This window comes from Sciurus vulgaris (genome assembly GCF_902686455.1).
Source record: "Sciurus vulgaris genome assembly, chromosome: 1".
Lineage (NCBI taxonomy): Eukaryota > Metazoa > Chordata > Mammalia > Rodentia > Sciuridae > Sciurus > Sciurus vulgaris.
In genome coordinates this window covers 150,824,730-151,113,087 of record NC_136461.1, presented here as the reverse complement: position 1 = coordinate 151,113,087, position 288,358 = coordinate 150,824,730, and the positions used below count along the sequence as shown (strand labels likewise).

Here is a 288,358-nt window from a genome sequence, read left to right as displayed (position 1 = left end):
TAGTTCAAACCCAGAGAATGTACAGCATCAGAGTTAAAACTATGGTACAGATTGAATGGATTTAGACATTTACAGAATGCTCCATCCAACAGCCACAGAGTGCACATTGTTTTCATCAGCACATGGAACAAATCTTGACAAATATTTTTAAAAAATGAAATCATATCCTGTATCTTTTCTGATAACCACAGAATGAAACTCAAGTCAACAGCAAAAGAAACTTTAGAAAATACACAAATACATGGAAAACTGAACAATACACTTTTGAATGAGTAGTGGGTCATAGAGGAAGTCAGAAGGGAAATTTTAAAATTCTTTGAAGCAAATGAAAATGGAAACACATCATATCAAAATTTCTGGGTTACAGGAAAAGCAGTACTAAGTGGAAAGTTTATAGTAATGAATGCCAGCATCAAAAAATAAAAATATTTAAAATAAATAACCCAATGATTCATCTCAAGGTCTTATAAAAGCATGAACAAACCAAATCCAAAATTGTAGAAGGAAAGAAATAATAGATAAGATAGCAGAAATAAGTGAAATAGTCTAAAAGAATAATAGAAAAGATTAATGAAACAAAGTGTTAGTTCTTTGAAAAGATCAATAAAATGGACAGATCATTAGCTAGACTGCAAGAGAGAGGAATCAAATAAATAAAATCCAAGATAAAAAAGGAGATATTACAACTGATACCAAATGGAAGTTCAAAGGCTCATTATAGATTATTTTGAAAAAGTATATGCTAACAAATTGATAATTATAGAAGAAATGGACAAAGTTCTGGACACATATGACCTACCAAAATTGGACTAATGGGATATAAAAAATCTAAATGGATTAATAACAAGATGTAAGATTGAATCTGTAATCAAAAACATCTCCCAAAAAAGTAAAGGCATGAACCAGATGGCTTCTCTGCTGAATTTTAATTGAAAGAGAGGGAGTCCTTCCAAATTCATTCTGTGTAGTCAGCATTACCCTGTTCTTAAAACCTGATAAGGACACACACACTCACACACACACACACACACACACACACATAAAAGAAAAAAATAATAAAACTATAGATCAATTTCCCCAATGAATGAACATGGATACTAAAATTCTGAACAAAATAATAGCAAATCAAATTCTGCAATACATAAAAATATCATACACCACAAACAAGTTGGTTTCATTCTATGGATGCAAGGATGGTTCAACATATGTAAATGAATAAACACAATACATGACATAAATAGAATGAAGAGTAAAATCATATAACCATCTCAACAGATGCAGAAAAAGCATTTGATAAAATTCAACATCTCATCATCACAAAAGCCCTGAAAATATTAGGCATAGTAAGATCATACCTCAACATAATAAAAGCTGTATATGACAAACCTGTAGCAAACATCAACTGGGGAAAAACTGAAAACATTTCCTCTAAGATCAGGAAAAATACAAGAAGGATACCCATTCTCAATTCAATAAGAATTCAACATAGAATTAGAAATTGTATCCAGAGCAATTAGAAAAGAGAAAGAAATAGAAGGGATATAACTAGGAAAGGAAGAAGTCAAATTATCCCTGTTTAATAGATGATATGATTTTATATACATTTAAAAAAAGCCAAACTCTACCAAAAGACTATTAGAACTGATAATAGTCACACGTGACTTTTGACTAGCATTTTAGATACCATATATGTAACTATTTTTATCATGGAAGGCAATTCATTTAGCAATATTGCTGAGATTACAACATCTATTTTTGCCTAAAATAAATGAGCGATTTTATCATATAATCCCACGTATTCCCTTCCTAAATTATTTGATATTATTGCTGTTCGTTTTAATTTGATATATATTCTAAGCCACACAAAACATTATTATAGTTCTTTACAGCCAATACTCAGATTTACCCATATATCCACCTTTGCCTTTCTTCTTTTTTTAATCTCTGAGCTTTCATCTAAGACTATTTTCCTTCTGCCTGAATAATACTCAAGTATTTCTTTTTGTTTATATATATCACTAAGAAAGTCTCATATTTGTTTGGAAATGCCTTTATTTTATTGGTCAAGGAATATATTTTCTAGGTATAGAAATCTACTTTGGCAGTTATTTTCTGCACATTGAAAATACTTAGTTGTATTCTGGCTTCCATTATTTTCAGCTGAAATCAACTTTCAGTCTTATTGTTGCTCCTTTTAAGATAGTCTGATTTTCCCTATGGTTACTTTTAAGGGTTTTTTAATTTTGTATTTTTAGACACTTTAGCATATGGTATCTAGGTATAGTTTGTTTAAGTATCTTGGTATAGCTTTTTAACTCTTCTCAAACCTGTAACTTGATGTCTTTTGTTAATTTTAGAAAATTCTTACCACATCTTCAGATATTAACATCTGCTCCATTTTTCCTTTCTTGAGAAAAACTCCATGGAAAATAAACTCCATTATATAAGAACTTTTTTTTTTATCTCTAATGCTCTTTTTTCTATTTTCCATTTTTTTCTATCTCTACTTAAATATAACCATTTTATTTTTAATCTATCTTTTAATACTCTAATTCCCCCTTTTACAAGATCCTAATTTCAGTTTTTTAATATTTTTCATTTTGGAATTTTCATTATTTTATGGTTCTTAGTCTTTTGCTAAAATTCTCTATTTTGTTTTTATTTCACTAAAGATATCAAACAGTTATTTAAAAATGCAGATCTGGCACAGTGGTGGGCACCTGTAATCCCAGCAGCTCGGGAGGCTGAGGCAGGAGGATCTTGAGTTCAAAGTCAGCCTCAGCAAATGCAAGGTGCTAAGAAACTCAGTGAGACTCTGTCTCTAAATAAATTACAAAATAGGGCCGATATGGCTCAGTGGTCAAGTGCCCCTGAGTTCAAACCCCGGTATTCCCCTTCCCCAAAAAAGTGCAGATCTGTTAATCATCATTCATTTGTACCGTAAATGTTTTTATTCAGGAGGTCTTTTTTTTTATTTTGAATAATATTTTGTCTCTTTATGATTGCATGATTACTTAACTCCTGGATCCAGTAGTATCTGAAGTTAGATAAATTATCTTTAAACTAATATGAATGAAAATTGTATTCAAAACCAAATTAGTTATTGTGAAATAGCCTTAATCCCTCCTGTTTCAAAGCATGCCCTACATAATTACTCCATCTGAATAATCTGCCAAGACCTAGCAAAGTAAACAGAATTTATCTGCCATACATACCCTGATTTACATACTCATTACCAATAACTGGGAGGTATAAAAGCAAATGCTTTGCAAACAACAATATCTCTATTCAAATGAATTTCACATTAGCATTAATTTCCAAGTTATCTCATCTTGTATTTTAGACTCTACAACAATTATTCTTTTCTAACTGATATAAACAGTTATCCTCTGAAGAACCTCAGTATTATAACAAGTAGGAAAAAAACTCTACAGTTAGTGTGAAAGTATTTTTTCACTTTGGGATAATAAACTTCAGTTGTCCTTAATGAGTTCCTTTTAGGTGAATTATTATTAATGACATAGTTGAATATGAAGTGTCTTCCAAAGGCTCATGTGTTAAAGGTTTGTTCACTGGCCTGTGATACTTTGGGGAGGTGGAGGAACCTTTAGGGATTGGAGTCCAGTGGAAGGAAGTTCAGTCCTTGGGAGCATGTCCCTGAAAGAGATTCTGGGAGCTGGCACCTTCTCTGCCTTTCCTTCCTAGCCCTAATGAGGTGAGCAGCTCTGCTATACCACACTCTCCCTGCCATCATGTTTAATGAGGCCCAAAACTAATGGAGCCAACCAACCATGAATTGAAACCATGAACCAAAATAAGTTTTTTTTCCTTGTACATTGATTTATTGCAGACATTTTGTCATAGCAACGGAAAGCAAGGTAACATCATTAACTTTTTTTATTATCTGAAAATCAGAAAAATATATATCAAGAACCTTTCCTTAGGGAAAAAGAAGCAGCTAGGTCTTCAATCCAATCCTTCAGCCCACAAAGTCTGCTTAATAGTAACTAATTTGATTTCCTACAAATTACCTACCTTTACTTTTTCAACAATTTACCTTTACTTTTTCAAAACTCTTGGAGAAATTAAAGACTATATATGTGTGTGTGTGTGTGTGTATATATATATATATATGGAGAGAGAGAAAATATATTTTACATATATTATATATTTACATATATATATTTACATACATATATATATATATATATAAAATTAGGGACCATCACAGAACATCAGGATCAATAATCATGACATATAAATCTGCAATGAATAGTGAAGTTCCCTGTAAGCTAATTTCATTCTTGCTCATTTGTTTTCTTTTTATTTAATCTCTGTCACCAAACTTCCTCTTAACTTGTTTTCTCCAAATTTTGTTCTACATCTGAAATTTTCTTTGGGAAAAGATAGTATTTGAAGTATCTCCAGAGATCCATGTGTTAAAGATTTACTCACTGGTCTGTGTTACTATTGGGAAGTGGTCTTCACTGTGAAGGCAGAGTAAAATTAGTTGCTTCCCTGAACTTTTGGCCTTTCAACAAATAAAATAGCCGAGATCAGAAAAATTTCACCTGGAGCTTTTTCCTGGCCCTTTGATAGAGTAAGGATCAGCCTAACCTGTTTATTCTCTTATGTTCTTTCTTCTCTTCTTACACTGAAACTTCTTTTTCTCCATTTCTCCTGCTACAATTTTGAGTTGCTTTCATGTTATCTCTTCTACTTTATCCTGTTACCCTTTTGCATTCATGTTTTTTATCCCTCACTATTGTGATGAGTGTTTTCTCCCATGTACATATACCCTCTCACTTATGTTCCCTCAAAGGCTCTGTGTATATAACCAGAAACTATTTTGATCATTTATTTTCCAAACATTCTTATCTCCTACCTCTCTAGTTCTATGGACAATTAGAGAATTTTTGCTTCCCTTACAAAATTTCCCAACATAGGTAAATTCTGTACATGCATATCTCATTAAATGCTCTCTAGAACCAACATAAAATAATTCAAGTCACTTAATGAATAATGGTTAAATATTTTTTTCATTCATAAAAGGCATATAGCTACCTCTACTGCTCATGTAAAGTATTCTAGACAATAAAGAGATTTGGACCTAGTCCCTCTAAATCTTAAACTCACCTTCACACCTAAAGTTTGCCAATTTATTACACAACTAAATTGTAACCCTAAATTCTCTTAGCTAAACCATCTTGATCAGACTCTGAATTTCTGCATAAAGCTCAGTTTCCTTCCTTGGCCTGCACATAGGTATTCTTTCAAAGTAAGCCAACTGTTCTTAATTCTTTTCCATACATTTTTTCCATATGCATCATTCACTGCCTCACTCATTAACATTTATATCATGCACTTTGCTCCTGACATCTGCATCATTTTCTATGCCTTCTCTCAGGAAAAGCCATCCCTGGAATCTCATTTGGTTTTAGAGCTGTCCTTTGTATGGTATGCAATTTTCTTTTAACCAATAACTATTCTGTAGCATCTGATCCTCTTTAGAAATTATCTTACTTTTTTGGATCACATAGAAAAATGAGATGAATAACCAAATACTGAAATACTTCTCCTCCATCTACGAGTTTCTTTTCAGTATCAGGGAAACCTATATGCTTTAAGTAAAACCAAATAAGAGAATAGATGGAATAGAGCAATTCATTGTAACATGCTACACAACACCAACCACTAATTTCTACCTGTTGAAAATAAACCAAAATTCAGGGTTTGGGGCCTTTCTTCAGTAACAATAGTAGGACTTCTAAGTTTCTTTTTCATACATAAATATCCATAAGACTCATTATGATAACCTGTTACCTAATTAAGAACAAAACTTATATAATTTACCTTTTGTTGAGTGTTTACTAAATGCCAGAAACTTAATTCCTGTTATATATATTATCTTGCTTATTCTACCAAAAAAAAAAAAAATACTAAGATGTATGTGTAATCTCCATTTTGTATTTAACTAGATTTGAGAAATTAAATAATTTGCCTGAAATCCTACAATTGTTAAGTGATTAGACAGATTTAAACCCAAATATATCTCTAAATATGCTACTAATAAGACCATACTCTTACTATTGTGTTATGATGCTTTAAGAAAATAAATAATATGCTGGTTACATTTTAGAAGACAGAAATATAGAGAATTCCACTGGACTAGAAATATTGTGCTCCTAGACTTGAGCCCAATATCATGTTCCCATACATAAATCAAGGACTCATTGGTAGCCTGAATTTTGTCTGAATCTCTAAATATAAAACATCATTTTCAGTATCCATCGTTTTAAGCACAGTGATTGGCAAATTGGTCTTTTGCTTTGTGATTGTAGGCAACATGTTTAAAGAATAAGAAAAGAGAACATTTTATTAAAAAGATATAGTTCATCAAACAACTAAAAACATTTTTAGACAAAATTCTGTCATAAGAAGTACAACAAACAGGTAGTATTATGATTTCAAAGTTGGCTTCAGTATAAAATGTTACCTGGAAAAGGGAAAAACCTATAAAGTCTTATCTTTGAAGGTCTAAAAGGAGAGAAAATTAGTGTTCTTATTATTTTTACGATATTTAATTGTTCTGCAATATCTCTGAAATAAAAGATGTGGGATAATATGGTACTTATGTTTTTAATTTTTTGAGAATACTCCATACTGTTTTTCACATTGACTGTTTTAATTTATGTTTCCACCAAGAGTATACAAGTATTCCTTTTTCTATACACCTTTGCTTGTGTCTATTTTTCATCTTTTTGGTAACAGCCATTCTGACCAGTGTGACCTGATATTTCATCATGGTTTTAAAGCTGTGTTTTCCTAACATATAGTGATGCTCAATATTTTCACGTGTTCTTTGGGGCTATCTGTATGTCTTATTTTGAGAAATGTTTATCCAAGACCCTTTGCCCCTTTTTTAATTGGTTATTTGTTTTCTTGCTAATGAGTTATTTGAGTTCCACATATATTTTGGATATTAACTCCTTATCAGATATATGGTTTGCAAACATATTCTTCATTTCGTAAGTCATCTCTTTACTGATTGTTTCCTTTGGTGTGCAGAATATGTTAAATCTGACATAATCCCATTTGTCTATTTTTGCTTTTGTTGCCTGTGCTTTGGGGACATAGAAAAAAATCATTGCCCAGACCAATTTCATAAACTTTTCCCCACGTTTCCTTCTAATTGATTTATGAGTATAAAACAGGTTTATTTTTAAGGCTTTCATTCATTTTCAGTTGATCATTGAAAATGGCAAGAAGCACGAGTCTAATCTCAATTTTCTGCACATGGTTCTCCAGTTTTCCCAGGACCATTTATTGAAGAAACTATCCTCTCTCTATTGTGTGTTATTGCAGTCTTGTCAAAAATAAATTGACCTTAATGTGTGGATTTACTTCTGGGCTTTCTATTCTGTTCCATTTGTCTATGTGCTTGTTTTAATGCCAGCACCATGCCGTTTTGATTACTTTAGCTTTGTAGTAGATTTTGAAATCAGGTATTCCTCTGGCTTATTTTCTTTTTGCTCAAGATTTCTTTGCCTATGTGAGGTCTTTTATGGTTCCATAAGCATATTAGCATTGATTGTTTTTTCTATTTCTTTGGAAAAAAATGTCGTTGGACTCTTGATAGGGATCGCAATGAATCTGCAGATTATTTTGGAAAACATGGGCATTTTAATAATATTAATTCTTTCAATCCATAAACTTGGGATAACTTTCCATTTATATTGTTTTCTTTAGTTTCTTTCATCAATGTTTAAGGTCGCCAAGTGAACATATCCTTCATAATTAATTTATCTTCAAGGTAATTATTGAGAGGTAAGAAGTTAGTATTGCATTTTGTCTACTGTTTTCAGGAGTTTTTGTAATCTTTTTGTTCGTTTCTTCCTCTCTTGCTGTCTTCATTTGTGATTAGATAATTACCTCTAATGGTACATGATTTACTTACTTTTTATCCTTTTTGTATCTACTATAAATTTTCTCTTGTAGTTACAATGATACTTACATAAAACATAATTATAACAGGCTATTTTAAGTCAATAAAAACTTAACTTTGCATGAAATAACTACACTTTTATTTTGCCTCCTCCCACATTTTGCATTTTTATGTCGATTTGCATCTTTTTATGTTATGTTACTTAACAAAATATTTTACCTGTTATTATAGTTTGTCTTTTAACCCCCCTAATTCATACACAACCATCACAGTATTAGAGTACCCTGAATCTGTGCATTCACTTTTACCAGTGAGTTTTATACTTTCAGATATCTTGTGTTACTAATAAGCACCTTTTCCTTTTAATTTGAACTCACTTTAACATTTCTTGTAAATAGATCTTGTGGTGATGAATTTCCTCAGGTTTTGTTTGGAGAAGTTTTCATTTCTCCTTCAATTCTAAAGTACGACTTTGCTGAGCATAATATTCTTGGTTGGTAGGACTTTTTTCTTGAACACTTTGAATTTATGATTCCCAGCCTGTAAGATTTTGCTGATAGCCTTATTGAAAATGTCCTATATGTAGTTGGATACTTCAGTTATTCTGCTTTTAGAATCTTCCCCTTGTCTTTAATTTTTGACAGTTTGAGTCTTGCTGTAGTCTTATGAGAATTTAATATGATTGGAGAGCTTCATCCTCCCTGGATATTTATATCTTTCTCCAGATTTGGAAAGTTTTCTATTATCTCTTTAAATAAGGCTTCTGTTTGTATATTTTTTTCTTCTTTGATGCTTACAACTCAAAATTCATACTTTTTTATGCTGTTTCATAAATTCCATAAGCTTTCTTTATTCCTTTTTTATTCTTCTATTTTCTCTGACTACATATTCTTATATAAACTATCTTCAGGTGCACAGATTGTTTTTTCCTTCAGCCTCATCAATTCTGCTCTTGATGTGCTCTATTGCAGTTCTCATTTTGCCATTGTAATTTTCAACTCCGGAATTTGATTTTTATATATATGGAATTATTATTATTATTACCTATGTGAAATTATGTAATATATAGCATTTTAATGTCTCAAATTTCTAATTTTGGTAATTTATTGCTTCTCCATTCCCTCAAAATTGTTTCTCTCTCTCTCTCTGCCTCTCTCTCTCCTCTCAAAGTTTGCTGAGCTTCCTTAAAACAATTGTTTTGAATTCTTTGTCAGGCAGTTAGTCTGTGTCGATTTCTTTTGTGTCAAGAGCTAGAAGACAATTGTGTTCTTCTGGTAGTGTTATTTTTCTTTGGTACTTTTGTGTTTCTCTTTGCTTTATCTTGACGTCTGTGCACTCAGGGAAGCAGTCACCTCTTGCAGACTTTGTGGACTTCACTGTGAACAGACCTTTCCCTGTGGGGAGGGTGAGGGAGGGCCCTGGCTCAGTGGGGTGCAGCCGTTCTGGCACCAGCACGGAGGCCATCTGTGTAGTCTCTGTTTATCTCTGCCACCTGAGGTCACTGCTGACTGAATTTCAGGGATCTTCTGTGTCCAATACTGTAGATGTCCACAGCGGGACGAGGGTTGCCGGGGTCTTCAGCGGTGACAGCTGCTAAAGTGTTCCTAAAAGCTTTTTCTTCCATCAGGGAAGTTGTGGCTAAGGGGCTCCCTCTTGGTGCTGTGGCTTGTTTTGCAAGCCTGCTTGTGGCAGCAGTGGCACTAGTTTCTCATACTAAGGAACAGTCGTAGGGCTGACACCTAAAGCACAGGCACACGTAGTAGGACTGTGGCTCTGGGATGTGAGGCAGTAATGGCGCTGGTACCTGGGGCCTGGACACCCTCACTGCTCCCAGGTAACAGATGCGATGCTTAAGAAGCAACCACAGGGACCTCTTTACCTGTGCTTATTTCAAGAAGTGAAATTCCTATCTACTCATGTAACCAAATAAACAAAACTATCTGCCCTGGGCCTGGACATAGCTGCTTTTATTTCAGTCATGCTAACACAGATTCATACACCTAAGTTGGGCTACCATGCACCCCTAGATTTTTTCTTTCCCTTGCTTCTTTATTCCCCAAAGTGCATTCACAAACAGGTTTTGTCACCTCTACCTCCCAGAATGGGAGGACAAGTATGTGCAAAGTTAAGTTGGTGCCAGGGTCTGGGTGAGCCAGCTCTCTATGGCAGCCGAGCCACCTGCAGCAAGGGCTTGGCCCTGGGCCCAGATGTAAAGGAGTTCACTGTGGTGATAGCTGAAGTGTCAGAAGCAAGGACAGATGGTCACAGTGCAGCCACAAAGCCCAGGAGCAGCAGTTCTAGGGTCTGGGAACTCACAGGTTGGGAGAGGTGGCAGCTCCTTTCCCCAAGCCCCTCAAGAGCAGCTACTTCTTGGATGGAGAAAGGGTATACCAAGGCAGCTCCCTCTCCAGGGTTCCCCAGGAGAGAATGTTTGTTAGTTATCTCAGTGACAAAGAGATGCTAGCGTCCTCTGTGGAGCAGGTCCCTGGGGACCATACTGGTAGCTACTGTGTGACTGATATGGACACCCTTGACCTTCCCCTTCGCTCCTAGATTTCTCTAGGTGTCTCTGGTGTGCCAGTCTCCCCACTGATACTTTCTATGTGGATATTTTCTGCTTTTTTGATCCACTGTGTTGCTTCAGATTTTTTTAGTGAACCCAAGAGCCCCTCTGGACTATTTTAGTTTGTGAATAACTGTTTATATTTGAATTTTTGTGGAAAGACGAGGCTAGTATCTCCTACTCTTCCATCTTGGTGATGTCACTCCCAGAAAAAGCAATTTTAATGAACTGAAGAAATGTTTAAAGAAACTGCATTTTATTTATTGTATCCTTGCTATGTCTTAAATTGTTGCAGCCCAAAGATAGAAGAGCTGACTGTGGTATTCCCTAAACTATAAAGTGACACTTTCATTTTAATTACTAAAATATGAATTTTCTTTATTATATCTTTTCTCTCCTTCAAAGTATCTACAATTGAAATTGATAGCCTTTTACAAAACTGTGGTGAAAAATAATTGCTGTGGGGCTGGGGTTGTGGCTCAGTGGTAGATCACTTGCCTAACGTGTGAGACAATGGGTTCAATCCTCAACACCACATATAAATAAATGAATAAAATAAAGGCCCATCAACAACTGAAATATATATAAAAATAGTTACCATGTTATTCCTTACGTTATTGTAAACCATTCTAGTTGGGGTGATAATTGTATATAATTAAACTTTACACAAAAATTAGCCTAGTTCATGCAGAAGGAACTACTGCAGTATAGTTGAAGCACATGTTTAATTAACTTTATTTTAATTTTCACCTTGACCTATTCAGTTCAAAAAAGTTGGATTTCCACATATTCCTATTGTATGTGATAAACAAAAGTATCTACCTGGAGCCAAGCCATGGGTTGCTTTTATTTTGCTTACACAGATTTACACACCTGAGTTATGCTATCATGTATCCTTAGATCCTTCTTTTCCTCTGGGCAGAAACTTAATCCAACCATGATATTAGAGGCAAGGCCTTTGGAAGATGAATAGGACTAGATATGGTCATTGGGTTGGAGACCCAAGATTGAATTCTATATAGGAAACAGAAGAGGGAGAAATGGGCTGGGGACATAGCTCAGTGGAAGAGCACTGCTTAGCATGCCTGAGGCACCAGCACCACAAGAAAACAAAAAAGAAAGGAAAGAAAAAGAAAAAGAGAGAGACCAGAGCACATTACACATGTGTGCTACCCGTCTGTTGCCGGGTGATAATCTTCACTGCCTCAGGACTCCGCCAGCAAGAAAGTCATTATCAGATATAGCCCCTCAACCTTGGACCTGCAGAACCCCAAGCCAAAATAAACCTCTTATCTTGAAGTCATACCCAGTCTGTAGTATGAGGCTATTAGCAACATAAAAATGGACTAACATGTGTTGTCACCTCTATCGCTAAAGAGGGTCAGGAATGTTGAAAAGACAAAAATTGCATCTTTATATTCAGAATCTGTGTTAATCCGTTCTTCATCACTGTGACAAAATACCTGAGATAAATCAACATAGAGGAGGAAAGAGTCATTTTGGCTCCCAGTTTCAGAGGTTTCAGTCATTGAGGTCGTTGGCTCCATTGCTTTTAGACCTGTTGTGAGGCAGAACATCATGATGGGAGTGTGTGGTAGAACACAGCTGCCTACCTCACACTGACTGGAAAGCAAAGGGGGAGTGGGAGGGGCCAAGGACAAGATAAACCATTCAAGGGCACACACCCAGTAGCTTATTTCCTTCAACTAGGCCCCCACTTCCTAGAGTTTCCACCACCTCCTAATAACACCAGCTGAGGGAGAACAAGCCCTTCAACACATCAGCCTTTAGAGGACATTCCAGATCCAAACTATAATGGCAGCTTGTAGTTGAAATTTAAATTTCTTTTCACCATTAGAGTAAGCAACTTGGAAGCAGAGACTCTGACCTCACCCGCAACAGAAATCACAGATATTTCCATATACATATATTTGTGTGTGTATATATATAATATACTATTATTTCAGCAATATTATAACCATGTTTATGTTCAACCCTGTTATGAAATTATGGTGGTTATCAGACCCACTAATTCTATAATACAATATGTAACTAAAAAAATATAGTAATTTCACATTTTGAATAGAACATACTGAGCTGCATTTCAGTACAAACCATGGAAAAGATTTTTAGGCTTTAACAGATAGTCACAGGCAAGAGAAAATATTATCTTAAATCATAACCTTTCTCATCATATCTGCTGACCATTATCATACCCAACCTGAACTAGGAAGACAGCTGGGCTCTCTGACTCCACTGTTGCTCCCATAAAACCCATTTTCCACAGAGTAGCCACAGTCACATTTTTTTAAAATATAAGTAGAATGGCATTACTCCCCTGCCTAAAATTTCAAATAGCTTCCCTTACAGTGATTTTCAGATCCTGTGATGATATGATCCCCACCTATGACTTCTACTTAATTTGACCTTTTCTCTTCCATTCACTATACACTGGTAACTCTGGCTTCTTCTGTTCATTATTACTCCAAGCTCTATCCTTTCCAAGGATGCTTTCTTCTTTGTCCCAGGTACTGAGATTTCAGCTTGTCTGACTGCTCTCATTGGAGGCCCCAAGCAAAGCACCACCTCCATAAAAGCAGAGATTTTTGTCTTTCTTTTCTCAAGCTGTGCCTAAAAATGGCATGAACTCGTGCATGTGTGTGTTAAATGTATGAGTGGAAATAAGGATATTCTGGCTGTAAACCTTAAGAAGTAGTAAAGATTCTAGAACAATGAACTAAATCTTCTCTCCAAAATAAGACAATAGAGGACAGGGATCTGAAATATAATCTGCATGTGCTTGTTTGTGTTTCCCTTCTAAGGATGACAGCTGTTACAATATCAGTGGGATCTTTTTGAGGTCTCCTTAGTACCTAAGAATTGGTGCACCAAAGACATAAACCAGTAGAGGGTGTGCTTGGACAGGCTGCAGTTCTGAAAATAACACTCATTTTTGTGTGACCAGCAAAAGAGAAAGCAAAGTATATTTGGGACAAAGATCTGTGTACAAAACCTTGCCTACAATTCATTGTAAATGGAATTGCTAAAATAAACCTATAACATTATATGTTCATACAATACATGACATAATCTTCTTTTAACTGGTTGTAGACTGTAATGTAATCTCTTGAGTGTTTTTATAATGTATGACTGAACACATAAATTATCTGTGTACTTCAATTATATAAACTTGTAAGTGTTGCATTCAGAAGACATAGACATGTCAGTAGTCTACATTAATGTAAGTGAAGAGTTGAGCCAATATTTAAACTTCGTGTATATTATTCTTTAGAATGCATAAATATTGTGTAACGGAATTATTTTTTCAATAAAATTATACTTAAAACCAGTATCAAAATGTCATTATATTCCCCCAAGAACACACCAGAACTGGCAGGGGAAGAAGTCGTCCAAATAACTTCAAATGGAGAGCCAGATTTTTACTTATAATTTTCTATTTAGTTCTCTCAAAACCACAGATAGATTTTATTATGCTTATTTTATAGGTAATTTAACTGAGATTTGTGGAAATTTCTCAAGCTAATGTTAGTCCTTAGAGAAGCTGAGATTCAAATCCAATTTACCTGTTCTCCCCACTATTGCACATCACTGATATTGAAATCCATTGCATTTCATTCACACTAAAACAATGGTTAATTATAGTAACATGAAAATTGAAGAGAGAGGGAAAGGAAATAGCCCACAATGGAGGTAAGCTAGGGTTTGCAAGTGTGGCAGAAGAGCCACCATTCCCTCTCATTCTCTTTTTCATGTCCCTTGTAAACATTGGTAATTGTTCTATAGCTTCAAGATCTTCCTGAAAGTAACATGCAAAACAGCTCATCACCAATCACTTGGAGATGACTCTGGAGACTGAAATGTTTGCCATCCCTCTTCTAGGTAGTTGTATATATAGAATGAAACTGATTTGCCCAGGATTTTTAAAAGTCTATTTTCTAAAACAAAGCTGGATATATCAAACACACAGTTATTTCACCATATTGACTCTTACCAATACTTTCCAATGTTTCACCTTGCTCAACCTGCAGAAAAGTCTCAAACTTGTAATTTAACCACTAACTACATATAAAGTTAAATTGATGACTATTTTCTTTAAAATGCCTAGTGCTGTTTACTACCAACCTAAATAACCAAATTAATCTAGCATTCCTGACGACTTAAGTATTCAATATAAATGTATTCTCCAAAATAAAACTAAAATTTATAATGCTAAAGAACAACATTTAGTGTTTTGAAAGTCACCATCATATAATACATTATACTTTCCCAAATTATTATTATTACTGATCATATTCTCTCTCTTAAGGGAGGACTAAAAGTCAAAAGCATAACTTACATAGTTTATCTGTGTTTATACACAAGATAATTTAATCTACTTGTCATCAACTATGAAGTCTTACCAGTACTATTGTTTCTACCTCTCTCTCTTCTACATGATTGACTATAACTGGTTAACTAAAAATCACATGCAAAAAGAAAAGCAGGAAGTCTGAGAACCTAAGGTAAGGGTCTCTTCATGGGGAAAAAAGAAGTGCATGACTTGTAAGCTGGGATCTTGTAGTAAATATTTAAGGCACTCAGAGTCTAATTGTATTTGCTCTGGGGTCCTACTTTATATTTTGAGGATATGAAAGAAATGACTATCCAATGATCTGGATAACTGATCCAAAAAACACTAACTTACAGTTTTAAATTCAAAGGAAAAGCAAGTCTTCATGTATTTGAAGGTTTTTAATGGTTGATTTTCCCTTCAAAGAGGCCTATAATGGAAAGAGATTATGAGTGGGCATCAGTGATCAGGATGTGGCTCCTGGCTCCACTAACAACAAGGGGGTCACCTTGAACAAGCCATAACGTCTCTCTGGAATTTCAGCTTCTCACATCTAGAGAGAGAGATACCATACGTCCTCCAAGGTCCATTCTCATTTTAAACTTCTCAGGGTCTATAGAAAATAAACCCAAACTACATTTTTCTTATTCCTCTCTATAGTTTCTTACCAAGTCTAAATCTGCTAAAATCTGGCTCTGTGTACCACTATGTGCCTAAAACTCTGAAACTGCTTCCTCTCAAAATCAGAATATATCTAGAATAATATGCTTATCCAGACATACAAAAAAATCTCTATTTTGTACAGACTCTGATAACCGAGCATGCATTCTAGTATATCTAGCTTCTTGATTGCTTCTGCTCTTCCCCCTTTCAATCAGGCATATTTGGAATAGATCAAAGACAGAAAATTATAGGCTACAGATATTTAGGTTAAATCTCCCTGGGTCTTTACTTCCGTGCAAAGTGAAATGCCCTGCAAATGACCCTAAAGATTCCATATACAGACACTTAATTCTTAAAGAAAGAAAATGCCATTAAAATTTCACTTTGTACACAGGGATACATATATACAGACATACTGTCAACTAACTCAGGATTTTTTGAAAATTTTACCTGAAGTCAACTGATGTTTACTTCACATTAAATAAAGGCTCACTAAGAATATTAATAAGATAGTCAACAAAATTGCAAGGAAAATATCTAACCTATATTCTCAAATATTCTTGTATATTAATTTAATTATAAGGGAATTTAAGTATTACAGAATTTTATGTTTCTTAAGATGGTCCTTTTTCATGAAATTACTTTGAATGGCTACTTTTCTTTATAATGGGTAACCCCACATTTCTTTACAGTAGTTTAAAAATTTTATTTCCAGCTAGTTTGATTTTATAAAATATAGGAAATTTAGAAATTGCATATGCAGATTTTATTGGACAGATGGTTTTCATCAGGGAATTTTCTTCCAGAGATATTAGAAACCAGATAGTTTAATATTTTACTTCTCAATTTTTCAGAATAAAAATCAATGTCTAGTGCATTATAGTTCCCTAATAAATATTCACTGACTGATTGACTAAATAAATAAACTTCCTTATAATCATGTAAAGGTCTTTAGTAATAAATTGAAATTACAAATTCAGAGATTTGGTATGGTTGTACCAGTTATACCATGTTCTAGTAAAGTAGAACTATTTTTATTGAAGTTGATAAAAAAAATGAAATAATAGAATTTGCAAATGGCATTCAGATGGTTATTATAAAAGAAATAAAATCATGCTATTTGAAAGAGCATATACTCTGGAAACAGAAAGAACAGGGTTTAAAAACTGATTCCTCCATTTTTAGCTATGTTGCCTTAATTTAGAAAATTTGTCTCTCTATTCCTTTTCTTCTGTAGTAAATTGGTAGTAAAAATATTTTTCACCTCATAGCATTATTATAAAAACCTTAAGATTAAGAAATTTATATAGACACCTTCAGTCAGTGCAAGAAAAATTCTCCCTGTGGCATGCAACAAATATTTGTTAATATGATACGTAAGAGTATGTTGTAAAACTAGATTATATTAGTTTATATTAGCATGTGCTGTTAGCACTATAGGCAAACAAAAGTCAATGGAGAAGAAATGACAAAATATACTCGAGTCATGAAAATACATATACTTGTACAAATGCAACTATCACAAATAAAATGGATTTGTTTCCATCTGCTTCTAAATTTTTAGAAAAAGTAATTAATGTAATTAAGTATCAGCGTAGATATTGCCAGTTTGATGAATTCAGATGCAAGGAAATTATGAGACCAATCACATTCAGTTTCTGCTTTCTAGCTTTCATTCTTTTTCATTTAAAAAATTCTGAATCTCATATACAATCGTTCCTATTACTAAATTATAAATATCTCTTCCAGTGGTGTAACCTCCATGCCAATTTTTGCTGTTATCATTCCTGTAGTAAGCAGAGTGGCTGGCATATCCCAAGTATACAAGAATGATCCATTAAATGGGTGATAAATTCTAAACATTCACTGGTATGTCATTCATAAAAGTGCAGTAGTGTTTCCATCTATATGTGTACATTAACTGTTAGTGTCTTATTAGTAGATTCTGATGTTAATCAGAAGAACACAGATTTAGGCAGTGCCTGTACATATAACCATCTGTAGTGACTTTGACAAAAGGAAGCAATAAGCCCAGTGGAAAGGATTTTAATGGCCCTTTCCAAACACTGCTATTTCATCTCTGAATGCACAGTGTGTGTCCATGTGGAACCTCGGCTCTTTCTGGAGAATTCTTCCAGGCTATGGTTTCTTCATCTAGCTTTGTCTGTCCAGACTTTTAACATGGCAGTCTGGTTTCTTACTATTTTCCCTGGCTTTGATCTATTAATATTTGGAGACATTTCCAGAATTTATCTTTTGGTTTCCAGTATCACAGCTCAAGTAGAGGTGTCTCTACTAAACACCACAAACCCAGGAAATAAGAGTCACCATCTTTATCCCATTATACTTCACTGTTAAAGGCATTATGAATCTATGCAATTCTTTTTATTTCCCTGAACTTTATCTTGAAATTAGGAAAAATAAATAATCTCACTCAACTCAAATTACTAAGGCAGCAGCAAATAAGATGAGATAAATGAGCCATGCACAGTGGCACAGACCTGTAATCCCCATGACTTGGGAGGCCGAGGCAGAAAGATTGCAAGTTCAAGGCCAGGCTGGGAAACTTAGTGAGACCATCTCAAACTAAAATAAAAATATCTGGGGATGTAGCTCAATGGTAGAGCACTTGCCTAGCATGTCGGAGGCCCTGGGCCTATCTCTGGTAACACACACACACACCCACAAATAGATAAGATATATGAAAATAATTATTAAAACTAAATTATCATGCCAATATAAATTTATAATAATTAAACGATTTAAAAAGTCATCGTGTGTGTTCCAAGTTGCATACAGGAGAAAAATGAAAAGAAAAATTTTCAGAGAACTGCTTACTACATACCTACTACTATACAAACATCTCATTTAATTTCCAAACACTGTAAAGTAGTCCTTATTCTCTTCATTTAATTGACTACAAAGGAACTGAGCCCAGAAAAGTTAAGTATCTTGTGTAAGGCCAAATAGCTAATTATCAGTGTTCCATTGAAAATTGTAAGATTCTTGTGAGACTCTTGAGTGAAAGTAAAAAGAGATTCAGAAAAACAGTCAAGATTTGAGAAAAGAGAATTCCAATGAAATAGGGTTGTGGTAAGCACCCAAGAGAAGAAAGTAAGGTCATTCCTCTCAGAGTCTGAAGGAAGGAGAAAAGAGTTCATCTGGACTCATTCAGGATCTGAGGAGGATGCATTCACCCAGGTTCATTCTAGGTTGTCACCAGTTGAAACTTCAGATATGCCTGTCTCTTAATCCCTGATCTTTCATATCAGTGTTTGCCTGCATGATAAGAAAAATTGAATTTAGTAAGCCTTAGGAAATCATTGTGGCTATGCTGCTCAAACTGGGTTTTATCCCAATATTTAATGTAAAAGTTCTGGATAATTACACTAATTCATTACTGAATTCTACTACACACAGACAAAAGCCAGTAATGGAACAGTTTTTATGTGACTGTGTCAGAAAGAAAAAAAAAATAAAAAAGCATAGTGTTTAGTCTTATTGAGAGAGTAGAGTTTTGGAGAACAAGTCCTTTTCCCACTAGAAATGACAAAGAAGCATTTTAAAGAGGAGTTATATGGGGAAAACAATTTTTCCAACGTGAAAGCTGGAAAAAGAAATGCATTTTACAGGAAGGAAATTTTTGACATAAACTTGAGTTCGATCAAAAAGTAATAAAATTAGTAAATGAAGAGCATACCTTTCTTTAGGGGGAATTTGGCAAAATAATTTATTCTCAACTCAGCTTTAACAGTAGTAAGACAAAAGTTGATGGATTCTTGCAAACAAAACTTTAACTTAAATTCTTAAGACAAAGCACATTTATTGTTTTTGATACAGCTAGCACATGGCCCTGTAGACATATTTAGATCATTAGCACGAGTTCAGAATCTGTCATCTGGAAAGCATCCAAAGGCCAGGGAAGCACCAGAAGCCTTTAGGAAGCCAGGAATCCATAGACACACTTCAAATTCTACAGGGTGGTACCATTGAGTCAGCAACAGCTGCAGGTTAATAAAATAATCATGCTGTCTACAGCCATATTGTGCAGGCAGGGTACCTGGCCAACTTTCTTTTTGTAAAGAAAATAAAAGCAGAAACTGGATTTCCAATGAATGGACTGATTTATACACTGCAACTGTTCCACTTGTTATTTTTGGCCTTACCTGGTGCTTTCCTATAAGGTGTATTATTACCTTAATCTCTAACTTTACCCAAAACCAAGAAAAGGAAACAATTACTGACTTGAGTAATGCATTCAAGTAAGAGTCTTTTCTAATTATTATACACATGCAAATATATATTCTTTGTCCAAAGGATGTTGCCCTGTCCTCAGATAATACATCTCCAAGATGTGCTGGACTTGCAGTAAGTCATTCCAAAGCTCTGTAACTCTGGCGACCTCTGAATGGTGTCTATGTGATATGACCAGGGAATCTCATAGTCAGACGTCTGCTGCAGCACCTGCTTTTCCCTAAAGTAGGTCTCCTCTAAAATGGGTCCCATCAAGTGTTATGTGGGACCCTGTGCTGGTATTCCAAGCTCTCCCTAAGTCCTTGGTTAATAGTCTTGATGGAGGCTCAGTAGGTAGGAAAGATAATTCTCCACCTGAATGTGTGTCCTATGAGGACAAACCTCTCATTCTGGACCCTTCCAGAATGAAAAGTTCTATCCACGCAATAGTGAGCTGAACTTGGCATTGGTGACAAGTAGATTTTCTCAAGGGGTTTGGTGAAGGTCAGGCATTCAGTAGTGGCAGAAGCTAGACCAGCCATGGCAAGGAAAAGTGCATGGCATTGAGTGCAACCTCCATCTCAGCCATCTCAGCCACCTCCTGTGCCCCTCATGCCAGCACAAGGGTTGGTGGACATTAATTGGCCTAGTGATTTTATCTACTTAATTTTACTTCCAAGGAGGATGTTCTCCAGTGGGTGTGACACATTCAAAGACCTCACACTTAATGCCCACTCCCATATATGTTAATTCCATATTACCCCAGAGTTCCCTGGCCTAATCTTCCCTTCTTCCTTCCTTCCAGATCTCTATCCAGAGGGGGTGTTTGTGTGTGTGTTTCCAACCATTTATCATTAACCACAAAGTAGTCCTGCAGGTGGGAGGATTTTGCTTTGCCCTATATTTCAAGACCACCCCTGACTGAGGCTTTAGTGAGGCAGCCAAACATTTTCATCTCAGATCCAAATACCAAGCCAGGCTTCTGAAAATTAATCTCAGAATTGTTACGTCTGCTTCACCTAGTCCTACAGGATTCCCCACAGAGCCACAGATAACCTGAAAGTGAAGCATTGAGGTACTTATGTGGGTGATCTATGAACTGCCCACTCGGGCATCAAAACGTGCTTATGTCCTCTAACCCTGCCAATTTGTGCCTTGTGTTAGTCAGTCTGTCATTACTATAATGCAATACCTAAGAAGATAGGCATATAAAGAGAAAAGTTTTATCATGGTTAACAGATTGGTAGGTTCCAGTCCATGAACTAAGAAGTTGGTCCCTTTGCTTTCAGCCTGTGGTGAGGCAGTCCATCATGTCCTGAACACATGGTACACCAAAATCATTCACCTCATTCATGGCCAGGAGGCAGAAGAAGAAAGAAAAAGGAAAGAGAATCCCACAATCCCTTTCAAGGACCTGCCCTTTGAGACCTCCCACTAGATCTTACCTCTGACAGGTCCCATCACTTCCCAATAGCACCACCTTGGGGACCAAGTCTTTAGCACATGGGCCTTTGGATGGGGGGAAGCGGGGGGGGGGGGGGGGGGTGGACATTTAAGATCCAAATTACAGCATGTCTCCTTTGTGACTCCTTCAGCAGGAGCAAGATGTGTAAATTTGTCTATTTCAGACGGACCATCCTGCCATGCTCCCTCACCACAAATCTCTAAACATTTTACAGATATGAATGGACCCCAAATCTTTGCTATGTTTATCTCTCACTTTCTGAAATGTATATGTCTCATCAGGATTGCCAGCATGTCTATTTCTGCTTCTTACCACTAATCACCATAATGACATTGATAAAATGAATGAATATGATGATCTGAAGGATGCCAAGATACTCCAAATGTGTTTGGACTCTATTTCGACAGAGGGTTGAAGACAGCCCTGAAGCAAATGTATAATGTTGTCCTTTCTATATAAAGGCAAACTATTTCCTGATTGATATTTTAAAAATAAAATAACTTACCTTTGCCAAATTAGTGGCTGCACACACACTTGTATCTGATGTCACATTAATCCTTTCTGGCAAAGATACCATACATATGTACTGTGAGGATTGTGATTGAGGCTATAATGTGGTTGAGCTTTTCATAGTCTGCAGCCATTCTCTGGAATCCATTCAGTTTCTGCCAGAGCCAAAGAGGTGAACTAAGTAGATGTAATGGGACCACCACCCTACATACTTTAAATAAGGGGCCAACAATTTTTTTTTTTTTTTTTTTTTTTTTTTTTGTCAAGAGACAGATGGTAAAGATTTCAGGCTTTTCAGACCACATATGGTCTTTGAGGCATATTTTTTATTTTTTAACAATCCTTAAAAAATGTAAAAACCATTCTTAGCTTGAAGGCTGTGCAAAAACTGGCCATGCACCAGATTTTGTTCATGGTCTGTAGTTTTCCAAACTCCTGCTTTATATCCTTAAGGTGGCACTCATCTTTGCCATTCTCTGGCCTGGGTTATAGTTTGAGTATTGATTTATTACCTCAGCTGTGGTGAAGGGTAGTTTCAGAAGCTTCCTCTTTGCCTTTTCCACTATGCTAGAACTTATCTCTTAAATTAAGAACCAATAAGGGGTTTGTGCCAATTGCCAAGCATGCCAATCTCAATTATACATTTGGAAACCGGGGGAATGATCAGTGGGTAGGTTGTCAGACCCAACAGACTTTGTCCAGGATTCCATTTATTATCTAACTCTGATAATCTATTACCAATCTTGTATATTATTTAACTATGAATGTGCATAACTTCACAAAAAATAAAAAAGTAATTAAGAAAAAAATACAGTTTGGACTTTGAGTCAGTATTGGCAAACTGGAAGTTGATGAACAAAACTACCTTATTACTCCAATGACATGAAATTTCTGGGTAGGGTATAGCAGACATTTTTTATTTATGTGAAATCACAGCAATTCTCAATATATAAAAAAAAAAAAAAATGGAGAGAAAAAGAAATATACAGGTGCCAGAAATGAAGACAAATCTCAAAGTCAGAGTAGCAAGAAAAAAGCTTAAAATGCTAAATCCAAAATACAGCCCCTAGACATAAATATTGCAGGCTGATAGATGGGATTTTAACGACCCTCTGGGCATAGGAGGTAAAGCTTATGGCTGTTCTTTTTGGAACAAAGCCTTCTTGATTAGGCAGGGAGTCTCAAAGAATTGTCCTATCATGAAACAGAAATGGATACACTGTGTTACTCCAAACTCTGCCTTCATAAGTAGCCTTCCTAAGCAGGAAGCAGGAAGCAGTACAGCAGTTTGTCAACTGCCAGTGCTCTTGATGGAAAAAGACTTACTGGCAAGAAGCTTGAAACCCAAGATGGCACTATGCTTGGATGATGGGTCTAAATTTATACCAACCAGATGGAGCTAGAACAACTAAATTTTATTTTTTAAGAAATGTGGTTCAAAACCAGTTAAGAACCCAAGAAAATGCAAACATCACTCTGTAGATATTCATCCACAGCCCACAGAACACGAGATTTGCAGAGAAAAAAAAAAATCCCCTCATACGTCAAGTTTATAATGAAAACAAAAATCAAAACATAAGGACGAATGAACGAGTAAGAGGGAGAATTATCAAACATAAACAAGTAAACTCTGGAAATAGCAAATCATCACCAAATCTGGAAATAGCATATTCTAAAATTCTGTAAAATAAGGATTTTATCATGTTTTATAAAGGGGAAAAAAAAAAAAGAAAAAGAGTACATTTAAGCAAAAACAAGAATGTGGAAGCTGATAGTGGCATTAAAGATTTAAATTTTCAGGTATCATTGCCAGATATGAATAGGAAATGTCTGAAGTGAATATATGCACAGATATTGTTCAGAAAACCTCAAAATGGAAACACGTAAAAGTGAATCCCTATAGAAAGCAGAGCAAGTGAAGGTCAAGAAGGGGTGAAGGAATTTTTTTATTATAACCTCTTCTGTACTACAAAACATTTATTATTTTCAAAATTAGTAATTGAGAAAATATGAAATAGGGAAAAATATGAAGAATAGGGTCAGAGGCTTGGCATGTGTGTGCAAGTGTGTTTGTGTAACACTACAATTAATGTAACCATGGAATATATGGCTCAAAAGAAAAAAAAAAAATACTAAGAGCTACAGTGAAAAGCAAAGTGCTCCAATTCCCCATCAGTGGAGGTAACAGTGTGGCATTCCCCAAGAATCAGGTCTGCATTTTCTCCCCTACATTCTCTATGGGCAGAACTCAGAAACAACTTGGAAATAGTAGTGACATCACTCCCAAATGCTTTCTCAGAAGATATTATATTAAAAGGGTCAGAAGCTGTTACCATGTTCAACATCTTAACACTTCTTTTATTATTTTATTTTGTTTTCACTTTGAAATACATCTTGGAAAGAGCATCTAATCTTTTCAGTGCTTCAAATCTCTAAAAGTCTTATTATGAGCCTACATTAATTGGGAGTTTCACCAAAAAAACATGAAATAGGATGTGGGCAATAATAAAGAAAAGGAAGATGTTTATCCGCAGAACAGAGCAGGAAGGAGAATCAAAACAACTTACTAGGTGAAGGAAAGCCAAAATCATGGGCAGGTGGAAAAGGAAAAGAAGTTCTCACATTGGATGATCTTAAAATCCAGGAAGAGAAGAAAAGGAAGAGGAAGATAAAAAGGAGGAGAAGCTGAAATTACGTCAAATAGGCATAAGAACTGGAAGATCAATTTTAGAGAATCTAAACTGGTACAGGTATAAAATGTCATAGATATTTTACTACAGGGATTAAATATATTAGCCTTTTTCCCTGGAGTGTTTAAGGAACTTCATTTCTTAGCACTACATCTGAAAATATAGTGTGAGCTTTAAAAACTGCACCATTTGATGCAGCATATACTACAATGAAGTACCATTCAGCCAAAGGAGGGAAATCCTGCCATTTGCAACATGGGATGGACCTGGAAGACATTATGTTAAGTGAACTAAACCAGGCACAGAAAGACACCTTAGGATCTCACTTACATGGAAAATCTTAAAAAGTCAAACTCGAAAAAAGTGGAGGGTAGAATAATGGTTACCAGGGTTTGGGATGTGACAAAGAAATGTTGGTCAAGAGGCACAAATTTTCTGATTTTAAGTCCTTTGGATATAAACCAAGGAGTGGGATAAATGGTGGTTCCATTCCAAGTTTTCTGAGGACTCTCCATACCACTTTCCAGAGGGGTTGCACCAATTTGTAGTCCCACCAGCAATGTATGAGTATACCTTTTCCCCCCACATCCTTGTCAATATTTATTGTTGTTTATATTCTTAATAATTGCCATTCTGACTGTGGTGAGATGAAATCTTAGAGTAGTTTCAATTTGCATTTCTCTAATTGCTAAAGATGTTGAACATTTTCTCATATATTTGTTGATCAATTGTATTTCTTCTTCTGTGAAGTGTCTGTTCAGTTCCTTAATTCCATTTATTGACTGGGTTTTGTGTGTGTGTGTTTCTGTGTGTGTGTGTGTGTGTGTGTGTGTGTGTGTGTGTGTGTTAAGTTTTTTGAGTTCTTTATATATCCTGGGGATCAACAATGCTTTATCTGATATGCATGTGGTAAAGATCGATTCTTGATTTTGCTTCTTGCCCTTTAGGAGTCTTGTTAAGGAAGTCAGCATATTACAGTGATGTGGTCACATCAATGTTTATAGCACCTCAACTCACAATAGCTAAACTATGGAACCAACCTAGGTGCCCTTCAACAGATTTTAAAAATGTGGTATATCTATATAAGGTGGAATAATACTCGGCCTTAAAAAATGAAATGATGGCATTTGCCGATAAATGAATGGAGCTGGAGAATGTCATACTAAGCAAAATAAGCCAATCCCCAAAACCAAAAGCCAAGTATTTTCTCTGATATGCAGATGCTAATTCACAATAAGGGTGGGAGGGCTAGGGAAGAATAGAGTTACTTTAGATTAGGTAGAGGGAAGTGAAGGGAGTGGGTTTTGGGGGTAGGAAGGATAGTAGAGTGAGTCAACCTTTATCACCCAATATACATATATAACTACATGACCAGTGGGATTCTATATCACCTACAATAAGAAGAATGAGAAATTATACTCCATTAAATATGATATCAAAGTGCTTTTACCCTCATGTATAATTAATTAACACAAATATAATTGTTTTTAAAAAGAAATACAAAATTTCAGTTAAAAGCAAGTTCAAGAGGTCTATTGTACCACATGGCAGCTATTGCTAATAGTAACATACTGTGCTCTTGAAAATTGCTGATAATAGATTTTAAGGATTCTCACCATCAAAAGCATAAATAAGTGAGGTAGTGCCTTTGTCAATTACCTTAATTTAATTCCTTAATGTATACATATTTCAAAACAACGTATTGTACACAATTGACACATAATTTTATTGTCAATTTAAGTAAATAAGAGAAACAAAGAAGAGAGTAAAAAGATTTTCTGGTGCTGGCTAATACTGACTTCTGTGATATCTGAAGAAAGCTCATGATAACAATTCCTCTTTCACTAAAGCATAAAGAAAGAAGGAAGTGAGAGACCCATCCAAACCAAATCATTGATTCCATAGCGGCCTTTCCCAATCTAGTCTGGGGGCTACAAACCAGCAATATTTTCTAAACCTTCCTCATCTAGACCCTGTCCTCTAAATACAGTCGGGTCTGTATAGAAGGCCACCATTCTTAACCTATGATATCAGAAGTGTACAACAGATTCCAAGTGTGGTTCTAATAATATTTGATTATTATCATTTGCATTTTTCTGGACAAAAATCTTTTCATTAATCTCTTTAGGATTGCATTGCCCTAGGACAGTCACATCATATTGCTGACTCACTGAGTTCTCCACTAACTGAAAACTTCTTCACATGTGTGGCTAAAAGGCCACATATCTCCTCCAACTAGACTTATGCAATGGTTGTTTTTGCACATGCATGTTTTTGCTTCCATAAGAGCATAGAAGTGTATAGATTTCCCTCTGAAATGTAATGATTCTAATGGCTTCAACTCATCATTCCATCTCTCAAGATCTGGCAGGATGCTGATTCTAGCATTCGTTGTAATGCATTCCCAACTTCATGTCATCTGAAACTTTGTAAAAGATCTCTTCTGATACAACACAATTCACTCATAAAAATTAACGAATATGATAAGCAAGATAAACCACAATAATGTCATTTAAAATATAATAAACAAGACTGTTCTTAGAAAATATCTCTTAAAACCTTCCTTCTAGTGAAAATGAATTTTTTACAGCAGTTTTTCAGAGCAACAGTTCAAAAGATATCAATATGCCCCCTTACCCCATCATCTGGTTGTATTCCTCACTTTGTCCCAGGAGAGGTCATGAGAGATGATGCTGGCGTCTTGCAAAATCCAACCATCCTGACACGCCCTGATCCGATGGACTGGTACGACGGGTAAAACAGGGGTCTCTAGATTATAGAAGGCCACTATTCTTCATGGGGCCACAGAGAGAGCTGTGAGATTTAGGAGTATCTTAAAATTATAATAAAAATGGTAAACATGTTTCATTAAAATAAAACAAAGAGAAGACAAGGTATTTAGGAAGCAGCTCAAAGTTCATTGAACCTGTGGTTTGGCAAGCAAGGCATGCCCTGGGGAAACTTGGAATCAGTCAGCTTTTCCTTTACTTAAAAGATATAATTGGCTTGGCTTTGGAGTTTTTGTGAGGCAAGGTAGAGAGCAGAGAGCATGTCCCTTCTGAATGAGTGCTTTGTGTTCCACAGAGGCAGCCATGGGGTAGCATTCAAACTGCAATGTCGTTCTACAATTCAAACTGTCTTCTATTCTCATATCCATGTCACCCTGTCTGTTAGCCAACTCTTACAGTTCCTACCTCTCACAAAGACACTCTAAGCCTTGCATAGGCCTCTGTGATTCTTGCTAATATTCAGCCACGAAGAATAATCTTCACTAGAGACAGAGAAAGCAGTAGGGAAAGGCTGCTGTACGTTCCTCCAGTTTTACTCCAGTACAAAGGACATACGACAGAACAAGATAGCCACAAGAGATCTCAAACCCCAAAGGACAAGCAGGTTTGTCATAAATGAGGGAGGCAGCAGTTTGGAAAGCAGAGGATAAGAGCCCCATCTAAACCAGACAGGAGTTGTGCAGTTCCAGCAAGCTATTACCACACAAGGTTGTAGAATCAAAGCTACTAAAGCTTCTGATTATTTAAAATGAAAACCAGAAATCTGTATTTTGATAGAGCTGGTCCCATTTAGAGCCTAAAACAGCCAGAGGTACCACCGGAGCATGGAAGTGGGCAGCTGGTGGCTGAGGATTTGCTCTCAACTCTAAAGTGTAGACAGAGGTGACGGGAAACAAGTTGTTCCACCAGCTGTCCACCTGGCTATTTACTGATGCCGTCCAGGGGAGGAGGAGGTAAAACCCTTCCAGGGGAGGAGCTGCAGAGTGTGAGATTAGTAGAAGTCTCTTGTTATGGGCTGAATATGTGGTGTCCTACAAAAGCTCATGTGTGAGAAAATGGAAAAGTGTCCATAGTGGAATGGTTCAATTATAAGAGTTGTAACCTAATCAGTGCATTGATTAATTTGATGATTAATAGCTTGAATGAATTAATTGGTGGTGAATGTAGGCAGCTGGATTGTTGCTAGAAGAAGTACATCACTGGGGCCGTGGCTTTGGGGTTAATATTTTGTCCCTAGTGAGCAGAGCACTCCTCTTCTTTCTTCTCTCCCTCTCCCTCTCCTCTAACTGGATGTCTTGAACAGAGTAGTTTTTCTTCACCAAGCCCTTATGCCATGTAGTTACAGAAAATGGGCCTTCTGGGAAATTGAGACCATACAAAGGCCCACCCCATCCCCCTTCACACCCTGACTCTTACAACCAATCATGCCAGAAAGATTTCAGATCCGTTGCTCAGAGTAACAGGTATGAGTTTATTAGAAAGGATAGGAAAGAAGAAAAGAGAATACTCTCAGCAGGAAGAAGGGTGGTGGATCACTCCTGCCCTTCAGTTTCATTGGGACCTCAGGAATTTTCCAGAATCCTGCCCAAATCTACCTCTTGACTTCCAAAAGCATAGGAGCTGCATGGACCACCTCAGAGAGAGAACATTGTGAGGCTCAGAGGGTTGTAGTATTTAAGGAAATTGAGTCTCCCTGTTTTTGTCATGATTCTCCAGTTCCCTTAATGGGTTTATGATCCAGTTCCCCTGCTTTAGCCTCAATCTCCTGCCCCCTTAATTGGCTCATTACCCTTTGACTAGCACCCATCCAGTTTTCTTTGTGAGGGTCTTTATGTTTGGGCTATTAGGGTGATTGGAGGTTGTGACATAGTTTCAGTGATAAGGGCAGGTCCTGGAGACTTGGTTAAAGGAGATTATGATGACATGATCCAGAAATCGGAGTTCTTTTAAACTAAGGCTGAAGGAGCTTTCAACATACCAAGCCCCTTCTTCAAGGTAGTTATCTGTCAGGTCTGGCTTCCTGTGAAATTCCTCCTTCGTTGTCTTTTCCCTGCTCACCCATTCATGGCTGAATTGTTACCTAACACTGCCACGATGCACTGCTTCATCTCAGGCCCAGAGCTATGGGGTCAGCTGACCATGGACTAAACCTCTGAATCCATGAACCAAAATAAACTTTTCCTCCACATTTTAATTGTCCAGTATATTGGTCAGAGAGACACAAAGTTTACTAAAACATATTTCATATTGTGCATCTTTAAAAAACAAATAAGATAATTTGCTAAAAAGGAACCCAAACTATTGGGTAAATGATTTTGATTCCTCTCCACTAAACACAATAATATAGAAGCACTCTAAGATGCACAGCATTCTTGACTCTCCTGATCATAAAGCCAGTGAGCGGAGTGGGCACTTTCCACTCCAGAGGCCTTCACCACTCAGGACTTCAGACTGAACACAACTCTGCTCCCTCCTGCTGCCCCAAGAAGGTAAAGTTTAGAATAAAGTTTAGCCATCTGGGTCTTTGCATTTAAAAAGTAAAAAGTATTTTCAGGGGTTTACAAGAAATATGATTCTATAATTTTAAAAGTACATTTGTCTTAAATTATGTCATCCAATCAATTAATTTGTGTTATGGCCTGAAGTAGGCTCTAGGGATACATTACTGTCTTAATTTGGGTGACCCCAGAAGCAGACCCTTTATCTTAACAAAGGTTCTTGTCTGATAGTTTGATTGAAAAGAGGAAAGTGAGAGAAGAAGGCAGAAAATGAAAGCAAACCAGCTACTAGGATATATAACTGGAACTTAGTACCACAAGGACCTCCTAGAAAAAGGGCACCACGTGGTTATACCATCTAAGGGGCAAAGGAGTTGGGATATTCACACAGCAACTATTGTTTTCTTTCATTAAGTGGTTCTGGGCAATACAGAGTGGTGTTAATTACCCAGGATAAGCAAAGTGGTTTTCCTTAAACTAGAGTTCTTAGGCAAAGAGATCAAGGTTTGTTGTGGTTTGGATATGAAATGCGCCTCCAAAGACTCATGTCTTGAAAGTTTATTCCCCAATAATCAAAGTTCAGAGGTGGGTTTTTGGGAAGTTATTGGGTCATGAGGGCTCTGACCCAGCTTTGACCCAGCTTAATAATTTGATGGCATTTTTAAGAAGTGGAGGAAAGTTTAGGAGGTCTAGTCTAGTTGAAGGAAGTAGTCACTGGAGGTGTGACCTGAAAGGGTATTTCATATCCCTGGCTCCTTGACTTCTTTCTCTCAGCTTCCTGGCTGCCATGAGCTGAGCAGCTTTCCTCCACCACACCCTCTGCCTGGATGCTCTGCCTCACCTCAGGCCCAGAGTGATGGAGCTGGCTGACTGTGGACTGAGACCTCTGAAACCAAACCTTTCCTCCTCCAAGTTGTTTGTGTCCAATATTTTGATCACAGTGGTAGAAAGCTAAGTCAAGTTCATTTAAGGATCCCTGAAGTAGTAAACCCCCTGAGATGCCAATAGAACAGTAATACTCCTAAGTAAATCAAAGTCTGACACTACCACAGCCTATGGTTAGTAACACAAACTTAGAAAATACACACAACACAATGCATATAATGATACATGTATAAGTATACTTGGAACTTAAATTTTCTGCAAACTTTTCAGTGTTGATATTCTGTATTCATTTAAAAAGAATCACCCTGAAATCATAGCTAGCATTGCTTGAGTGTTTACTATTTATCAAGCAAGTAACTCAGTCCTAGACATCTTCTCTGAAGTGCTTAATTCATTGGGTATTTTTCTTTCTTCCTCTTATTAATATTTTTTATCCCTTGCCTATTTCTAATTATGTCACTTTGTTGTATTTTGTGTACCATCAAAACTCCTCTTCTGGAACAAACAGAAAAGGATTGTACAAGTGAACACATGAGAGAGTGGAGGAGAAGGCAGAAGAAAGAGATCATATGAAGAATAAAATGTGTCTTTTTATTTAATGCAGTGACCCTTTGAGAAGCAAAATGGTTTTGATAAGATCTGAATTTTATTTCCACTTACCTTATATGTGACTTCCTGAATTAGTAAAGAGATACTGGAGGATTCTTCTTGCAGGAAAATATTTGCTCTCCCTAGAGGGTGTCTCCTGAATAAGTAAAGAAAAGATAGATGACCTTTCTGAGGAACTGATAAGAACGTTCATACTAGGTAGAAAAGATTTTAGAAACTTCATAGAGCTGATCTAATGAACAAGTATCCCGGGTCATCTATCTAAAATGCTCTGGTTGGAGTATTATGTAAAAAGAAGGGTGCTTTGAGGAGTGTTGAAAAATGACCTCATGGACTCAGAAGGCATGATTATTGAAATAATAACAGACAAACTTTGGATGAGGAGCCATATTCTCTTCCCAGAACCATCTTGATATAGTTGGATATCTGTGGGAGTTCTAAATGGTTATGAAGTTTCTAAATATTAAAAAAAAATGCAAGACTGATTCAAAGCATGTGCCATTTGTCAACAGTGATATAATTTTTCACAACAATTCATGGTCTGTTAGACAACAGTGATTACAAAGAGGCAGAAATGCAGAGTGAAAACAGCATCCGAGTTCAGTTAAAACATAGGATCAAAAGCCAGCACTACCACCTACCACTGGATAGATGACCTGATACAAGTCATGTAACCTTTCTAAGCCTCATTTGCCATCCCAAATTGGTCTACTGATAATACATAGGCGTGGCAGGTATTAGTAACATAGGATGGCCACAGAAATCAAATGAGATACAGAGTACAAACGTAGTACAGTAATGATTCTTAATATATTTCCCACAGAGAAATTAACCACTACAAAGATTCTGTTTGTGTCCTAACATCATTATCTGATAATGCATTAAAATCTTAGATTATAATCTGTCTCTTTTTAACATTCTTATCTCAATTCTATTTCTATCAAAACTATACCGTTTTCATAAAAATAGATTCACAAACATTACTACCCTATGTGCACATATGATGATATGACCTGTGTGATTCTACATCACGTACAACCATAAGAATAAGAAGTTATACTACATTTACATATGGTGTGTCAAAATGCATTCTACTATCATGTATAACTAATTAGAACAAATTTTTTTAAATTTTTAAAAAATAGATTCAATGGTAGTAGTCTCTTTCACCACTGAAATGCCCTGTGTGTTGTAATATCCTGGTCTTAGTAAGAGAGAATTGTTACCTGAAAAGCATCTTATGTGGGAAGAGATATTTTCCTGCCTACTGGCTGTACATAAGAAACAGAAGTGCACCTGGTTTGAGTCAACTTTTTAAATCAAACAAGTTGTATGAGCTCTAACTCTCCGTCACCCTGAGGTGTCATTCTAGTGTAAGGCAGATGCCTGGTGTGGCATGGTATGGCCTTATAAAGACCCAAAGCCCCTGTGATTTCCTATGCCCAGCTGGACTGTGCGTTCCAGGACAATACATCACTGAGTGTATGTAGGTTTCCATTAAAAAGCAATTCATCATATCATAAAGGCATAGAGAAGATCAGTGGGGTAGAAGAGGAAAATCAGGAGGCAGGAGGAGGGATGGGAAAGAGGAGGAAATGCAGGACAAATTTAACAAAATCACCCTATGTACATATATAAATATACAAGTTAAAATGGAGAATCTCACCTCTATATATGTGTATGAAGCACTATTATTCATAACTAAATAAATAAATGAAATAAACATAGAGTGGAGGGAGGAAAGGCGGGAATGCAGGGTCACTGGGGACTGAAATGGAGTAAATCAAATTCCATGTATGTATGACTTTGTCAAAATGAACCCAACTATTATGCATAACTATCATGCTCAAATTTTAGCAAAAAGCTATCCATCAGGTTAATATCCTTTCAGATACATGTATGCACCATTTCTCTAAGGCCAAGTTATTTCAGTTTGAATTCATCATATGTTAAGTCAGTCCTAATAACCAAGGCTCTGTGCATATGTCTTCTGGCTTCCTACATAACTTGTTAAAATTCATCCACAGTCCTCTATGTTTGGCCTGCAATCCTAGTGCACTCTTAGTTGGTTTTAAAAAGTTATTGATTGCTTTACCTTTATAATAGTAATGTGGGATCAGAGAAACAGGAAAATTTCCCACACCATGATGATTACATAAAATAAGATAGCAAGCAGGAGAAGGCAGCTCCAAACCTATTCATTCATCATTGACTAATAAAGTTTTAATAATGGGTTTGCTGAAATAAATCCAATTGTCAGGTGCCAGATCAGTTCTGCTATTGATGTACTTTTGAGACAGCCAGCTCTGCCGAATTCTCTGTTATCTTTGGCTGCAGGTGAGGTATTTTTACATCAACATGCTGTGTGGAAGAAGCTAGAAATGGAAAGCAAATAAATTAATTCAGTAATTGCATCAAAATAAATCTTGGTCTTCAAACATTTAGTTTGATATTTTTAAGAGCATACTCACCAAAATAAGTCCAATGAATATGTAAAGAGAATACTTGAGTCAGTGGCAACAAACTCACTCTTCTCCATAACAGACATTAGAAACCACATCCATACCTATTTCTTTATAATCCAGGAAATGTCATCCTTATGCCCAAATGATTAAAAAGTGACATTAAAAATGAATTAATACAGGAAATTTATCGAATACCAGAGCATGGGGGTGGAGTGAGGGCAAGAGACAGGGACTCTGAGAAATTTTTTTCCTCAAGAAGCTGACAAAATCCAACAGTGATTGACATATGTGTACATTTCACAGATAGTCTAAGAGTTCAAAGCAATTTCTTTACCATAAACTTTTAGAGGAAAACGCAAAATCTCTTCCAATTATTAACTTCTGAGTAGAGGAATGAATTTAAGAATGAGTTATTCTAGTAATTTTTAAATTGCCAATCAAATTTTTTAACTTACCTTATTTGTCTATGAATTCCAATAGTAGGACACGATTTATGAAGAAATGAAACAACCCAAGACTTTGTGTATTGCTATAATATTCCAGTACAAAAGCAAAAGAGAAAACCAGAAATATAGAAAAAGAATGGAAATTGTAAATGGTATAATAATGTTTGTTATGCATACAGTATATGTACATATTATACATAAATAATAGAGTTACATAGAAAAATGTAAAGAGAATATATTGATAGATATTGGGGGGAAATGAAGTAAATTTTGATACTCTTTTGTTGTTGTTCTAGTTATACATGATAGTAGAATGCATTTTGACACATTATTCATAGATGGAGGATAACTTCTCACTCTTCTGATTGTACATGATGTAGAGTGACACCAGGACAATTGGATTTTAGTACCTGTCTTAATATCTTATCAATAATATTGCTAGAAAGTACCAGAAATGGAGTTGGACACTGGAGAAACTGCAACAAGAACAGTAGGTTACAGAGGAGTATTCTCGGCAGCAGAGTTGGGAAAGGGACAGCTTAAGTGTGGCATGACCCATTCACCAGTTTACTGAGTTTAGGTGTGGTCTCTGGAGTACAAATTTCCACCCTCATCCGAGGCCCCAGTGTTTGGATTAGGATGTACCTTCTTATTATCATCCCCAGGCAAGCATGTCTTTCAATAATGCCTCCCAACAGGGTGGATGCAATGCCCCTCAGTGCACCTCAAAGCTCAATCCAGAGCTGATCATTAGATCCCAAGAATAAGTTTATTAGCAAATCTAAAATAGATTCTCTGGCCTAAATAATCAGTTTTACCACTGTAGCCCTTGAATACCCTAGAAAATCTTTTATACCTATATTACTTTCTCAGCCCTACTGGAAAGGAAAAAGGACTGAGGGAACGCATGGACTCACATGTGGCTTCAACCACTCAGATCCAGTTCTGCCAAGCCTATCACTGTCCCTAGGTATTGAATATTTGGATTGCCCTCTTTTCTCATTTACAATAAGCCGGCAGCTATCTACAGAGATCTAGTCATTATCAGATAAAGGAAGACTCACCCACAATTGCCTGCCTGGAGAGAGAAGTCCTTATCCCCTTAAAAGAGGCTTCATATTCTGGCTTTATGTTCTGGCTTCATAGAAATCGAAATGAAAGGGGGAAAGAATGAGAATTAAGATTTTAGGAAAATAAGAACCTATCTTAGTTTTTTTGTCTCCCCTATCACACACTCTTGAGTATGCACTCATCTTCCATAAGGTATGTTTTCTCTGGAATGATTTCCTTCATTTTCATTGCTACATATCAATATTACTACTCTAGGCCAACTGACTGATATTTTATTTGGGGGGAGTAGTCTGTTTTGATACTTAATATTTACAGTAGCTAACATTAATTGAGGTCTAACCATGTGCCAGACACTGTACAACGTTCTTTTAAATATATATCTCATTTGATAATCACAATGACTTTCTAAAGTATGTTCTATTGTTATCTTCATTTTATAGACGAGATGGAGGAGAAATAACTTGTGAGTTATCACACAGTTAGTTAGTGAGACAGAATAACTTAAGCCAGTTCTATCTGATCTCAAAGCCCATTCAAGGTGACTCCATCCTTACTGCTACATTTCACAATGAAAAGCATTGAGTATAAATAAAAGATACATTTTGCACCTAAATTTTAGGATTTATTGATGGTCAATTTAGGTAAGATTAGAAACTGCAATGGGCAGAAAGAGAAGAATATGTTAATTCCAAGCAGGAAACCCCACGCGGTCTTCTTAGTTGTAAAGTACTATTTTGTGGTTATTACCCTTCAGGTAATAATTCTGCATACAGTCAATTCCATGATAAAAACCACTACAGTCTGCAAGAAGTAGAGAAGCCCTTCACACTTACTGTGCTTTAACTTCAAGAATACAACCAATTCCCTGTACTGTTTTGTTTTGTTTTGAGGACCTTTGACCTCTTTGTGTGAAAACCAAGTCATCAAAAGCAGAAATTCTAGCATCATCTGATCAGTCACTAATTTATTCATTTATTGATGGGGTGAATTGTACAAAGCACTGAAGATAAAATAGTACTTAAACAAAATTATTCCGACATAGAATTTTCCTTTTTGAAGGAGAGTTAGAATGTAAAGGAAATGCTTGCCTCCGTGTGTGAGTAAGGTACAAAAAAAAAACAAAGGCAAGAATGTAGAGTGGTCACCTGCAGTTGCATGGTGAAACATGGCTGTAGGCCACGTGGAATACATCATTGCATTTTCATTTCTACTCTTCCTTTTATTGACCCAGAAAAGGAAAATATCACTCATACCAGATGGTTTTATTCAGGCAATGAATTCCTGTCCATTTGGTCCCTTGACTAGAGGTAAGTCCTGTGACAACACTATTAGTCCATGTAGTGTAACTGAGTCCAGTGGGCAGATTCCAAGCTTGAGGCTTGCTACCATGGATTTTCACTTCAGAGGACAAGTGGTCATCTTCCACTATCACCCTTGAGTCAGATTTCCAAAATTATCACCACTGCCACATATTCTCATCAGTGCTTAGGACACTACAACAGTTCCTATGGTCTGGTAGGAGTCCATACCTCATCAAATGCCATACCTCAACCAAAAATGAATTTCCCCACTCCCTTCAAGTTGGTTTCCTCAGTGAGGCACAAAATTGCTGTGCATATTTCCCACCCTTATGATTCTTTCTGCTTTCTGCAGCACTTGGAATGCCAAGTGTCCTCTCTATCTATCCAGCCTTCAGATTCTTACCATATAAAGCCTAATAAACTAAACTACTCCCAAATTGTACAACATAACACTTTTTGAACTCTAGGACTAAGTTAAAAGTTTGATTGCACAGAATCTTGTATTGCTCTCCAATCATTTTCATGTCTATGTCCAAATGGTGCCTCTATGGCAACAAGAACCATGCCTCATATATAAGGGATCCCTAATTTATTACCCAACTGAGAGTAAAAAGAGGTATTAATAATTCCTCTTGGATCTCAAGTATAAACAAGGGGTGCCCCTGGCAAACCAAAACTCTTGGTCACCCTATATTATTTATATCTGTCACTGTCCCCAGTATAGAACTCAGATGGCCAATAATTACTTATTGACTTACATTGCTACACTGTTCTCCAAAAGATAAGTCAAATTTCATCTATATAACTTTGAAGTAAATAGTTGAATCACAAGAATTGCTGTCAGTTTGGTATAACTGAACACAGGCAGGAAAAACAAAATGAGAAATAATTTAAGCTGTAAAAGCCAAAAGGAAGGTACCATAAAGGACATTGCTTATTAGAGAGTTTTAACTGTAGTCTGAAAATAGTAGAACATTATTGATAACTCTTAATGTAAGCATTACAGAACTAAAGATTCCTTTACCTGGAGATGAGTGTAGGAAAAACATCTCCTCCCAAGAAAAAAACTAGAAGCAAGAATATGGATCTAGGATCAGATATTTCATAACATTACACTCTGATAGATCTGGTTCTTCTGGAATGGGAAAATCATATTTCCATCTCATGATTTGGACTTATTTCATGGTTAAATTTGTTTACCCATATAAGGCAAAAATTTCTTCCTTCTTTCATAAATACATATCATAAGACTATTACAGAATCTAATATGTTTGATGTTGCTTAGTTGACATTCTTCTCTTGTTTCGTTAGAATAAAAAATGTGGGTTCCAAGATGGCGGACTAGAGGGTGACTGCAACTCCCGTCACTCCAGAACCCAGGATTCAAGAAGCGGAGGCATTGAGAGACTTGGACCAACATAGAGCCACGGGGTGAGTCACTCCCACCGGGTGAAGCTCGGCCCGGGTGGCAGGCCCAGACAGGGGCAGCTTCTGGGACCAGGGCGGGGCAGTCAGACACTTCTCCAAGCAGCCCTGCTGCCTGTGGCAGCAGGCATGATCCACAGTCAGATTCTTGGAGCAGGCCGCCCAGTGAGAGCTTTTCTGCACAGAGCCAACCCCAAGCCCTGAACCCAGCGGTGGGCCCCGGCCCACAGGCAGCTTCTGAGACCAGGGCAGGGCAGCCAGAGATTTCCCCAAGCAGCTCTGCTTCCTCCCACGGCAGGCCCAGTCCACAGCCAGCTTCTTAGAGCAGGCCCACCCAGTGAGAGCTTTTCTGCACAGAGCCAACCCCAAGCCCTGAACCCAGCAACAGGCCCCGGCATGCAGGTGGCTTCTGGGACCAAGGCAGGACAGGGAGAGGCTTTCCCCTAGCAGCCTGGCTCCCTCAGGCGGGGGCAGGCCATGTCTATAGCCAGCTTCTAGGAGCAGGACAGCCCAGTGAGAGGATTTCCACGCAGAGTCAGCTCCCAGCCCTGGACCCAACAGCGGGCTAGGGACAGCATTCTTTGGAAGCACTGCATTATCAAGTTCCTCCAAGACTTCAGGCTACTGAAGGCTGGGAGGTGATATACTGGAAATCTACAGGGACACTAGAAGCCAATAGAGGAAATCTGCAATATCTCAGAGTCCCACTGATATTTGACCAATATGAGAAAACAAGGGAAGAAAATGTCCCAAACAATCCTAGATACTATATCAATAAAACCTACAATAGCACAGCAGAAGAAATGGCAGAAAGGGAGTTCAGAATGTACATAATTAAAACAATCAGGGAAGCAAACAAGAGGATGAAAGAACAAATGCAGGCATTGAAGGATGAGATGAAAGAGCAAATGCAGGCTTTAAATCAACAGTTAAAAGAGCAAATATGGGAAGCAAAAGATCATTTCAATAAAGAGTTAGAGATACTGAGAAAAAAACAAACAGAAATCCCCGAAATGAAGGAAACAATGAACCAAGTTAAAAAATCCATAGAAAGCATGACCAATAGGATAGAACACCTAACAGACAGAACCTCAGATATTGAAGACAAAATATTTAATTTTGAAAACAAAGTTGACCAAACAGAGAATATGGTAAGAAATCATGAACAGAATCTACAAGAATTGTGGGATATCATAAAAAGGCCAAATTTAAGAATTATTAGGATTGAGGAAGAGTTAGAAAAACAAATCAAAGGAATGAACAATCTATTCAATGAAATAATATCAGAAAATTTCCCAAATCTAAAGAATGAAATGGAAAACCAGGTACAAGAGGCTTATAGGACTCCAAATATACAAAATTACAACAGACCCACACCAAGGCAATTTTTATGAAAACACTTAACATACAAAATAAAGATAGAATTTTAAACGCTGTGAGAGAAAAGAATCAAATTACATTCAGGGGGAAACCAATAAGAATATCAGCAGATTTTTTAATCCAGACCCTAAAAGCTAGAAGGGACTGGAACAACATTTACCAAGTCCTGAAAGAAAATGGATGCCAACCAAGAATCTTATACCCAGCAAAATTTACTTTCAGATTTCATGATGAAATAAGATCCTTCCATGATAAAGAAAAGCTAAAGGAATTTACAAAAAGAAAGCCGGCATTGCAGAACATTCTCAGCAAAATATTCCATGAGGAAGAGATGAAAAACAATGATGCAAATCAGCAACAGGAGGAACTAGCCTAAAGGAATAGCCAATAAAGAGGAAACTGAATCATGTCAAAAAATAAAAATGAGTCAAATGACTGGGAATACAAATCACATCACAATAATAACCCTGAATGTTAATGGCCTGAACTCATCAATCAAAAGACATAGACTAAAAGATTGGATTAAAAAGAAAAATCCAACAAAATGCTGCCTGCAAGAGAATCATCTCATAGAAAGAGATACCCATAGACTAAAGGTGAAAGGATGAGAAAAAATGTACCATGCACATGGACACAGCAAAAAAACTGGACTTCAAACCAAAACTAGTCAGAAGAATAAAGAAGGACATTACACTGCTTAAGAGAAGCATAAATCAGCAAGACATAACAATCATAAATATCTACGCCCCAAACAGTGGCTCATACATGTACGTCAAACAAATCCTTCTCAGTTCCAGAAATCAAATAGTCCACAACACAATAATACTAGGCGATTTTAACACACCTCTCTCACCGCTGTATAGATCTTCCAAACACAAATTGAATAAAGAAACCATAGATCTCAATAACACAATCAACAATTTAGACTTAATGGACATATATAAAATATAACATCCAAAAAAGAACGAATACACTTTCTTCTCAGCAGCACATGGATCCTTCTCTGAAATAGACCATATTTTATGCCACAAAGCTACTGTTTGCAAATACAAGAAGATAGAGATACTACCTTGTATTTTATCAGAAATAATGGATTGAAATTATAAATAAATGACAGAATAAAAAACAGAAACATCTCCAACACCTGGAGATTAAATAATATGCTATTATATGATGAATGGATAACAGAAGCATCAGGAGGGAAATAAAAAAATTCTTAGAAGTAAACGAGGAGGCTAGCTTCTCAGAGCAGACCGCCCAGTGAGAGCCTTTCCACACAGAGCCAGCCACAAGTCCCCAAGCCAGCGGTGACCTCCGGCCCACAAGCAGCCTCTGGGACCAGGGCAAGGCAGCCAGAGACCTCTCCAGGCGGACCTGCCCCCCGGCACCCCCACTCCAGCCGCAGGCTTTATCCATGGGGCAATCCAAGATGGTGGACTAGAGGGTGACTGCATCTCCAGTCGCTCCAGAACCCAGGATTCAAGAAGGGGAGGCATTGAGAGCCTCAGACTAAAATAGAACCTCGGGGTGAGTCTCCCCCACCCAGTGAAGCGGTGAAGCACTGCCCGAGCGGCAGGCCCGGATTCGAGTGGCTTATTAGAGTAAGGCACAGCAGCAAGAGTCCTCCCCAGGCAGCCCTGCACACTCCGGCGGTGGGCTCCTCCCACAGGGCCAGATTCTCCACAATCTCGGAGGAGGCCCCCCAGTGAGAGCCTTTCTGCACAGAACCAAGCTTCAAGTCCCTGAACCAGGGCGGTGAGTTCCTGCCCACAGGTTGCTTCAGGGACCAGGACAGGGCAGCCAGGCACTTCCCCAAGCAGCCCAAAGCCCCGCCCCCTCTGGCCAGAAGCACCTTTCCAGGCTAGCTTCTCAGAGCAGACCCCCCAGTGAGAGCCTTTCCACACAGAGCCAGCTCCAAGTCCTGGAACCAGTAGAGGACTAGGGGCAGCTTTCCTTGGAAGCACTGCATTATCAAGTTACTCCAAGATTTCAGGCTACTGAAGACAGGAAGGTGATACACTGGAAATCTACAGGGACACTATAAGCCAATAGAGGAAATCTGCAATATCACAGAGTCCCACTGACATGTGACCAATATGAGAAAAAAAGGGAAGAAAATGTCCCAAACAAACCTAGATACTGTACCAATAAAACCCAATGACAGCACAGAAGAAGAAATGTCAGAAAGGAAGTTCAGAATGTTCATAATTAAAACAATCAGGGAGGCAAACGAAGAGATGAAAGAGCAAATACAGGCATGAAATGATCGCACCAATCAACAGTTCAAGGAGCAAATATGGGAAGCAAGACATAATTTCAATAAAGAGTTAGAGATATGAAAAAAAACAAATAGAAATCCTTGAAATGAAGGAAACAATAAACCAAGTTAAAAACTCCATAGAAAGCATAACCAATAGGATAGAACACCTAAAACATAGAACCTCAGATACTGAAGACAAAATATTTAATTTTGAAAACAAAGTTGACCAAACAGAGAATATGGTAAGAAATCATGAACAGAATCTACAAGAATTATGGGATATCATGAAAAGGCCAAATTTAAGAATTATTGGGATTGAGGAAGGCTTAGAGAAACAAACCAAAGGAATGAACAATCTATTCAATGAAATAATATCAGAAAATTTCCCAAATCTGAAGAATGAAATGGAAAACCAGGTACAAGAGGCTTATAGGACTCCAAATACACAAAATTACAACAGACCCACACCAAGGCACATTATAATGAAAATACCTAACATACAAAATAAAGACAGAATTTTAAAGGCTGTGAGAGAAAAGAACCAAATTACATTCAGGGGGAAACCAACATGGATATCAGCAGATTTTTCAGTCCAGACCCTAAAAGCTAGAAGGGACTGGAACAACATTTACCAAGCCCTGAAAGAAAATGGATGCCAACCAAGAATCTTATACCCAGCAAAATTTACTTTCAGATTTCATGATGAAATAAGATGCTTCCATGATAAAGAAAAGCTAAAGGAATTTACAAAAAGAAAGCCAGTATTGCAGAACATTCTCAGCAAAATATTCCATGAGGAAGAGATGAAAAACAATGATGCAAATCAGCAACAGGAGGAACTAGCCTAAAGGAATAGCCAAATAAAGGAGAAACCAAATCATGTCAAAAAACAAAAATGAGTTAAATGACTGGGAATACAAATCATATCACAATAATAACTGTGAATGTTAATGGCCTGAACTCATCAATCAAAAGACATAGACTGGCAGAATGGATTAAAAAGAAAAATCCAACAATTTGCTGCCTGCAAGAGACTCATCTCATAGAAAGAGATACCCATAGACTAAAGGTGAAAGGATGGGAAAAACATACCATGCACACGGACACAGCAAAAAAGCTGGAGTATCCATCCTCATTTCAGATAATGTGGACTTGAAGCCAAAACTAGTCAGAAGGGGTAAAGAAGGACATTACATACTGCTTAAGGGAAGCATAAGTCAGCAAGACATAACAATCATAAATATCTATGCCCCGAACATTGGCTCATCCATGTATGTCAAACAAATCGTTCCCAATTCCAGATATCAAATAGACCACAACACAATAATACTAGGCAATTTTAACACACCTCTCTCACTGCTGGATAGATCGACCAAACAAAAATAGAAAGAAGAAAACATAGATCTCAATAACACAATCAACAATTTAAACTTAACTGACTTATATAGAATATACCATCCAACAAAGAACGAATACACCTTCTTCTCAGCAGCACATGGATCCTTCTTCTCTAAAATGGACCATGTCTTATGCCACAAAGCTACTGTTAGCAAACACAAGAAGATAGAGATACTACCTTGTACTCTATCAGATCATAATGGATTGAAATTAGAAATAAATGACAGAATAAAAAACAGAAACTTCTCCAATACTTGGAGATTATATAATACACTACTATATGATGAATGGATAACAGAAGACATCAGGAGAGAAATAAAAAAATTCTTAGAGGTAAACGAGAACAAAGACACATCATATCAAAATCTCTGGGACACTATGAAAGCAGTACTTAGAGGAAGATTTATTTCATGGGGTGCATTCAACAAAAGAAGTAGCAATCAACAAATAAATGACTTAACACTACAGCTCAGAGCCCTAGAAAAAGAAGAGCAGACCAACACCAAAAGTAGTAGAAGACAGGAAATAGTTAAAATCAGAGCTGAAATCAATGAAATTGAAAGAAAATAAACAATCGGAAAAATTAACAAAATAAATAGTTGGTTCTTTGAAAAAATAAACAAAATTGATAGACCCTTAGCCACACTAACAAAGAGAAAGAGGGAGAAAACTCAAATTACTAAAATTCGGAATGAACAAGGAAATATCACAACAGACACGAGTGAAATACAAAACATAATTAGAAGCTATTTTAAAATCTATACTCCAACAAAACAGAAAACCTCGAAGACATCAACAAGTTTCTAGAGACGTATGAATTAACTAAACTGAACGAGAAGGACATACACAACTTAAATATCAACTTCAAGCAATGAAATTAAAGAGGTCATCAAAAGTCTACCAACTAAGAGAAGTCCGGGACCAGATGGGTTCTCAGCCGAGTTCTACAAAACCTTTAAAGAAGAGCTCATTCCAATCCTCCTCAAAGTATTCCATGAAATAGAAGAGGAGGGAACCCTCCCAAACTCATTCTATGAAGCCAATATCACCCTGATACCTAAACCAGATAGAGACACAACAAAGAAAGAAAATTTCAGACCAATATCCTTAATGAACATCGATGCAAAAATTCTCTACAAAATTTTAGCAAATTGCATACAAAAATATATTACAAAGATATAATAGTAATAAGAGAAATGCAAATCAAAACTACCTTAAGATTTCATCTCACCCCAATTAGAATGGCAATTATCAAGAACACAAGCAACAATAGGTGTTGGCGAGGATGTGGGGAAAAAGGTACACTCATACATTGCTGGTGGGGTTGCAAATTAGTGCAGCCACTCTGGAAAGCAGTATGGAGATTCCTCAGAAAGCTTGGAATGGAACCACCATTTGACCCAGCTATCCCACTCCTTGGCCTATACCCATAGGACTTGAAATCAGCGTACTACAGAGATACAGCCACATCAATGTTCATAGCTGCTCAATTCACAATAGCCAGATTGTGGAACCAACCTAGATGTCCTTCAGTTGATGAATGGATAAAGAAACTAGTATATATACACAATGGAATATTACTCCGCCATGAAGAATGATAAATTTATGGCATTTGCAGGCAAATGGATGAAATTGGAGGATATCATGCTAAGTGAGATAAGCCAATCTCAAAAAACTACAGGACGAATGATCTCGCTGATAAGCGGAAGAGGACATATAATGGGTGTAGGAGGGGTTAGGGTTAGGGTTAGGGTTAGGTTTAGGGTTAGGGATAAGGAGGGTGGTAAGAATGGAGGAAGGAAGGACTGTATAGAGGGAAAAGAGGGGTAGGAGTGGTGGGGGGGAAGCGGAAAAAAATAACAGAATGAATCAAACAACATTGCCCTATGTAAATTTATGATTTTTAATTAAAATAAATTTAAAAAAGAAGTAAATGAGAACAAACACACATCATATCAAAATCTCTGGGACACTATGAAAGCAGTACTTACAGGAAGATTTATTTTATGGAGCACATTCAACAAAAGAAGTAAAAATCAACAAATAAACGACTTAACACTACAACTCAAAGCCCTAGAAAAAGAAGAGCAGACCAACACCAAAAGTAGTAGAAGACAGGAAATAGTTAAAATCAGAGCTGAAATCAAGGAAATTGAAACAAAAGAAAAAACTGAAACCTTGAAGACATCAACAAGTTTCTACAGACATGAATTACCTAAACTGAAAGAGAAGTTCATACACAACTTAAATAAATCAATTTCAAGCAATGAATTAGAAGAGGTCATCAAAAGCCTAACACAAAAAAAAGTCTGGGACCAGATGAGTTCTCAGCCGAGTTCTACAAAACCTTTAAAGAAGAGCTCATTCCAATCCTCCTCAAAGTATTCCATGAAATAGAAGAGGAGGGAACCCTCCCAAACTCATTCTATGAAGCCAATATCACCCTGATACCTAAACCAGACAGAGACACCTCGAGGAAAGAAAATTTCAGAGCAATATCCTTAATGAACATCGACGCAAAAATTCTCTACAAAATTTTAGCAATCGCATACAAAAATATATTAAAAAGATAGTGCACCACGATCAAGTGGATTTTATCCCAGGGATGCAAGTTTGGTTCAACATCCAGAAATCAATAAATGTCATTCACCATAACAACAGACTTAAAGTTAAGAATCACATGATTATTTTGATAGATGCAGAAAAAGCATTTGATAAAATACAGCATCCCTTCATGCTCAAAACAATAGAAAAAATAGGGATACTGGGAACTTTCCTTAACATTGTAAAGGCCATTTATGCTAAGCCCATGGCCAATATCATTCTAAATGGTGAAAAACTGAAAGCATTCCCCCTAAAAATGGAACAAGGCAGGGATGCCCTCTTTCACCACTTCTATTCAACATCGTCCTTGAAACTCTAGCCAGAGCAATTAGACAAACCAAAGAAATTAAAGGGATATGAATAGGAAAAGAAGAACTCAAACTATTCCTGTTTGCTGATGACATGATTATATATTTAGAGGAACCAGGAAATTCCACCAGAAAACTTTTAGAACTCATAAGTAAATTCAGTAAAGTAGCAGGTTACAAGATCAATGCTCATAAATCCAATGCATTTTTATACATAAGTGATGAATCTTCAGAAAGAGAAGTTAGGAAAAATACCCCATTCACAATAGCCTGGAAAAAAATAAAATACTTGGGAATCGATCTCACAAAATAGGTGAAACACCTCTGCAATGAGAACTACAGAACACTAAGGAAAGAAATTAAAGAACACCTTAGAAGATGGAAAGATCTCCCATGTTCTTGGATAGGCAGAATTAATATTGTCAAAACAGCCATACTACCAAAAGTGCTATACAGATTCAATGCAATTCCAATGAAAATCCCAATGACATACCTTACAGAAATAGAGCAAGCAATCATGCAATTCATCTGGAAGAAGAAGAAACCCAGAATAGCTAAAGCAATCCTTAGAAGGAAGAGTGAAGCAGGGGGTATCACAATACCAGAACTTCGACTATACTACAAAGCAATAGTACCAAAAACAGCATAGTATGAGTACCAAAATAGACAGTTAGATCAATGGTACAGAACAGAGGACATGGACACAAACCCAAATAATTACAATTTTCTCATACTGGACAAAGGGGCCAAAAATATGCAATGGAGAAAAGATAGCCTCTTCAACAAATGGTGCTGGGAAAACTGGAAATCCATATGCAGCAGAATGAAATTAAACCCCTAACTCTTACCCTGCACAAGACTCGACTCAAAATGGAACAAGGACCTCAGAATCAGACCAGAGACCCTGCATCTTATGGAAGATAAAGTAGGTACAAATCTTCAACATGTCGGCCTAGGACCAGACTTCCTTAACAGGACTCCCATAGCACAAGAAATAAAAGCAAGAATCAACCACTGGGATAGATTCAAACTCAAAAGCTTTCTCTCAGCAAAGGAAACTATCAATAATGTGAAGAGAGAGCCTACAGAGTGGGAGAATATTTTTGACACTCATACTTCAGATAGAGTGCTAATTTCCAGAATACATAAAGAACTCAAAAAACTCTACACCAAAAATACAAATAATCCAATCAACAATTGGGCTAAGGAAATGAACAGACACTTCACAGAAGAAGATGTACAAGCAATCAACAGATATATGAAAAAATGTTCAACATCTCTAGTAATAAGAGAAATGCAAATCAAAACTACCCTAAGATTCCATCTCACCCCAATTAGAATGGCGATTATCAAGAACACAAGCAACAATAGGTGCTGACGACGATGTCGGGGAAAGGTACTCTTATGCATTGCTGCTGGGGCTGCAAATTAGTGCAGCCACTCTGGAAAGCAGTGTGGAGATTCCTCAGAAAGCTTGGAATGGAACCACCATTTGACCCAGCTATCCCACTCCTTGGCCTATAGCCAAAGGACTTAAAATCAGCATACTACAGAGATACAGCCACATCAAAGTTAATTGCTGCTCAATTCACCATAGCCAGATTGTGGAACCAACCTAGATGTCCTTCAGTTGATGAATGGATAAAGAAACTGTGGCATATATACAGAATGGTATATTACTCCACCATGAAGAATGATAAAATTATGGCATTTGCAGACAAATGGATGAAATTGGAGAATATCATGCTAAGTGAGTTAAGTCAATCTCAAAAAACGAAAGGACAAATGATCTCGCTGATAAGTGTATGATGACACATAATGGGGAGAGGGAGGGGTAGGGTTAGGGTTAGGGTTAGGTTTAGGGTTAGGGTTAAGGAGGGTGGCAAGAATGGAGGAAGGAAGGACTGTATAGAGGGAAAAGAGGGGTGGGTGGGGTGGGGGGAAGGGAAAAAAATAACAGAATGAATCAAACAATATTGCCCTTTGTAAATTTATGATTACACAAATGGTATGCCTTGACTCCCTGTACAAACAGAGAAACAGCATGTATCCCATTTGTTTACAATAAAAAAAGTATGTACATGGAATGCTTTTATATACACAGTGTCTACTATAGTTTATCATCCTGAATTAATGAAAGAATGAATACCCAGTAACTTAAGGAGCAATTTGAATATATATCTAAACTGACTGATACAAATGCTACCTGCTAATGTCTCCCAATGCAAAATAACATCAGAAACTCAACCTGAATGTTTGACATAAAGAAAGGAATAACCATTGTAATTCTCACCTAATATTTAGATTATGGGTATAATTTTTGGACAACTGATTTCACTTTTGAGAATCTTTCAGTTTTTATAAACAATTTCTATACAAAATTTTCCATACCAAATTATAATTTTTTGTTTTTTAAATATTTCTTTAGATGTCAATGGACTTTTATTTTATTCATGTATTTCTATGCAGTACTGAGGATAGAACCCAGGGCCTCACACATGCCAGGCAAGCGCTCTACCACTGAGCCACAACCCCAGCCCACCAAATTATAATTTTAATTAGTCATTTAAAACAAACATTGATCCATATTCCAAATATAACTTATCACATTTGTGTATTGACCTCAATTTTCTTTCTTCTCCAATAAATAAGGAAGGACATGGATATGCCTGAGCATTTAAGAGCAGTCATACACTCCTCTTAATATTAGTTCCTAAGTCACCTCAAACTATTGAAATTGTGCTAATGAAAAGGCAAGAGATTTTGGCTTAGTATTCCTTAATGTGGCCTTACAGCAAGCAGAAAAAGAAATCATGACATTTCAAGAAAAACCTGGTTCAGGAAAAGGGAAAAGTGATCTCAGCAGCTTCCTCTAAGTGAAAGCTGTTCTTCCATTATGACTGGATTTAAGCATGACCCTTAATCAGACAAAATATATAACCAATATATAATATCATTCAAGAGTTCTTGGAATATCCTTCCAGTCAAAAATAATTTCCATCACTTGTTTAGTAATGCCTTAAAAAGTATGGAGTTTCTTATAACATAAGCGAAGATGGTGTTTTAAATATATATAACCCTATAAAAGATGACTTCTAAAATTGTGTGCCAAAGCAATAGTCTATCTTGAGAGCAGACTTTCGCAAGGAGAAAAAAAGAATATCTTTCTATCCAAAGACTGCCCATGCTTCAATACACAGCTCAATTCTGGATTCCATGTAAAGCCTTCTGAAAAACTGGTTCAAATATCTACTCACTCCCTCAACATATCACTTCCTATTATTATTTATTTTTTCACCCTGTAAAATATAACTCTGAGTGTTCGATAGGATATTATTATTCTTTGTAATCCTTATGGCCTTAGCCCAGTGTTATAGTTGTACTTAATGCCCAATAATAATTACTAATATTTATAAATTTATTGTGTGTTTAGCAGAGTCCTAACTCATGATCCCATTTATTTATTATTATTATGATTTAGAACTACATTTACTTTTATTTTAAGATTAATATACTGAGACTTAGGGAAGGAAGTTAGCTACACATAGCCAGGTCACATAGCCAGAAAATGGCATAACCAGAATTCAAGACCAATCCATCTGACTCCAGAACCCATGTTTGTCATCACTACATTACACTAACTCTAGGAATGTTTGTTAAACCAAAAGCAAAAGCACAAGAGCATTGGGTACTTATGGTCCCAGGAAGGAGAAGCTGATAGTGGTGAAAATCAGATCTTTCCCTGACAAAGTTCTGCTAAGAACCGCCCTATCTGGGACACAGGCTCAAAGACTTCAATCTTTCCAATAAAATTTATCTTTCTCATTTAGAGTGAGGAAAGCAGGTCATCACATGAAAGTGTTCTAGAAAAGGAAGTCTTAAGACAATGCTTCCAAATATCAACTCTTAAAGAAGGCAGGAGAAACCAGTCTGTAGTATTTTTGGAAATGTCTATATTAAAGAAATGTTCAATCATCCAAATGATGCTTTTTCATTTTTTTAACCATTCCGTGTAACCATTTGCTCACATAAGCGATTGATTTCCTGCCTGTCTACAGGCACAGAATCTAGAAAACAATGTGGAGATTAAGTAAATAAAACAAATCCCTAGCAAGTCCTCAGGAAGAAAAGAGAAAACAGGAAACAACATCTCTGAAAAGCCTGATAATATTGCTGTGTATAGGTTATTGGACTATTTGATCACTTGGATTTATAAATTTGGGTGTAAATATTCATGGGTACCAAAGATGGAGGAACTATTTCTCATGACATGGAATGTGCCACTTTTGACTAAAGAAATCCTGGACTCTGCAAGTTTGATACTGCCGTTATGCATATATTTTACAACATAAAAATATAAATAAGACAAACAGTATCAATATTAAGTAATTTGGTCCTGGAAGAAAGTCACCTCCATTAGACCTCATCTTGGTTTGAGACGCACTGGGAAAACAATGAAGACTCCTTCCATACTCATCCTCTGTGTTCCCATCCTGCTACAAAGTATGACCTCCTTTACACCTAGTTCCATGTATAGACTCTCCTGTTGAAGACCAGTCTCTCGTGTCTACATCTCCATTGTTTTATTGTTTTTTTCTACTCTGTTTTAAACTATGGTAGTGAGTTATGTAATCAGTTTCTATCACCAACCATAATAACAAAGATTGGGTATTTTCCCAGTGGTTTTTCCAAATTTCCCCCCTTCACCATATTATTCACTGATGTTTTGTATTATTGATAGGAAAATTATTCAAAAGAAGAAAAGCTTATTTTATTTAATAATGCATTGAAGAGCCAATTCTTAGCTTTAGCCTCTAGAGTAATGAGCAAATCTGAACCATGGCCTAGATCCAATCGGACAAAAATAAAGCCACAGGGTGAACAACTTACTAGAAAAAGAGGTGTTATTGTCTGATGTGAATGTTTGTTTGGAGAGCAGTGATACCAAAAATACAAAAGGAGAAAAGGAGAAAAAGTCAGGCATAAATACATTGAACTGATGCAGGTAAATAAGTCTATCCTATTTTTAGTTAAAAGATGAAAATTATCTACAATGAGGCATGACCTTCACTAGGTAAGGATAACACAGTCAAAAAGTGGATTTAAGGACTAGAATTTCAGAAATGATGTATCATTGATATAGTAAAAATAAAATTTTACGGTTTCCAACACTGTAGCTATTTCAAAATGTAACCCTATAGTGTAAGTAGGGCTTCCTCAGCTCAGACCCACCCACACCTAAAGCGCTTTCTGAGCCACCACCCCTACTTCAGCTTTATTTTCATTAGAGTTCCAAAGCACTGGGCACACCAAGAGAAAGGTAGCTACTCAGTGGTAGAGCTTAAATGCAAACCCAGGCATTCTGATTCCAATGCTCACCAGCTTGATAACTTTTCAATATCTTAACTTCTTCAGTTGTTAAACGAAAATGATAATGTTTACACCTGACATTGATTATTCTAAGGGCTAAATTACTAAAACTACAAAAAGCACTGAGAATGATGCTAGTTACATTCTAAGTGCTTAACAAATATCAACACTAGTCTTTCTCCAGAACAAAGCAAGACAAAATAATGCATTATTGCAGCCCAGGTACTAAGCCTTAGATTCCCAGGAGGTATACTGGAATTAGGATGAGTCCCATTTCCTGCATGACTTAAAACAAATATAGGACAAAAGGCCTACTCTAGTCAACTTCCACCCTGACACCAAAATCTACTACTCCGATGGGAAGAATGACCATACATCTCAGCAAGAGACAGAGCTCAAAAAGTCACAACAGAATCACTTGGGATAGGATTAGATTATTTTTCACACTTCTCATTCAGGGTCAGCCACTAGAAATTGACTCAATAAATGATTTCAAATTCGGCCAATTCCTGTTCTGTAAGGTCAGAAAAGAGAAGGGGAGGTAGGAGCTTCTGTCATACAACACATCCAATTTTATGAGCTACAATGGCATTACCAATTACACATCAAGTAAGAAATTCCACACTGAGTCTTCTGTTCCTCACTCTCCCTTACTTTGCATATGCAACTGATAGTATTTCTCTGCCTGTGCTGCTATTATTCTAGTTCAGGGCTATAGAATCTATTTCCCAAATTTTAGACTAGTCTTTAGGAAGCAAGCTCTTCACTTTTCAATTCAACATCTAGAGTGAAAGCATGAATAATATATTTGATTGCAAAAAGGACCACAACACTAGGTAGCTCCATCCATCAAGAACAGCCTATTTATCTAACTGGGATAGCTATGTCAATCTCAAAGAGATTTAGAGAATTGCTCTATCCAACAGAGAGCAGCAGAAGTGACATTGCCTGGGGTCCAAACCTAGGCTTCAAGGGGCCCTGCAGCCTCTGCCCTCATTGCTCTTCAAATCTGAGCCCACCACATAAAGAACACAGGCAAGCCTGCTCAATAATGAAGGATACATAGCCCGGTCAACCCTGAAACTCTGAATGGGAGCCAGTCATCCTGAATGCTTCATCAACCAACTCAACCTTCCAGCTGACTGCAGACATCTGAGAGAACCTAGCAGGACCAACTGAGCTGGTCTATGTGAGAATTGGCCACCTGACCTACAACGTGGAGAAGAAAGTAAAGAATGATTATTTTAAGCCACATATCTATGAGGTAGTTTGCTAAGCAGCAAAAGAAACAAATACACATTCCATTCAATGCTCTGGAAATTGTAGGTATGAACACCAATTAACAGGAACAACTTCAAAAAGAAGAACTTATTGGAGGTATAATGATGAATAGAAATATTTGTACATAAGAGACTTTAATTTCACCTCTCAACCCATGAAATCTAAAAGGGAAAAATAAGCATATAAAATATCTAAATAACATAAGGTAGACTTGATTAATATTTATTGAATTAGAGGCCTTAAAATAAATGATACCCTTTTTAAATGCAATAAAAGTAGAAATTAAATACAAAATAACAGAAGGCTCCTTCCTCTAAAACTTTAAAACCAAGCAGAATTTCTAGAAAGCAATAATTATGAAAATACTACATATTAGCCTTTAACTGCACCGAAAATACGATTTAAAGGAAATTTTTGGCATTAAGAATCTATGCCAATGAAGGGGAACAGGGAATAAAATTAACCAATTATATTTTGTATTGTATAAATGTATGAGAATGTAACAAATCCCACTATTATGTATAATTATGATGAACCAAGAAAAAATACATAAGTTTTTAAAAACTTGTGCTATGAAAAATAAAAAATAAATTAAAAATCTAACTCAAAGTTTTAGAAAAAGAATATTAAATTAAACCACTGGAAAACAAAAGTAAGAATTAATAAGAGGAGAATTTGCTCAGATCTTAAAAAATTAGTAAAAAAATAATCTTTTAAATAGCAAAACTAAATAAATAATAAGCCACTGGCAAAGCTAATCAGGGAAAAAAAGATGAATGGAAAATATTTTAAATAAAATTATACAGAGTAAATACCCATAAAACCAGAAGAATTAAAAGAGTCATAAGAAATTACTTTAACATCAGGCAAATAAATTTGAAAGCTTGAAAGGAAGAATAATTTTCTTAGAAAACATAATTTACCAAAACTGAAGAAAAAGTGTAAACAAAGTAATATTCATAGAAGAAACCAAGGTAAGAGCAAAGTTATTCACCCCTCAACTAAAGTTCCAGGCTCAGATAGTTTCACAGAGTAATTCTAACAATATAGTAATTCTAACAATTTAGTAAATCATAATTCTATTTAAAAACAAAATAATTTTAATGGAATATAAAATGTTTCAGATCTTTAAAAAGAAAGTTCTTATTTTTTGTGAAGTGAATATAATATTGATACCAAAATCAAGAAGACATCTGTTAAAAATCTACAGACCCCACATAGTGTACAACCACAAGAATGGGAACCTAATTAGAATAAGTTATACTCCATGTATGTATAATATGTCAAAATGGACTCTAGTGTCATGTATATCTAAAAAGAACAAAAATTAAAGTAAAAATAAAATAAAAAACTACAGACCAATCTTTCTTTTGTATATTATAAAAATATGTATGTGTTATACCAGTAGTACTTTTAAAAAAGATGCACCGAAGTAAAGAGGTTTATTCCAATAATACAAAAATAGCTCAGAATTAAGGGAATCTATTAACATAATTCATCCAGTATTTAGTTCACTGTATTCATATATCTGAGGAGAAAAAAAAAATCATATGAGCATCTCCTCAGATGCCAAAAATACAAAATCAAAATTTTTCTTCATTTTTGTCAATTAATAACATAACTGTAGGTAAGAAGATGTTTTTTACTTAAAGCCAATATTGTGGTACCACTGAAGAATTCCCATTAAGATAAGAGCAAAAGAAAAATGATCAGTATCTCTATTATTATTTGATATTATACTGGAATCAGCAGCCAAATGCAATTGAACAGAAGAATTTCACATGTACTATTTAAAAAGATTCCATTTACCTTAGCAACAAAGAGTACATCCAAGGCTTAATAAATACAAAGGAAATTCATTAGACCAATGGAATCAAACTGTGACTTTAAGGAGTACAGCTGGATAAGCCCTGAATGGAAGATTCAAAATCACAGAGATGTTAATTATCTTTTGTGTGTGTGTGTATAAACTCCAGTTTAAAATGCTAATAGTTTTTTTGGTTTTTTTTAATTTTTATTTGTTCTAATTAGGTGTACATGACAGTAGAATGCATTTATACATTTTGATAAATCATACATAAATGGAGTATAATCTTTCATTTTTCTGATTATACATATTGTAGGATCACTAGGTCATGCTAATTGTTTTTTAATAGACAGGCAGATTCCAAGGTATATGAAAAAAACACCCTTCTTTATAAGAATAGGTGAGAAGCCATGAAACGAAGAACAAAATTGGATTAGTTCCAATAAATATTAAAACATATTCTAATACCTCAATAATTTGAAGAGTATTGGACTGGTATATAATAGGCACACCACACAAAGTAGAAAGTAAGTTCAAAGGAAGACCCAGGTACATATGTAATTTTTATATAAAGATGCTATCTCAAATCAGTAGCAAAATGACTATTCAACAAATGACCTTAAGACAAGTATGCATCTGAAAAAATAAAGGTTTATTGACAACTCAACTCATATTTTAAGAAAAATTCCTAAGAGATGAAATAATTAAATACAAATATGAAACCCTTCAAGTAACTAAAGATAACACAGAAGAATTATTTTACAATATTAGAGAACAAAAGGTCTAAGGATAACTCGAAGAATCAGAGATCATAAAAGCAAATACTGGTCAATTTAATTATCGTTCCAATACCCTAATTCTGCACTTTCCTTAACTCCATCTCCAACTGCCTCATTTAATGTTCTGTTTCAACTGTTCACTCCAGGAAAACTGCTGACTTGTCATTTCCAATTATCTCAATCTCTCCCTAAGGTCAATTTCAAGAATCTTCTGTCTGACCAATAATCCCTCTAGTACTTTTACTCCAATGATCCTACATTTGTCCATTTATATTGATTCTATTTGTATAAATGAATAAAATACAGAAATGTTTTGATTACTATTACGATTACTAAACTGGTTTCTTATCATTGTGATAGTAACCATTTTAGTGTTGATTTTTCCATTTCTGCATTTATATAGACCTCTCCCCGCCCCTCGCCTGCCTATTTCTATTAAATTGGACAGCTTGAGGGTGGAGAGAAACTTCCACTGCTTTATTAAAACTTTCTGTAGCAGAATGTACATCCCTGCAGAAAGGATCCTTTGACTGCTGTGGGTATATCTCAGTTCATCACACAGCAGTTCTTTTCTAAAACACTCTTACTATACTGCATTAGTTTATTTTAGCCCACAATTGAAGATCAGTCTTAGAAATATGATACACACATTTGCTAGTTTATGTCCGTAATTACATATTTCTTGCAATAACCAAAAACAACAAGCTTTCACATGTTTTGTGGGTTTTTTTCTCAGTTTATCAGGACACATTGATACTTATGAATTTTTCCCTTTGAACTGAATCTCTTAATAATTTGATCTCTTCTGAATGAATCAATCCATCAGAGTCTGTCATTTGTATTGATTAGCATTTATCATATTATTGGCACTTTGTCACTCGAATGCTTGATAATTTACTAGAATTCTTGTAGACTTGTTTTAATAATATACACTTGAAATCATTCAAGTGTAAAAGAAATCCTGGAATTCTCATTCCCTATTTTGGTTTTGCCTCCTTTTCTCCTTATTGTTTTCTATGTCAAACAGAAGCAGGAAGGATGATGTTTCTTTAAATGATTCCTGAGTTCTATTCCTTTTCCTAAAGAATATGTTAGTGATTCCTTTAAGTCTCAACATCTCAAAATATTGATAACATTTCTTCCCTATGGTGCATTTTTATAAGATTGCTTGCTTCTTCTGTCCAATATTCTCTAACTTAGAATCAGCTGAAAGGAAGGATTTTTACCCTATTCAACACTTACATTTCCCAAGGTACTAACACAGAGCTCTTCAAATGGAAACAACTCAGTCAATATATGTTGAATTAAATCATTAGACATAGGGAAGAAAATGTTTACAGATCTGAGTCTCTTAAATTAATGTGAGTATATCCTCTGTGGTAGCTCTCTCCTCCCCAAACAGATCTGTTTTCCCAGTTTTCTATTATAGCTCCACATAGAATACACAATCAATTTAAAAGGAATAGCCCAGCCCTCCTGGGGAATACCTGTCAAAGTAATAAATGTGTCTAGATACCATCTAATTGAACTTTCCTCTTTCTCAAATCTCATCTCTTAGTTCTGCCTTAAAAGAAAACAGTTATCTTTTGATGCTTATTCTCAGACGATGATCTTATGATTTCATATATTTTTATTGTTCATTTGTTGGAATAAAGAGAGGAAAATTTTATGCCTTGGGATGAATCTCTTTCTGCTGGAACAGAATTATTTTTCTCATTCAAATATTTTAGGACTTTATGAGATTTAAAGGCAATAAAATATCTGCACCTGCATTTTTGAGGAACAAAAAATCACGAGTAAAACTGAACTGTATCCATGGGGGTCAAATGGGCAAAATCCATTTGACACCATTAACTTTGAGTCCCAAGTGAACACATAAAACACATTGTACTTCCCTATCTGAAAGCATAATCAGAATCTATCTATAATGCCAAACACGTGGAATAGGAGCAACCCAATCAATTAGTCATCTAACATTCAGTCCACATGGCGCCAAACATCTGGAGACTTGGAAATAGCCAAATGAATGAGTGAATTTTTCACTTTTCTTCCGAATTGTTTTTGGCAGCATATGAATATAGCCAAAAGTGGGCACTTCTGATTATGTTGTTAGTTTTAGTTTAGATATCAGGTTCCAAAATCTCTTAAAAGACCTAGACCTTTATTATCCAAAAAATTTCTATTTAGAGTACAGTTTTTGTGATTTATTTTGATAAAGAATTTATATTGAACACTTACAATGGTAAAAACCAAGGTCTTCAACTGAGTTTGAATCAATAGATTTTAGAGAGCAAAGCATTAATGTCCTGCTTTCCTAGGAAGATATCTACATTAAGATAATAGGTCTTAAACTTCCTACATGCCCCATTTTAAACTCAACATGTAACTGGATTTCTCTAATCCTTTCCTCACTATCTCAGAGGCTTCTCCAGGAAGGATGTGGGACAGGAAAACATCATCTGTCCAGGAGTAGAAAAACAAAGAGGGCTAGGGTCCAGTGCTCAGAGAGCAGAGTGGGATGGCGTTGGCAGCAGCCTCAAGTGAAGATACAAAGACTGATGTACAAGTGCTGGGAGATGCTCTTTAAAGAAAGTCCAGGAAGAGGGATTGGGGCTATAGCTCAGTGAGCACTCATAGAGTGCTTACCTGTCAAGCAGAAGGTCCTGAGTTCAATCCCCAGCACTGCCAAAAAGAGAAAGAAAGTCCAAGAAGAGAGAATATACCTAGGACAACACAGAAAGCCTCTAGGAATTTAGACCAATTCCAAGGAAAGGAGAAGAGAGGCCAGAACCCAAGGGTCTGTGATGGGAGACTTCAAAGCTACTGCCCTAGTTCTTTTCCTTTTCCTCCTCTCTGCTTTCACCTCCTGCTCCCCTCTCCGTCCTCCTCACTCTCCTCCTCCTCCTCCTCCTCCTCCTCCTCCTTCTTCTCTCTCTCTCTCTCTCTCTCTCTCTCTTCAATCCCTCCCTCCTCTATATAGTCATGCCCCCAAACACTAAAAAATAAAAAACTCTGCAAAGAGAACCTTTTTCTATGCCCCTACCACTCTTTCTAACCACCACTCCAATCCTCCTTTCCTACTGGCTAGACTATTCCAAATTCCTTAGGCCCCTTTAAGCACTCCTCCGACTACCCTCCAGATGTGTGCGCCTGACTCCCTGCAGAAGGTCCTTTCCTTATTATTCACTGTTAGATCTGTGTTCCAGCTTCAGCTTCTGGGGCTCTTAAAGGGCCCATGATCCAAAGCCCTGGGAGTGGCCCTAGCAATGTGTTCACACACACAGATTTTGGTAAAATTTGCACCATAGCACAAAGTCATAGGACCAGTGGTTGCATCCCAATAGGACACCAGAAGTGGGTTGATATTGAGGAGAACAAGATCTGAAATGTACGGATCCAGAAACTGATCTGTGGAAAGTTAAAAATGGACAAATCCATTCCCATTGATGCTTAGTCAAAATGAATGTGTTCTCTTATCAAAAAGTACTTGATCAATAAGATCTAGAGACTTAAAAATACACTATACATTTTCCTTCTTAATGGACATAATAAAATAAATCAGAATTCCCAACTATAAGGCATACATCTGTAGCATTTCTACAAATACTAAAATATCTGTGTTTGAATTAACATATTTTATGCATCCCAAATTACTTGATGGTATCTTAGTATATTTGATGCACTTTTTTTTTATAAAAGACTAGATATTCCATTCAAATGTCCACAAAACTGCCACCAGTACAGCAAAATTACCTGAAGAAAAAAGTATTCCAGTGACAACTTATACATGGTTCAGGAAACAAGAATACTTTACATAGCTGAATATAATGGAGTTGCATTTTTAAGTGAATTTGAATGGCTCATGAACATTAATTTCAAATTAATTTTTACAGTTTTCAAAGTTATTGATATTATAAATAAAATATGTTCTGAAGAAGTATCCAAGTAGAAGCCAAATATGTAAACTGAAAGAAACAAACTAATAGAAACGTTGTCTTTTACGTTTGTGATATTACACCACTTTTACCTTAAAATTTATTTCTTTTCTCACTTCACTCACTTTATCTTAATTATGAATTATGAATTTGCAATTTTGTATATTCTTAGAGAAACTTCATCCAAACAGTATTAGCTTCAGGTTCCACAGATCCTAAATTCACCCCTACCCTCAACTGGACAGTTGTGTTTCATACCTTAAGGTCCAAGGAGCTTCCATCACCTAGAATGCTTGTCACAATACAGATCCAGCCCTGGATCTACAGAATCAGCCCCTCCAGAGGCAGCTCAGGACCTGCATTGCTAAGGTCCACATGTGATTCTTAGGCACACTCAAGATTGTGAGATACTGCTCCTCTAGAAATGTTTTCTTGAAAGTGTATAATAATCCGCATCCTACCCATTTCTCCAGATCTTATCCTCATTATTTCCATTACATTTAATGCTTGTTGGAGCTCCTTTCCTTGAAAAGCAGAGCTTGTTTGCATTATTTCCAGGTCTTCTCTGCTTTTTTTTTTTTTTTTTTTTTTCTTTCCCTTTTGGATTTCTACCCACAAAGTTGTGGAATAGTGCACAATGTTCTGATGTTTACCCTCCTCTTTTATCACTGTTTTGTTGCCCCAGTAGTGAACTGATTCACTCTCAGATTCAGTTATCATTTGTAGTTTCTTTGCACTGCCATAACAAATTACCACAGACTGGGTGGCTTAAGACCACCAAACCTCCTTCTCTCATAGTTCTGAAACAAAGGTGTCAGCAGATGTCTTGAGGTCCTGAGGAAACATTCTGTCCTAGCTTCTGTGGTTACTGTCAGTCCTTAGTGTTCCTTAGCTTGTAGATACACCACTCAAATTTCTAAGTGTTTGTGTATCTATACAAATTTGTGTGTCATTTTAAAAAGACACCAGTCATATAGGATTCAGAACCATCCTAATCCAGTGTGACCTTACCTACACTTGATTACATCTGCAAAGATCTTGTTTCCAAATAAGGTTGTATTCACCTTACCGCTCAACCCGGTATATTTAACTCTGTGCACACAAACAGTTCCTTGCAACTTGAGATCTAGATGTTGAAATGCCCCAATATTCCACTAAACTAAATAAAAATAAAAATAAAAAAATAAAAAACAAGCTCAATTCATGGAAGTATCTTCTTTTCTCCACTTACCCTACAAAACAACCCTTGAGTCATAGATGGACCTTGGGCCTCTTCCTCACTCAGATTCTTTCTATCCCAGCATGGTCAGATCAAACCAGGATGCTTATCCTGTGCCACTGATGACGTTGTGCATGTAACTGCAGGACCCACCACTGCAGACCTAATCCCCACTTTGCTTATGACATTTGTAATGGCCTCACAATTAGATTGGGTGGTACAGTCTTGGAATGATTTGGTCATAATCATTTACTCTTGGCTTAAAGAACACTAATATTTCACAATTATAAAATAATTTAACTTGAATTTTGGATTAAACCATTGAAGTATGGTTACTCGTTGGAGTTCACCAACTTAAGAGATTTCCTTCTGATCCCTAAGTTACAGTATCTTGAGCTAAACACTACTGAAAATCAAAGTGAATCCGAGTGATTGTGGTCATTCTCTACTAAACATTTGTGCCACTTGCCAAGCAGCCATAAATTTCCCAAGTCTATTTGGGAGAAAGGACAAAATAAGAATCTCTATAAAATTCTTCAATTTTTTTTAAAACAATGTCTAACATGTTAAGCAAGCAAAATAGTATAAGTACTTCCTTGATTATAACATCTGTTGAAATCAATGTTCATTCTGCCTGAATGAATTGTGTAATGTGATAAATTGCTGGAAACAATCTGACAACATTCTGAAATCATTTTTTTTCCTTCTTTCTATATAAACAGGGGGAAAGAATAAAAAAGGAAAACTGGAATAACCCAAGGCTGTATGGCTGAGTTTTAGTTCAAAATTCAAAATACACTGGCCCTTAATTCTGTAGTTGAATATCCCTCATAAAGCATTCTATATCTAAATAGCAATAGTCCAAGCAATTACACAGAGTGACAAGGCCGTTTATTTCTCACAAGATTAGAAACAGGATATTTGCACAGGTAATTAAAATTGATAATGGATCCATCAAAGGTTATTTTGAAATAGTCTGGGAAGGACACCATTTTCTGTCACTCACTTATAAATTATTCCCTCAATTCCCTCAGACACTTGCCAGTTGGGTTTTCTAAACGGCAATTCGAGAGCCAGAAAGGGGTCCTGAATATAATTGTAAGACATAAAAAAGAATTACAGCATGGATTTTTACAATGAACAAATTGTGCTGGCCTTCCAAATTGTGCTATTTGTAGTTTGAACACAGAAGCAGGGGGTAGCCATATGGCATGGGCCACCCTTCTCCAATACAAAAAGTTATTAAATCTCCTGGAGTTGACTAAAGGAAACCATAATTATTTTCAAATGGAAAAAAGCCACAAATTTCCTTCCCTTCTCCTTAGAGATCATTTTCTTATCCCAAGTTACATATTTTCAACTTCATCACACATCAGAATGTTAGGTCAAACCCTCATCCTAAGCATATTAAAATTCTTTCCTACCCCTGAACCTGTGGCACAAACAAGACTGCTATTTCAGTACCTTGGTTATATTATAATTGCCTCATGGCTTCCCTATCAGTTGTTTTTCACTGTCAACATGCACAACTGAGAGAAAATATACTACTTATTTTAACTGTCTTCAAGAAACAGCTAAGGCTCTATCTCTTGTTTCTATCTATTAACATTTCCACCGAGCATCGCTGGTGTTTCTCTACTAATTCCAGAGTGTCAGCACCATCAGAAGGAAGTATTTAGAAGTGAAGGGGCCAAAAAGATTTTTTGCAGTAAGAGGCCATGACCCAGTTTTCTCAACCCAGACCTTCAGTTCCTTCACGCTGAAGTTCATTGTTTCTCTATATCTGTACCATGAAGATTAAGCAGTGGGAAAACATAAAAACTGATTTAATAAATTAATCTTTTCCAGAAGAGAAATTTTCCTAATTTAATGAAAACTTCGTATAATAGAATTAGTAGAGTATGGGCTTTTCAGATACAAGGCAAACTCTTTTTTTTTTTTAATTCTAACATTACCTCTAGATAGACTGGTCCCACCTACTCTCCCCCAATGACAGAACTATAATGCACTTCAGTTAGTTTCTTTGTATTTTCAAGTACCAAAAAATTGCAATTGAATTAACTAGGGAATTTGTGCATCAACATAAAACCCCAAAAATATTTGTCACCAGGGAATTAGTGAATACTCATAAGAGTATTGCCTAGGTGTCCCTCAACAGATGAATGGATAAAGAAAATGTGGTGAATATACACGGTGGAGTTCTACTCAACCATAAAGAAGAATGGCATATGTCATCTGTTGGTAAATGGATGGAACTGGAGAACATCATGCTGAGTGAAATAAGCTAGACTCAGAGAGTCAAGGGTTGAATTTTTTTCTCTTCTATGTGGAATTGAAAGTGGGGGAGATCTCATAAAAATGGAAAAACAGTGGAGTAGAAAAAGGGGAATGAGCAGAAGGGAGGGAGGATGGGAAAAGGAAGTAACAACAGAACGAAAATATCCAAACTGTGCCACATTCTTGTATGAACATATCACAATGAATTCCACTTTTTATATATAACTACAATGCAACAAAAATAATTGATTTTTAAGAAGAGAATGCAGCATTTTTTTTAAAGAATGTGATGGAGTACTTTCAACAATTCTCTTTGAAAAGACTTGGGGGATATACTTAGTTTAGAGTAAGCACAGACTTAAATTCATCCTTCCTGCTTTTGCTCTCTCATTATATCCCATTATTCTTTAGCTGACCAAGAGTAACACAAGCCTTGTGAGTTTGCCTAGTAGCACACAGCACCCCTTCGTGCCCCAGATAGGCACATTCTAAATATTGCAGTATGTGATTTATTCTGCATGTATCCACTGAGCTATGGACACTAGAGGCTATAGAATGGTTTGCATAGCTACAGCATTTGGCACAGCCACACATAGTTATCAAGTGAGAAATGCATAAAAACATAATGCATGGAAACTTTAAAATTTGGGAAATGTGCTGAGAATATCATGTAGACTACAGGACATGATTTAATTATCACTCAAACTCTTCAAAGCCTGAACTCGAATATATTTTGATAATGAACAAATACTCAATAAAGATACTTAGAAAACTCTTTACTTGAATCATATACTATATTTCATAGATTCTTAAGGTCACATCTTTTCATATATTAACAATTCTGACATCAGGATCCATCTTCTATTGATGACATGGATGATTAGCATTTTTTTTCTTAGTTGCATCTAAAATATGAATGACCTCACAATTGATAAAGTTTAGTTTTGTTGTCCATTTCCTTTTGTTTTTAAAATGCCCTCAGATTGTTCTGAAGAATCTTTACTATGAAGATGAATGCCATAGATTCATTTTTTTAATGGATGAATCTATTTAGGGTTAATTATAACTTTCTTTGTGTTGAGAAAGATGATTAAAAATGCATGTACCCACACTATTTTTCCTTTAAAATAAAAATAGTCTAAAAGCAAAATTAATATCTCAGAATTAAGGTTGATCTTTTAATGAAATTAGCTCTATAGAAAAGTCATTTTGTCCCCTTTTTGCCCCTGTATGGATTCATATCATACCGTGGACTCACATCCTCGAACCACCCTTCTGCAATATGGTGACATAGAAACTAACATTCATCCCTGACTCCAACCCTGTAGACAAGCAATGCAAAAAACTAACGTGGCAACTGTGTTAGTTAGCTAAAGAATGTGAAGATGTTTCCAGAATACTTTTCTCTTGATTTCAAATAATTTTTTATCCCAGCTCCTTTTATTTTTTTTTTATTGTAAATAAATGGGATACATGTTGTTTCTCTGTTTGTACATGGCGTAAAGGCATACCATTTGTGTAATCATAAATTTACATACAGTAATGTTGTTTGATTCATTCTGTTATTTTTTCCCTTCCCCCCACCCCTCCCACCCCCTTTACCCTCTATACAGTACTTTCTTCCTCCAAACTTGCCCCCCTCCCTAACCCTAACTCTAACCCTAACATTAACCCTTCCCTCCCCCCCTTTATGTGTCATCCTCCACTTATTAGTGATATCATTAGTCCTTTGGCTTTTTGAGATTGGCTTATCTCACTTAGCATGATATTCTCCAATTTCATCCATTTGCCTGCAAATGCCATAATTTTGTCATTCTTTATGGCTGAGTAATATTCCATTGTGTATATATACCACAGTTTCTTTATCCACTCATCAATTGAAGGGCATCTAGGTTGGTTCCATAGTCTGGCTATTGTGAATTGAGCAGCTATGAACATTGATGTGGCTGTATCTCTGTAGTATGCTGATTTTAAGTCCTTTGGGTATAGGCCAAGGAGTGGGATAGCTGGGTCAAATGGAGGGTCCATTCCAAGTTTTCTAAGGAATCTCCACACTGCTTTCCAGAGTGGCTGCACTAATTTGCAGCCCCACCAGCAATGTATGAGTGTACCTTTCTCCCCACATCCTCGCCAACACCTGTTGCTTGTATTTTTGATAATCGCCATTCTAATTGGGGTGAGATGGAATCTTAGGGTGGTTTTGATTTGCATTTCTCTTATTACTAGAGATGTTGAACATTTTTTCATATGTTTATTGATTGCTTCCCAGCTCCTTTTAAAGAGGTAGAAGTATTTGATCTAAGTAGTATCCACTTGAACTAATTTTTATTCAAATTATTGTTTAAGAGCCAAAGCAATGTCTGAGCAGAAACTCACATTCATTTTCCCTGTTTACAATCCCTAAACATATCCCCCATCACCCTTTAGCTTGTCCGGAACAGCAGAAGCCTTGAGAAGCATGGAGCAGCCCTCAGCAGCCTCCCCTGCCACCCGACCTTTGGTTGAGGTCAGTCTCACATCTGATCTCTCTGTTCAAATGTATCCTGAACTGGCAGAGGAGAGGGTTGGGTAATATAATCCTGTGAATCTCTCCATCTCCAATGTCTATAATCTAAAATTAGCTTACTTCTGGCTTTAAATTCTCACTCTATGGTTTCTTCCCCTTAACCTGGCCCCTCTCTCCAGCAAACAATGGATGCCAAGCCAATTATGCGTGTTCCTGATCTACAAATTATGCTTCCATTTCTGAGCTACCCACACCCAATCTTACTTTTTCACTGCTCTGAACTCTTCCCAGGTGAGCACATTTGGAAATTGTTCAGATTCATTTCTACTGTTTTTATTTTGGCAAACACTTTCCCAAATTCAATCCTTTTACAAAGTTGAACAGCAGCTCAAATACCCACTAGATACTTGTTAAATAATAGAAAAAAGACAGAATTAGAAGATTAACTCCAATAGTTCATATTCATATACTATATGTATAAATATCTTGACTCCCAGGTTTGTCTCTAGAAGTTTCCCCTTGAGCCTTTAGAATAGTGTGTGTGTGTGTGTGTGTGTGTGTGTGTGTGTTATCTTCATATTTGTAGATAATAAGATAACACTCTATGTACAGAAGAATAATCACTAACCTTTTGATCTTACTTCTCCATTAACATCATAGTAAAGCTAAAATTGTTACTAATCGTAGGGCTTCCATTAATTAGCCTAGTGAAATGCTCTTGTTTATAGATGGGAAATTGAGAGCTAAAAAGAGAAATTGGCTTGTCCAAAATCATATGAGAGAATAACAAACCTGGAACTAAAACACCTCTTGATTTCAATTTGGCTTGCTAAAGGACAGTAATATCAAATCTTGCTTAGTCTTATAAAGTCAATACAAATGTCCAAAATGTTCAGTGCAAAGACTACTACTTTAACAAATGAAATCTTTGCATCCTTAGTGACCAGCATAGCACCTGGGCACATAATCAATGCTTTAACAAATCTTTGGCAATTAATTAATTAATTAATTAACTAATGGATAATATCTAACATTTATTGGGCTCTTCCGATGTGTTACAATCTATAAGTGTTCTATAAGTATTAAATTTCACATAGACTGAGTAGTACTATTTCTGTCCTCATTTTATCGATAATAAAAAATTTCTATCCAAAATGTTTGAGATTTCCCAATAACATATCCAGAAGGACTGGCTTTTAAATTTACACATGTAACCATTAAGTTTTTCAAATCTTTCATTTGTTTCCTCCTGTGATTAACACTGTTTTATAGCTGCTGATGATCATGGGGAAATTGAAGTTTAAAGAATGAGTTACACAGTTAAAAGCATCTTGGACTTTCTAGTGGAACTGCAGACCCACTCCTTCTGAGTGAAGTCTATGACCCAGAGCTAAGGGATTTTCTATTACACTAACCAAAAAACCAAAGGATATTATTTATTATATATAATAATTATCTTACATTTTACATGGAGTGGGACAATATAAATTTGAAGTAACCTATGAGAAGTAAAAAGCCATTTGTATCTCTAAAGAGAGCAAAAAAGTAATACAAATATATGTATACTATATTTAGTATGTGTGTGTATATATGTATTCCAAAATATAGTTAAAATAAGTTGTTTAATAAAATAGAATGCTAAAAAACTTTGATTAGTCTAAAAGATTTCTAAGTTTGAAATTTTGATTTCCAGAAAGAATGAAAAAAAATGAATTAAAAAATGTATGACCCAAATAAACAGATTTAAAAAATGGTAGATTCAATTTAAATCTAAGCATATAATTATATTAAATGTAAATGAACTAAAACCTTTGTATTAGCCAGCTGTAACCAAAATACTCGATGTGAACTACTTGGAGTAAGAAAGGTTTATCTCAGCTTATGGTTTCAGAGGTTTCAATCCATGGTTGGCTGGCTCCAGGCCTGAGATGAGGCAGAACTTCATACTGAAAGTACAGTGAAGAGGAAAACTTACCTCATGGAGTCAGAAAGTAAATAAGAGAAAGCAAGGAAGGGCACACCCCTGGTGACCCACTTCCTCCAATCATGCCCCACCTGCTTACGGTTCCAACTTCTCCCAATGGTCCATTCCAATTCTTAGTCCATCAAATGAATTAAGCAACTGATGAGGTCAGAGCCCTCATGATCCAATCACTTTCCAAAAGTCCCACCTCTGAACATTGCTGCCTGGGGAACCAAGTCTTCAAGTACATGAGCTTTCAGGGGACACACTAAATCCAAACCATAATAGCCTCCAATTGAAAGAGATTGTCAGACTAGATTATAAATATAACGTACTTAGCACTGAAAACTTTTTAAATGGTATTTTGGACTTCATCAAAATCAAAATTTCTGCTATCAAAAGTATAAGTAGAAGTATGAAAAGAGAAGCTACATGCTGTGGAAAACATAAAGAATTTTTATAAATAAATAACAGATAGCCTAATTATTAAAATAAGCAAAAGACATGACAAGCCACATCACTTGTGATACTCAAGTGACTGATATATTAAAAGACTCTCAAATCATTGGCCATTAGGAAATTGCCAAGTAAAACCATGATTAAGTACCATGTCACATTCATTAGATTGGCTAAAATAAGTAAAGCTAATGAAACAAAATGTTAGTGAGGATATTGAGCAATTGGAATACTCATTCACGGCTGGGGAGGATGTAAATTGATATAACAGTTCAAAAAACCATTGTTAGATAATTTTGGAAATGCCAAAATAAATGAAAATGTGTATTCACAACAAATACTTGCGAAAGAACAAGTAATTGATAGTCCCAAAATTACCAAACTAATGTCCAAATGTCCATCATCAGAAGAACAGATTAGCAAACTGTGGTATATTACTGTAACAAAATATTCTTTAACAATAAAAAAGAATGAATTATTGATAAATATAACAACATGGGCAAATCTCAAAAACATGTGGAGCAGAAGAAATCAGACATAGAAGAGGACCAGTATGTGTTCATTTTTGTGAAATTTTCAAATAGGCAAAACAAATCAGAGTGATAGAAATTGGAACAGTGGCTTCATTTGGAAGGCAAGGTCTAGGAAATGTGTAAGATGAGGGAATGGTTCCATATCTTGAGGGAGTGATTACATTTATCAAAACTCATTGACTTAGACCCTTAACACTTGTGCATTTCATGGAAGCAAATTTTACCTCCATTTCAAAAATAAAATTAAATACTTCAACTTACTTAAGAAAATCATGCTTTCCTCAACCAGGCAATACTGTCAACTTACTATTACAGAAATTTTTACCCAGACATAAAAATAGATGAAATTATTGTTATATTGAATAATAAATTCCATGTAACCTTTACTCAGATTTGGTTATTATCAACTTTAGGTTAATTTCATGGAATGGTTTTATTAATGAGAAAAATATATTGCATTGGCAACAAAATTATCAATTGATATTAATAATTAATCAGAAGACAAAAGGCAAAAAAAAGCTTGACAGAATTTTCTATATGTAACTATTACTTTTTTTTAATTCCAGGTAATCTTTTATTTAGTAAAGTGGAAAGACAGCCCATGTGTAAAGTTGCATTTTTAATAAGATACGATGTTTTATGTTGTTGTTTGTTTTGGTTTTTCACATGCTAGAGATGAACCCAGGGCCTCATCCATGCTAGGCAAGAGCTGTACCCCTGAGGATCCAGTTCCGTTGTATTTTTGAAGTATATAATTCAGTATTTTTTAGTCTGTTCACAAAGTTGTGCTACAATAACCATTGTTATGATTTGGATCTTAAAAATTCCCCCAAAAGCTTATTGTTGAAAGCTAGGTCCCCAGTGCAATAGTGTTCGAAAGAGGGGCCTTTGGAAGGTGATTGGGTCATGAGAGCTCTGATCACATTAAATTAATTCATTGATAGAATCATAACTTGATGAGCTCTTGTGAGATGATGGAACTTTAGGAGTTGGGGCCTGCTTGGAGAAAAAGTCATTAGTAGCATGCCCCTGAAGAGTATGTCTAGTACCAGACCCTTCCTCTCCTCCCCTCTCCTTTCCCCCAACCCCTCCTCCCAGACTGCCATGAGACAAGCAGCTTTCCTCCACCAGGTACTTCCACCCTGATGTAGTGCCTTACCACAGACCTAAAAGCTACCCAGATAGGCGACCATAAACTAAAACCTCTGAAACCATGAACCAAAATAAACCTTTTCTCCTTTAAGTTGACTTATCTCAGGTATTTTGCCACAAGAGCAGAAAGCTCACTGACACACCCCTAATTCCAGAACATTTCCACATTCCCACAAAAACCTAGTACCTATCAGTAGTCATTTCTCACTCACCACAGCCCCTTGTAATTTCTACTTTATTCTCCGTATCTATGGTTTCTATGACTTTATCTATCTGGACATTTCATACAAATGGAATCATGCAATATGTAATCTCTCGTGTCTGACTTCTACCTTCAAGATTTATCTATGCTGAAGCATGTATCAAAACTATAATTCTTTTTATGACTGAATAACATTTCATCAAATGAATATACCATAATTTCTTTATATGAACCCAGAACACAGTAATTGCTCAATAAACACTTTCATCTTTTATTTTTAAATTAAAAGTGATTTTTTAAATCTTTTCAAACTGTAACTTGAAAAAATGCCAAATTTCACTTTGATTTGCAAAACAGGTGCTATAATGACAATTTCAGGAGGTTTCCTTTTACAAAATAAGTTGTTTCTAAAAGAAGACTCAACAATTTCTGTCAAGGTATCCTTTTTGGTGTGAACAAATAGTTACCTCATGTTCTCTGGCTTAGTCTCCAGAACCCATCATAAATATAGTTCAGCATTTCTTCCAGATCTCTGAACTTTTTAAGTAACCAAAAGAGACATCACCATAGAGAAAGAAAGGGCTATTTTCCACTGTCTTATTATTCTCTGCTGATCATGTTACCGTAGGTAATTATGACAGGGCTTTTTTCCATGCTATTTACATGTTGAAGTACAAAAGCAAAAAATTACTTTCTTGAAAGACTACAGGACATGGGTGTTGCAATCATTTCTCTTAATCCACAACTTGGATCACAATTCTGACATAATAACTCAGCCCTCCAGCATGGAGAGGACACAGAGAGTTTATCCCAGTCAGCTGAGTCAAGAGAGTGTCTGCCATTTTGTTGGACAAGTTTATTTAAAATGTGAAGTTTTCTTGAACCTAAAGACAGCATCTTTATTTTAAGGGATGGCTGCTTTAAAATTCCCTTTAAAATATTTCTTAATAACCCTCCCTCTGTGCCAAATGTTGAGATACCCACATAGTTTAAGACCATCATTCATTCATCATTGTGTCTGATTAGTTTGTCTTCCCAAACTAAAATCTATATTGACCACAGGGTATTTTAATCTATCCATATAAGGGGTTTCTAGAAGTTAGGTGGGATGGTATCTTCTATCCTAGGACAGTTTTTCCCATCAATTTAGAAAAAAAGTAAAGTAAACCTATCTAATGATTAAAATTATCAAGAAAGTTTTGTTAGTCTTTTTCCAAGTGGTATACAAGTTAGTGTGTGTGTGTGTGTGTGTGTGTATAGGATCAGTGCCTGAAAGAATAAAAAATATATAAACTTGTTGTATATAAAAAAGAATGTGGACTGTCCAACCTCAGCAGTGATTATATATTTCTATAGTTTGCTAGGACAGCCTTTGCCTATCATAACACTATAACACTGTGGAAGAAACTGCTAATATGTACTCAGGCTAAATATGCCAGCTCTTAAATAGAATCATGCAATTTGTAAAAGAAGCAAAACAATCTGACCTATTTTTACTGATAGATCTTGATCCAGTAAGGAATACAACCTGCAAGAGAAGCAAAGGAAACAACCTTACCTAAATTCACTTACAGATCTCAATCTAGTAAAAAAGGTGACAAGAACAGTTTCAATAGTTAACTTTATATCTACTTAGTTCCTGTATTCCAGAGTATTCTATTTCCTGCTTTCAAATTTTGGAAACAGGATGAAGCATGATTCTGATATCTTTGCCTGGAAGCAGAAGATAAAATTTTATTTTGGATTCCCCTCCAAGTCTATTATCCTATGATTCATTGCAGCTTAGTATAGATCCCCAAAAGACTTGCTTGTTGACTAAGACATCTAACTTGACACCCCAAAATACATGAAGGAAAATTTGTTATGACACCAAAGAGAAATTTGCCAAAGTATCTCAGAACCCCAGAATCAAACTAATAGATTTAATTTTCCTTGACTAGAAATAGCAAATTCTACTTTCTGATAAGTGTGAGTAATAGCAGCCCTTAAAATACAGAGACAATAAAACATATATGTAGCCTTTAGGATGTTCCTAAAGATATCCAATCCTTAACACTAATATAATTTGTAGTCTCATTTAAGTACTTTCTTATTTTGTGTCTTAAAGGAGAAATCCAAATCATTTAAAATAGACTGCTTAACTCTTTTAATTGCAAAATCTCTGGTGCAATACTATAAGCCAACATATGTTTTGTTTCACATTCTTTTCTCCCTTCAGTTTTGGCTGACTTTTCTCATATTATGTGGAACTGGAAATTTTACAGATCTTTAATTGAAATAAATGTGACCAAAATTCAAGTCTGAAGTTATTTAGTTGTATAATCACCATTTCCTAATTCCTTTGCTTAATTCTCACTCTGTTAACTGACCACAGCTGTTCGTGTAGCCTCTCTAATGCCTCCTTCTGAAATTGCAACACCCTAACTCTCAAGGAAGGAGATGCAGGAGTATTGAAAACATGGGGTTTTCATGTAGACTCATCCTTAACCTCAAGAAATGTTCTGGCAATTTTTACAAAGCCTGAACTGCACTGAATGCCATAAGCTCTGTCTACACTTAAGGTATCTATCTTCATCTGGAAGAAAATAGCCATGTGTCAGCAGCATTAAAAAAAAAAGGGTGTATGTGTGTCTGTGTGTGTGTGTGTATGTCTACAAATCCAAGAATGCAAGAAAGGTAAATTCCCTGTTTATTTTTCTGTAATTAATTATATTTCTATCTTAAGATCCTTTTCCCCAATCTTGATCAATTCAAGTTCCAATCCCCCATTGCTAAATACTTTGGACTTTAGCCTCCCTTCATTTGGTATGTGAGAGGGTTGACTTTCTATTAAAGGGTTCTTCTGGGTCAGGCCTTCTAAAAATGAAATAGCACTGCACTCTCTGGTGCTGAGGATAGGATATTTTCAGTGAACATTTTCACGATGAATATGTGAGAGGTATGAAGTATCTACAATCACTGAACATCTTTTATTATTTTTTCTAATTAGTTATATATGACAGCAGAATGACACACTGTGCACAAATGGGGCACAACTTTTCATTCCTCTGGCTGTACACGATGCAGAGTCACACCATTCGTGCAATCATACATGTACATAGGGTAATAATGTCCATCTCATTTCACCATTTTCCTGCCCTCATAGCCCCTCCCCTCCCTTCACTCCCCTCTGCCCAATCCAAAGTTCCTCCATTCTTCCCTTGCCCCCACGCTTTTATGGATCAGCATCCACATATCAGAGAAAAAAATTGGTCTTTGGTTTTTTGGGATTGACTTATTTTACTTAGAATGACATCCTACAACTCCATCAATTTACCTGCAAATGCCATAACTTCATTCTTTATATATTCCACCAGCAATGTATGAATGTACATTTTCCCTCACATCCTCACCAACACTTATCATTGCTTGTATTCTTAATAATTGCCATTCTGACTAGAGTGAGATGAAATCTTAGTTTTGATTCACATTTCTCTGATAGAGTTGTTGCTTTTTTTTTATTTTTTCACATATTTGTTGATTGATTGTATTTCTTCTTCTGTGAAGTGTCTGTTCGGTTCCTTAGCTCATTTATTGATTGGGTTATCTGGCTTTTTAGTGTTTTTTAAGTTCTTTATATATCCTGCAGGTTAGTGCTCTATCTGATGTGGATGTGTTAAAGATTTTTTCCCATTCTGTAGATGCTCTCTTCACATTACCTATTGTTTCCTTTGCTAAGAAGAAGCTTTCTAGTTTGAATCCATCCCATTTATTGATTCTTGATTTTATTTCTTGTGCTTTAGGAGTCTTGTTAAGGAAGTCAGGTCCTAAGCTGACATGATGAAGATTTGGGCCTACTTTTTCTTCTAGTAGGTATAGTTTCTCTGGTCTAATTCCTAGGTCCATTTTGAGTTGCTTTTTGTGCAGAGTGAGAGATAGGGGTTTAATTTCATTTTGTTACATATGGATTTCCAGTTTTCCCAGCCTCCTCCTTGAAGAGGCTATCATTTCTCCAATGTATGTTTTTGGAGCCTTTGTCTAGTATGAAATAACCATATTTATGTAGATTTGTCTCTTCTTTATTTGTCCTCTATTCTGTACCATTGGTCTACATGTCTATTTTTGGTGCCAATACCATGCTGTTTTTGTTACTGTGGCTAGTAGTATAGTGTAAGGTCTGGTATTGCGATGCCTCCTACTTCACTCTTCTTGCTAAGGGATTGCTTTGGCTATTCTGGGTCTCTTATTTTTTCCAAATGAGTTTATAATTGCTTTTTCTAATTTCTATGAGGAATGTCATTGGGATTTTAATTGGGATTGCATTAAATCTTTGTAATGCTTTTGGTAGTATGGCTATTTTGACAATATGGAGTCTGCCTATCCAAGAACATGGGAGATCTTTCCATCATCTAAGGTCTTCTTTAATTTCTTTCTTTAGCAATCACTTAACTTTTAACATTCATTGAAACTGAGAATTTCTTACCTCAGATATAATATAGATTCTCAATGTAAAGACTTAATGGAAAGTAAAAAGGAGATGGACCACATGTGTAATCCCAGTTACTCAGAATATTCAGGCAGGAGAATTTGAGGCCACTGTGGGCAACCTAGCAAGACCCTATCTCAAAAAAACACAGAGACCTGGGGGAGCAGGTCAGGAGTACCCTGCTTACCTAGCATGCATGAGGCACTGGTTTGAATTCCCAGTCTGGGGAATGGGTGGGGTAAATCTATTATTTCATTTAGTTAGACTGAGCACATTTTTTCAGCTTTATTAAGGAGTGATTGACAAATAAAAGTTGTATATATTTAAGGTATATAATATGATGTTCTCACCTATATATGTATTGTGAAATAATAACAATATTACAGCTAATTAACATGTCCATCATTTCAAGTAGTGGCCTTTTCTTGAATGATACAGTGACTTTTCTCATGTGTGTGATGAGAACACTTAAGATCTACTTCCTTGCTAGACACAATAGCCCAGTCCTGTAATCCCAACTACTGGGGAGGCTGAAGTGGGAAGATCACAAGTTTGAGGACAAGTGCCTGAAAATAAACAATAAAAAGGATGGAGAAATAGCTTAATGGTAGAGCAACCCTGGCTCAATTCCCAGTATCACAAAACAATAAACAAATATCTGCCTTTGTAACATTTCAAGTATATAATACATTATTATAAAGCATAACAACTATGTTGCACATTACGTCTCCAGAATTTATTCATCTTGAAGTTTGTGTCCTTTGACCAAAATTTTCCATTTCCCCCACCTTCCAGACCCTGATAACCACCCTTTTACTCTGTCTCCATGGGTTCAACTATTTTAAGAATTCACACATAAGTGAGATCATGCAGTATTTGTTTTTCTGTCTGGCTTATTTCACTTAGCAAAATGTCCTCCAGGTTCTTCTTGAGCAGATTTTTTTTTTTTTAAAGGCATTTGACTCATGTTTGGGAAGGGCATGATATAGGCAAAGGGAGCAAGAAGAAGAAACACAGCTCTGAATATGACTATTTCACAAGAATTAGGAATCAATAAAGAATTTGCAAAGAATCGTGAGGGAAGCAGAAATAAAGGGGGGGGGAAACAATTCAAATAGAAAAAAATATAATTAATCGTTACAAATGATGCCTGAAGTTGAGATAAGAACAGACAGATGCCCATGGTGACCCTGGAGGACATAATGACAATGATGGGCGGCAAAGGCAAGGTGGAGGTGCAGAGTGGAGACTCGTAATTGAAGACAGGAGAGAACAAGGTCTGAATGTGAGACTGGGGAAGAAACACAGTTGGAGGGAACTGTGAAAGGCTGAATTTGGATATATTTAAACGGGTACAGTGTGAAGAGATTGTGAGAGCAAGCACAGGAGACAAATGGTGAAGGGTGCAGGACAGTGAAAAGAGAGTACCTGGGGGAAGCCTCAAGCTGCAGGTGGACTCTTGGCTTTGAACCAGTCCTGCAGCTGGTCCACTGGAGCAGCAGGTCCTGGGTTATAAAAATAAATCTTAGATGTCTGGGTTTTATAGACCAACCACATTATAAAAGATAATCCAAATAGAGTGACAAGTTTTTTTTTTTTTTTTTACATTTGTCAAAGACTTTTTAAATCATCTTGTAAAGAAAACAAAAAGGAACTATTTTCAAGAAATAAGACTTCCTTAATTTTGACAAAGTGCACTGTATGAAAACTTTTTGTACTAGACTAACAAAATCTTCTTTTTTTTTCTTTACCATCTTTTCTTGACCTGAAAACAGCATTTGGAAACCAAGGTCCAGATCAGAGAGTCCTGTCTTCCCAGAAATCCGCTCGTGGTGCCTATCCCATTCTTCACTTGGAGTGTAATAGCACTCCAACTCCACTGGACTCAGTCCACACAGTGAATAACCCAGTGTCTCTGTAATTACATCAACTTCTGCTCCCCGGTTTCTAAACTCCCATAGCCTGACTGGCCTCAAAGCCCTTCAAAAGCAAGAGCGGCCTTTCATTTTAGTGTCCAGCAGAATCCAGCTCAAAGGGGATACTCTGTTTGTTTTAATAGATGAATGAACATAAAAATGAATGAACGAATGAGATCTTGGAATTTTGATGACTTCCTGGTACTTGGAACTCTCTTCAGTCCTTCTTCTGTTTTACTTGAACATTCAGAAAATTCATATTTTGAAACTTGGACTCCACATGTTTGCATACAACCTTCTTTTGTTACTTCTTTACCCTTGCTTCCCTGTGCTGGCAGATGCTCTTTTTCCAACCCTGAATATTTCCATTATAATCACCAACAAATTCATTTGTTTCAGGGAAGTCTCTTTCAATATTTTCTCTAAATGAATAATCATCCTCAAGTTTACTGAGGTTTGAAAATCTGGATTTCATCATATTTGAAATTATATAAAGATATATTATTATGTTTAATTTCATTTATTAGTTAAAAAATATTTTAGACCTTAATCAATTGATGGCCTCAGGAGTGGAGTGGCAACCCAAACACAAAACAAAATGAACAATAAAAATACAAAATTCAATCTCATTCTACCCATTGGAATTGATGTCATGAGAGAAATCTAAACATAAAGCTCTGTAAGTCAATAAACTCCTCAGCAGAGTGAATAGAGAAGGAAAGCACAAGATGCCTTGGTGTAGGACTCTCAGGGAAGCCCAGAAGTAGACATGAGGTGCTAAAAGAAGAACTAAGGCCTTGAAAATCCAAAGTATCTCCCCACCTAGCTTCTAGTGTTCTAGGTTCCCAGATTCAGTCCTTGGAGATTAATGTGGTTATTGTCAGGTGTTCTCTTGAAATGCAACTATCCTAGTCACAAAATACATTATTATGGAAAAAGTTCTCATTTAACTAAGTCTACTTTAGTTTGTGAAATCTGTGATAAAACTTTTAATGATAACAGGAATACACTGGACATGAGCATAAAGAAAATTGAATAGAAATAACCCAACTCAGAAATTTTAAATAGGAATATATACTTTCACCACTTCATATTTTGGTCTGATAAAGTAAGATAAGGAGTGTATGTGTGTGTGTGTGTGTGTGTGTGTGAGTGTGTGTGAGCACACATGAGCATGTGTGTGTATGTATGTGTTGTGTATCTAAAAATAGTTAAGGCTTTGGAGGTAGCACAAATAAAAGATTGTTAAGTAGAGTATGTTAGTCAGATTTTTGTGGCTGTGGCCGAAATACCTAACAAGGACAATCTAGTGGAGGGAAAGTTTATTTTGGCTCATGGTTTTAGAAGTTTAGTTCAAGGTCATCCAACTCCATTTCTCTGGGCCCAAAGTGAGGCAGAACATCATGGCAGAGGAAAACTACTTACCACATGGCAGCTAGGAAGCAGAAGGACAAAGGGAAAGAGGCTTCAGGGAAGATAAACCCTTCCTGGGCATGGCCCCAGTGACCCACCTCCTCCAGCCACACTCCACCTTCCCAGAGTTACCACACGGTCCTTTCAAACTAGGATGGGCTGATGAGGTTATAGCTCTCATAAACTAATCATTTCACCTCTGAAAATTCCTGCATTAGCAATTGGAGGACACCTCATATCCAAATATAACATTCTATTCCTGGTCTCTAAAAGCTCATGCCCATCTTGCAATGCAAAATACATTACTCCATTTCTAAAAGTCTCCATAATCTTAATAGTTCCAGCATTGCCCAAAGGTCTAAGTCCAAAGTTTTATCTTAGACTCAAGGTAAACTCTTGGCTGTGAATCCCTGAACAAAATCTAAAACAAGTTACATATATTCAATTACAATGACATAGAAAAAACATTCCCATTCCAAAAGGGAAGAATAGGGGCACAGGAAGAAAAGATGGGACGGAAACAAGATCAAATCTCAGTCAGGCAAATAAATCCCAACACTTTGTGTATCATCTAGGACACATGGTGGTAAGATGTCTTTCAAAAGGGCTTGGGTAGTCCTGTCACTTTGACTTTGATGGTTACAGGACACATGGCCTCTTTTTTAGCCTACCTATCTCCATAGCTAGCAGCTTTTCTCAGTAGACAGTCCACATTGCTGCTCTCTCCTAATTCCTTGGTCCTCCACTCTAGCTTTGACTTCACCTTTACATTTTCATGCATCACCATCTTAGGGGCATTCCATAGGGGTTCTAACTCTGCTCCACTTTGCCAGGCATTCAATCTTTGTTTGAAATCTCAGTGGAATTCCCTATTACCTCTAACTCCCGCATCCTGCATTCCTGCAGAAATAGACCATGTGGATGATGCCAAGGTCTATAGTCAGATAAGCAGTTGCCAAATCACCTTGGACTGATGGCCTCTGAGTGCTGGGCAGCTAAGCACAGTAAATGAATCCTGGGGAAACAAGTTTCTGGGCACCCCTACGTGAGCACAGTCTCTTAAAGGAGCTTTTATTCTTACATTCTAGAGCCTATAAAGGGTGTGGTCTTTCAAATTCCTGAAATGTCCTCAAAGTATCTTTTCTATTGTCTTTGTACAAAGTAATTGGCATCCTTTGGTAGCCTCAATCTCTTTAACAACCACATCTTCCTTGGTCCCAGTTTTATATACACTTTTCTGGCCAAACTACAAGTTTTTAAAACCTTTCAGCTCTATTCTACTCCCAGTTTTCACAGAAAACTTGACTAAAATCTGCAAGCAGAATCCATGCCACTGCCTGAATACTGTGCTGCCTTGAAATTTTCTTCACCACATTAATTAGTCCATCCACTTTAAATTTAAGTCTCAGGACATGGGCAAAATGTAGACAAGTTGTTGTTGTTGTTTCCAGAATGTAACATGAATGGTCTCCAGTTCAATCCTCAATAGTCTTCCTTTCCCTCTGAAATCTCATGAGCACAGTCTCTACTATTTGCATTCCTATCAGCATTCTGGTCTTTTGAGCTCTCACCAGAATTGCCCATTAAGCTCCACTTACAACATTCTAATGCTTCTCCATTCTGCATCTCCAAACTTTTTCAAATTCCTCCAACAAACCGTTTCCAAAGACTTCTGAACCACATGTTCAGGTTAGTCACTGCAATGGCCTCACTTCTCACTATCAATTCCTGTGTTAGTTTTTCATCATAGTAACCAAAATACCTGACAAAGAAAACTTAGGAAAGCTTATTTTGGGCTCAAAGTTTCAGAGGTTTAGTCCATTGTTGACCAACTCCATTGCTCTGTGCTCAAGATGAGATAGAATATCATGGAGAAAGGGTGTGATGGAGGACAGCTACTGATCCCATGGCAGCCAGGAAGAAGAGAGATCAAGGAGAAGGGGCTTCAGGGATGATGAACTACCAGGGTGTGCCCCCAGTAAGCCACCTCCTCAAGTCATGAGCCACCTGCCACAATTACCACCCAATTAGTCCATTCAAACTGAGTAGGTTACAGCTCTCACAATCCAATCATTTTGCATTTGAATATTCCTGCAGTAACACAGGAACATTGGGGGAACATCACCTATCCAAACCATAACATAGGCTAAATTTTGTGGTGATGAGTAAAATTCTCAATTTTAAAATTTTAGAAAGAAAATAATTAATTTCCTATCAATGAGCATTTTAGAGTTTAACTTTCACACTAACTCACGTTTTAAAATTTATGTTATAAATACCTAAAAACAGAGATATTAAGGATCATTCAACCTTGGAATTAGAATAACAAAATACATAAAAATGTGTAAGTTGTGGTAACTCTATTAACTCAACAGAAAACAGAATGAGAACTATTAGGAAGTTTATGCTATTTTTGTCTTACATAACCCCCAGTTCATTAATCCTTTCTAATTACTTCAAGTTATGAGCACATGGCCATGAAAACTCAAATAGCTCTCTTTTCACTTAAGCTTCAATCTTATGCTCCAGAAGGTCAAAGGTTAATGAGATGAAAACCAAAACCAAGTCTGCTTGTCTATAAACCTAAACCTGTATGTTCTTTAACATCACCTTGATGTCTATCACACACCTTTATTAAATAAAACTCATGATGAACTTATAATCCCTAAAACTGAATACTCATAAATTTGCCATTTATATAATAAATTAGTACTAAACAAAAAGGCACAATATCCTGAGGGCAAATGGTCTGTCTTTCCTTGCTTCATTATTAGAAACAGACTTCTTATAAACATAATCATATCCATTACAAATCTAGGAACTTCTTGCCTCAAGTTCTCTACCCACTGAACTCAAATTCTGGACATTTCAAAAAACATATACTAATTGACTTGAAACTCAATAAAATGTGAATTTCAAGTCAGAAAAATACTATCAGGATATCTGCAGATTACTGATTTACTTTAAAGATTGCCTGATTCAGAGCTACTTTCTGTGCTAGATGACAAAAATAAGCCTGCTGGCACTTTAAACAGCTTTGGAAATAATTCTCTGTAGACAAGAATGCTGTTTTAGCTTATAGTTTTGCTAAACTCTAATTCATATACTAAAGTTTTAATATTGACTTTTCTTCCAGCATTGTGGCAAACATACTTAGATCCCACTCTAAAATACCTGAAACTAAAGCAAGCATATTTTAACATGCAAACTCTAATCAATAGCAAAGAAGAAGGAGGAGGAGGAAAAGTTGGAGGAGGAAAGGAGAAAAGGACAGGGAGGAAGAAAGGATGAAAGGAAGGAAGGGAGGGAGGAAGGAAAAGCAGGGGGCAATCCCAAATGGTTAATAATGTAGCAGAAAAATGAACTAAACACTTCTGTGATAGCTCTGGGTGTATGCTGACTCAAAGTGTGGAGAGCCTAAAGTTTTATTACTACTAAAAGGACAATAGACAAGAACTATGAGGAAAATGAGGGAATAGGACTGATATTCTTAATGCAAATCAGGGACTGACTGGAAAAGATGTATCTTCAGAGAAAATCTGAACAGGAGAAAAAATATACAGTGGCACATGCATACATAAGGATGATTTGTCTATCTTGGTATAGTTTGGGGCTTGGGATAAAAGAGGCTTCTATTAAAATTTATAACCAAAAACCTGTCCCAGTGTGGACTGAGGTTTAAATTTACATACTTATGTGTGGCTAAAGAGTCTTAAGCCTTAGTCACTAGGATAAAAATAGTTCTAAACCCACACTAGCTCTGGAGTGTCTGGTAGAAGCATAGACAAAATATCTCTAGTAAAAATGTTCTCAGCCCAGGCCATGAAGAATTCCCACGAGAAAAGTTCTCTGAAAAGGGGGTTACCCTGATGATTTTAAAATAGATAAGAGTTTTAAAAAATCTATGATTAGGAAAAGTCACCAGGTATTAAAAAAAAAAAAAATATATATATATATATATATGTGCGTGTGTGTGTGTGTGTGTGTGTGTGTGTGTGTGTGTATAATTCTTCAGTAATGCCAAATGGTAGAATTATTGAATAGATACACAAAAATAAATATATTAAAGATAATATCACATACAAAAAGTGAACTGAAAACATAAGAGAAGAAATACTCCACAAAAGCAGCATTATGGAACTTTTTAAATAGCCAAACAGGATTTCTAAATTTTTTAGTCATTATTATTATGCAAAATTCAATTTATGATTTGAAGAGAGCAAGAATAGACTGAATGAAGGAAAGTCAAAATTTGAAAACAGACGTATGTTATTTTTCATAATTAATGAAAGATAAATCCACAGAGAAAAAGTTAGAAGGCAAAAACTAAGATGACATTAATGAAAACATATTAGGTATGAAAAAAATGAACCTATTGGCCCAAGATTCAACACAATTTGAAAGAAAGAGTTGGAAGGATTTTTCCTACCAGACATAAATATCTATTACAAAATACAGCAATTACCTTATTGTAGTGTTGTCTCAGATAAGAAATGGACCAATGAAATAGAATAGAGAGCTCACAAATAGGTGTACACACATAGAAAAACCTGACGTGATGGAGCTACCACCATAAATCAGTGGAGAAAAAGGATGAATTATTTAATGGTACTTAAACAATTTGTCTTCCACAGGAAAAATAAATGAATTTACATACTACTTTACCTTTACAAATGAATAAGAAAACAACAATAATAAAAAAAATTAGAGGTAGATTAAGACATATTTTTTAAAAGAACACATTAAACATTTTAGAAAAAAATATTTTATGACATTGTAATCAAAAATAATATTTAACAATATTTTTAAATCACAAAAAGCAAGAACTACAAATAAAAAGATTAATAAAACTGACTACATGAAAATGTAAAACTTCTGAACAAAATATTTATACATATATGTCATAATCAAAAGGAAAAACAAACCATGTTTAAATGATGTATAGACATACTATCCAGAACATATGTGAAGAATACTTACAAACCAATAAATATAATAATCTAACAGATTATCTAATGATCTAAAAGAATGAAAATAACAATCTAATAGAGAAATGGACAATGAATAAATCTGAACAATTTATATATATATAAGAAACCACATGCCCAATATATAAATAAAGATGCCATCCTCATTAATATTCAGAGAAAAATAGTAAAATCACAATAAAATTTCATTTCATACACATCAGATAAGGTTGACAAATATTTTTTTAAAATCTGACAGTTCTCACTTAAATAAGGCAAATTCTCACGCATAGCTAATAGAAGCATAATTTGGAACTACTACTTTGACAAAATCTATTTAGTATGAAAGTGCTCTTATTTATTACAAAGCCCTTCTATTTCTATACACCTCAGAGAAACTTTCATATGTGTGGACAAGTGGGCATGCTCAAGGATGCTTGTTGCTGCATTGCATTAATGGTAAAAACTTGGAGATAATCTAAATGTCCATCAACAAGGGAATAGATACTTTGCAGTGTATCAATACAATGAAAATGAATAACAGTTATATGCATCATGTGGTTAAATCTAAAACATGATGTTGAATTATGGTATGATTCATTACATTTTTAAACATGCAAAAACGCTACACACCGAGGTCAGACACAGTGGCTGAGCCTGCCTGCTCCCCCACATAGAGGTCGGAGGCCCCCCACACTGAGGTGGGACACCAGCCCACCCCCACTGTGGACAGACCGGCGCTGAGCCCCCCCATCCCATCCCCACACCTATGACAGAGGCCAGTAGCTGAGCCTGCCCACCTGCCCCCTACAGCTGAGAGACACTGGGCCTGCCTCTGTGCTGACTCAGCGCACCCTCTGGGGCTCCCTAGCTTCTTTGGAGACTGGTGCAGGCATTTCAAACTATTCCTGAGGGTGTGGCCATCATCATTGGAAGGGCAGCTCCCTTCCTGAGACACCTACAGGAGACTGGAGGCCCTTTGACAGGTACCTCTATTTACTTACTTATATCCTACACCCTTCCCCATCCTCTTGTTCACAACTAGAAATACTGTAAATAGTAATAGAACTGATCCTGTTTATTTTAATAATGTTAAAGTCTTTATAGGGGCTATCCGGTTCAGGGCTACATTTTCTCTGTATTGGGTGCTACTGGTATTGATATCCCCTTCAAAGAAGAGATAGAGCAAAACTGCAGGGTCATAATAAGCCTGCAGGGGGTGAACTTCAGTATCTCTGATCTTCACTGCTAGAGGGGAATATATAGAAACAATATTAAAAGAGCAGGGGAAAAAGTATCCCTAACAAACCAAGATGCTATTGTGATAGAATCCAATGACAGCATGGTAATAGAAATGACAGAAAAAGAGTTTAGAATCTGCATAGTTAAAGTGATCCACGAAACAAAAGATGAGATAAGAGAGGAAATGCAAGCCATTCCAGAATATAGTTAAAAAGAGCAAATGCAGGAAGCAAAAGAACACTTCAATAAAGAGATAGAGATTCTGGAAAAAAAATAAATAAATACTTGAAATGAAAGAAACAATAAACCAAATTAAAAACTCAGTAGAAAGCATCACCAACAGAATAGACCTCATGGAAGACAGAATCTCAGACAATGAAGACAAAATATTTAATCTTGAAAATAAAGTTGAACAAACTGAGAAGACGTTAAGAAGTCATGAATGCAACCTCCAAGAATTATGGGATATTATGAAAAGACCTAATTTAAGAATTATTGCAATTAAGGAAGGCACAGAGATACAAACCAAAGGCATGAACAATCTGTTCAATGAAATAATATCAGAAAATTTCCCAAACCTGAAAAATGAAATGGAAAATCAAATACAAGAGGCTTACAGAACACCAGGTACACAAAATTACAACAGATTCACACCAAGACACATTATAAGGAAAATACCTCAAATCCAAAATAAAGATAGGATTTTAAAGGCTACGAGAGAAAAGTGTTAGATTACATATAAGGGGAAACCAATATGGATATCAGCAGATTTCTCAGCCCAAACTCTAAAAGCAAGAAGGGCCTGGAACAATATACTTCAAGCTCTGAAAAAACACGATGCCAAACAAAAATCCTTTACCCAGCAAAACTAAGCTCCAGAATTGACAATGAAATAAAATCTTCCATGATAAACAAAAGTTAAAAGAATTTACAAATAGAAAGCCTGCCCTGCAGAACATTCTCAGCAAAATATTTCAGGAGGAGGAAGTGAAAAGCAACAATACAAGTCAGCATAGGGAGGAACTACCCTAAAGGAAAAGTCAATCAAAGGACAAGTAAAAAACCAAAAATAAGCCAAAATGACCAGGACTACAAATCATATCTCAACAATAACCCTGAATGTCAATGGCCTAAACTCAATAATCAAAAGACATAGACTGGCAGATTGGATTAAAAAGAAAGATCCAACAATATGCTGCCTTCAAGAGACTCATCTCACAGAAAAAGACACCCACAAACTAAAGGTGAAAGGATGGAGAAAAACATACCATGAACGTGGACCCAGTAAAAAAGCAGGGGTCTCCATCCTCATATCAGATAAAGTGGACTTCAAACCTAAGTTAGTCAGAAGGGATAAAGAAGGACATTTCATGCTGCTTAAGGGAAGCATAAATCAGCAAGATATAACAATTTTAAATATTTATGTCCCAAACAATGGAGCATCTATGTATATCAAACAAACCCTTCTGAATTTTAAGAATCAAATAGACCAAAACGCATTAATAGTGAGGGATTTTAACACACAGCTCTCACCACTGGATAGATCCTCCAAACAAAAACTGAACAAAGAAACTATAGAACTAAATAATACAATCAATGATATAGACCTAATGGATATTTACAGAGTATTTCATCCATCATCAAGCGAATATACTTTCTTCTCAGCAGCTCATGGATCCTTCTCCAAAATAGACCATATGCTATGCCACAAAGAAGCTACTAGTAAATTAAAAAAAAAATAGAGATACTACCCTGTATCCTATCAGACCATAATGGAATGCAATTAGAAAGCAATGATAAAATAACAAACAAAAACTACTCATACACCTGGAGACTCAATAATATGATATTGAATGATGCAATGATAACAGAAGATATCAGGGAAAAAATAAAAAAAATTCCTAGAGGTAAATGAAAACAATGACACAACATATCAAAATCTCTGGGACACTATGAAAGCAGTACTAAGACGAAAGTTCATTGCATGGAGCTCATACATTAAAAAAATAAAAAGTCAACAACTAAATGAGCTAACATTATATCTCAAAGTCCTAGAAAAAGAAGAACAGAACAACATCAAAAATAGTAGAAGACAGGAAATAATAAAATAAGAGCTGAAATCAATGATATTGAAATAAGAGAAACAATTAAAAAAATTGACAAAACAAAAAGTTGGTTCTTTGAAAAAGTAAACAAAATTGATAAACCCCTAGCCACACTAACCAAGAGAAGGAGAGAGAAAACTCAAATTACTAGAATTCATGATGAAAAAGGAAAGATTATGACAGACACCATTGAAATACATAATTAGAAGTTACTTTGAAAATCTAAACTCCAACAAAATAGAAAATATCAAAGACAATGACAAATTTTTAGAGACGTATGATCCTCCCAAACTGAATCAGGAAGATGTACACAATCTAAACATCAATTTCAAGCACCTAAATAGAAGAATCCATCAAAAGCCTACCAACCAAGAAAAGCCTATGGATTCTCACCCAAATTCTACAAGAATTTTAAGGAAGAACTGATACCAATAGTCCTCAAAGTATTCCAGGAAATAGCAAAGGAGGGAACCCTTCCAAATTCATTCTATGAGGCTATTATCACACTGATACAAAAACCAAACAAAGACACACCAAGAAAAGTAAACTTTAGACCATTATGCCTGATGAACAAAGGTGCAAAAATCCTTAACAAAATACTGGTAAATCACATAAAAAATATATTAAAAAGATAGTGCGCCATGATCAAATGGGGTTTATCCCGGGGATGCAAGGTGGGTTCAACATCCAGAAATCAATAATTGTAATTCATCACATCAACAGACTTAAAGTTAAGAATCGCATGATTATTTCAATAAGTGCTGAGAAAGCATTTGATAAAATACAGCACCCCTTCATGCTCAAAACACTAGAAAAAAAAAGGAATAGGAGGAACATACCTCAACATTGTAAAGGCCATCTATACTAAGCCCACAGCCAGCATCATTCTTAATGGGGAAAACTGAAAGCATTCCCTCTAAAAACTGGAACATCTCTAGTAATCAGAGAAATGCAAATTAAAACAACTCTAAGATTTCATCTTATTCCAATTAGAATGGTGATTATCAAGAACACAAACAATAATAGATGTTGGCATGGATGTGGGGGAAAAGGCACACTCATACATTGCTGGTGGAGTTGAAAATGGGTACAGCCACTCTGGAAAGCAGTGTGGAGAATCCTCAGAAAACTTGGAATGGACCCACCTTTTGACCCAGTTATCCCACTCCTCGGTTTATACCCAAAGAATTTAAAATTAGCCTACTACAGTAACACAGCCACATCAATATTTATAGCAGCTCAGTTCACAATAGCTAGAACTGTGGAACTGACCTAGATGCCCTTCAACAGATGAATGGATAAAGAAACTCTGGTATATATACACAATGAAATACTATTCAACCATAAAGAATAATAATACTATGGCATTTGCAAATAAATGAATGGAATTGGAGAATATCATGCTAAGTGAAATAAGTCAATCCCAAAAAACCAAAGGCCAAATGTTTTCCCTTAAAGTGGAGAATGATATATAATGGGGGTGGGGGTGGGGAGTGAGAGAAGAATGGGGGAACTTTAGATTATGTGGAAGGAAATGAGAGAGAGGGGGCTATGAGAAATGGTGGAATGAGGTAGACATCATTACCCTATGAACATGTATGAGTGTATGAATGATATGAATCTACATCATGTACAACCATAGAAACGAAATGATGTACCCATTTGTATACAATGAATCAAAAGGCAGTCTGTAAAAAATTAAAAGATAAATTAAAAATAATAATAATAATAAAATATAATAATAATAATAATAATAAAAAGAAGTGCCCAAATGAGCTGCCAGCACCTTGGATAGATCTTTGGGGTCTCCAGCTCTATATTTCTAACCTCAAAATCTCATATTATCTCAGGACTGGTTTTCTTTGGGGGACTTTTTAATTTTATGAGTATGCAATCTATTTGAGACAAGGATTCATTCATATAAATTCAGGAAATCAGTTAATTTCCTTCTTAGAAGTTGTCGTATCCTGGCCTGTCCTGTGCACCTGTGGGGATACTCATGAACTTAACAGGTCTGGAAAGCTAAATAAAGGAGTTCATCATCTTATTTCTTGATTGGGAGTTTAGCTTAGCTCTGTAGCCCTATATGGATATCACAAATGTATTATCTGGAGAAGGTGAAGTAATATGAATTTCCATTAATTTAAATTTATAAATTTCTCCACCATGACAGAAGTCATTACATAGGCATTTATCCAATATTTCAAGTAAATGTCAAGTGGGTTTTTAGACCTTTGAAATGGTATTTTAACCTCCTCCACATCAGCTGTGTCTGCCTATATTTATCAATGCCACTCAGCTGAAGTACTGCTTTTTATTTTTCATATTTTTAATTGAGAAAATATATCTTCCAGTAAATATACTCAAATCCTGTGTCAACTACATTGCTGAACATCTTTTTCATGACAGAAAAATCCTATTAATTTTGTATAGCCAGCACCTAACACTCTACCTGCTACAGGCTAAGACATTAGTTAATGGTCATTTGGTAGAAGAACTATTGAACAGATGAGCATTCTGTATAAGCAGTAAGTTAAAATGAGATTTAATCACCCAATCACACAACAAAAGTTAGCTGGCATGACTGTTAATACAAAATACAATTTATCCAAGTTCTATAAACCTAAAGAGTGTCTACTAGGGACATACTTCTGGCATAGAACATGTTACTAACTTAAGTAAAATTTACTGATCCTCTTAAGGTATGTGAACATTTATCAAACCACCATCACTAATAAATTTTTGTCTGCAAATAAAAAACAAACGCTACAAATTTTACTGGCATATATACATATACACACATAAATATATGTGTATATATATATATATATATATATATATATATATGTAGCAAAAATAGTACCAGAAATGATAAACAGAAAAACTCAGCATGGGAAGAAGAGATTAAATAAATTTAAGAAGAAACATATGGGGATCTCAAGTATATCCACAATTCTATAACATATTTCTCTTAGAATTTTTTTAAATCAGAAAAATAATAAATTAATATGAATTTAAAACAAATCTCAATGTGAATGCTAATTAAAATTAATCTAATTAGTGTGAAATTCATAACCCACAACTAAGTATTAAAATATACCGAACTCTGAGCTTTGCTACAATTGATAGCTAAAGATCTTCAACAAACAAGCCATTTAAACTCTTTGGGACTTACTTGCCTCATCTGTATAAAGAGAGAATTGAACCAGATAATCTCCAAGGTCTCTTATAGCTAGAAAATTCAACTCAAAGCACTTTACAGGATCTGTGGCAGCAAAAGCGTAGGCAACAATTCAAATTTTAAAATGTGGTGAGAAACTCAAGAAGTGAACTTTATTTGGATGTTATTCCACAACTTTCTACATTGTTTACAGCCCTTACTATTTCAAGTGTCCTGTTGAGCCTTCTTTCCACCTATATCCACTTCATATTCTTTCCTGATTGGTAGTGGAAAATTACCTCTCCTTCTGCTATAGTCTCCAGCCTGGACAGACCCATCTTCTGCTATATTGAGGGATGTTTGGATAATGTCCTACTTTGTGTAAAATATTTGAGTCCTAATGTAATCTTTGTTTAACTTTCAGTTTCTTTCAGTGCAAGAAAAAAATTTATTCTGTCTGACTGTCATAAAAACAATTATTGGAAGGATTCTAGGTACCCTTTGGAAGCAAAGGAAAAGATAGTTTAGGAAGGGAAGGTTTAAGGGTTCCTGCACCAAAATGTTATTGGTCTTCTCCCAAGAGCTCTGCCATTTACAAAACTCAGCCCCAACTACCTTCAGTATTCTGGTCACATTTTACCGATTCTATAATTACTTGGATATATCTTTGGTCCAACTTGAGTCAGTTATCTACTTTCAGTTCAACTGGCTATGTGGAGGAGCCATGGATTACAGACAAAATCAGTGGGGTCTACCCCTGAGTCTAAGTTCAATATCCAGAAAGCAATGATCGGAAGTAAGAAGGCAACCACAAAAGTAGTTTTCTTTGGGCAATCTATGCACCAGATTCATGGGTCACTTTAGGAGAATGTTTTTGCCTGCTTTTCATTAAATTTTAAAAAGTTTCACTCTGGAATCAGCACACTACGATGCATTTTGAAAATATTTCCAAATATTTCTCTTATTTTTGACATCTTGGAGATGATTTGAACTCATTAATATTTATGTGTTAATACTGAGCCACAAATTGGAGCATTTTCTCCCATTGGTCTCATAATCCACTGGCAACTTTCAAGATTTTGCAACATGTGTTTCAATCTACTTTTAAAGATTATAATAAACTTTAGTATAACAAATCAAAGAATTGATTTATGATATTTGGGAGATGCAAAGTATAACTATTTCTACATGTCTGTTTTTGAGACTCAGCATGAAAACCATAACAACCAAATTCAATGTTTACAGATCATTGAAGATTCTTACTTTCAGCTAATGAATTTACTGATTTTCCTAGAGACCTATATCTGTAATACATGGCATATGCAGCCATACCCCCACTTTAATTTGATGTAAAGTTCATTTGAGTTCCAGGAATTTTTACAATCATGCAAATTATCCACTTTATGATTCAGATTTATCATTTGAATTGGATGGAAAAAGAAGCAAAGACAGACACGAACTTTTGTTGAAATTATTTCACTTTATGACTCTGTATATTGACTCTGAATTACCACTGAAAATACACCTGTGCTTTTCAAGGGGCTGTTTCTCTAAGCCTTTTGAAAATAGCAGCATTGGCTCTTAATGCTAGTTTACCTGGAGCAGGATTCATATTCATAATATTTTATATCATTTCATTCTTACACTTTGAAGTGCAAACTTCTTAGGATTATAGACTGTCTTTTCATTATTTAATATTTCTCAGTATCTTGGGCTCTACAGTATAAAAATGCCTGAAAATAGAAGATCGCTAAGATGTAATTTCCAATGAACTATTTTCCTGTTCATTTTATTTACAAGTAGCATTAATTCAAATTTTATGGGAGTAAAGTGAGAATAATATAATGTAGAGTGTGTGTGGGGTGTGTGTGTGTGTGTGTGTGTGTGTGTGTGTGTGTCATTAAATATGTTTTAAAAGTCATCTAATTTTTATTAATGTTTTTAAATCATCTAATTTTAGTACAGGTTACCAAATGGTTGAGAAGAAATATAAAATAGACAAAAAATGAATGGAAATTTAGATCCCCTGTAGAAAGGATAAACAGTTGGAATATCTATGTTCATTTCCAACTTGCTTGGAAGATAAACACTTTGATTTTGTATGAAGTCATCTTAAACTTCTGTGTGGCTAATTAACTATCCCCTGAAGAGCTATTAAGACATGTTGGCAATTCCTTGAGAACTAGAGATAACAAGAGTAATTTGTGAAAATTAATTTACTGTTAGAAAAGTTGAGAGGTAAGGCATGGTATGAGGCCTAATTCTATCCACAAAGTTGAATTTTAAAGTTTTAGGCATTTTTCCATGTCTGATAAGGACCCTGCAGAATGAGGACTCATGTCACATTCTGACTATACCTGGAAACGTTTCAACTCGCATCTGCTTTGATATTGTTCTCACTCTGTAGCAACAGGCCCTAGTTCTAACACGGAACTTTCTATACAGTAGATTTTGGCACTTAGTGATGTTTAATTTAGTACTTCATTTTAAATGTTAAAGGTACAGCAACGGGGTCTAATTACTTTCTAAAAGCAGTGAGCAGTCTACTCCAGTGAGCATTTTTAGAGATGAAAAGAGGAAGAAAGTCTCTAGAGGTTAATGGGCTGGTTCTACACTAAACATTGGGGAGCAGTAAAAATGAGTACGGTCTTCACTCTTGAGTAAATTAAGTATTTAAATGAGCAAGGGTGTAGGTGAACTGCACAGAAGGAACAGTCCCCACAAGACTGTTCTCACTCAGATGCCAACTGCAAATTCAAAGGTTCCTAGGCAGTATCACTTCAGATCAAGTGGCTACAAATTTAGGGATCCTGACAATCATCCTAAATTGGCTAAAATGACTCACTATGGCTACTATATTCATTGTCACATTTACTATAGACAAAAGTGAAAATTTGAAGGAACCTAAAAAAAAAAATGCACAGAACAAAACCTGGTAAGTTTCTGAAAGTGTAGCTGCTGGTCATCTGCTCCCTGTGGAGGCATGGACTATGTAAATTTCCCTGTATCTAGTATGACAGTACCCTCAGAGCACTCCAACTGAGAAGACCACCAAGGCGGTGGTACCAGAATTTTAATTAAAGCTCAATCACATGCTGTCTGTGCCCCTTATCTTTATCAGATCCTCCCTAATGTTTGAGCTAATAACTTTACCCTCCAGTTCCTCCAGTGTTCAGAACTGATGGAGTATGTTCCAGCATCCTCAGGTAAACAAATACACTCCCATCAGGCCAGACATTCCAGAAACCCAGGGATCACATTCCAGTAACCAAAGGCAAAAGTTGGGACTCTTTCTAGGTAAGGTCAATTCTTTGGAAAACAGCTTACTATTTTAGGTTGAACCATAGGAAATGGCCAATATCCAACCATTTTTGACATATAAAATCGACAATTTCATGTGGTGTAACATAATAGGAGGAAAATAGTTCACTCAGCAAATATCTACTGTGCACAAACTAGGCAAAAATTTTGACATTTGCTCATAATAATTGAGGTAACATAGATGAATAGACTTCTTATAATATAGATAATCTAGTAAAGGGTTTGGGAAATGTTCATGCAACAAATATCTGCAAATACCAACTATGTGGCTGGCGAGCCTCTGTTCTAGGTAATGGAAATACAGCATTAATACTAAATAGTACTTTTAATGTGTTAAAGTTACAAGTGGAAGGGGACAGAAATAGGCATTCAAGGAAAAAGCAAAGATGACAATTTGTGACAGTTGTAAGTTCTATAAAAATAATATAGGATAATGTTCTATAAAAATAATATAGGCAGAGGTAAGGGGCTGTTAGGTAGGATGACTGGGACAGGTCTTTCTGAGAAAGGACCCTAGAACTAAAGCATAAATGATGAGCAGGAACCAGGTTTGGTGAGCTGAGCCTTAAAGACAGTGGGGACAACTAATTGATGGCAGGAAAGGTTGGCTCTTCTGAAGAAGATGAAGCCTGTATGTGACTGAAGCATGAAGAACAAGGGAACAAGCATATGACACAAGAGCAGAGAGTCTGGAAGGAGCCAGATCATGTAAGGCTTTATGCACAATAGTAATGGAATTTTATTCCAAGCACTAGGAAAGTGATGATAGTGTATACATTTTTAAGTTTAATAATTCTTAAACTAATAATATTGATACTGAAATACCAGAGATGAATATTATAGGAGAAGTTACCAAAATATTAGAGATGCATGCTGTAGGACTATAAGATGTAGGACAGACCCTCCCAGCTCCAACCAAACAAATTTTCAGGAGTGGCATTTGCACAAGACCTTGAAGGATAGCATGTCTGCTTATGACATGGACAAGTGAAGTGCTGATGGAATTGCATTCCAAGTGAGAGACAGCCTTGCATGAAAGCACAGAAGCACCAGAGTCAAGAACCTGGTCAAGAAATAAGTCATTCAATTTATCCAAGAGAAGGAAAAATAGGGATGTAGGCAGCGTGGAACAAAAAGACAGGAAAGTAGATTCGGACTAAGTCAAAAAGGATGCTGTATACCAGTCTTTCAAAGGGTTTAGCTTTTATTTAAAAACTGAGAGATTTATTCAGATTTTAAGGGACAAATATTGTAAGCAGAAATGTGCTTTAGATAGAGGGTAGAAGCACTGTTTAATATATGTTAAAATAAGTGGAATGACTGGCACAATTTGATTTGCTAGTGTTGGAAATTCAACTCAAACGAATTTACAGATTATTGACCCAGCATGTGGGAAGAAAGTTCAATGGTATAACAACCTTCAAGAATGGCCGAATCCAGGAGCTCAGAGAATGCAGCTGCCCATACAGGCAGGGCTCCTGATTCACTGTGAGTTGTGCCTCCCTCTGATAAAGAAAAAAAAAAAAAAAAATGACCACCACAAGTTCCAAGTTTGAGTTACTCACATAGCTCAGGATCTCAGAGAGAGATGCTACCTCTTGCCCAGCAATTATACATTAAAGCTTAAAGAAAACAATAATAAAGATGGTGATTACCAGGAGTTATTGTGTGCTTAAATGCCTTCACAGCCTTATTTCCATCCTTTATTGCACATGTTGGAATGTGCTCCAAAAACTTTACAGCTATTGTACTTAATTACTTCAAGAATACTGTGAAACAATAATACTGTCAACCCCACTTTTGAGATTGTGAAACAGAAAAGTAAAATACTTTGTCCAAAATCACTTATTTGCTAGTCAGTGGAAACAGAATTCAAACCCAGGTGAAGAGACTCAAGAGTTCTCTATTTTAACTTTTTTATTATAAAGGATTGTTATGGTTTGGGTCTGGAACATCTTCCAAAGGTTCATGTGTTTAAGACTTGGTCCCCAGTACAGCAATGTTCAGAGCTGGGACTCTTGGCAGGTGACTGAATCATGAGGGCTCTGATCTCATCAGTGGATTAATCCCTTGATGGGTTTGTAGCTGACAGCATTGTTGGGACATGGTAAAAATTGCAGGAGGTGAGGCCTAGTTGGAGAAAGTACGTCACTGGAAGTGTGACCTGGAAGGGTAATTCCTGTCCCTGGCCCATCTTAAACTTGATCTCTGCCCCCTCTCTCAGTCTCTGTTTCCCAGCTCCCATGAGGTAGTAGCTTTGTTCTGCCACACCCTTCCTGCCTGATGTGCTGCCTCAACTCAGGCCCTTAGCAATGGAGCCAGCTGACCATGGATGGAAACCTCTGAAACTATGAGCAAAACAAGTGTTTCCTTCTCTATGTCGAGGTTCTCAGGTATTTTTTCACAGCAACAAAAAACTAACACACGAATTTTGGACTTATTCAGAATAGTGAAGCTATTATAATGGCTGCCCATAATGTTCCTAACTTAACTCCACTTATTGCAATCCAAGTTATATTAAAGCATATCCCAGACATCATATCATTTGCATTTGATCCATAAATAGGTGAGCATCTCCTTTTAACAAGACCATAATATACTGTCACCCTAAAAAATAAGCAATAATTACAAAACTTTTAAACTTAAAGGAAAAATAAAAGAAATGGTGAGGAAAATATGGATTCTAAGACACTAAAAAGATATGTAAAACAACCTATGTCTGGATTTAGATCCTGAACACTGAAAATGATTTAAGATTCTTTTTTGTGCACCAGAAATGAACAAGTTACTGTGTCTTAAAAACGACTTGAAGAGTTCTCCTTTCTAAAGTTATGCCTTCAACAGGGAATTTAATAATTGTTTCTTTATTTTGTTTTGTAATTATGTAAAATATTTGCACAGGTCAAAATCCAAGTTTACATATCATATTCAAAAAGTTAAATTAAAAAAAGTCTAGCACCTGTTCCTATTCCTTTAACCTTATTGTCTCCCTCCCTTTAAAGTAATTTTTTTAAAAAATCTGATGGTTTCCTTTCCATTATATATAAAGAGGAAATTATACCAACCCTTTCTCTGATGAATGTTAAAAGGTCCTACACATTTTTCTCCATAATGCTTTCTTCCATCTAATGTATCTTAAAGATATCCCTCATTCTTTTTAATAGCTGCAGAGAACCACATAGTGTGGATGTACTATAGGTAATTTCACTAATTCCCTACCAAGGGACTTTTAAGTTATTTATAGTTTTATTTTATTCAAATAGTTCTCTAGTGAAGGCCTTGTCCGTGTATCTTTTTGTATTGTGTCAATAAGATAAATTACTAGAAGACATTATTAAGTTAAAATGAGGTCATGTGGGTGGACCCTAATCCAATATTACTAGTGAGCTTATAAGAAGAGGCAGCTAAGACACAGATAAAGGCAGGTGTGATGGCATGTACCTGTATTCCTAGAGGTTCAGGAAGCTAAAGCAGGAGACCATAAGTTTGAAACCAGTCTTAGCAACTTACCAAGACACTGTATCAAAAAAAAAAAAAAAAACTGTCTGTAATAGAGCACCCTCGGTTTCAACCCCCAGTATAGGGGGGACAACGAAACATGCAGGGGAAGATCATATGGGAACTTTGGAAGATGGCCATCACAAACCAAGCACAGAGGTTCTCAGAAGAAACCTACTCTACTGACACCTTGATCTTTGACTTTGAGCCTCCAGACTATGAAGAAATAAATACTGCATCTTCTGTGTAAGACTTTCCATCTGTGGTTTTTTATGGTGGCCCTAGCAAACTAATGTACCCCATATAGTTTTGAAGGGTGAATTTTTGTTCTCCTTTATTTAAGTCACTATAATTAGCAATTTCTCTCTAAGACTTTTACCTGTTTTACCTCTGAGATCACATTTCACATAAAACACGGATACCCCTTTTCACCTGCAGTTAGTGAAAACAGAGTTGAAGAGGAAATTCAATGCTCTGCTTCTGTTGGTAGGTGGGGTCTGTGCAAGCTTTGGGACTCTGTGGCTGAGAAAGGTTGATTTCCTGTTAGCAGCTAATCACAGCAGGAAATGCCTACCACCATCACCGTGGCAGCTGGCAAAGCTGGATTCTTCTTCACTATCACTGAGTGGCATGTTACAGCTCTCAGTGTTGCAACTCTAAATGGCTGTGCCCACCAGTGTTGCAACAGACTTCAGCAGCTCACTGCCAACTTCTTTCCAGGCTCTGATCTCACAAATCTAAAGAATGAAATTCACAGAACAACAGAAGGAAAGAGTGAAAGGAGTAGAATTTATCCAAGTGTGAAGAGCAGAAAAGGAACTCTTGCAGAGGAGGACCCCCACCTTGCCACCTGAGTGTGCTAATCTAGGGGTTTTAGAGCACATAGGTCAACACTATTGGTCCAAAGTTACCATAATTAGGTTTTGGGAAAGTACTATGGTATTGGTTAGCCCTTTAGTCTGAACTTCCATTCACGTCTGTCCCACTTCCATTTATTCACTGCTCATGGGGAAGCAAGAGGTTGAGGGCATTGGATCGTGGATGCTCAGGGGTTCCGGGCTAGGTGGAGCAGGTGTTAGCACCAGGTCTGGAATGGGCTGACACAGGTTGAGAGATTGCTGAACCCTGGCTTACCTCACTCAGCATGGTGCTCTGAGCTGGCTGCCACTCCACAGCTCCAAGATATGAAGACGGCTTCATTAGGAGTCATTCTGGTGCCCTTGAGACGGTCAGGGAACCCACCTTTGCATTTCACTGAGGTTTTAAATCAACATCTCTTTAAAGATAGGATGAACTTTTCATTTTCATTCCTAAATGACTATTCTTTTTTTATTAGTTCATTTTAGTTTTGCATAATATTAGGGTTCATTTTGACATCATTACAAAAGCATGAAATACAATACTCCAATTCAGTTCCCATATTTCCCCATTTCCTCCCCTCCTCCCTCCCCCTATTTCCTTTCCTCTACTACTCTATCTTCTAATTATTTATAGTTTTTTAAATTAGTACATTATGGATATACTTAAAGGTGAGATTCACTATTTTGTATTTATTTATGCACATTAGGAAGGTTATTTTGGATTCATTCCACTGTTTCTCCCTTTTCCCATCCCTCCTCCCTCCCCTTTAATCCCCTTCCTCCACTCCACCAATCTCTTCTATTTGCTTGATGCCTATTCTTTAGGGCAAACTGGAACATCATGCAACTGAAGCAGTGATATATAATGAACTAATTTTTAGACAGTCTTGCCTCTGGAGATTTAGAATACAGCTAGAATTCCAGTATCACAGAATTTCTTAAAAATATTTTTGCCATTACGTATTGTCAAGGATAAAGAAGTTTGCACTGAAGTATGATGACTTTAGGATAAATACCAGGGAGTGCTTATAGCTGGGTCATATGGTAGTTTGATGCCTGTTCTTTTGAGGACCCTCCATACTGATTTCCACAATGGTTCACTAATCTATAATTCCACCAAGAGTGTAAAAGTGTTTCTTTTTCTTCATATCCTCTCCAGCATTTATTATTGTTTGTACTCTTGATGAGTGCCATTTTTACTGGTGTGAGATAAAATCTCAGGGTAGTTGGTTTGTTTGTTTTTTTTTTAATTTTTTACAGACTGCATTTTGATTCATTGTACACAAATGGGGTACATCATTTCATTTCCATGGTTGTACACAATGTAGATTCATACCATTCGTGTAATCATACATGTACATAGGGTAATGATGTCTGTCTCATTCCACCATTTTTCATATCCCCCCTCATCATTTGCAAATAAATGGATGGACTTGGAGAATATCAGGGTAGTTTTACTTTGTATTTCCTTAATTATTTTTTCTTTTGTGGTGCTGGGGAATTGAAGCCAGGGCCTTGTGCTTATGAGGCAAGCACTCTACCAACTGAGCTATATCCCCAGCCCCAGTATTTCTTTAATTTCTAATGATGTTGAAAATTTTTCATATATTTTTGGACCATTTGTACTTCTTCTTTGGATAAGTACTGCTTAATTCATATATACTTCAGTTTTAAATATTTTTTTAAAACTTCTACCATTATTTCTTCTTTGACTAATGTGTGATTTAGAAATATGCTTACAAAACTACATATTGCAATTTTTAAAACTTATCTTTTTGTTTTCGATGCATGGTATTTGATATGAGAGGATGATTAGTCTAGCGCCACTTTGTTTTGGTTTGGTCTGGAATGTTTTTTGTTGTTGTTCTAATTTTTTTAATTGAAATATGTTTCATGGGCTACTGTGGGCTTTTGTTTTAAATATCCCATGTCTAATCAGTAGAATGTATAATAGAATTTAGGGATAAAAAATTTTATATGTTCATTAAAACAAGCTTGTAAACTATATCAATCAACTTTTCAATGTCTTTATTCATGTTTGTCTGCTTAATCTATTACTAACTAAGAAAGTTTCATTGAAAACTTACAATATATAATGTTGTTAATTTCCTCCATAGCTCCATCAATTTTTGTTTCATGCACCTTTTATATATTTTGTTAAATTTATACAAGTTTGGAATTTTTACTCATCCTAGAAAATTAAATCTTTATCATTGTGTATGACTCTCTTTATCTCTAATAATGTTTATTGCTTTGAAATTTACTTATAACTATTTGGGCTTAGTTTTATTTCATTATTTTTCTTTTAATCATTACATGTCCTTGAGTTTAAAAAAAAGAGGTTTTTTTTTAATTTTAACATTTTAATGTGAACTAATTTTTTAAACTATTTTTAAATTAAAACAATGTGCCGACACCTGTAATCCCAGTGACTCAGAAGGCTGAGGCAGGAGGATCTCGAGTTCAAACCCAGCCTCAGCAACTTATCAAGACCTTACACAACTTAGAGAGACTCTGTCTCGAATAAAATATAAAAAAGGGCTGGGGATGGGGATGTGACTTGGTGGTTCAATCCCTGGTACCAAAAAAACAAAAACAAACAAACAAAATTTCCCAGTTCTGAAAAAAATATATAAAACAATGTAAATGGTAACATATACACAAAGAACAAAATTCAAAAATTATATCACACAAGGATATGCAGAGAAAAGTATCTTTCTGCCCACATTCCACCCAGTTCCCAAAGATTTGCTCGTTAAGCCTGAAAGTGTAGGCTTCCTGGAGAAACAGGCTACATTTTCATCTTGCTTCTTACCAAATGTGTTTGTTTATTGGATTTTTCGGTAATAACTTTTGCTTTTAAATAAAAAGTCCTTTTTAGGGTAAAACCATTAAATCATTGTAATTAGAGTTATAAAAGACAGTCAAAGATTATCTGTTTTCGGATAAAACCGGAATGAATAAAATATTCTTATAAAAAGTTACACTGTCCAAGGAATGATTTCTCAAGGAAAATGATTGCTTGTGAGACACATGTATCTACCATTGAGCCATATGTCATAACTTTTATAAGTCCTATCAGTTATCAGTTGTATAACAAACCATTCCAAGACTTGCAGTTTAAAAATCAACAATTGTATCACAATTCTGTGGATCCCTAACCTTGGCTGGGAGGAGCTGGGATTAGCTGAGCATCTCCTGTGCCACTTTTGCTTGCGTGGCTGCCATGACTGTTTCAGTTCGCACTGGCTGGTCTGAAATGGTCTAGTCCACTTGTCGGACAGTTGGTTCTGGCTGTCGGAGAGATTGCCTGTCTCCATCAGGCCAACACAAACTTCTTCACAAGGCAGCAGCATTTGAAGAAGAAAAAGCATTTTTTTAGCCTCTGTTTGCATCACATTTACTGAGTCTCATTGGTGAAATCACATCACATGACCAAGTTCAGCATCCCCTTAGGAAGGGACCACCTATTGGAACCAATGCAGAAAACTGCGATTTGTAGGAGGCCATTACCATAACAATATACCACAGACATTGAGCTCCAAAGACTCAAAGTGCCCTCAGGATAAAGCGCTGTATGGAATAAGTAAGAAGAATAGAAAAAAGACTTAAAATACTGAAGCGTTATTTCCTATATATTTCCTGTGCAATCTGCAGGAAATATATTTTCTTAAAAAATTAAAGTAAAAGTCCTTGGAATGTGACAGCATTTTACATCAACCAATCAAGAAGATATCTGTTCAAAGAGAGAAAAAAATTATACTTCGTACTGCCTTTGCACTCTTCTGCAAATTAAGAAGTTTGAAAATACATATGCTCAGTCAGTAAACTAAATGTGCATGGGTGTGTGGGTGTTCATCCATGTATAACTGAACTGGAAGAAACAGAAGCAAGGGCAGATCCTGGGACTATTGCATATATAGAGAGTCACCAGTAGAGGATGAACAGTGCAGGATGCAAATCAGATTGCAGCACTGGAAAGGCAGGAGATGTGGGCTAGGGTCTGGTGTCATTTACCAGAAAGACACAGAATTAAAATAATTAAGCAGGATGTGGTTACCTAAGAGGCTGAGGCAGAAAGTGCACAAATTTGAGGTCAGCATCTGCAAATAAGTAATACTCTGTCTCAAAATAAAAAATAAAAAGGACTGGGGATATAGCTCAATGGTAGAGTACCCCTGGACTCAATCCTCAATATCAATTGTAGTAATATAAATAAAGAAGAGGAGAAAAAAGATAGGAGGATCCATAACAAGATATAGACAACCTTCTAAACATTCTTATCTACAACTTTCACCAATATCCTGAAAATAGGGATCGTCAACTGACATTTGATCAATAAACCTAATCAAATGTTAATGAACAGAATAAATTTTACTGCAGAATGTGGAATGTCCTTTACATAGCAGAAGTCCTGATTATGTCACTCATCACTCAAAGGCTCCAGTGGACCTCCTCTTCTAATCAAACAGAATAATGTCTTTACTCCTATGTACCTATCAAATCTCACTTTCTCTCTCTACTTTGTCCTGTACAAAGCAGCTATTTTTTTAATGTCTGGTTTTAAATAAAGTATTTTGTTAGTCATGACATGTGGCTGTAGAATGTTTTTGGCTAGATAAATGAACCATGATCACCATTGTGTGTCTTCACATTCAAATTTGAAGAGGGTTGAGTAGAATTAGAAGTAATTTATTGGCCATATAAGAAAGAAATAATAATATAAGAGACATTGCAAATGGTACTAATCAGCAGCACCATTCATGAGACCTTAGTGACCAAAGTTCAAGCCAACAAGGGGATAGAGTAAGAAACGGGCTGTGCAGTTTGCTTTGGGGGAGTTAATGCAGGGCATGATCTGGGTCATCCACAATGCACAGCATTTGAGTCATACCCAAACTAAACAGGTATCTACACAATGCTTATTGACCTACTGATGAGGATATCACAGTTGGTATGAGTGGAATGTAGTCTACCCCTCAGAAAGAGAAGGTGCAAGGAGCCCATATGTGCTCACTCTCATCATACAAAACAAAGAATACTTAGAAATATAAAATATATGTGGGAAGTTTATAGATCTTCAGTATTGATTAGTGAACATGTGCTAATGTGCAAACTCAGTATGAGATAGCGTGTGGTATGTATGGTCTTGGACATGTGAAATAGATATGAATCAATGTAATTATGTCTAGAAATTAGACATAATTTCTAATATTTCCACCAGAGACTCACAGCTAGTTTTTGTTCATGGACACTGCTGGCAGTCTGGCAAAGCCTATGAACACCTTCTCAGAATACTCACTTAAATATGCAAAATGAAAAGCTTTCAATTACAAAGCAAACTACTTATATTGCAAAATACAGTTGTGAAAATATTTTTAATGTGATATACCAATGCACATACTCATTTACAAAACATTAAATAGCAAAAACCTAGTTTTGGGGTGAATAATTACCAGAATGAAAAACATAAATAACTTTAGATATCGGCAACTACTAGTCAGGAAGTTTATATTTTCATTTTTCTTCATGGTTAGGCCTTAGTAAATTTTCCTGGAACCTAAATTAAAGGACATATCTTAGAAGCTAAATGATGACTGAATAGATCACAGGACAATTCAGGAAAATGACTTAGCTCTCTGGAGGTATGTATTTATATTTTACAGGGAAGTAAACCCTGGAATCTAGAAAACATTCCAGAAGTTGTAACCCAGAGGAACTCATCTTACCACAACCCACCACCCTAGGAAGAAAAGATTTATATTCCAAAGGGTCAGAACACAGGGAATGCTCTCTTTTCTTCCCAAGGAGACTTTGTCTACATTAGGGAAATTTGGTTTGTATTACTCTCTCAGAAGGGGAAGGGGGAAAAACAAAAAAGAAGGGCGAGGGATAATGTATGCGTAAGCTCATAACTTGTGGGTACTTCTCCTGTGGTGCAAGAAATTCCTTTTTTGCATACAGAAAAACCATCCTAAAGAGTCATACTTAATGAGCATCTCATCAGTTTACACAAAGCAGGGGACAACTGGACCATAGGAACCAATGTGGTTATTCTCTAAGTAATAGTAGTTAAATCTACTCATTGCAGAAAACCCATGTCTGCATTTATGAAAATGTAACTAATCATGACATGGAAACTTATTTACCTTATATTGGGTTTATGAACCCCAGAAGAGTTAGACAAATGGAGAGCACCTCTGTCATTACAATGATAACATCATCAATTCACTTATCAAGTATTTGTCGAGCCTCTCATCTATGTTAAACAGTATATTAGGCACTAGGTATATACTCCTGAATAAAACAAATCCAGACCCTGTCTTTTGTGACTCTCACAAGTTTAGAGAGTACAGGAAGTGAGAAGTGAGAAGGAAAAATTAAACTGTTTTTAAAATAGTAAAAACCTAGAAGAGAAATGGTGCTGATCTTTCTAATGAAATAAAGAATAACAGGGTCAGAGCAAAAGCCTGCCTGGCCGGGAGTAGGGAGGACCTCTTTCTTTAGTAGGATGAGGTGAACCAGTCGATCGTGCAGGCCTTGGGGGAAAATACTCCAATAAAATGATGCAAAGACCCTAACACAGAGATTTTACCATACATTAGTTAATAAGCCTAGTTGTAAGATCCAAAAGAGAGAGAAAGAAACAAAAAGCTAACAATGTTCCCATTGCATATACGTTGACCCTCTCTCTTTAATTGGATTCTAAGTTTTTCAACCTGTCTACTCTTTGTCACAGGAAGATCTCAAGTTCAAAGCCAAGCTCAGCAAAAGCAACGTACTAAGCAACTTAGTGAGACCCTGTCTCTAAATAAAAAAATACAAAATATGTCTGCAGATATGGTTCAGTGGCCAAATGCCCCTGAGTTCAATCCCTGGTACGTTCCTGCCCCCCCGAAAAAAAAGCAAGATATTAATAATAAGAAGAAAAAATTTTGAGGTCTACGATCACATGAGTCATACAGAGTCATGCTTAATGAAATAAGGCAATCGTGTGCCTTTTCTGGTTTAAAAAAATTATAACAGCTTTTACCATTAGTTGCCAAACAGCATTTCAGTTGTCATATCTCATAGCCAAGTCAACTGGCAAAGGTGGAACCAATGGCCCTGCTGCAATGTCCCAGTGTACAGCTAAGAAACAACATCATTTCCCCTTGAGGAATGACACCATTCGGTGGACTTAACACGGTGACCTCTTACAAACTGAGACCCTGAGAGCTGAGGTTGATCTGTGCAGCTGGCTCTGGGTGAAGTTCACTGTGTTTAACATCACTTTCACCTACTCTCTCCCTGCCAGGAATCTTAGTTCTTCAGATCATGGACTTCTTAAAAAACAGGAAAAAATATGACTTTCTTAGTACTCAGGACAACAGTGACAATACTCCTTGGTTGTCCCAAATGCTTGTGTGGGAGCCAATACTAAGTTCTCTGATTGTTTTCTTTTTATTCTCCCTCCAGTTCACTTTATTTCAGTTCAGAAAGAAACAGATGAGGTAAACTTCATAAGAAAAAAAAATGAGCCTACAAAGATACATATTGACTGCTGAATAACCTCAACTTTTAAGTCATCAATTATTTCTAATCAATTAATTTGAAATATAGACTACATTTTGTGGTAGAAACAGGGTTTTTCATTGCCACTTTCCATCTGCAAAGATAGAAGAATAAGGCAGAGTCGATTCTCCCAATAGGAGACAAATCCATTTATGTTCACAATACAGTGGTCCCCACTTATCTAAAACTTCCTGGAACTTCAGCTACCTGTGGTTAAACTCAGTCCAAAAATATTAAGTGGACACTTCCAAAAATAAGCAATTCATAAGTTTTAAATCACATGCTGTTCTGAGAAGCATAATTAAATCTCTTGCATCTTGCTCCATCGTGAACATGAATCATCCTTTGATCCAACGTATCCATGCAGTATATGCTACACACCCTTTAGCCACAAAGTAGCCTTCTTGGTTATCATATTGAAGATTGCAGTGTTTGTCCAAGCCTAAAGCTATCTCACAATGCCTATATCACTCACCTCACCTCATTTCATCTCATCTCAGATATTGAATCATCTCACATCAACACATAAAGAGGAGAGAGGACAGTACAATAAGATATTTTGATAGAAAGAGGAAAACCACATTTACATAACTCTCATTAGAGTATATTATTACAATTGTTCTACTTTATTATTAGTTGTTGTTAATCTCTTATTGTGTCTAATTGATAAACGAAAGTTCATCATAGGTATGTTTGTATAGGAAAAAAACTAGGACATAGAGGCTCAGTACTATCTGCAGTTTTGGGACTCCACTGGAGTCTTGGAACTTATCCACCAATACGGATAAAGAGGGACTACTGTAATTCCCTTCTAAGTAAATGCTTTTCTCTCTTATTGCCTTTAAAATCTTAATCTCCATTTGATTGACATCTGTGCTTCTAAATCTGAGAATCTGTGTCTTTAGCCATGTCTAGAAATCCCAAGACAATATCTTTTCAAGTACCATCTACCCTCTACTCTCTCTATACTCTCTTTCTGAAACTCCAATTTGACTCCTATGTGCTGGATTTCCTTATTCCATCTTTAACATATCTTCAATATTTCTCCACTCTCTGTATCTCTGTTACTTTTCCAAAATTTTTCAAACATGTTTTCCTTGAATCATTTTTCTTTTGGTTAAATATAATCTGCTTTTTAATACATCCAAGGAGTCTGATTCTCACACATAGTTCATCATTTTGTTGTATAATGGTATCGTGAACTCATGTTCCATGGGGCTTTATCTACAGTAATTATGAGGGTTCTAAATAGGAATCTATATCAAATTTTAACTTGGTTTTTTAAAGATACTATTTTTTAAGTAACACTTAATGTTTCCAAATTCTTGGTGGATATTTCTGATTGGAACTCGGGGATAAGAGATCAAAATTCCCAGGAATTTCCAAGAATTCTCAACATTATTTCATTCTTAAAATAGTTCCAAACTTCACATACTCCCTTATATGATTACATATATATGGGTGTGTGTGTGTATATATATATATATATATATATCTTAATAAATTATCATTATCATATTAGTAGTGTTCTCATGTATAGCAAGCATTTAAACACTGGAAAATTCCAGCAAATGATGTTGGATATTCTAGCATAACATTTGAATGGTTTGGAAAAGTTGACAGCCTTACACACAATTGAGTCTAAATATCACACATAGTTGATCGTTTTATTGTATAATGGTATTGTGAACTCATGTTCTATGGGGCTTTACCTACAGTAATTATAATTAAGGATTTATTTTGCTTCAAGCAAAATGTGTAAAAATGTACTAATATTTATTTTATTTTCAAGAATAAGTCATCGAAAAAGAGACGCAAGATGGCAGACTAGAGGGTGACTGCATCTCACATAGCTCCAGAACTCAGGATTCAAGAAGAGGAGGTATTGAGAGACTCGGACCAACGTAGAGCCATGGGGTGAGTCTCTCCCACCGAGTGAAGGTTGGCCCGGGCAGCAGGCCTGGACAGTGGGCAGCTTCTTGAAGCAGGGCAGCGAGAGTCTTCCCCAAGCAGCCCTGCTCTCTCCGGCGGCAGGCACAACCCACAGCCAGCTTCTCAGAGCAGGCCTGTCCAGTGACAGCTTCTCGGCACAGAACCAACCCCAAGCCCCGGACCCAGCAGCAGGCCCCAGCCCACAAGCAGCTTCTGGGAACAGGGCAGGACAGCGAGAGGCTTCCCCGAGCAGCTATACTCCCTCCCACAGCAGGCCCGGTCCACAGCCAGGTTCTCAGAGCAGGCCTGCCCAGTGAGTGCCTTTCCACACAGAGCCAACCCCAAGCCCTGAACCCAGCGGAAGACCCCAGCCCACAGGCAGCTTCTGGGATGAAGGCAGGACAGCGAGAGGCTTTCCCAAGTGGCCCGGCTCCCTCTGGCAGCAGCAGGCCCTGTCTACAGCCAGCTTCTCTGAGCAGGACTGCCCAGTGAGAGGATCTCCATGCAGAACCAGCCCCCAGCCCTAGACCAAGTAGCGGGCTAGGGGCAGCTTTCTTTGCAAGCACTGCATTATCAAGTTCCTCCAAGACTTCAAGCTACTGAAGGCTGGGAGGTGATATACTGGAAATCTACAGGGACACTATAAGGCAATAGAGGAAATCTGCAATATCTCAGAGTCCCACTGATATCTGACCAATATGAGAAAACAAGGGAAGAAAATGTCCCAAACAAACCTAGATACTATATCAATAAAACCCAATGATAGCACAGCAGAAGAAATGTCAGAAAGGGAGTTCAGAATGTACATAATTAAAACAATCAGGGAAGCAAATGAGGAGATGAAAGAGCAAATGCAGGCATTGAAGGAGGAGATGAAAGAGCAAATGCAGGCATTGAATGATCGCACCAAACAACAGTTAAGAGAGCAAATACGGGAAGCAAAAGATAATTTCAATAAAGAGTTAGAGATACTGAAAACAAAAACAAACAGAGATCCTTGAAATGAAGGAAACAATAAACCAAGTTAAAAACTCCATAGAAAGCACAACCAACAGGATAGAACACCTGGAAGACAGAACCTCAGACATTGAAGAAAAATATTTAATCTTGAAAACAAAGTTGACAACACAGAGAAGATGGTAAGAAATCATGAACAGAATCTACAAGAATTATGGGATATCAAAAAAGGCAAAATTTAAGAATTATTGGAATTGAAGAAGGCTTAAAGGAACAAACCAAAGGAATGAACAATCTATTCAATGAAATAATATCAGAAAATTTCCCAAATCTGAAGAATGAAATGGAAAACCAGGTACAAGAGGCTTATAGGACTCCAAATATACAAAATTACAACAGACCCACACCAAGGCACATTATTATGAAAATACCTAACATACAAAATAAAGATAGAATTTTAAAGGCTGTGAGAGAAAAGAATCAAATTACATTCAGATGGAAACCAATAAGAATATCAGCAGATTTTTCAATACAGACCCTAAAAGCTAGAAGGGACTGGAACAACATTTACCAAGCCCTGAAAGAAAACAAGATACCAACAAGAATCTTATACCCAGCAAAACTTACTTTCAGATTTGACAACAAAATAAAATCCTTCCATGAAAACAAAAGCTAAAAGAATTTACAAAAGGAAAACCGGCATTACAGAACATTCTCAGCAAAATATTCCATGAAGAAGAGATGAAAAACAACGATGCAAATCAGCAACTGAAGGAAATAGCCTAAAGGAATAGCCAAATAAAGGAGAAAAGAAATCATGTCAAAAAACAAAAATGAGTCAAATGACCAGGAATACAAATCATATCACAATAATAACCCTGAATGTTAATGGCCTGAACTCACCAATCAAAAGACATAGACTGGCAAATTGGATTAAAAAGAAAAATCCAACAATATGCTGCCTGCAAGAGACTCATCTCATAGAAAGAGATACCCATAGACTAAAGGTGAAAGGATGGGAAAAAACATACCATGCACACGGACACAGCAAAAAAGCTGGAGCATCCATCCTAAATTCAGATAATGTGAACGTCAAGCCAAAATTAGTCAGAAGGGATAAAGAAGGACATTACATACTGCTTAAGAGAAGCATAAATCAGCAAGACATAGCAATCATAAATATCTATGCCCCAAGCAGTGGCTAATCCATGGATGTCAAACAAATCCTTCTCAATTCAGGCAATCAAATAGACCACAACACAATAATACTAGGTGATTTTAACACACCCCTCTCACCACTGGATAGATGTTCCCAACACAAATTGAATAAAGAAACCATAGATTTCAATAACACAATCAACAATTTTGTCTTAATGGACATATACAGAATATACCATCCAGCAAAGAACGAATACACTTTCTTCTCAGCAGCACATGGATTCTTCTCTGAAATAGACCATATTTCATGCCACAAAGCTACTGTTAGCAAATACAAGAATATAGAAATACTACCTTGTACTCTATCAGATCATAATGGATTGAAATTAGAAATAAATGACAGAATAAACAACAGAAACTTCTCCAATACCTGGAGATTACATAATACGTTATTATATGATGAATGGATAACAGAAGACATCGGGAGGGAAATAAAAAAATTCTTAGAGGTAAATGAGAACAAAGAAACATCATATCAAAATCTCTGGGACACTATGAAAGCAGTACTTAGAGGAAGATTTATTTCATGGAGCTCATTCACAAAAAAAAGTAAAAATCAACAAATAAACGACTTAACGCTACAGCTCAAAGCCCCAGAAAAAGAAGAGCAGACCAACACCAAAAGTAATAGAAGAGAGGAAATAGTTAAAATCAGAGCTGAAATCAATGAAATTCAAACAAAAGAAACAATAAAAAAATTAACAAAATAAATAGTTGGTTCTTTGAAAAAATAAACAAAATTGATAAACCCTTAGCCACACTAACAAAGAGAAAGAGGGAGAAAATTCAAATTACTAAAATTAGGAATAAACAAGGAAATATCACTACAGACATGAGTGAAATACAAAACATAATTAGAAGCTATTTTGGAAATCTATATTCCAACAAAACAGAAAACCTCGAAGACATCAACAAGTTTCTACAGACATGAATTACCTAAACTGAACCAGGAGGACATACACAACTTAAATAAATCAATTTCAAGCAATGAAATAGAAGAAGTCATCAAAAGCCTAACAACAAAGAAAAGTCCGGGACCAGATGGGTTCTCAGCCAAGTTCTACAACACCTTTAAAGAAGAGTTCATCTCACTACTTCTCAGAGTATTCCATGAAATAGAAGAGCAGGGAACCCTCCCAAACTCATTCTATGAAGCCAATATCACCCTGATACCTAAACCAGACAGAGACACCTCGAGGAAAGAAAATTTCAGACCAAATTATCCTTATATCCTTAATGAACATCAACGCAAAAGTTCTCAACAAATTTTAGCAAATAGCATACAAAAATATATTTAAAAGATAGTGCACCATGATCAAGTGGGTTTTATCCCAGGGACGCAAGGTTGGTTCAACATCCGGAAATCAATAAATGTCATTCACCATATCAATAGACTTAAAGTTAAGAATCACAAGATTATTTCAATAGATGCAGAAAAAGAATTTGATAAAATACAGCATCCCTTCATGCTCAAAACACTAGAAAAAATAGGGATAGTGGGAACATTCCTTTACATTGTAAAGGCCATTTATGCTAAGCCCATGGCTAATATCATTCTAAATGGTGAAAAACTGAAAGCTTTCCCCCTAAAAACTGGAACAAGGCAGGGATGCCCTCTTTCACCACTTCTATTCAACATCATCCTTGAGACTCTAGCCAGAGCAATAAGACAAATCAAAGAAATTAAAGGGATACGAATTGGAAAAGAAGAACTCAGACTATCCCTGTTCGCTGATGACATAAGGATCCCAGAAATTCCACCAGAAAACCCTTAGTACTCATAAGTGAATTCAGTAAAGTAGCAGGTTACAAGATCAATGCTCATAAATCCAATGCATTTTTATACATAAGTGATGAATCTTCAGAAAGAGAAGTTAGGAAAACTACCCCATTCACAATAGCATCGAAAAAATAAAATACTTAGGAATCAATCTCACAAAAGAGGTGAAAGACCTCTACAATGAGAACTACAGAACACTAAAGAAAGAAATTAAAGAAAACCTTAGAAGATGGAAAGATCTCCCATGTTCTTGGATAGGCAGAATTAATATTGTCAAAATGGCCATACTACCTAAAGTACTATATAGATTCAATGCAATTCCAATGAAAATCCCAATGACGTACTTTACAGAAATAGAGCAAGCAATTATGAAATTCATCTGGAAGAATAAGAAAGCCAGAATAGCTAAAGCAATCCTCAGCAGAAAGAGCGAAGCAGGGGGTATCGAAATACCAGATCTTCAACTCTATTATAAAGCAATAGTAACAAAAACAGCATGGTATTAGTACCAAAATAGACAGGTAGATCAATGGTACAGAATAGAGGACATGGACATAAACCAAAATAAATACAATTTTCTCATACTCGACAAAGGGGCCAAAAATATGCAATGGAGAAAAGATAGCCTCTTCAACAAATGGTGCTGGGAAAACTGGAAAACCATATGCAACAGAATGAAATTAAACCCCTATCTCTCACCCTGCACAAAACTCAACTCAAAATGGATCAAGGGCCTCGGAATCAGACCAGAGAACCTGCATCTTATAGAAGAAAAGTAGGTCCAAAACTTCAACATGTCGGTTTAGGATCAGACTTCCTTAACAAGACTCCCATAGCACAAGAAATAAAAGCAAGAATCAACAACTGGGATAGATTCAAACTAAACAGCTCTCTCTCAGCAAAGGAAACTATCAGCAATGCGAAGAGAGAACCTACAGAGTGGGAGAAAATCTTTGTCACTCATACTTCAGATAGAGCATAATCTCCAGAATCTATAAAGAACTCAAAAAACTCTACACCAAGAATACAAATAACTCAATCAACAAATGGGCTAAGGAAGTGAACAGACACTTCACAGAAGATCTACAAGCAATCAACAGATACATGAAAAAATGTTCAACATCTCTAGTAATAAGAGAAATGCAAATCAAAACTACCCTAAGATTCCATCTCACCCCAATTAGAATGGCGATTATCAAGAATACAAGCATGGATGTGGGGAAAACGGTGCAGTCATACATTGCTGGTGGGGCTGCAAATTAGTGCAGCCACTCTGGAAAGCAGTATGTGGATTCCTCAGAAAGCTTGGAATGGAACCACCATTTGACCCAGCTATCCCACTCTTTGGCCTATACCCAAAGGACTTAAAATCAGCATACTACAGAGATACAGCCACATCAATGTTCATAGCTGCTCAATTCACCATAGCCAGATTGTAGAACCTACCTAGATGCCCTTCAATTGATGAGTGGATAAAGAAACTGTGGTGAATATATATACAATGGAATATTACTCAGCCATAAAGAATGATAAAATTATGGCATTTGCAGGCAAATGGATGAAATTGGAAAATATCATGTTAAGTGAGATAAGCCAATATCAAAAAACCAAAGGAAGAATGATCTCACTGATAAGCAGATAATGACACATAATGGGGGGGGGGACAAGAATGGAGGAAAGAAGGACTGTATAGAGGGAAAAGAGCATTGGGGGGTGGGGGGAGGGAAAAAAATAACAGAATGAATCAAACAACATTACCCTATGTAAATTTATGATTATACAAATGGTATGCCTTACTCCATGTACAGAGAAACAACATGTATCCCATTTGTTTACAATTAAAAAAAAAAAGAATAAGTCATCAAAAATCATGGCCTTTGGGACAGGAATCCCCTGTGTTTCTCCTTTACTAGAAAAGCAATAAACCTTCATTTTCCTTTTTCTCAAAACTTTTTCTTGGCACTGGGGACAAGGACCAGGATTTTGGCAACAAATTTGGCAACCCAGATGGAATCCGAAAACTGACCCTGTTCCAGGTTTCTTGGGCAGGCCTGGTTCTCTAAGGGACCCCACTTCCATACTGGGGATATGTGGTACTGGTGAACTTATTGAAAGCCAACTGCAGGAGAGTTAGGAGACAGGTGACCTTGCCTTGGATCAAAAAAAAGGAGTTGTTCCTGTGAGTAAAGGGAGGGACTGAAGGACCATCCCAGCAGCTGCTGAAGCTCCTTTTGCTTTGGAGAACTACCACCTTCTGTCCCTGAGCAGTACAGATTGCTCCATCATGGTCCACTTTGAGAAAAAGGAAACTGAACTCAGTAAAATTACAACACCCTTGGCCATTTGGTAAGTCCCCCAGTGTGAACCCTGAGACCCTGGATTCCATACACCTGGTCCCTCTTTCTGGGGATATCTGTGGCACCCATGGTGTAGAAGTCAGAGTTAACTGGGACTCAAGAACCTTGGGACTCCCTTCTGATCTAAGTTCTCATCTGCTTGTTGGCCTTGGGCTTGGGAATTCCCTCTGATTGTCTGTTTTGTCCATATCTGTTAAGACATGACCAGTACTGCACTGATTCTATAGGTAGTCTCTTGGGAAAGACCTTGGCTCATCAATGTAAAGGTTCCCATATGTTGGCCATGGTTTGGGGGCTCCTCTCTGGTTGTCTCTGCATTTCTTTTTTGTAAAATCTTGCAATTGGATTTGGTCTGTCACAGGTAAGTGAGTTGAAGAAAGAGCCACCTGTAAGTCTAAGAAAATGTTTTACTGTGACGATCTGACTTTTAAATAACTGGGAGTGCCAGCACTGGGTTAAAAGATTTAAATCTGTTTAACCATTTCTTCTGGTGTTCTGCTATCCTTGCAGGTGCCATTTGGCACCTTCAACTTAGTTCCTGACAGTTCAGAACCCTTATTGTGCAACTACTTAAATGCCTGTATATATAGGATCTCTTTCATACACTTTACCACTGACAGATCAATTTCAATTTCAAGATTGTGTATAATCTAGAAAAACCAATTTAAAGGCCAAATTGTGTTACAGTAAACCCTCTTTCTTTTAGACAGGCTTATTCCTATAGGTGACCCATTGCAGCTAAGATCTTTCTGCTTAAGAGACTGCCAGTAAGATCAGTGCAGCATGGCCCATATCTTAAAGGACCAGTAAAAGACAGAATGCAGACAAACAAGAGAGGATTACCAGAACCTAGGATGATAGATGGGAGCCTTTAAAACAGACAGACTTGCAAGTACAAATTTCTTCCACTTAACTTTACCTGTGACAAACCAACTCCAACTGCAAGATTGTACAATAATCTATAAGTTATTTAAAAGCCAGATCATTCTAGTAAAACATTATCTTAGACAGGCTTATACCTATAGGTGGCCCTTTCTTCAACTCACTTTACCTATGACAGACCAAATCCAATTGCAAGATTTTACAAAAAAGAAACAAAGAGCAGTAACCAGAGAAGAGCCCCAAAACCATGGCCAACAGAAGGGAACCTTTAAATTGACAAGCCAAGATCTTTCCCAAGAGACTACCTATAGAATCAATGCAGTACTGGCCCTGTCTTAAAATGGGCAGTAACAGATACAAAGTAAACAGACAACCATAGGGATTTCCCAAGCCCAAGGCCAACAAACTGATGAGAACTTAGATCAGAAGGCAGTATAACCCTGAGTTCTTGAATCCCATTTAACTGTGATCCTACACCATGGGTGCCATAGATGTCCCCAGAAAGAGGAACCAGATATTCCCACAAAGAGGAACTATGCATATGGAATTGATTAAATTTGCTATAATTAGCACAGTCAGTTAAAGTGCTCTCTTTTAAATACTGTATCTGACATAGAAGGGCCACACTGTCATTAGAAGACCTGTCTTATATCTATTTGCTTTGACTAAGTCAATTTCTGATAACACCATTTGTTAAATGTACAAGAGATTTAAGGCTATCCCTTGATTTTTGTTAACCCATTCAGACCTGTGATTAGTGTTACCATACACTCTGGATTCTAAATTGTACTTGAAAAGTTAAACGTAGTTAAATGGAAAGCTTCAGAGAGCACTTTGCTGAGTTGGTGTTATCCAAACTAAAATCAGGTATAGCAAAAGTCTTGGATTTGTATAGAAATTACAAAGTTGGTTGGTATTTATTCATGTCATTTGATGTTTTATAGCTGAATAAACTAATCTGTTGTCAATGAGTTATATATACAATTTTATGTTACTCTTCACACTGAAATTGGAATTTAAATGCATTTTTGGAAGTTAAAAAAAGAGAGCTTGATCTTTTCAAAGGTGACACAAGTAAAACATGGAAGCATTCTGCCACATTTTTCACAAAAAGAAAGTTAAAATCTCTCTTAGCCTGTCTTTGATTCATGTTTTAGATGTAATGTTGTTTATTATGTTATTTTTGAAGAGCCCCACCTTTCTGAGATAAGACTCTGCCTCCCACCTTACTCCATGTTAAAATGGCTCCAAAATAGGCTAGACTTCAGCTCATTTAAAGTTGTGGTCAAAAGATTGATTTTTGTTGTAAAGATTACTGTGATCTCAAACAGGGAATATAATATATAACTAAGTAAAAATTCAAGATTATAAAAGTCATTTTTCTTACTTCATAGTGATTACACAAAGTGAATATTTTTTTACTGTGTTTAATTTTATTTTGAATTTTCCTTGTGAACTTTGTAACTGTTCCTGTTAGTGTTTTACAGAGGTACTGCTTCTAAAATATTAAAAAATAAAAACAAAAAACCAACCTGGGTAAATTTGAGATAATAAGCCATCACCTACAGGATAGTATATAATGCTGACTTCCAATACTACTACTAACCCCAATTAAATGAAAGGGATATCTGTAAAATTACAGATATTGAAGTTATAACCTGTTACTCCCTCTTTAATACTGATGAAACTGGCTTGCTGGGTACTTAAACAAAGACTTGAAGACCAAAGTCAAGGAAGAGAAAGTCTCAAGGAAAAAGCAGCCCAACATTTTGGCCCTTGGCTTCTATGGTCAACCAGGACCCAGAGAATGAGAGGACTCCTCTCTGGACCCTGCAACTCTGGTGAGTTATTTGATTTGCTCATCCAGGGAGATTCAGAAGACCCTGGAGAACAAGAAGCCAACCAGTGCACATTCAGCAAAGAGGAGGATCATTGGAGATAGAAATGTCCCAATGAAGCCACAAATGGTCAGTCAGACCCAGACCCATCCTGGCAAGTGACACCACTGGTAGAGGAAATCTAAAGAAGCCAGGAGGCTTTGCACATGTCCCCAAGATTGATCTCTGAGAAATGTAAGCTGATTCTTAATAGTAGATAGAAACAATGTCAGTTTTGACCAACTTGGTCTTAAATATCTGGCAGGAGAGAATAGCCTAAAAGCACAGTCCTACAAGGACATTTAAAAGAAAAAACAATGGTTTTTAATGTAACTTAAGATGTACACTTGTGTCAGCCCTACCAAAAGTAAATAAAACTGGAAGGTACAATGGAAGGGTTCTTGTGTGAGAGTGCCTAATAATAATGACAAGAGCCACAGATTTGTCCTGAGTTAATTTGAGTCTGATTTCATAGGCCCACAAGTCTTCCTAGCCTCCTGCATTGATGAACTTGATCTGTTTTTCACTAAGATTATGAGTTACTGTCCTCATGGTTTTCAGAGACTGGCAGAAATACTAATTGTTTCTTGTGCTAATTATTTACAAGAAAGTAATGGCTTGCTGTCTTTATTGTTGTCTTAGCATGATCTCTGTCCTATGTATGCCTTGTCCAGTCACCTGCCATCTTCCACTGTGGACCTCTGGACTGCTCTGATGCTGCATGCCCTTCACTGTCCACACCCCACCTGAGAGAGAACAAGGACTGTGGGTTACTTCCCTGATCTTCACCCCCTTTCAGCAGGAAGTAACTTGGAGATGTCATCAACCACTTTTCCATAGAAATGGAAGCTAGAAATTGACAGTGGGGAAATGTAACAGTGGTCCACTTGATGCTTTGAATATAGCCCTTGCTGCTCTGCCACTGCAACTTATTTTTAGAATGAACATGTTTATTTCTCTTCCTCTCTCCCTGATCCTCCCTAATCTCAGGGGAAACAGGATTACCTTTCTTCTCCATTCTAGACAGAGTTTTCTGTCCCTGAGCACCACCAATCAAAGGAACAAAGTAATCCAGGCTTTAGGGATGGTGCCAAAAGATCTCAGAAATGACTATCTCCCAAATTAACAAGTGAATTACAACTCCAACAGAGAACATGTGAAATTTAACTTTTATCACTCTTTAAAAGCCCCCTGTTCCTGCTGATGGGCAGAATCACGGCCTTTGGGACAGGAGTCCTCTATGTTTCTCCTTTGCTAACAAAGCAATAAATCTTCTTTTTCCTTTTCCTAAAAAAATTAAATAAAAATAAAAATAAGTCATCATTACTAACCCAGAGCCACAGGTGCACACTTAGAACATGATGGCAACTATAAGCACATGACACACGTGAGTCACCTTAACCATGTCTCCTGCTCTTGCTTTGCACTTAGGTCAAATCCCATCAACTGATAACATTGCTATGTTGATTGTTAACCTTCAATGCTTGCAAAGAATTATAATAATTTTTCCATTTCTCCATTTCTCTATTGAGTTTTATCAGTATTTTTTTTAAACTTAAAAGTACCAAGAAATTCTGGCAATTTCCACATGAAAATACTAATCTTGATTTATAAATAACTTCTTTTAATTGTATCCAGCCTAATATTTCATGATCATAAACACCAGGTTTTCTCTGTCACTGACTATAATTTAGTATCCAAGCCAACATTTCTGCTAATGTTAAAAAATGTAACATTGTCCATTCTCAGTCATTTCTGGTTGGGAATGTGGATAAGCTCAATCAATTCAAGTTTTCTCCTGTTTCTCTTTTCTTCCTCCCTGTCCTGCTCTAATTTTCATCAGATTTCAGGTCCTGGTGGATGAGCTGGCATCAGAATTGGCATTAGACTGTTCCAAGGATGACTTCATATAATTGACTCAGGAGGCAGGTATATTATGTTTCATAGTCTCTTGTTGACAATTCTCCCTTATGTTTCTCTTCACACAATTTGCAGTGGTGTGGATACACTTACAGAGAGCTGGGGATCCTGCCAATTTAGTAGGTACACCTAATCCTAGAAGACCAAAAGCAGAAGGCCAGAAGGAAAGAGAATCTCTTATAAACTAGTCTATCATATCTACTTCTAATTTTGACTTCTGTGCAAGTTTCAAAATTACAATTGTACTACAGAATCACCTGTGGGACATTTTTTTAACTTGTACTTTTTATGCACCAGCCCTGGAGATTAAATGGGCCTAGGATGAGGGTCAGAAACTTAAAAATAAGCATACCAAATGACTCTGATGCAGGTGGCTAGGACTACATTTCAAGAAACACTGCCCTTGAAGCTCTCCAAGGCTGTATCTCAATTTGCCTGGAAAGAAAATCAGAAAGGGAATGGTGATCACATTTCCAGTTTATAATAAAGGATATTTAGAGCCTGTGTGCTACATATTCCTCAGGGTTCTAATGAGAATACCCACTACCACATTAGAAGAATTCAAGAATTTGGGGGTCTGGGCTGATTTTCATCTTAGACACTCCATTATCAAATCCAGAAATCAATACAGGGGCTCAGACAGGATTGTGGAACAATCTACACTTATACTTATGTCTTAGTCTGTTAGGACTGTGCTGTATTTTGAACCTGGAATGTTTCTCAAAGTTCCATGTGTTGAAAGCTTGGACCCCAGCCTATGGAGCTATTGGGAGGAGTGGACCCTTTATGAGGTAAAGCCTGCTAGGAGGAAGTTAGGTCATACCCTTAAAGGAGATATTGGAACTGTGGTCCATTTCTGTCTCTCTCTTTGTCTCCTAACTGCCTTAAGATATACCAGCTTCCTCCACCACACACTCCCAATATGATGTACTGCCTTGCAACAGGCCCAGGACCAATGGGCCAACTGATCGTGGGAAACCTCCAAAACTGTTAGTCAAAATAAACCTTTCTTCTTTTTAAGTTTATTATCTCAGGTATTTTGTTATAGTGATGGAAAGCTGACTAGCACCAGCTGCTACAAAAATGCAATAGACTCCATGGTTTAAAACAATAGAAACTTCTCACAGTTGTGGAGGTTGGGAAGTCTAATAAGAAGTTGTCAACAGATCTAATGTCTGGGAAGGGTCCATTTCCTGGTTCATAGATGATGACTTCTCACTGTGTCCTCACATAGTGGAAGATGGAAGGTAGTTCTTTGGGGTCCCTCTTGTAAGAACACTAATCCCATTCAAGAGGGCTCTAATTATCTTCCAAAGTTCTCACTTTCTAATACCATTATCTTGGGAGTTGGGTTTTTGCTTGTGAATGTTGAGGAGACATGTGTTTTAAGACCATGGCAACCTGCCCCCACTAGGAGATATCCTGGGAGAATTCAACCATCTCCAGTGGAAAGTGCATTACAAACCACCAAGGAAATGCAAAGTGACATTGCTGAACTGCAAGGAAGAATTTTTAAGCCTGCTTCAGAGACAAGAAATAAAAGGGTATACTTTGCTTTCTGGCCCTTTTTCTCTTTTGAAACATCAGAGGCCTTAAGTGTGAGATTTTGACTAGAGAGAGATTTTAGTTGATCAGAAGTAGGAAAAGATTGTAAAATCTGAAGAATCAGGCCATGGAAGTCCAGAAGGATATTTGGGGCAATTTGACTATTTTAGTTTAATTCTAAAAAGTTGAAAAAGGAATATGGTTCGAGTCCAGGAGAGAAATAGAATATTTTAAAATTTGTGTTCAGGCCTAATTTTAAGAAAAGAGACTTTTCTGGTTGTCTAGGCCAGTTTTAAAGTAGGAAAAAAGAAAGAAAAAAAAAAGCAGGGAATAGGGACAAAAGCCTTTCTCAGGAATCAAGGTGACAGACATAGCACAGAGGTATTTCTAAGAGCCCTGATTTCTCTGATTAATAGAACATACACTTTTATCTGCTACTTTCTGTTAATCAAAGCCTAAAAATTTCACAACACATGAGTGATTGATATAGATTTTTTTCAAGTATGCCAACTGCAATGAAGTTTTATGTGAGCAGAGAAAATTATATTATGATGATTCTAAGAACAAAGCAGCTGCAATGCTCCCAGTAGTTCTGATTGACAACCATTATTCTAAGTAGGCTTCCTTCTGAGTTAATTGCACACAGCTACCAATAGGTAGTCTACAGAAGCTCTACTCCAGCTTTGGAAAATAAATTATTTCATGGTTAAGTTAGCTTCTGGAACTTCACTAGTATCAACTTGAATAATTATTTGTCAAAAAACACTAGAGGAGCCCATGATAAAAGCAAAGGATGAAGTGGAATTGAATTATTATGCAAACTTCTTCACCATTGTGAAGTAGAGAAATAATTAAGAGAGAGATACATGTTAAGTCCTTTATCCTTTGGTCTCAGATTAAGCAGAAATTTCTACCAAGTGGCCTTAAAATTGTACCCAGTATAACTGCTCTTTAAATGTATATCTGCTCACTTTTCAAAAGAAGAAAAACAAATGGCCAACAAATATATGAAAAAGTGTTCAACATCATTAGCAGTTAGGGAAATGCAAATCAAAACTACACTGAGATTTTATTTCATTCCCGTCAGAATGGCAATTATCAAGAACACAAACAATAACAAATGTTGGAGAGGATGTGAAGAAAAAGGACCAGTTTTGCACTGTTGATGGGATTTTAAATTAGTACAACCACTATGGAAATTAGTATAGTGGTTCCTCAAAAGACTAAAAAGGGAACCACCATATGACCCAGCTATACCACTCCTAAGTATTTATCCTAAAGAATTAAAATCATCATACTATAGGAATACCTGCATACCCTTGTTTATATCAGTACAATTCTCAATAGCCAAACTATGGAACCAATATAAGTGTCCATCAATGGATAAAGAAAATATGATATACATACACAATGGAGTTTTATTCAGTCATTAAAAAAATGAAATTATGTCATTTGCAAGAAAATGAATGGAACTAGAGAACATCAATTAAGCAACATAAGTCAAACTCAGAACATCAAGGGTTATATGTTTTCTCTCATATGTGGAAGCTAGAGAGGAAGAAAGGAAAAGAATAGTGTGGGGGAAGGGATTTCATGAAAATTGTAGGGAGATCTGTAGAGCAGAGGAAAGGGACTGGGGGAGGGAGGAGGGAAAGGAAAGGGGAAACACTAGGAAATGATATTGTCCAGATTACATTGCTATATTGTGTGCATGTACAAATATGTAACAACAAATCCCATTATGTACAACTGTAATGCACCAGTAAAAACTATGGAAAAATAAAAATAAAATAAATGTGCTTCTGCTGCTAGAAATACAGTTTTCCACGGTTTCTTCACAGGGAACTGTTCATTGAGGCAAAGCCCATGTTTCAGACCAGATTTTCTTGGTATCACAGAGTATTATGTTAATGCCAGTCCTGTGAGGAGTACATGTGTATTTATAGGGCTCACTCCAAAGTAAAGTCTCAAGCACAGAAAATAAACAGTGTTCTGAGTCATTGTTTATTTATCATTGCTAACCTAGAATTCATTAAATGGCACTGACTGCCCAAAACTTTAATTTGAGTCACAAATATTCTCGACATATTGCAATGTTGCTGGAAAGACATACACCACACATTTTTGCCTCCTCTGCCTTTCAGCATCTAAGAATTACAATTCTGCAGTGATTAAAAACAAGATTTAAACTAGGACTAGTCAGGTGAGTGTCTTGGATCATCCAACGCATGTGAATCTGGCTGAGCAGTCAGTTCTGTTTATGCCACGGGCTTTATGCTCCTACATTAAAATGGTTTAAAAGCCTATGCAAGCTACTGACATTTATTGATTCCAATATATTTTTGGCTCCTTGGAAAATATCCCACATAGAAAGTTTGAAATTCAGAACGTCTTCTCGGACATGTACTCTTTGCCAGAACACACCACTTTATACCCCAACAGGTCCCCTTAATGTTCTCAATGTCATATTAATGACTGACCTCCAGTACCGAAATATTGAAATTCTACTCCTTTGGACAGGTTTAGCCCTTGAGACACTCACTTGTGTTTTAGTCTCTGAATCTCTCCCCTTTGCTCAATATGACAGGACTTACTGTACTGATTCAAATTTACTATTTCAACACTAGTTCAACCATTTTGAAAATAATGATTGTTCATTTATAAGGAGTATTATTTATAAATCCAAGAATAAAATTAGGTTCACACACGACAACAGTAAACTTTCTGTAAGTGCAAAAATAAAGACATGATAAAAGGACTCTTAGCCTAGCATAGGCAATGGCAAACTTTAACTTGGTTCAGTTCAACAAATACTTACTCTCTACCCTCAGCAACCCAAGAAAATCCCCAAAGGGTGAGGGACGGGGAGAACTCTGATTTAGATGCAAGTCATTGAGGAAAGGGAAGTTCTCCCTAAATATCAGTTGACAATATCAGATTGCATGAACATCAAAGGAATGGTATCCTTTGAGTGTTACTGCAGTCTTGTGGTTAAGAATGGAACCTCTGAAGTCAGACAGGCTTGCTGTTGGAGTCTTCCCCACCCCATCTTAGTAACCATGTGGTCTTCAGTGACTAACCTAACCGTTCCACTTCTCAATATGTTCACATTTTAAAATGAGAATAACTGAATCATGCATATTAATGATATAAATATGTATAATATATATCTTGGAGAGGTTTTGTCATGACTGAATGCTAATTCATACACACTGCCTGGTACATAGTAATCATCTAGAAAATGATAGCTGCTATAATCATAAGAGTAATGATATTTCAATAAGTCTAAGATAGGAATTTTTTAGTTAATGCACAAAGTAAACAATTCTCACTAAAAAAACAAAGGAGGATACATATATATATATATATATATTATATATATATATATAATTTAACTTATTTTCTGATATGTTGTAAGCCCTCACAAAATAGCCATTATCCTGTGGTTAAAATGTGATGAAATCATATTATTATTGTGATTTTTATTTATCACAATTTATTAAATCTCATGATCTTTATTATCATAGAGATTTCTAACATTCAGAATTATTTGTACTGAATAAACTAAAAACGCTATTCTCTTTCTTTATTAAGTGTTCACATTTAAGAATTGGTTGTTGAAAATGTTGCTCAATACAGAGAATAAAGAACATTTTCCATATATCACAGACTTTCAAAACTTCTTCCATTGCACCAAATGTAGTTAGAGGTTCGAGTTTTAAAATTTCCATTGAGTCTAAACAAAAATAAACAACTCCTTCAAGTTCCAGGCTTAAACATAGTCTGTACCCTTCGGACGATCATGGTTTACTTTTGCTGTTCTATCAAGTGAGCTGTAAAAGTTACTGAAGCATACATTACAGGCACAGAGCAGCTTGAGAAATCTTCCCAAAGGCTTTAACCCGAATGCTGTTGACTTTACTCCATAGGCTTTTACTGGAACTACTAGTGAAATCCAGTAGATTCGCTTTATCCACAAAGGTAAGCATATAAAACTTACAAATATTTGGCCAGTTTGTTTAGAAAGGAAAATTCCACCATCTGGGTTCCTTTGCAAGCCTAGCCACCTCCCAAGTAGCATGAGTAGCCTAAGACAGATACCCAAATAAATTCTGCAAATATGTCCGGCTCTTCTCTGACTGTATAGGAACAAAATTAAGAATTAAGCTTTTAAATCTGTTTATAATTCCCTCTTGTTGTCTTCCTTTTACGTTTTTATTCAAATGAAACAATAAAATATGGTCCATACTATGAAATAGGTAGGATGGAGAATCCAATGCTAGTAAAAGTTAAACAACTAAGCTAAAGCATCTATATCATTAAGAATCATCTAAGTATAAATGAATTTGAAATATTCAAATGTTTTTAATATACCAAACACAGTGTATGACTCTTCCATCAAGTCTAGGTATAAAATTAGTTTATATTTTAACATCAAATTTCTTAGCAAGCCAAATCTGAATCCACCATGTTGGTTTAGAAACTGACTTCCTTAACAGGACTCTTAAAGCACAAGAAATAAAATCAAGAATCAATAAATAGGATAGACTCAAACTAAAAATCTTCTTAGCAAAGGAAACAATCAATAATGTGAAGAAAGCCTACAGAATGGGAGAAAATTTTTAACACATGCACCTTAGATAGAGCATTAATTTGCAGGATATATAAAGCACTCAAAAAACAACACCAAAAAAGCAAATAACCCTATCAATAAATAGGCAAAGGAATGAACAGACACTTCACAGAAGAAGATACAAAATCAATCAACAAATATGTGAAAAAATAAAAAAAAACAACTCTATCAATTAGAGAAATGCAAACCAAAACTATTCTAAGATTTCATCTCACTCCAGTCAGAATGGCAATTATCAAGAATACAAGCAACAGTAAGTGTTGGTGAGGATGTGGAGAAAAAGGTACACTCATACATTGCTGGTGGGAATGCAAATTTGGAAAGCAGATTCCTCAGAAAACTTAGAATGGAACCACCATTTGACTCAGCTAACTCACTTCTGGGTTTATACAACCAAAGGACTTAAAATCAGCATACTACAGTGACACAATCACATCAATGTTTGTAGCAGCTCCATTCACAAGAACTAAACTGTGGAGCCAACCTAGATGCCCTTCAACAGATGAATGGATAAAGAAACTGTGGGGGAGGATTCAAGATGGCAGCCTAGAGGGTGATTGCATTTCATGTTGCTCCAGGACTCAGGATTCAAAAGAGGAGATATTGAGAAACTTGGGACCAACTCAAAGCAGCCGGGTGAGTCTCTCCTGTTGGGGAGGCATCCCGGATGGGGCGGTAGTCCCGGAACGCAGGGAACTTTGTGAAGTAGAGCTGCCTGGTGAGACGCCCCTTCCCCCGCTGGAGCAGTGAACTCGGACAACTGGGAGCGTAGTAAAGGAGGCCGCTCAGCACAGCGCTGGGACTCGGAGCAACCACTGGGGCTCCGGTGGCTGCCCAGGGGAGGAGCAGCGAGGAGAGCTGTGTGGACTCAAGACACCGGGGCCTGCCCTGAGGAGGAGGAGGAGGAGCGTCGCCGCTCGGATTCGGAGTGACTACACCAGAGATACAGGTGGTTGCCAGAGGAGGAGCTGTGCAGCGAGCTCTTAGGACTTAGAGCGACCGCTTCTGAACACCGGGGCCTGCCCTGAGGACGAGGAGGAGGAAGAGGAGCATGGCCGCTTGGATTCGGAGTGGCTATACCAGAGCTACAGGCGGTTGCCAGAGGAGGAGCTGCGCAGCGAGCTATTTGGACTCAGACCACTTCTGAACACCGGGGCCTGCCCGGAGGAGTAGTAGGAGGAGGAGCGTGGCGGGTCGTTTGGACTCGCAGTGACTGCATTAGAGCTCCAGGCGGCTGCTCAAGGAGGAGGCGATTGGTGAGTTGTTTGGACTTAAAGTGACTGCTCCTGAACACAGGGGGGCTGCCTGGAGGAGAAGCGTGGTGGGTCGCTTGGTCTCCAGTGGCCACACCAGAGCTCCGGGTGGTTGCCCAGAGGATGCGTGCAGTGGGTCACGTGGATTCAGAGCCACTCAGAGCGACCGCTCCTGAACACCGGGGGGTTACCTGGAGGAGGAGTAGGAATGGGGAGGGTCACTTCGACTAGGAGTGATTGATTGCCCAGGGCTACAGGTGGTTGGTGGGAGGAGGAGGCACACAGTGACCGCACCAGAATACTGGGCGGCTGTCTGGAGGAAGAGGCGTGTGGCGGGTCTCTGGGATTCAGAGCGATTGTACGGGACCCCACGTGGCTGCTCAGAGGAGTGGCCTCATAGCCAGGCGATTAGGTGCAGAGCAGGGTCCCAGGATCTAAGAGGCTTCTTGGTGGAAGAGCCCCACAGAGACATGCTTAGGGGTGGAGCGAAGGTTTCAGGACTGCGGGCAGATTCTCTGAGGAGGAGCAGCCTAAGGAGATTCATCTGTGAAGGGTGAGGCTCCCAGGCCCAGGAGGTAGGGCCGGGCCCCTTGGAACTTTGCAGAGGAAGGCAGCCCAGCCCAGGCGGTAGCTGTAAATTGAGGGGAACCTCTAGGAGGGAACTGACCAGCGAGACCTCCCCACCGGGTGAGTCATCCCTGCCAGGTGAGGTTTCCCACAAGGATGGTAAAACCAGAGACACAGGCTCAAACAGGCCTTGCCTCACCCCGCAGCCTAGTTCCCCTTTCGATGACCATTGGTCAACAAGTGGAGGCACCTCTGCCCACTAGCAGGGAATATACCCCACCTGAAGGCCACCACTCCTAGAGAGGCAGCTTCCTTGTGGAGCACCGCATTATCAACGTCCTCCAAGACTTCAGCCTCCTGAAGGCTAAGAGGGGATATATATAGAAATCTTCAGGGACATTGTAAGTCAATAGAGGAAATCTGCAATATCTCAGTGGTCCACTGATACCTGAACAATGTGAGAGAAAAGGGAAGAAAATGCCCCAAACAAATCTAGATGTTACATCAATAAAACCCAATGACGGCATGGCAGAAGAAATGACAGAAAAGGAGTTCAGAATGTACATAATTAAAATGATCAGAGAAGCAAACGATGAGATGAAAGAGCAAAAGCACGCACTGAATGATGAGATGAAAGAGCAAATGCAGGCATTGAATGATCGCACCAATCGACAGTTAAAAGAGCAAATACAGAAAGCAAAAGATCATTTCAATAAAGAGCTACAGATATTGAAAAAAAAAACCAAACAGAAATCCTTGACATGAAGGAAACAATAAACCAAATTAAGAACTCCATAGAAAGCATACCCAGTAGGATAGAACACCTGGAAGACAGAACCTCAGACATTGAAGACAAAATATTTAACCTTGAAAACAAAGTTGACAACACAGAGAAGATGGTAAGAAATCATGAACAGAATCTACAAGAACTATGGGATATCATGAAAAGGCCAAATTTAAGAATTATTGGGATTGAGAAAGGCCTAGAGAAACAAACCAAAGGAATGAACAATCTATTCAATGAAATAATATCAGAAAATTTCCCAAATCTGAAGAATGAAATGGAAAATCAAGTTCAAGAGGATTATAGGACTCCAAATACACAGAATTACAACAGACCCACACCAAGGCACATTATAATGAAAAAACCTAACATACAAAATAAAGACAGAATTTTAAAGGCTGTGAGAGAAAAGAACCAAATTACATTCAGGGGGAAACCAATACGGATATCAGCAGATTTTTCAATACAGACCCTAAAAACTAGAAGGGCCTGGAACAACATTTTTCAAGCCCTGAAAGAAAATGGATGCCAACCAAGAATCTTATATCCAGCAAAACTTACCTTCAAATTTGACGATGAAATAAAATCCTTCCATGATAAACAAAAGCTAAAAGAATTTACAAAAAGAAAGCCAGCATTACAGAACATTCTCAGCAAAATATTCCATGAGGAAGAGATGAAAAACAAAGAAGCAAATCAGCAAAGGGAGGAATTATCCTAAAGGAATTGTCAAATAAAGGAAGAAACAAGTTGTGTCAAAAAAATAAATAAATAAACTTTAAAAAATGAACCAAATGACCGGGAAACCAAATCATATCTCAATAATAACCCTGAATGTTAATGGCCTGAATTCATCAATCAAAACACATAGACTGGCAGATTGGATTAAAAAGAAAGATCCAACAATATTTTGCCTACAAGAGACTCACCTCATAGAAAAAGATACCCATAGACTAAAGGTGAAAGGATGGGGAAAAACATACCATGCACATGGACTCAGCAAAAAAGCTGGAGTATCCATTCTCATTTCAGATAATGTGGACTTCAAGCCAAAGTTAGTCAGAAGGGATAAAGAAGGTCATTTCATACTGCTTAAGGGAAGCATAAATCAGCAAGATATAACAATCATAAACATCTCTGCCCCAAACAGTGGCTCATCCATGTATGTCAAACAAATCCTTCTCAATTTCAGAAACCAAATAGACCATAACACAATAATACTAGGTGATTTTAACACGCCTCTCTCACCACTGGACAGATCTTCCAGACAAAAATTGAACAAAGAAACCATAGATCTCAATAACACAATCAATAATTTAGACTTAACGGATATTTATAGAATATACCATCCAACCAAGAGCAAATACACTTTCTTCTCAGCAGCACATGGATCCTTCTCTATATATTATGCCACAAAGCTAATGTTAGCAAATACAAGAAGATAGAGACACTACCTTGTATTCTATCAGATCATAATGGATTGAAGTTAGAAATAAATGAAAGAGTAAAAAACAGAAACTATTCCAACATCTGGAGATTAAACAATATGCTATTATATGATGAATGGATAACAGAAGATATTAGGAAGGAAATTAAAAAATTCTTAGAGGTAAATGAGAACAAAGAAACATCATATCAAAATCTCTGGGACACTATGAAAGAAGTACTTAGAGGGAAATTTATTTCATGGAGCGCATTTAATAAAAGAAGTAAAACTCAACAAATAAACGACCTAACACTACAGCTCAAAGCCCTAGAAAAAGAAGAACCGACCATCACCAAAAGTAGTAGAAGACAGGAAATAGTTAAACTCAGAGCTGAAATCAATGAAATTGAAACAAAAGAAACAATACAAAAAGTTGACAAAATAAATAGTTGGTTCTTCGAAAAAATAAACAAAATTGATAAACCTTTAGCCACACTAACAAAGAGAAGACGACAGAAAACCCAAATCACTAAAATTCGGAATGAACAAGGAAATATCACAACAGACAGGATTGCAATACAAAACATAATTAGAAGCTATTTAGAAAATCTATACTCCAACAAAATAGAAAATTTTGAAGACATCAACAGGTTTCTAGAGACATATGAATTGCCAAAACTGAATGAGGAGGACATACACAATTTAAATAGACCAATTTCAAGTACTGAAATAGAAGAAGTCATCAAAAGCCTACCAAAAAAGAAAAGTCCGGGACCAGATGGGTTCTCGGCTGAGTTCTACAAAACCTTTAAAGAAGAGTTTATTCCAATACTTCTCAAAGTATTCCATAAAATAGAAGAGGAGGGAACCCTCCCAAACTCATTCTATGAAGCCAATATCACACTGATACCTAAACCAGACAGAGACTCATCAAGGAAAGAAAATTTCAGACCAATATCCTTAATGAACATCGACGCAAAAATTCTCAACAAAATTTTAGCAAATTGCATACAAAAACATATTAAAAAGATAGTGCACCATGATCAAGTGGGATTCATCCCAGGGATGCAAGGTTGGTTCAACATTAGGAAATCAGTAAACGTAATTCACCATATCAATAGACGTAAAGTCAAGAATCACATGATTATTTCAATAGATGCAGAAAAAGCATTTGATAAAATACAGCACCCCTTCATGCTCAAAACACTAGAAAAAATAGGGATAGTGGGAACATTCCTTAACATTGTAAAGGCCATTTATGCTAAGCCCATGGCTAATATCATTCTAAATGGTGAAAAACTGAAAGCTTTCCCCCTAAAAACTGGAACAAGGCAGGGATGCCCTCTTTCACCACTTCTATTCAACATCGTTCTTGAGACTCTAGCCAGAGCAATTAGACAAACCAAAGAAATTAAAGGGATCCGAATTGGAAAAGAGGAACTCAAACTATCCCTGTTTGCTGATGACATGATTATATATTTAGAGGAACCTGGAAATTCCACCAGAAAACTCTTAGAACTAGTAAGCGAATTCAGTAAAGTAGCAGGTTACAAGATCAATGCTCATAAATCCAACACATTTTTATACATAAGTGATGAATCTTCAGAAAGAGAAATTAGGAAAACTACCCCATTCACAATAGCCTCGAAAAAAGTAAAATACTTGGGAATCAATCTCACAAAAGAGGTAAAAGACCTCTACAATGAGAACTATACAACACTAAAGAAAGAAATTAAAGAACACCTTAGAAGATGGAAAGATCTTCCATGTTCTTGGATAGGCAGAATTAATATTGTCAAAATGGCCATACTACCTAAAGTGCTATACAAATTCAATGCAATTCCAATTAAAATCCCAATGACCTACCTTACAGAAGTAGAGCAAGCAATTATGAAATTCATCTGGAAGAATAAGAAACCCAGAATAGCTAAAGCAATCCTTGGCAGGAAGAGTGAAACAGGGGGTATTGCAATACCAGATCTTCAACTCTACTACAAAGCAATAGTAACAAAAACGGCATGGTATTGGCACCAAAATAGAAAGGTAAATCAATGGTACAGAATAGAGGACACGGACGCAAACCTAAATAAATACAATTTTCTCATACTAGACAAAGGGGCCAAAAATATGCAATGGAGAAAAGATAGCCTCTTCAACAAATGGTGCTGGGAGAATTGGAAATCCATATGCAACAGAATGAAACTAAACCCATATCTCTCACCATGCACGAAACTAAACTCAAAATGGATTAAGGACCTCGGAATCAGACCAGAGACCCTGCAGATTATAGAAGAAAAAGTAGGTCCAAACCTTCAACTTGTTGGCTTAGGATCAGACTTCCTTAACAGGACTCCCATAGCACAAGAAATAAAAGCAAGAATCAATAACTGGGATAGATTCAAAGCGAAAAGCTTTCTCTCAGCAAAGGAAACTATCAGCAATGCGAAGAAAGAGCCTACAGAGTGGGAGAATATCTTTGCCAATCATACTTCAGATAGAGTACTAATCTCCAGAATCTATAAAGAACTCAAAAAACTCTACTCTAAGAATTCAAATAATCCAGTCGACAAATGGGCTAAGAAAATGAATAGACACTTCACAGAAGAAGATCTACAAGCAATCAACAAACATATGGGAAAATGTTCAACATCTCTAGTAAAAAGAGAAATGCAAATCAAAACTACCCTAAGATTCCATCTCACCCCAATTAGAATGGTGATTATCAAGAATACGAGCAACAACAGGTGTTGGCGAGGATGTGGGGAGAAAGGTACACTCATACATTGCTGGTGGGGCTGCAAATTAGTGCAGCCACTCTGGAAAGCAGTATGGAAATTCCTCAGAAAGCTTGGAATGGAACCACCATTTGACCCAGCTATCCCACTCCTTGACCTATACCCAAAGGACTTAAAATCAGCATACTACAGAGATACAGCCACATCAATGTTCATAGCTGCTCAATTCACAATAGCCAGACTATGGAACCAACCTAGATTCTTTATGTGGATAAAGAAACTGTGGTATATATATATATATATATATATATATATATATATATATATATATATATACACAATGGAATATTACTCAGCCATAAAGAATGATAAAATTATGGCATTTGCCGGCAAATGGATGAAATTGGAGAATATCATGCTAAGTGAAATAAGCCAATCTCAAAAAGCCAAAGGACGAATGATATCGCTAATAAGTGGATGATGACACATAATCGGGGGGAGGGAAGGGTTAGTGTTAGGGTTAGAGTTAGGGTTAGGGAGGGGGGCAAGTATGGAGGAAGGAAGCACTGTATAGAGGGCTAAAGAGGGGTGGGAGGGGTGGGGGGAAGGGAAAAAATAACAGAATGAATCAAACAACATTGCTCTATGTAAATTTATGATTACACAAATGGTATGCCTTTACACCATGTACAAACAGAGAAACAACATGTATCCCATTTGTTTACAATAAAATAAAAAAAAAAAAGGAAACAAACTGTGGTATATATATGCAATGGATTATTACTCAGCCTTAAATAAGAATGAAGTTATGGCATTTTCTGGTAAATTGATGGAGTTGGAGAATATCATGCTAAGTAAAATAAGCCAATCCCAAAAATTGTTTCCTCTGATATGTGAATGCTGATCCATAATGGATCAGGGGCAAGGGAAAAACGTAGGAACTTTGGATTGGGCAGAGGGGAGAGGGTTTGCGGGTAGGAAGGATAATAGAAGGAATCAGATATTATTACCTTATGTGCATATATGATTTTACAACCAGTATAATTCTATATTATGTACAATCAGAAGAATGAGAAGTTATACTCTATTTATGTATGATGTGTCAAAATGCATTCTACTGTCATGTGTAACTAATTAGAACAAATAAAAAGATAAGAACAATTCCTTGACCATTATTGCCATGTATGCACTTGTCATGAAAATATCCATTGTTTAGCATAAGGAGTTGCAGCCTTTAGCAAGTGAACAGTTCAGGAGGGCTCATAAAGATGGAACAACAAGATACCATCTATGGAAAGAAAGGAGCAAGCCATCATCAGACAGTCTGCTGGCACCTTAATCATGGATCTCCCTGCCTCCAGAATCATAACACATAAATTTCTGTTATTTTTCTTTTAATTTTTTTTTATTTTTATTAAGATTCAATGAAGCTTTATTTATTTATTTGTATGTGGTGCTGAGAATCATACCTAGTGCGTCACACATGCTAGGCAAGCGCTCTACCACTGAGCCACAACCCCAGCCAAATTTCTGTTGGTTTTAAGTTACCTTGTTGAAAATACTTTTTTCTAGCAGGAGAAATGGACTAAAGCAAATATCTACAACGTGCATATATGTATGCCTACACTTCATGTGCTTATACAAGCACAGAAACTATGGAAGTCCAGATCGCTGTCATAAATATGGGCTTTCCAGGATGTGGCAGTGGTGGAAAGATGGCAAGACCAAGACTGTGGCTCCAGAGGATGGAGTGGTCCGGCAGGTGATGGGTCTGGAACCTGAACCAAAATCTATATTGAATCTAAAGACTATTGTCAGAGTTTTGTTATAATTGTAATTGTGATATTCATTTCATTGAAGAAAGGCTCATTAGAATAATTCTTTTAAAAAGTGTGTTCTGTTCCTTGAAACTTATATTACACTTCCTTCTTTTTCCTTTCAGAGAGCATGTGAAATAACTTTTCTGTCCTTTAATCTAGATATATTTAAGTCTTATTCTTACCTTTAAAAATCTGACATTGTTTTAGGTTAGGTTTGCTTTGGATTGATTAATACATATGTATCAAAAAAAAAAAAAAAGAAAATGTCCTTGGCTATATTATAGTGGTTGTTTTATCCATGCTATAATTCTACATATCTATCAACTTTGTGACCTATTAATTTTTGAGGAATGTTATATATTGAAATGAAAATTGTCTTTATTGCACCATGCTCAGTAACAATGAAGAGTGAGGAGATTCATGGTATATCTGTTCAGATGTATCTTGACAGGTAATTTTACAATTAATTAACTTTTATTGAATTGGAAGTTTTACATGTTAACTTCAAGACTTTTCATATATATAAAAAGTTATTTGTTTATATTTAAAGAAAAATTTTTGCTTTTAGGGCAAAAAAAGTAAGGTTTTTTATTTCGGTGAAATAATATTACATTGGAATCTTGAAAACAAATAATTGCATGGGTTTTTGTTTTAATTTTTCTGATTTCAAGGAAAAATCCTTTCTTAGAAATTTCAAAACTGAAAAGCTGTATGAGAAGGAATTTCTAGGTCCCAAAGAACTGAATATGCTAAATTCTCATGCTTCTGTGACAGAATTTCTTGAGATAGTGGCTCAATGTTTTTTAACTCATCTTTCCATCTAACAGTAAAATCTAAAACAATGTATGACATAAATTATATACTAAATAAATAGGAGGAGGGTTCTAGCTTTCATTAAGCCTAAGACAAAATGACTAAAAATATAAGTACAGGTATGTTAAGGATTTGCTTTGTTTAGGTTTGACTGAAGATGCAGTTAAACCCACTCCAGGGTTAGAGCTAGTAGCAGCAGAGCATTAGTGTGCTAGTATCACTCATATGAAAGCAGGATTGCTTGACCCTAAATTTCAACCCCAGAGTATACTACCCACACATGGGCTTAGGACTGCTCTACAGTGAAACTGTCTTGCGTGCAAGAGAAATTAATCATTTTCTTCATCTGGTTCATTCATAATTCTGCAAGAAGAGAGAGAACATGAAATCAAAAGATGCCTATATTCTGGGCTGGGATACAACACGGGGGTAGCTCAGTGGTACAACCCTTGCCTTGTATGCAGAAGGCCCTGGGTTCCATTCCCAGGAGTGGATGGAAAGAAGTGTAATGGAGAAAGAGCTCTGTTTTCTTGTGTGTTTAATCCATCTCTGATGCATACTGAAAGCTTTACATACAAATTAGATACCATATGTACTTACTAGACACATCAAAGTCCTTGAACTTAACGGTGAGTTTGATAGACACTAAATGACACCACATTTTAACTCAACTACTATTGAAATTGCGTCTATACCACTAACATGCTTAAAGTTTTGATCTACCCCAGGCTTATAATCTATAAAATAACATGAATATCTTCTGGAATTTGTTCATTTATTTACTTTCATTATTTAGGCACCAGAAATTGAGATAAGCACTGGAAATTTTGGAGGAATAAAATGCCAAAGATGCCCAAACACAGATGTGATCAAAGGAAATTCCACAGATATGGAACAAGTAAAAAGATGAGTTAAAGCAAATGTATCTGGCCTGAGGTGTGCATTTTATTTGCAATTGATGCAACTTCAGGTATTCCTTAAACTTCAGGTTTGACAATTTTTCTTCCTGATCCCATTACCATAAAGCTCTCTCGAGGGTCGAACCCTGTTTGATTCTCATTTCCTGAGCCCTATCTCTTGGCTCCTCACTCCTACTGTCACCAGCAACACCATTCCTAGCCTCCAGCTCTGCTTAACTCCCCCTACTTCTCACTGTCCTTCAAGTCCTAGCCCCATGTTGCCTTTGTGTTAAATCCTCTGGTCATTGTAAACATAGTGTGACTTGGGAGTGTAGAACCCAGGGAAGAACCAAATGTTTCAGAAACTGAGGAAGGAAGGACTAGCTCTGCCTGGGAAAGTTAAAGAGTGCGTTTCACCTGATCAGGGAAGCTAGGAAGAAGAGGGAGGGTGCTTCACATGGGGAGGACAGCAAGTGAAAAAGCATGGAGATGTGAACCTGTTTCTTCTCCAGGCCCTATCACAGGACATGCCTGGAAAGACAACTTCTAGAAGGTTCTAGCCTAAGTGGTGGAGGTTTCATAAAATATCCAATGTGATACCTCCTTGAGGGTTCCATTTGGGGGACATATCTCTCAGAAGCCAAAGAGTTACTTAACTGCTAAAAGTATTCACAAATACATAATCTTGTTGAAAGACATTAGCCCTCATTTAATTACACTTGAGTGTTAACCAAAGTGTTTATAATAGCTTTGCTTTAACTGTTAGTTATCATAATAGTCAATGATACATTGTTAGCAGGAGCTTAGCTTCTTAATCAAACATATGATATATTTTGTTATTCTCTTGGATCAAAATGAGACACGATAGTCAAAGTCCATAGATATATTAAATTTTTGCCCTTTTTTTTTTCTTTCTTTGGTCACAATAAAAAGATCCAAAATAATCATTATCTTTCTAGGCTATTCAGAACATTTTCTTCAGGATACCTTACTTAGTTTATGTACCTTAAACAAAAGTTGGGGTCCAGTTTTTTTCCATCTAAAATTTCTGAGTCCTTTTATTCATATTTATGCCATTTTCCCAAACTTACTAAACTTACCCAGCAAGAGAAGAGAAAAACCTTGTGCCACTATTTCAAAATTCAAGGAAGTGGAAAAAGGAAACTGAGAAACACTTATTCTTTTTTTTTTTTTTTTTTTTTTTTTTTTGTCCAAGGCAGAAATTATCAAGTTTAGTTTTGTGTTTCTATAATTCTCTTTATTAGAAAAGAATAATTATTTCAATCATTTAAATTAGCTCTGACCAGAAAGTCAAAAGGGGGGTTATGTGCTATGGTAAATTTTCATCATTGCTAAAAATATTACTCCACATCACACATTTCCAAGATACAGTTAAATATATTAAACTTATGCACTTAAAGTTCTTTTTAATATGAGGATGTTTTGATATTGATAAAAACAACACCAAAAAATTAATATAAAATACATTCTGTATTAGTAAGGACAATGCTAGCTTCTGAATCAAACTTCCAAATGTCTACGTCTTAACCAGATCGATTGTTCTTCAATATTGGTACTCCTGATCAGCAGCAAATTTTCTCTACACTACAGATCCTTCTGTCTTTTGACTCTGCCATTCCCTAAAATTTGACATCTACTCTAATAGAAGGAGAAAGAGCATGTGGAAGATTTGTACCAGTCATGTCTCTTAATGGCATAGATCACTCTACTCTCATTTTATTGGCAAGAAGTTATCACAAGACCACACCTGGTTACAAAGGAGGGTGGGAAATATAGTCCCTGGACCGACATTCACTTAGAGAAACAGCTCTGTTCTATCACAGGGAGATCATAACTCTCAGTGGATTACTAGTCTTCACTACAATATAGTCTTAAATTTTAAAAACAAATACTACAAACTAAAATGTGAAACGATTTCATAACATGGATAAAAACATGAAGCAGCCACAAGGTAGAAAAACATTTTTCACTGAGATCTGCATTGACCTTAACCATTGCTAGATGTTTATATTTGCATAAAACTTGTCAGTTTAGATTTTATTTTCTTTTTCCATTTTCTTTAATTTGCTTTTTTCCACTATTGACATCAAAAACTGTTACTTTTGGATTCAAGATGGCGGACTAGAGGGTGGCTGCGTTTCGTGTTGCTCCAGGACTCAGGACTCAAGAAGAGGAGATATAGAGAGCCTTGGGACCAACTCAAAGCAGCCGGGCGAGAATCTCCCACTGGGCAGGCGTCCCAGACGGGGCAGGAGTCCTGGACGGGGCGGTAGCCCCAAAAGCAGGGATCTTTGCAAAGTAGAACGGCCGGCGAGGCGCCCCTCCCCCCGCCGGAGCAGTGATCGCAGACAGCTGGGAGCATTGAAGAGGGGGCTGCCCAGAGGAGAAGGAGAAATACGGGCTCAGCACGTCGCTTGGAATTGGATCAGCTGCGCCAGGGCTCCGGGCGGCTATCCGGAGGAGCAGCGTGGACTCAGGCCTCAAGAAAAGGAGATATTGAGAGACTTGGGACCAACTCAAAGCAGCCGGTGATCGCAGACAGCTGGGAGCATTGGAGAGGTGGCTGTTCACCACAGCGCTTGGACTCGGCGCAACCCACCCGCGCTCTGGGAGGCTGCCCAAAGGAGAAGGTGCTTGGTGAGCTGTTTGGACTGAACGTGACCACCCCTGAACACAGGGGGCTGCCCAGAGGAGAAGGAGAAATACGGGCTCGGCACGTCGCTTGGAATTGGAGGAGCTGCGCCAGGGCTCTGGGTGGCTATCCGGTGGAACAGCGTGGTGAGTGGTTTGGTCCCAGAGCATCCACTCCTGAACATAGGGGAGTTGTCTGGAGAAGGAGGAGGAGCGCGGCGGGGTGCTTGGGCTCGAAGTGACTGCACCAGGGCTACGGGAGGCAGTCGGGACAAGAAGGTGCACAGTGAGTTCTTGGGCCTCGTGACGCACCAGATCTCTGGGTGACTGCCTGGTGGAGAAAGTGGTGCGTGGTGGGTCACTTGGTCTTAGAGCGACCACACAGATCAACAGGTGGCTGCCGGAGGAAAAGGCGTGTGGCGGGTCACTGGGACTCGGAGCGATTGTAAGGGGCTCCAGGTGGCTGCTCAGAGGAGGGGCCGCATAGCCAGGCGAAAAGTGCAGAGCAGGGTCCTAGACGGCTTCTTGGTGGAAAGGCCCCACAGACAAACTGAGGGGCGGAGCGAAGGCTCCAGGACTGCAGGCAGCTTCTCTGAGGAGAGGCAGCCGAAGGAGATTCGTTTGCGAAGGGTGAGGCTTCCAGGCCCAGGAGGTAGGTCCGGGTCCCTGGGAACAATGCAGAAGAAGGCTGCCCAGCCCAGGCGGTAGTTGTGAATTGAACGGAACCTCTGGGAGGAAAACCGACCAGCGAGACCTCCCCACCGGGTGACTCCTCCCTGTTGGGTGAGGTTCTCCCAAAAGGACCATAAAATCAGAGACACAGGCCCAAACTGGTCTTGCATCAGCCCACAACCTACTTCCCTTCTGGATGACCATTCATCAACAAGTGAAGGTACCTCTGCCCACTAGCAGGGAATATACCCCACCAGAAGGCCACCACCCCTAGGGAGTCAGCTCCCTTGTGGAGCACTGCATTATCAACTTCCTCCAAGATTTCAGGCTACTGAAGACTAAGAGGGGATATAATAGAAATCTTCAGGGATATTATAAGACAATAGAGGAAATCTGCAATATCACAGTGGTCAACTGATACCTGAAAAATATGAGAAAACAAGGAAAGAAAATGCTGCAAACAAATCTAGATGTTACATCAATGAAACCCAACGACAGCATGGCAGAAGAAATGACAGAAAGGGAGTTCAGAATGTACATAATTAAAATTCTCAGGGAAGCAAATGAGGAGATGCAAGAGCAAATGCAGGCACTGAATGATCGCACCAATCGACAGTTAAAAGAGCAAATACAGGAAGCAAAAGATCACTTCAATAAAGAGTTAGAGATATTGAAAAAAAACCAAACAGAAATCCTTGAAATGAAGGAAACAATAAACCAAATTAAGAACTCCATAGAAAGCATAACCAATAGAATAGAACACCTGGAAGACAGAACATCAGACATTGAAGATAAAATATTTAACCTTGAAAAAAAGTTGAACAAACAGAGAAGATGGTAAGAAATCATGAACAGAATCTCCAAGAACTATGGGATATCATGAAGAGGCCAAATTTGAGAATTATTGGAATTGAGGAAGGCTTAGAGAAACAGACCAAAGGAATGAACAATCTATTCAACGAAATACTATCAGAAAATTTCCCAAATCTGAAGAATGAAATGGAAGATCAAGTACAAGAGGCTTATAGGACTCCAAATATACAAAATTACAACAGACCCACACCAAGGCACATTATAATGAAAATGCCCAACACACAAAATAAAGACAGAATTTTAAAGGCCGCAAGAGAGAGGAATCAAATTACATTCAGGGGGAAACCAATACGGATATCAGCAGATTTTTCAATCCAGACCCTAAAAGCTAGAAGGGCCTGGAACAACATTTTTCAAGCCCTGAAAGAAAATGGTTGCGAACCAAGAATCTTATACCCAGCAAAACTTACCTTCAAATTTGATGATGAAATAAAATCCTTCCATGATAAACAAAAGCTAAAAGAATTTACAAAAAGAAAGCCAGCATTACAGAACATTCTCAGCAAAATATTCCATGAGGAAGAGATGAAAAACAAAGAAACAAATCAGCAATGGGAGGAACCATCCTAAAGGAATTGTCAAATAAAGGAAGAACCAAGTCGTCTCAAAATAAATAAATAAATAAATAAATAAATAAATAAAATGAACCAAATGACCGGGAATACTAATCATATCTCAATAATAACCCTGAATATTAATGGCCTGAACTCATCAATCAAAAGACATAGACTGGCAGATTGGATCAAAAAGAAAGATCCAACAATATGTTGCCTGCAAGAGACTCACCTCGTAGAAAGAGATACACATAGACTAAAGGTGAAAGGATGGGGGAAAACATATCATGCACATGGACTCAGCAAAAAAGCTGGGGTATCCATCCTCATTTCAGATAAGGTGGACATCAAGTCAAAACTAGTCAAAAGGGATAAAGAAGGACATTACATACTGCTTAAGGGAACCATAAATCAGCAAGACATAACAATCATAAACATCTATGCCCCAAACAGTGGCTCATCCATGTATGTCAAACAAATCCTTCTCAATTTCAGAAACCAAATAGACCATAACACAATAATACTAGGTGATTTTAACACGCCTCTCTCACCACTGGACAGATCTTCCAAACAAAAATTGAACGAAGAAACCATAGATCTCAATAACACAATCAATAATTTAGACTTAACAGACATTTATAGAATATACCATCCAACCAAGAGCGAATACACTTTCTTCTCAGCAGCACATGGATCCTTCTCTAAAATAGACCATATATTATGCCACAAAGCTAATGTAAGCAAATACAAGAAGATAGAGACACTACCTTGTATTCTATCAGATCATAATGGTTTGAAGTTAGAAATAAATGAAAGAGTAAAAAACAGAAGCTACTCCAACACCTGGAGATTAAATAATATGCTATTACATGATGAATGGATAACAGAAGATATTAGGAAGGAAATTAAAAAATTCCTAGAGGTAAATGAGAACAAAGAAACATCATATCAAAATCTTTGGGACACTATGAAAGCAGTACTTAGAGGAAAATTTATTTCATGGAGCGCATTCAATAAAAGAAGTAAAAATCAACAAATAAACAACCTAACACTTCAGCTCAAAGCCCTAGAAAAAGAAGAACAGACCAACACCAAAAGTAGTAGAAGACAGGAAATAGTTAAACTCAGAGCTGAAATCAACGAAATTGAAACAAAAGAAACTATACAAAAAATTGACAAAATAAATAGTTGGTTCTTTGAAAAAATAAACAAAATTGATAAACCTTTAGCCACTCTAACAAAGAGAAGACGAGAGAAAACCCAAATCACCAAAATTCGGAATGAACAAGGAAATATCACAACAGACACGATTGAAATACAAAACATAATTAGAAGCTATTTTGAAAATCTATATTCTAACCAAATAGAAAATTTCGAAGACATCAACAGGTTTCTAGAGACATATGAATTGCCTAAATTGAACGAGGAGGACATACAAAATTTAAATAGATCAATTTCAAGTAATGAAGTAGAAGAGGTCATCAAAAGCCTACCAACAAAGAAAAGTCCAGGACCAGATGGGTTCTCAGCCGAGTTCTACAAAATCTTTAAAGAAGAGCTCATTCCAATACTTCTCAAAGTATTCCATGAAATAGAAGAGGAGGGTACCCTCCCAAACTCATTCTATGAAACCAATATTACCCTGATACCCAAGCCAGACAGAGATAAATCGAGGAAAGAAAATTTCAGACTGATATCATTAATGAACATTGACGCAAAAATTCTCAATAAAATTTTAGCAAATCGCATACAAAAATATATTAAAAAGATAGTGCACCACGATCAAGTGGGTTTTATCCCAGGGATGCAAGGTTGGTTCAACATCCGGAAATCAATAAATGTAATTCACCATATCAATAGACTTAAAGTCAAGAACCACATGATTATTTCAATAGACGCAGAAAAAGCATTTGATAAAATACAACACCCCTTCATGCTCAAAACACTAGAAAAAATAGGGATAGTGGGAACATTCCTTAACATTGTAAAGGCCATCTATGCTAAGCCAATGGCTAATATCATTCTAAACGGTGAAAAACTGAAAGCATTCCCCCTAAAAACTGGAACAAGGCAGGGATGTCCTCTTTCACCACTTCTATTCAATATCGTTCTTGAGACTCTAGCCAGAGCAATTAGACAGACCAAGGAAATTAAGGGAATACGAATAGGAAAAGAAGAACTCAAACTATCCCTATTTGCGGATGATATGATTATATACTTAGAGGAACCAGGAAATTCCACCAGAAAACTGTTAGAACTCATAAGTGAATTCAGTAAAGTGGCAGGTTACAAGATCAATGCTCATAAATCCAATGCATTTTTATACATAAGTGAGGAATCCTCAGAAAGAGAAGTTAGGAAAACTACCCCATTCACCATAGCATCGAAAAAAATAAAATACTTGGGAATCAATCTCACAAAAGAGGTAAAAGACCTCTACAATGAGAACTACAGAACACTAAAGAAAGAAATTAAAGAAAACCTTAGAAGATGGAAAGATCTCCCATGTTCTTGGATAGGCCGAATTAATATTGTCAAAATGGCCATACTACCAAAAGTGCTATACAGATTCAATGCAATCCCAATTAAAATCCCAATGACGTACCTTACAGAAATAGAGCAAGCAATCATGAAATTCATCTGGAAGAATAAGAAACCCAGAATAGCTAAAGCAATCCTTCGCAGGAAAAATGAAGCAGGGGGTATCGCAATACCCGAACTTCAACTTTATTACAAAGCAATAGTAACAAAGACGGCATGGTACTGGTACCAAAATAGACAGGTAGATCAATGGTACAGAATACAGGACACGGACACAAACCCAAATAAATACAACTTTCTAATACTAGACAAAGGCACGAAAAATATGCAATGGAGAAAAGATAGCCTCTTCAACAAATGGTGCTGGGAGAATTGGAAATCCATATGCAACAGAATGAAACTAAACCCATATCTCTCACCCTGCACAAAACTCAACTCAAAATGGATTAAGGACCTTGGAATCAGACCAGAGACTCTGCAGATTATAGAAGAAAAAGTAGGTCCCGATCTTCAACATGTCGGCCTAGGACCAGACTTCCTCAACAGGACTCCCATAGCACAAGAAATAAAAGCAAGAATCAATAACTGGGATAGATTCAAACTAAAAAGCTTTCTCTCAGCAAAGGAAACTATCAGTAATGTGAAGAAAGAGCCTACAGAGTGGGAGAATATCTTTGCCAATCATACTTCAGATAGAGTACTAATCTCCAGAATCTATAAAGAACTCAAAAAACTCTACACCAAGAATACAAATAATCCAATCGACAAATGGGCTAAGGAAATGAACAGACACTTCACAGAAGAAGATCTACAAGCAATCAACAAACATATGAAAAAATGTTCAACATCTCTAGTAATAAGAGAAATGCAAATCAAAACTACCCTAAGATTCCATCTCACCCCAGTTAGAATGGCGATTATCAAAAATACAAGCAACAGGTGTTGGCGAGGATGTGGGGAGAAAGGTACACTCATACATTGCTGGTGGAGCTGCAAATTAGTGCAGCCACTCTGGAAAGCAGTGTGGAGATTCCTTAGAAAACTTGGAATGGACCCTCCATTTGACCCAGCTATCCCACTCCTTGGCCTATACCCAAAGGATCTAAAATCAGCATACTACAGAGATACAGCCACATCAATGTTCATAGCTGCTCAATTCACAATAGCCAGACTATGGAACCAACCTAGATGCCCTTCAATTGACGAGTGGATAAAGAAACTGTGGTATATACACAATGGAATATTACTCAGCCATAAAGAATGACAAAATTATGGCATTTGCAGGCAAATGGATGAAATTGGAGAATATCATGCTAAGTGAGATAAGCCAATCTCAAAAAGACAAGGGACGAATGATATCGCTAATAAGTGGAGGATGACACATAATGGGGGGGAGGGAAGGGTTAGTGTTAGGGTTAGAGTTAGGGTTAGGGAGGGGGGCAAGTATGGAGGAAGAAAGTACTGTATAGAGGGTAAAGAGGGGTGGGAGGGGTGGGGGGAAGGGGAAAAAATAACAGAATGAATCAAACAACATTACTGTATGTGGATTTATGATTACACAAATGGTATGCCTTTGCGCCATGTACAGAGAGGTAACATGTATCCCATTTGTTTACAATAAAAAAAAAAAAAAAAGCTGTTACTTTTTTTTGCTAAAATCCCAAAGTAAGATTATATGGAATATTTTGACTATCACATTGATAAAACTGGGTAGGGCTTGGGTGATCATTTAATTCCTTATTTCATAGATAAAGGAAAGTTACAGAGTAGTAAAAGATTAATCAAACAGACTAACAGAAACTTATTTTATGGTACCCTGTATCTAAAATTAATAATTATTAAATAAAAATAACAATTTTATCATTCTTGAACCTGAAGTCAGTGTGAATAAAGTTAATTTCCCTTGATGTATTTTATTACATACAAATAGTAAGCTTATATCACAGATGCCAGAATTAACAAGTAACATCAACATTAGCCACAATGAATTATTCTCTGACTCCATCAGTAGAAAAAAATGTACATAACACCTAACCCTTTTTCCATAAAATAAGAGAGTTGGATTGGGTAATATCTAATCTCTACTGCAGAAGAAGTACAAGAATAAATACTTTCTAAAAGTCTCCTTCCAATTCTGTGCTTGTGAGTGTTGGGGGAGTTAACAGAGTAATGTTATCTAATTAGTATCAATGCCATTCCTTTGTTAGCTTTAGCGTTGCTCACTGTGGTTAAGAACAGTTCCATATCCATATGATATTATTCCTTAACACCATATTTTTCATGACTTAAACATGAAAGTTAGTACTGTGATGAAACTTTATACATTAAATGAACATAGTTCTATTGACTGTAAAACTTAGAATGGACTTCATTCAAGACCAAAAGGTGCAGATTATCACAACCATGCAGTGATACATAGGGATGGCATTTCCTTGGCAGCAGAAATTGTCTTCTTTCAGGGTTGCTTAGTGCTTTTTAATGAAGCTATATTGAATTTTTGTAGTGAAACCTGAAACCAAATGAATCTTTCTTGATGTGGGGTTTATTTCTAGAAGCTTGAGGTTTCTCCATAAACTCCAAATCCATGTGTGGTTCATAGAAAATGTTGGTAAGATTCAGTCAACTTTTGGAAAACCTGGATAGAATTTCAAGCAATTAGGAACAAGAGAATAAATGTGTTTTGTTTACTTTAGACCAAATTCTGTGGGTTTTGAACTTAGAATTGAACAATTGGGGTTTAAGTTCCATCCACGGAACTTAAGGGAAAAACATGACTTCCTAGTGGAAAGAAAAGACCTGAAGAAAACAACTTTTCCTTTGGAAAAATACAAAAATTGTTCATACATGGGCTCTGGAACCAAAGCATGGTGGTTGAAAAGAGGTTGCCTGAAACAAATTTAAAGGAATTGTGTAATACAGTGTTGTTATTATCCCTATTGAAGCAAATTTCCAGAAAATAGGTGTGGAAACAAACACCATCTTCTTGGGGAAAGAAAATGTTAACTTCAGTCACATGTTAATGGACTAAATTCAACAAATTGCTTTTAATACAAATAATAGAATGTTTTCAAAAGCAGTTGGTTATCAGTGCATTGTCTGGATTCAGCTGACCTTATTCCAAATAAGAAGTTCCTATGAGGTAAATAATGAAGTCATTGTTCTCATCATTTCTCAGGCAGGAAATCTGCAACCTGGAGTTAAGGGCTGTATTCACGGGTGCTATGTGACAATGCAAGTCTTATGGCCTCCATGATCAGAACCTAGGACAACCAAGACATGGGATAATTCACAAGATTAAAGAAAAAATCTGACTGTTATATTTGTAAGCTTGTTTTTCCTTTTTGGCATTTCATAGATTTTGAATGGAAGATTTTATGGAAGAAGTGAATTTGCAACAAGTGAAGCTAAAAACAAAACAACTTGTTAACTGGCAAACTAAGAAAAAAATAACTTCTTCCATTCATATAGAAGTAATGTGGAAAGGTATGGGTTATGCATGTCAGAGGATGTAGTTAAAGGAGTTATTAAGCCCCAGACCAGGTCCAGATGAACAGAAAGATTTGGAAATGCGAAGATTTCTGTCAGGACTTATATATAGTGCTGAATTCTCTTTTTGCTAGAAAAATGTATTTTTAAATTAAGAATGGAAATATTTGTAAGAATTCAAAAGCAGATTATTAAATCTAAACTTTTTGAAATCAGTTCTCCTACTTAAAATACAGCCAGATTCTTCTCTCCCAGGAGAGGGGAAAAAATGAAATTTCTAGAGATGAGCTTTGGACTTCAGAGGGCTGCAATTCAGTGGGATGCATCTGGAACAAGCCCAGGTCAATTCTGAAGCCAATGCAGTCTGGTTTTCAAATAAACCTGGATTGAGTTAAAGGTTGGGTGACAGCCATCAGAAACCTGCAAGCAGGTGAAATTTAGCAAAGTAAGTTCATTTGAATTGATTTTTAAGATTTACCCCAACCTAATTTTGAAGAGGCCAACTAAAGTACTGAAAGGTTGTTCTTAATTTGGATGTGTTTAAGTGAATTTGTAAGCAAACACCCAGGGAAACAAAATGTCATGTTTCAATGAACTTGGGTTAACTTGAGTGCAATATCCTGAAAAGACCCAGACTTAACCCAGGTTGGAAAGTTTTACAAATATTTTGTAAGGTGATTGATTTCTAAGCAAAAAGAAGTTGGTTTTGTTTTTAGTTTAAATTCATTCAGATTCCATGAATTCTAAATTTATAATTCAACAACTAGGAGTAAAAAGCTTATGACTCCTGAAGAGAAAAGATTCCAACTGGAGACTAGTTAAAATAAAGGGTAGACAGAATAATTCAAAAATTCTCCACCGAAATAATTCAAACTTCAAGCAAATACAAACTCAAGAGAAAAAAAAACATAAGTAGAATTCCAAATAGAGAAAATTTGTAACAAGTATTCCAAGATTGTAGATAAGAAACACTCCAGTCTTCTAATTCTCTCTTCATTACTTATTTATCTAAATGGATTATTTTAAGACTAATTATTAGTATAGTTACCTGTACCCAACATTGATAAAGAGAATTCAGAAGTACTGTAGTATTTGCCAATGGGGGGAAAAAGAATGATAACCTCAGGAATTAATTCAAAACATGTTACTGAGTATCTTTTGTTCACAGGTAAAATGAGTAAATGCCAATGAAACTGAAAATTTACTAGTGACAATGTTTCCTAAATCCTTTTTTATACTCAAGATGTCTAATAATGTATTTAAAGGAAATGGAGACTTACAAAACTCTGGGGGAAAAGGGAGATCGGAATCTGACCTGTGGCAATCTTCCTTATCTGCCAAAATTCTCCTGCCTGCCAAAAGTCCACCAAAAGTAACCAACCAACTCCTCCCATGACCTAGACCTGCTAAGCCCTATAAAACTCAGACCTTGTTGTAGTCAGCCGCCATTTTCCCTTCTTGAAAATGTGCCCTCCTGCTTCTTAATAAAAGGATCATTGATCCGTTGAGGTTTGTTTCCTTTTCTTTTTTCTTTTGTACTCGCTTTTCATTTTGTACTCCCTGGGAAGGGATTTGGGGTTCTCTCTTTATCAAGAAAGCCTTGACACAAATAAAAGGATGTCTACTAAATGGAGAGGTAAAGCCAAAAGAAAGGTATTGTGCAAAAATGCAATGGCATTAGGCATCTTAACTTCAACTTGTGAGTACATCTGTGACATTATAAAAACTAAATGTTGTATACAATAATTCTATCAAATGGGCCCACTGTGTTAACTCCCACATGCTTTCTTTTCCAAGAAGAAATTTACCTGCAGCCCTGCCTGGCCTAGGATATGTCACACTCCTTAGCAAACTAACTGTACACTATAGGAGAAATACAGGCCAAAAATAATGTTGATAAAAGGAGCCTTTTTTAACCAGATCCTGAAACTCTGAGAGATAAAGATAATTCCTCCTAGCCATAAAATCTGTAAGAATGTATGGTTAAGAATCCAATTAGTCAACCTGGGCCAAGGTGACCTGGAGTTGCCATAATATTGGGGACTTGAAAGTCTGATGTCACCCTGCTATCAGTCAAAAGTCAAGAGATGGGTTGAATCCCCCTTCACCCAGGTGTTGGGAATGTTGGTCCTGACTTGCTTCAGTCTCTTTTCTACTGAAGAAATTTGGGGCATGGGACATAGGAAGGCTTGAGACAACTGTAGACAGCTGGCCAGGGTCACACCCTGGTGCTACATGAAGATCTTATGTCCCAAATGTAACCCTGACAGCCCTCAGGGTACCAAATATCAACCACTGTCTCTCTGTTTTTGATTGACTTGGCCCAATGGTGGAGGGCAACCTCACTCAATGAATCTTGGATCCTAACATGAAATCTCGGTCTTATCTGAGGGTTTGGGGAAAAGGTGACCCATTAATCAACGTGAGCCAAGCAATCTCTCCCTCTTCATAAATGCTTCTACACCAATTCTGTCTATACTGTCTGCCTCTTAAACAGGGACCTATTATGAAAGAGCTCCCCTAGCTTTAAAATTAGACTACCTTCTGTAGACTCTCATAAGACACATTTTCTTCTGTACTCCCCTCATCTGGCAAGAAAGAGACCTGAAAATCTGTTTCGGTCAATTAGAGTAAAACTACCCCTCATCTGTCCTGGTTCAGGCATTCAAATTATTTATTTTCTCTAGTGGAGATATCACCCAGAGCACTAAGAGGCCTGCCTCCCACTTCAAATTGAGGAGTATAATATGAAATCATGGTCCTGTGAATACAAAGGACACATAAGGTCAGAGGAACCATGTAAAAAATGTTAAGGGCACAACTAACTGGCAAATGTCTTTTAAATTAAAATAGTTATCAAGAAGTTAGTTAGTAACCTCCATTCTGAGTGAGGCCCTAGACAGAAGTCATGGAAGGAAAGGCTGAACCCTAGAGGCTTCAGGACTGGGGAGATGTTCCCTAGCCAAAGACACCCATAACCAGTTCTCTTTCATTTGTTTGTTTATTTGTTTGTTTATTTGTTTTGGTTCAGGGGGAGCCTCATCCTCAAAAGTAATAGTAAGGGATGGCCTAATCACAGTTGAGATAAAGGAGATGCCTAATAATTTTCTGCATCCAAACCTGGCCTGATTACCAACTGGGGAAATGAAAAATGGTTAAAATGCCCTATGCATGAGGTTCTGCTCAAAACAGCAGCTTCTTAAAACCTCTGCCAGATCTCTCTCTCCAAGGATTGCAGAGTCTGCAGAGCTTGCAATATTTAAATATTGCAAGGCTTGGAGAGAACCAGTTGAGACCAAAAGAAAAAAAAAGTGTCACTTTTAAATCCAAGCCACTTGTGGGACCTAAATGTCTGGCTATCTTATCTCCTCTTAGCAGTCTGCTTTCTTAACAAGTGCCTCCCTAAACACTACAGCACAGGGAGGGAAGATGGAATGATCTCATATACAAGCGTTCTTTACCTTGAGAAGCTTTACCTAAGGATTCCACCAGGACTTTCCCATTCTTTCGGTATCTGAACTGACTCTAATGTGACCCAAAATTGCACTCTAATCTGGTAAAGATATTCTTTATGTTCTTTACTAATTATAGCCATGTCACTTTTTTTTAGAACTCATTTTTTAAAATTCTATATTTTTGAGTTCATGGTTTTATGGCAAATTCACATTTGATCTGCATGCCTGAATTAAAATATTTTTTCTGATCAGTCTTATTTTATCTAACTATAGAGGTTTTATAATCTGATAGCCACTGAGGGCAAGTGGCCACCTGATCTCAGTGTTCACCATGGTTGTTAGACTTTACATCTCTCTGTATTTAAGTCAAAATGTGAAAGTCTAAGCTCTATTTTAACTGTTAGAAATTAACAGTTTTAATCTAATAAAGGCTCTAATAAACATCTGTAGCAATGCCTCCTACCCATGGAGATCTACCTACAAACAACTACAAGATCTCTGTTTCCTGTTTTGTGTATGTATGCACATCTGTGTATTGTGGTGTTGTGTCTACAGATGTGCTGGTGTCCATATATCATGCCCATGGTATTGAAATTGGCATAGATAAATGAGCACTCATAAATTAACATTTAAAAGAGAAATGGATAGAAATACCTTTTAGTTCATGTGACTAAAAAAGTTTAATTTAAATTAGGTATACAAATGAGAGTAAAGATGTCTTTAAAATCACTAACTCACAAGTTTTTCTAGGTGAGTGACAGACAATTAACAGAGTGTTTGTTTCTATAAAATGTCTAGAATGTAGTATCAATTTTTTCTAGAATTTTTCTTCAACGGGGAAGAGAACTAGTACTATTAACTATACTTGTCTGATATTTTGGATTAGCACAATCAGTTAAAGTTATTTAAGTCTTTTTCCTCAGGTCAAATATTAATGTACTGATATAAATCAAAGTTTAATCCTCTATAGGTTGAAGTAATAAGGATTTCTTAAAACATTAATCTTCTCTTATCTATCAAGATAATTTCTTGTGTCTGTCAAGTTTTATTATTTAGAGAAACTAGTCTTAAAGAAATTAGGGTGTATACAACTCTGGTTAAACAACAACTGTTATTTTAGAGTATTACACTACACTACAGATTTTGAGTTTTCCTAAGTGTATTCATATCTTCCAAGTATGCAAGTCTTTAAAGTATAAGGTTTAGAAAAACATTTTACCAAGCTGGTGTTCTTCAAACTGAAGTTTAAGCCAAAGATGCTTCTTAGTTCATAGCTATTATACAAACTAAATATGTTTTTACTCTTGTTAATTTCATTATGTATTTCCCTTGTAAACTTAAACTATTATCTGTTGGTGTCTTACAAAAGTACAACTTCTAATATAACAACCTAAGTTAATTTGAGATAACAAGCCAACATCTGCAGGACAGACAGGTTGTAAGGCTAACTTCCAGAACTAGAACCAGAAATAGAAGGTGTAAACAACTGTAAAGTTATAGACATTAAAGGTAAAACCCAGTACTCTTACTTTAAGACTGGTGAAACTGGCTTGCCAAATGTTTAAGACCAAAACTTGGAGATTAAAATTAAGGAATAAAAGGCAGGAAAGGTCTACTCTTATTTTTCCCACATGAAAGAAACTTCTCTGGGGCATTTTTACTGATGTGGATTGAAAGCTAATAGTTGCATTTCAAATGACTGAAGAAGTTCGATAATGTTTCAAGGAAGCTGCCATAGCTGATATAGCAACTCAATTAGGGCTGCCCCTTGGTTGAATTTACCATAATAAGAGTCAACCACTATGAATCACTGGGTTTTGCAAGGTCTCAAAAAGTGAAGTGAATTTTAAACCATCATTTCTGTATCCTTTAAGGTTTTGGGCAACACTAATCTCTGAAACTCCTCTGAGAACATAACTTGGCTTCTGATTTATCATTTGGCCTATAAGATTGGGGGACCCTGGTAATTTTGGTGGCTTCTACTTGGCCCGTCACACCACAATGGCTCCTACTATTCAAGTCTGCAGATAAACATGAGGGTTCCACTTGTCCTCAAAAATCTGATTAATTCTCTCTCCCCAATGTACACTATCACCCTGAGAGTTAGACAAAAAGCAACCCCGTCCAGGAAACTTTTGTGACTTGCATTTAATGAAAGATTGCTCTGGCCTCCAACCACAACTCTCCCTGCATGTGTGTAGGACCAAAAGGACATGTCCTCCAGAGCCCACATCACCACTTCAAAACAATCCTCCAGGTACCAGGAGTATGAAATTTCCCACCTAACTCCCCAGCCCCCAGTTAACCTACGCCCACTGCCAGAACCTATATGCTACTCATTCCCTAATTCTTTCCAGTCAAGAGTAGATCATGCTGCTTGTGTGATACCTGAAAACCCAAGAGGTGGCCAAGATGTTGGCTGTGCAGGTGTGTTCAGAGTTTGGACCTGCAGGTTGGGGTGTATGCATATGAGCGAGTGAGGCCTCAAGTGGAAAAACAAGAGTGATAACTTCAGGCCTAGTGTTTCTATTGTATGCTTGCCCCACATCTTGTAACCTAAGTGGTAGGCCTGGTCACCAGTCCTTTGAACAAACATTGAAGAAATATTTGTCACACACCTTAGTGTTAAAACTGCAAGCCTTTTTCTCCAAGGAAAGTTTCCCTTCAGGTTACAGACTTGGGGTCTCAGAATTTGTTTATATCTGGAGACACAGACAAAGATCAGGATTTTCCATTACAACAACTGTCTCAGGCTTCTACTCACAGGTTCTTAGGTTTTTAGAACTTTGCTCTATTTCAAAATTGTTTTAGCTATTTTATGTCTATTTCACTTTCACCTAAATTTAATTTGTCAGTTTCTATTTAAAAGGGAAGAAGACTACTGGGATGTTGATTGGCACTTTATCAAATCTACAAATACATTTGGGGAGAATGGACTTCCTAACTATTGAGCTTCCAATCCATGCATACTGTATATCTCTCTATGTAGGTCTTCTTTAAAACCTCTTTTCTTAGTATTTTTTACAAGACTCCTTAGGATTTTCTGTATAGACAATCATGTCAGTTAAAAATAGAAAGTTTTTCTTCTTTTCAATTTGATGCCTTTATTTCTCATAATTGAATTATTTTCTGGTTAATGTACCAATAGAAAAATGAACAAAAGTGATGAAATTAGATATATTTGCCCTATTCCCAATCTATAAGCTGGAAACTTTCCACTAAGTATATTATCTTTGGCTTTTTCATGGATATTTTATCAGGTTAAAGAAGACCTCCTATTCCTACTATGTTGAATGTTTTTATCTTGAACATGTGTTAAATATTATAAAAACATTTTTCTGCATTTACTGAGATGGTCATGTGTAATCTTATTCAGTTAATTTGGGTAATTACAGTATAATTTCCAAAAATTAAACCAAACTTGCATTCCTTAAATAAACTCTACTTGGCCATAATGTATGATGTATATTTTTTGTATATTAATGAACTCAATTTGCTAATATTTCATTGAGAATATTTTAATCTATTTTCGTGAGGAATATTTGGTCTCTGAATTCCTCTCTTGCAAATCTTTGTTAGATTTTGGCATCAGGGTTACACTGGTCTCACTAATTTTGGAAGCACTCATTTTTCTTTTTTCTGAGAAAGTCTGTGTATGTAATGACAGAAATTACAGATGAACATATAGAGGACTTGAGGGTCCTTTGTAGAAAAAAAAATTACAAATTAAATGTCTTCAATAGATCCATGGCTATTCCAATTTCCCACTTCTTCAGTTACTCTTGGGAAATTGTGTTGTGCTTCATTTAGCTAACTGGCACAATTGGTTTTAACATTTTTTAATTTTTCACTAAAATCCATAGACTATGCAATGATATTCCTTCTCTTGTGATGTTGATAGTGTATAGATCTCTGTTCCTTGATTTGTCTTATTAGAGTTTATCAATTTTGTCCTTCAAGGAATGAATTTTGAACTTTGCTAATTTTTCTGTTTCTATATTATAAATTTCTGCACTGATAATTACATATTCTGTTTGGGGCTTAATTTACACTTCTTTCTGCAGTTTTTTAAATGGAAATTTGCATCAAAACTATTGTTCATTTCATATTATATACATGCTTCAAAATATCATACTGAACTCCATAAGTTTGTACAACTATTATGCTAATAAAAAATATTTTAAACCTTCCTTCTTCTCTTCTAATATAGGCATTTAAAGATAAAAATTTCCTTCTAACCATCACCTTTGCTGTAGCCCATAAATTTTTAAATGTTGTGTTTTCATTAACATTCAAATCAAAACATTTTCTTATTCCTTCAGGATTTCTTCTTTTAGCCATGACTTACTTAAACCTGTGTTATTTAATTTCCAAATATTTGGGAATTTTCTAAGTATTTTGGTTATTTTTTATTTTGTTCTGCCATGGCTATATTCTGTAATATGAAAATCTTTGGAAATTTACTACAAATTGTTTTATATGGTGTAGTATATATATCTACCTTAATGAACATTCCATATGCACTTGAAAAGAATATTCCACATTTACTAATAATGTTCTTAGTCAATTAGCTCAAGTTAGTTGATAGTGTGCTCAGATCTTCTAGACCCAAACTAAATTTCTGTCTACTTCTATTAATTACTGAATGAATGGTGATGACATCTTCGATTACTGTTTCCATCAGTTCTGTCAATTCTGGCTACATGAATTTTGAAGGTATGTTATTAGATGAGTATATATTTATAGTTATGTTTTCCTAGTGAATTATTCCTTTTGATTTATAAATGTTCATCTTTCATCTGCTTGTCATAAAGTTTACCTTCTGAAATTCATATAGCCACACAAGCTTTCTTGTGCTATTTGCCTGGTATATCACTTTACATACACTGATATTCAATTTATGCCTTTAAAGTGCATCTCTTATAACAGAATATACCTGTGTATTCCTGTGTATGGATCTGATTTGATGATCTCTGACCTGTAACTGGAACATTTTACCTTTAATGCTATTACATATAATGCCATTATGGGTGTTTTCATATACAGTCTTACTATTTGTTTTCCATTTGTCCCTTCTTTTCTTGGTTGTGCTCTTTCATTGGTATTTTATTTCTATTTATTCTATTGGTTTCTCAGCTTTTTTAGAATTAATTTTTGGTTTTCTTCCAGAGCTAACAATGCATTCTTAGCTTATCAGAGTCTATCTAGAATCGAATTTTTATTACTTCAGGCTGGGGATATAGGTCAGTGGTAGAGGACTTGCCTAGCACGTGCTAGGCCCTGGGTTCAATCCCCAGTACCACAAGGGGAAAAAATTGTACTACTTCATACCTGACACCACTTCCTTCTTCCCACCTGTTACTTTACTTTGGGCATATCCCTCCTGACACTGATACTACACTTCACAAATCTAATAGCTGTGAAACCCATCTGCTGAATTTTTCACTTCAGGTATGGTACTTTTCTACAGAACTTCCATTTGCTCTTTTTCAGTGTTTATTTCTCTGAGATTTCCTGTGTGTTGACTCAATCAGAGTACATTTTCTTTTAATTCTATTAGGAAAAATATTTGTTAACCACTTTAAAGTATTTGCTAAATCCCACATTTGGGTTATGTCTTTGTTTCTATTTACTAATATTTTTTATTGACTATCATCCACTACTTTTGCTTGTCTAGTAATTTTTAACCATCTACTGGACACTGTTAGAGACTAGATTCTATTGTCTTCCTTCTGAAAACTGTTAATTCTTATTCTAGTAGAAAACTCACTTACTGGATAGGTCTGGTTTTATGTTTTGTTCTGTGGAGAACATGTAGACCCAAAGATGTTTCCCATGTACTTCTAATTCCGTAGGCATCAACCTCCAAAATATGTCTCCTCTGCAGATTTTGTCATGATTTGGTCTTAGGCTTTGTTGCAGTGGGTAGAGAGCAATGATATTCAATTAGAGATGATTTTCTCCCCAAGTGACATTTGGCAATATAAGACATTTGGGGTTGTCACCACTAGGGTGGGAAGCATTACTAGTACTCAGTGGGCAGGGGCTTAGGATGCTGGCAAACACCCCACAACACACAGTACATCCCCACACAAGGAATTCTCTGGCCCACATTATCAACAGTGCCAAGATTAAAAACCCTTGTAAACCTTACTCTAAAGTCCAGACCTTACTTCTACCAGGGTAGATTAATGAGGTTTTGAAGTCTTCTACTCTACCTGGAATGAACCTCCCATGACTTTCAGTATTATTTCATGTCTAATATTTCTAATAAGTTGCTCTCCAGATGCTTTTTCTTGATGAGAGGGTAACATCACAAGGGAATGGGTGGAATAAAGAGAATTTGTGGCTATTTTTACTATTTAGCCACTTCTACTTTTAGTATTAATAATCATTAGCATCTTGCAATTTCTTACTGCAAACATTTGTTATGCACTAATACAGAATCTCTGAAAATATGTCCTTTATTATGATGTGTACTTAATGATTTTATGGGTAATTTTTTTAAATCTCAAAATACAGTTTAATCTGATAGAAAAAGCTATGCTTATACATGCTGACCATATGCCTGAAAATTTATTTAAGAATTACACATGTAAATATGAATATTACTGCTACCTAACCCTTCGCATTATGTTTCACTGATATCTTTATATTTTTACCCTTACTACTAGCTTTTTATACTGAAAGAGTTTAATGACAGCATATTGTAATCAAGGACCCCAGGTATAAGTAATGTGTAAAGTAAAAGTCTGAAGAAACTTATAATTTTCCGAAAAGAGTTTGATAAGGTACCGTGAATGAGGAATACCACTCCACTTGAATCAAAGAGCACATCAAGGCCCATCATAAGCACATTTTGTCTCAAGTTCTTCATGGTTTGGTTTCTCTACCTGGAGGCCTGCACCATCTCACTACTTTCTCACATGTCAATCCCTCCTCCCCACTAAAATAAAAATCCACACCTCAACTCAGATGCAAGTGATAGGGATATTGCTTTCATCAACACACTACCTTTCCAACCCAGGAAATAGTTCTCTCCCTCTCCCTTCATTTTCATAATTAAAACACAATCAAAACAAAGTATCCTCACCCCAGAAATGACATTTCCTCACGTGATTTAGAATCCACTACCCTACATAGTAAACCACAATTGTGCTCAAGTATTAGAAAAGCAAGACATTCTGAAATAAGTAGAGATAACAAAATAAATGGGACAACATTCAGTGAATAACATAAAGATTATGTCTAAATACTGACTTATTTATTGCGTTAATTTGATTTTGTCTTTTACCATAGTACTTTCTTTTCTGAGCAGACTATCAAATATTCACTTGACTTTCCATAGATGTTAAGTATTCTTGCCTTTTGTTTTTGTTTGTAAACTCAGAAAAGACAAGCTTACACATATACTTAATTTACTCAGTTCAGTGTAAAAGAAAAACAGTATTCAATTTCTATTTCATAAGAAAAATAGCAAAATTTACCAAGGCTACAAATATAGATAGTAATCTGGATAGTCATAATCCATACCACGTGAAAGGAAAAAAAACTATCAAAAATATAAATCTAAGAGTAACATATAAAACCTACTAAACGTAACAAAACTCTTTTGCAAAGATAAATACTTGCTTAGTGTTCATCATGTGCATGCTCACACTGGCTGCAAAAGAGCTACTTTAATAATCAGGATCAATATGTTATTCCTTAGGTTGCCATTTGTTTTAACCATAAAATTGCACCTATTTCAATGAACCAGGTAATGTTTTCAGAAAAATATATCCTATAACTAAAAATTCCGAATACTGAAATTGTTATTTTACCCTTTCTAATTGCATGATGCAATAATTTTAAATTAAAAAGAATAAATTTCCAGAAAGATGACAAAATGAGTACTTTATCTTAGAGTTCATATTTATTTTCCAATTACTTTTATTAATCTTAAGCAGAAGAGCATCTTGATCTCTTTATGACATTCAACAACACCAAGATTTAGAACTCTGGTGTCAATAACAGTAATTACTAAAAATTAAGCAAGCAATTTACAAGTATTTGATATTCAAAAGGCATGTATTTGCAATAACAATAAAATAGTGTGTTAAGACATAAATAGCCAACATAGCTTTAGTACTTTAGGCATTTTCTATTAATATTCATACAAATTTTGGAAAACGAGAAATGCAGTGGCTATTCACCAATGATTATGAAAAAGAAAATATGTAAATGTGCTTATTTACCTAATATTTTCAACTTTAGCTTGACATCCTGTGATGCTGTTATCACTTACAAAACATTTACAATATTACATTTGCCTCAAGCTTTTTTGCAGATGAATAATCTTGATGAAGATGCCCTCATTTCAAAAACTAAGGTCATTAATGTTTTATCTTCCCTTCAAATATTTCAGAAGGCTGAAACTGAAGAACTCCTAATCTTAGAACATTAGATGAACAGTGACATCTAGTGGTCATTATATCACTAGACATGTTTTTTAAAACAAATGTATCCATGAAACAAGCGAAAGTACTAGATGTCTCACCTTTAATATTGACACACTTATCTCCAATGAAACTGTATAAGAAAACTGCAAACACTTGCTAGTAGATTCCTTATGATTCAGTAATATATACTAAATGAAAAGCCAATATTAGACTTCCAATATTTATTCTTAACAACCCTTTCACTGGAAAGTGTCCTTTGCCAATTTTTATAAAACTCCACTTTTGTCTCAATTCTTGTTTCAAACAGAGTGACACATAATTCTGAAATAGGAACTATTAAGTAATTGATTCTATGGCTCATTTGAACACATGGATTGGAATGTCCCAGAAACAGACAGACTCATACATCCTATGTGACATCACACTGATGTGAAAAATTAAGACATTATAAAAGCTGCATGTGCACTGTTGTGAGGCTGAATTCACTCAGGAGGTGTGATTGACTTTTTGTAAACTGGGAACATCCCTTTTGTCAAGTTTTTCTAATACGACTAGATCATGGAATGGAAAATAGAGTCAAAATAGAATTACAGAATAGCTTTACCATCAAAAGGTCATTCCTTCCCAGGTATGACTTCTTCCTGCTCATGAAAGTCAGTACATTCTCTGGCTATTTGCACAGCCCAGGTGAGACAGTCCACACCAGCTTTCGTTACTCACTAGAACCTTAGCTCATCATCTCTGCACAAGTTACCCACCATGCACTCAAAACTGTTCCCAAGGCCTTGATGGTCAGTCCCAGAGAAACTACCTTCCTGTCACCATGAAAGATTTTTCCTGAGCATATCAACGTTGCAGGTTTTATGGTTGTTCTGGGGACACACTGGGGCTATCTCTTCCAGGTGGACTAAGGTATCCCCCAAAGAGACTAGATTTACATGGATGAATATAGGTCAGTATCACTCGCTATATATTTCATGTCCCCTAAATCCATTGCCAAGGATTAAGGCTCTATCTTTCTCTTTCTCTTCAATTTCTTAAGGCTTTGTTGATGATCCTAAAGAGATGAAAGATCTAAATAACAGTTTGTGTGTTGATGCACCAGCCTTCCCAAATGAAGAATGAGCATATCTGGCCCTCATCAATATGTCCATTATCATGCTACTGATTACCTGGGACATTCATCTACATATCATTTATGTGCATGAAGAGGGCCCAAGAGGTCAAGACCCCAGGTCTGGATACAATGGTCCACAAAAGTAATATCTCACAGGTGCCACTGAATTGGGGACCATGAAGAACCATTGTAACATCACTTAAGTAAATGCTAGGCAGACATGTTCCAATGGGCATCTCATACTCATGTATATAAATAATAATTTAATATTCTTAAAACAATAAGCATGTTCATAAGTATTCAAGGTCAAATGAGATGCTATGTACGTAAAGTCTGGGGTTCTCTCCAACCCATAACCCCCAGCAACTTCCCAGTCTTCTCATCTCAAGAGTTCTCAGTTACAAGAGCGTACGTGTGGGTGGTGGCCACAAGAAGTTAAATGTGATGTTTACCAAGGAGACAGGCAGCCATGAGTGACAGTGGAAGCAACTGGAGATCAGAATCAACTGCAATTTCAGAATCAACTGAAAGGTAGATTTCATTTTCCTGTTTTTCCTTTTCCTTTTGCCTCCCTTATTTCTGCCTGAAGCTAGATGGGTAGAATGAAGCAGTGCTATACTCTGTTGCTGTCTGGACCCATGTGTTAGTAGAGAATTTCCCCAATTTCTCCTGTTACAAAGATGACTTCTGACTTCCAGGGGAAGATACTCTTAACAACTCAACACAATATGTTCAGAGAGTCTCAAATGAAGAGCTATGCATGGTCATGAGCTATTATTACTGTCTGCTCATAATAATAACCTTCTCCCCCAAAATAATTCAAAACTTGAACTGGCATTTTGGTTTTAAAATCTATGTTCTACCTGTCAGTATTGACATATCTTAACCTTGCACTTATCTTAAGAATGGATTAATTTAGGTTTGCAAATAAGTCATCTCACTTACCAGCCTACAAAAATATTTTTATAACCTCCTCTCCCCACACAGACTACTCAAAGAGTAAAGTAAAGTATGCTTTTTACTAGTTGCCCAGGACAATTCATCACTGGGTCTGTAAGAGTGGACAAGGGTCTATCTGAATGGTTGGATGAGCTGCCACCACCATATCCCAACAAGCCTAGAAGTAATTTGGTCTGGGTCTGAGTGCTAATATCATGCTGCCAAGTCTCTTTCTGAAAAGCATAAAAGCAAAATATCCCATTCCTGCAAGCAAACCAACCACAAGGGTGGTGCCAAGAACTTTTGGGGCCCTTTTCTTGGCCACCCGGAATGCTGTTGGCAGCACTGCAGAAATTAATATATTGTTGACATGTCCTAAAACCTTGTTAAATGTTTTTCTCTTCAAGACACGCTCGTAATAGGTTTCCAAGTTCGGTCGCTTTCCATTTCCCCAATTTCTCCTTGCAAACCCCAGGAACTTCAGTCGATGCAATGTGACAGCAAGTGAGACATCTGCCAGGGTGAAGGCTTCTCCGCAGAGCCAAGGCTGGTGGCCCTCTTCTAATCAGAGAAAGGGACATGGAGAATTAGAGGCAAGTACTGCATAGACAAACTCTACATGGTACCTGTAGTCTCAGCCCTAAGGGTGTGAGTGGACCAAAAGATGAAGGCTGTGGTATATTTCCTTGACAATCATTCTAAGTAATTTAATGCTTTAAAAAAAAAAAAAAAAAAAAAAAAAAAAAAGGTCCATGCATATGTATCCCAAGCTAAAGGAGATTTGTTTAGACATCTGTCAGCCACTTAAGTCCCTAAGTAACATTGGAGTCACTTGAGCTTAAAGTCTTTCTATCATTTTGTAAAGGCCTCAGAAATTGAAAGCTTGTGAACCAAAGGCATTAACAGATACTTCCTTCTGGAAGGAAAATGCAGGTGTGCCTTAGAAAAATCCATAAAGTTAAGCTTCAAACATTACTCAGGGGCTATTGCTTTAGTTATAATAAGCCCTCATTATCCACAGGCTCCACCCCCAGGGATCAAAAATATTTGAAAAAGAAAACTACATTTGTACTGAATGTGTATGGACTTTTTCCTTGTCATTATTTCTTAAACAATAGAGTATAACAACTGTTTTCATAGCATTTACATTATATTACATATTATAAGTAATCTAAAGTATCTAAAGATAATTTCAAGTATACAGGAGAATGTGCTTAAGTAATGTGCAAATACTGTATCATATTATGTAAGTGATTTGAGTATCCATTAATTTTAGTGCCCTCAGGAGTCCTAGACCCAATCCCTCATAGATACTGAGAGATTATTTAAAGCAGATGAGAGCTCCTATTATAAGCAGGTTTCAGGAAATGTGGTCTCAATTGTGTCATCAGAGTAACACAAATGGTCCATGTGTATACACCTGGATGATAGCTCAGTCCTAAGTTCACAGGTACAACACATGGATGCTCACTACAGATAACACACATGTAGGTTCCCACTTTATACTTTAGGTTAAAAGATGTTTCCCTACTGAAGGAAAAAAACAGAAGGGCATGCAAGTAATTACTCAGGTTATTCAAACAAACTAATTAAAAATGTGTAGAACAAGTTACGAAGGAATCTCTCAACCACAATTGAAATGGTGCAGAAAAATCCTTCACCAGTCGTATTGCATGTAGACTGAGTTACGATTAGATACCTGAGTTTTCTCAGAGCAACAGCACTGTTGGTATCATAATTAAAACTGCCCATGAATAACAATAAAAAACAGATTTCAAACAGAACATGTTTGATGAGACCTGTGAGTGCTCCTGTAAGTACTCCTGATGTTAAAACAAGAAAAAGAATACAAAGAAGAACCTACCTGGGGTTTCTTCATTTCTTCTTTGCAACTCAGTTTCAACCTGATCCAAGACCTTCTCCAACTCATCAAGAATTTTCTTCAAGTATTTGACATTGTCATGATCAAGCAGCTTTGACTAATTAATAACAAAAGAAATAAATTAAGTAGGTTATCTATGCCTACAAAAAAATTTACATAGCAAAAATTAGATAGAAACTCTCACAGACTTGGAACCTGTTTATTTTAGACACTGGAAAAAAATAGAAGAACTTTGTCAAAGCCAGCATGAAAACATCACAAGACTAGACTAGAACCAGATCACTGGCAACTCCTGGGTGACCAAATGACTGGGGAGGTCAAAGACTGTGAGGCTCACAGAGTCTCCTCTTATTCCACACTCAGGAATCAGTTTGAGCAGGCTTGTATGAATGAATGACCCATGGGTTGGGAACAAAGAAGAAGTCTGAGTGAAGAGTAAGGACAGCAGCTGTGTGCACAGGCATTTCTCCTGAGGAGCTCAGTTAGCTAAGAGGGTGTAAAGGAAGATGGAAGCAGAGGGAGGGTTGGGAGTGCTGCTGTTTGTTACATCTGTAATGAGAGAGAGGCTTCCATGTGTTGATGGGCCACAGGGAAAGAATCAACAGAAAATAAAAGGAAGTGCTGCTCCTTATCAGGGGGTAAAGCAAGCCAGCGTGACATGTAAAGGGACACGGGCCTAGCAAAGCTTTATTTTATAAAATCTTCCAAGGCAACTAGCATGCTCAGTATCTGCTTCCTAAACCACTGTCAATTGGTTTAACTAGCTAATGTAGCAGAGAACATTTTTTCTAAAAGCAAAGCATAAGCCACAGGTAATGTGTGCTGGTGAACTGCAATATTTAATAGAAGACATTCTGCAAACAGTGGGTGTCAATTGCAAACAGCCTGGTCACTTACCTTAAGCCGCTTCTGTTTGGCGATGTATGCCTCTTGTAAATCAGGGTTTTCTTCAGCAAGTTTCTTTAATTCAGACTCTGTGTTACCAATTTGGCCTGATAACAGAAGCATTTTTGAAGTTAGAAAAGTACTCTCTCCTTTCCATACCAGACACAAGGGGAAGTGGGGAAATGCTATGGTGAAGGCATGAGCTCTGGGGCTGGTGCCTGCCCTGCCTCAGAAATGCCACTTCTGCCTCAGTCTCCTCGCCTTCAGGACAGAGCTAATGAGTACCTACCACACAGGCTAAGGACTGAGCAGCTTCCAGAGGCACTTAGAGCAAGGCCTGGCACATGCCAGTGCTCCATGCAAGTGAACTGTTCTCCCTTCCCACACTGAGTTTCCATATGAACTTCTTATGTGAAAAGCAAGAGGAAAAGCCTTATTTTTAAAATATTGCTAACTATAGGTGATAGAACTGTAGTCAGAATATGTGTTTCAAATCATATAATGAGTACTTATGAAGAGAAAAAGCAGGGACAAGAAGAAGGGGGAAAGCAAGAAGAGAGGGAGAGGGAAGGGAAGGGGTGTCAAAGGAAGAAAAATAACATGTGTAAGAGAATGATACAGGCAAGGTATGACATGGTGGGAAAACATGGCTTCTGCATTTACAAGTCGTGGGCTTGAGTGTTCGTAGTCAAAGACCCCTGAGTTTGACCACCATCACCATCCTGGCCTTCCTATCCCCAGTCACCTGCATTACAGAGCACACCCCCTTCTGCTCCACTTCCCATGAACTGATCTCCTCTAGCCTCATGGCAGAAGGAAAGGAGAGAGCTGCATGACACAACTCAACCTCAATAAATCTCCAATCACTGACTGCAGAGGTGATGCTTAGACACCATCTGATCCAGCTCCTTCACACTATGAGATGACAATTGCAAGACCAGAAATGTAATTTCAGCTGTTGATAATCTGGGTAGATTCCAGTTTTTCTGACTCCCAGTTCATCTGTTTATAAGAACATGTGATGTTCTCTACTGTCACACAGGTCACTCTTACAGAATTTTATCCAAGCTTGGCCCTCAAAGTCAAGAGCTGACAAATTGGGGCCCACAGACTATAAATATCTGGATGAATAGCAGAATCACAGATGAATCTGACTGGTTCTTAGATCGATCCAGAATATGCATATCTACCAATCTCTCAATGACCATGCTAAGTCTCAAAAATGAATCAAAAGATAACTTCAGACCGAATTCCAGGTCTTTAAAATTTTTACATACTGCGAATCCTTGTAGTTGCATAAGCTGGGATCATGGAGTCCACAGTCAGCTCAGGGTGTAAAATGCAGCCATGTGTATAGGCATCCATTGGCAAGGAGTCAAGGAGCTCTCGGTAATGTTGCACTCGCGGATAATACATGCTTCCTTTATCAGGCATTAACCTGGGTGTCCTTTCTAAAATATACAAATGTAAACAAAAATATTGAAGAAAAAGTTACAAATGTTACATCCAAATGCAAAAACCCTCAATCCTCATCATAAACATTTCAATATTATAAAATTACATTTAAAAGATGATGTCCCCAGCCCAGACAATCTGAAATTGCCTGATGCATGGAGCAGATTCCAAACCACAATCACACTGACATCCTCTCACTTCTCCACTTTGCAAACCGCTGCTGAACCCTCAAGGTCCAGTTCTTTTCCACTTGCTCCATGAAGCATGCCCCAACCTCCTGCAACTGTCACCCATTGACTAGCTCAGGTGTGCCTTCCTCTTCATGCCCCTAATATAGTGCACGTACTCTGTTACAGCCATTATCACCCTGTAAATAGTTGTATCTTTTTGCCTCATGAACGTCTTCTGGACAAGGAACTACGATCCAGGTCACACATTTTTGGTCCTCCATAATTGAATGAATACTCATTATGGGAAGATAATCAACCAACACCAAGAGTGACCCTACTAATACTATGTGAATATGAAATGACAATCTGAATGAAACAGCAAAAGCCATTGCTCATATACCACAGTTGCACTTTCCCTAGGAACATCTAATAATTACCTCTGGAAAGTGGATTCCACCTTCATCTTCACTTGCAGGCGGGTTAAAATCTAGACTGCAGACTCTTTGAAGGCAGAAACCATACATATACATTGTTCTCTGTTAAAACCCTAGTGCTTAATATAATGTTTGACACAGTAGGTGCTCGATAATTTATAATTAATTAATACTTTCCCAATTTCCAGTTATTTTAGAATATTGGAGTCAAAGAAGGAAGTTCTGAAGTAGTCAGTGAAGACACTGATATATGGAGACTGAGAAGTTCTCCCAGGATTCCACAGCAATTTAGAGGCAGAACAAGAACTGAAGGCATCTGGCTCCAGTGAGATGTAATGCTCTATTTTATCATACTATTATAACATCTTCAAAGGGTTCACATTTGAGAGACTATCCAGAAAGAATAATAGTGAAGGATGTGACCCAAAGGTCAGGAATATGTCCCCTCAGAATCATTTCTCACTCTGTTTCTTAAATCATCCCTGAAAAGCTACCAACCAGCTTATTCTGCCTAGTGAAAGGAAGAGCCTCAATGTTCTTTATACACTGATTTTTTAGTTTGCATTATCTATTTAATTTAGAATCCTTCTGAGCATCCCATACTCATTCATAGACACTGATGATTCATAGTTGTTTGCCATCAACAAAGCATTTCAGGCAAGATCTCCTAATGTCTGACCAAGCAGAATAAGCTTTTTAAGCTAGTGGGCTATTTCTGACTCTAAGAATAAAGAAGATAGATTACTGTTCAAACCATCAGACAAATGTCTAATTCCCTGCTGGAAAGTCCAACACTGAAGGCTGCATTAGAATAACCATGAATAAAGAACAGCTACATGTTGCTCCTCCAAAAGATTACTACACCAGAACATATTTCAATACTGCCCCACATGGGAAAAGGGCAGGTAAGCCACCTATGCCAAAGTCAGGCTCTCAACACCAAAGGTCTTACAATTAGCTCCTTGGGCTGACTTTTTAGGACCTCAACAGTGAATGTGAGATGCACCAGGACCCAACTAATGCATGGTAGTTGTTTCCATGTAGACCACAGACCCCCAGGCCTTGAAATTCTAAGGAATTTTTAGCCTCTCATTTGCCAACAAACTCTTCTCAAAATAATAATGTTCTTAAATGCATAAAATACAAGACATAGGATTGCAAAAGAAATTATATTGAAATATAGTCATCAAAATAATTTTAAATGAAAATACTAATATGCATGCCACTTTAACACATTAACAAGATCTAACAGCAGGGCTAATAACTACCCTAATTAAAAAATATTAAGATACCTGTAATAATTTAATATGCCCATGAATGGATCTGAATTTAATTGATAGCAAAGCCATAGGCACTCCTGATATTGCTATGGATTATGCCTAATTGGTAATAGAAAGAAATGATTAATTCCTGTTAGAAATTAGTAAAAATAAAGTCAATTTTTCTCATCTAAGATTTCAAGTCACCTAAATTCTACTTCTAAACTGTTAAGGGCAAAGTTTTCAACATACAGAGGAAGGTTCCTGTGGGAGGATCCACAAAATCAAAGCTATTTTTAATAGTGACATGCTGAGATGTTGATTACTTTTTCATTCTTGCTCTTTCCTGAGTGTAAGGCAGAGTTTTCCAGAGGCCACAGGAAAGGTGACTACTACATCATTTTGACAACTAGTAGGATGTGTGCTTGAACATTTTAAATTTTTCTCAGTTTAAATTTCTAACTCTAAGTATTGATAGAAATGACCCACATAAACAAAACTCTGGCGTCCTCAATAATTTTTAAGACAAAGGGATCATGAGACCAAAAAAGTTTTAGAACCACTGCTTTAGTGGTCCAAGAACATCAGGTTAATAACCATAAACAGTACAACATTTTCAAATGTTTCCCAAATGTCAAATTGATGGCTTCTGGCTCTGGCTGCCTCTGGTGCCAGGCCCTGGAGCTTTCTCCAGAAGAGCATTCCACTTCCTTCCCAGGAAAGTAAACGAGAGAAGGAAAAACAACGTCCAATTGCTTCCTGGGTTAGCTCAATCTGCCAAGCCTGAATTCTTCAAAGGAGAACAAATGCCTAAATTCATGAAAATAAATTTCTTCCTCTCATGCCTTTTCTGCCTACTATCTCCAATAGTGCTCCCATCAGATACAGTTTAGGAGGCCCACTGCACCCACACTCTCTTCCCATCTCCCTATACGCTCCAAGGATGCCCTATCATCACACAGGAACCTCCTCCTCACCCCAGGGCACCACAGCATCCATTGCCTCTGGAAACAATTTTTCAAAAACAGTATGGAATTTCCTTTGAATTACATAGGATATCTTCCCTCTCAATCTCATTCTCTTTTAGTTTCCAACTCTTCCATTGAGCATCTTGGTGATTTACAGTATACAGAGGACTAGCAGGGAATCAAGGGAGTTTTCAGAAGCAGGTAATGAGAGGTGGTCCCAGAACTGGGGAGTGAGGTTGCAACAGTGGAAGCCACACTTGGGGACTCCAAGAATAAATTGGAGCTGGAGTGTAGCTCAGTGTCAGGATGTGTGCTTAGCATGCACTAGGTCCTGAATTCAATATCCAGTACCAACAACAAAAAGAAAAAAATAGATAAATTGACACAAGACCTGACTTCCTGTAAGAATTGAGTAAGTGACAAGGCAGGTCTTGTATTGCACCTAAATTTAGGTGGCAAATTAGAAAAAAGGCCAATGGAGATAAAGTAGAAAGATGTGATAATTAAGCAAGAGAAACCAAAAGAAGCAAAAAAAAAAAAAAAAAAAAAAAAAAAACAGGCAAAAAGAAACAATAGAAGCACTGTGCAGCCATTTAGTGGAAATAAACAGCCTATACATGAGTTCCTGTGTTGCTGAGTAGAGTAACATTGGCTCTGGGCCATTTAAACAAAAAACAAAAACTACATTCGATTTTCTCAAAAGCAAAAAATAAAATGAGCTTCCATTATTTTACTAAATTCACTGCTCTGGTTTCCTAATATCCCTAGTGATAGCAGATAAGCCATTATTATGCCTTGTTTTCAAGGAAGACACACCCCTCAGTTCTATTTTTAGTAACTTCTGTGTCTTCCTTATTAGATTAATGAAAACATATTAAACTTCAAATTTAACTCTCTCCCTGTGGGTTTTTTTTTTTTCTTTTTTCTTCTTTGGATTGCATAGTGGGGGCATGAGTATATGAGATCATATGCATAAGTAGCTGAATAATAATGTACCCTTCAAGTAGGCACCCATCAAGCTATTTAAAAATGTAATAATGGTAAACAAGTTATGACCTAAAGCAAAAGATATGGTTACAAGCTGACTAACAACTGTCATAGTTTTGGTACTAGAAAGATCAAATCTAAACACAAAGGAGGAAAAAAACACTTGGTGTCAAACGATATGAACTCATTATATGCCTCCAGGGTTTTCTGAGACAGAGACAAATCTGTAGCATTATTTTCCAATATAATTTATACATATTACAGTAAATGTTTAACTACTTTAATTGGTATTATATTTAAGACTTTTAACAAATATTTGCAATGAGAAGAGCAAAAATTCCTTTATCAGACAGCTTGTGCCAACTTTTGGATACACATAATACAGAACTGTGGCCTCTGCTCTTCAATGTCCACACCTGTCTTCTAAAACTGGACAAATCACAGAGTAAAACAATAACTTACTTTTCAAGCAACTTTTATTGACATAATCATTAATTTTAAAGACTCATTTTCTGTTCCTTACCATATTTTCTTCAGTTTGTGTTAGTATGAAGTTTTCAGTAGATGAGCTAAAAGGCATATGAAGTTTTCAATTCAATTATTCAATTATATATGAGAATTATATGAGAACCTTTCATTGATAAGCATAAAATCATTCTATAAATCTTAACAAATGGCATTAAATAACCATATTTTAATGTAACAATAACTTCAAAATCAATGTTATTTCTAAAAATTATGCTTGAATTTCAATATATATTGATAAAACCATATCTATAAAATAAATTTGTACTTCCTGGTCAGACTTATCTGTTATTCTAATATCACAGCAGTATAGTTGCTTATTTCCACACCAAATTCAATTTCTTAACAATTTAAATGATATAAGCCACAGGATATAATTTTCAAATAATTATAACATATTAAGTTACCAAAACTCAGTATTCATCATATATCATTGATTCTAACCTACCACTCAGTTATTTGGCATAATAAATACCATATGCCCTAATATTTTAAAGTAACTTCATGCTCATTTTTAAAATCTAGTAGCTAAGGAAATTTTATTTGAAGAGATATTGAATAAGGAAAGAAATTGCTGGATTTTAAAATTCACATTAGTGTGTGCATTTACCTTGCTCGTCACATCCCCTGTTCTGAGTTTGCCTTGTTTGCTCACTGTCATACCTCATTTAGTTTAATCAGTTGCTTGCTTTTCTGTAATTATTCAGTATACACCCAGACTGAAAGGTATCAAGTACATAGAAAACTGAATAGTAATAATAGCAGATGTATATATTAAAAACAAATTAGGAACTCTTATCAAACTTACAGGAAAAAATACCTTTGAAGATTAACAAGCTTCTAATGATTTGGGATCTTTGAAATAGCTTTGAAGTATGCCAGGACCTTGCTCCTAATTAATACCCAATAAATGGCTACTGAAAGAATGAATGAAAAGATAGCACTTGGCCAGCCCTGAGTTAAGTAGCCACAACTGAGTCCATCTAAATTACTCCTTTGACCCAAGTCTTACCCTGGAGAATACCAGTAATGTCTACACCATTCTTCCATGTGCCTGCTTTCCAAAAAAATAAAAGAAAAGAAAAAGAAAAAAAAAATCAAACATAGCTGTTATCCAACTTCCGTATACACTATTTTAGGTTAAGACCTCAAAAGGATTACCCTGACTCTCAAATTTCTCCCCTAAAACTATCAGTTATCTAATGTATTATCACAAAAGGATATAAATTTTTAGTATAAATCCCAGTTGACAAACTCAAAATGGGAGAGCGAATAATAACAGAGATATTGATTCAGTATATGTTGTTGTTCTTTAGATGAATAGCCACACTCAGAGTCTCCTATCATCACACCTTGTGAACCACAGCCACTTATCATCATTCTGACATGTCAACATTCCTTAAAATTCCATCCATACCTATATAAAATGCCCAATGTTCTGACCAGCTTGGAATGCAGAGGGTTACTGCCTGCATGGTCCATATAGAACCTGAGATCACACTAGCCTTTTGTTTCATTATTAGCAACTTACTATCAACCAGGTCCCTCATCCTTCCTTAAGGCAGCTGATTTTTAAAAACAAAATTCATATATTACATTAACCTCGTTAAAGTTTATCTGAGTTTTTTCTTTCTTATTCTTATTCCATGAGAAACATTTCATAAAATAGTCATCATTTTAACCATCCTAAATTTTCTGTCATTTACATAAGTAATAGAATTTCTTCTATGTCTTTATTCAAGTCATTTATAAATTTTCAGGTACAAGTCAGCGAATAGAGGACTATAGAACACTGGGGTTGCAGGGTGTGGCTCAGTGGTACAGTGTTTACAGCATGCACAAGGCCTGGGGTTAGATCCCCAGCACTGCCAAAGAAAAAAGAATGCCACTAGAGATCCCCATCCAGGCTGATACCTATTTCAATAATTCACTCATTTTAATCATTCAAAAGTGTTTTTAAGCACCTATTAAGGAGCATTCACTTGTGCAAGGCATTGGGAATATAGTTTTTAATAAGATAGCATTGTCTCTGACCTCATGGTGCTTACCTACTCTACAGGTCATTCAAATATTTAAAATAAAGTATGATACAAACTATGGTAAGTAAAATGAGAGTCTGCAGCTGGAAGAGCAACCTGGTATAACAACTCTATAAATGAATATTCTCCAATATGGTAATTTATTCATCTACACATGGTGCATTACTATCATCTAGCTATATTTGCCCCTTTATCTCACAAGGGTATTGTATAAAGTGATCTGAATTGCTCTACTCACATCGAGATACACTATATCTACAACCATGGCTGGCACATAATAGACACATTTTTTTAAAAAGTGTTTGTGACATTTTCAAGCCCTGTCAAACTTATTAAGCTAGTTTCTTCTACTGAGAGACCCAAAACTTTTTAAATGTGTTTTAAAAACCCTTGGCAATTGTATCAGTTGCAGAAATATAACAGATCCAACCAACTCTTATTTCACTCTTTTTCTCTTTCCCAGGAGAGTAGTTATTTAACTGGAAAGGATAAAAAAACAACTTTGGCAATGCTTTCTAGAATTCTGCCAGATTTAAAGACAGTAATTTACAGCAGTGCTTAAAGCTTAAACACAGTAATTTATAGCATTATTCTCAGACTTTAATGTACATATAAATCACCCAGGGTTCTTGTTAAAACAAAGGTTCTGATTTTGAAGACCTGCTGTGAGATTCACAGTGCTTCATTTCTAACAAGCTCTTAGATGACGCAAGTGCTACTGGTGGACGGAGCACATTTCTAATACCAGGATCACAGGATTCCTCAGTCTCATTTCTTTTCACAGTTGGGATTACATTTGTTTATCACTTGTCTGGCTCTTTTCCTATTTCCCCATGAGTTCTTGAAGATAAAAATTAAGTATCTTAATTACAATAGTGATAACACTGATGAAAGTTTGTTTTTTAATTCCAATACTCTGAGGTAAATTTCATCTTGACCTTTCAACTGGATTAGCCTTGATTTATATAACTATTGCTCTCTTTCTGTCTTTATATCTACCATAAATTATAGATCTCTTAATCTTTTATTAATCTTTTCCAATTGGATACTTACCCTCCTGGGAAAGAGTGAAATAAGAGGTTGTTGGACTGGTTTTATCTCTACAACTGATAAACCTGATCACCTAATCTAAAAGGCAAATGGAGAAATTTAGTCACTCAAGATATTCAGCAAGTTAGTAGCAGCACCAGACTAAAAGCTGGAACTCTTGGTTGCTTTCTTATAATAGCTCGACCAGAACTAAAGTCTGTATAGTCTATATTTTCATTCTATCATGTAGTTCACAGGACCTTCTCTATTTCAATAAGCAATCATAAAAAAAAAAAAAAAAAACAGTATTTTCCTGGTTTACTTAGCAAGACCCAGAATGCATTTCAGTTTTGTCATTATTATATGGTAAAATCAAAAGAGAAAGCCTAAGGAATATTTTTAGCAAACCTAGTAACAGTAACATCACTGTTATAAAGTATCATTTTACATTGCTGAATTTCTTAGAAGGAAAAATAGTGTAAGGAGGAGAAAAAGAAAATGCAAGAGAAATGGAATATGACAGTAGTAGTATTAGTTCATCAATGCTACCAAAAGATTTAAATATGATTTTCCACTTAAAGTTTTTGATCATATAAAATAGAATTCTTACACATTTTTTTGCTCATTAGTATACTCATTTCTCCCAAGAAATACAAATTATTATTAACAGATTTTCCATTTCCAAAAAGCTTAAGGTTGAGAAAAATTGTCAAATCAATCACTATTTTCAGTATGGTTCACAGCATGTAAGCAACAACAAATAATTGTGAAGAATAAGTTGTTCATTGAAACATTTGATTTAGGCCAAGGTCACCTTTAATCCTCCAATCAGAATCCAGAATCTAGGGAACTAAACTTTAATAGTGGTCCCCCAATACACACGCACACACACACAAATAGGGATTGCTCATTTAAGTTCCTGGGCTGCCCCATCCTCCTCATTTAGGTCTCATACCCATTTTCTTTCTAGGTACCTCAGATAATTCTTAGTCCAGTAATTTCCTTCCTTGGATGCTTCTAATTCAGGGTTATATGCTGGTTTCATCCTATGAAATTAACATCAACATAACTAGTAGCAGATTAAAAGTAACTGGAGCTCAGTTCTCTTAGAACTCAGCTGAAAGGAGCCCAGTGCTCCACTCTCAGCTCCACCAGGGATCAGCTGTATAATCTTGGGAAAATGAAGCCACTGTTCACCTAAATGGGTTGTCACTAGGAACAAGTGAGAATGTGTAAGTTGCAAAGACTATGGGAAATAGCCAGTTTGGTATGAAGGTTATGGTGACCAAAGACCCTGCTACAAAATGGCTCTATTACAGACTGGGGTTGTGGCTCAGTGGTAGAGTGCTTGCCTAGCATGCATGAGGTAGTGGGTTTGATTCTCAGCACCACATATAAATAAGTAAATAAATAAATAAATAAATAAATAAAATAAAGGTCCATCAACAACTAAAAATATTTTTTTCAAAAATGGCTTAGGCAACCCTGTTTCTCTTTCCCCATGTACAAAATGGGAATAATTAGTCTATCTTGCCTGTCTCAGGTTCATTTGATGACCGATTAGAATAGAAACTATAAAATGCTTGATATATAAGTTATTAATAAATGACTATTACTGACAAACACTATACAAATTGAAGCCCCATTCTATAAAAGAAATTAAAAATTTCAACTATACAGAAATAACTGGGGCAAAGAATTCCAAGTGTACCAATGTTCTATTCTTCTTTGCCTAAGGTTTATTCCTCTTTTTCCTCTTCTTAAGATGAAACCATTTGATAGATTAGATGAAATTGGTTTTCACAGTATACATTTAGAACCAATATTCTGATTTTGACTCTAAGGCTGATAAATCATGACCACAAGCCACACACCTGCAAACGAACTTAAAAGGAAATTTTGACATTTGTATTTTAAATGAAATTCTTTTAAACAGAGTTACACAGTTTTATGCAAAATTTGTCATTGACCTGTGTTATATTTGTATGCTTATGGAAATGGAAAAGGTTTTTAATCACTAACCCACCATAATGAAATGAGAAAGGAGAGAGGGGGAGGGAGGGAGGGGTGTGGTGAGAGAAAGAAGGAACACATTTGTGTTGGGAGTAAATCCAAGAAATCACAAATAGCCTTAACATTACCATCCAGGAAAGTCTGTTCAAGATAATCAATGATCTGAGTGGCCTCACAAATTATGTTTTCCCCGTGGATAAGGACAGGCACTTCTCCAGTTGAGTTCAAACGCATAAACCAAGGCTCATTGTGCTCACTCAGGGGCAGACTTACATCATGTTCCTCGCACTTCAAAGCCTTTTCAGCAATTACCAAGCGCACCTGGAAGAGTTCACACGGGTTACTGCAGTGCAGATAATTTTTCAGTTAAATGACTTCCCTGGATACCACTAAGCAGCCTTGCTGGGCTTCCCGCGTTATTAACATTTTAAGCGTTCTTTGTAATGATTGCTGTTCCCAGAATGAACAAGTGAGATGTAGTCTAGGGTTCTACTCTTAAAATTAAAGAAAACAAATAAGTGTTGAAAATGATTGTCTGTATTCATTATAGTGACCCTCCCCATCACTACCACTTTGTGACCTAAACCTAATTATGGGTCCTCCCCAGACAAGAAGCTGAAGTACAGATATGCTGGGCCTTGATGGACAGTGAATGCGAGCAAGAGTGAAGCGGGGATGGGGGAAGGACTGTAGATTACTAAGTAGTTAAGACACCTCCCTCTGCGTGACTCCACAGGGCCCAGCGCGAAAGGCCCAGAGGCCTTTCAAATACTGAAAGTTACGCTTGCTCGCCGCGTGTCATGACTGGCAGTGTTCGGGTCACTCCCTTTCCATCTCAGACCGATTCTCCAGCCTTCCACCAAACCTCATCCCTGCCCGGGGGCGCGTGCCCGCGAGGTTAGTTCTCCGCAGGCGGGTTTCTGGGTAGGCCGGCGTGCTCTGAGACGCCAAGCGGGAGCTGTCCCGGTGCTGAAACCCGATCCGCGCCGCCCTGGGCAACTGAGGCCTGTACCTTTTGAGAGCTGAAGGAATGCGTCCAGTGGTACAGAATGAGCTTAACCTCCGCATCGGACTTGCCTTCCGCCATCAAGGGCGCGGCCGCCCTGGGTTCGTCCTGCCTCCGAGCCATTGCGGAGTGCGTGAGCGCAGAAGGGCCTCGCCGTCCGCCCAGCGCCTCTCCCACCCACGCCACCCCGCGGAGCTTCTTTAGGTTTTTGCCCGACGCCGGTCGCGGCGCGAAAGACAAGTCGGATGATGAAGAGACCTCTGGGAAGTGTAGTCTCGCCCGCGAGAAAGCTGCGGGGCCGAGTCCGCAGAGAAGCAGAGGTCTGCCGCGGGAGAGGCCCTGGGGCGCGGAAGTCAGCTGGAAGGTGCAACTGGGCGTTTTAAAGATTAAAAAAAAAAAAAAAAAAAAAAACTCTAAAATATGAGCCCCTGGTTACTACGGCGAGTGAGGAAAAAATGGAGATAGCAAATTACTCATTGGCTTTGGAGGCTGCCTGGGTAGAAGGGAGCAATTTCCCAAGATACTTAGGGCTTTTCCTTTGGTGGAAAGGAAGTTCCGGTGACAGATAAATCAGGGCCAATAAGTTTTCATTAGAAGATGCTACCATGGAGTCATGAAAAAGGAAAAAAAAAAAAAAAAAAAATTCATAAACATTGGCGAAATATGTAAAATAGCCTAGTTGTTAAACATAGAAATTTTAGAGCAAAACTACCTGGGCTTACGTCCTAGTTTTTCTCTTTTTCCCTGTTTTTTGAAGGAGAGGTATTTTTATTTTGTTCATAAGGCTTTTGCAAGACCGTAATACGTAAATAAAATGTTAAATATTCAGCTGGCACGTTGTAGACATCTAATATTATTCACAAGCTCGGTTGCGTCATAAAATCTCTTTATAGCCATGATCAGAATCAATTTCATACTAGTTACTATTGCATACCTCTTAAAATTTGGCATCATTTTAAATAAATACACATAAATATGATCATGAAATAAATCCCTGTATAATTTGTTCAGCAAACATTGAGTACCTACTATTTTCCAGGTATTCCGCTAGATCCTGAGAATACAAAGATGTACATGACCTGATATCTGGCACCCAAAATATAATTCCAGTGACAGAGACAACAAACAGATAACCACAAAAAAAGATTAAAACTATCCCAGGGCAAACACAAGGTACTGTGAGAAAAGAGGGGATGGTACCACCCAGATAGGAAGGGCCCCTAGAAGACACAAAAATCTCATGAGGTTCTTCTAAAGAGTGCAATGAAGACAGCACTTCATTTGTTGTCCCCTGTAATTTTTATAATTTTAAAAGATTTTATACTGTCTTTGTATATCCTTATGATAATTTAAATGCTTCAGCAAAAGTGATCTCCTTAGCTAGGCACACTGGTGCACAGCTGTATCCCAACAGCTCAGGAGGCTGAGGCAGAATCTCAAGTTCAAAGCCAGCCTCAGCAAAAAAGGGGTGCTAACCAATTCAGTGAGACCCTGTCTCTAAATAAAATGCAGTATAGTGCCCCTGAGTTCAATCCCCAGTACCCGCTCCTCAAAAAAAAAAAAAAAAAAAAAAGATCTCCTTGCCATTTGTTTTTTAATCAGGTTACTGCCCCCACACCACCACACCCCAGGCCCAGTGCTGCTATTGAATCCAGGTCCGCTATCATGCCAATCAGCTCACTTTAAAGTAGAAGGGGAAAGAACAAAATTTGAAATTAGACAAAATGGAGTCTAATTGACCTACACCCAGCTTGACCTCTCTTCAGCCTTTACTTCATCATGTATAAAATATGGATATGTAAAAATATATGCCAACCCAGAATGTTGTGGGAAGTCCATGAAAGAATTGCACCAGGAGAAAATCCCCAAGACACTGCTTGGAATGTAGCAGTTGATGGAAATGTGTGTAAAAGCCCCTCTGCTGACAGGAAGAGACATTATATTACACTGAATCATCTCTTTAGGTCTCACATTTCTTACAACTACAGTACCTATATAATCCTCTCCTCCCATTCCTCTTCAGAAGAACTGTATTTTTAATTCTCCAACTCCAGATCCTGAAATATATTACATAGTTCCTTTTTCCTTGATTTACCAAACTACCTCAATATTTGAATAAATTCAACACTCTTGTTGCGAAAACTGATGCTAAAAGAGTCCAGACAGTAAAACCCTGGTCCATCAAATGCTAAGAACTTTCTCCACACAATCTTCCCAATAGCAAAGCCATTTAGTGAACATTGAATGAACCAATTGATTGTTGTGTGGGTGTTTAGTACCAAGCATTCATATTCATTGGCAGTGTAAACACGTGAAGGACCTCTGAAGGGAAGTTTATCAATATGCATCAAAAACCTTCAAAATGTATTTGCAGTATAAGTAAATAACTGTGGCAAAATCTACTGTTGGCCCTAAAAGTCTATTTTCCCCTTCTTCTTGGTAATAGAAAATTTAGCAAAGCACATGACTGCTGAGAATAAAGACTACATTTCCCAGGCTACACTGCAGCTAAATGTGGTCTTATGACTATATTCAAATGTGATGGCATGGATGGGCCACACGCGGGTTCTGAGAATCATCCTCACAGAGACAGACAGATCCCTGCCTCTTCTTCCCGGTCTCCATCCTGCCCCCAGGAAAGTGGATGCTGACTTAGATGATGATGAAGGAAGCCACACCCCAGAGATGGCTGAGCCATGAGCTGGGAGGGAAACTGAGCCTCTGAAGACGAGGGAGCAAAACTATCATAACAACCTCCATCTTCAAAGCTCCACAGTTTCACTGAAAGAAAAAAATAAGTCATCTGGATTAAAGCAGTGTTTTAGAGAGCTTTCCCATTGCTGCGACTAAAAGACTGGACAAGAACAATTTTAGAGGAGGAAGAGTTTATTTGACCCACAGTTTTAGAGGTTTCAGTTGGTAGACAGCCCACTCCATTGCTCTGGGTTTAAGGTAAGGCAGAACATCACGGTGGAAGGGTGTGGTGGAGGAAAGCAGCTCAGGACATGACAGTTAGGAAACAGTTCAGCATTGCTCACTAGAGACAAAATATAAACCCCAAAGGAATGCCCACCAATGGCCCACCACCTCAGCCACACCCTACCTGCCTACAGATATCACTCAGTTAATCCCTATCAGTGGATTAATGCACTGATTAGGTTAAGGTTGTCGTAACACAATCATTTCACCTCCATACTTTTCTTGCATTGTCTCTTGCACGAGTTTTTGGGGGACAACACATATCTAAACCATAACAGGTAGTGTTACTTGGGGTTTTCCAGATGCTTCTGTCTTAACTTTTCCTCACTAATAAATCAACTTTGTGAAATATAGGTGGTTTCTATTTCTTTATGCTTCTGTAGATTCTAAATTTTCTATAGTGAATATGTGTTGCTTTTACTTCTTAAAGATGTGAACACTAAAAGAATATCATTAAACAGATGATATAAAGGATGATGGTATGTTCTCTTAATCACAATGGGGGTAGAACTGCTATATCTATTTGCAGTGATCTATAATCCCTTTTATTTTCTATCCCAGTAAAAAACAGCTACGGGTTATTACAAAAATCATATTATCCATTCAGGTGTTAATTCAGAGCTTCTATTAAATTGTCTGTATATTCTATACTATGTCTTTGTATATCCTAGCAATTTTGTGGGCTCCAAGAGGTCAGGAGCCTGATTCAGGAAAATTAATGTTTCAATATACATTTAGTGAGTACCACATGTTCCAGGCATAGTGCTGGATGCAGAAGACATGGGTTAAAACCCACAGTCACTGGCTCTATGGACCTCAAGTTTGCAGGGAGAAAAATAACATCTAAATGAAGTGTTCTAATTGCTTAGATATGTAAATTGTGATAACAAAGCATCTAATACAGAGAGGTTTCCCAGAAGAGGCAATAATCTTTACCATAACTAGTATCATACTAGTGCAATTGCCAATATACCCAGTATTGTGCTGCCACTGGATCATGATAGCTAAATGTTAAAATTTCAGGAATTTTGCAAGCTGGATTTCAATCCGACCATTACTAAAAAATTAATCAAATTGATTTTTCTATTTAATAAATTATTTTTTAAAGAAAGCCAGCAAATATACAAAACTTATCACTCCCTAATTATCCTATTATCTATATTCTTGAGTTTATGTATTATATCCACATGATGAAAATAATACATAAGGGTGTGCTTTGTGCATCTCTTCCTAACTCCTTGTTCAATGATACCATGTAAGTAGTTTGAAATTTGCCATAGTGATATTTACACTACAGAAATCAGTAAATGGTATGTTTATTTCAGAGATTGGTTGTTAAACATTTACCAACATACCATGGAATGTATCTCTTATTTAGTATTTAATAAATTGTTTTCATGATGATAGCCAGGAAAATCCTGAGTAAATCTGTAAATGAGTACATTTGTATACTAATCAGCTTTTGGTGTTTATTCCTGTCCCAACCAACTTTAGTTCTACTTCCTTCTCCATTTCTCAGACACCAACTATCTGAGGTACCTTTTTTCATGGTGCTTAGGAAGAAAGTGGATATGCACATATCAAACTGTCCACTATGGAACACTGAGCACTTTCTCTAGCACATCTTCCCAACAGAATAAAAAAAAATAAAAACCATGAACTAGATTACTGCATTAATACCTGATAAACAAATGACATAAAACTTTTGCATGTGAAGAGCACTTTCTTATAACCTAGTTTGATCTTCATGACGATCTATAATTGGCAATTGAGAAAATGAGAGATCTTCCCTATTCCCCACTTTTTTTTTATAGTGCTGAGGATCATGGATACTAGGCAAGTGCTCTACCACTGAGCTACACCCCCAACCTGGAAACAAGGTTTAGTAGCTGAGACACTAGTCCAAAATCCTAGAGTTAGTGAAAAAAACTATGACATAAAAATAAATTTCTTACTACTAATCAATATTATTTTCTACAATATTATGATTGCCCTAAAACAAGGAGTATTGAACTTTCAAGCTATAGACCACATGGGGTGGACTTTGGGGAAAAAATAGCAACTTTCTTGGAAATTATTCCACATAGATATATACATTTCTATTAGATCTTATTGGCTATGATATCAAATTACAATTTATGTTTTTCATGTGCATTAAATTAAGCCCCTTAAGGACAAGGATTCAATATTTTTCATTTTATATCACCAGGAATCCAAAATAGTGCCTGGTACATAAAAGATGCATTAAAACTACCTATTAATTGATGGAGAAAAAGAATAGGTAACCAACAACAATGAAAACAGTGACAAATAATAATAAATTGTAGCCTAGTAGCCTCCTGCTCTAAAAATGCTATGTGTGATGGTAATTTCATTTGACAAAATTTGATATTTACAAATGTGTATTGTGGATCCTGATTCTGTAAACTTTCATGTTACTAGTTATTATAGCACCTTATCATTTAAATGTTTCTGAGTAAATGAAATCCAAATGGATTTGATTGATGTTTTAAAACAACATACATACCTTCTCTGCATCTGAGTTACCTTACCTATTAAATTATAATATAATTATAATAAAAATCTACATATTTTGGCTACATATTTACCCATTTTGGAGAAGTTCCTTGACCTTAACAATTATGATTTCTGCACTTTCCTGTTTCAATAAAGTTTGGATTTAATCATATACTATTGTTATGGTTGAATGATGTATATATTTATAACATTTACCATTATCTAAGGTCCTGTTGCTGATCTTAAAGATTTTGACAGTTATTAGGTAATTCTTGTATTTTTTTTAAATCAAGGTCATCTAAATATCAGATATTGAAATGTGACAAATTAGAATACTCGTGGTTTTTGTTTTTTAATGTACTATTATGAATGACCACAAGAGGTCTCTATTTTTAAAGGAAAAAAAAACATTCCATGGCTATATTTCTTTCTTGACAAATTAGATAACAGACATGGCGATATTCTCCAAATAATATATTTAACTAAGCAAGTTTAAAAGCAGACCTTCCAAATTTTAAAAAGATCTTTTAAACTTATAGAAAAATTGAATTGTCTCTACTTTCTCCTGACAGTAACAGTGTTAATACTAAGCAAAAATTACTTTAGCTGTTTTGCCTTGACCCATGCCAGTAATCTAATCCCTGTGAATTACATAGGATTTGTATGTGAGATACACATATGAAAAAAAAATAAGTGGGGAGTATTTGCTCACATAAAATAGGCATGATAAAGCAAGCACACTGCAAACAAGTCATACCATGACTAAAAGCACACTGTAGACAAGAGCTCAGTGACCAAGGCTTAGTGGCATGAAAAAGTTATGTGTCAAAGGGGCTCTTCACCAATATGTGGAACCAAGGCATAAGCAGACCAGGGAATGCTCACTCCCTGCCACAAAAAAAGAGGAAGATTCCTCATTTAGAAATGATTCTTAAGAATTCTTATCTTGAATGTGAACACAATTCCTGCTATCTGATGTTTTCAAGTATCTACAAAACTCTAAGCATTATCTAATTAAGAGAGATAAAAGATGGCTCATAGAGTACATTGATTTGGGAAAAGAATTGCAATGATTCTGACTAATTTACCAGAGCTCTAATCAACCTGGCTTCCATATTTAATTTATCACAGTGGTTTCAAAGTGTGGTCCCCTGATGAGTAGTCCATCATTGCCTGGGAACTGGCTAAACATGCACATTCTACAGAATCATTAGCTCTGGGGGTAGGGCCCAGCAATCTGTGTTTCAAAGTCCCTCAGTTTCCATTGATGCACACAAGGTTTGACAACTATTAATTTAGTTATATAACTGATTAACAGTTCTTGGCCTCTTTTTTCACTATCTGTAAAATATGTAAAGAAGAATAGTGTGTGAAAGTAATAAGACTGACTTAATTGTGCCTGGAAGAAAAAGTTCAATAATTTGGAACAACCTCTACAAAACAGGTAAAATCTTATGGTGCCAAGCCACCAGTTAGAGTTCCCAAGATCAAGATGTGAAGACTTTACCACTCTTCCCTAAACATGTGCAATTATTTCCCTGTTGGCTTCTGAGCAAATGCTGCAGATCAAAAATAGCCATGTTTCCTCTGGTCTTTCTTACCATCCCAGGGCAAATAATAATCATACTTAATACCAAGCACAACTTATTAATTCAGGAAGGTCTAGGAGTAAGGTTATTATAGCTTACAATAATTGAATTTTCTAATTTCCCAAAGAATAAATAACAATGCTAATGATATGCTAAGATATTTTTTAGAAGAAAATTCACTTTGAGCCATATTTCTAATGGAAAGGAGTTGACATCTATCTACCCACTTTTATCCATCTCTACAGTCATGAATGGTATACGTGTTCAGAATAAATACATGCATATGGACCATGTGAAATTCAAACAGAGGCATTTGCTCTACTTGGTTACTAATTTTTTTGGCATGTTTACTGTGTACCAGGAACTGTTTTTAGGGTTTTGTATTTATATTTCATTTAACACTTGAAAAAATCCCTTAAAGGCGAGAAAAGTATCATCCCTATTTTATCAATAAGGATATTGAAGCACAGAGTGGTCAGGTAAAATGCCCAAACTCACACTATTAGTAATGTCAAAACTGACTCTTAAACTCAGAAGTCTGGTTCAGATATCAAGTTCTTACAAGATCTAGCCTCACTATATGAAGCACAACCATGGTCAGCAGGTATGGCTTCTCTAGTCTCACATATAAATATTAACAAACCCTCAAGTCACTGAGTGTTTTACTGCAGGAGGAAGATTGTTTAGAGTGCATAGAAAATATTGGGGGAAGGAGGATGAAGAGAATATCCTCCTAAAAATAAGCTAACAATTATCACAAATTTGTATCAACATTCCTCTAATAATACACGAGTTCCTTCTAAAAGTTTACAAAGTAGCTTTATGAATAGCATTCATTTGATTGCCCAATAACCCCCCTTTAGAGATAAGGAATCGGCATTGAGGTGTAGAGTTGTCATTCCACTAATTAGTGGAAGAGCTGAAACTAAACACGAGGCTCAGCTCCAAATTCCATGCACATTCGGTGTTGCCCACTCCTTGCCTCAGTCTGTGCATGAACAGGTCAACCAACTCTATAGCCCTCTCTGTATACATTGGCATCACAGTCTGACTTCTGTTCAGTTACTTGCTTTAACAGTGATGAATCTGGACATGTTGGTCCAGTCCTGTGGGGTCTTTCCATTGTGAGTGAAGTAGCCAAGGTTATACTTCTCTGTGTCATTTCTCCATGTCAATTTAGCATTATTCTCCAATCTGGCATATGGAACAGTAGTTAAGAGCTCAAAATTTATAGTCAGAACTGATTCCATTCCTGGTTTCACCACTCCCCAGCTATATGATCTTGGGCATAGCTTCCTCACCTGTAAACAAGGTAAAGAAATTATACCGCCTTCACTGGCATATTTTGAGGACTGTTTTAAATATTTAGCACAAAGTTTACACATGATACAGAAAAATTATAATTAGATAATAATGATAGGAAGTTTAAAATAATTGATTTTTACATATTCTGGGTAACTATTTTCTCCTGGAGGAGTTATCCTGCTAGATTGTCTGCCCTTTTGAAGTTCATTTTAAAAATTCTAATGATTTAGCATGAATTCTATCCATTTAGACTTCAAAAACACATGAAATAATCACTATGAGGTAGATAATAAACTCTCTAATGATAGAAATGACATGATAAATCCTGAGAAACTACTTATAGCTCCATGAGTGCATTTCGTGCTGTGCCTGTTGAGTAGATCATTAAAAGAACACTTGATGATTGTATCAATATTCTTCAAACAGCACTGATAACATGAATGAAGGTAGGCAAAATCTAGGAGAGAAAAAGAGGGTCACTTCCCAGTGTGCTCTAGTATTGGAAAAAAACTAGTAACATCACTAACATTTCCTTCATTGATGCAACAAGAGTGAAGAGCTACATTATAAATGCTTGCATAGAGACTATGAAAGTCTCTAGAATCTATTAGACATAATTTGGGGAAAAGCATATTTCATAGAGGATACTTAATACTTCAGTTTGAAATTACAGCTTTTAATTTGGTATATTTCCTAAAACTAGTGCTTTCTTACTTGTTTCTAAAGTGCTTGTGTACATTTCAAGTATTCTTTCATCACTACAGAATGCCCCCCTCTCAGTGGAAGTTGCCTATTTCTGCTGTTTTCCAATATATGATTCAGGGGATCTTCCCTGACATTTCATTTTCTCATTCTCCTTTTATGCTTAAAGGAATCTTTCTGGGGTTTAAGATCATTCAACACCTATCTCTGTAATTCAAATTAAAATATTTAATAATACATTGGAATTTCTTTTTAAAATGTCCTTCCGTGTGTGTGTGTGTGTGTGTGTGTGTGTATGGGTGTGTTTTAGTCAGTAAATAATAAGTGAAAATAATTTATGTCTGCATTGTCTCTGGCCACATGAGAAAAATGGCACTAAAATTCAGACATAAACTTCAAAGAAGGAAATTGTTAATGTTGCAAGGGTTGCTCTAAGTAAGATTTTACTTTGCAAATGTAAAAATAGGACAAGATAAGATTCTGGGCAGCAGCGGATTCTGGGCACCAAATAGTCATCTATGTTCCTTTGGCATCAACTTCGACACACTGGCATGATTTTTTTCTTAGCCATCCAACATTACCAGGGGTATTGAGAGAACAAACACAGGAGCTAGTGCTATAAAAGCCTAAAGCCTACTTCACTTATCTTGTTGGTCTTAAGATCTTAAAGAAACTAAGATAACAGTAACAATAGAATATAGTGCTGGATTTCATGTTGCATCCCAGTCTAAAGCACATTGGCTTTCATTTTTCAAATACTGTATTTTTCAAATAAATTAGTACTGTGAGCTACAGAGAAAAGGTGAATTTAAATCCTTAGCATGTAACTGAGACAAGCGAAAGCATGGAGTTGAGTCTGTGCCTATTAAAGCTACATGAAAGAAATAGGTGACATGGTAATTCCTGTGGGGACGGGTTGGAGAGATCAGTGGACCACAAAGAACACAGAGAGGAAGAGAACGGCTTTTTAAGAAACTATCGTTTCAGAGCAGTGAAGTTTAGCAGAGAAAGGAAAAAAGGTCAGATTCAGGTGATGCTTTGATTTCCAAAGCACACGGGAAGAATCAGCTACACAGGCTAGCTTAAAAACTTTGCAGCTGCTGCGTGCAGGTTATGAAAGTGGAAAAACCTAGTCCTGCCAATTCCAAGTGGCAAAAGAAGATAAAGATGGTTTTGTAAAACCACAATGACCTAAAGACAAGACCATACAATGTATAAAATCAGACTATAGTGAAAATGGACAGATAAAGGTGAAGTACCAGGAGTCCCGGAAGTGACTAGAACCCAATGGCTTAGTCTGGAAAGGAGACTTGAGTTTTGAAGGGAGGGAGGTGCTCCTTCCTCTGAGAGTAAAGATGCTGATTCTGTACAATGAAGTGGCTGAAATCCGATGGGCCCTCTTTAAATAACTGATGACCAACGACAGCCCTCTTTTTCACCTTCCTCATTACGCATGTGCCTTGATGGCTGGGGCAGCTGCAGATAACAGCAAGTTCTCAGACGTGCAGGGGAGTTCTCAGCTCAGCTCTCAAGAGCCTTTTGCCAGCTGTCCTGAAAGCTGATGTAGGACGTCCTCCCCTGAGGCCTAGAGGGTGCTGAGTCTCTTCCAGCTCTGTAGTGGGGTCTGTGGCCTGCGTCCTCTTTCTGTGCTAAGTCACAGCTCTGAAATCAAGTCTCTAAGAGAGCAACAACTTTTGTACATGATTCCTCCCAACCCCTGAGCCACCTCTTGCAGCCAGTAGGCCTGTTGGGTGCCTTAAATGTGATCCTGTCTGTCGTTTCAGCCTCAGCAGAAGAGCGACATGGCCATATTTATTGCTGTTGCTATTCTAGGGGCTGGATGACGTTGTTCTCCCCTTGTGGCTAAGCACTGCCCGTTCATCTTTCACCGCTCCCTCCAAGTCTACAAGGCTGAAACCAGTGATACAAATAGATTCCATCAGGAGGAAAGTTAAAATGAGAAGTTCCGAGGCATTTCTAAATCAATCTGTGGTATGTTATTAAAAGTTTTCAATCCTGTTGTCCTCTATTTTAAATGTGTACCCTTAGCACCCTGCTATTACCATAAACAGCTCTTGGTGGTAAGTTTGCTAAGGCATGGAAACAAGAATAAAGGGGAAAAACAACTTGACTGATAAGGACAGCTTAGAAATTTGGCAAATGTTGACTTTTTCACCACTGAGTGTTGGGAGTGTCTAAATGTTACCAGAACACTTGAAGATTTTCCACTTGCCCGGGTACAACCTCAGTCCCTCCAGTCTTCCTTACTAAGACACGCTTCTTTTGTGACGTGAAAGGGACTAAATGACAAGCCACAGACACTCCAATTAAGGATACAGTGATACAGGGCACAGGTGACGGCTCCTGGGAAGTAACTATATACAGGTTTTCTAAATGAAGAACTTGGACACACAAATAACTAATTACAACATGCATTACCCACACCAAGTAAGGGTGATTCTGACTTGACCACTAACCCCTCCTCATTCCCAACTGGAATCTTCTGTCACGGCTCGAATCTCTCCATGTTCGTACCCATCCGGAAGATCATCATGGCTAAGCCTCTCCAAATTTCTTGTGCCTCACAAATCCAATTTGAAATGTCCACAGGAGAATGTCTAATGGAAGCATTGGGTTGCAGTGGCCATGCCCATGGGCTCTGGTTTTGAACGCCTGCCCACAACCACGGTATGCCTCCATTTTCCTTACAATTGTAACCACCTCAGGGACTTGTTGGGAGAATTCAATGAGACAAACATGCGCAAAAGCAATTAGAAAAACTAAACGCCAGAGCCAGGAGGCTTGTTTTCATTTTAGAGCAGGGAGGTCACTCTGGCAGGTTTCCTTGGGAGCAGTCATAGTCCATCTGCAACTATCTGTTCTCTCTTAAAGGACAATACACAGTTGTGCCCCAGGTTCAATGTTTCCGGCAGCCTGTTGGGGAAAATACCTCTTCAATATCCTGGGTATTATTTAAAGTGCACTCTCAGTGGGCTGCTTGCTGATCTTTACGTGAAAATTCCATGAACCATAGAATTATTCAAATAAAAACACTAATGACAGTGCCTGTCCTGAGTGTGAAAGCGGTATATGCATCACCGCAGATCACGTATATGGCTTGTTTGTCCTCCTATTGTTCTGTGTGCTATCCTCTTTTCAGTTGCATATTTCTGCAGTGTTACATCTCATATATGTAAAAATGGAACCGTTTTATGTCTCTAAGACCAAAATTCATCTCTCTAGAGACCTATTGCCACTAATGATGAAAAGAAATATTTTGTCCCCTTCAGGATAACTCAGTCACCTCCACTATAATACAGATCCCTTTGGGGTAAATATTCAGTCACCCTTCTCTTCCCCTCTGCTGGTGGAGAGAGTTTCCAACTGAATCTCATTTTCAGGTGGATTAGTGTTCCCCTGGCCTCAGGGGAGGGGCATCTGGTTTTAGAGCCATCCTCTGGTCCTCACTGACCTCCCTTGAGGTGTCTTGTCCAGCTGGATGTTTGGGATTTGACCTCTGGCCTTGCTGCAGCTGCTGAAAGATTCATATCTAGGGTCACTCATGGTCAGTCTTCCCAACACAGTCAGGCATGGTCAGCGTGTAGCTGTCCACCCCTCCCCACCAAAGCTGACTCAACCTTGGCTCTGACAGATCCTCTAAATACAGCCACGACTCCCATCCAGTCCTTTGCCTGTGTGACATCCACCCACAGCCTTGCCTCTCACCACACCACAACAACCCACCAGCAGCTCATCTGCTTGGAATTTTTACCCACGGTAGGTCAGGAGAACTCATCTCCAGTCACCTCCACACCCCAGGAGACCTAAGAAAGCATGTTGTCGCTATGCTGTCCAGCAAACGGACCAAAATTTGCTTATAGAAGTTTTACTGGCAGGTGTGCCCCAGAACAACTCCCACAAGGAAGTGAGGGAAGCCGGGGTGAGCAGACAGGGAAGGGAGACCTGCCGCACAGGGGCAAAGACACTGATTGTACGGGGAAACTCCAGAGCTAGGAAAGCCTGAGTTGTTCCAATTGAGACAAGGGGGGCAGATATTTACAGTCAACGAGTTGTTGGACTGCAGGATGCCCCCCAAAAGTTCACATGACCTCCAGCTGGGAGGTCCTCTTTGGCTGAGGGAATTTTTTTTCTTTCCATTTTTTTATTTGTTCTAATTATACATGGCATAGAATGCATTTTGACACTTCATACATAAATGGAGTAAAACTTTCCATTCTTCTGGTTGTACATGATGTAGAATTACACAGGTCATGTAATCATATATGCACATAGGGTAACAATGTCCAATTCATTCTACTATCATTCCTACCACCATACTCCGTTCCCTCCCTTCACTCTCCTATCTAATCCAAAGTACCTCTATTCTTCCCTAGCCCCACCCCTTATTGTGAATTAGCACCTGCATATCAGAGAAAACATTGGGCCATTGGTTTTTCGGGATTGGTTTAATTCACATAGCATGATACTCTCCAGCTCTATCCATTTACCTGCAAATGCCATAATTTCACTCTTCTTTATGGTTAAGTAATATTCCATTGTGTATGTATATAATTTCTTTATCCACTCATCTGTTGAAGGGCATCTAGGTTGGTTCCACAGTTTAGCTATTGTGAATTGAGCTGCTATACACATTGATGTGGCTGTGTCAATGCTGATACTATAGTATGCTGATTTTAAGTCCTTTGGGTGTAAACCTAGGAGTGGGATAGCTGAGTCAAATGGTGGTTCCATTCCAAGTTTTCTAAGAAATCTCCATATTGCTTTCCATAGTGGTTGCACCAATTTGCAGTCCCACCAGCAACGTATGAGTGTACCTCTTTCTCCACATCCAGCTGAGGGAAATTCTTGAGGAAGGACACAGTTGAGTTGGCTGTCAACACTCACAGCAGTTGGGGAAACCAACGCCCTATCCAGGGGCACTGGCCAGTGCTTCAGGGTCCACTAGAGAGCTACCCAGGCTCTGTCTGCCCAAATGTCCCATACCACCCCCTCTGTCCTGGGGTGGCTCTGCTGGGTTGCTCTGATTATTTGATGAAGATGATGCCACTCCTCCCCAGGAGTTCAGGAGGGAAGTGTTGCTGGAGACATTTCCACCCTCAGATCCTCAGTATATCTGGAAATTCCTCTCAAACTGTCCCCAAAGCTCTCCAAACTGCTCTGCTACCATATCCTATAACTTTCCTCATCTGTGTATCATGGTAAAAAGTAAACAACCACCTCTAATTGGTGACCTTCAGGAAACTTTCTAATTTTTTTTCTTTCTCAGTGATGTCTGAATCTAACAATTAGCCTTTATCTCTTGCATATCATTTCTTCTTCATCTATTTTTGTTGTTGTTCTGGAGATTTAACTCATAGGCACTTTACCACTGAGCCACATCCCCAGTTCTTTTTGTTGTTTATTTAGAAACAGGGGCTTGTTAAATTGCTTAGGGCCTCACTAAGTTACTGAGGCTGGACTTGAACTTGTGATCCTCCTGCCTCAGCCTCCTAAACCACTGGGATTACAGGTGTGCACCTCCGGGCCCAGCATGTGTATCATTTCTTTTAAAGTTAAAATCTGTTTTCAAGTTAAAAGTTTCAAATTTACTTCCTTTGTACCTTGCCCTGAAGCAATGAACACTGTTGATGGACAAGAAGACTTGTGATCACTTGCAACAGTGAAAATCAGCTTTAGTTGACATTTCAAGCTTATTAACCTGATCATCTTACAAATATAGACTACACCTTTTTTTTTTTTTTTTTTTTGCCTTGTCACAAAATGCACATTTCCTTTAAGGCTGCTGTTTGTATTTGACAAATTGCACAAACTATTGAAAGCTCTCAACTTCACAGAGCCCCTACTCTGACTTCTATGAGAGCTGTTCTTTGTGTGCCTGAGGGCAGGGGTCAGGTTTCCCAAAGCTCTTAACACTTTCTTCCCAGGACCCAGTGCATGGGCTTGTACCTGACTCTGGAGGCTACTCCTCAAAGCCTTTTCAGTCCGTGGCCAGGGAGGCAGACCTCTCAGTGGCCTCTTTCTAATCTGGTCTGTCCTGGATATCATAAGCAGAATTCACAAGGACTGTGACCTCATCCAAACTGGCCTCTCCTTACACTCAGATCTTAATGATCCCTCCTGGCCTACCAAACTTTGAGTTCTAATGATCCCTTTTTAGAATGTTAGAAGGAACAAGTTATTCTGTCCTACGGCTCTATGTGAGAAGAGATTGTGTCCCTTTTTACTTCTAGGAAGCCTCTGGGAATAATCTGCTCTTTATTTAGGATGTTTTCCAAACACCAGTTCACTCACCCACGGGAGTTCATCCATGTATTCTAAGGGGTCTGCAAAATCTCTCTAGATTTTTCATCTCTGTGACTCTTACTTGGTTTCAGGGATTGATTTTGTGTTTATGTTTAGGCTGACTTTGGCACTGAGTCCTTCTACTTTGATGGTTTCTGACTCATAAGAGAGGCAGGCCTCCTATGTAACTGGTGCATCTCCACCAAGCATAGCCAAATGGTGTGCCAGTGCACTGTACGGAGGCTTCCTAAGAGAGCAGCAGCCACAGGATGCTGTGCTGAACTCAGAGGAAGCTGAGCCTCTGTGGGTAGTACCCTAACATTTCAAAATGCAAAACATCATCTGTCACATTAAATTCAGGTTGTTAATTTCAATATTATTGTTTCGATTTGGGTTGGATTTATGTTGTAAATAAAGTAAAACCATACAAAAGTTTACCTTATTTTATTTGTTCTAATTACTTATACATGATGGTAGAATGCATTTTAACACATCATACATAAATGGAGTATAACTTGTCATTCTTCTGGTTGTACATGATATAGAATTATACTGGTCACATAATCATATATACATATAGGGTAATGATGTCCAATTCATTCTACTATCATTCCTATCCCTGTACCCCTTCCCCTCCCTTCACTCCCCTTTGTCTAATCAAAGTACCTCTATTCTTCCCTAGCCCCCCCTTATTGTGAATTAGCAGTTTAACTTATTTTTTACATATTGAAGTACCTATATACAATGATTGTAAATCTATTTTTTTATTACTAGAGCTTTACGGTTATACATAGTAGTTGGGTTCATCCCAACAAATTCAAAAATACATGAAAATCGATTTCAGTTCATAACCTTCCCTAATTCCTCTTCCTTTTCCTTCCCATCCCCCCCCCCATTCTCCTTCCTCTTCTCTACTAGACTTCCTTTCACTCCTCTATTAATTTGTATTTGATTGGTTCTTTATGTTATCTTATCCTTCCCCATCCCTTTTCTTTATTTCACTGTAGCTTCCACATATGAGAGAAAACATTTGACCTTTGAGTTTCTGAGTTTGGCTCATTTCACTTAGCATGATATTCTCCATTTCCATCCATCTGCCAGCAAGTGCCATAATTTCATTCTTTTTAATGCCTGAGGTAAATCTAAATTTTAAAAAATTATTAAAGTTATATGGGAAAGAGGTCTAGATGCATTTTTATTTTCCTCCCCAAGTTATCTGTGAATTTCTCCAGTTTGTAAGACACTTGTTCATAGAAGAGAGGCCACATCTTGCTCAAGGGTATGCATTAGAATCAATAGGGAGAAGCTGACAATTAAAGACCCTCTTCATATTCTTTAATAGTACCCTTCTTCCTCTTTTGTTTTCTCTGCTTCATCCCTAGCTGAGCTTTTACAATAAGATCATAAAAGGACCCTGGTCCCTACTTTCTGCCCAGCATCATCTCTCACCAAGACTCTGTCCTTGGCTCAATGAGCCACACATGGTCCTTTCCTTGGTTCCTTCAATGCACCAAACTCTTTTCTACATCAGAGTTGTTTCCTCTCCTCCCATTGACTTACTTTCCTTCCTGGCCATCTCCTACTCATCCCTCAGAGCTTAGCTTGAATGTCACCTCCTTAGAGAAAAATCAGAGCAATATCTGTCGGAAGGATGGATGGTAAATGATGGATGGATGGATAGATGGATGGAAGAATGGATTGGTGGATGGAGAGAGGCCTTCCCTGATTTTTAATCTAAATGAAAACACACCTTTCTATTTTTTTATAGCACTATTTTTCCTTCTGTAGCACAGCAATTTGCAACATGTATTGATTTTGTATCCGTCCCTTCAGTGAACTACACATTCCACGAAGGCAGAGAGTTAATGACTTTATGCCATTTACTGGGGATCCCATTTAGAAGGCACCTGCTACCTATATACGGTATTGAGTAAATGAACAAAAAGAAAACCTGAAGATTATGTTCACTTCACTGAAATAGCTGCAAGGAGGGGGAACCATCTTCTGTAACATTTTAAAATATTTCAATTAATGGATTATATTAACATGGAACAATCCAAAAGAATGATAAATTTTGAGGAAAAGTAACATATTTCCTTTGGGAAAAAAAGTCACAAACTAAAATATCACTTGCAGACAGTCTCACTGGACACTAAGCACAGGCAAAATATACACTATATTCAGTATGAAAAATGGCTTCAAAGGCTACAGATTTCTTTAAGCAAAATTTAGTTAATGCTTGACAGGTTTTAGAATATAAATAATTGAGTAGTCACCAAACTGCTCATAACTACAGAAAATATTTTTTTTCCTCTAACAGAAATTAATTAATTAATTTATTTATTTATTTATTGGTACCAGGGATTAAACCCAGGGGTGATTAACCACTGAGTCACATCTGCAGCCCTTTTTATTGTTTATTTTGAGACAAGGTCTTGCTAAGTTGCTGAGGCTGGGCTCAAACTCACGATTCTCCTGCCTCAGCCTCCCAAGTCATTGGGATTACAGGTGTGAACCACCACACCTGGCTCTGACAGAAAAAGTTTAAAGAGTACCTTGAAAAAAATTTAGAAGAGTGGTTCCAGAATCATGTGGACACAGTCACTTCTTGTGTGTTCAGCCCTCCTGTCCCAACAGTGTTCCAACCCCCAGGAGTGGTGGAGGAAAAACAGCTCCTACAGATACGGGCACTCAGGAGCAGGGGAGGCCAATGTATGTGGTAGACAAAATACCCAGAAATGGCAAGTTCAATGGGAAACGTGCCAGCTAGATGAATGCTTTAATTGTAAAGGGGATGGAAACCCAAGAGCTGGGGCAGTGGGAACTTTGATGTGTGGTCACCCAAGGGCAGAGTTCTCTGGGCTTAGCCCAGGCCCTGTGTTCTGCCACTTCTCCATCATGGGTGAAGGACACAGACCTCTCAAGGCCAATGGTCCCAAGAGACATTGTATCTCCCTGAGGTCAGGTTCCAGGCACTGGACAAGAGATGGAGACCTCACAAGTCCACCCAATGGTCTGTCCTACAGTTATCAGTTTCATAAATCTCAGTTTCAATGCTACCTCATTAGTGGTTTGTTTTGTTCTGAACATATTCACCATCCATTGTACATTTACCCTTAGGAGACACACTCTTACTTAGTACTTTCGAATTTTGCTTTTAAAATGATAAGTAGTAAGATATTGTTTGTAAGTTGCAAAGGGCTTACAGAAAAACTTCATGCAAAAAAGATGTAGTCATATCAGGATCATGAGTACCAGGCAAGTTTAAATGTATTGGATTAATTTCTGGAATCAAATTTATCCATATGAGAGAATTTCCCTACAGCAAAATTTCCCTGAAGAACACTAAGAGTATTTAATAAAAACACAGATTCCTGGGCCCCATTAGAAACCCACAGAATCAAAATTCATCTAGAGAAAAACCTGGGCATGTGTATATTTAACAAGTGCTAACTGGTGACTGTCAGCGGGGGAGTTTTGGAAATGTTCCTTCAGTAATAACTTCATCCAATAAATACATCAGAATCACTAGGAAATTCTCAGAATGTATGTAATGGGACCATGCTCATAGATTTTACTAGAGGAGGGTGCAAACTGCACAAGGAGCTTTTGAAAATGCTCACCATGGAATTTTTACCTTCACTTCCATGAAGCTCCAGTCCTAAAGGAATATTTCATATGGATCTGAGATGCATCCTCCTTTCTAGAAATAGCAAAACTTTCAGACCAGCACATACAGCAAGACTGGCACACCAGCATACAGCTGGAAGTTTCTAAATGTCCACTTCTGTCACAGTCAGGCAGACAGTCTATGAATTATTCAATTTGTGAGTCAGAAATCACTCATACCATCTGGATTACCCAGGCAGTCTTTTTTCATTTGGGACAGTAAGTTTTGGAGGGTCCTAAAATTCACTGGGTCTCTACATTGCTTTATACCTGTTACAACATCATCTGCCAACTGACAGTTATTTGATCACATACACAAGATTATTTTTCAATAATGAAAATAATAAAATGCTTGAGATTTATATTTCAATTTATTCTTTTCAGATTTCAATTTAATTAGTAATAAGCAGTATAATTTTGAGGTACAAAATAAAAAATCAAACTGCCCTTTAGTGAAGCTTTCCACTCCTATCCCCTTTTTCTTTGTATCTTTATAGGTTTTAACACACATACAAATACAGCAAAATATTGCATGTCACATACATTGTTTTGCACCTTGTTTTTTTCCACCCTGTAGATCTTGGAGATTTTTCTATATCAGTACAATGAAAACTTCCTCAAAGGCCATAAAATCTAAATTTCAATTCAATTCTATGAAGTCCTGGATTAGACTTTTCATCTCTCTTTGACTTAAGACCCGTGTGTGTGTTTCTTAAAGACCACTTGGGTGAATCCAGGCCTCCAAGAATCAGATGCCAGGACAGAATTAGTCATACAAGAGATTTATCATGGTGAACACATGTGAAGGAGAGTCCACAGGAATCAGGAAAAGGTAGGGAAAGTCTCTGAGTCATAATGCAAGTCTGAAACTGGTGAAAGGGAAAGAGGGAAGGAAGAATGGTGTCATGGAGCCTCAGACTGCAGTGGCCCCAAGAAAGTTTCAGCTAGGTCTATGGGGAGCACACGGAATATTACCCATCAGAGGAGGCATATGCCGAGAAGGAGTGGCCCAACTCTTGTCATCCCACTGTGCTGTTATTGGCTGGAAACAGCTTGGGAAGCATGTGGCATTGGCAAGAACACTGTTGGGATCCAAAGCTGCAGCAGCTTGAGGCTGTTCATCAACCTCACTCCTTGCAGCAAATTCTCTTGAAGAGGATTTGAATGGGGCACATCCATGACCACCACATGGTATCCCTTGCATTGCAAAGATCATCATCTCCATGGGTTTGGGAGGAACTCCCCATGAGCCTCTCTTCCTGAAGAGAAGTTTTGAACAGGGAAGTTAACAGGACAATAGCAGCCCCTGTTTCTGTAGTTGATCTTGAGGCTACAAACAGTTCTCACCTTCTCTATCCTCTTCATTCTAAATTTCTCTCACCCCTAGTTATATAACATCAGCAGGTTCTGGTGGCTTCTCTGGTGGTATGACCCAAACCTTCATTTCAGGAGAGTGTGAACTCTGCCTTCTCAGACAGGGTTAGGGCACATGTGTATCCATGGTAACAAGACACCAGTGGTGTGCCAAGAAACACTCTAGTGCATCAGCTGGGTTCTGCACATACTCCCTTCTGTCCCCATCATATAAAAACCATCCTTGTCAGTATGGTAATTATTCTTTTCACCTCTTGATCCCTGGACATAAGTCACTGGGTCTGCCAGACAGCAGTCATAGTTTGTAGTTCAAAAGAATTCCTGCTTTGTCCTCTGGCTTCTCCCCTAGGGATCCAGTAGAGCCCAGCATTGAAGGCACAGAAAAGAAAAAATCCTAAGTTACTGAATGTGATGGTAATAACTGGGTACTGATGCTTCTATCTCTTAGTTTCCAAGTGTACCTATTCTTCCTATTAGGGATAATGCCATACAGCAGTCTGAGTTAGCGCATATAATGCACCCCAAAAGACACAACTCCATCTTTGCAGATTATATCAGAAAACTGGAAATTTAGCTGTGCCTTTAAGGAGACCATTCCATGAGTTGGCTCTTCACAGATAATACAGGTGTGTGGTAATGTGGTATGTGATAGGACAAAGGGACCCCATGATCAAGGCCCACTCTGGCACCTTCTTCACTATGAAGTGGGTCTCTTGGTCAGACATCTGTTGTATGAAATTCCATGCCTGCGGATCTGGCCCTCCACAAGCTCCTGGATTGTGGTGGCAGAGGCTGAGGCTTTGGGCAGGAAAGGCAAATCTTTACCCAGATTAGTTGTCTATCCCTAGTAAGGATGAATCACTTGCTTTTCCAGGTTGGAAGGAGCCCAATACAACTCACCTGCCACCAAGTAGGAAACTAGTATTCTTGAGGAACAGTCTCTGCTGCTGGAAGATTGGAGAGTCAGAGGCAGCAGTAGCTAAACTGACCTTGATAAGTGGGAGTCCTTATTGCTGGACCCATGTTTAACCTAAACCTTTGCCACTGAGGCTACTAAATTCATATGTCCCTGGTTCCAGATCTGGAATGGCTAATAAGGAAGGATGGCTAAAATCAAGTAGCCCAGCCCTATAATCTACTTGGGTTTTCGGTACCTCCTCCATGGAGGGCCTTAGTCTTCAGTACAAAACTCTTCACACATTGTCCACTTCTATACTTTCATCCACATGCCTCTACCTAGACCTTTATGTCTCTGTTCTTCCAGTTCTCTTCCTTCCAGGTCCCTGACTAGATGAACAGGCTGTTGGCCATTGCTCAGAAACATACATATATTCAGACATTCAGCCATTTTCCCCTTCACATAAAATATATGTCATGGTTCACAGCTCAAGCTCTGCCGGTTGGAAAGATATTCCCTGTCTATGGACTTTCCCTGAGTGTGGTTATAATACCACATTTCCAGCTAATTCATACCCCAAGCCCATATAGCCAGAAACCATATATGGTCTTTCCTCTTCCTTTAGCTGGTTATATGGAATTTCAATCTTCCCAGAGAGCTAGGGGAAAAAGCAGGAGTACAACCCTGGTGGAGAACATGGAGGACTAAGCAACCTGTTCTTGGAGTTGCTTGTGCTCTCCAGAACTTCCCAGTTTGATCCTGAATGTACCATGTTCAACTTATAATAGACTGCTTCAGGTCTCTCCAACTTTGTCTTAGCAGGTTCAGTAGAACACCGTTTATAATAGGAAATACTGGACAAATGCCACTTGGTCTCATAGTCAAATGTTTCTTCTCTACCCAGACCAAGTAACTTACCAAGAAGTGTTTTTTAAAAGACACGTAATTCTCTACTGTCTTGCTTCAGGTTCTCGTAGACCTGCACTGTGGTTCTTCAACTGGGGCTTGCCACAATCTTTACATGTCTTTCTCACCACTCACACCTCCAACACCACAGTATCTGGTTGATCATGTGACTTAAGAAGGAGGGATGCTTGCATTACAGCTTGAGCCTCTAGGGAAACCCTGTCCTTCTCTGAGCCCTCTCAAAGCTGGGAGCTTTCCTTCTAAGTCAACCAGCATAATGGCTGGAGCAGTTTCTAAGTGTACTACATGTTGCATCCAGAATCCAAGAGTTTTACCACGTGCTCTGCTTCCTTTTTTTGCACTAAGAGTCACAAGATGCAGCAATTTGCCTCTTAAACTTTGGAGGGTGTGTCCTGGGCAAAGCATGGCCTCATGTGAGTGCTGCAGCAGAGCTGAAATCATAGCAGCTGGCTGCCGTCTGCCAGCCTCCCTCCTCACTACAGGTCCTTTGAAAGGAAGGTCTGAGCACCTCCATGACCTCCCCATGGAAGGTTTTGTCTCAGTAAGCTTTAAAAAGTGCTCGCCACGTGAAAGTAGTATGTGAAATGTAAGTGGTGATAAAAATGCTAGAGCATGATGAAGGAAAGGAAGAGGAATGTAGGTTGTACGTGGAATGCAATCGGTATGTGAAGAACCCCACAGGGCTGCGAGATGTGCATGCTGAGGTGACGTACAGACCGAGGCTGCTACACTTGCCAAGTAGTTAGAATAAAGCCTTCACTACTATTGGCTATTGTTTCAAATCCAGTTCCAGAGCACGTAGAACCCCATTCATTCCTCAGTTATAATTCACATTTCTTTAACTGCCTAATAATTGATTTTTTTCCTTTCCTTCAGCTATGAGTCATTTAACTGACTTACTCCATAGCCATACTTTGAACAATATTGTGTGCCTTCCTTCTTTAAAGGTTATCATATTAACTTTCACAACTTTTAATATCTTAATAATGACACTCCCAAATATGCTTTCTATTCCCTCCATCCCCCATTTGCACGATTTCAAACACCGACTTGGCTTTCAGCCATATCTTCAGAACAAAGCACTGTGATTTTAAATGCAGCATGACAGACATGAACTCATCATTTTGTCCCCTCAGATTCCAGGCACACCTTTTCCAGAAGGTCTCTTCTGTTCTCGCTCATACATGGGGTCCCCTCATTCCTTCCCTCTCCCAGATGTCTCAGCTCAAGGTCATAACATTATTATGACCAGTAGGATGCACCTGCACTACATCCAAAGGCCAAGCAATATGCCCATGATTTCCCCAAAATCATTCAACCACAGCAGTCCACAAAATTACTATTTCCCCTGAACTCTCAGGACATAAGACTCTTGTAGTACTTCTATTATTTTTTTTTTTTTTTTTTTTTTCTCCTGTCCCTGAAGAGAGAGAGAGACCTTAGGAGCAAGCATTGAGCCTTACTTCTGTGTCTCCAAACCTAAGATAGGCATCATTTATACACTCGTGTGTGTGCTGGAAAGCCACAGGACATAAAGGCCTGGCTTTTCGGAACTGGCAGACACGGAGGTCTGCCCCAGATTGCCCAGGAGTATGCGGCACTGTGGGAGTGGTTCCCTGTCTTTTTATGATAGTTTCCCTAAGCAAATGGCTCCCCTAACTCCACCCCATCCTGTTCATCACAGAAGAAGCCCCTCCAGGTCCAGGCCCCTTTACTTGTATGACCATAAATAAAAGAGAGTTGGGCTACTCCATGTTGTCAGAGGCCAGATCTGGTATGATCTGATCCATCACACCCCCTCTCAATAAAAAGAGTATTGGCTCTTGTGTTTTTACTGATTAGATAAGCTTATGAGTAATTGATTGATGTATTGCCAACACTGTCCTCTGGCAGTTAACCCTTTCCTCATCCACATGGGACACGGCAGAAACCCCCACACATGTGCATACATACACACACATAAACATACATAGATGTTTTATGGTTTGCTTCAGGTACTAGGTCTTCAATATAGATTTGCAATCCACTCTGTATCTTCGAGTTTACTACTCTTTATTAAGTATCCCTCTAATCTGTCATTCTTTTTTCATTGTGAGAACTTTCCTGAAACCCTCCGTGAGTTTCATCATTGGACAGGGATGCTGTCTAGGTCTGCATGGAGCTTTCCCCGTTAGGAAGAGTAGACAGAGAGCCACAAGGGACAAGTCATGGGAAGAAACCAAAGTACTGCCCTTGAGATTTAAGTGAGGCCCAGCTGGTGTTTTTATATAGGAATTAGACCAGTTCTAAATTAGACTCTTGGCCTCTAAGGCAGGATTGCCTTGCACCAGCCAACAAGTATCCCACAATCATACGAAATTCTGGTACCATGAAGCTATGGATTGGCTGTAACATGTAGCCTAGAATTAAGGAAACTAGAAAGGGATACAAAGAAGAAAAATAGGAATGGAACAGCTGAAGGGGTGGGAGAGGAAGAGGGAGGGAAGCAAGAGACAAAGGTTTCACAGAAGTGAAAGTGCTCTCAAGTATGAAATTCATAGCTGCCACTAGCAAGGATGGGAATTGATGAGATGTCACTACATCTGTCAAACAGGAGGTCCCCAAAGGCTAGACCAGCTTCACTACACTAGTGACAGCATAATGCAAATCAAGTGGCAGGCGAATCAGAGGTGGGGAAGTAAAGACTGGAATGTAAAGAAGGTCTGCAGCTTCAAGAATAGACAAAGGACAAGAGGAGAAAGTGGGACCAAGAAATTAGGGCTATTTTAATATGGAGGACACAAAACCATGCTTGCTGGCTAGAAGGGAGGAAATTCAAGCAAATTTAAAGAAGAAAAGGAACTGACCCAGAACTTGGAGAGGAAAAAGAATTTTTTCCTCGGAGTAGGGGAAGGGGAAAGGAAGACAATGGGAATGATGTTATTATGGTTTAGATCTTAAATGCCCCCCATCCCCCAAAGATCCTTAGGCTAAAGGTTTGGTTGCCAACCTGTGGCTCTATTGAGAGGGGGTAAAATCTTCAGGAAGAGGACCTAATGGGAGGAAGCTAAGTCACGGGGGCCTTTTCTTCCCAGCTGCCATGAGGTGAGCAGCTTCCCTCCACCAAACACCCTCCACCATGAAGTCCTGCCTCGCCACAGGCCCAAAGGCAAGAGAGCCAAGCAACCATATACTAAAACCTCTGAAACTGTGAGCCAAAAACATATAAGATGATTTTCTCAGGTATTTCATCACACAGTGATGAAAAGTTGATTAACATAGACATTAAGTTTTGAAAAGAGAGAACATGAGGGTGTTCCCCATATGTTACTTCCTCTGTAAAGAAGACAAGGTCTTATGCTTACTAGGAGGCCTGGGGCTGGGAGGGTCTCCAGGACAGTGAGAAACATCTGCAAGTTGCTTAGGAAAACATCTCCCATGCAGGGTGGAGGTGCTCAATGCTGTAACCACAGTGTGCAATGACAACTGGTAAATGATATGATTACCTCTGAAGGGCTTCCTCGGAACAGGGGATGGAAATGAATCTAACATGACTTTCCTACATACCTATATGACTACACCACAGTGAATGTCCACATTGTGTACATCCACAAGACTGGGATCCTAATTAGAATAAGATATACTCCATGTTGTATAAATATGTCAAAATATACTCTACTGTCATATATATATAACTAAAAAGAAAAAAAAAAAAAAAAAAAAGACTGGGGACTGGGCAGACAGATGTACCAGAAAGCTACTATGAAAAGGAAACTGAGTGCCAGGGATGGGGTGGCAGAAGTGACTCATAAGAGCCTCCAAGCAGAGTAGGGAAAGGAAGAGCCAGGAGAACAGGAAGGACATCAAAACAGTGGAGGCATTAATAAGAGTCGATGGGTTTGTTCAGTGGGAAAGACAAAAGAATGCCATCAAAGGGTAGAGTTATAAAGTTCCATGTCTTAGAACTGGTCTATGTCTGGGTCAAAGCAAGGTTCAGGCTGGATCTGGGAAGTGAACTTTAAGCAGAAGGTCATGAAGCTTCAAAAGGCAAGGTATTCTGAAGTCAGGATGAAGCTGTCCAGGACAAACAATGGCAAGGGACAGTGGACAGAGGATGAGTGGATAAGCCATCAGTCCTGGAAGAACATGGGGGAATGGCCTAGAGGAGATGTTGATAAGAGCAGGGTACCAATGGCGCTAGTGAACAGTTCAAGGTGCAAAAGGAGGTGCTGAGGGAAAAAATGAGGGTTATTTACTTAGTGGCTTATTATTATTATTTAGTTTTTTATCTCTACTGTCCAGTTGCCTAACATCTCTTCCAGTATATATTTCTCGGTTTTCTTTCTTTTTTTGCCTTTGGTACTGGGGATCAAATCCAGGGCTTGCACATGCTAGGCAAACGCTCTACCACTGAGCTACATCCCCAACCCAGGTGAATGTTTTGGAACCATCCTCTCCTAAAAAAATATATCTTTCCCAACCCCTGTAATTTACTCTTCTTCCTTCGTTTTGTTTTTTAAATTCTAGATAGTAGTATTCCGTTCGCCCAGGCAGCTACTGGTAAAACCTAAGAAATAAAAGTCATCTTACCACCTGTTCTCACTTTCTACCCAGCTCCTCCTCCCTGCACTCACCCTCTAACCAATAAAATAAAAGACTAACAAAGAACCACCTTCAGGGTATACAGACCTCAGTTTGAATCATCATTCAATCATTTATACCTTGAATAATCCAGATCACACAAATGTCCTGACCCTTTTTTCTTCTTCTTAAGGTGGCTTTAATACTAGTACTAATACCACACAATTATTATGAGATATTTTTTTTGAACTGGGGACTGAACCCAAGAGTGCTCTCCCACCGAAATATCATCCCCAGCCCCTTTTTATTATTATTATTTTTTTATTTTGAGACAGGGTTTCCCAAAGTTGCTGAAGATGGCTTTGAACCTCTGATCCTCCGCCTGAGCCTCCCAAATTGCTGGGATTACAGGTATGCACCACTGCACCCAATTTATTATGAGATTTACATGAATTACATGTGAAGAACTTAGTATAATATCTGACAAACAGTTGCCTTTAAGGAGGGATTAAAGTTCTGAAGACCATTAATTTTAGAATACTGTTCTTCTGATTTCATTCTGCCTGCAAAGCTTAGGACCATATTTCTTAATTTTTGTATTTACTTTGGGCAAATTTCTTAAATTTTTACAAACGCTTAGAGATTACAAATAACACATTTTATTTGATTTTATAAATCAAGCTAGTAACGTTAATTTTGAATACATGAAGTGAATTCAACTGTTTTACATGCTTTAATTCATTTCCTTAAGATAATAAACACCTAGAGATTAGCTGTTTTATCATTTGTAATTTTTTATTAAGAAGTATCAATTAGTTCTAGTACACAAATAAAATGAAGTAACCAAAATGCTCAGCACACCTTCATTTAAAAAATAAAAATATCATTCAATTCTAAGCAAAACATCTTTACCAACATGTTGTTAACTGAACGTATTTACACTCAAAGTGGCTTACCGTTTGTTACAAAAGTTTTTAGAATGAAAACATAATGGCTAGGTTTTGAGCATGGAGGAAAACAAACTGTTAGAGTGGTTGTTGGCCCCTGGGCTTTAATGACCTCCCCCATCCCACCTGTCACACCAACATTCACATTCTCTTCTTACTAATCCCTCCTTAAAGCTAAATTCAACTCCCCCTTATTCAGGGCAAAGGTTCAGCATGAGAGGGAAAATAAGGACATTACTAACCCTGAGTACTCAACTGCAGTGTTGTTCTACTGCCTTCTCTCTGCCATCATTCTCAACTCTTCCTTTTCCTACTTCTCATTGCCAGTCTTGTCCAACCATTGACATGGAACCTGAACGCTTAGGCTAAACAATACATCTGTGTAACAGAGGACACTTCCCCTGTGGTTGCAGTAAGTAAATGGAAGCATGGCTTATATGGTTACTTTGCCAGAAATTGTTTCAACAGGATACCAAACCTTTCTTCCATGAAGAAAGTCATGGGCAGAGTCAGGTTAGAATTTAACTGAAATTTAACAGCACATATGTGGCGGAAGGGTCTCACTTTTAATTAAGGCTCTTTCCATGGAAGGAACCAAGGAATGACCACGTCCATTATCCTACCAAAATCTCCATGCTCTATTTAGATTCATGTGCAATACCATCCTTTGCCCTTCTACCACAAATGGACTAGCTATCCATCTCAGAAGCCAGAAACCCATTCTGTGCCATATATTCCAGAAAAGTTCTCATTTGTGTGAGAACTTACAAGTCCTAACACACAAGCAGGGCCAAAAACAAACAGGCAAAAAAAGCAAAAGCTACTATGAAGAAAGCCCACTGAAAAAGGGAGGAAAAAAGAATAGCTTGAGCAACCACATTGTTTCTCCTATCAAACAGAACCTCAGAATAGATGGGAATGTGTCTAGCTCCCAATTATGGTGCATCCCATAACAGAGAAATAAAATTATGGCTCAGCTGCAAAGCTCTGGGCTCTCTTTTCCCAGTGGCCTAAATCAATCCCCAGTCCAGAACAAGATGCTGAGTGAGATGCCTAATTATTTCAGGCCACTAGGGTAAGCACTATTCCTGGCAACTCTGGGGGCAGCGCCATGGATGAGGGTTTCTAATTCTCTTTGGTGATTTGGTCAGTGTAAACTGAGATTTTTCTTTCAGTCTTTCAGACACATAAAAAGAGAAGATCAGCTCTACTCCTATGAGAGACACAATCAAGGTCAATTTTAGTTTCTTTTCTGTGCAGGAAAGTCTTCTATTGCCCTGCTGCCTTCCTGACACCTGTCCTTACTTTTTTTTTTTTTTTTTTTTTTTCTGCTTATCAAATACCTAGTGAGAGGTATTTGGCAGATAGCATTCTGGTCCTTGTCCAAGGGCCTCTCAGTCTAAGGAATAACAGGAGTTGCCTGCAAGGCAGTTTTCCTGAGAGTCAACCTAAGACCCTTGGCTGTGAATCTGATTATTTTAAGGGTGAGGTTGAGACCAGTTTCTTCTTAAAAGAGGCAATACTGACTGCTTCAACTTGTCTATTACCAAATCTCTAATTCTTGGCTGGGCACTGCTCTCACAATATACCCAGTTATTACCTAACATAGGAAAGACAAATCTAGTTATTTCTATTCAGAAAATGGTGAAACCTTTTTAAAAGTTTAGGGGCTGGAGGAACAGCTCAGCAGTAAAGCACCTGCCTCATATACATGAGGCCCTGGAGTTCCATCTCTCCACCTCAAACACACACACAAAGTTTAGAAGAGCTATCTTAAAATGAATTCAACAAGGCAGTGTTGTAGCTGGAAAGTGGATCAGCTGACACCTGTCCCTGGTTTTGTAGGTCACAGCCTCTTTGTTAGTTTAGAGCAGTGTTTTACTTACCATGTTCATCCTTGAAAACTTCTATTTACTTTCTTAAACTGTGCATACCACTGGAGAGATACGAGGTGTACGTTTCAGGCACATATACAACACATACAGACTGAGTCTTCTGCCTGTTGGGTACACAGCTCCAGGATGAAGGATTTCTAAGGTTTTGAAGAACAACAAATGAGGCATTAAGGGAAGCAGGCTCTATTGTAATAGAAAACATCCTGTGCCCCTCTAAAGATAGCTTTAAAACCTCTTCTTCATTATTACAAATAAAAACAACCAATTTATCCTGTGCTTTTTCAAACTGCACGGCTTTCCCTCCGTATCTTCATTAAAGAAATGCAAATACATGTGCTTTGAAATGGGTAGGTGTAAAAGAACATTCTGCACAATTATATCTAGGCTGCCTCAGATTTATATCACATGCATACATATATTTGGAGGACATTAATTCACAATGACAGCTGAGCATGACAAATGCAACAGTACACAAGTTGGAATGCTGGAAAAAAATGCAACTACAAACCCCATGCAGACAAACACACATACAATGAGTTTTCCCTCATCACACACGTGGCCGCACTTACAGGAGCTTAAGCACAATTGAAAAACCCCAAACACCAGAGGCTCCGGTGCCCGAGAGCTGCCCCCACATATGGTGCCGCGCCTTCATCTACAGGCGTGATTGTCGCGCGTCCCCGGGTACACTTGCCCTCCCACCCGCATCCCACTGCGCGAACACACGCGCGCCCGTCCGCCGGCTCCCGGGGCTGGGGGCAGGGCCCGTGGGGCGGGATCGCCGCGGGGCCGGGCCTCGGCGCCCGGGGAGGGGACGGGGGGCGGGCGCGGGGCGGCGCCCGGCTCACGTGGGCGGGCGGGAGCAGCTGAAGGTCCGCTCCGGAGCCTGGGCTGTCCTCTCGCGCGCGGCGCTGGCCGGGGCGGCGGCGGAGGAGGAGGAGGAGAAAGGCGGCGGTGGCGGCGGCGAAAGAGGAGGGGAGGACGGGGGCGGCATCGGACTGGAGCCGAGCGGCGGCGCGAGCTGCCCGGGGCGCAGTCGTGAGCTCGCCCGCCGGGCTCCCACCCCCGAGCTACACCCTGCCGTGCCCAGCTCTGCCCGCGTCCGTGCCCCCGCGGGGAGCGCGCCGGGGCTGCCCCCCGAATGACGGGCGGAAGGTTCGACTTCGACGATGGCGGCACCTACTGCGGCGGCTGGGAGGAGGGCAAGGCGCACGGGCATGGCATCTGCACGGGGCCCAAGGGCCAGGGCGAGTACTCGGGCTCCTGGTCGCACGGCTTCGAGGTGGTCGGAGGCTACACCTGGCCCAGCGGCAACACCTACCAGGGCTACTGGGCTCAGGGCAAGCGGCACGGGCTGGGGGTGGAAACGAAGGGCAAGTGGATGTACCGGGGGGAGTGGTCACATGGTTTCAAGGGGCGCTACGGGGTCCGGCAGAGCCTGTGCACCCCCGCTCGCTACGAGGGTACCTGGAGTAACGGGCTGCAGGACGGGTACGGCGTGGAGACCTACGGGGACGGAGGTGAGCGGCGTCGCGGGCGGCTCGGCTGCTCAGCGAGATGGTGCGGTGTGCGTTGCCCAGGCTGTGGGGAAGCGGGGAGGACGCGAAGCGCACATGTCCAGAAACCCGCCAAAACACCTGGGGAAGCCTCCCACCCACTTCCCGCGCCCTCCCTCCCCAGGGAGGGTGCGTTGGGACGGGACTGGTGCGCGAGGGTTTAATCTGACCCCGTTCCTGAAGCGGGCTATGTGTCCACACCCCGGAGAGCGAGGCGTGAATGTACCTGGCCGGCGCCAGCGCTGCACTGCCACCAGGAGGGAGCGCCGCCCGGGAGGGTTGGGCTGGAGAGAGGACGCTGTCACTTGAGCCCGTCTCATTACGTTCTTGATCCCTCCCTCTCCCGGCCGGGTTTGAAATCACCACTCCGGTGGAGTTAGAGCGAACGCCCTGGGCTGGTGAGGCTGCCGGTCTGTGCTGACGGCTCCTCGGATTGGTTTCACGTGGAGTCTCGTATTTCGCATTTGGTCCTCTAGTAGCCTAAAGATAGAAGTCAGAACCCCATAACTAGGATGTTGGGGAATTGAACCTTATTTAGGGTGCATTTGGAAACGTCCTGGTTATGGGAGCGGAGAGGCCACCTGATGCAGGTGGGATTCAGGGGGTGTAGGTTTTTCTATCTAGTTTTCTTTGATTTCCTTAAAGTACTGGTTTTTGATCAAAACAACAGTAATCTTTACAGATTGTTGGACAAATTACTAGGGAAATACTTTAGAAATGGGCAATGAAGTTTCCATTAAAAAAAAAAAAACAATTGAAAGTTGTGTTGCTATAGCTGCAAAGTTAGCAACAACTTTGCTTCTGAGAATGTCATTACTGATCACTGACTTACATCAAGGTGTATGACCTAAACAGTATTCCTGACTGTGAACCAAAATCACCTTATTTTAATATTTAACAATATTTGCGAAAAGACAATTTTGTATACGGTAGGACAGAAGTTCTTTTTTTTAATTGGGAAAAATATACATTATTGAAACAGGTGTCAAAAGTTGAATTTGTATGCATAACAAAGATGAACGTCTAATGCAGTGGCAAGGTACATTTTCTGATAATAAACATGATCATATTTAATTGGAAAGGATTGTAGGAAGGGATGTCACCTTTTGGAATTAAGCTGCTCAGAGTTGGAGGATATTAAAGGGATCCAATTAAAAGTTTCTCCAGCCCACTGCAACCCCAGTTATGCCATTGCTTATATAAAAGCTTATACAATTTGTACACTTCACTTACTCAGAACACTTGGGCTGTGTTTCAAATGCAAAACAGCAGAATGGTAGGATTTGCTAAAAAGGACATCTTTTCATCCTACAGTATAAATAAAGGATATGGTTCTCATGAATCAAAAGAAAAAAACGTTAATACTCTTCTATGGGCTGTATGAGTCCTGAGTTCCATAGTAGTTAATCAGGGCCCTTAAATGTTCTCAATGGATATAACATACCTTGGTTGACAGCCCTATAAATGTTAATTTGTGACTGGATTTTTTATTGGAGGCCCTCATTCTATATAAGTAAATTTCATGCTCAAAAGTGGAATGCAAAATTTGTTTAAAGTGGACATTATTTTATAACCCTTTAAAAAATCTCAATAGTTCTCTCAAGTTTTAGGTTAAAAATAATCTTCTGAGGTCATTAGTCATTAAACAAAATTTCTTGGTTTAGAGTATTTTTTATACCTGGTAATCAAAATATATATATAGCACACTAGAAACTGTCCATGTGTTGTAGAAACCCAAGTCTCCAGAATGACTTTATGAATGATCTTCCTTCTGTTTAATAACTTAAAAAAAAACTTAAAATTTGGTATTGCCATAGTACTGTAATTTTCTTCCAAAACCCCCCAAATCCTAATGTGCTACAATTAGGAATAAAAAAGCTTAAAAGTCTCTTTTGAATGTCAACTCTCTGCTCTTGACTGTATGTTCCCCCCTCCCTCAGATGTCATTTAGAAAGTTTTTAATTGTAAAGTGGTCTAAATGGAAATATATTGCTATAACTTATTTTGGGTCAAAATAGGAGTTATCACTTTCCCTCTTCTAAAGATGAGAGTTAACTTACTTTTGCCTCCATTCTCTGTACCACCATGTAGTCATTCCTGTACACCGTTTATCAGATTTAGGTAAAATCTAATTCCATGTATTTTGTTGTGACATTAAACTGAAGGAGAAAGGAAGTAGTGATTCCACCTGAGAAGTAACAATTTATTAGTGAAGTATTGCTGATATAGAAAACACCTTGAATGTTAATTAAGAATAAATTAATATCATACTCCTGAAATCAAATCTAGTTTCTTGTGCAAATTCTGATTTGCTGTACTGGTTTTTTACCTGTCATAAAACTATTGAAAATATCTAGGAATACCCATTATTTTGTTAACTATCTTTGTGTTTGTAGCATATAAACTTAAGTTTGGCACAGTTCATATTTGACTGAATTTCATTCTGAACTGGATGCCTTCCACTACAAGATTGTGCAGTTAAAACAGCTAGATCTAAAAAATCAGTTCCAAAGTGAACACAATTTAAAACAAAACCTGTAAAAATAATTTTTACACTTGTGATATTTGCATCTCTATTTTAGGAATCAAGAGGAACTAATTACAACTTTATTTGAGCAGCAGGAAGAAGTTGGAACCCACCTGCTTTATAAAGAAATAGGCCCTTTTTTTCCTAGGTTCATTGACTAAACTAAACCTATTTTAAATTTCAGATGAACTACTTGCAATTTGACTGTAAAATGGTTTCTAGCAATGCCATGGAAGAATTCTTTCATACTGTGATTTTACAAAATAGGAGGGGATTGTGGCCAATGCCTCTCTTCCTGCCCCCCTCCTTATTTGACAGTTAAGCAGAGACTCACACTTTCTAATGATTGCTGTTGCCTTAAACAGTGGATTTTCAAGCAATACTTCTTTAGAAATTCCAAATATTGATCTTATTTTGGAGATACCCAGCTTAAGGAAACTAGCTATTAATTTCCATCAGTGTTAAACATTTACCAAGATGCTTGTTTTAAAAAGTGTAAATATGTATTAATATCAAACAATATTTTTATAAATTGTCCTAGCAAAACAAACTTATGTAGAAAAGTTAGAAGAATATGATTATAGCAATTTTAAACCAAGCAAAATATTAAAATAAGGTGGTTTGTTTTAGTATTATGTATATATCAGGTTATATAACTTTTATCCTAGAATTTACATTTTATCTACATAGGCAAAGTCAAACTTGAACTTTCCTAATTCATTTCCCTTTCCTGTTGTGGCAGTGTTTAGAGATTGCCAATTTTCAGTAGGAAGCGTCTCACCCTACGATGTTATACAACTCTTTTTGGGTTTATTCTTTTGAGAAAGCTGAGGCCCACCCATCCCTTTAGAAATTCATAGATGTTAGGTTAAGACCACGTCTACACAGAATATAATATTTGCAGTACCAGACCCACTTAGTATTCTGTTATTGCTCTACTGTTATCTCCTTATGTGATGGAAATATGTCAGAATGACCAGAAATCAAAGGTAGTCTTGGAATTGGCACCATTACAGTTTTAGCTTTTAAATGCAATGAAATAATTAGCCTTTTATACAAATCACTAACATTATTACTCAGTATATTAAATATATCCCATCTATTAGAAACTTGTGCATGGTAATATAAAATGCAAAGGGCAGGATAAAAATCTCCATACTCAAATAGAACAAGGTAAAGACAGATCATAATCAGGATTTATTTTCTAAGACATTGTAAATTGTTATGAATAATAAACACAGAAATAATTACATTTAAAAATTTCCAGATTGCCGATTTTGAAGGATACTATAATGTAAAATTTTGCTTTATTTAAAGAAAATGACCTTGACTTTGAAAAGGAAATTCTAAATTCCTTAATCAAATCTTCATTTCTTAAATATTATTTAAAAATCTGAACCAGGTTATTTAGACATTTTTAGTTATTTAGTAGAAAAACTTAAAAACTTCAGAGTTTATTCTATTTCTAAAAAAGGAAATAATATTCATTGAAAAAGTGATCTGGTATCAACAAATTTAATGGATACTCTCAAGTACACCTTTTCTCAAGAGATGAAGTCCATGTTAAGAGGAAGATTTCCTCTGGCGTTATCTTAAGTTTTTCCAATGCCAATGGGAATATTATTTTCAGCCACAATATTTATATAGTCATCAAACACCCAGCATCCACAGGACACATAAGCCAGGATTTGGGAATTCTGTGGTCCTTTTTGAAGTAATTCCTGCCCTCAGGGTGCTTCCAGTCTGTGATGTGATTTACACTGCACTGGCAAAGGCTAGGTAAATCTATAAAGAGAGAGGCCAGGAGAAATGGGTTTAGCAGGTAATGTGGTACAAAACTTGACCTTTTCACTTGGAAGTGCAAAAATGTTAAGCAAATTGTTCTTTTTTCTCATGGTGGTTTACTATATTCAAGATGGATATTGCATTTTTCAAGTCACTGGGCTCAGAAAGGTTCACATGAACCCAAATGTTAACTTTATATATTAAATGGTTTTCCCTACCCTAAAAATACAATGCTGAGTGTGAAAGAAAATCTGTGACCATTCGTTTGACAACCCATGTCCCAAACATTCAGATTGTGTTAGTCATTTTAAGCCTTCACGCTTGTTGGAATGTTATACTAACATAGACCTAAGTCATTTTTAGAATTTTTCAGCTAAATTAATAAATTAGAATAAGATTCACAAATAGAACCCATTTCATCTTCTGTTGCACTGCCTTCCTATGGAATTTTTGATGTATTAATTTCAAAGAGGAAAAGTTGTAGCCTAATGTTTGCTCTATTTGTATTAGAAGGGAATGGTTTTCACTGGTAAAAATTTTAATGAAATTTAAAAGCAAAAATTATCTGACTTTTGGAAAATTCTATACAGTTAAAGTCCTAAGGTCAGAATCCCAGGGCTGAAATTCACAAGTGGATGAAAAGTATCCCCCCAGGGTTGACTTGGAAGTGTGTGCTGTTTGATGTTGATCTGCCTGCCCTGCGCTCTGCGTTCTCCTAGTGTGCCCAGTGCTTGCAGGTGTCACACCCTGTGTACCCTTGACTCATGCTGTGCTTTCTGGCGGTCTCTCCAAGGTACCTACCAAGGCCAGTGGGCCGGAGGCATGCGGCATGGCTACGGTGTGCGCCAGAGCGTGCCCTATGGCATGGCCACGGTGATCCGCTCGCCCCTGCGCACCTCGCTGGCCTCGCTGCGCAGCGAGCAAAGCAATGGCAGCGTGCTCCACGACGCCGCGGCCGCAGCCGACAGCCCGGCTGGCACCCGCGGAGGCTTCGTGCTCAACTTCCATGCTGACGCCGAGCTTGCCGGCAAGAAGAAGGGCGGCCTCTTCCGCAGGGGCTCCCTTCTCGGAAGCATGAAACTTCGCAAGTCCGAATCCAAGTCTTCCATATCCAGCAAGCGGAGCTCAGTCCGCAGCGACGCAGCCATGAGCAGAATTAGTTCCAGCGATGCCAACTCCACCATCAGCTTCGGCGACGTCGATTGTGATTTTTGCCCCGTGGAAGACCACGTGGATGCCACCACCACTGAAACCTACATGGGTGAGTGGAAGAACGACAAGCGCAATGGTTTCGGCATCAGCGAGCGCTCCAACGGCATGAAGTATGAAGGCGAGTGGGCAAATAACAAGAGGCATGGATATGGCTGTACCGTGTTTCCTGATGGCTCCAAAGAAGAGGGAAAATACAAAAATAATATTCTGGTCCGTGGAATAAGGAAGCAGCTTATACCAATAAGAAATACAAAAACTAGGGAGAAGGTGGACAGAGCAATAGAAGGCGCTCAAAGGGCAGCCGCCATGGCAAGAACCAAAGTGGAAATAGCAAATTCAAGGTATGTAAATGCAAGGTGGGTGGTTTTGCTGAGTCTGGTCATTCAAAACACTGGAATGCTTTGTAAGTCTGCTGGTGACATCACAAATAGTTTTCTTCACTTGCCAAAAAATTCAAAGGTGGAAATGATCCCAATAGAATAAAAATCAGAGATGTAGATGTACCAGCGATGTTTGAAAATTTCCATCTCCAAAAAATGCTGGGTTCATCATACTCCCTTTCCTTTCCTAAATTACTTATTTAACAATATGGGTGTAGTTCACTCAGACCCTATGTACGTCTTCCTGAGTCCAGGAAGTTACCTTTTTAAAAGACAGACTTCTGTGCCTACAGAGAACTCAGTGTTTTGTGTGCCATAAAAACAGTATCTCTTCACATAGAAATATACCTAGTATAAATGTGTAGTTTTATTCTAATGTTTGAGTTGTACATATGTACAACTCCACCTGTAAAATTATCATAACATAAATTCAGTCTTTTTATTGAAGTCTTATAGGCAAAATTGGTTTTGAGAAAGCCACAAAGATCTAGGTATGGCAAAGGTAGAAAGTTGCGTGACAAGATATGGTGTCTGTTTTAAACAACAGAGCTTCTCTACATGAGAAAGGCAAAGAGACAAGGCTTATAAAAATGTCCACATTCTGTGCAGGAAAGATTAGATCATTGGTGTATTAAAAGGAAAGGGGTGGGGGGAACTTGACATGGACAGATGGGACTCTCAGTATGCCAAGGTTGGAAGACAGCAGTAGAGAAGGGCTGGAGTGGGAAATAAAGGTGAATAATAGATTGACAGTGGGGGGTGGGGGCACAGGATGACTTTGTGCTTGAAGTTTACCATTAATAACTAGGTTTGGGGATTCAGCAAGAGGGTTGGAGGAATCTATTGGGAATAAAATTTTACTAGGTATGAGTATCATAGGTTAGACCAAAAAAAGGGAAAGAATGGTTATATATGGAAATTTATGCCTATTTAGGTAGATAGCTGCTGATTGTAGTTTCATGTGACTTGACACATCATTTTGGCATAGAATATTAAAAATTCTTTTCCTGCTTCAGTAATAATGCTTCCACCTCTTTTTGAAACTGTGAAGTATTAGCATGTCTTCAACTTTTTATTCTTAGCATTGAATTAATGGACATCTCCCCCTTTTCAGTTGAACCATGTGAAATTACCTATATTTTAACCTTTAGATATACAAAAAAAATGGGCAGTTTTATATGATTCAGCTTAATACTTCTGGACTTCTAGACAGTTTGTTGCTACTGCTGTTTTGTTTTTAATGCTCCTATTTTAGGGCCTCTATTTACTTCTGTGCATCCCAAACATTAATTGGAAAGTGGAAGAGGTTGCCTTTTTTTTTCCCCCATTATTTTTAGATATGTTGAAAGTCTTCAAGGTTTTCCTCTTTATCTCAAACTGAATCCCATTTTAAAGTGAATGTTTCCTGTTCACCAACAAAAATTTTCATGAAGGATTTCTCCCATCTTCTCTGATAAGCAGCTTTTATTGTAGATCATGGTTCTCTCTGATCACCAAGTGTTGTCTGCTTACCTTTCAGTTTGCTTATAAGCTGGGCTACTTGGCACATCTAATCTTGCTGTTTTCCCTGGCCCTCAACTGACTTTTAGAGCAACTGTATAACTTTTGCTAGGCCCAAGCCTCTAATTTTAAATGCATTCCTAGATTCTTTCATTTCATATTCATATTACAACTTAGGATATACCAAAGACAAGTTCAGTCTTGACAGATGATAAACCTGTGCAGGACACTCTAGCAAATGACTTATTGGCTTTTATAACTAGTTTAAGTTGGAGGAAACTGCATGATACAAAGGGACTACTTGGGATGCAAAGATGATCTCTGATTATGTTGGTCTCATGAAAACCCATTTACCCAAGTCCTAGCCATATTCTCTGTTGAAAGACTTTTAGGGGTAGCATTATGTTGTTTGAGAGTAGTATATTTTATTATTATAATCAGGAAAACTTTAGCCTAAAATCTTAATACTTTCAGCTAGGTAACTACTAAAGGTTTCACTTAACTATTTAAAAAACGCTCAATTCATTATGTTAAGTGCAGTAAACCAGTTACGGACAAATACTGCATGATCCCACTTACATGAGGTATCTATCCAAAATGGTCAAACTCATAAAAATTGAATACAGTGGTAGTTGTCAGGGACTGAAGGAGGGAGAATGGGAAGTTGCTGCTGAATGATAAAAAGCTGGTATGCAATATGCGATAAATAAGTTCTAGAGACCTGCTGTACATCAATGTGCCTATAGTTAACTGTACCAGATTGTTTATTTAAAAATTTGGTGAGGGCAAGTCTCACATTAAGTGTTACCCCAATTTAAAAAATAATAATAATGTTATTTGGGTGACACAGTAGACCAAAAAAATTAAAAATAGAAACATTCAGTTAAATTTTATATTTTAATTTTTTAGTCCTTTTCCAATTTCTTGCTATAATTATTACTTCAGATATAGACTTTTGCAACTTGATTTTGGAGCAGATAGCTGAACGACTGACATTCCCCATGTATTAACTCTTGAGTTTAGAGTTCTACAGTCTTAAAAAAAATTTTTTTTAATGGAAGATTCTTTTAAGGTTTTGGAGGTATTTGCATAGTCCTTCCTGGTCTTTCTGCAGCTGCTGTTACTGTTGAGTTTTTGGCTTTTTTTTTTTTTTTTTTTTTTTTTTCCTCAGTGCTGGGGTGGGATCCAGTGCCTTGTACATGCTAGAAACACACTTTTTTTTTTTTTTAAGGCATAACCTTTCTACTGAGATATGCCACCCCACTTGTTTATTTTCTTTTTAGACGTTGATGGACCTTTATTTTCTTCATCTCCTTATATGTGGTGCTGAGAATCGAACCCAGTGCCTCACACATGCTAGGCAAGCGCTTCTACCACTGAACCACAAACCCAGCACCTAGAAACACACTTGATCATTGAGTTCCACCCCCAAGTTCAATATTTTTATTTTTAAAAACATTGAAAAATTAAGAACATAAAGTGATGGGTTGTCCCACCTCCTGCCTGACCCAAAAGTGGCAGAATAAGAACTAGAAACTAAGACTTCTGGAACCTACCGCTGTGTAAATCACTAGTTCACCAGTAGCAATACAGAGAGATGACCACTTAATAGTTATAACCATTCAATTTGTCTGCCCGGGTATTGTTAATCATGATTCTGTTATTTCTAACACGTTAGAGGCTTTTGTTTGTTTCTTGCATCCCAGAAAATAGATCTGCCTTTGTACCTTTACCCCATGTTGTCTCACCCTATCTTTTCTTAAGCAGAAGATGACAGTTGACTCTTAGGGACAAAAATTATATACTTTAATAATGTCCCCTCGGGGAGATAGGAGACATAGAACCAACCATCTTTGGGATCTGTAGACTTGCTTTGACTCTCTGAAGGGAGAGGGAGTGCTCTTTCTCCCAGTCAACACTTAGGAGATAGGAGGCTTGTTTCTGCAGGCTTGTTGTGAGCCCTGCGTAATTCTCATAGGTCAGGAAATATGGGCATGATATAACAATGGATAGTGGACATCACTCAGTAGATATAGACTGTAGATACTTTACTAACAGGTCAAAACCATAAAAATGCTCATCACTTGCTGACTCCTAGAACTTTTCTTTATATTTCTGTTGTGATGCAGAAAGTACTGTGTTGATGAGATCTAACCGAAAATATTTCTCCTCTTGTCTTTGTTGAGAGTAAAAACCACTACCCATGACTGAAAAAAATATCAACATTATTTTTTAAGAAATGTTCAAGAGGTAGTAGAGCAACTTGGCATGTATTAAGAATTAGGCACACCTGGCCTTTACTGAGGCTGCTCCATGCCAGTAGCTGACACACCAATTCTCCTCCTGTAATGCCACCTGTCCTGCTTTGTAGAAGCAGACAGAACCCCAGGAGACTTTGGGACAGGGAAAGCCAGTACCCACACCCAGGCCTGACTTTCCTTCATCCACATTTGCCCAAAGTAGCAACCTGTTGAGTTGGACCCTTTTGAGTCAGTAGAATACTGTTTAGAGCATTATATCTAAAATAGGTCCCCTGATATTTTCTGGAAAATATAATAGGCAGACTGTGTTTTGGTAGAGAAGACTGAAAGCCCCTAATCTCAGATCTTGAGGAATCATGAAATCGTATCTGGTCCAAAGCCTTCAAATTCAGAGGCGGAGACTAATCACCCCATTATCTCTGTGATTTCTTAGGTGCTCATTGTCTGTTTCCTTACCTCTTACCTGCAGTGATTGCTTCAGCCATCACTGTCAGTACAGTCACAATTTTCATCTGGTTATTGTTTACACCAGCTTTTTTTTTTTTTTTTAAGACGTTTAAAGAAGTTACTGCTGCTTGAGAAAGATGATAAAAGGAAGAACTTTAAGGGAAGGTATTTGATTAAGAGAGCAAATGAGAAGTTACCCTTGGGGAACTGCTCCTCTGTGGAAATGAGTATGCGGTGGGGGTATAGCTCAGTGATAGGTCACTTGCCCAGAATGCACAAGGCCCTGGGTTTAAACCCCAGCACCGTGAACAAACAGGGGAAATGAGATGATTAGATTGTTTAGGAAGGGGTGTAGTCAGAAGCAGAGCTTTGTGTGGTCTGAGCCAGGGGAAGTAATTGCCATGCTTGAGGATAGAAGATGCATGGTGAGAGTGATGGGAGGCAGCTGCCTAAAGCAATCAAGAACCCCAACTGTCGGCTTATGCTCGCATGCCATATCAGACCTGTGAGAAGAAACCAGAAAGCAGGAGATTAGAAAGGTAGTTATAACCACTCCATTCTGCCCACCTTACCTAACAGCCTCCTTGAAGCTAGTGGAGCTCACTGGTACACAACTGGCTGATCTCCCAGCATTACCCTGAAGGGTCAGTGAGTGGGACAGACCCACCAGTCATGTGGTACTGTGCTGCTGCTGTCATCAGTGTCTCTGTGACCATTAGTGCCACTCGAGGTGACAACAGTGGCACCTAGATAGGAGGGAACCCTGTTCTCCCTGCTGCCCAGCCTCAACCCCAACCATAGGATGTTGTTACAGGTGTGGCCGAATGAGGCATGGAAGCAGCTGGATAGAATGTGGAGGACCTCAGCCTGGGTGAACTTGGTACTCCTCCTGTCTTCAGAACTAGAAGTTGGATTCCATGTTTGCCAGTTTTAGACTTAAATATAAAAATGATGCATACTCTTCCTGTAGGATTTTTTTTAATTTTTTAAAAAATTCTCTCCCATACTTTTCTTTTTAAAAGATATAATTCCATGCCACTCTCCCTTCAGAATGACTCAGCTGGGCCAGCTTTCTTTAGTGGGGAGGAAAGTTGATGCCCAGCCCTGCCCTCTACCTGGTCGACTCCGCAGTCTTCATTCAGATTTAGGCGTAAGCTCTCTTCCTTGACCCCACAGATTTCCTTGACCCCACGTCCACCCATTCCACTTCCATCCTCTTCTAGATTTAAGTCACTCTTAATTACTGTTGTACATCAGAGCATTTATTGAATATCTCTTGCCATAACTGGATTGGGAAAGATGAACCTATCGCAAAGGCAACTTGTCTCCCTTTTGTGTCCCCATCATGAGCTTAGATCAGGGACATGGGTAAGTACTCCAATAAATATTTGATGAATGATGAATTAAATTCTTACCACTTACGGTATGAATTCGCCTTCTGATTTGGTTTTGCTGGGCATTTATGAACTACAGATTGAAGTAAGGAAACTTAGCCCCAATAATTCGTACTACACTAATAGTCAAGGAAGTGCAGAAATTGCAGAAGTGTGGGTCTCAAGTACCCTTTCAACTTCATTATCATCTTTACAAGGCACGGCCAAGGAATAGAGTTTCAAGTTAAGCCAAACTTTTCTCCATTCTTCACAGGTATTGAGCTGGTCAGTGGGACATATGAATGCTTCCCTTACGACCTGGCAACTCCAGAAAGTCAACCTATCCTAACTATAATACTGTTTTGTCCCATATACATTTGACATCAGGACAGTATATACTGGGTCAGGAAATGAGAGCTGCTTGTCTTCTAAAAATCAAAGTCTGCTGAATATTCAGCTGTTCTTGTTACCTTTTGAAAGTTTTTCTTGACATTTTTTGTGGGGGACATTTTTCTTAATTCAAATATGATTGTTTAGCTCATCAGGTTGGCTGGAGTAGATAGAACAGTCCTGTGCAAGATGCTTGACTTGATTCATACCTTACTGGTTAGTAATTAAAACTCAAAGTCAACCATGAGTCAGTGCACATTATGGATCCAAATTAAACTGAATACTATTGATTTTAGGGAAAAATTCATCCTTTGCCAACTTATTGTGAAAGGACAGGCCTTTGAAAGTCTTAATTTCATTTGGACAGGATTCTTTCTCTTTCCCAAATCAAAATTATTAGTTTATGTGCAGTATTTTTTTTGTAATATTAGTGGTCATATCATATTTTTAATAATCAACCTTGGATTACCTTTTCCATGACTTTTTTGTTTTTGTTTTGTTTTTGACTGGGAGTCTGGTTAAGTTTTAGTTGTTAGCATGATAATTTTTGTAGGAAAATGAATTCCTTCTAATGCCATGTAACTTAATTTCATAAGGAGGCTGTTTAACAGGTGAAGGTATGGGGATTTACAGCTAAAAAGAATGTTACATAATTATTTTCTTCAGTGATGCTGCCTGCCTGATTCCATGTCTGCACCTTGGCTGCCCAACCCCATTCCCAACTATTATAACCAGCACTTCTCTGAACAGGTTCCAGAGACTTGGTTAAAACACTCATCTGAGGCTTACAAAAGTTACTGGAAACAGGGTCTAATATTCACCTCACCTTCACAGTGGGATGATTTTGAAGTTTGATTGAGAGAGAGAATATCACAGGGTTTTGTAAATGATCAGTTACTGCATTCAGTTAATGTCCAGGGAAGTATTTCAATCCTAATAGTACCATTTTCAAAAGTGAAAGTTGATAGAAGACCAAGAAACCAGACTGGGATCGAAGTAAAATGGAATGAGGAAGAAAAAGAAAGGGAGAAAAGGCTTGAGAAGAGAAACAGGGTAAGCAAAAGGAAAGGAATGAAACCCATCAAGCTGACCACCTGCGCGTAGATGTGAGTATGTATCAAGATTTGCTGGGTGGGGCTGGGGTTGTGGCTCAGTGGTAGAAGTGCTTGCCTGGGATGCGAGAGGCACTGGTTTCAATCCTCAGCACCACAGAAAAATGAATAAAGATATTATGTCCATCTATAACTAAAAAAAAAAAAAAAATTTTTAAATTTGCTGGGGTGAGGCTAGGGGTGGTAGTACAGTGTGTGCTTAGCATGCACAAGACTCTGGATTCCATCTCCAGCACCAAAAATAAAAGACGATGATTTCCAGCCTGAGATCTGTGTGAAGTCAATGTACTGTCAATAGACAGTCATATACATATATGTATTTGTTTTCTGGTACCAGGAATTGAACCACTGAGCCACATCCCCAGTCCTTTTTAATATTTTATTTAGAGACAGGGTTTCCCTGAGTTGCTTAGGGCCTTGCTAAGTTGCCGAGACTGGCTTTGAACTCAAGTTCCTCCTGCCTCAGCCTCCCAAGCTGCTGAGGTTATAGGCTTGTGCCACCATGTCCAGCCAACTGTATTTTTTTTTTAAGACTGAAAAGAAATGGCATGTGTATTTATATTGAATTATACTGGGCTACTATTCTGAAGACAGTATAGGATAATAAAATTTTTTGCCTTCATAACATTTAAGTTTGTTATAATTTTTTATGGTACAGACAATGTTTAAATGCCTGTTTCTCCTCTACCTGAGAATTTGTTTCCTAGGGGAGAAAGCACAGAGCCTGAACTAACTTCCTCACATTTGTCTCCTGGCCGTTTAAAGAAACACATGCTTCTCTATATCCAGGACCCAGGAGCAGTCACTAAGGATTCTCTCTATGGGTGCTCTGAGGGAGCAGCTGGAACCTAAAAGATGGCCTCCCTCTGTCCTGTCCCCAAGAAGGGCTAGGCTTGGATGCAGTAGCACTAGGAGATGTAAAGGGAACACAGAGAAGCTGCAGCAGGAGCCCCCCTCCTTCAACTCTGCGTTATATTACTCACCTATGTAACAGGTCATTATGCACAGCATGGGAAACACTGTGTTAGGAGAACTGTAAACCTTCTCAGGGTATCTTGCTTCTGAAGGCCTTTCTTTCAAAACCTCTTCCCCCAGCTCCCCACCCGGCAAGTCTGGGCCCATTCAGAAACTCTGAGGCATTGAGGTGGGCATGAATTTCCATGACTAATACGTAGGTTCAATTGAATACAAATTTAATGAAAATTAGTTGCAGGCCATAATTAATGGAAGGGTCACACCATAATGCAGACTTCTAGGTTATTAAAAACATGCATTTTTAAAACTCGAGTCTTATAGGCATGTCTCTCTACTTTTATTACTGAACAAGGAAGGCCAGGAGAAGATGCTTTTCATGCTGGGAATGGGATGTGAGACAATATTTAATTATACAGAAATCTACTTAGTGAAAACTGGCTGGGAAGACTGGAGAAAAAACAAAGCAAAAACCCAGGGTGGTAGGCTTAAAGAAGGATGAAATTATGACCTTTGCAGGTAAATGGATGGAGCTAGAGAATATCACGCTAAGTGAAATAAGCCAAATCCAAAAAACCAAAGGCTGAATGTTTTCTCTGATAAGCAGATGCGATCCATAATGGGGGGTGTGGGATAAAGGAACTTTGGATTGTGCAGAGGGGAGTGAGGGAAGAGGGTGTGGGAATGGGACAGATGGTGGAATGAGACAGCCGTTACCCTGTGTACGAGTGTGATTACACTACCAGTGTGACTACACTGTGTATAGCCAGAGGAGTGAGAAGTTGCGCTCCATTTGTGTACAGTGTCAAAATGCATTCCGTCATGTATAACTCATTGAAAAATAAAAAAAAAATTTTTTTAAATACCCAGAATGGTGATAAGGTAGGTTTGGGGGACACATGTTGACTTTATTTCAACTCTAGATCGCTTAGGTAGAACAATTTCAACAGATTCCATCTCATTTAGCTCTGAAATATAACACTGTCCTGATGGTATAAATATGAAGAATTAAAGCAGCAGATTCTTTGTAGTATAGCTTCATCTGTAACAAAAACACCCTACTATTTTCTGGAAAGTCCCCCAAATTGTGACAGCATTCATATTCTGGATTTCAGCTTTGACCAGGAGAACTTTGTTTGGGGCAAGTGGCAGAGATGGTGTGCAAGCTCACAGAGCTGGGAGGCTGCCCCTACCATCACAACTTTCCATTATGGATTAAGCTGACTTTGCCAATCTCACTTTACTCAAGACACCAGACTGGACGCTTGCAAGACTAGTGCCTTGCAAATCTTTGAGATGCTTTTCTTATTATAGATGAAATATGAACATTGTGTTTAGGAACAGGGTCCAACAAATGCCAAAGGTATTTATGTAAGTCATTCAGCTTTAGTACAACAGCCTCCTGAGAATAAAATCAAATCAGCTTTTCATAATTTTGCCCTTCTGTTTTAGTTGTTTCATATTTATTTGTATAATATGCTAAATGAAAAATAAGCTTCTTTCTCAGAAATTTAATTAATATGTGAGGAATCAAAACTGCCTTCAAAACAGTGTAACACTTTGAAGTCAATCTTCTTAGGATTTCCATGTAGCCAAAAGAAACTTATTTAAGCCAATGAAAATGTATTTATTCACTTTCTAGCAAAACAATAGATTATGCCAATGATAAACAACTAACTTTTCTTGTACTTTTTGATAGTTTTTAAAAGTTTCTAAATAAGGTAAAACTTTTGACAGATTTTACTGTATCAAGTCAATCAAATTTTGTTCTCAGTTGCTTGGGTCCGGAAGTCCCTGTTTAACTTTTTATACTGATGTGTGATATTTTCAACTGTGATTTTGAATTTCAAGATTTCATATATTTTATGCATTAGGGGATTGGTTAGTAAGAACATGTTGAAGAGATAACACCACAGAAATCAGCAATCTAAGGTTCAGGGTAAGAATGGAGAAGCATCAGGTAATGAAGTGTTACCCACCCTCCCACCAACCCTGGTCACTTGTTTTCATCCTCACACCTGCTTTGCTCAGTGATTTGAAAATCATTTGAGCTGTGGATGGATTTTCTTGTTTTGTATTAATAGATTGTCATGTAAATGTAAAATTATGATTAAGACCTAGTCCTTTCCTTCATGGAGTCTGGTTGGGCAGATTTTAAAAAGCAGTTACCTATCAGATAATTGGCACGTTGCTATGAGCTTAGGTAGCACATAGCAGGGGCTTAATCATAGCCTGGGGCTGGAGGCAGGATTCTGCAGGCAGCATCCAGCCAGGCAACCACAGGATATTTTTTCCAGAAGTCAGAGGAGGGTGCAAAGGACAATGACCCTTATCTATTTGAGGGTGTGGTAAAATGTTGAATGTAAATGTGAAATGTTAGAAAAGGGAATGGTAGCTGTGGGGAGCAGGGAGGTTTGAGAGATGAACAAGAACAGAAAGACCACTGTGGCTACCGGTGGTGGAGGGATTGGGGAAGGGACAGTAAAACTGGAGACAGTTTAAGCAGTCAACTGCTAACTAGTAACCTAGGTAAGAGCCCACAGGTTGAGCTGAGCAGTGGCAGTGGTGATGGAAAGAAGCAAATGTATGGGTGAGAGTCCCCGTCCCCTGCGGACCCACTAGGACTCACCAGGTGGCTTAGAGGGTGTGGGAAGAGTCAGAGTGACTGCTGAGCTTCTGGCTTGGCCAACTGGATGGATGGTGGCCCTGTTTACTCAGGACATCAGACAGGAAATATGTTTAGGAAAAAATATGGATTTGGATTTTTCACTTAAATTTTGAAATGCAAACCCAAATGATAATGGAGAAGATGGGCTGCAACTGTGAGAAATTGGCACTGTGCTTATCCAGTGCAGATCCCAACCCTAAGAAAGATATTTGGGTTTACAGAGGAAGAGGACTCCTGTGTGTGTGATACTGGACACAACCCTTTTTAAGAAGTGCAAGTCAAGCTGCTCTCATCTTAAATAACTAGGAACCCGTTGCCTGATGACAGTGCAATTCAGGTATCAGAATTTCTATTCCTGAAATTGTGAAATGATGCTTTCTAAGATTTGTGCCCAGGGAACCTTCCCAGTAAGCAAGATCTGTTGGATTATTTCCCCCCCACACACACCCCGCTTGGCAACATCCTAGAATAAAATATCACTCTCACAAATTATTATGCTAAAGAAACATGATTTGGCAAACATTTATTTAGTGCCAGCTCTGTCCAAACATGGCACCAGGCCCTGGGAATACAGATTTTATTAAGAAACCTGCCATTAAAAGCAAATACCCAGTTCAGTTTGTAGTGGTCTTATGTTTAAGGTTCATAGCAGGCTCAATGATGCAATCCCAGAAAATGGCTCTTCCAAAAAGCAATCTTGCCCCTGATAATAGGAATGCTTTCAACAGAAAATACCTAAAATGGATAAGAATTTTATAATGCAAAAGGGAAAGTGACTAGTGGTTTCTTTTAAAAGTTTAGAGAATCAAATTATTTCTACATAGTTTGTAGAAATAGGATTTGGAGTAATAGTGGAATCCTGTTAGCAATATTTAGATCCAGAGACATCAAAGTTGTTTGGTAGTGAATTATTTTTTTGGCAGTGTTTCCAGAAAAGGAAGCTGTGTAGACACTGCTCAACATTTCCCCAAGTGTATTAGCACTAGTACATGTGCCCCTCCCTCAGAGGATAGTGACTTGGGTGACACCTTTGGTACAGAGCCAGCAGCTCTTGAGTGGTTACCTGGTACCTGGACTTGTGGTGTGACCTCAACATGTATTATCTACTCCCCATTGCAACCCTGTGAGTCTGTAGGAAATTGATGGATCTGGGCTGGGTCTCAGGCAGCACAACATCGGAGCCTAGGCTTTTCATCTCTGGGTTTATAGAATTGGGTTAGGAATGTTTCCTTGAACCCATATATTTTCCTTCTGTTCATAAAGGTCAGGCTGTCAGGGAATGGTGTTATTTAGTCATAGACTTGGATTTACCACTGTGTCATTGAACAGATATTCTTCAACTGCCACAAAGTTTACAGGCCAAACATACACAGATACTGTCAGTATAATATAGTAAATACTAAGGGAAAAAAAGCCATGAAAATGCAAAAGCGGAAGGAACACTGAGGGCATATGGAGCTTAATGGAACAAGGCTGAGCTTGAGCCATGAAGAGGAGGGGAGATTAGCCTGGAAGCAAATGGCAGGGATGGAAGGAAGGAAGGAAGCATCAGAGCAAAGATACAGTATATGTACAGACTAAGTTCCTGCAAGCAATTGGGCCTGGAAGAACAACTGTTTCTCCAGGAGCAAGTGTTGTCCTCCAGGATGGACATTGTTTAGTGTCCCTGTAGCAAATCGCAAGGAGTGCTCAAAAATTCCTGCTCTTCCATCCAGTACTGAATTTAACATTTCTTAGGATGTGGCCCAGAAACTTGCATTTTATAAGCTTCCCACCATGTTTTCTCAGGCACACTAAGGTTTGGTAAGTGGAGGTTGGGATATGATAGGCAGCAAGCTCTAGGTTTCCAACCTGCATTTTTTACTATTGGCTTTGGGGAGTCTTTAAAGGGATTTGAACAGGAAGCCATCTGCCTTTGAGATGGGGGATCTGATGTCTTCCTGGAGCAAGGATTCAGGTGGGCCCAAGTCTGGAGGCCTGGACTGGAGAGGAGATTTTGATACAGATTCCAGTCAAGGGCAGAGGCCATGGGATAAAATTAGTAGGACTTGGTGTAAACGGAAATATTGGGTGAGGAACAGAAGCAAGTGTAAGATGATGTGTGTTGCCCCATTTGGTTAACAAAAAAGGTTCATTCATTCCCACAATATGCATGATTTATTTCAAACATATGAAGCAACTTTTCTTTGTGAGTCTCTCAATAAAATTTGTACAAGAATTGGGAAATTTGTCCAGATTATTGCAGAAAACCTGAGCCTGGGATCTCCCTACTGTGTGAATTCCCCTCTTCTGCCTGGTTTTGAACCTGACTTTGCATACCAATACCAGCAATGTTTCTTATAGAAGCTACTCAGTAAACATTGTGAAATATCACTAACATTTTTACTTTTCCAACTCCACATTAGTCCTCAGAGGATTGGTAGATTGAAAGGGAAATGGTCCTACGATGTAAACCGTTAGGAAGATCAAAATTTAAAACTTTAGAAGTACCCAGGATCATTACTTGAATACTGATCATTATTTTGTTCATCTCAGAAGTATTATCAAATACACACTTCATGCTGTGCTGGGTCCAAAGGACAAAAGGGGACTGTGGGCCTGACCCCATCACTGACTTACAGTTGGACAGAGATAACGCATACAGATAGGAAGTAGTTAAAAAAAAAATAGTACAAAACAATTCAGCCAGCAGTGTTGAATGCCGCCCTGCTCATTCCACAAAGGTTTCAGGACAGTTTATGTAAATGTCATAATAGTTGGGCTTAGAGGAATTAAAAATGAGTAATTGGCTTATTCATAAAGCAATTCCAATGACTGCTTTTAATTTGGCCACATATCCTAGTAATTTTTTTTTTGGTTTTTCCCCTCATATTACAGTATGAATTAGGCATTAAAAGAATTTTTTTAAAGTTATTCTTTCTCTTCACTAGTTCACAATAACTTTCAGCCCAATGGAATTTTTGAAATCTGATTATGTAGTAAGCAGACATTCGCTAATGTTTAATCCCACACTTTGGAAACAAGGGTAAGGAAAGCATATATAAATAGGGTTTTTTTTTTCTTTTTCCTTTTTTTCTCTTATTTTTTTTTCCCCCCTAGAATCTTCAGTGATGTGTTACTTTTGTGGTGTCAAGGTTTAGTTACTAAACATTATTGTGTTTAAAAGTTTAAATTGCAGTTGCTATCTTGGTCAGAGTTATAGGTCCTCCACTGCATTCATTCAGTGCCCAATAATAAGATTTTAAGGTTCTTCAAGGGAAACAAAAGGAATAAGCCAACAAAGGAAAGGAAAGAAAATGGGCATCCCACTTGCACAGTGTCCATGTAAACACATGTGTACCTGTGTGAGCACATGCTGGCCATTAAGAAGTGACGAGTTATAACCAAAGGGAGGAGAATTGGCATGAGTAAAGGAGATCTTGGTATAATTCGTACACTGGTTGCCAGGTAGAGTAGGTCTGAAGTGACTTGAATTTGATCAGTGAGCAACATTTTCAAGGGAACCTGAGAACATGATTGGCAGAGGTGGGTGGAGGTATTGCCAGGTGGGCAGGGATAGCATGTCTGGTGACTCAACAGCTTGAGAAGGAAGCCCACTCCATTGACAGTAAAGATACCAGTGTTCCTTGTCTGTGGGCATTGTCATTCCAGGGTCTGCTGGAGTAGGTCTGATTTCAGCCTCATGGCCTGATTGACCTCTTGATGTTCTGTGTTGATGTACCTGTATGACTCTAGTGGTCACTAGAACTTGAAAATGGGGATCTTCCCAATGCAAACATCTCTCTTGTCTTCATCCTGCCACTAGGAAAAATGTGATCTAGAAAGTTCATACACTTACGGAGAGCAGTAGTGGTGCTACTTCCAAAATTCCTGAAAATTAATGCTTCTGGGTGTAGCAAAAAAAAAAAAAATTTAAAAAAAGAAAAACACCAGGAAAGTAGGAGGCTGGAGATGCTGGATACAACCTTACTGTCAGATTTAGACTCTGGAGCTTCATCCTCTAAGGAGTCTTAGTCACAAACGGGAGTACAAAAATGTACTCAACCCTTCTGAATTCTGCACCACCCTCTCGGGTGTATAATCCAAGATGCTCAGTGTTTTGCTTTACTGTGGTGTAGCGCACAGCTGTGTCATGGCAAGAGCAGAGGACAATTAGATATGGGGTGCCTGGCTATGAAAGACTTTTAAAAGCCCTAATCAGGTATTATGCAACATACAAGTGGAAACCAGCTCCGAGTTCCGAGGAAGTTAGTAACATGAGCAAAACAACATCTGAGGAGGGTGATCTTAGCTGCTGTGCACACAGCAGATTGCAAGCCGCAGAAGTTGGGGACAGAGAAGAAGACATCAAGGACATGAATAAATCAATCCAGGCAAAGAGAACTAGACCCTTGAACTTTATAAAGGGAAAATCATCTCAAATGCAGCTGGTTATATACTAGGCAGCTAGCGCTCTAAGGACATGAGTACAGTGAGCTAAAGTTACCTGAGGCACTATGAGTATTGATGAGACACTTGGGGGAAGACAATAAGGAATCTTGCCGTGCTTGGGCATTCAAGGTGGAATAAGACACATGGGTTTCATGTTAGAGAGGAACTATAGAGCTTTGAGCGTTTAAGAACTTCCTAAGGAAATGATAAATCAAAATCAAAGATTGACATTCATAATAAAAAGTTGTAAAAGTGAGTAGAAGGGGCTGGGGAAGAAAGATCTCTTAGGAGAAAGCAGAAATCATTTCATGCTAAGATGCCAAACAACGTTTAGTTGTGTTTTGAAATGTAATTTATTAGCATAATTCCATCATCTAACATCCAACCAAATCTGCAAATCTGTTTTTTTAAGGCATAATCAATATAGTAGTTTTCACACCAACTAGTCCACGGTGGTGTTGTCACGAGCTTTAGTTAACTCTTCATGCTGCTATTTGTCTTTGACTAAGTCTGTATAAAAGGATGAAATTAATACCTGTGATTTTCTTTGCCTCACAAAAGGCATTTTTCGTTTTTTTATTCTTTGTGTGCAAAACAGAACAAAAGAATGAGCACATGACTTGCATGAAAGATATATGTCCTAACAGTGTGAAAACTTGCAGTGGCTAATGTAGCCTCAAACCCTCTCCTCCAGGGCTGTACCTTGGGAGGACATTGCCAGACAGTTAACTACCTGAAGGAGGTAGGACGAACGGTGAGTTAAGAGTTCTACAAAGAACACTCGAGTTCAGAGTAGGAACAAAACCAAGGGAGCCCAGGGTCTGTTTTGTGTTCATGTCCCGGTACCACCTACATTTTTTCTTTCCCTGGTTCTTGCTCTGCCTCCCTGCAGGGTTGCTTTGTTTTACCTTCCTCTCTTGCTTAGGATGGAGAATCCACATAGGCTCCAGGAGCTGTCCTGGAGCACTGTCCAGCCCCCCTGCTTGAGCAGGCCCCCTGCTCATCTCAGTCTGATCAGCTGCCCCTCTGCAGGGAAGCAGGCAGGTATGGGGTCTCAGTAAGGAGCAGGAGTCCCTGTCAGACAGTCTTAATTTCTCTTATTAGAAAAATGCTAGTTCCAGAATATTCTGCTCTAATTCACCAACAGTATTTCTTTTTTCTTTATTGTTTGTTCTGTTTAGTTATACATGATAGCAGAATGCATTTTCACCAACAGTATTTCTTAAGCCCCATAATACAGGAAATTATGAAAAAAAGTGTTTTTTACTGTTAACTAACAAATGAGTTAAAATACAATTATTTGCATCATAAACTCTTCATAAATTCTTTCAGTTTCAAGAAGCAGGCAAGGGAAGAAATTCCAGGCAGAGGTGCCTACATGGCTAAAAAATCCTGGAGGAATAAGAGATTTGTTTGTTTCTTCCCTGTAAGAATGAAAATGCATTGTCACTCACACTTGTGGGGTTCCAGGGTAGAGGAACACATGAGTAGTTACTGGTTAAGAACACACACACTTCAGCCAGTCGTGCTGGTTGCTCTTGCAAAATCATGAATTACGTTGAGTTGTTCTTTATACTGTTGGTCTATATGAGTACTTTGAGGTAGCAGGAAACATAAAATGTTTGTTTTCAATCCACAGAGGTTAAGAAGGAATTGCTTGGATATGTTAATTAGCTCAATTTACTCACTCCAGAATTACTACATCTATGAAAACAAATTATACATTGTAAACATATATGATTTTCACTTATCAATTTTACTTTAATAAAGCTGTGAAAGTGGGGAAAGAAAGGCGTTTTCTGATGGGTTAAATGGAATTTTTAGGCAAGTTGCTGTTTTTGCAGGTCATGCACCAAACAGGTATAAAGAACTTTAGGAATTGAAAATGGACTCTAGCTGGATATTCTTATGACATTTTCAGGAATTTTTCCTTTTCCCCCATCCTTTGCATCTTTATTAGTATGAAATTCTCACTTGAATTCTAAATAACTTTTAGAAGTCTGAATTAATAAATAATAACTGATGAGCTGTAAAGTCAGATAGAATTACTAAAAGATTCTCCTAATAATTAAACACAAATCCAAAGCAAGTTACAATGGTTTTTAATAAGAACTAACTCTGGGGGCTGCACCAGAATTAAATGTTTACTCATACAATACCGGGGAGGAAAGTGATAATCATGAATAGATCATTTTTAGACTTTAGGGATTACTTCATGCTCATTAATACATACTATATAGATAATAAAAATTCAATTTTTATACCTTGCATAGAACCTAACATAGATGTGAAGACACTGTAGGCCGTCTGAATACTTGGTTGTGATTGTTATATCTCCTTTGAATTAAAGGTGTTCTTTCGGGATTTAGAATGTGCAGTACAGGCTGAGGTTAATCAGGTTTTTGACAATTCATATATCAACTTGTACTACTGTATTACATATATATTTTTTAAGTCTTACTGAGGTTGTTGCATATGTTTTTCAGTTTAGTGACAGTGAAGTTCTTTTGTGACTAGTGACACCAATTTCTTTGAGCTCAGCTAAAGTATACCTGTGACACCTGAGTGAAAGGAGATGATCAGGCAAAGGAGTTGCAGCTTTAGAGGTCCCACTGACCTATGACCTGAGGACTGAACTCACTCTTTTCACAAGTCTCAGATCAGATCCCAGAAACAAGAACCCAAGAGACCCTCCTGCAGGCAGACTGCATGAGAACATTCTTTTGTGCCCCAGGGTATTGACTCCATCCTGTGTTTTGGGACAAAGATGCCAGAAAGACTCTGGGACCTTAGACTGAGCTGACATAGGATATTTTATTCTAGTGTAATCTGAGACCTATTACACCTTAGCCGTCTTATCAAAAAAAAAAGGGGGGGGGGACAATTTGGCACCTAGCTTACAGGAAATTGGAAGAATTAAATAAGATCAGGCATATACGTGAACACTTAATAGGTGCCTAATAAACCCTTACAACCAACAATTATTAAATATTTCCATGAGGAGTATCGTGAAAGCCAGCCCAAACTCAGATACTTCATATTCTGAGGCCAGAGGTTGAAAAGAAATCTCGCAGGTAATATACAAAGAGATGTAATCTGTGACAGAGCAAAGGACAATAGATGTCACAGCCCAGCAGAGGGTCCCTAACCTTTCAGGAGTCCATCTTGAGCAGGGTCCTGAGGGGACAAGGAATTTCCTAAAGTAGAAAGGGAAGGAAGAGCTTTCTAAGCACAGGTTCCCGCATGGGCAAAATCCTGGAGGATTAGAGTTTCATTATTTCTTCCCTGAAAAAAATGAACATTATTGTCATTCACACCCATGTGGTTCCAGGGCACAGAAAACCAGTATGTGTGGTTACCATTTAACAACACACACTCTGCAGCCAAGAATCAGCTCAGACTCTGTGCAGCTGGTCATGGAAGTGGGACATCTGTCTTAACCTTGGCATATCTCACACTCCATCTGAAAGAAGAGTGGTAGCTGCTTAGCAGACCATGTGAGGGTTAAACTTGAAGTAGAAAGTAGACACCAGATATTTATGTTAGAATGAATTTTGTAACCATTTTAACCAACATTTCTCAAATGCCTGCCCCATGTAAACCAAGTATAGTAGGTGCCTTGGGAGAAACCAGGATGATAAAGATGTGGTCCTTTATCCAGGAAATTGCATGATCAAGTGACAGAGGTGGATATGGAAACAACTAGAAATGCAACTTGAAATTAAATAAGAGCTATGTTGGTGGTAAGGGAACATCACCTGAAATGCTTGTTATAGGGAAGAGAAGGAATCCCTATGAGAAGAGAGTTGAGTGTGAAATTGGTACTTGGTGCTTATTTTGGCTCACTGTGGCGTGGCCCTGCGTGAGTCAGGGCAAGTCCATCCTGGCCTGCCGTTGGCCTGTTTCAGTTGAGGTGACTGACATTACCTTGGCTTTTCTCTGTCTACCTTACAGTGTTCACAGGCCTCCCTTAGAACTGAGGCTGGAGAGGTGAATGAGGTAGGTCTGTTATCAGGTTAATCACTCAGCAGCCTGAAAGAGGTGCACAGAGAGCAGGAGCAGGGGAAGTTTATCTTCAGCAGGGAGAAGTCAGGTTACAGAAAAGTCCCTAGGCCTGGGCTTGGGAGCTCATTCACAGGATTCCCCTTCCAGCTCCTTGCTGCTTCTGTTTAGTGGCTACGGGTGGCATGACTCCACCAACTCCCCGCTTCAAAGGAGCTCACTCAGATTTGCATGGCTGTCACCCCAGTCCCACCTGCCAAGACACACCAGAATGAACCCTGTGCTGTATTTTGGAGGGTGGGTCTGAGATGAGGGCAGTGCCATGTGGTGCAGAGTTTCCTGGTCTTCATGCAGTGGGTCTTCACCTCCCCAGGGATTGCAGTGAGAGGTGGTGTCTTGGTCTCCAGGGTCTCCAAGTGAGCTCTAAACTGTCTCTCACAGAAATAACTCATAGGTGGCAGTGGGTGCCCAGCACTATTCCATAGTTTCACATCTGATAAAGGCCTCTCCCTCTTTTTTGGTCAATCTGGTCCTGGAAGGAGAGGTGAGAAGTCAGCTCTCATGTTGATTGTGGTTCCTGAAATCTGGAAAGAGGTGAGCATGAGCTACATCACCAAGAAATTCAGAGGGGAGAAGAGAAATGATTCATTTAACATGAGAGCCTGATTTTTTTTTTCTTTCCTCAGGTTTAGGGAATTATTTTGCAGTATAGGGTAGTGGTTAAGAACACAGACCTGAGAACCAGATTCAGAACATTGGCTCTGTTGCTTTGTAGCTGAGTGACCTCCAGCAATTGACCTTTTGTCTCTACACCTTGGTTCCCTGATCTGTAAAATGGGGGCGATAGTTAATAGAACCCACAGGGTTAGTGAGTCCCAATGAGTTGGTGTGCCTTAAGCATTTAAAGTTCTGCTCAGCATCTGTTTGCTGTTGCCCCTTAATGGGGCTCATCAAGAGTGGTTCTCCTGTCACACTGGACATATCTGCAGATATGATACTGCTTCTAAGGCACCATCCAAGGCTTTTGTGAAGTTCAGGTAATGGATGTGTTCAGTTATTGTGCTAGTGGGACTTCCCTGGTGTTCTGAGTGTCACTGTAGAGGTTCCCATCCAAATTCCAGTTTAGGGTAAATAGTTTTCTCTTAAGTACATTGTGTACACATCCAAAAAAAAAAAAAGCCCCAGGCCACACCTCTGTTTAAGTTCCTGAAGCTGTTGTAAGCTGTGTGCAAACTGTGACTATAGAAACAGATATTTGTGATGCAGGTTTCCCTTCTAAAACTCAGACCAACCTGATTCACCACTTCAAGTGTCTGCTATGAAAGTTTAGACAGCCGTGGGCTGAATACCAACTGCTCTGTCCTGGGTCTCACCTTGCTGAGCAGGACTTGATTGGACTTCCCTTCTCAGCATAACTACCCACCTACACACCTGTGTTTCTGTATTCCTACCTGCACTGCTTTTGTCAACCTGTTAGAAGAAATGGACAGACTTTGAAATATGAGGAAATTCTTACACTATTCTGTTTACTTTTTTTAAAAAGTGTTTCACAGTGTGAAATATCTGTCTTAAGCTTATTAAAACATCTTCATTTTTTTCCTTTTCTAAGTGGACTTTGGGGAAATAATTGAAAAGCAGTCTCATTCTGTATATACAATTGGGTAGTTTCGCATTCTATAAAACAACACTGGAAGAATTAATTTTAAATGGGAGCCTATAAGTCAGTCCTTACAGACCCCATCACCCTGAGTACCGTGGCATGAAAACCTAGACCACTCGCTCCCCTTCATTAATACACCCTTGTCAGTGCTTCTGTGAACAAACACTGCAGGTCATTGAAGGGGTTCCAAAAGGAGCAAGAGGGAACCCTAGCTGTGGGATATTTGCCTCACTGTGACACAAGAAGCGTAGAGGATGTGATAGAATCCACTGTGTTTTTCAGAATCTTTTAAGTGCTGAATAAAGTTTAAAGGAGCAGAGGGATTTATCCATGTGGAAGCGTCAGGAAAGGCCTCGGGGGGGAAAGGGGGTTAGAGCTGGATCTTGAACCATGAGAAGGGCTTGTTCTATTCAGAGCATAAAAAAAGAGTTCCAAGTGACTGGTGCAGGGAGGGCACGGGCAGCACATTGGTGATCTGGGAACCTTCTTGGAACATACCCAGTTCCTAGTGTGCTATGAAAGGGTTATGATTATTGTGCATTTTTCAATTAAATATCTGTGGGATCGTCACTCTCTTTTTTAGCATCAAAGCTTTAATTACCATTATTAATCTGTTAGCCCATCCTGCTGTTCTTGCTAAGCAGATTTGCATTATCATCTTTCTCTGCAGCTCGTGGCGTGTCTGTGATGGATATAGTCAGTACTGCTCCTGCAGTTAGGTTAAGCCACCATGGTCATTTCCTTTTAATCCTGTGTAAAGAAATGAAAATCAGACTCAAGTGAATGATTACTCCATCTCCTTAGGACGATTTCTGTGGGAAAAGTTCTTTCCCGTTCTTTAAGTTTGCTTGTTTTAATTGGCCCTGAGTTTTTAGTGTAGATGTATTGCTTTGGACTCATTTGCTAGTGTCCCTCGATTTACACAGCAGCTCTTCATGCCCTTCACTTGTGGGCAAGTCTGTGTTTTCCCAGCCATAAACTCTCAGGTAAAATCTTCATTCCATGCACAAAAGGAGTACATGGTTTGAGAGTCACATTAAACCAAGTCAGCTCTACACAATTCAGATACCGACTAGCTTTTGTCTGAAATATGTGAACAAAAGATTCTTCAAATCACTTAAAACTACCATTAAAATTATGTGAGTCTATGGTTTTGTGCCCTCTTAAGAAGATGGACCCGTTCATCTCTGGAGAGAGTGTCTAGGGGCTTAGCTTTCTTTTGGTTTCATCTTTGTAGTACAGTATTTCCTTGGCTATTCATGTGCTTTTAACTATCCTCTTTTATTCGTCCTCTACTTACATCTGCCTCCCGGTTCCCCTTTTTTTTCTTTCTTTTTCCACTTTCCCCTTCTAGATCACCATTCTCTAGTCCTTCAGGGATGTCCCAGCTCTGCTGTGACCGTTTTTCCCTAAAGAAATGCATCCATCACACTCATTTCCTGGCTGTTAATTGAGAGCCTAGGTGCATGTTCAAGAAATGGGTAGAGCAAATTGTATTCCATGCTTGTACAAGTATGTCATATGAACCCCAATATTATGTATAACTAAAAAGCACCAATAAAAATATTTTTTATAATTCACTAATAAGAAAACAAGCTTAATAAAATGACAAAATGGTAAGGAAAAAAATGGGTTTTCAAAGGCAACCCTTAAGTGAGACAAACGTGTAAACAGCCAATTGCGGGGCCTAGGGACTGATGCAGCTGAAATTCCGCACCGGGTAGCAGGAAGCTTAGCGACCCAATGAGGATGGGAAGATGAAACCCAACCCTGCCAAAGCCCCTCCTGGGGTGTTTTTTGCAGCTATTGCATCTCCCTTCTTCTCAGCCAGTTCTTTTTAATAATTGTATACCCAGCCAATAGAGCACATCCAATAAACTTCTCTGGACTTAGTTTTCTCATCTGGAAAGTCTGGAAAGTGACAACAGTGAGTTAAAATTGTTGTCAAGTTTTTCTGGCATCAAAAAAAAAAACCTGATTATCAACTAAAATAAGTAGTACATAGTTGTATGGAAAACTACATGGGTGTTTTGGCTTCTGTTTGTGTTTAAAAGTGTATTTCTTCAGTAGGATTAATTTCCAAGAAAAATTGTACTTTGGTTTTGAATGCCAACACCAAAACAGTGGACTTGAATGAAATGTATAGTCAGAGGGAAATTTTATTTTGCTGGATGGAATTTATTTGCCCTTCTGAAATCTCTGCCATATGCCTTTAAAAGAAGAAGAAAAAAGAAAAGAAGAAGAAACTGACTCAGTAGTTTGTGGGTAAATTAGTTTACTAGGCAAAAGTTGTTAACTAATTGTTAAATTGCATATGAAGACCAATGCAACTGTTTAAATCTGTTAACTAATTGTTAAGCTGCTACTGTATACTAATACAATTCAGTGACCTTTACAAAAATTGTTTTGAAGTGATTTCAAGGATTCTAAGAAAGATAAGAATTTGAGCTGTCTCTAAATTTAGTAGCCCATGATTTTTTAAAGATTTTTGACTCAGATTCCTCGGGACTGTTAATAACATCAGTAAATAATTTTTTTCTTTAACACTCTGGGGAACAAATGCAGTTTTCAACCCTCAGTATTCCTTACTAGGTCATTTCATATATATATGTAATAGCTCCAGAATGTAACTGGGGTTTCTCTACCCTAAGTGCATGTATCAGTGCTTGGGTTGTAAATTCATAGTAGCTCCCTGTCATCCCAGGGCTGTCCCTCACATATGCACTTGTTATTGCAGGAATTTTTGAGTCTTCAACAGCCTGACTCAATTATTTTTTCCATTTGATTTTCATTATAAAGACTTCATGGGAAATGATTGTTTTATAAGCTTAATTCAGTTTAGCAAATATTTATCACTTACTCTTTGGGCAGGCTCTGGAAGGCTTATTAGGAAGACCAAATATACACACAGTATATTATTGACCATCAAGGTAAGAAAAACTGCCAAGTAAAAATTTTAAGAGGAAATTATGTTATCCCTGCTTCCATGAATTTCTAGGGTTAATGGAGAAGATAGAACAAGATAAGTGTGTTTGTTTTATAGGGTTACATTGTTGAAGTAAGCACAGGTGTGTTAGGGAGATGAAATCTTCATTTAAGAAATGAACTGTAAGCAGTGTTTTAAAGGAAGAGGGGAAAGACTTTGCACGCTTAAAACGAGAGTCAAGAGAAACTGGAACTTACGGTGACCAGGAGGAGTTGGTCAAAGGTACCCACCCACCAACTGTGGGAGTGCAGCATTGTCCACTGAAAACTTGTTAACAGGATGTATTATAAGTAGATCAAGTTCTCGCCATATGTTTACAGGTTGTTGTTTTTTTTTTTAATTTAAATTTTATTTATTAAAGATGGTTCACGTTCATGGTTCAGAATTTGAAAATTACAAAATGGTTTAGATCTCATATAAATCTGCCTCCCACTTCTGACTCTAGCTGACCAGGAGCCCTTCCATGAAGGTGGCAAATATTATTAGTATCTTTATAAATTTTTTTTCTGATATTTATACAAGCAAGTGTAAGTTTTATCCCCCTTGATGCAGATAGTCACATATCACAAATTCAGTTACTATCCAAAACCTTTTGAGTCCAAATGTTTTAGAATTCAGAACTTACTGGATTTTAGAAAAGGAATATAGTGCACATAGCATAAATTACATGATACCCCCCACGGGGTCTGAGCAGCACCTTGTAATCAAACACATTAATTCTCCAGGGAAACTGAATAGTCACACTAAGAATAAAAGAAAGGAACTGTAAATAGCCTCATGTCAGTTGCATCTAGGTGATACTGTCAAGTTTTAGCACTCAACTTATTATTTGGTTTTTGTTGTCGCTTAACAACATATATTGGAATTCATTCCATGTTCTTACACAAAGAGTTTCCCTCTTCTATAAGCAGTTAAAACTGATTTATGTGCTAGACTTGTAAAAAAATAGTAAAACTACATAAGGTGATTTATGTCTCTGTGTGACTCATATTGGTTCTGTTAATAGCATAACAACATCTAGATCAAGACACTGATTTCTAATATAAGGCCCTTTATAATACCATAATGTATGCTGGAAAGAAGATATTTTCAGAAATAGTTATTATGCTGTACTGTGGGGGGAATTGTGCAACTTAACATTTTAGCCACTAGTAATAATATACAATATTAATTTGTTCACTGTTATGGGGAAAGCCTTAACTTAATTTTCATTATTGTTTATGAGAAGCCCTTTGCTAAATGAACATATTCGGGTTTATTTGTAATGCATTATCATTATTCTTTGCAGGCAGATCACTAGTCGGCAAGGCAATACGACTGTTTCAATAGCGGAGACAGTTTTTTTTAATTGTTGTGTCAGCAGATGACTGAAAGGAGAAAGACTTGTAATAGCATGCGCAGTTGTCACCGTGCACCGGTGTTTGGGCAGAGAAGTCTGACTAAATAAGGCAATGCCCAAGTGAGCCTTATCAGCATTTGACCGGAATCCGGACTAGCAGCTGATACATAGAGCCTGTCCGCTGGCTCTGCCGTTCCTTTGCTTCTTGGCAGATGTGTACTTATCACATCAAAAGTTACTGCCTGCAATGCTCGGAGTTCCTGCACCTGCATTTATTTCCTATAAAGTTGAATAAGAATGGCACATAGGTCTCAAGAGAGGATGAAGGAGAGAGTTCAGTTTACGGTTCCAAAAATGTGTTATGCATGTAAGCATACTTATTTTTAGTGATGTGTCAGTGGAGAGTTTGTTTAGGAGTTCGTTCACTATCTCTGGCTCGGGAAGGTTTTTTCCCCAAGCACCACAGTGCCTCCCCATGGCCCGAGGCTAAGGGCCAGGAGGACTCTCAGAGGTGGGGGTCCAAGGGAGGGAATTTGCAATCACGGCCACCACTTGGATTCAGTAGATGCAGAAGCGGGGAGAGGAAGACTCACGCTGTAAATCCACTAGTGCACCACTGTGCTTCATCTTTATTCCTTCATCTCTCTATCCTATATATTCTTCCAGTTTATATATTTGCGAAAAGAAAATGGAGCAATATTTAGGACTAAATCCAAGGTTCACTTCTGTGACCAGCAGGTACTATTTTCAGTGCATTTTAGTATCCACGGGACACCCTGGGCTTCGAAGGGGGGCTTGGGACAAGTTGCTGTGTGTGCACAGTCACATGGTTAAAGAAGTTTCTGGAACTGATGATTATAGTATACCACTATAAAGTAGAAATAGAACCAAAAGATAAAACAAATGTGTGGGGTCAAAGCTCTGAGCTGGGTTCATAATTTGTGTCCATCCTCTGATGATCTACATACCTGTCCATCTTGCCGCCCTCTCGCTTTCTGTTCCCTCCTCTTAGCCCTTCAGCATGGAAGGGTAACATATTCACAATCTCAGCTCCTGCTTTCTTGTAGGCAGCCAGCCAAGGAAAGCCCCTCTCGTTTCTCCTTTTCCCTATAAGACACTTGGTGATGTGTCTGTCACATGTCATTCATGATGTATAAATTGAAAAACAGTGTTATTCTATTTTTTGAGTTAATACAAATAACAGCATTCCACACAGCTTGTTTCGTTTTATTTACAGTCTTTTTCATCTTCCAGTATTTTTCAGTTTTATATATATTTATTTATTTATTTATACATGTGTATTTTTTCTGCTATGTGTTTGAAGATGTATCCATGTGCTATATGTACACTGTTGATCCTGCCCGTCACATAGTATTCTAACTTGTACATATACCACATTTTCCTTATCACAGCCATATAATAATCATTGTATTAAATGTCTTTTAAAAAACCAAAATGCCATTCATTAAAATACCTCTAGTAAAATATTGTGGTACCTGTTTAAATTCAAATATACATTCTCAAGTTCTTAATTTGTTTTCCTACAGTAGACTGTTGGTGCCTACCATACCATAGTGGTGTCAACAACTCTGTCCTAATGGCACAGAAAAAGATTAACTTTTCTGGTGCAGTATGGAATGAATTTTGTGTTTGGGTGTTCTGTTTTAGAATAAACTGTTCATATATCTTCCCTAATAATAGTTTGGAACTTCAATAGGGAAAGCTTGATGGAAGATTCTAGGCTGGTAAGCACACAAAGGGGGCTAGTCTGATTCACTCTGCAATTTAAGGATGCATGCTTTAAGTTAGGCAAAGTCTTGGCTCCACCTGGAGCAAGTTATTTTCTCCTAGCCTTGGTGTCTTCATTAGGAGACTTACAGAGCCCTGCTCATGGGGAAATCAAAAGGATTAAATGAGTCTGTGTCTGACCTGAATTTTGTGTAATGCCCAACATGTCCTGAGCCTTCAGAGGCAGCTATGGAAGGTCTCCCAGCCTCAGACAGCTTCACAAGTGTGTTTCTGAGGGCCAACTCGGTCATTTCCACGTAGCTTCACCCTAACCTCCCATCTGTTATAAAGTCAAAGGTGGCTGCTGTTCAGCTCTCCTGGAAGGAGGAGGCTGACGGTGGGTGGTACCAGTGGTTATAAGAAAAGGGTAGGGTGTGGGAGGGGGAAATCCAAGAAGATTTATCCCATGACCTCAGATCACAGAAGTCTAGATGTGAGTGAGTGAGTGTGGAATGAGTTGGGTCGGGTTCGGGGCAGCTCCCACTAACCACACAGGACAGATGAAAACGAATCTAAACACATGCCTATGAATCCAGGGCTTGGTGCTTGGATTCCCAACAATCACAACTTTCAGCATTTTTTACAGACTCACAAAAACAGAATGTTCACTCTTGTCAAACTTTTAGAAAGTTGTCCATAGACACTTGCTTCTAAACAAGTATGGGGTTATTTTGGTGTGTTGGATACTAAGGCTGGGTCTGTTTGTCTGAAATAATTGGGTAAACACATCTGCCCACTTAGTATTTTCAGCTCTCTTAACCAAATCGACTCACTGAGGGATCAGTAGGGGTTTTGCTCCTACTATATTAAGGCAAGCCTTACATGCCCAAGTGACCACTGGTGACATTCTGATCCAGGGAGGTTCGTGGTAGGCAGTTAGTTTAGCAATGTTAGCTAATTTCCAGCTGGTGATTAATTTTATCTGTAGCTCGCAGAATTCATGCAAATCCCTTTATCAGAATAATCAATGTTGTGAGAGTTCATTTTTAAAAACAAAAGTTTAAGATGTTTGAGACTTAAATACAAAAACCAGTATGATAAGCAAATGGGCATCACAAGTTGGCAGATTTTCCCCATTGTGTTCTAATCTTTCCAACTTATTGGCAGAATGATGTGCGGGAAAGCGCCTAGGCTTTATCATTAAACATGCCTATGTCTATTTCTATGTGTACTTTGGATACACCACTATATACCCCTACCTATTGGAACATGTATCATTATACATAAAATGGAGAGAATAATAACTTTAAAGGGTTATTGTGAATGTTCAGTCATTTTGGCCAGGCACAGTGGCGCACACCTGTAGTCCCAGCTACTTGGGATTCACATTTTTCTCAGGATCTTAAGATAGTTCTTTGATGTTAATTTAACTGTAGAATGGTTAGGTTCTCTTGGCCATGTTGAACCTACAGGAAAAAATGTGTCACTCTCTCTCCTCAATTTCACCATCATCTGCATTTCTCTTAGCTGTTCCTTCCCTCTTTTCCTCCTTCCTGCTTCTTACATTTCATGATTAATAAGCAAGACAAGTGTATTAATAGTATAATCAAGAATAAAATCAAATATTTGGGAAACACCTGTTAGCTTTGCTGAAAAGTAGCCCAGTTCTTGGCAGTCAAATTTAAATTGGCCATCCCTGCACACGATGACCTTATAGTCCATGAGGGTGGCAGGTCACCCCCTCCCCAAGTTTTCACCACCTGCGGATGAAGAAGTGATATCTTTTGACCAACCTATTAGTAATCTTTGTACTTTGTATCCTGGATGAATCTATTCTGATGCCTCCTGCCATCAGTCGTCATGGATGCTGGGACTGAACAGGCTAGAATCATAATGCCCGTGTAATTATATAGATTGCATGTCATGCAAACACTTGGGATACACACAGTGGAGATGGCGGGGCAGGGGTGGTGCTAACTGTCATGTTCTTGGCTTATCTTCCTGATCTATATAAATAGGTTGGAATGGAATCAGCTCTGAGATCTGAGTTTCCAGATTTTGTGAAATGCATTAACATAATAGTAATGCTAGATTGAATTGGCAGGTTGCAGGATAAAGACTTTGGCTACCATTGCAGATCCACTTACTAAAATAATCAGCTGTGAATTTTTGAGTATTATGTTCATGTACATCTATCACTAGACTTTTTGATCTATAGTTACAAAATACAGTAACTTTAACAGATTCTTTTATTATTGTATATTCCATTATTTAGCATTCTTAATCATTCAAATAATAAAAAATTTTAGGTTATATTCACCTCTTCCTACCTGAATCTAATACTTCTAACGTTATTTAACAAAGCAAAATAATTCATCTGATTTAATGGGAAGATTGTCATCACTTAGAAGAAGCAGAGATCTACTTTTATTTATATTTTTATTTATTTATAATAAATGAATTGCCCTAGAAATTAAAGTATAGCTGCAACAATTATTGAATATTCAAGCTGAAGGGAATTTTAGAACTCTTCAGTTTTCCAATGGTTTTCAAAGTATGTTCCTCAGACTTCGCAGGTCTTCTGGAACAGCTGTTGATAGCAGGCAGGGGAAAGCTGAGGAGGTGGGAGATAGGTACCTATAAACCAGAAAATGTTAAATTTCTTATAAGAAATAGAATTGCTCTAATTCTAACCACCTAATTTTTCAGATGAAGAAACTAATACATTGCTGTATGAAAAAGGCCTCTGGCTATAAATGGGAAGGAAGACATGAGCAATAGAAGGAATCCAAATCTCTTAAACACCCATGCAGAGCTTCCCCTCAACCAGTCCCTTCAGCAAGCTCCCAGCTGCTGCCTGCGTGAGAAACAGGATCAGGAGAAGGATGGGCCTGCGGGCCATGTTTTTAAAGCATGGAAGTCATTTTGGGGCTTCTGGGGATATGAAAACTGAAAGTCTTTGGTATGACTTCTACTCTGCTTTTCATTTACCTCTGTTTTCAAACCTTAAACCCAGTGTCAGGTAAAAATTAATATGGACAGAAATTTATATGAGCTCCCCAAAAAGCTGCATCCATGTTGAAACTTTGAACATGGTCATTTGAAGGCACGGAGTGCACCTTGTACATGGTCTTTGTTGCTCAAGAAGAATGGACCCAGTGTCCCTAGGCAAGAAGTGTCATCTGGCCAGCCAGCTCTCGAGTCAGAAATAGGGACTGTGTGTTTTCAGTAGCCACTACTGGTACTTCCAGAGTAGAAAGGGTGGACTTGTGGGTTGTAGTAACTTCTGTTAATAACACTGTGTGCACCCATCTATCTTGCTTCACAATTTGCAAAACTCTTGCATACATACTTCATTATATTCCCACAACAAGCAAGCTGACAGTACCACTTCTACGCCTCCCAGACTTAAGTGGTCTGCCCAGTGTCACACAGCTTGCCAAGGGCAGAACAGGACCCAAGTCCAGGTTTTCTGCCTACCACCCCCTCACTGCCTTGCATCATCTGGGTGGTTCCATTCACTGCTGTCCGTCACAGAGGTAAAGGGGTAAAACAATACATTGCTTTGTGCTTTACTTTGTCATCATTTTTCTGGTTACAGTTTATAAAAGATACAGAAATATTGCATATACTGCTTCCATTTGCTTAGAAAAAGAGGAAATGGAATTTTATAGCCATATTTTCTCATGTTTACTTAAATTCTGGGAAAATCCTTTTTAAAAGCAATATTAATTGGGTGTGGCTTGGTTAGTATTGGGGTGATGGGAGACTCATGCCCTTTTTTTTTTTTTTTTTTTTTTTAAATACCAGGGATTGAACCCAGGGGCACTTGACCACAGAGCCACATCCCCATCCCTTTTTATTTTTTTAATTTTGAGACAGGGTCTAGCTGAGTTACTTAGGGCCTCACTCAGTTGCTGAGGCTGACTTTGAACTTGTAATCCTCCTACCTCAGCCTCCCAAGCTTCTGGGTTTATAGGCAAGTGGCACCAGGTCTGGTATGCATTATTTTGTAATATATTCTGTTTTGGGGGTTTTTGTTTTTGTTTTTGTTTTTTTGTTTTTGTGGTGCTGGGGATCGAACCCAGGGCTTTGTGTTTGCAAGGCAAGCACTCTACCGAGCTATCTCCCCAGCCCCTGTAATATATTCTTGACCCATGCAAATGTATTACTTAAATAGAAACTTATTTTAATGTTTTTTAATCAGATGGGCAAATATTCTGTATATAATGTTAAGTGCTTATTCTGTGCCTGGCTTTGTCTATATGATCTGTGTTAGGAGTTTACACGAGTTAATCTGTGGTCCTCATATAAACCTAAAAGTTAGATTTTACCGCTGTTCACATTGCCAGGTGAAGAAACTGAGGCATAGCCAGGATGAATAGCTAGCTCTGGGTTTCATGATTGTAAGAACTCACATCTGGGCAAATTGATTCTAAAACTCTGCTCTTAACCACTATAGAAATGGATTAGACAAACAGCAAGAAACTCGACTTTGAGTGCATTCCAATATGATGGCAGAGGTATTTTTAGTTTGGAGCTTTTGAAGTTCATGAATCCTAAATAATGTGTCTATATCTATGGAACAAATCCAGAGAGACCGTGAAATTCCCATTATGCTAATCTAATCCAAGGATTACATTTATGCTGTGTTTGTAACAATATGCTGTAGATTGAGGTAGGCTGGTTTTCAGTGCCAAATATTACAAGCCCAAAGACACCTGAGGACATGCCCAGGGCAGTAGGTGGGGAGGGAACAGCCAGAGCCTCCAGATGGCCTGCGCACAGCAGGGACCAGGATGAGATGCAAGTGTGGCCTTGGGGTAGCCTGGCAGGCAGGAGGCTTCATATGCCACCCACAGGGCATGAAGTGCCTGCCATGGAGGGTTTGGCAGTGTCACCCCTAAACCCCAGTGACAGAGATACTGGGCCAGCTCAGCCTCCCGCAGGGCCACAGGGAGACACTGCAACTTGGCAAATTCCTTATCTTGGAGTAAAATCATTTGAAGAGTTAAGTGCAGCTGACACATCACTTATTAATTGATATTGTCCGTCATACTTTCATTTAAACTAAGAATTGTTTATCCCTAAAAGGGCATTACATCCAAGAATCAATGCAGTAAGGGAAATGGATATGTTAAGAAAAAAATTTTTAAATTCTATCTGGAAAGAAATGTTCATCTCACAGTAATTCAGATGAGGAGGAAAACCACTGACAAGTAGAATGGAAGGAGAGACCACCATCAGAGAATTTTACAGTGGGTGTGGCAGTGTGGGTGTACAGGCAAAATTCTCATCTTCAGTTCAAACCAGCTCCCATCCCCCACTAGCTGATAACCCAGGGTAGATTAGTAAGGTACTCCATGTAAATTTCTAATTAATGTAAATTAACCATGGCACATAATCAGCCCTCAGTTATAATATATAATTAATATAATTATGTTAGCTATAATTACCATCATCATCACCAATACTAGCTTGCTTAACTTAGTACATCATGATACCAGTGTAGTTATCTTTCCATTGATGACACTTGATAGATTGCAAGTCACTGTCCAGGAAGGATCCTTTGTATATTGTCCTGTTACTTCCCCATTTTGGCCAGACCGATCTCCTTGTCACAGAGGGCATCTCCCAGCCCATACATTTGCAACTTTGAATAACCCTGTTATTCAAGATGAGTGCAGCAAGGTGCCCAAGACCACTGGAAACCTGTCCTATCCATTCATCCCTCTTTTCCCTGAACACCAGAGATTTGGCTTTAGCCCCCTTCTTTCTGGCTTCTACACTTAGATTAGAGCTCTGTTTGTTTGGTAGGTATTTCCTTTCCTGGCCTCCTTAAGATCCGTGGTATAATTTGTTTTCTCCCTTAGCCTATCATTCCTAGAAATAATGACCCATAAGCCCTTTAATTCATTTTAATCTTGGAGTATTATGATCTACATATGTGAGTTAACTGTTAATATTTACAGGGAAGCACATACATTAGCAGAAAATGAAATAATTAGGAATTTTTAGAAATATATCTTTAGTGGAGATTTTTAAAGAGGCGGGTTTGGGAGGGACATGGGAGGTGGATATAATCAAAGTATGTTATATTCACATATGAATATTCTGTATAATTAAAATGCATTAATTTATTTATTTATTTATTTTGGTACCAGGGATTGAACTCGGGGGCACTCGACCACTAAGCCACATCCCCAACCCTATTTTGTATTTTATTTGGAGTCAGGGTCTCAATGAGTTGCTTAGCACCTCGCTGTTGCTAAGGCTGGCTTTGAACTCCCAATCCTTCTGCCTCAGTCTCCCAAGCTGCTGGGATTACAGGTATATGCCACCGTGCCTGGCTAAAATGTATTAATTTCAAAAAAAAGAAATATATCTTTAGAACCTCTAACAGTACTCATTTCCATTTTTTTTAGGCCAAATTTGGCCTCAGTTTCCTGCCTTGATTCTGATCTAAGTAAGATGAGTTTCTCAGAGACCTTCTTCCTCTTCTCAAAGCAAGGAATGGGGAAGAGTGACTTCACAGCCTTGCTTTTGGAGGAAAACATAATGCTTTTTAAAGAGCAGTTACATTAAAGGATTCAAAGTGCTGTTAGGGGCCCTTATGCTCCTGTTAACTGTTGTGATGTGGCCACAGTTATGTCTCATTGGCAGCATCTGCGTGGCAGGTTCTTGATTCAGGTAGTAAATACATGACTTACTGCTACTCATACTTATGTGAAAGAATCTCACACGTTTTTCTTGTCATGCTGCCTTTAAGAATGAGCCTGGACCTGGGCACCGTGACGCACAGCCTATAATCCCCAGGAGCTGAGGCAGGAGGATTGCAAGTTCAGAGCCAGCCTTGGAGCTCAGTGAGATCATCCCAAAATAAAAATCTTTAGAAAGGGTTGGGGATGGAGCTCCATGGCACAGAGCTTGCCTAGCATGTGTGACACTAAGTCCCACAGCACCACCAAGAAAAGTGAGGGTGCAGAGGGGGGGATATAGTGCAGTGTTAGAACACTCCTGGGTTCAATCCCCAGTACCACAAAACATCATCATCAGAGAGCCTGGAATGCATTCAGGAAAGAAGATGGAATCTTATTTACTGAAATTTGGAATTAGCTCTCTGAAAGCTCATGCCACTAAAGGTAGTATGGGATTTATTTTGAATTGTGTTTTGATACTATTCAAAACATACTTATAATCAGTGCCACTTGTATGTCTTCAGTAAAAACAGACACCTCTGTTTTGGTCCATTCACCTCCCATTTCACCACCATGTAGATAAGTTTGAAAGTCTGTATCCCTGACTACATGTAACCAAATAGTCTGCTAATGGCTCTTTTGTTAAGGACATTTAAAAATGGTTTCATGTTAATTGACTCGTCTATGTGAGCACATACTTTTTAACATAACATTCTAAGATGGCTTTTCTGCTTATTCCAGAAAGCAAAAGTCAGGTCTATTATTTACTACCTACTTGGATATAAAGTTTTTAAGCAAAGAAACAAGTAGAGAGATTTGGCTGGCGGCGGAAAAATCCCAAGCAGTCCAGGTAAATATCTGCAAGTAAATAAGAAGAAACCCTGGTTCTATTACCTAAGCACTTCTAGACCTGCGAGGAATAATAAGATCACATACATAGACTGGATTTTCATCCTCTTCCAGCAACATGGGAATATCAGCATCACATAAGTAAAGACCCCAGACAAAAATCTCAGACTTATAAGTAGTTCCGTAAAGTAACCATCTTCTGATTTGTCAAATAGAGTGGTAAGTCTGGCTTTAGGCTGGCTTTGAGCTGGAATGTTTGTAAGAACTCGATACCTATTCTATAGACAGCTGCTTTTTACATTTTCTTTAACTTTTAATGATTTGAGGGCATTTCCAGATTGTTTTTCTTCTGTAAAGCAATAGCATAACTCCAGGTAGGAACCCAGCCTTGTGTCTGGCACAGAAGTGTATGCAGCTGATGGCCGGGGTAGTGGAGGGGCAGCCAGGGAGGAGCTTCTCAGTTCCCTTCTAAAAGCTCAGAGACTCGAGATGGCCAGCGTTATGTGTGCATGCAATTTCCTTTAAGGCTCTCTCAGTAGTATGTTGTACTTTATAAATTCCTATCTGAAAGTAGGCCTTTGGAAAATTATTCTACAAATATTCCAGTAGTCCTCAGCCAGGAGCAAAGGAATCTTTGCTCTCTTTATTACTGTCCATGTTTTCTCGGTTGACTTGAAGTTTTTGGTGACAGTTCCTGGGTCTCTGCCACACAGTTCATCCTCCCCAGAGGATTCCCGCTGAACTCCTAAGGAGTGGGAGTCCGGCCCTGTGTATTGTGGTGTGTATGGTGCAGAATCGCGCACGGCTCGATTCAGAGCCAGAGCACAATTGGATTATGTCAAATAGGGGAAAGGTGCCATGCGCACTCGCGGTGTTTCTTCACAGTGCAGGCCAATTTAAATATAGCCTACTACCACAACGTGTCCAGAATTAAAATAGCACAGAACAAGTGGCAAATGGCAGGGGATGGGGCTCTTTGCCAGGAGATGGCTCAGGTCCGGGAAAAATGGGCTTTTGAGCTAGACTGTAGGGCTCAAATAATAACAGGAGATGGGACACCCTGCGATCCCACAGCCTGGCTTGCATTTCAGGTGAGTGCAGGTTTCCAGAGCATGGATGGAAAGACTAGTTAGCCACCAGGAGCTTAAAAGGCCTTTTCTAAAACTGAGTAAAATGGGCTATGTTATTTAAAAAAAAAAAAAAAAAAAACAGTTATCAGGTTCTCATGTTCAGTGAGTCCCATCAAGCATCAGGGACAGTGCCATTGCAATTAGGTTTTCCAAGCAGAGGAGACTTTTTTAACCCATGAATGGAATTACATAACAGCCCTGTAATAAAACCTCATTTGACAAAGGAAGCTGTTATTATACATAATGAAATTATAATTTAAAACTATGAGCAGTCCTGCGTTAACTAGATGCCAAGGCAGTGTTAATAGTCAGTGCAAGAGGATTAAACTATTCGTCCTTGAAGTTTTTTTGTTTACTTGGTTGGCAGCTTTTTAGTTTTTCTTGGTTCCCAGTCTGTCATATTCCCTGGGATTTAACAAACCCCAAAAAGTTTTATTAGAAGGTAATAAGTACAGTTAACTATTAGCCCCAAATGAAAACAAACAGAAATCCTTCAAATAGTCACAAGAGTTTAACATTTGTTGCTACAGGTAATATTTCAAATGTAAATATTGAAAATATATATTGTGCATATTTACATTTATTTATGTATTCTCTCCAAATTTACTGTCAGAGTAAACCTACCAAGGAAACACTTAGTACTTCTTTAGATATTTTTAATAATACAAGGGATTCATCATCTTATAGCATTTAAATTAGTGGTTACAATTGATGGGGTTACACTGAGAGTTAAGATTACAAAGCAGATTTAAAGATGTCTTTCCAGTTTAGAGTAGAAAAGATCTTGCTTCAGAAATTAAATTTGAACTTGCAGAAGCAAGGAGGACAAACTGTCTTTTGAAATTCTCTACCTTTAACGAGTAATTTGCAAAAAGCTATTTGCCATACTAGTGTCACTCATGGTGACGTGTGTGTGTGTGTGTCTCAGCACTCGGGCCATGCAGCAGCACCCCCTCAGACCAGTATCAGAACCTTGTTCATCTCACTCTGCCAAACAAGATCATTTGAGCTGGTAGGACTGTGACATCTCAGAAAAGCATTACAGAGAAACTTCACATTTGAAATCGACTTGCCAGCAGTGTTCATCTGCCAGAGAGAAAGTGAGGGGGGGAAAGCAGCTTTCATTTCACTCACAGAATTTCGGAGGGGCTAGAGCAGGATGATGACGAGGCATGCAATGCCCTAGGCCCCACTTAACTGGTTTTGCTTTCTGTGGTTTCAGTTACCTGCAGCCAACCTTGGTCCATAGATATTAAATGGAAAGTTCTGGAAATCAACAGTTTATAAGTTTTAAATAAGTTTTATTAGAGTATATTGTTATAATTTTTCTATTTTATTATCGTTGGTTATTCGCTGCTGTGCCTAATTGATAAATTAAACTTTACCATAGTTATATATGTATAGGAAAATATAGTATATCTCGTGTTCAGTACTGTCTGGTTTTGGGCAGCCACTGAAATATCCACCCCCGAGAAGAAGAGACTATTGCATATATAGTGAGTACTGAAAGGAAAATGAGTGTGTATTTAGAATTAGCAGAATTGCCTATGTCCCCAGAAGGTCAAATAATTATGCAAAAGCATTTCTAGGCATTTGTAGATTATTCAGTATGTTGAGGTTTTGTTTGAGGTAGAAAATAGTAGTACTGGATCGTGAAATAAGGATTTGGCATCAGGAAAGACAGGTCAGGGTGATTATTCTCAGGAGCAAATTCAAAAGTGATCTGAAACCTGAAGATACATCAGTAGGAAGAACAAGGAATGAGGAGTGTTGGTGAGGTCCGTGAGAGCTCGGAACAGCACAAAGCCAGCAGTGAGCAGCTCACAGACTCCAGCTTCTGACACTCTCTCCTTCTCGTCATTGGTTCACAGAGGCTTCTTAACTTTTCCTGACTCTGGAACAAATGCCACTTACAGGGTATTCCAGGCCCTCCTTGGAAGAAGTCCTTATACCAGAGCTGTGGGCTTCACACCTGTCCCAATGGAAGGGGGGCCCCTTCAGGGGGGCCTCTTCCAGGCATCATGGCTGCCTCTCACAGCCTCCCCTTTCCTCAGTGACTTTTATGTGTTGGCCCCAGGGGACCTATATGAAACAGTAGCAGGGCTTTCTGTGCTCCCATTTCCTTCATGACAAGACAAAGCATAGAATGTGAAATCCTATCTTCCATTATATCTGTTGCAGTATTTTCTGGGTCCAAAATTATATTTTACAAGTTTCCATCAGAATTCTAGATCTCCTGTCATGGCTACAGGTTCTCCTGTAGCCATGATAGGCAAGGGGGCAAGGGGGCTTTTCACCTTCAGACAGTTAGCTGATGAAGTGAGGGCATGTCTTTTTGTTACTGAATCTGTTGTCATTTAGAGGCAAGAACTATTTCCAGTACTCATCCCTGGCCAAAACTTAGCACATTGAACAATTCTAAACTCAAAGGATCACTGGATGCTTTGGGGCAAATTGGAGACCCCGCTAGAGCAGCCAGCAGATAGCAGCCAGGCAGTAGAAGCTCAGACCATAATGCTAAACTGGATACTTCTCCTCAGGGGAGGGCAGGCAACTCTCCCTCCAGAGTTCAATCTGCCCTTCCCAAAATTACAAAGTAAGAGTCAAAAGATTCTGAATTCTTGGGATTGAAGGGAAATCCCTACCTTGGTGGGAATGGCATCCTCTGCATGCACACACACCCCACCCTTGTCCTTGGGTTGTATAACATCCCCCTTGTACCTGTAATTCTTCTTGAGTGTCTTTGGACTTGGGCTGATCCTCAGGTTGGAGAGGAGTAGTTTCATTTGTGTTAATGTATGTGTCACTAATGCATGAAGTCCTGTAGGCCCTGCATTCCTCAGTGGCTGCAGCAGGGGGTCTATCCAGCCCACCAACAAGCCCCAGATTCCGTCTGTTCCACCATGAAAATAAATAAAATTTAAAATTTCATCAGAATGTTTCTAGAGTCGACGTACAGGCAGACAGGAGGCATCTGGTCAAGAATATTCTAAATATTTCAGGAATATAAATATAACAGTCTCTCAGGACCAGAGGAAAAGATTCCTATTCTTTGAGCAAGATTCTTGGACTGACTTGATTTGATTCCTGCCTTGCATTTCTGCCATCTCTAAGTATTGGTGTATATTTTTATCTCAACGTTTATGTATTCATCTTTGAAACTGTCTTTGCCCCCAAATTACACCAATTTTTACTTAAAGGTGCTAAACAGAAAACCAGTGGCCCTGGTTTACACATTTGTTTCCACTTCTGTTTTCCCCAGTATCCTTGGAGAAGCTGCTATTTTATCTATTGAGTTTTAAAATGAAAATTTTCTGTTCTCAGTTTAACATAGCAAATACTGAAAATAGGTAAATACAACAAAATTTTTGGAGATTCTCTTGAGAAAAAAAGAAGAAAACTTTTTAAGAATTCAAGAGGAACTGGATGATCTTCTGATATTTCCTTTTAAACTTGGAGGCGTTAATTACTAATTTGGTGATTTGGGGAAGGCAACTCTGAGTTGGATGAATCTGTAGTATTTTTAACACCACCTAAAAATGTTCCTTCTAAAGAATAACCTTGATGAGAACCAAATCTGCCCTATAGTCTTTAGTAAGATGTTTTCTAAGCTGTGTTATTTCATTTGAAAGTCAGCCAAAATTGATTTCTAAAAATGTGTAGGAGAAGAAAGCTGAATATTTGCATTTTTCAGTAGAGGTATAAGTCTATTAAAAATAAAGATGGATTAAAGAGCAGTAACAGATTCAAAGAGAAAGCATGAGCTACGAAAATGAATGAATTTTTAGAGCAGAAAGAAAAATGAAATAATTACATACCGGAATGATTGCTAAAGTAATACAGAAGTTTCTTTCAGAACATACTCACTTGCCTTTGTCCTAAAGGTTAAGAGACTTGGGTTCCCTCGTTCCACAGGGATAGCTGTGTGACTTTGAGTATATTTCTGAGAGACCCTTCCCAGTTACAACTGTGTTTTTTAATATGTCTGGTAAAGCAGAAGATTGAAGAATCATTTCTTTAAAACCCATACATCTGAGCAATACCTTCATGGTTGTCATAGTATCTGTTGCAGAAAAGTCTAGAAATTAAAAGTAGTTGAGGGCTTCCTGGTCACAGAGTAGGCATGAGGTAATGTAGTAATGGAACCAAAGTTCCTACCAGGAAATGTGAAATGAGTACGACTAGGTTGCTGAGAAAATAAACACACCCCTAACACTTTAGCATTTCTCCCAATGCAGTCCTTTCCCAAACTACAGCTTCAAAATTTGTACTTCAACAGTACAAAGTGATAAGAGCTTAAGATGATAGCTAATCCCAAGCAAGTTCACGTCCATACTGTTTAGCATCAAAAACCCAATAGAGGAATGAGTCCCTCTGTTATTCACTAGTTAGGCACATCTAGACAGAACAAAGTGAAGTGGCAGACTGGCGACTCTGGGATTTTAAGAGCCATTTCAGATAGAATCTTCATGATAGAAGATGGATATCTTGTTACCTTAGGGAATGGTTTTCAGGAGATCTAAAGGCTTTGTGTTATTTTTAAGGAGTGAATGGTGATTGCTTAATTTTTTAAAACATATAAGTATTTACAAAATGGAATTGTTTGAGCACCAAGGGTGTGCATTTAATAGACATTTGCAGCAGCAAGTGGGGATTAGGCCAGTTTATGATCCAGTAAGCAATAAATGATCAGTCTGTTCTTCCACTGAATACCTCTAGCTGCCATCACATGTTCTGACTATTACATAGTCTTAAATTGCTCTAATTCTTAGCCATAATTTAATTCATACCCATAACAGACCCTTGGCAAAAGACAAGAAACATAACACTGAAGTGAAAATTTTAAAAAAAAGCATTGACATTTTAATTCTCATCATTATCCAGAAGTAGTTCTCAGATCCTGAAGACTACAGAGTTCTTATTAGACACATCCAAGTGTCTCTGTGACAGTGCCCAAGAAAAAGTGTGCTTCTGATTTTATCTAGCTCCATCTTATAGAATATGCATCCACCTTAAAGTAATTTGGTCTACCTGCTGTTGCCAAAGGCCTACTAGCCAAAAAAAAATTTGACCTAAATATTTATCATTTAGTAGCCAGCCAGATTCAGTCAAAAAAATACACTGTCTATATAATTTGTCATTAGGAAAGACAGACTTTATTTTAATCAACTAAAAATAACACCTAGAACCATAAAAGTCTTACTTTGATAATGACTTTACATTTACCAGATAACTTTCATATTTGTCACCCAATCTTAACCCCTTCTATTTCATCTGACCCAATGACCACCTTTGGCAGTGTACACTTTCCCCGTGCCCAGAGCTCCAGGGGTTCCCTGGTGGTCCCCATCCTTCCTGAGCCAAGTCTTTGCCTCTGCATCATAGCCACATCCTACCTCCTCTGCTTCTCCCAGAGAAGAACCCTGCTAGAGAAAGAGGCACAATCATGGAGACTCAGGTTAGGGTCTCCTGGCCCCACTCAGCATTTCTGTGGTACAGCACTGATTCCTAATCTTCACCTATTTAAGCCCTCACTGTCCCTCAATTTCTGCAGAAGACAAATAATGGGCAGTTAACTAACAAATACCCTCAGTTATCACTTAGCACTTCACATAAATCAATCCTGTTCTCAGACTAACTCTACACATTAATATTGTCCCCATTTAGCAGGTAAGAAAATTGAGGCACAGTCAACATGATGAACTGGGGTGAGAGCCCAGGTGTTTCTGGTTCCAAAGCCCTTGACACTCTTGTTCTCTTTCAAACTTACTGTCCGTCAAATAACCTTAAAACATTGAATCATCTCATCCCTTTTTTAAAAAATATTTTTTCCTGTTTTCTTTCTTTCATCTCATCCGGACATGGCTCCAACGATAGTCATCTTCTCAAAGCTTCATTTTCTCTGTTCTCTGGGCATCTCTCTTCTTACCTTCCAGCAGTATCAGTTCTCATTTACTTAAAATGCAAGTAAAACGTTTTCCTTTGACCCAGCTAATTCTTCTGGTTACCGTCCAAATTTCCTTCTTCCTTTTGGGTCGAAAGTCTCCAGCATGTGCCCCACACCTGCTTCCTCTACTTCCTCTGCCCAGTTCCTCACCGACTCCCTTCCATCTGGCTTCAGCCGTGCCTCCTTATTCCAACTCCCTCAAATAGGTCTCAACAAATTCAGCCACCTTCACTCAGCCCTCACTCCCCAGCACAGGGAGATTGACAGACCAGTCCTCCTTCAGATCCTCACTGCATTTCCAGTGGCTGCCAGAAATCATAGATCAGCCAGTCAGGCTGAGAAAAATGCAGCTACCCCAGAGAAAAGAGAAAGTCTGATGTGGCCCATTAACTCCTGAAAGGAGCCCCAAAATTTTGGAACCCAGTTCTTACTCCTGAAAGGAGCCCAAAATTTACCCAAGAACTTAGAGAGGTTCTATGGGAAGTTCACCAGCAAGGTGTATGTCCCACTCTCAGGTTATAACTGCTATTTCCTCCACCCAGTCTCTAGGACTCTTTGGTTCCAGTACTCAATTCTTTGCTTTTTGACAAGTTCAGCCACCTTTCCTTGAACACATCAAGATGCTCACATTTCTGTTTATTATCTGGACCTCTACTTTGCATCTTAACCCTGTATTTCCAACTATAAATGCCTGTCACATAAACTCCTACTTATCTAAAACTGAGCGTGTCCTTGCCTCCAAACTATAGCAGAGCCTACACAATTCTCTGTCTGTAGTAAGGCCAGGTGTCTGAATACCTACTTGGAATCTTGGGATTATCCCTGTTGTTTTTCTCCTTCTCACCCATTTATCCCTTCCACTAGGATTTTTGAAGATGGCTTCTATGGCAAGTTTTATGTCAAGAGCTAACAAAGCAGACAGGATACCTGTTCCCATATTTGAAAGTTCTAACACTTCTTTCCAAGAATGTCCAACAGTTATTCCTTTATGACTGTTCCCTCAGAAGTTTTTCATTTTGGAAAACTGAAATGCTATACCCACTAACAGTCCTTCCCAAGTCTCCCTCCAGCCCCTGACAACCACAATTCACTTTCTGTCTCTACAGATTTGGCCATCCTAGGTGCCTTATACAATATTTATCTCTTTGTGACTGGCCTACTCCACTTAGCATAATGTCTGTGAGGTTTATCCATGTTGCAGCATGTATCTAAATTTCATTTTTAAGGCTTGAATAATATGTTTACATACATAATTTTTTTTGTGGGGGGTGAGTACCAGGGATTGAACTCAGGGGCATACAACCACTGAGCCACATCCCCAGCCCTCTTTTGTATTTTTTCTAGGGACAGGGTCTCACTGAGTTGCCTAGCACCTTGCTTTTGCTGAGGCTGGCTTTGAACTCGAAATCCTCCTGCCTCAGCCTCCCGAATCACTGGGATTATAGGCAGGCACCACTACGCCCAGCTATACCAATATTTTTTAGTTGTTGTTTATTCATCCATTGACACTTGGGTTGCTTCAAACTTTTGACTGTTATGCTGCTATGAACTTGGTGTGCAAATATCTCTGCTTTCGATTTTTCTATGCATATATCCAAAATTGAATTGGAAGACCATGTGACAATTCTGTTTTTAATTTTCTGAAGAGCTGCCATAGTATGTTCCATAAGAGCTGCAGCCCCTTCACCTTTCCACTGGCAGTACCCAAGGGTTCCAGGTTCTGCACTTTCTTGTCAGCATGTGTAACTTTCTGGTGTTTTGATAGTAGCCATCCTGATGGGCATGAGATAGGATCTAGTTGTTTCAATTTGCATTCCCCTGGTGTTGAGTGATACTAGCATCTGTCCATATTCTTGTGGCCATTTGTGTATCTTTTTGTGAGAAATGTCTATCAGGTTCTTTGTTTATTTTTTAATAGGTTTTGTTGTTGTCGAATTGTAGGAAGGTTTTATATATTCCGGATACTAACCCCTTATCAGATATGTGATTTGCAAGTATTTTTGCCCACTTACTGGGTTGCAGGTAGTTAAGTTGTAGAGAGAGATTTTAATCTTGTTTAATGGTAATGTGTTTGAACTTTAAAATGACCCTCATTAAAAAGGACTTTTCTCCAAAAATTATTTCAAGAATAAAACATGCCATAAGTTTTCTTTTTTTTTTTTTTTAATATCACATTTTTCTCAAATCTGAGATAAATAACATGGGGAGGTAAACCTCAGATAATTTTCCTAAAATAACATTTTATTGTTATCAAATAAAATTTAGGGACTGGGCATGTAGCTCAGTGGTAGAACACCTGCCCAGCATGTGAGATGCTCTGGGTTTCATCCCCAGAAACAACAACAACAAAAAAGATAAAGTGGAATTACCTATTATTTGGCATATTCCAATTAAGGATTAAAAATGTGACTTTGACCTGGCTATCCAGAGAGTAGAGCCTTTAAGCTTATTAAGTTGTTGATGAGATGTTAGGGAATAAAGTCAGTATTGAAGAATGAGGACTGATTTTCTAACCGTGAAAATGTTCTAACCTAGAGAATATCTTATAGAAGGAGACCGAGTCGTAAACTGCTGTTCCCAAGTCATGACACCTGTCCCCTGAGGATTAGCACACTGACAGGGACTAGAGCTCAAGAAACTAGTGTAACGCGTTCATTGATCCAGGAATTGGCTTTTTTGTTTTGTTTAAATATCCTGCCAGTTTCCAGAAAGTGCTTTCAGGGTCCTCTAATCAGTCGCATACGTGATAGCATTCCTGACGCTGGGAGTCTAGCGTCAGGGTGTGTGTTTCCACAATTGTGTGCATACATGGAGGATGATTTTGCTCCAGGTTTCCTGGTAACCTTAACAAGAAGAGAAACAACAGATTGTGTCGTCCACATTGTACGATACAAGGAAGCAAACCAGTTTATCATCAGAGACCAAATTTTTCCTGGAACTAAACAATGAGAGAATTGTGTCACCTGAATCTCAATAAACATGACAACAGTACACATAATGGACAGCATTTCATGAAAGATAAATAAACATTCTTCATGAACCTTGGTTCCCTCTCTGCCCTGACAGAAAGCCAGGGACTGATACTGATTTCTATTCTGCAAAGACATTTCTGTGATAAAGTAATGGGGTTTGACTTTTGATCTTTTTGACAAGAACCATTTGTGGCTCAGATGGCCTTGACCTGATCTCTGACTAATAAAACTTCCAAAGTCTGTTTTCTAATACGTTTGCAAAAGTTTAGACCTGTGGAGTATCAAATACCAAACTTCAAAAGCAGTATTATGCCCCTTAGTTTACTTTGTACAGCTAAATAACTTGTTATCTCTTTTAGAGGAAAGGAAGACATGATCTCCTGCATTAGCAAATAGAACGAACTATTCACTGATGATATAACATGTTTTAAACCAGAATCTAAGAATTCAGTCTTCTAGTTACTACTTCATGTCCTTTTATTTTTTTAAATGACTATGAAGAAAATTAACATTCTTGAACCAGTAGATGGAATAGATGGGGACACCTAAGAAATAGTCTTCCCAAACCACATTTCCTGAGAGTAGAACTATAGCAGAATCATTGTCCATTCTAGATTAAAATCTTCATCAACTGTCAGTTAATCTGTGTGTAAAAGATTGAGATTAGGAGGTGGAAGACATCTAAGGGCCCCGTGTGTTCCTCAGCACCAGGAGCATGGGTTTGTCTTACCCAAGAACCAAATCAAGATTGGAAGACCAGTTTCTTACCAGGTGCTAGTCACCTAGAAATCATGGCTCTGATATTCAACTGAGATTTCAGCAGTTGGTTGCTTATTCCCCTATCAGGAATATTCCTTGCTCAACAGACTAATTTCTTTTTTAAAAGGGCTGCAACTGTCTGCACAAGATAATTGGTTTTCTCAAATCTAGGTCTCACATAAATGAATAATGTCACAGTCCAAAAGGAAGGCTCACAGGTCATATTTTTTGCATTTTATCCCCCATGATGCCATAACCCACAAAAGAATTTCTGGTTATTGTCGGGCACTTTCAAGAGAACCAGAAGGGAAATAAAATGGCAAAGAAATGAGCCCTGCTTTTGCAGTAACCCTAATAGGATGGTAATGCTGTGATCAGGACAGGAGCAATAGTAGGATTGAGGATGTATTTTGAAGGCAGTGCCAACTGGATTTGCTGACAGTAGATGGGGCATGTGCAGGAAAGAAGGGAGTCAGGGACGGCTCAAAGGGTTTTTGGCTTGAGCAACTGGAAGAGTGGTATTACCATCAATTGAGATTTGGGTTTTCTCATGCTATATACCAATTGCTTTTATTTTTAAATTTGCTAATAATTTGCTTTAAATACTTGGTTGTCAAAGCAAATCACAAGAACAATTAAAGGATAGCTTCTATCATTAAGTTTCAAGAGTTGCATCAGTAAACTATCTTTGACTTAATACACACAACATTTTAAAAAGACATCAAAATCTGTGCATGTCTTTGTGTCACTGGGGATTGAACTCAGGGACTCACATTTGATGGCAAGCTTTTACCACTGAGCTGAACTTCCAGCCTCTAAATCAGCATACTTTTGAAGCAGTTTATTGTTGAAACAAGAATGTATAAAAAGTAGAAATAGCAAACTTTGTAAATGTCAGGTCCAGTTTTACCTTTAGCAGAATTGTGGTGCATTCTAGATTAAAATCTTCATCAGCTGTGTCAGGGAGTAGCCATAGGAGATATTAAAAACTAAAAGTCGGAGTAGATATTTAAGGACCTTGTGCAGCATGTTCCTTGGCCAGAGGAGGAGCATATGTGGGGCATGTTCAGTGTACAATTAAATATGCTTTTTATAAAAGCATTGTTATGTTTAAGAAAAACTAAATATGTCAGGGGTAAAAGTGCAAAAAAAAAAAAAAAAGATTGAGAAAACTACTTCCAAGTAAGGTTGACTGAGAAGTTATGAAGCATTGTTTTAGTCCTAGAAAAATAATTTGTAGTTATGTTCTTAACTCTAAGCAGTGATGCCTGGCATTAAGAAGTTTCAGTTTCTGGTGTGTCTGTTTACATCTGACCTCAGCAGGGCTGGAGACTGGGAGAAAATCATAAGGCTCTATATCAGCATCATTCACCATTCTCATGGCTTCACCCAAATGTCGTAACTCTCCACCAGTTAAAACTTTGGTTTATTTGTAAAATTAGAGCCCTAAAAGTCAGTAATTGATGCCTCATGAAGTTGCTTCCAGTTACTTTTACTGCATTCAGCAGAAGCATATGTGATAATAGTATGTAGAGATTCTTAAAAGGCTTAAGACTTATAATTGTCATCTTTTGAATGAATGAATGTGTCTTGGGCACTATGCTCCTTTGGTGCACGTATGTTTTCCTTGTAACCAGCTGCAACAGGAAGGCATCCCACTGAGTAGTTTCAGCTGATCTCTGCAGACTGCCCCGCCTGATCCTGCACCCCAGGAACAATGGCATGTCTGTACCAGCTGGCTGATTAAAGGGGTCGTGTGCAGCTCTGGAACTGGGCCTGGGATTTGAATACATGAATTCACTAACATGAGCCAGAGGCAAGTCCAGATTATTCCTGGGCAAAAGCTAGACATGCCAGTAACCGTGGGCACATGTGACTGATGGTAACAACAAACTCGGAGCTCCTGTTCTGTCCCACACCTTGATATTAGGTTCACCAAAAGCTCTTGAGCAGACTTCTGGGTTTAGGTTTGGATGTGGTTTTGACCAGCTGTGCAGTAGTACTAACATGTGGAGTTGGGCTAGACAGGAAGATCCTCTCAGTTTAGTCTTACAGGAAAGAATAAGTAAAAAAGTGGCAAATGAGACTCCCTCGACCTGTACTTCCAAATTGTATTTGCAGAAGGGTAAGCTGTATTTATCTGTACTACAGTTTAGCTTATTGTCAAGAGTGATGGAGATAATACTACCATCTTATTTGAGTGTATGATGGCGTATTGCAATTGTAACAGAGTAAGTGGTTATTCTTGAATTTTGTAGAATTATCATTGAAGGGCTAGCGGACTGCATTATAACGCAGCATTGCTGTACTCTTATGGCTTCATTAATTATGATACTAGACATAATTAGGCTCTAGCTAAGAATAGCAAATAAAATGGAAAATCATTCTGGGAAAAATTCTGAGAAGCTGAAAGAACATTAACAGAGTGCATCCCCTGACTCTCAGACACAGCACACAGAACAAAGCCTCTCCTACCATCAAGGATGGCGCCATGCAACCGGCTTCTACAGTGACTGCTTAGGAATACGTTCTCTTAGCCTCTTGATTTTGTTTCCATTTTGTGTTTTAGGATACCCTGTAGACAGAAGTAATCAGAAATATCCTGCATGATTTGGAAATAGCTGTTTCAATGGCTTAGAATTTGATCCGCTCATTTTTAATTAATAGAGTCCATTTTTTTCGGCCAGTTTTTGTTACTAGAAAAATTGAGCAGAAAGTACAAAGAGTGCCCATCTGCATCTTCACCCCACCGAGGCCCACATGCACCTTCCCTTGTCTTGCATTATTGAGTGCATTTGGTACAACTGATGAGCCAGTATTGATACGTTAGCATTCTAGCCTGTCATTTACATTGGGGTCCACTCTCCATGTTGTGCTGTCTGTGGGTGTTGACAAATGCCTAATGTCATGCATCCCTCAGCTCCACTGGTTCCCCTTTTTCCCACTTGTACTCTGAACTCCTGACACCCACTGTCCCTTTTATTGTCTGTATGATTTTGTCATTCCATTTATTTGTAAGTAACCATCCAGTTGTTCTAAGGAAGCATCATTCATTTCTTTATCACAAAGAGACCCCAAGTAGTGTGTCAGATGGTGTTCTGTGCATGGCATTGGGATTTATAGCAGAGGACCGAACATCAAAACTCCCACTCTTCATGAAGCTTCCATTCTAGTACGTCAAGCCTCCAGGCTCAGCTGGGTCCTAAGTAGAAGAGAAATGGGCACCATGAGCGCCCAGGATGAGAAAAGGGAGTTGGAGAAAGTAAGTTGAGGATGGAGTCTCCTGCCAGTGGTCTCAGGCTGGCCCCATCCTCCTGTTTTTCCTTCTGATCGTTCATCTCTATGAGTTGGATCTCTTGGCATCAGCCAGCTGTCAGCTGTGTTTCTCCCTGAAGACCAGCTGCACAGGGCCATTTCCCAACTCTTCCCTTCTCTGTTGTCTCTGAGAGATGTGCACGTACTTCTGTCAGACTTCCATTCAGCTTTTACTATTAGCTATTTATAGCCCTGCCTACTGCTAATAAAATATGATAGAAACTTTAAACAGTTACACAAAATAGGCACCGGTAATCGCCATCTAAAGACTACCTAGACAAGGTCTGCCTCTTTGGAAGTGGACAACCCCTGGTTCTCTGTCTGACCTCCACATCCTCTCTGCTGGGACAGGTAGACATCCATTTCCTGTCTTGCTCTAAGAAGCCGAGTGCTTTCCCTGCTGCCTTCTGCCTTGCCCTAGCCCTCTGGAAGGAGTAGAGGTTTCGGGGAGTGTGGAAAGGCCAGGGAGGGGATGAAAGACCAAGAGATCCATTTTGTTTTTGTCAGCTCTGCCCCATTGTCATTTTTATTTCATTCAAGAAACTTACTTAAAAGTCAACTAAGTGGGCTCTTTGGTAACCCTGCTCTATAGTCAGATGGGAGACAGTAGTGTACATCTCCCAGCAACACACCTTGTAGCTTTACGCTGGTCACCTGAAATTGGCCATGTGAGAGTTTTTAAGCCATGGACATTGGTAAAGAGTACCAATTATAGTTTTTCTAATTTCCCCCACAAAAGCCACTTTAACAGATGTTCCTTAATCAAACTTTTACATTGATTCTACTACAGGAATTCAGTCCACAAACACTATTAAATCATATGCTGAAGTGCTACTTTCCATAGTTTCAGCGCAGGTAATGCCAGCCACAGTCGACAGACGTGATCCAGTAAGTTTTGACAACCAGACTTAGCATCAGGCTACACAGGCCCCACTCATCTTTATTTTCCCTGAAAGAACAAAGGTGATTTACAGGTACCTCATCTCTTGTTTTCATTGAAATCTCACAGGGTTAGGACACTAAAACTTGGTATTGCAGGTGCCAGACTATGATCATAATTAACATTTCTTTTCTTGGCTGGATGCTTGCTTATCCACATGTAATTAATAAGGTGCCATTTTTGCTGACTGGCCCTTTTGTACCCCATGTAGGACTGCACACGCAAGAGCAAAAGCCGACGCTGCTGACCAGGCTGCGCTGGCCGCCCGCCAGGAGTGTGACATCGCGAGAGCTGTAGCCAGGGAGCTGTCACCTGATTTCTACCAACCAGGTAAAACCCTTCTCCTTTGATGGGAGATATTGGAGCACTAGCTTTGGTTTTCTTTCATTTCCTTTTCCTTTGTCACATAAAAGGTCTGTGTTCAATGAATCTCAGTAATACTGCAAGTAAGTCGGAGTGTATATTAACTAACAAATATCCCCTCAGGTTTTCAGAGAGATTTGGGAGCTTTGTCCCTGCCTGCCTCTGCACTCCCAGCCACACATGCCCCCCAGGTTTGAGCCAAGATCTCTAAACAAGACAGGAATCCGAAAGTATCTGACTTACGAAAAAGTGTTTTAGTGACAGTTGCACTTTCCATCACAAATATCCCCAGATTCAGAGGTACCTACCATAGTAGCATCAGCAGTAGAAGAAGAACCAGTGAGTACTGTGGGGTTTTTTATGTTTTGTTTTTTGTACCCAAACCAAAGCTCAGAGGAGTGTTGTTAGTTGGTAACCACTTGAAGTTAGACTAATCCTAATAGATTAAGAGAGAAAATGCATGTCGTAATGAAAGAAATTGAAACTAACAACCTTAAAAAAAGTTCATCTTGATCACCTGCCTCTCAAATATCATAAAATAGCAAACAACAAATATTTGCAGTAAGTTTAAATTTAACTCACTTCCCAGTAGTTTCCCAGTGGGCTTGTTTCCATTCCTTTTTACAATACACTAGAAGGGTTTTGTGTTTTCAAAATAGCTATGTCTTTGAATGTATGTGTCTCTATTGTTTTATATGCAGAATCTTTCTAGTGATTGTTTTCGGAGATAAACAGATTTTTAGGTGAGGAGGTTAAATGTTCTAAATTTCTATTAAAATTTATATTTTCATGGTAAAGAATTCCACACATTGGTTTTTATTACATCAGTCAAGCTGCATATCACCCCATCCCTAGCCCAGCACCCTGAGCAGTGTTGGTGTTGGTTTGCTTGTGGTTCTGCTGAGGGTGAGACATTAGACACAGGGGCATCTCTGAGTCCCAGTGTATAAGGTAAGTGAATGGCAAGAGTCATAGAAAATCTAGAAACTTGGCTTTAATAAAGGATAGAGTAGTACAAAAAAAGTGACCTGCAGATTTGGGGGTATGTCTTCTTTTGTTTTTTGTTGTTTTATTTCATTGTTGTTGTTTCTTACAAAGAAAAAAGACAGTAAAGGGCCAGGTTAAGAAGACTCAGTTGTTAGTTTTTATATAAGAAAGTCTAGAGAGGGACCCAGTTGGATGCAGAAACATTAGGTACTACTGTCACAGAGTGAATTCTCCAAGAGCTTTAGGCCAACATAGAGACAACCACTGATATGGGTGTTTTCTCTCATGTGCATCTCTTGGAAGTCTTTGGGTAGATTTGAGTTCTATATACATATTTATATTTTGTTGGGAAAGGTCCCTTTGATTTCCTCTTCCAGTACTGATAGATAGTACTGGAATCAACTGTTTTGTTCACTCTTCCCCAGTGTGCAAGTACTTTAGTGAATTAGCCTGTCCAGGAGGTAAGAGCTCCCGGCAAACCAAAGGGGTGTTCTGGTCTCCCCAGGGTGCTGCCATGGTAGAAGCTGGACAGTGAGGAGACACTGGTCTTGGGCTGCTTTGAAAGCAAACAAACTTACTATTGTTGTCTGCAGATACCGAGTCTTGGAGGTTGTTAATCCTGCTGGGGAATGGGGTCCCTTGAGAGTTCTACTAGGTGTGAGCAAGAGGGAAATGATATGGAAGGTCATCTCAGTTTTCCAGCCTGAATGGTTTTAAAGGCCTTTTATGGTGTAAAAGCATTTGAGGGGAAAGAAATATGTGGGAAAATGTAATTCCACCCCTTCTTAGCTAAAACAGCCTCATATATAAGCAAGTCAGTAATGAATACATCCCAGGAGCATGAGATGACGATGGGTCTCTTGGCGACCAGAGCTCTGGGAAAGGCTGCAATTCCCCTTTGACCTACTGCCAGCACTTCCTGCAGCCACTGGAGAGAAGGCCCTTTCTGTACTGAGCATTACAGATCTTCTCAAGGGCCTTAACTCATGCTTTCCACTCTGCATTTAGAGTGACCAAATCACATAGACATTTGCTGAAAGGCTTTCAAGGACTTCTAAGTCAGGCTGCTCATTGAATTTACGTATCTCAGACATAAATATTTCCATTGTTTGCCATGCCTAGAAGCTATAAGTCCTGAGAAAAAGGACGTCTGTCATAGCTTACATTTTGGACACTTATCATGGTAAGTCAGTTTTTCAGGATCTGTCAGTGTTTTCAGTCATCCTCATTAAATCTTATGGCTTTCGTTCAAAATATTATTCTTCTATAAATCAGTTAAAAATGCGGGGGAAAACAGCCATCTGGGACATTTTCAAAGAGTTAAGTTCTCATAATGAAAAAACATACAAATGGATGTATGTGAGGGTATGTATAGATAATTACGTTGACACAGCGAAACCTGAATAGCCATAAGTGTGACATAGTGAGTCACCCCCAAGAACTCAGAATTTTGCTCCCTAAGGGTTAAACTTGAAAATGAGCCATGATACTGCACAGAGATAGGTCAGATGATCTGCAGTGGTAGCGTGGCTTTAAGAACTGCAGGATTTCCTCGTAACATGACTGGGCGTATGAAAACACCTCCAGAAAGAATCGGTAACCCAAGGAAGTAGAGAAGAAAAGTGAGTCGCAGAGGCAAAAATTGGCAGTATCCATCCGAACCCTGTCCAGAGAAGCCTGAGCCAAACCTGGGATCTTTGTAGTTGCACTGGCAAGGATGTTGGGGAGGAAGGATGCAGGGAAGTGTAGCCAGTAGTGTATGGCTGTCTTGGCAAGATCATCCTGACCCAGGAGATGGCTGCATCAAGCCAGCTCAGCTTGATGCCATTAAGGTCGTTGATTCATCTCATGCTCCTTGTTCCCATTCCTCATTCACCAGTAACTAATTTTGATTAAGCTTTATCAACAGGGAGAGCTTGCTGTAAACTAATGAATGGGCTTTTCAGTATTATACATCAGTCTTGGGAGCTGTGGTAATGGGAGTCTGCCCCAAGCCATGGTTGTGCTGATAAAATCATGTTCCTAAACCAGGAAGCCTGAGATAAAGGTTTGGAGGGTGATCACCAAGAAGATAAAGGGGTTGAAGAATAGGGGCAATTTGGGAAACTATACCCGGGACTCTTTGTCCTATAGTTTGTTTGTTCCCCATCAAGATTCTTGTTTTGTTCTTAATTGCAAGTTATATTAAATATATAAAAATTGTTTTATTTATCAACCGAGCTGGGCATGGATTAAAGTAATTGAATCACTGTCCCAGAATGTGGTGAATGTATTACTTTGAGCCCCTTTGGGAAACAAGTAGCCCACTTCCTTAGGCAACATACTTACTGCCCTGTTTAAACAGGTTGTGCTCACACACAGAGTACACTCATTATTTAAGGTAAAAGTGAAGCCTCTAGTGTAGATTATTATGGACCAGTTTTAATGAAGCTTGCATTTCTAGTAGGAGTTAGAAGTCTTTAAAAACATAATTGCCTGTGTCTGTCATTGATCTGTCCTATTTGGGGTTAAGAAAAAGGAAGCATCCAGAAACAGATAGCTTCTAAGCTTACCATCCAAACCTAAAATTCTGGATACATATTTTTTATGAAAAAGGGAAAACAGATGATCCACTAGTACACATGAAGTTAGTAATTCTTAAGTTTGCTAGTTATTCTTACCACATATTCATTCCCATATATTCAGTTTAACCAAATATGCATTAAGTCAGCCCAGAGCAGGGCACCAGAATCGATATCCCACAGCTCACAGGGCTGTGGTCACAGACATTGTGGCATGGTTACAGATGGGACTGTAAGGTCCTATAGGAAAGGATGCAACAAAAGTGGTCCTGCTACTAGTTATATTATCTTTTTAGAGTTGTTCAGTCTGGTCCTCTTTGATTGATTGACAGTCTCCCTGAGAAAATGCCTAATGTCTGTTACTGACTTCTGTCACTACCAGCATTTGCTATGGGCACTGCCCTTGTAGACATTTGCTTTGGGACTGTTCATGGTGCTCCTTCTACCCATAGCCAGCTCACGGTGGCTCACCTCTGACGTTCAAACTGGATTCCCTGCTGCCCACCATCTGCCATTGTTACACAACCTTTGTGCCAACCATGACAACTTACCTTCCAGTGTCGGGTGGTGGTGTGCTGACTTATTTCATATTGTGTAGCATGTCACTGAGGCATGTGACCTGCATCTGACCATTCCCAGTTTGAATCACCAGTTGGGACAAATCCTTTAGAATTCATAATAGTGTCTGTAAAAACCCAAGTACTTAAAAAATGCTGACTGCATCAGTACTTGTCATAATTGCCTTCCCTGGAGGCATTCTGGCTAGTCCTCTTAATGAACTGCTGCATCTCATCAGCTTTATGTTGCTGGCACTGCATTACTAACACACACTACCACACAGGACAAGTAGCGGGCACAGCATGTGCCTTCCAAGAAAGGCTTCCAGGAAAAACTTCTGTCCTCTGCATTATATTAAATGTCTTGTTATAAATGCATTCCATCTTCCTCTGGAAAACCTAGCTGTATATCCTTATTGTTTGGCCAACTGTCACATGACTGTGCCACTTTGGGACCATTTTCAACTGGATGTAGTCATGTGAGGCTAGTGTTGAGGTCCACATTAAGTAAATGTGAATTTTTTGCATCCTCTCAAACACCTGTGACTGGGTGTATAAGAATCATCTGGAACTGGATACCATGGCGCACACTTGTAATCCCAGCAGCTCAGGAAGGCTGACAGAGGAGGATTGCAAGTTCAAAGTCAGCCTCAGCAAAAGTTGAGGTGCTAAAAACTCAATGAGGTCTTTTTCTAAAGAAAATACAAAACAGGGCTGGGGATGTGGCTCAGTGGTCAAGTGCCCCTGAGTTTAATCCTTGGCACCCCCCCAAAAAAAGAAAATCATCTGGAGCATTAGTCGAACATTAAGATTTCTAGGGCTTTGATTTGTACTTACTAAATCAGAATCTCTGGGGACAGCACTCAGATGCCTCTGCTGGCAGCAATATGGAGCCAATGGGAGTTTGTGATTTCTTTAGCCAGTTTCAAAAGTATGATAAAGCTAGGCATTTTTTAATCTAAAATTTGATGTTAAAATATACTTTTGTTGTTTGTAGTAAATTCTTTTTTTTTTTTTGTCGTGGTAGCACCATGGATTGAACCCAGGAGTGCCCTACCTCTGAGCTACTTCTACAGCCATTTTATTTTATTTGGAAACAGGGTCTGAGTTGCCCAGGTGGGCCTCAAACTTGGACATTCCTGCCTCAGCCTTCCTGAGATTACAGGTGTGTGCAATACAACTGGGATTACAAGTGTGTCCACCACAACAGGCTAGCCTCGATTCTTTGAGCTCATTATATTGGGAGTATCTTCAAGCCCTGTTGAGGAATCTGGGTGAATATACCTGAAAAACTCAGAAGAGTAGGCAAAAGTAATCATATAAAACATTCTTTTCCTCATGCACTTGGGACAAAAAAATGGCACCACACCAGACTTCTGAAGTTGAAAGAGTGATCAGACTGGTGTTTGAGAGTTAATAAACATAATAAGAAATACGTTCAAAGGAGTCCAGAATTTAGCTTCATAAACCCATTAATGCAAATTCCTTGAATGGACAAATCATCTTCAACTTGGCCTGTTACTAAGAGTATAGTAGAAGTCAAAAGGTGGGGAAAATTCTCTTTACTCTTTATAAAAAGTATGTCATTATGGGTTGGGTATAAGGAGTTCCCCCAGAAGCCCTTGTTTAGAGGTAAAGTGATTGGATTAAGAGAACTGTAACCTAATCAGTCTATCCTAGTTTGAATAACTAGGTAGTAACTGTGGGCAGGTGGTATGTGGATGGAGCAGGTAGGTCACCAGGGTGTGCCTTGGAAAGGTGCATCTTCCCTAAGGCCCCTTTCTCTTGCCCTCTCCCTGCTTCCTGATTACTCCATGAGCTGAACAGCTTTTGTCCACTGGGCCTTCTCCTTTCACCATCATGTGCTATCTCCACTTGGACCAGAGCAATAGAGATGGTCATCTATGGACTGTGACCTCTGAAACCATGAGCCCCAAATACTTTCCCTCTAAGTTGTTCTTGACAGGAATTTTGGTCACATTGATGCAAAAGCTAAGTAACACACATATATAATACATAATAGTAATATTCAAGTTTTATAGGAATTTTTCAGTTAATTAAAGTATATCCAAATGTGCTATCTTACAAAAATCAATTTTTCAGGGCCAGGGTTGTGGCTCATTGGTAGACCACTTGCCTGGCACATGTGAGGCACTGGGTTCAATTGTCAGCACCACATATAAATAAATAAATGAAATAAAGGTCCATTGACACTAAAAAAATTTTTTTTTTTAAATTTTTCTTGAACCAGTATAACTGAATTGCCTAAGTGTCTCCCAGTAAACAGCCTCTTGTAGTTGTTAGAGTTTTCTCAGTCTCCTCCTTAGCTGGCAGCTGTCTCTTGGTTGGGGGACTCAGAGCAACTCCCATTTCTGCTGCTTATCTCCTTTCCAGAGTAAATGCAGGTGAGGCCAAAGGTCACAGGGATAAATCCTAAGTTGTAAGCTGCACTGTCACAGTCACATCTTCAGAATGAAACACATAGGCCTTTTGACATCTCTCTCACAGTTCAATGTCTCTTTACCTTTTCCTTCCAATTTTAAGAATGCATAACTAATGATGTTTGCCATCATCTACTGTTTTTTTTTCTACATTTTTTCTCTGTATATTAAGCTAAACATTAGCATTTAATGTGCCTACATCTTGAGATACATATTAGCAATTTTTGCCAATATAACTTCTGCACTTACCCTTTAAGGACATTATAAGCACTTAGTCATTTGTGTAATTGATTCAGTGTTATGTGGTTTAAATTAAAATTTCATCAGCTCCATGAGTCCGGACTATTTTAATTATCTTTGCACCATACATTCACTGCCAGACCTAGATGGGTAGGTTCAGTAATGCTATAAAATTGAATGACAGTGAAGCACAAATAAAGATGACATTTTGGACGAAGGGATGAGGGGAAAATTTGTGAGTAACACACTCTGTTGGACTCCCAAGGAAATGTACTTTACCACAGAAGATGAGGGGTTGTAAAAATAAATCTTCAGTAGAATCACGAGGGGCTTCTCCCTAAGGGATGAGTATGAATGACCTTGTGGACTTTAAAAGGTAGGGGCGAAGGCTGGGAGTGCAGCTCCGTGTTGAGCTGATGCTAAGCATGTGTGAGGTCCTGGATTTGATCCCAAGCACCAAAAATAAATGAAGAAATGTAAAAAGCAGGACTGAGTCTGCTGATGGGGAACATAATAACCTCTTGTGCTTACGGTGCTTCCTCCTTCCCTCAGTGCTGTGTCCAGCATGCAGCACCAAGGAAGAATTCAAGAACAAAGTTGTCATCCTTTGCACCTATTACATTTGTCCCTCTTCTTCATCTAAGCAATACCTCTTGCTGGGCCAGGAACTCATAATGCCATCTTTGATGGAGGAGTTAAAAGAAAGTTGACAATTTTTAAAAGAGGACACTTGACCAAGCCTGGTGGTGTGTACTTGTTAATCTTCATGATGGCGGTTGAGACAGGAGGATGAAGAGTTCAAGACCAGCCTGGGTAACTGGGGAGACCCTGCCTCAGAAGGGCTGGGGATGTGGCACAGTGGTAGAGCATCACAGAAAAGGGGTCAGGGATGCTTACCAAATTGGAAAGGAAATCTCAGTTATTGACAAGTGATGTTAATAGAGTTGGGAAACTTAAATTCCAAGGGGTGGGAAAATTTCCATCAAAAGACAGAAATTGTGATAATGCTGTTGGTTGGAACCTTGGTGCAACCTATATTTGTGCATTCTCAGGAAATCTCATTTCTGGCTTTAAAAATGTTATGTCATATGTTGCATTATATTTTATCTTAAAGGCTACACAGGAACTCCATGACTTTAGGTCTTTAACTGCTAAGGCTGTTACTACATCAGTAAAATGGGGATGACAGCAGCTACTTCCTAAGTTTTTGATGGGGGTTTATATTTTGGAAAATGCCTTGCATAATAAATAGTTAATACATTAACTTATTACTCAGACCACCATGGGAAGAACAGTTAAGCATATTAAGTGTGCAGCATGTATTTTTAACAAGTAAGGATAATTGTTCTTTAGCCCTCTGTAAATCTTTTGCTAGCTGGGAGTGAGGGTGGGGTTGATGGCAGGATGAAGGATGAACAAGACTCAGGGCTGTAGAGTTGGCAGGAGCTGATCAGTGCCCTTGAAGCAAGTCAGAGTGGATGACTTCCCCCTACAGACTGAGAGATGGTTTGTCAGCTCCTGCACATTTACAATGGTGGCCAGCCACGTTGTATGTGACCTTGACCTCACCTCATGCAACGGAAAGCAGCTGGAAGGAATAGTAGCCAAAGAATGCACGTGACTGGGGGCTGGGGAGAGGCAGAGACTTAACATGCTTAGAAGGAGGGTGTTGCCTTTGAGAGGTGACCCAGGGTCCCTAAGCTGCTCCCCTTGGGACCACAGGCATCCTTAAGTGCTCTTGGCCTGTACCATCTTGTGTACTCCGCTTTACATCTTACTCCCATAAAAATGCATTTTTTAAAAGATGAATATTTTTCTGTTCATAGAAAATAACATGGTTGTTACAAACAATCATGAAGTATATAAAGTAAATAAAAATCCTGAGGCTATGACTGGGGATATAGCTCAGTGGGTAGTGTGCTTGCCTCACATGCACAAGGCCCTGGGTTCAATCCCCAGCACCAAAAAAAACAAACAGACAAAAAAAAAAAATCCTGAGGCTAAAAGTGCTTAGTCTGTAGCATCAAAGACAACTGCCTTGTCTTGGACTTGTACACCTGCAGAACACAACTAATACAAATCTGTTTGTCACAGCTGTGAATGGATAACCTGGAAGTGGTTTGTATAGCACATCCTAAACCACAGACATTGTCCCCAACTAGAAAGTTTTAGTAATCCTTTGATGACCTATCATTCCAATATGCAGTTATCTACAAGGTTTCTTTTACAATATGGATAAAAAAATTTTTTCAAATACAAGAGTCATTTCTTTATATAAGAATATGCTTTTTCTCTTTTAACTATACAGTGCAAATTTGGATAAGCAGGTTAATTATGGTGTTCCTCTACCAACATGAATTTCACGTCTATTTTCTACAGGTACAGAAGAACAATACAATTATTAGGGAAGTCACGGGGCTGGCGTTGTGGCTCAGTGGTAGAATGCTTGCCATGTGTGAGACATGGGTTTGATTCTCAGCACCACGTATAAATAAATGAATAAAAGAAAGGTCCATCAACAGCTAAAAAAAATGTATGTGTATTTATACATACATATAAAGTAAAGCTATCGTGTCCATCTACAACTAAAAATATTTTTAAACAATTATTAGGGAAATCAGAATTGGTTGACTTTTATGGTTATCAAAATAGGACAAATAACAATGTATTGTCCTAAAAGCATCCTTTCAGTAATAAACAGTCTCTTTCCCTGGAGAATAAAGTGTACTCATGCTTAGTCAAAGCTTTGTAAATAGATTTAAAGGGAAAAAATTTTAATCTCATTTATCAAAAAAACTGTAGAGAAACCTGATATACGAGACTTTATACCTTATTTTTCTTTTTCTTTTTTTTTTTTTTTTTGCTTTTTTCCCAGGCCCTGATTACATCAAACAAAGATTTCAGGAAGGTGTAGATGCTAAAGAAAATCCAGAAGAAAAGGTACCGGAAAAGCCACCTACCCCAAAGGAATCTCCTCACTTTTATCGTAAAGGCACGACACCCCCCGGGTCTCCAGAGGCAAGTCCCAAACAGAGCCACTCTCCCCAACCTTCCTCCCCAAAGTCCATGAAGAAGCAAAACCCCAGCTCCGGGGCCAGACTCAATCAAGATAAAAGGAGTATGGCTGACGAGCAGGTGACAGCTGTCGTCAATAAGCCCTTGATGTCAAAGGCTCCCTCAAAGGAGGTCGGAGCCATCGTGCCCCAGTCCAAGTACTCTGGCCGCCACCACATCCCCAACCCCAGTAACGGGGAGCTGCATTCTCAGTATCACGGCTACTATGTGAAACTGAATGCCCCCCAGCACCCTCCAGAACATGTGGAGGACGATGATGGAGCAAGCCAGTCTTCCTCAGCACTGGTGCACAAGCCATCGCCCAACAAGTGGAGTCCCCCCAAACCTGTGACAAAACCAGTTGCCAAAGAAAGCAAAGCTGAGCCAAAAGCTAAGAAGTCTGAACTTGCTATACCAAAGAATCCAGCAAGCAACGATTCGTGCCCTTTGGAAAAAGAAGCCAATTCAGTAAGTATCACCACAAGTATTTTCTTTTTCTTCCTCCTCTTTGGTTCATTCAGGAAGGCACAGAGAGTGCTACGCATCTTGATAACGCCTGAGCTGACAAAGGTCCTCAGGACACAGGGTTATTTAGAGTATAACATCTTTGTAGCTTGAGACAGCAAGAGCTCCCCAGGCAGCAAGTTCAGGTGCCTACCTTAGACGCATTCAGGCAGTTGAGACCTGAGCAGCCTAGGACCACCTCACATTCTAGCAAGCCTGTCAGAGCTTGGTGAACTTCCTGGTGGCTTATGCTCTGACTTCTAGAAGGGAAACATGCCTTTCCCTCTCAGAGCGCTCGGAAGGAGTTTCTGAACCCTCCCTTGACCCCCATCATGGCCAGCATCTTTACACACCAAAAAAAATCTCTTCTAGCATCGTGAATTCTTCTCATAAATTTTTAGCTTGGGTTTTACTTAATGAGCCAGGCTCTGCAGCAGCAAGAACATTTTTCCTCCCCAAAAGAGGATTCTATTTTTTTTTTTTTTTTTTTTTTTTTTTTTTTTTTTTTTTTTTTTAGTAGTTTAAGAGAATGACTTTGGTCTTCCAATTTCAGAATGTGAATGTTCTTGACAATTTCAGTTTTCTGGTAGATACTAGTTATTATCAATGAGTCTCAAACATTTATTTATTATTTGCGTTAATGATAAATGCCTGTACTTCTTTATATTGGATTTATTTGTTGAATAATATGTGGAATTAGTATGTTATCAAATTCTGTAGAATTTATATTAAGCTGAAGCTAAGTAATTATTTATTAAAGAAAAAAAATTTTTTTGACCTGGTACCTATTCACATGCCTTTGGGACCAAGGTGATGGGTCCTAAATGTAACTAGGGAATAAGCCACAGCTCCCCAGATATGTACTAGTTATGTCAGAGACATGTGCATAGTGATGTAGACTAGTGTCTTGGCCAATAAGATTACAGTACAACCATTGGTATCCCAGTTTTATCTGTTCCAATTAGTTACAGGATTAAACTATCAAAATTCATCTTTTGAATTAACTTATACTTAAAATTTCTCATGTCTCTTTTGCTAATGTCTATGAAACACTGGCTGTCTTTTTTTCCCCAAATTCTCAACTTTTAAATGAGCTCAGTATGAATTAATCAGATTTACTGGATTATCCAGGAGTCAACCTCCTGGACGTTTTCAGAATAGCTAATATATGAGATTCTGGCTGTTCAATAAGCATTCATTTTTAAAACGTTCAACATTGATTTCTCAGTATTCTAATATTAAGTTACTATTATCAGTGCTGAATTTGTTAAATGTAATAATCATTTCTCTCACGTATATCCATGAGATAGAATAAGGAAATAGAATATATATCTAGTTCTAGATAGATAGATCAATATTATCTGATTTATAGGGAAGAAATTCAAAGAGCACCAGGCCTTCAAACTTATACCTTTGCATATCTAGTAGTGTGTTCAGTGGACTTCCATAACTCTATATGGGAAGCACATGTCTCAATGTCCTGTTCATTAGACTGTGGTTTAAAAAAAAATTTTTTTTGAAACCTGTTGAGTTACCTAGTTCTTACCTGCAAGCATCTTCTGTGAAACAGGACTGTAGGTATATTTGGTGACTTCACAACCTCCTATTTAGGAAAAGCATCTGTTCTACTTACGTGAGGAATCATGGTTCTTGAATTTGGCCAGGCATCCTCTATATACAGAGGTCAGCCTTGAGGGTTCCTGTTCACACCCCAGGGAGAGAGGGGGCCTAGCAGTTCTGCAGCCTCCCAGGCTTCAGGCTGCCCCTGTGTATGAGGGTGACAGAACAGGAAGTCACTCAGCACCTTTGTGTGAAAATGTTATCTTCTTCATGATGACAGAAAGCTTTCATTCATGGTCCTGATAACCATCTCTTCCAAGAGTTAAGAAGTAACACCATCATTACAAGAGTGGCCTTTTAAACTGTGGAAGATTACATAAAATTTTGAGATGAAGACATTGTGTAAGTTGGAAGCTTATAAATTTAAAATTTGTAGAAACATTCACACTAAAGCCAACATTTGAGGGGAACCCAGAACAAATCCGTTAATCCTCTTTGTAGGCACTGAGAGATTCAGCTTGAGTCGGAATCTCCACTTGTAGGGTAGATGACTGTTTTTAGTCAGCTTTAGTCACTGTGACCAAACACCCGATAAGAACAATGAGAGGAGGAAAAGTTTATCTGAGACTTACAGTTTCAGAGGTCTCAATCCATAAAAGGCCAACTCTATAGCTCTGGGCCCAGAAGGGTATAGAGGAGGAAAGCATCTCAGGACATGGCAACTGGAATCAAAGAGAGCTCTGCTCACTAGAGACAAATATCAACCCCAACGCATGTTCCCAGGAATCACCTCTTCCAGCCACTACACACCTGCCTACGGGTACCACCCAGTTAATCCAGATAAGTGAGTTAACACACTGATGAAGTTAGAGCTCTCATAACCCAATCATTTTGCCTCTAAACTTTCTTGCATTGGTCCCACACATGAGATTTTGAAGGACACTTCATATCTAAATCATAATGATGAGCAACCTGAATCTGGGATTTTGTATCAACCAGCTTACGTGATTGAGTCAGTACTGACTAGTGGCTAAGAGCATGGATTTGAAACCCTTGGGTTCATATCTCAGTTATGCTGCTTTCCAGCTGTTTAACTCTGAGCAACTACTCTTGTGCCTTGGTTTCCTCATATGTCCCTATCTCACCATTAAAGAGTTAAAGTGTTAGCGTTAACACAAAATTCTTAGCACAGTGCTGAGCACAGAGTGCTCAGAAAGCATTGCCTTTTACTATGTTTCATTTCAACAGTGGACTAGTTGAAATGTAAATAATTCCTAAATATTCTAAAGGATTGGATGCATCCTTAGGATCACCCTGAATGTTGATCTCCCAGAAATACAGAAAACCTTCTAGGGCACAAACTAACACTTAGAGCAAATTAACAACTTGAGTGTGAGGCAGGAGAAGGGAGGCTCTGCAACCTTTGGGAACTTGTGGTGCATATGAGCATGGTTACCTATGGGCTTATATCCAGGGGCACACATCCTACATGATATGGATATTCATATAGGGTTTTGCAACATGGTGACTCTGGTAAGAGCCAGAAGAACTGTCTTTAGAGCCTTATTACAAGGCAACAAGTGAAGAGTCCTGCAATCAGGAATCTCCACCTATCTGAAAGCCGACTGTACTTTTTCTCAGCCATTACCATGATCAGCTTCTAAGTTGGTTTTGAGATAACCTGACCTTTCTTCTGAAGTTATGCAAAACCTAAAGCAACCCTGCAGATCAAGTTTGAATCTCACCAAAAAAAATTTTAAAAAAAGTTCTTGTAACCGAATTTTGCTATTACTACTAAATTAAATTTCACTTTTTGCATAGGATTTTAGTTAGGGAAGTTTTAGGTTTTATGTAAATAAATCCTGATGCCAGCAGAAAATTCCTCACAATTTTAAATGTGAATGATTGCCATTCTTTTTTCAAAAAACATTTTTAGTTGTAGATGGACACAATACCTTTGTTTTATTTTTATGTTGTGCTGAAGATCCAACCCAGTGCCTCGCACATGCTAATCAGGGGCGCTACCACTGAGCCACAACTTCAGCTCCGAATGATTGCCTCTTAATGAAAAATTTCCATGTCCTGAGCTATAATTCCTTTCCATATTTTGATCACCTCTTTTATAACAACCTTCTTTCTCCTAATCTGGACTTATACTTTGCCCACTGCTGCAGCTTCCATTACACCTGTCCCAGTCGGTCTTTTTTTTTCCATTTTGCTATTTTAAGCTACAATTGACCAGCACAGTCATATTTATGAGCCTTCACCTTAAAGCTTTTCACCCCATGGCCTGCCTAGGTATCTGAAGAACACCCAGGTCACGGCTTGATATCTAAACATAGTGTCCCAGATTTTCATTTTTCACCTGGTGGTTGTTTGAACCTCTCATGACTGGATTACTCTCATCTTCACTGAGTCATCTTTAAAATAGTTTATAAATGGAGCTGCACTGATAGGATAAAATACGTATGTGTGTGTTAGAATATATCCAGGATAAATATATATGTGTGTATTCTGAAAAATGCATATTTATGTATTTTTTTACTCTGGCTAAGGCATTTAATCATTATTCATGGGATCCAGATTATCAGTACAATGAGATGTGGGCCAAAACTTGAAGGCAGGAACTAAATTCACCCCAAGACATTATTCAAACCCAAAATACTAACCAATTCACAAGGGATGGATAAATTCACAGAATCTTGTAAGGAATTATAGAATGAACATTAAAGATTCAAGCAATCATAACTTTGGGGGAGTGCTAAGGATCAAATCTGGGCCTCATGCATGCTAGGCAAGTGCTCTATCACCGATGCACATCTGCAGCTCCTACCTTAAACTTTTAAAGTTGGCTTTCCTGAAGGTCACCTTCTCTGTTAATTCTACTTTTCCTGGGTCCACTTAGGATGCTGAACTCTACATTGTATTTTTCAGATCAAGTATACTTTTCCTCATCTTTCTTATCACTAAGTAATCTTCGAGAATTACAAATTAAATTGGCCCAAAAGAGTTGAAATGATCCCACTCATGAACAAACATCAACTCAATTATATAGCAGCGATGGCATTTCCTTAACTTTTATCCTGGGTTGTGATGTTGAAAGAGCATCTTAATTATTGTCAGAGTTGTAGGAGTTTCCTACATTATTTCTGTGTTCTCAGCCCTGAGAAATTTTGTGAAATGTTGTGTAGATTAGGACTCTCCTGTGAATTTAGAATACAACTCTTCCAAAAGAGCAGTTGGTCCTCAGCAAGATTTGATGCTTGTTTGATACTCTGGAAATTAGAGGACATAGATGAAAATGTGATATTAAAGAATTTGGTAGGAAATTTCTTTTAAACCATGGCCTAGGGCTTTAATAAGGATGTAGAGAAAAGAGCCTGGAGCTGCAAGTGGACGGATTGAGGTTTAGGTCTACCTATGTAACTCGTTCAAATGGGTTGGTTCCTCAACCCTGGGCAAGATTTACCCTCTTGAAGCTCTGTAAAATGGAATAATCTCATGTGAAGAATAAGCAAAAAATAATCTACTTAGAAATGCTTAGCCCTCTGCCTGGCATTATGAAAACCTATTTTCCTCCCATTTACTTGGGGCTTAAGAACAGGAAGTTTTCTTCTTGGTAGTCCCTCTGTCAAGGGCACCTTGTTTTATTTCCCCTCTCATTTTACTCATTACTCAGGTGTCCTTTGATCAACAATTGAATCTGTTTTGTTCAACCACACCACCTGGGAAGGTGCTGGGTCTCATTAAATACTGGTTGCCCCAGTGAATTGGGTGCCCCCATGGGTCAGGCACTAGGTACAAGGTGATGAACCAGTGAGGCCTGCATGAAGCTCGGGGTCCAGGTGGGAGCATGAAGTGCAACAATAGATGACAATAACATGTGACAACAGCACAAAGAAAGAATAGGGCTCTACCAGGGAGGTGTAGGCCAGGGCAGGAGGAGAGCTGCTTCAGGAAGTAACCTGTGACCCAAGCCCAGGGCCCTTTGAGAGAACACTCTACCAGTGCAGTCCAGTCTTCCTTACCAGAAGTATATTTGAAGCCTCGACAACACTGTTTTAATCTGGTCTTGTTTGATATCCAAATAGAGTCCAAATGCTTCCTCGTCTGTAAAATAAGAATAGTAAAGTTACCTATCTTATCTGCCTCTTAAGACCAGTTTGTAACACTTTCATGCTATTTAGGAATTAGACACTATTTTAATAGTAAACACCAACATCGCACCTTTCTAATGAAGGTGGCCTCTCCGAGGGCCAGTCCTGAGCACATGGGCCCTGAGAGGCCTGTTTGTTTAAACAAGTTAACAAAGTCTCAGGGCCTCAGGGTATCAGGTACCCTAGGTCATCAAAATAGAATTCTGCAGTCTGTTAAATATAACTTTATTTCTGGTATGGTATGGTTGTGATTAGAGAAGTGAAAAGTTAGACCTGTAAGAATAACTTCTGAAAGTATTCTGCTTCCCACTTACAGTGTTTACTTACTGAAGAAGGTAGAATCCCAAAAGAGGACCAGGAAAAAGCAGCAGTTAAAGAATCTTATTTTGAGTTTTTCCTGAATTTTTCCTTGGAGACTTCATTATCCTCAGATTTTACTCTCCTTTCTAACTGCCTTGAGGACGACATACTCTTCCACTTTTGTGGTTAGAATGGATCTAACCACAAATGCATATCCGATGCCCACCAGCCTCCAGCCCCCATCAGGTGAACTGTCTCAACCCAGAGTGTTGTCCAATGTCTTGAGGTGAATAGAGCAGATTATTATCAAAAACATTTTTAACCTGATTCAAGACTGGATTCATTTTTTTATTGGTTCATATTAGCTACATAAAACATCAGGATTACTTTGATATAAATATATGGAATATAATTAGCTCCAGTCCAGTCCCCATTCCTTCCCTTTCCTTCCTCCCCATCTTGTTTCCTCTACTGATCTACCTGCTGTTTACTTTTTTTTTTTTTTAATTAGTAAGACTGGATTCATTTTTAAGTGAGAATTCAGCAACAGCTCCAGCTAAACGTAGAGCAACAGCTCCAGCTAAACGTAGCCTGGCTATTTTTATTTCACACCTTTTGGAGCTACATCCCTGTCCATGCCTTAGTGACTGCAGCCATGTTTGTTTCCTTATATTTTGGGTAATTGGTTTTGGCAATGTGTTCTGGCAATACATCCATATGAACATGAAAACATCATGCTTGTTTTGTTCTGTTTCACTTCCAGGGCCCTAATTCAGTCATGATTGTCCTTGTCATGCTGTTGAATATCGGGTTGGCCATTCTTTTTGTTCACTTTCTAACTTGATTGGAATTAGGAAAGGTAAGAATAGCCTTAATTTCTCTACCGAATTACAGTAAATAACATTCTATTCTCATATTCAAGTTTGCACTTTTTTTTTTTAAACAATGACATATTGTCCTTCACTTTATTTTGGCTGTGCCTGAATGTGATTCAACATAGTTACTTAATGCTGTAACTGTTTTGACCCTTCAGTGAAGTCATGACAACTAGTGGTGTTAGCCACAGTCCTCTGCCGTGGTGTCGTCAGCCCTTTAAATGGCACACCCCAGTCAGACTCAGACACAGGCAAGGAGGCTTGGAATTAGGATGGGATCGCGAGAGAGATGACACTTGGAAAATTCAGCCAGAGGACTTGTTCAGTTCCCCTGGGAATGCTTTGTGGCTTTGGGGTCCTCTGGGAGCTGAAGCACACAGCCATGTTGGAGAACAAAACTTAATAATAATTCTTTTTTAAAATCTGCTGAAGCAGCCCCATCCGGCGAAGTTCTTGGCATTGGCTACTCCATCTGTCCTAGCAGAGTGTGACTAAACTGGAAATGTATGGAGCTGCATTTTTTTTTTTTTTTTTTTTTTTTTTTTTGATGGAAGTCAACAGCTGCCTTACTATTTTACCATCTGACGTTTTTAGTAGGGAGCTGGGGAAACGACTGCCCGAGGAATGCGGTCGGAGGATTGTGTTGCTGTGGACGAGGTTCCAACATTCACTCCTATCTCATTAGAAGAAATAGGTAGCAGCATCACTCACCAGTCTTATGCCATGACCTGCTGCTTTAACATCTCCTGGAATGTTCTGGGAGAGAACGTTTCGTTTGCTTGTGCACGACTCTGCTCATTTTTGCTGTTTATTTAAATATGATGTACAGTCACCTACCACCTGCGGTCCTGGCTGGACGGAACACACATGTTGCATCTCAAGGAAAAGAAACAACAGAATGCTAGTGGAAAATGTGTTTATTTTGATAGCAATACATCATTTTTTATGTCATTTATTCTTCTGAAACCTATAAAAGGCTATTTATCTTTAAAATTTAGCAATCTGAAGGCATTATACCTTCCAAAGAAATAATTTAAATATTTTTAACATTACTAAGATGAATTATTTATGCACTTAGGAGGTGCTAAATTTTAAGAGCTGAAAGACAACAGAATTCTAAGAAGTATAGTCAAAATGTTGCATGGATTGCAGTAATCAGTGTTTAAAGGATTCAGTTTCATTGCTGACGTACTTTACAACCAAATAAAATCTTGTCAGTGGCTATGTTAATTCCCATGAAAGTTAAGCAAGATGCTATTAATAACTGCTCTTCTCTCTTTTTTTTTTTTTCCAACTTAATTTTTTGTTGAATACATTCAGGTAGAGCATAAAACCTTGTTAAAAATCACTGCTTCTCAATTTTCTGCCTTTTGTGTTTTTCAAAAGTCCTTTTGTAATTTCATTTCAAATGTTAAAGAGTTAAGACATTTTTATTTTAAATATTTGTCTTTTGCAGTCCTTTGTTATTCTGACATACTCTGATTTTTTTGCTGTTTTATAATTCATCCTTTATTACTCAGAAGCATGCTTAGAGAACCTACATAGTCTTTATAAAAGTAATTATTTAAAAAAAGAAATCAGGGGAGGAAAGTTATGTTAAATCTCTTTAAGACATTAAGTTTGGAAGGGGAGCACTCTGTAAAGACTTTCATGATTTGCATGGCTTAATCAGATTCTTTTTACCTTACTAGCTACCTTCTCAGTGCAGAAGAGACAGTTCACGTAGTTCCCACAGTAGCACAGGTGTGGGCTGCATGCTTTGTCACCTGCAGGGTAGTAACCCAGTGGTGTTTTTTGCAGAAGTACAATATGTTGAGACTCCTGGGTGTGACCAATATGGAATAAAGAAGAAGGCAGAAAGAGAGCAAATGAAAAATTACAACTTGTATATTTATTTTTTACATTTTGCTTTGACTTTTCAATTTAGGAAAGTATGTTTTTACCCAAGAACAAACATTTAAGTTTCCTGTGTCGGTCTCAGCACTCACTGCTCCTTCCTAACCCTGTAGCTCCTTTATGCTGGGAAAGCTGATTTTTTTAAGAAAATAAAATATTTAACCTTATTAAGTGTTTATTTAAAATGTGTAATGCTTTGGAGATAATGGGTAACAGATAACTAAAGGATATGTTTATAAAGTGAGCATGTTTGTTCCATTTATAAATATATGTATGATTTATAAGCTTTTTTAAAACAAAGCTCAAATTGTTGGTATTTTTCTAAAATGTGCCCAGCTGTATTTTACATGAAGGCTCTTTCTAATGGGTTGTTATACTGTACTCTACATTTTGGACAGCACATGAAGTCTGCCAATGTACTTAATAAAACATGACTTTGTTTATTTAAAAAGTTTCTTGCTGTGAAAAAGAACTCCCTACCTGTGAGTTCCTTTATTTATAATCCTTGAAACCAAAATGTATAATGTACAGTTTTCACAACTGTATCAGCTCTAATAAAAAGAAATTGGTTATTAATAAATTTGGAGGTGTGTTTCCTTTGTGAGTACATTACTGTCTTTTGTGGACTTTTTTGTTTGTTTGTTTTTGTGGTGATGGTGATGGTGGTGGTGGTGAGAGATCTGCTGAAAAATTAATAGAAATGAAAAAATTGCCCAAAGAAGCCACATGGCAGAAGGTAGTTATATTGCTCCACTATTTCTTTTATCCTGGACCTTTCAAATAATTTTGCAAAATAAGATCCATTGCCTAATGCCTTCAGTAACTGGATTAGTGCCTCACCCGGGGTTTTAAGACGGCTCCTATTTTTAAGGAATACTCAAAATTGAAGTAAATCTCCCTCCTGCATGGTTTTCTTTTCACTTAATTAAAGTTTCTTTTGACCATTGTGCCCCAAATAAATTAATATGTTGCTATGGCCTCCACTGCTTAAGCACACTCTGGGAGGTTAGGCACAATGGGAAGTTGAATCAACTTGCTGCCACCAGAACTTGAAGCCACGGTGCTCCTTTTGAAGCCATGGTAGGTGCAGGCTGCCTGTGTGGCATAAAACCACCTCCCAGGGAGCTGTCATGGTGCCTTTGAATTCCTGAGTCTGTCGCTCCTGTGGAGACTAAGATACTAGAAACCCCCATATAAATAATGCACAGTTATTACCTCCAAGTTTTAGCACATTTACCAACTTAAACAGTCTCCTAACAAATCCTAAAGCAAGAGGGCACAAAACAGGCCTCTGAAGTAGGCAGGGGGAAGTACCAGGTGCTAGAGAGAGTATTGATTCCAGATTCGAATCCAAACCACACGTTTTGAGGGCCTCAGCCAAAGCTGGGGTGAAGCCTGCGTGGTTGGGAAATCTGGAAACTGTTCTACATGCCCTTTCCATGCAGTAGCTATTTCTCAAGAGCCATGGCAAGCAAACTCCCCAGGCACTGAGTGCCATTTGCAGCCCTCCCCTGCTGTGGAAAGTTGTGTAACCTGGTCTTTCCAACTCAGTAGGTGGCTGCAGACGTGGCATATTCTGCCCCTGTGTCTGACCATTTATCAGACTGCATTTGATTGTTCCAGGTTTGAGAATTACCTGTGTGTCCAACACCTCTCTCTCACCCAGAGGTACTGAAAAAAAGGACTTCAGTATTCTGGAATAGTCTCTCTAGGGATCTGATTTACAAGAGGAGGAGAAAAGAGCCAACCTACAGAATACTGCATTCATCAGTAGTCACTGTAAATATGGATGGAATTCTGGCTATGGTCCTGAATGCGTGTGAATCCATCCCTAATTCATGCCCCTGGTTTCCTTATCTGTAAGTGAGGAAATGATCTTATTGAAGAGCTCAGTACAGTGCCTGGCAGGTAGTAACTCCTTTGTATGTTAGTTTTTACTAACTGGAAAAATAGGATAAAATGATTTAAATTCCTATTGATGTCTCAAACACATTGAAAATTATAGTCCAAACAAAGCCTCTGTACAGAGGTTAATTATGCCAGAGGTTCTATCATGTCCTTTCCTCAATGGAGCTTAGTACATCTTTCTCACCTAGAGTCCCCCTTTGATGCTAATGTAATTTGCGGTACAGAATGTGAGACATTGCTTTACAAGGAACTTCTCCATCAGTGTCTCATTGGATTCTTACAACAGCCCTGTGGAAGTTTTCCTGCCGTTATATGATTTGCCCAAGATCACATAGCCAAAAAGTTGAAATACCTGTATTAGGTTTCCAGATCTGACTAAATCTTATGCTTTCACATTTTATATATTAGCTAGCATTCTGCATTGTCACTCATTGGTCATGAAAATGCCACAAATACCATAAAAATATAAGGTAGCAGAGTGGGTCGGATGAATCCATTTCCATAACTGTCATAAACTCCTTAATGCTACCAAGTTGGTAGAACTATAGCAGAGTCTATTAAAAATTCTGAATAGCATGTATTTACAGTCCTATAGTTTCATGACTTAGGTACTACATATTTTATATTTGAATATTACTGAAAGTTAAGCATTTAAATGATATCCTGGCAGAGTTAGAGGTGTGCTGTAAATGAACTTGGTGCGGTGTGTTTGAACTTGATCTCAGAATTAAATTTCACATTAGCGCCTAGAAGATCTAAAAAGGTTTGGACCAATTCTGTCGTGTACCTTTGACATTGTATCTCAATATTCCATAAAACTTCTTTGTATCCCAAGTCTGATTTATATGAACTATCAGAAGAATTAACTAGGAAGTGAGGGCCGGTGATTTATTCAGTTAGGGATCCATAAAGCTGTTCACTTACTTGACAAAGAGCAGGTTAGTCCTTGAAAAGAATGGAGGCAGAGATGAATTCATTGGAAGAAGAATATTGTGCTGATGTACAAATCCTTCCTTGTTCCTTTCCTTGCCCCAAACTCGTGCATAAAATGTCAAGAACAATACTGAACATTCAGTGGAATTCATGATCATATTTGCCAAAGGAAAAGCAATGAGGGTCTACAGCTTCAGGACAGTGTGTGTCACATTTTTGTCATTTATGGCACGTGTTAGGAAAGAGTCTGGTGAACGCGCAGTAAGAGAAGCAAAGGCGAGAAGAAACTGTCTCGTATTCTTGACAACAGTATCCAACCAGTAGAGCAAGTACCCAAAGGTCATGTAGCTGCTTCTAAAGTTGATAAAAGATGCTCAAACCCATAGAGTATTGTTGTAGAGCTAACAGGTGGTGGAATCTGTGAGCTAAACCAGAGGTGGCATTTAAAAAGCAGCTTTGCAGCAGATAATTGGATCAAATTAAAAGTTAACAGGTTAGAAAGATTCAAGTCCATACATTATTCAACAGGATAAACAGATATCAAATATGTTCTTCACTAAAACTAAGCAAAAATTTGCAAAGTAATATCTTACAGGAAGGCACTAAAGAATGAGATATGTCTGCTCAAAATAAGATTTTTTAATTCATTTTTCTTTGTTGTAGATGGACACAATATTTTACTTATTACATGTGGTGCTGAGGATTAAATGAACCCAGTGCCTCACAAGTGCTAGGCAAGCATACTACCACTGAGCTACAACCCCAGCCCCTCAAGATTTGATGTTATCTACACCCAGTTTGTCATATTTTGTGTAATGTCAGACATTCCATGTAATTTTTCATTTCTCAGTGTCAACTTTGCTATTCCCCAGCATTTTCTTGCTTTTTGGTTTTTCTTCCACTAAAATGTCTATGCAAAGAAATATCTTTCTGTGTTTTCTAATAATCATGTCTATTTTTTTTTAATTCACAAAATTGCATTATTAATCTAAAAAATTCTAGCAGAGTATGTTTGGAGTTTCCATTGGTTTACTCAAATGAATAACAATTTGCCTATTTTTGTTTTGACATTTTAAAAGATTACCTGAGTAAGTTATAAAGGGAGCAATCTCAACCTTTTATTACCCTGCTGAAACTTTAACTCTGCCCCTGGGCTCGGTCTCCTCCAAAATCCAAGCTCTGCTTTGCACCTAACCACAGCTCCTTATTCATCTTCCCAGACCAGAAGCATACTTCCACACACAGTTCACTAATGTAGTTTAAAACAAACAGGTCAGTGTAGTCAAGGATATTCTTTGTAATAAAGAAGTACAAGAAGTCCTCAATTCAAGCATATAGTGTTCACTTTCTCAGATGTCACCTTTATAAAACCAATCATATACTTCCTTTCACATCTTCCCATACTGAGTACATGAACACTGAAGTATTTCATGACCATTTTGGAACACTTTAAGAATTGTTTTGGTGTCTGTAAAGTGGGAACAATAATATCTGCCTGATAGCTTTCTTATAAAAGATCAAAATGATAGATTCAGCATAGAGTAGATAATGTTACAATGAATAGTCTCCCCATTTTAGCAATTTTTACTTATTCTGTCATCAAACATTTATTACATGCTTCATACACACGTACTGGGGTTTGAACACAAGGCATCAAGCATGCTAGACAATCACTGTACATCTGAGCTACATTTGATGCCTCTTTTAGTTTACAGAAATGAAGTTCTACCAGCCTTTGGTCATTAAGCATCACATCTCACCCTAAGGACTGTACTGTGCATATAGAATCACTTGTAGTCTGTATGAGTACATAGGTTCCTCTAAAAACCAAGTGTCAGACAATTAAAATTCAAAGCTCCTGATGGTCATCAAAAGATACACTGGTGATCATTGATGCATCTCTCCTAAGAGGCTTAGGAATATTCAATAATATAGAACACTCATAAGTACAACTATTCATTAATATGTACCACTCACAAAAACTGCATAAGCAAAAGATATGAGAGACAAGCCTGGGAAATATTGGCCATAATGATTATACTCTTGGAGGAATGAATTTCCTGATGTGAGGGAGATTTTTGCTGATAAGCAGAAAGGTGTTAATGGGCCTAGTATTATTAACTGCTATGGTTATGAACAGAAACCAATGATTCTTGAATTTAAATAAAAATATATTTAATCAGAAATAATAGTGTGGCAAAATGCCATTGCTAGATCTTCCAGAGCTGAGTAGTCATAGAGCAACCATTAGTTTATAAATTCTGAGATTAGCAAGAGAAAAGGAGATACACCTATCTGCTCTAGTGCAATGTAGGCATCAGATTGCTTATCTCAAATCCTGTAGTAAACGTGACCTTTTCTTCCATAAGTAATAGGAAACAATTTTTCTTGAAACATGTTTTATTTACTATTTTCAGGAAATCCTGACAGTTGAAGATCCCCTCCTGAGACTGTTTTATCATTTAAACACTTGGTCTTTCACCAGTTTCCATTCTATGTTGACTATCACCATATTTACAATATAAGTGCATTCCCATTTAAAAAAAAAAAAAGAGTATTTGGGTGACTCAAAACTTTAACACACCTTAGACTCACCTGGAGGTAAAAACAGCTTGTGAAGCCCTTGCTTGCTGTTAGAGATTCTGATTTGTAGGCCTCGGAATTTGCAATTCTAACATGCTAACCAGCCAGGTGAAGCAGATGTTGCTAGTCACAGACTCAGGGATCTAAAGTGATTCTCAAAGGGGTTCCACTGCTCTAGTTAATCAAGGATCCACTGCTCTAGTTAATCAAGCAATGTGCAAGTATTAAGCACCAACTGAATATTCAAGGCCCTTTGCGTGGTAGTGTGATGCAGTAAGGCAAAGAAAGAAGAATTTAAAAGAATACACACCTAACATCTGTATAGCAACTTACTATGTATTATTTCATGCTTACACTAACTCAGTGATCTAGGAAATAGCTTTCCCATTTTGCATATGAGAAAACCAAGGCCCAGGAGATGAAGATGGCTTCACAAAAGAGCTGAGAAGGAACAGCATCAGAACTCCTAGCCAGGGGCCTCTGGTTTCAGGTCCTGGATGTTTCCTCCCCTACATTTCAGGCAGCTTCAACTCTGTCCTCTGGCCACCACATGCTGAAGACCAAGGCACAGTTGAAGAGTCCTGACTGCCATTAGGCCAGCTAGCAGGAAGGCTGAGTCCTCGGAATTGATTGGGAAACAAGACTGACATCTGAGGTCGAAGGCGATGCCTTTTCTATTTACATGAATGAGAGTCATTCTCAGATTCATGTAGTAGTTTATCTATAGACACTTCTCTCAAACCAGATATGATATTGGACCTCTTTAAGATTTGCACATCAAATACTTTGCTTTTATCAGACAGTTCTCACATTTGCAAGCCTACACATAACTCCCTCAGTCCATCTGTGTAGATTTTCTCCCTTTTGACAGGAAAAAAACAAAACACAGTCAAGGAAGAGAATGGTGTCTGCATGTACTGATTCCATCGTGTCCTGCTGACCTCCCTTAGTGACCACCAGGCCAGAAGAGGAAGCTGGATAATCAGAGAAGGCAGAGCCTCGAAGGAAGCAAGGGGGCTTTTAGGAAAACATCCTGGTCCTTATTTTTGTACACAGATGTATGTAGGATTGGGGGAAATCAGTCCTTCAAAGGGCAAAGACAATTTCCCTTTCTGCCCCAGAGTTACCTTTAAATACTGAGAGTTTTCCACAAACAGTGAGACAACAGAGACAAAAAAAAAAAAAAAAAAAAAATGCACAGGGGTCAGTAAACACAAAAGGATGCTCAAACTGACTGGTAGCTAGGGAAATACAACTTAAGAAATTTTTAAAATCCAGCACTTGCCACATTGATTACATTCTTAGCTAAAATAGGAAAAGGACCAGATATGAAGAGGACAGGTCTCAAATTCAGATCTTTACTTTCTAGCCCTGAGAATCTTTCCTTGCTCCTTCCAGACTGTGAAGACTGTCAGGATGCCCTTGACTAGTGAGTCTAGACCCCTTGCCCAGTCCTTAGCACACCATTCTGTAATAGCAGCCGTCTGTCTTTCTGTACCAGCCCAAGGCTGTATCCTTCTTGCAGGTGGAGGCTTTGTTCCATTTCTCTACCCCTAACCCTTGTAGGTGATGAATCAGTGCTATTAGCTAATGAGTACATTGAGAAAACAAACAGCCTTGTCCTTGGACAGCTAGCACTTAATGTAAGACAGCCATTTACCAAGACATGCCCTGAGGACCTAACCCTCCAATTCTTCTGTTTTTTATTGTCAACACTACTTCGAAAGGAGAGTACTGACTATTATGTGGAAGAGTAAGATATCTGGGACACTTGCAGAAATTCCATCTTTCCAAATTTATGGCTAATGGCCTTTGTAAAATCAATTTGCTAAGCAACTTGATCATATATCCCAAAAGGCCAGTTGATCACTGGAAAGCAGTATGGAGATTCCTCAGAAAGCTTGGAATGGAACTACCATTTGACCCAGCTATCCCAAGAAAACTGTTAAAAAAGTATACAATTTGGAAAATTGAAAAAAAAAATTGTTTTTTGCACCTTGAAACAACCCACCATATTTAAGATTGGTGGATGGCAGAATAGATGCTAGGAGCCTATTTCATAGGTGAGAGATCCTGATTCCTTATTTACTGCAGGGTGGTGACTGTGGGGTAGAGAAAAATGGACAGGTTAAGCAACATTGAGGGAATAGAATTAAGCTGACTGATAACTGATATTGTGTGGAGAGTAAAGGAAACGTGGAGTTAAAGAATGGCATCTGAGTTTCTGATCTGAGCAACTGGGTGCATGTTAATGCCCTTACCCAAAACAGGAAAGGTCAAGGGAGGAGCAGGTATCCACAGGTTCCCTGAAGACATTGAATTCAACCTCAGACCCGGTGGACCTGAGGTATCTGAGACACACCAAGTAAATGGTCCACCATTCCAGAGAACACTGTGGCCAAGATATGTACCCAGTGTGTATCATGAAGAGAAAACACCTACTTACATGCTATTATTTGTTCTTCTCTTTACAAATTATTTTACCATTCATTTAAGCAGGTCCCTCAACAAGGATATGTTCAGATTTTGGGGGGAGGGCAAAATGAACATAACAAAATTTACCATTTTTAAGTTATAGTTCAGTGACATTAAGAACTTTCACATTGTTTTACAAACATCACCACCATCCATCTTCAGATTCTTTTTAGATTTTTTAATTGTCTCTTCTTTAAAAAAAATATTTTGTAATTAACTTCACTAATTGAGGTCATTTTTACTGTTACAGAGATGTTTGAAGTTGTTTTAATCACTTGTTTTCTTACTGAATCCAAAGTCACTGAATCCCACATCACATATATAATTTTTCTAATTCATTTTATAACAAGGAATTTGATGATCAGACTACTGTAAATATCTGTGAATGCCTAAGTTATCTTCAGCCCAATCATAAAGGGTTAAAAAGTTTTTCTTTCTGGGCTCGGTGGCACATGCCTGTGAATCCAGCTGCTCTGGAAGCTGAGGCAGGAGGATCACAAGTTCAAAGTCACCCTCAGCAAAAGTGAAGTGCTACTCAGTGAAACTTTGTCTCTAAATAAAATATAAAACAAGGCTGGGGATGTGGTTCAGTGGTTGAGTGGTCCTGAGTTCAATCTCCAATATCCGCACCCCACCCCCAAAAAAGTTTTTCTTCACAAGAAGGAGCCTGGCTCAGGGCTCCTTCCTGCACCAGGTGGAAAGAGCTTCCTGTGCAGTTGAGCCTACTCCCAAACTCATAGACAGATTTAAAAAGCAACAAAGTTAAATCTTGAAGTTCACCAATATTTTTAGTTATTATCAGTTAGAGAGATTCTCTACTTATTTATTGACATTTTTAAAAAGGAAAAGAGGGACAAATAGAGAATTAAATCTCCTGTAGGCCCTGAGAGACCAAAAAGGTAAAAATAGCTCGACTTCTCAAAGGGTCTTTCAATCCTCCTATTCCCCGACAACACAGAGCAAACACCTACTCATCTATGGAGATACTCATTGATCTACAATCAAATGATAGAATTTGGATTGAGGCATTGACCTAAATTACCAAAATCACCACTGCTTAAAAATCTCCCACTAGGGTAGAAAGCCATCATCAGGCCATCCTGTTCCCCTTTGGCAGATACTGCCTTTCCCAGGCTTTTTAAATCCTGGGGCATGACCATGTGACCTGATTCTGGCTAATTAAACTCAACTGCGTCTTCTATAAAACAGCTTTTCCAATTAAAAGGGATAGATAGCAGAGAACTCAATGGTGCTGCAGCATTTTCTTATTTTTCTGTCAATGTGCATGTGATGCCTTATATATGGCAGTGATCTTGCAACCTTGAGGCAACAAATATAAGACCAAAAACCCAAGGATGGGGAAGCAGAAAGTTGGAAAGAGTCTGGATCCTTAACAACATTGTCAAACTTTTCATGTGAAGTAAGTGATAAATGTCATTGTTTTCTATTCTCCTCTTTAAAAATCTCAGCTATTAAGCTGATAATAAGAGGAAGACCATGATTTCAACCTTATGCGTAAAAGAGATCATTAGCAGTGTTCACACTTGTCTTTTGTATCTAACTCTGAAAAAGAAATAAGAAACCATTTTACAAACTGACTCAGTTCTGTGCTTCAGAGATCCCAATAGACACCAGCACACACTCCAACACCTCCCTAAGCCTTTTAACTAGAACTGTCCCCTCTGCAGGCCCAGCTTCTGCTACAACCTCCTAAATGGCACTAACCTCACTCTATCCAAC

The 288,358-nt window shown here is 38.0% G+C and overlaps 2 protein-coding genes across 11 annotated transcripts; one reads left to right on the top strand and one right to left on the bottom strand.

Annotated features, from left to right (window-relative positions):
• Positions 1 to 156,192: 156,192 nt before the first annotated feature.
• On the bottom strand, positions 156,193 to 202,970 carry GDAP1 (ganglioside induced differentiation associated protein 1). Of its 7 annotated transcripts, none has more exons than XM_079118305.1 (7): positions 202,855 to 202,970; positions 202,277 to 202,422; positions 171,743 to 171,935; positions 162,013 to 162,186; positions 160,748 to 160,842; positions 159,833 to 159,947; positions 156,193 to 158,529 (listed from the first exon to the last, which is right to left on the bottom strand). In XM_079118305.1, exons 2-7 carry the CDS (start codon positions 202,283 to 202,285, stop codon positions 158,147 to 158,149), a joined length of 969 nt encoding a protein of 322 aa, XP_078974431.1. In that variant the 5' UTR covers positions 202,286 to 202,422; positions 202,855 to 202,970; the 3' UTR covers positions 156,193 to 158,146. The 7 variants fall into 7 exon arrangements, with proteins under 7 accessions (XP_078974431.1, XP_078974433.1, XP_078974434.1 ...); XM_079118307.1 differs by having other exon boundaries at positions 171,888 to 171,935; XM_079118308.1 differs by lacking the exon at positions 171,743 to 171,935.
• Positions 202,971 to 203,184: 214 nt separating this feature from the next.
• On the top strand, positions 203,185 to 279,328 carry JPH1 (junctophilin 1). 4 transcript variants are annotated; one of them, XM_079150611.1, is made up of 6 exons: positions 203,185 to 203,805; positions 208,947 to 209,706; positions 259,436 to 259,554; positions 269,249 to 269,895; positions 276,712 to 276,807; positions 278,624 to 279,328. In XM_079150611.1, the coding sequence occupies exons 1-5, from the start codon at positions 203,427 to 203,429 to the stop codon at positions 276,790 to 276,792; spliced, it is 1,986 nt and encodes a 661-aa protein (XP_079006737.1). In that variant the 5' UTR covers positions 203,185 to 203,426; the 3' UTR covers positions 276,793 to 276,807; positions 278,624 to 279,328. The 4 variants fall into 4 exon arrangements, with proteins under 4 accessions (XP_079006737.1, XP_079006736.1, XP_079006738.1 ...); XM_079150610.1 differs by having other exon boundaries at positions 277,418 to 279,328; XM_079150612.1 differs by lacking the exon at positions 278,624 to 279,328 and adding an exon at positions 276,982 to 277,405.
• The last annotated feature ends 9,030 nt before the right edge of the window (positions 279,329 to 288,358 follow it).

What these genes read in the sequence shown, in the direction of transcription:
- GDAP1 (XM_079118304.1), bottom strand. Translation starts at nt 172,743, where the DNA reads ATGGCTCGGAGGCAGGACGAACCCAGGGCGGCCGCGCCCTTGATGGCG. An exon ending in CCAAACAGAAGCGGCTTAAG is followed by an intron (nt 159,948 to 160,747) that starts GTAAGTGACCAG and finishes GTTATTAATTAG; the next exon opens with TCAAAGCTGCTTGATCATGA. An exon ending in AAGAAATGAAGAAACCCCAG is followed by an intron (nt 158,530 to 159,832) that starts GTAGGTTCTTCT and finishes TTCTCTGATTAG; the next exon opens with AAGAGGGCCACCAGCCTTGG.
- JPH1 (XM_079150611.1), top strand. Translation starts at nt 203,427, where the DNA reads ATGACGGGCGGAAGGTTCGACTTCGACGATGGCGGCACCTACTGCGGC. An exon ending in GTGGAAATAGCAAATTCAAG is followed by an intron (nt 209,707 to 259,435) that starts GTATGTAAATGC and finishes TACCCCATGTAG; the next exon opens with GACTGCACACGCAAGAGCAA. An exon ending in TGGAAAAAGAAGCCAATTCA is followed by an intron (nt 269,896 to 276,711) that starts GTAAGTATCACC and finishes TTTCACTTCCAG; the next exon opens with GGCCCTAATTCAGTCATGAT.